General features: G+C 38.8%; 4 protein-coding genes and 1 pseudogene across 4 annotated transcripts; 2 read left to right on the top strand and 3 right to left on the bottom strand.

Annotated features, from left to right (window-relative positions):
- Positions 1-564: 564 nt before the first annotated feature.
- On the bottom strand, positions 565-113,764 carry RGS22 (regulator of G protein signaling 22). The gene is made up of 27 exons (XM_028111275.2): positions 113,495-113,764; positions 110,974-111,155; positions 109,998-110,220; positions 102,061-102,123; positions 89,754-89,975; positions 81,456-81,541; positions 80,644-80,812; positions 77,395-77,524; positions 74,753-75,374; positions 72,466-72,627; positions 67,421-67,595; positions 63,104-63,237; positions 55,663-55,777; positions 54,112-54,234; positions 52,993-53,094; positions 27,503-27,697; positions 25,520-25,612; positions 23,100-23,275; positions 21,566-21,728; positions 17,972-18,130; positions 15,406-15,474; positions 12,973-13,134; positions 9,869-10,048; positions 5,846-6,004; positions 2,402-2,500; positions 834-927; positions 565-716 (listed from the first exon to the last, which is right to left on the bottom strand). Exons 1-27 carry the CDS (start codon positions 113,762-113,764, stop codon positions 565-567), a joined length of 4,479 nt encoding a protein of 1,492 aa, XP_027967076.2.
- Positions 68,987-70,541, bottom strand: LOC114214163 (alpha-adducin pseudogene; annotated as a pseudogene).
- Positions 113,765-126,659: 12,895 nt separating the features above from the next.
- Positions 126,660-136,552, bottom strand: FBXO43 (F-box protein 43). The gene is made up of 4 exons (XM_028111259.2): positions 135,108-136,552; positions 131,536-131,638; positions 127,045-127,248; positions 126,660-126,941 (listed from the first exon to the last, which is right to left on the bottom strand). Exons 1-4 carry the CDS (start codon positions 136,547-136,549, stop codon positions 126,693-126,695), a joined length of 1,998 nt encoding a protein of 665 aa, XP_027967060.2. The 5' UTR covers positions 136,550-136,552; the 3' UTR covers positions 126,660-126,692.
- A 9,188-nt stretch (positions 136,553-145,740) lies between these two features.
- On the top strand, positions 145,741-150,460 carry POLR2K (RNA polymerase II, I and III subunit K). Its single transcript, XM_028110962.2, has 4 exons — positions 145,741-145,830; positions 146,402-146,471; positions 147,210-147,302; positions 147,983-150,460. The coding sequence occupies exons 2-4, from the start codon at positions 146,411-146,413 to the stop codon at positions 148,003-148,005; spliced, it is 177 nt and encodes a 58-aa protein (XP_027966763.1). The 5' UTR covers positions 145,741-145,830; positions 146,402-146,410; the 3' UTR covers positions 148,006-150,460.
- A 5,211-nt stretch (positions 150,461-155,671) lies between these two features.
- On the top strand, positions 155,672-221,063 carry SPAG1 (sperm associated antigen 1). Its single transcript, XM_028110327.2, has 19 exons — positions 155,672-155,759; positions 157,783-157,924; positions 160,126-160,285; positions 166,541-166,666; positions 170,093-170,157; positions 171,074-171,183; positions 171,982-172,087; positions 175,299-175,429; positions 178,444-178,550; positions 182,606-182,765; positions 195,130-195,504; positions 195,869-195,968; positions 201,060-201,212; positions 205,263-205,429; positions 207,955-208,087; positions 209,912-210,038; positions 217,892-218,056; positions 219,623-219,994; positions 220,099-221,063. Exons 1-19 carry the CDS (start codon positions 155,714-155,716, stop codon positions 220,228-220,230), a joined length of 2,877 nt encoding a protein of 958 aa, XP_027966128.1. The 5' UTR covers positions 155,672-155,713; the 3' UTR covers positions 220,231-221,063.
- Positions 221,064-226,653: the final 5,590 nt, after the last annotated feature.

Genomic DNA, 226,653 nt, shown 5'->3' with positions numbered 1-226,653 from the left:
TGGGGAGATGGAACTTGGAAAAACTCGGGAAACTGAGCTAGACCCTATTCTGTTGTTCTTTGTGGAAGAAAAGAAAAGATAAGGAGTAAATAGAAGCAATAAGTGATCATTCCCTGGAAGCATTCCTTTTCAGGGGACTGTGCCACTTAGAAGGGAGGCAAGGTGCTCACTCTTACCTATCAATTTGTTAGTGGTGTGTGTGTGTGTGTGGTGCCTGTATGTTTTGTGTGTGTGCGTGTGTGCAGCTGTGTGTGCACGAGTGTGTGTGTCAGAGGGACATGGATGGTACTGAACAACTTTCAGTCTGTGACTTACCTTGCATCTAGCAGCAGCGGGTTATATACCCACATGAGTACTATCATTCTAAAAATGGGATGGAGAGTTAGGTTCTCAGCAGAGGAGAAAAAACAGAAAGGAAAACAGAACACACAAACACACACATACATGCACACACGCACACACGCACACACACACACACACACGCACACACATGTACTGAAATTCTCCAAAGTTGTGGGTCAGAGCAGTTAGGAGGAAAGCAGTCTTCATCCCTTCTTGTTGTCTCTATGCTGATGGCCTCGTGGCAGGCTGAATTCTAACAGGGAAGAACTGCAGGTAGACTATCACTGAAAACTCACTCTGGATGCTGTGGGAAGATATGGTCTTTTTCAAAGACATGGCTGAAGCAGACTTAAAATTTGTAAAAGATGGTGTAGCTGCACAAAAATAAGAGAAAGAAGGAAAACAGCGAAGTTATCATCAGCAAAGTCCTCTACAATTAATCCATGGTAGAAGGTAACAAAGCAATCCTGTAGGCAGAAAGCAAAAATTACCTGTAAATAACTTTTTTTCCAGCTCTTCTTGAATTTTAAGAAGAACCCTTTCCTGTTCTAAGGCTTCTATGTACTTGGAGTAGCACCAGGTTGGCTAGAAAGACAATTTTCAAACTTAATTTTGGAAATGTTTGCCCCAGGAAATAAACTGAAGGTAAGATGACTTACATAAGTCTCTTCATTTAAACCTTCTATTGAAGTATAACAAACTTCAATAACAGATCATTGAATATAACTCTTCAATGATGTGCTGTAATTATATGTGTTATAACTATTTCTCAATGAATCAATGTTGCAAAGGCTTTATAGATTTCTTGACAGCTATGCAGGCACCTATATATTTAATTTGATTATGAATTTAGAGGCTTAAGAGAGATCCAAGTTTGGGGGGGTATTTTGCATTTGGATTAACTGCAATTCTTAAATGTGCAAAATCTATCTGAAACAAATGCATATACAGAGCATCCACACTTGCAAAATGTGGAGTGTATTATTATAACTCTACCAATTGCTGGAATAATTCACATGTATTCCTTCAATAGCAACAACAATAATAATTTACATTTATGGAATGCCTTTGGTTTCCAAAAGCTTTTTAGTTTCTTATAAAACTCTTGAGATATATGACAAGAGATCACCACCATCATCATCATCCTCTTTTCTCTCCCTTTCTCCTTTTAACAGGCTCAAAGCAAATTCCGTTTTTTTTTTTTTCAGGCTTCCAGGTAATACTGACTTGTAAATGACAGTGAAAATTAGAAGCCTGCTATCTCGAATTCCACATTTCCCCCTTTATTTTTACACCGTGTTTCTGAAATTTAATGCTAGTTATTTGCTAATGAATGTTCTTCCAAATGGCATTATTACATACCACACATGTTTAGCTATTACCTTTTTCAAAATATGGTGTCACAAAATTGGACATTTCCCTTCTCTCAATAACAGTTTTACAGTCTATCAGTTCTATGTTAGCTGAGTGGCTGAATTTGTTTGACATTCCTAAATGCGAAAAAGATTGTTTCTTGAGCTAGTGTTATCTTAAGACACAAACACTTTGATACAAGTCATTAAAAATGGACATAAACTTATGAAATTTCATGGGATGTACAAGTTATACATGTAAATATAAACATAAAAACTGTGAATGCATTAACATGTGTTGTTGATGGTCATGTACTGGCCAATTTTATGACCACTTCAAAGGAGTAAAAAATTGCGATGGAGAGTTGACGTTTTTCTTTCTTTTCTTAACCCAAGAATATATCAACCAAATATATTCCATCTTGTTTTCTATCTGCCTTATTCTCTTTTCCAATAAGATAGTCATTTCAACTGCTGCCTCTTAAATATTCTTCATAGGTATCAAAAAGTATTTTTGTTGATTATATTATCCAAGATCAGCTGAAATTTTGATGTTCTCTGAAGGCTCAAGGAAATTCCCTTCCAATGTCTTCCAGCATAATTTTACCTTTGTTTTCCAACAAGCACACCTCGACTATTGTAAAATAACCGAGTGACTGCGTTCTGCTGTAGAAGAAGCAGTGTCTGTGACACCGTTAACTGCTCACCTGTCGACCGTACGCTTGTATGCCTAAAACTGGGTCAGTGGCTACAGTAACTGTTCTGATAGCAGATCCTGAAGAACTTGCATATTGTTTGAGTCCATCCTGTAATTATTTTAAATTAAGTTATTCCAAAAAATGGGTAAAACTGTATTAGTATAAATTTACAGTAAAAGGGTCACAATATTAAATGAAAACATGTTTTGTGGTGAGTACCACACCTGTGGTTTCATCAAATCTATATTACTAATGTGACATAACTTATGAACTCTTTAATTTTCTTTCATAGTAATGTAAAAATATTTTATAATAAATAATAAATTATGAAGAGCATAAAAATCACTCCCAAAATTCTGGCATCTAAGAAAAACCATTGTAAACAGTTTCATAAACATCCATCCAAAATTCTCACCAGAAAAAGACATAGATATAATCTATAATTTTAATATTTATATTTTATTACATAAGTTTCACAAAATGGAATCACACTATATATGCTCTTTTGAAATATCCTTTTCATGTTAAATGTTGTGAAAACGTTTCTATGTGAATAAAAGTAGAATGGGAAAAAAAAAAGTAGAATGGAAATGTAAAGGGGAGGGTTTTTTTTATCAATCACCAGTATGACTACCATACAACATATAGTATAACACACGAGTATTTGGATGATGAAATGAATACATCATCATTTCCAATGATGAACTGTCCTATGCATGCAAATCCTCAATGATAAAAAAATAAACTATATCATCACTTCAACAGGTGAATAATAGTCTGGTAAAGGTATGTACCATAGAAAATTTAATCAATGCCTGCTATTAGAAACTTAAGTCATTAAAATTTTTTACTATCATAAATGACGCTGTGTACACAATTTAGTTGCTGACAGTAGTGTCCAAGAAATCCAGTCATGAGTCAGAGGAGAACTATAAAATAAATTAACTAAATATTCGTATACAAATATTTGCATATATTAAATAATATTCCAAATCATAAATGCAGAAACTCAGGCCAGAAATAGACCAAAAATATAAAAAGGAAATGAAAAACGATAGTTTACTGGACTTAAAATAAGACTGAAGAAAAAGACAAAAATCTCTCAAAAGTGAAGCTATAAGGTACTCAATGGAGAAGAAATTTGATTAAATAGATAGAGGATTTATACACCTGTTATTTATATATACTTTCTTTCTGATTCATATATATGTATATAAATGATACATAATATGTATACAAATCAGATATATGGATCAAAAAGTTTATATATACATACATATGCATACACATATATAATATGTATATAAATCCCCCCAAAAAACTTAGCAAAAGACATAAACCTATAGACTCAAGAACCTGAGTAATCCTCAGTCAAAAGAAATCCAAAGAAATCCACATAAGACATATCATAATCAAATCCTGAAAGACATATCATAATCAAATTCTGAAAACTAAAGACAAAGAAAAAGTCTTGAAAGCAGTAAGTGAGAAACAATACTTTACGTACAGGGAAAAGAAAGAATAAAATAATAAATCTTGGAACATCAGGAAGGAAGAAAAATTGAAAGAGCAAAAATATGGCTTAATAGAATAGATTTTTCCACTCTCCTTGAGTTTCCTAATTTATGTTTGGGGTTGAAGCAAAAATTATAAAATGTTGGAGTTTAAAATAAGTATAAACAGGTGAGGGGAAAAAGACTTTTTCCCCCTCAACTTCCCCTCACCTGTTTATACTTTTTTTAAATATATCCTCAACATATATTGAGGACCACATCCCTATAAAGGGTGAGGTGGTTGAGGAAAATATAAGACATTTCAAAATGAGCAGAAAATGGCAGATGATATCCATATAAAGCCGTCAAAAGAATAAAACAGAAAATGAAAACTCCAACATTTTATAATTTTTGCTTCAACCCTCAAACATAAATTAGGAAACTCTTTCTTTTCCCTATAGGGGAGAGCAGTTTCTAGACTACTCAAACTGGTAAAATGTCAACACTAATAGACTGGTGAAAGTCATGTATCTATAATGTAATATCTAAAGCAACCACTAAAATATCTAACAAAGACACACCCAAATAAAATTCTAAGAAATAGGCAAGTAATCCACAGGAGTGCCGACAAAGGAAACAGAATAAAATGAAAAACAGGAGGAACAATCAAAACAAGAAATAAAATGGCAGACTTAACTAACATATAAAAAACTATACTAAAGATAAAGAGACTAAATACACCAATTAAAAGACAGAGATTGGCAGAATAGATTTTTTTTAAAAAACCACCGTGACCCAATTATACGCTGTTTAATTGAAATATAATGGTATAGGTAGTAAAGGAATAGAAAAAGATACACCATACAAACATCAAAACAGAGAAAGCTGCTTCTGCAGCTTTGGAGAAGTTTGGCAGTTTTTTGAGAACCTCCATAGTCCTCTATATTATTTACAAAATTGTATACATACATGTATAAAACACTATCTTTAAAGAGATCTGGAAGAATATATCCCAAGCTTAGTGGTTGCTCTTGGGAATGGGGAGGGTAACAGAACTCAGAGCTGGGATTAAGAGAGTTTGCTCTTTCTGCAGTATTTACTCTTTATACAATATTTTAAGGAGGGGAAAAAAAAAGAGGCAAAATGTTAGCAGTGTTTATTTTGACCTGTGTATATATGAGCATTCATTATATTACTTTTGCATCTTTCAGTAACTTAAATTTCTTTTAAAAAATAGAATAAGCATAAGCCTATAAACAAATAAATTAGTTAGATGCAGTTACCCTTTTTCAATTCAAAGAAAATAGATAAATATAGGGATAGACAGATGAATGGATGAATAAATGGACAAATAGGCAAGTTGGGTAATTTATGATTCATATTTATAAATTTCACAGTCATGTATTATTCTGTAATTGTAATACTGAAAATGCTTTCCCATGAGTACATGACATCTTTTCATTCATTCATTTTTTTTATTCCTGATTTACTCAGTAAACAGTGATTAATAATTGAGCATATGCTGGACACTGGTCTATGTGCTATGATACACAGATGCACAAGACAGATACTATCCTTGGGAATCTCAGTCCAGTGAGGATGACAGATGCAAAAACTTATTTATGAGGCTATAGAAAGCATTCTCCAAGAGAGTGAGGAATGTTACTACAGTGGATGTGAGCTGCTTATGTTGCCTATTAAGGTCAAGGAAGCTTCCACAGGGAAGAGGTGACATTTGAGATGAATTTTAAGAAATTCAAAATGAAGTCTGAAACCTCTAACTAAAGGATTAAAGCCACTAAAATCTGTGTTCTATAATGTCTCTGTATTTTTTCTCTGGCCCAAATTCTTCTCTAAATTCACACACATCACATACCTTTTAAAAGTGTGATTCAAACCATAAGAAAAAAATAAATAAAAAATAAAAGTATGATTCAACTCAAAATGAGTTTTGTCTTACCTTTGCAAATTTTTCGTCTTCTATGACTGCCAATTTTTTTTTCTGCTTATTATATTCTTGTCTTCTCTCTAAAACACTCATAATTTTTTCATCAGTTAAATTCTTCCTAAACTCACAAAATTGAGGCCAAAATTTAAATAGAACCCCAAAAATTGTCATCTGTATAAAAAACAATGTCTCAGGTTACAATTTCATACAAATGTACTGATTTAAACTCTAATTCACCATAATAATGGATTAACTATTCTATCTTTAATATACAGCATGTTTCCTCCAACTTATTGTCTCCAGACATCTTGGTATAGTTTAGCTCAGCACATGCTTATGATCAGTGTATTTTACTACCAATGAGAAGTCTTTTTTTTTTTTAAAAATACACTTAAAAGTTACTTTATTCTTTATGTTTCCCTAACCAATTGATTGTATTAATAAAGAATCCATTAGGTCTTTTTAAATAAGAAATTTATGTTTTCTTTTAAAACATACACTAGTTGATCTGCCACACACTCTGCTGTTTTATACAAGTATTCCAAATATTCAGTCCATCAAGAGAAACTCCTCTCTGCCCCCCTTTTCTTTCTTTTAGAGAAAGGAAATACCTCTGGAAAAGCTTTTAAACAAAGCTGCAGATCTAAGAATAAATCTTGAGTAACTTTTAAATGATATAATCTCTTTTATGTGAGAGCAAGAAAAGTAATGTTTAAGAAGCAGGGTGGTATCCTGGACAAATGCTTTCTACGAGGACACTCTACGTTAAGTGATTAATTGTGATATTTATAGAGATAAGAATTGTTGCTCAAATTCCCATGCCAAGTATTTCCATTAGTTCCAGAGGTATACATTACTTCCAAGAAGGTAGGACTTGCCACATCAGATCAAGCCCAACATCTTGTTGCTAGGAATGACTTTTACCTAATGCCCTGGAGAAAAATGAACCATCCCATTAGGCTCCAAGCCAACTCTTCAGGGGAATAGAGGAATTTTTTAAAAAGCAAGTGCTGAAGTGATCAACAGAGTCCTCAATTGGTTGGTATACTTCACTATTCCTCTTTTCTGTATATGGATATTATTAGTAATTCTAAAGTTATTCGTTTTAAAATACAGTTTATACGCAACTAATGAATCATTGAACACTACACCAGAAACCAATGATGTACTATATGTTAGCTAATTGAATTTAAATTAAAAAAATACAGTTTTATCATTGAATTCTGTAGCTTCTTGGCATTTTGAACAAAAAGGCTAGAGATTCTTTATTTGATGAACGGCAGGCTTTTTAAAAAACTTCATTTACATTTACCTGCCATGTCTTTATTTAAGTAAGCCCTTGCTCCAATGTCAAGGGATCATGGTAGTTTTTATATGAACTTCTTAAACTTAAATACTCCCCCTTTCCTCCTCTATTTACCAACTATTGACCCTATACCTCAGTTATCTCTCCAAAACCTGAGTCATTCCTAGCTCTCAAATAGTTATTTCAATCTAGAAAGGCTTCCAGTAAAAGTCACCCAAGTAGAACACAATTTTTCAATAGGAGATATAAAACTGCTCTATTCCTACAAGTTGCAATTAAGATTTTAGGTTAATAACATATGTGCTGGTCATGAAAATTACCCCGTGCCTCCAGAACCTTAAAAGAAATCAAACTGTAGGTAAGAAAATGTTTTAATAATTATAGAGCTACTTTGCTCACTGGCAGGAGATGGGCAATGGCTTTAGTATGAGTAAAAAGGGCCAGTGAAAATTTGGCTGAGTGAAGAAAACTTTAAAGCTATTAGGGGTGCAAGTGCGGAACAGGCAGAGGCTATACTGATAACAATACTAGAACAGGCAACAGGCTTTTTTATCTACTATGCAGCCCTTTCACTCAAGTTTGCTTTCATTTCCAATTTGATCTTACTCGTTTCTGTCACAAATGATCACTTCTCGTGTCAGTCATCTATGTGTTCAAAAATGTGTTCAAAAATGCCTATTCTGTGCCAGGCATTTGGGCCACAAGGGTAAATAACAAACATTCCCTGCCCTCAAACACCTTACAGTCTAGTGGGAAAGCTAGCATGAAAATAGGCATTTTCAGTTTTGTGTGATAAACATAGACGTATACAGGATGTTACAGAAGCACAAGGGAGAGTAGATGATAACGCAAAAAACTCAGGAGGGAAGAGAGTAAGGCTTGTTTGTGGAAGTACAGATATGTCAGTAAAACTGGGGGATGGGTAGCAGGGAATGGTAAGAGATATGCCTAAGAGAGATAAATGAGTATGGTCTTCATTCTGAGGACAGTGGGGAATAACTGAAATTGAAAGCAGAGAAGCGACATGATCAGATAGACATTTTGAAAAAGATGGCTCTGTCTGCAGTGAGTTAAATGGTTTTGAGAGCTCAGAGGCACGTTTGGCAATTAATGTGAAGTATTGCAGATGTGAACTGAGGTAATGGCACAGAGTCAGAGAAAAGTAGATAGGATGACAGATAACAAGGAGACCAGTGGATAAATTTTAGGGACTGCAGACATGAGGTTAAGGGAATAAAGGAGAAGAAAGACATAAAGATAGTAACCAGATCTCTGGCTTGCACACCTGGGTAGAAGGTGATGCTATTCTCTGAACTTCCTTAGGAAACGCAGGAAGAATCATCAGTTTGGTGGGGTGAGGACTCTATATAAACATTCTCTTATTTTCTGATGCTCCGAAGTCCATATTTAAGACATGTCTAGGACTCCATTTTAGGAAATCAAGTAGAGGGCACAAACTAGAGGACTCCAATAGAGTTCACTGGCTTCAATCCCTAGATAGTATGGCGGAACCAAAAAATACAAGCAGCTCCAGACATGCACTTGCAGACTCAAGGTCTTTGATCTAGATGGGCAAGGCCTGGTCTGATTATTCAGAGACCTAGGCTAAGCTAAGTGATCTCTAAAATCTTTTCACTAACAGATACTGTTGTTTTCCCTATTTCTCTCTAGCACATCCTCAACTGTTCCTCTATATTTTCACTTCTTTTAATGCACAATTTGGATTGTGAGTCCATTTTCAGTTCCTTAGAGGACTTAGAACACAGCTGGCTCACAAATGAATGTTAAGGAATAATGGCCTTTTTTTCCATGCTCAAAGGCAATCATATCCTAAATCTCTGTTTCATATCACTTAAATCATGACATGGCCTTCCCTATTACCCTCATTATAATTTATTTTTCTTAATTATTTTTCAGGAACAACATCACTAAAAGGCTTTTAAAAATGCAAATAAATTATGTTCATCAAATCGCTGTTTTCTATTATTTATCTTAAAAAGAAGTAATTTGAGCAGGTTAACAGGCATGGTTTTCCTTTCATGAGCTTGTGTACTTAAATCTCCTCTCACTTACTTTATGAGCTATGTGAATATTCCAATCTTTAAAAATATACAAATCTTGGGACACACATATTTTACCACATATTTGCAGTAGCAGATTTTCTAAAGGAAATAGGAATGGTGGGAAAGGAAGGAGGAATTGGCTGGAGTTTTATAAGTTAGAAACAAAAATGATAATCATGGAGAGCCAAGGATAGTATTTAAGTAATTGTATTTGCTATATATTATCAACAAAATAATAAGTTACTAGTTTTTTATGATCTGTGGAATATGCAAAAAATGTAAAAGATTTATCTATCCATTTTAGAGAGAGAGAGAGTGGGGGGGCAGACAGAAAGAATGAATCTCAAGCAGACTTCCTGCTGAGCGCAGAGTCTGAAACAGAGTTAACGCAGGGCTCAATCCCAGGACCTTGAGATCATAATCTGAGCCCAAATCCAGAGCCCAACACTTAACCAACTGAGCCACCCAGGCACCCCAGAAAAATTTGTTAATAGAATAAATCTCAGTATTAGGAAGGTTGGAACCTTGTCAAATATGAATAATGCAAACACTTAAAAGAATATCTAGATTGTTCATCTATTTTAAAATATGCTTAGCTGCTAAATAAAATAAAATAAAATAAAATAAATAATAAAATACCCTTAGCTGCATGCCCTGATCTCTTACCTGTGCCTCTCTAAACACATATGGTCCCAACTCCTTCCTTTGTTCAATAATCTTCTGGGCTTGCTCTATTGGAATGTCAATTTGTAAAGCTGGTGGAATACTAGAATTAATAAAGCAGTTGATAATAGTCATGATCTTCTTGTGAATGATGGACTGATCACAATGAGAATGGCACAAGTCCTGAAAAAGGAGAAAAGATAGAACAATATATGATTAATGCATTCCTAGAATACTTTATAGAATTGTGCCAACATGTCTTTCAGTAATATATACTCTTTAACTTCAGGTCAAGAGGGCACTAGAACATGTGAAGGCTATCTTAAAAAAAATCATATCTTCTATTTCTCTTGGGTTTGAGGAACCTAACACTTTGATGCATATACCTTACATAAACACGTTTCACTTAATCTTGAGTGCTTCTACTCCTAGGCAAAGGAACAACGTCAATGTCTACTTTGACTCATTTAACAAATTTGTATTGGGTGCTTGCTATATACCAGCTGAGTCCCATGACAGTACCTGCCCTTTAAAGGCTCAATCTTCCTGGAGGAGAAGCAAGAGCACCTATCATTAAGGTCTCAGTTTAAAAAGACTTTCCTCTAGAAGGCTTTCGATGACTCTCTCAGTTCAGGAGAGATGTCCATCTTAGTAGGTAATTCCATTGTGCCCTGTGCTTCCATCACCACAGCTCTAATCACAGTCTTAATGACCGTGTCTATTGCTTGTCTGTCCCTCCCATGACACTGTAAGCTCTAGGAGGGAAGACTATTCTGATCATGATCGTATCCTCAGGATTTAGCATGGCTCTTGGTAAGTGCTCAATAAGTACTTGCTGGATGAATATATCCTTCCAGTCTTTTTTCTATGGACACATACACACACACACACACACACACACACACACACACACACACACACACACATATACATGCACACATTAGATTAAATTATACTGTTTTCTAGTAGCTAGGTTTCTAAAAAATCAATAAGATGAATATCTTTTTCTATCATTGATTATTCTCCTACAGCATGATTTCTAATGGTTGCAGAGTATTCAATTCTATAGATGTGTAATAATTAAGTAAGTAATGTCCTGTTGTTGAACATCTGGGTTCTTCCCAAATTTTCACAATTCAAGATTGTGATTGTGAAAATTTGGGAAGAACCCAGATCTCAATTTCTAAGCATATTACCACAATCACTGCTGGGGGGTGGGGGGGGGTGAACATAACTTAGTGGTTAAGGGCATGAGCTTTAGCAACAGAATGCCTTGGTTCAAATTCCAGCTCTACCACTTAATTATCTACATGATGTTAGGAGTTTAACCCTTCTGTGCCTTAGCTTCTTCATCTGTAAAATGGCAAGAATAACAGCTTTGACCCAATAGGATTCTTCTGAAGAATAAATTCACTGTTACATGAAAAGAATTAAGACAATATCTGGCAGATAGTAAACATTTAATAAGAGTAAGCCATATAAAAGTGAGCTCAGTAAGATTTCGCCATACCAGGTGGAATGCTTTCCACCTAGCAAACTCTCTCAAGACCCAGTTAAATGTTATCTCTGCTGAGATTTCCCTGACCTACAACCCTCTCTGCATCATTCCCTCCTCAGTGCCAAAATTATACCTAGTTAGAACATGGATCATAATCAATACTATGTCATGATATTTGTTTTCATGGGTGTCTCCCTCCTTGAAGGCGGGCAATGTGTTGTATTCACGTTTTTATTCCTATGATCTAGCATAATGGCTGGCACATTAGAATGAACAAATTACCTCCTATAGCATGATTTTAACTAGTTACCTAGAATTATATGTCTTCCATTCTATGCCACAGACAAGATATTTAAATGAAGACCAAGGGCAGCCTTGAAGGAGAAACAGTCACACAGCTAAGGGTTGACTTTGAAGGAGTGGGTTTTTTTTAAATGCTTTTTGTGCAAGGTTTATTGCATTACCTCCTGTCCTAGTAGGGTTGGGCTTACTCATATTCATACTAGCTTAAAAATAATTCTGCCCACTCATAATAACTGCCTATTCTGGAAAACAGACTCCACCTCCTTCCTAATTCTTAAAAAAATATTTTAATATTGCTTACCTTGTGACAGATTTTGAAAAATTTTATCTCAAAAAATTTTTTCTGAGAAAATTTCTAAGGTGAGAATAGTACAAAAATTGTTCATAACAGAAAAGGTAGAAAACAGCTTCATGGTAAGTTGGAGAGAGTTTGGAAATAGATTTTATTGAGCAATTACTAACTATATAGAATATAAATGCTGCAGAGTATTAGTATTGCATAATTCATACTTAGATTATAGGTGAATTGAAAGTATTAGCCTCTTAAATTCCAGTTTTATTCTGATTCTCTACCTTTATAATGGGATAAAATAGGCTGCTTGCCCAGAAATGAATCTGCTCCCTGTGGGAGAACTGAAGCAGAGTCTGGATGCCTACTCTTGGGTATTTCTAGACAACACTCCCATATTCAAGTCTAGATTATAATACCTAGAAAGTCCCTTCCTTTCTCCAACGCAAAGATGAAATATGGTTTCAATAAACACTTAAACCTAAAACTGCCTTTGCTCCTAACCACTTGTTCTTTCACTTATTTGTTTTGTTAAAAATTTGGCCATTCTAATAGAAAAGCTCCTCTCATCTCTCTTGGTTTATTTTCTATAATCCTCTATCTTTGATTACTATTGCTGGCAATACAGTTGGGAGGAATTCTGGTAAAGAGGTCTTGGTTAAAGTATTGAATATGGATGTCTTCAGGAAAAAATGTGTATGGTACATTTATAGAGGAGTGATATGCAAAAATGTAATTAAAACTCTTTTCAGGAAGGTTCTCATTAAATCAGAGTATATGTGAATACGTTGAAAAATCCAATTCTATCATTTCAGGGCTCACTCTTACTCTTCACTACATGAGAAATGTATCTAACTTAGAACAATGAACACCTCAATATTTACATATTGGTCTGAAGATGACAAAATTGGGATATCTTATACAAATCTTGTCTATAAAGTTACAGTTCAGAATCTGATGTGTTAATGCATTTCCTCCACAAAAAAGGGTTTTTTTTTCCAACTTCCAATATAATACCTTATATTTTTGTACTTCTTGCCAAAAGAGTACACCATTTTCCAATAAATCTCCTTTTAAAGCCACAAACCGTTGAAATTGTCTTGCAGTAATTGGATTCAATAATGTTTTACGAAATGCAATGATTTCACAAGATGAAGATATCCACTTACTCTCCACAGGCTGTCCAAAGCAGAGAATACAGAAAATTAGCTTTGTTCTAAAGTAATAATAAAGTTATTTATTAGGCTAAAAATTACCAACTTCAACCTCCTTTACTTTAGGCTGCTGAAATTTATGGCATGGACACAACAGAATTTGGCAACTTTTACCTCTCTGTTCTCTTTTGTTTCCTTTATATTTTTATGGCATCATTTTTTTTAAGAGGTAGAGAGAAAGAGAAATGATTGGATGATTCAGAACATATAACTACATTGTTTAAGAATGTTAAGAATCATTACAGTTTGGGACTATGGTGAAAAACTACATTTTAGTGCACTGCGTGAGTTCTGTACTTAAACAGAAAAATGTAACCATAATGTTATGATTATATATTGTTATATCATTATTATGTATTTTATAACTACATATATTATGTATGTATCATGTTATATATTAAATATAACTCTCCTGCCTTTTAAAAAGTAAGAACACTAGGACATTTAAGATATTTTTTCAAAATCTTAAAAAATATTACCAATTAACCCTGTTAATTTAAACAGAAAATTTGCTGTGGAGCTTCTAACTAGAAAAAATATCATGTTTTCAGGTGAGACATCTTTATATTATTTTAATAAAAATTGTTATTAATACTTCCTAACAAGAAGAAAAATCATTAATACATTATTTTTAATAATAAACTGACTGAGGATTTACTTTACATAACAAAAAAGCCAGAAGGACCCATGGTATTTTAGTAATGCTTACAGTATTACTTAGTTTGTATCTTCACAGTTTTGAAATACAAGATGTCTACTTTCTGAATTTTGACCATTTTAGATCACATATCCATCCCTCTTTAGCCTCTCAGGTTAAAAAACATAAGACCTAGATTTTACTGAATTTACTGAATAGAAAATTTTTTACTGGATAAATTTTATTGAAGTTCCCCAAATCTGAGTTTAGTCTACAATCATGCAAAGAAGCACCATTCCAAAGGCAATGTTTTAAATGAATTTGGGGATTATAGTAACAATCAGTCAAAACACGTGATAAACATCCATGACTGACAATGCATAAAATAAATTTCTTGAAACAAATCATATGCGACTATCAGCATAAGTGTTTGAGAGAGTTAGGTAAAAAGCACTATGGGAACACAAAAGGAGTAACTCATTCTGCCTGGAGGAGTAAAAGCTTTGCTGAAGGGCCTTGAGGATGACATCTGAATTGGAAACTGAAAAGGGAAGCCAACACCAGGCAGTCTAGGTGAATAGCAGTGCCTTAACCCAGATAAAGTGATTAGATGGCTAACACTGTTTTAGTGAGGCCCATGTCATGTTCTCTGGTCAAAAAGTTAAGACCCCACCATATGTTCCATATTAAAATTACAGCCCTATAAATAGGAACAATTATGTATTGGACTGGGATGTTTATTTAAAACCCACTCAGCAAATAATGTTTTAAGACCTGCTTCTTAAGATACTAAAACGTAGTAATTTAAACAGAAAATAACATAACATACAATGCACAATAATATGAAATATAAACCCATCCTCCTTAGCATTTCAACAAAAAAAATATAGCAAAAGACAAACATAGAATGGTTTATTTTCTTTCAAGAGGAAAATACAGAAAAAGAGCATCCTAACAGATACATATAATCCTCTAATAGTCAAATAAAATTTTATGTATGTAGAGGGTCACCCGGGACTAGTCTGACATTCCAGCAAGACCTGTAGAAGGATGAATACATATAAATTTGTAGGCTCCGAAAGAAGACTGTTTATCATGCTTGTTAAGAAGCAAAATAGGCATTTTCTAGTAAAGTATCCTATTATAGTGGTTTAAATAATTGCCAGAATGATAGTTTTTAATTCTCTTAAAGCCAAAATGTAATCCTCAACAGAGGATAATGCAATATCATTTAACTTGTTCATTCTGTTGCATACTTATTCTTTTTGTGCAATCCACTCTCAGTAATGAATAAATTACCATATGCTGAAATGAACAGCTTGTCTCAATAAATCCATCACAGGCAAAATAAACAAAAATGCATATTTAAAGTCTAATATTTAAAGCACACTTCTAGGGTTTAGCAGGTCGAGAGGGCTTTAAGAAGAGGGCTCTGGCAGAATCACACTCTCCCCCAGATTCCATCAGCCAATTAAACAGAGTTGGTGGTTTAGAATGCAGTGTCTACAATGAGGGTTTTTGAACAAGTAGGGGTGGAAAAAAGTAATATTTTGACAGAGTGGAAGTTGCAAGAGGAAGAATATAGCAAACACTACTTGCCTTCCAGACCCCGATTTTCCTTTCACGCTTCTGTAACAAGAGATCTTCAGCTATGTCTCTCATCTGTACCTAAAAGCAAAACCAATTATTTTATCCCAGTTATTCAGAATGTCTACATTTTTTGACATCATTTACTAATTTAATAGCTTTTATTTTATTTTTTAAAAATATTTACTTATTTTAGAGAGAGAGGGAGAGCACAAGTGCGGTAAGGGGCAGAGGGAGAGAGAGAGAGAGAGAATCCCAAGCAGACTCCGTGTTGACCACAGAGCCCGACATGGGGCTCAATCCCACCATCCTGAGACCACAACCTGAGCCAAAACCAACAGCTGGCCGCTCAACCGACTGCACCACCCAGGTGCCCCTAATTTAATAGCTTTTAAAAATGAAGTAAAGGTCAGCATGGATAAGAGATAATGCAGTTTAGGAGAAAAAGGATCAGACTTAGAAATGGAAGCCCTACCTATGTACCTGAGCAAGTCACTCAAATTCTCTGAACAGTTTCCCCATCTGCAAAATGAAGCTAATAATACCCAAGCGTGTTGCCCCAAATGTGGATAATAGTTCACTTTGGGTCCCATGGAAATTGAAGCTGGAGAGACAATTAGGAGTTCCCAGATTTTTGTGCTATTTTCTAGCCACAACTAATTTTAGAAGAGCACAGAAGTTATTCAATGCAGGGAGGAAATATAGTAGATATTTCTTGAGGTTATTGCCTATTCACAACATTTTCCCTTGGGAACCACTCCTGCCAAATCTGTGCTATATGAATCCACCTCCCTGTCCACATCAGATAGATCCAGGCATTGACCTAGAGAGACTAGTATTGGATGACAGCTGCTGCTCTTTGATAGCCACAGCTGGAGAAAAGATCCAGGAACTTCTGCTGGGTTTCCAGGGCTGTCCCAGCCCCTAGCCTTTCTAAAGCTTGGGTGTCTACTCTTCCCCTCAGTGTGTGAGATGTTCTAGCACCATTTTATAATAAATTCTCTCCTTTCTCTTTTGCCTTTGGCTTAAGGTTGCCAGAATCAGTTTATGTTATTGGCCACCCAAAGAATGCTAAGTAAGTCAGGAAATGGTTATAAGTTACAATAAAGTTATTGTGGTCAACATAGTGAGAAAACATGGTAAATAATATTAGTAAGCCAAAGCCTAAAGAAAGGACATGAGGAAATTTGAGTTGTCTCAAAGCTTATTTCCAGGACTTTTTGCCTGAAACAAGTGAGCACTTCTTCATACTATAAATTCTATTTTCCCAGCTGTATTGTGTTTTCCATAACTTAAGGTGCTTGTAAGACTATGGATATTTCCACATAAGTAAGGCTCAAAGTATTTGATAAATTCAATATAGAGGGCAGTTCTTTTAGATTTTTCCTGATGAACACTAATGGCATGTGTTTTGCATACTAAAGTCCAAAATTACACCTTCTGTCCCTTTATGCTATTTTTGTAAAGATCAGGTTTGCCTTTTTTTTGGTGTGACAATGACATTTTAAATTATCAAAGTAACACATGCTTTTTATAAAGTACAAACAAAGCAAAAAACAAACAAAAACAAAAGAACACCTCATTTCACAAAGTAAAAAGTAAAAATCCTTACTCCCCAGGAGGCAGATTCTTTTAGACTTTTTTCATAAACACAAATATAAATAGATAGATGGAAAAAGAAATACATAAATAGATATAGAGATATAAGAACATGTAATGAGATTCTCTTTTATATACTGTTCCACATCCTGCTTGTTTCACTCAAGAAATAATATCTTTTGTATCAGTACATGTGGAAATCTTATATTTTAATCTCATTTTATAACCCCATTTAATATGGATAAGAACATGTAATGAGATTCTCTTCTATATACTGTTCTGCATCCTGCTTGTTTCACTCAAGAAATAATATCTTTCATATCAGTACATGTGGAAACCTCATTTTTATATTTTAATCTCATTTTATAACCCCATTTTATATGGAAATATTCATAGTACAGAATTATCATAAAGCATTTAACTATTCCCCCTTGTACATCCTTGCCCATTTATATGAGGACTTAATAACAATATAAAAAATAACAACTAGATTAATAAGTAATATTTGAGTGTTTGCTGTGTGCCAGGTACCACGCTAAGAAACTACACATACATTCTTTCATTTCATCTTCACAAGTATCTTATGAAGCAATTACTCTTATTAACCCCAGTTATTTTTCAAATGAGGAAACAAAGGTTATAAAACTTAAAAGTTGTAGGGGCGCCTGGCTGGCTCAGTCAAGAAGAGTATGAGACTCTTGATCTTGGGGTCATGAGTTCAAGACCCATTTTGGATGTAGAGATTACTTAAAGTTAAAATAAATAAATAAATAAAAATTTACTTAAAGAAAAACAACAAAAAACCTTAAAGTTGTACAGTTAACACAGGGCAGGGTTGAGGCAAAACCTTGGGAAGGCTAACTCCATGCTCTTAACCACTGTGCCATAGAAGTACAACAGCTAGGTCAACGGGTAGACACATTTGATATTTTAAGAGGTACTGCCGATTACTATCCAAAGATTACACCAACTGATATACCTTTATCTTTTGACGTGCTGCAAACTGTTCACTTGCAAGAAACAATGGCAACCACATGTTTTCTAGCTTATTGAGGACATGCTTCTGAACTTCAAGCAGAACAGGTGCATCAAGCTGCTCATGGAGCATCTTTCCCCAGCCACCACTTAAATTCATTATCTAAGAAAATACAAAGGAAACAGAAAAACTGCAAACTTCTGTTTTAGTGAAGAAACACTAATAGTCATTAATTTATCCATTCACCCCCAAACCATTTGCCGAGCACACGCTAGGTAGCACAACTGTCATTTTCTGAAAGATATCTCCTGGCTATACCGTGGATAGTAAAGACACATAACTCCCCCAACATCAAACAGATAATTGTGGTTTATGTGATGGTTGTTCTAGATGTATGATTTTGCTCATGATATAGGTCAGAGAACACAGGAGTGGGATTTTTATCCCGTGTGACCACAAGCAATGCCATTTTTCTCTCCATGGCCTCAGCATCTTCAACTGTGAAATGGGGGTAATTATTAGTCTATGAGTTCTCTAAGTGCTCTTCCAGGTCTAATATTCTATGAATCTGTGATTCTGGTCAAATTGACTAGTTGGAGAAAGCATTTTCTTTTGTGTATGGGGAAAATGGGACATGAATTATTTAGGAGAGGGCATTGACCCAGAAATTTTAAATAGGCACAAACAAATGTTGGGTTGAACTTGGCAGGATGAGGGTGGTGCTAGCAATGCCGGGCTGCCCCAACAACTTCACAGAAGAAAACAGAAGCAGGGGCACCTGGGTGGCTCAGATGGTTAAGCATATGCCTTCAGCTTGGGTCATGATCCCAGGGTCCTGGGACCGAGCCCCATGTCCGGCTCCTGGCTCAGCAGGGAGCCTGCTCCTCCCTCTGCCTCTCCCCCTGCTCATGCTCTCTCTCTCTCTCTCTCTGTATCTCTGTGTCTCGAAGAATAAATAAAATCTTAAAAAAAAAAAAGAAAAAGAAAACAGAAGCAGCAGAAGTAGAGAGAGATCAGGTTATACAGAGAATAGTCTCTGACCTGAACAGGTGACACCTTTTACAAAACACAGTTTCTTTGTGACCCAGATCTTCCTTCTGTTTAAGTATCAGCTTCAACAAGCTATGAATGGCTATTTCCTGCTATAAATCATTCTGTTTTCTACCTGTTTCTGTGTATACACCTTTCAAAACCTCTGGACCCCTCACTGGAAAAATTAGCTTCTTCTTAGTTCCCCTTTGAATAATAAAATCAATCAAATCCTACTAATAAAATAATTGTTTTGCATAAAAACAAGAGAAACGCTCTTACCCATCCTTTAATAATACTGATATACTGATTTTTATACATAAAAGGAAGAAAGAAGAAAAAGAGAAAAGACTGTCTTGCTAATCAAACAGCAAACTTAGCCACCCAACTGAAATTAGAACTAGCAAGATCTAAATGGAACATAATGTGATGTGGATGTGCTTAAGTATAAAATAAGTAAACAAAAAATAAAAGTAAAGCCAAAGATGAGGAAGAAAGGCCATTGGGGAAACTCTTCTGGAGTAAACACAATCATTTGCTATGATAGCAATGGGTAACTTTTTCCACTGAATTTGAACTTCTCAGCATGTTCTAGTATAGAAGGCTCACACAGTAGCAGCAGATACCACGAAACCTCATATAATGTAGCACAAGCCAAAGAGAAAACAAATGCCCTCCATGTGTTTATTTCATAGTTGTGCTTATTGAGATACCCAACACTTTTGCTAATACAGCCCAGATTTGTATCCCAGGGAACTGATGTGATGGCAAGGCATTTTGTCAAGGTTGCTTAAATTCAGAATTTCTTCTCCTTCTTATTCCCAAAAACTTTTGCTTATTTTACACCCGGAAGATCTAGCTTTTTAATTTGGTGTACCCTACTTAACACTTCTGAATTTTTCTTTAATTTACTGAATTCAGCATTAATCTGAAATTTGTATTTTATAAATGTACACCATTAGGATATGCATCCTTTTAAACTACCAAAATAAAGATATCAAACACTATACATTTGATCTCCAGGTAGTAATGTGGTACTAGCAAACTTCAAATTAGTTATAACACTTAATTCTTTATATTTCAAAAGCATAAAAATTGAGCCATATTTCATGATAAAATTGTTACTTGAACACTCAGTCGCACTGCTGAATTCCAATCTGACCTTTTTGCCCTAAATAATAACACCACATAGTATAATAATGACATATAGTAATAATGACAGTAATAATATAATAAATAATGACACCATCTATCACATTCATTTGCTGAATGAATGGATGACTGGAAGAATAAAAGCTATTTTTATTCTATAAACTACTTCTAAAAATAACATAGTTTTATAGTATACCTGAGTGAATTTTAAAGGCATTTAATTTGTAGATACTTAAAAATAGCTTAAAAAGTAAGATATCCAAAATGTCTAACATATAAATCATGAAAGCAAAAGACAAAAAAGATGACTTTCAGGTTGTTGGCAAAAATAAATAAATTACTGGTTTTCAACCACAATGACCTCACACCAGTCAGAATGGCTAAAATTAACAAGTGAGGAAACAACAGATGTTGGCGAGGATGCAGAGAAAGGGGAACCCTCTTACACTGTTGGTGGGAATGCAAGCTGGTGCAGCCACTCTGGAAAACAGTATGGAGGTTCCTCAAAAAGTTGAAAATAGAGTTACCCTATGACCCAGCAATTGTACTACTGGGTATTTACCCCAAAGGTACAAATGTAGTGATCCGAAGGGGCACCTGCACCCCAATGTTTATAGCAGCAATGTCCACAATAGCTAAACTATGGAAAGAGCCCAGGTGTCCATCAACAGATGAATGGATAAAGAAGATGTGGTGTGTATATATATATATATATATATATATATATATATATATATATACACACAGTGGAATACTACTCAGCCATCAAAAAATGAAATCTTGGGGCACCTGGGTGGTTCAGTCATTAAGCGTCTGCCTTCGGCTCAGGTCATGGTCCCAGGGTCCTGGGATTGAGCTCTGTATCGGGCTCCCTACTATGCGGGAAGCCTCTTTCTCCCTCTCCCACTCCCCCTGCTTGTGTTCCCTCTCTCGCTGTGTCTCTCTGTCAAATAAATAAATAAAATATTTAAAAAAGAAATCTTGCCATTTGCAATGACATGGATGGAACTAGAGGGTATTAAGTTAAGCGAAATAACTCAATCAGAGAAAGACAAGTATCATATGATCTCAGTTATATGTGGAATTTAAGAAACAAAACAGAGGTCATAGGGAAAGGGAGGGAAAAATAAAACAAGACAAAATCAGAGAGTGAGACAAACCATAAGGGACTCTTAATCATAGGAAACAAACTAAGCGTTGCTGGAGGGGAGGGTGAGTAGGGGGATGGGGTAACTGGGTGATGGACATTAAGGACGGCATGTGATGTAATGAGCACTAGGTATCATATAAAACTGATGAATCACTGAACTCTACCTCTGAAACTAATAATATACTATATGTTAACTAATTGAATTTAAATTTAAAAAATTACTGGTTTTCATACTTCAACAAAGAAAATATGTTATATATTGATACCTGCTCCTGCTGATATAGAGAGGCTGGACTTTGGGGGCCAAAGAAATATTTTTTATTAAGGTATTTGTTTTTAATATATATAGATTTTGCTTCCCTTTGCTTTCGGTCTCCATAAACTGTTCTTCGGAACTGTTCAATGTCTGTCCAGCACATAAGGTCCATACTAAAAGGAAAACAAAAACAAAGTACAGCCCTTTTTATTTTTTTTCTCTGAATTCTACTAACCCACCAAACAAGTTGTTGTCCTGACTAGTTAGCAGAACTGATTAGATCATGAAACTAATGAGTTCAATAATATGTCTCATGCTGGCTAAATATATGAATGAACACAGAAGTACTGGGATCAGAAAAGAATCTACCACTGTTTTTGATAGGGTCTCAGAGTTCCTCCATTAACAATGGACTTGTATCATTGATGTCAAATCTGGGAAAATTTCTACCTACTGCATGTATATTTGGCAACATGCTAAATCCACAACAATTCGCATCAATTAAGAAGGGAAACTATATATGTGCAATTTGGCTCCCAGGTCTAAACCTTTTCTACTAATTTGGGAGAAAATTATTGGAAAAATATATGATCAATATTTCAGTTTATATTAGATAAATATGTCATAAGTTTCCAAGATTCTGTGCAAAACTACAATGTTCCATTTATGTATTAGCTAATAAAAATTACAACGTATTACAGTAAAATTTCAATAGCTTAGAAAAATATAAAGGAGATACTTTTCAGAAATACTAATTAAAGCACCTGTCTAGAAAAATGCGGAAGAAAGAAACAGTAGAAAAGCAAAAGAATAAACCACACTGGTGTTTTTATTTAGCCAATGCTAAAACTACTACAAATCTTGTTTGACTACTTAAAGTAACATGTGGGAGGTTACTATTATTAAAATGCACTCCCCAACAAAAAGTTACCCATACAGATTTCAGATAGGTATGCTCATTACTTTTTACTGTCATGGGTGAAATCTAGCTCCAAATCACTTTTATAATATGTTGGATCAAAGTAGCTTTAAAAAATAAGTAGCTTAGAAAAAGGATGTTTAAAGAGAGAAATACATTTTATTTATTTTTTAATAATTTTTATTGTTATGTTAATCACCATACATTACATCATTAGTTTTTGATGTAGTGTTCCATGATTCATTGTGCATAACACCCGGTGCTCCACGCAGAATGTGCCCTCTTTAATACCCATCACCAGGCTAACCCATCCCCCACCCCCCTCCCCTCTAGAACCCTCAGTTTGTCTCTCAGAGTCCATCGTCTCTCATGGTTCGTCTCCCCCTCCGACTTACTCCCCTTCATTCTTCCCCTCCTGCTATCTTCTTCTTCTTTTTTTTTCTTAACATATATTGCATTATTTGTTTCAGAAGTACAGATCTGTGATTCAACAGTCTTGCACAATTCACAGTGCTCACCATAGCACATACCCTCCCCAATGTCTATCACCCAGCCACCCCATCCCTCCCACCCCCCCACCACTCCAGCAGAGAGAAATACATTTTAAAATGGTTATGTTCTTTACCTTGAAGAATGAGCCTCAAGAAACTGACGGAAATGTTCAAACTCCAGTTTGTTGTTAAGCAGGTCATTAAAATTAAAGTGCTTATATTCTTCAGGGACATTATTCCAGTATTCTGGTTTTTTAGAGACCTCAGGAAGCCGTGAAATACCAGTTCCAATTTCACCAGTCACAGTGTCCTAGTGAAATGATACTTTTAACAAAAAATCTCTTAAATACAGCAAATTATTTTCCAAATTTAAAAAGGGAAACAAATAAAAATGAATAATTAGGTCAACACCATCTAACAATGCAATGGTAGAAGTGGGTGAAGAATCTAGAATCTAGAATCCGGCTCTAACTCCTGTCAAATTCTATTCTGTTCCTTGCTGTTCCATTCTCTTCTTTTTAGGAACATTTAGTAAACATTTACTATATATTTGCTTATAAAATATTTAATTATCTTATTTTTGTTAGTATAAGAATAATATATCTTCTGTAATAAGAAAACAAAAGGCATACATACTACTTACTACCCCATTCAGAGATAACCATAGCTAAGGTTTCCTTTCTTTCTTTTTTTTTTAAAGATTTTATTTATTTATTTGACAGAGAGAGACACAGCGAGAGAGGGAACACAAGCAGGGGGAGTGGGAGAGGGAGAAGCAGGCTTCCCGCAGAGCAGGGAGCCTGATGCAGGCTCGATCCCAGGACCCTGGGACCATGACCTGAGCCGAAGGCAGACGCTTAAGGACTGAGCCACCCAGGCGCCCCCATAGCTAACATTTCCAAATACAAATCTTCTAGTCTTTTTTGCATACACACATGTAGATTATTAAAAACCAAGATAGGACTGTACAACTATGTACGGTTTTGTAACTTAGTTCTTTTTCTTAACAATGTATTATGAACATAAAATGTTCTTTTATTTATAACAATTTTGAAAGTTATAGAGTAAAACAAAATACTTTTCTAATAGTACATCCTTTACATGTAATCTTCTTCATATAAAAGTTAATTTTTAGGCATTTTTAAGACTTGATGTTTTGCAGTTTATAAGCTCTATATAAGGGCAAAGAGCTAGAGAAGCTTATTCTTTGAAAAACCTTTCCTCTCCTTATGGAATACCTTATATAATTAATTCATCCCTCTATTTGTGTTTGAAAAGCATCAGACTATGAGAGAAACTACCAATATTTAAAAAATCAATTTCCAATGTGGAGAAGGATTATGGGTAGAATTATACCTTTTAGTTCATAAATTTTAAAACACAACTTAAAATACAACTAAAATGCTATATTTTAGTCATAAGGTTTACAACACAAACTTAAAATACAATTTTATGAACATTTTCATTATGTTTAAAATGCAATAAAATGTGTTACTTTTTTGGCTTTTTATATAGTCTTTCCAAGATACTAATTAGTAGTTTCTCAAATAAGGAATTTCTGTGTTAAAAAGGCAACTATCATGAAGATTACATTTAACTATCTGAGCCACCCAGGTGCCCCCTCGTGAAGGTTACATTTAAAAAACAATTTTACTGTTTGTGTAAAATTTTATTGTAAAAGAGTAAAAATTTGAGACAGGCACAAAGGAGAAAGTAAAACTATCACCTGAAAAAAAAAAATATATCACTTGAAACCTTACCACTCAGAGCTAAGTGTCTTCAACATTTTGGTGAACATCTAGATATCTTACATATATGAATATATGTATACATGTAGAAATACATATATAATTATACATAAATAGGATTATATGATACTAGTATTTTTTGTTTCCCACATTTTTATATAATAATATGTCCTGGGCATTTTCCATGTCAATAAATATGAATATGAACTGTCACTTGCATGTAGATATGCACATTTCATTTTATGGCTTTCAGGACCTATCATGGTTTATGTAGCTAATCCAAAAGTTGCAAATTTATAAATCAAAATAACACTTTACTATCCTAGTCAATTCTATGATCTTTTTACGGACTCCCCCAAATTCTTTCTGTATTTTTTCCTTTATTGTTTTGCCTATTGCTGTCACACGACAGTTCCTTTTCTGTTTGGAAAACTCCATGTAACTCTTTTTTGAATTGACAACGAAGAGAGCTGCTGTCATACAGAAAATAACCAGAAATGTTCCAAGGAATAATGTGGCTTGAAGGCTCTTAATTAAGGCAGACAAATGGCTTGACTCCCTATGCTACCTCATCTGCTTTGTTCTTCTGGCTTTGTTGTTAAATGTGTCAATATAAAGTGACACCTGTCAAAGGCAGCCTGCTAGGCAAAGAAGTAGCAGAAAAATGAAACTGCCTATCCCCTACTTTATCAGGACATTAGCTCCTTAAGATAGGATTTCCCCGCCTCCTGACCCCATGCCAATATATACAGTGGTAATCTCTCCAGGATAAAAAGTTGGTTTTTCTAAGTAGAGCGCTAACTTACCTCAGTTTTCTTGGAAAACGTCTCTTTATGCAAAGCCTGTAGCTTTCTGAAGTATGTGGAATCTAGCTGTCGAGTTTCTTCCATCAGCCCCACCTAATAAAACAATAATAAAGCTTGTAACATCAATAGAACGTACATTACGAAAAAGTGGGGGAAAAAACGCACAATTTGCCAATAACAGTGGGCTAAAAAAATGAATACACTTGCCAATAAAGTAAATTAGTTTGGAAGCAAAAGCAGCAAGACCAACGTAAAAATATTAACTACAGCAAATTCAGACTTCACATGCATACGATAAAATATTTCTATGTAATGATACAGTGACACCAGAGATCATTCCTCCTTTCGGGACATCCCATGTGAACTAACAAACACTGCACACATGTTGGGTCACATTGCCATTTTCTATTCATTATAACAGGATAATAGTCACAAAGGCAGGCATTGCTAGCTTTAGGGATCAAATAATCCAGAGCAGAACAAGAAATGACCACACTCCATTGTTAATAGTCTGTGAGCTAAGGTTTTGTTGCTGTAGCAAGAGAGGAGAGAGTCATTCATTAGATTAACCTCATTGTAGGCATCCCTGTTTTAGATAGGAAGAAGAACAATCTCATTCTCCATTTCTCTATTCCGGGGAAAAAATCAGTTTGGCAGACTGAGAACTTTCTACATTTAATGACTAGCTTTGATTATCCTTTTTGGGAAAGAGTCTACATAATCCAGTCAACTGGACTTTTAGAGAGATCCTCTGGGCCGAACTTAAGGAAGTTTCTACTTTATTATTAAAAAGAGTATATAATTTTCCCACACATAAGAGTCATTACCAATGCCAAAACTTTTTGATTTAGGGACATTCGTTATAATTCTAAATCTTTTTTTTTTTTTTTAACATCTCAGGACCCTATCTCAGGTCCATTTTCTTCTATGCCATACATTGTATTTAAAATAATGACTGGGGAGAATTTTTTTAAAAATTCATACAATAGCCTAATTTTTCTAGTGTGATAGATGTATTTTTGTGGTAGAAAAGATGTAATGCTAATTTTTGAGGACAAAGAGAAATCAGGAAGGAAAATTTAATTTTGATCACTGAATTTAGTAAGCCTTAAGGGTTGTTCAATCACAATCGATAAGGTAATTTTATCCAAGGTGCTTTGGTATTAATTTTATCTTAATTTACCTAACCTATTCTTTCTGTGAGAAGACATGACTAAGAGATTGTTGAGCAGATAGGAAAAAAGACTAGCAATATGAAGACAGCAGAGTTCCACCGGGAGTGACCTGATGTAGAGGGTACATGCAGTAACTTCATAGAAAAAAATGCCCATTACTTGTTTGAATCTGTAACTCAAAATAAATATTGAAAGAAATTTCCTCCACCCATCAATAAGAATAGTGAAAATATTCAAGCATTGGGACTTATTTGGAATTAAAAAAGATGTGTTGAAACTTCTATCCAATCAGTCTGACCTGATGAACATCTGGGGTGCCTTAAAATAGCAACACTGAAGTTATAGAATGCATTTTCCACAATACATACAAAACATTTCTATTTTCCATGGGTGCAATATTTACCATAACTCATCCAGTATAAAATTAAATGTGCCTTTTCCATTAATCAAAATTAAGGCCACTGCTAAGAAATGGCAAGAAGAGACAAAGCCTGTACATTATCATGGCATATATTGTTGGTTCACAGGAAACCAAAACTCAGATTTCTCTCTGCTGACATATTTGTACAGGGAACCAAAAATGACAAAGATTTTAGTCTTTTGTTAGGAGACAATAGAGAAACTGGCAAAAAATGAAGTTAATAAATACTTTCACTACTCCAATTTTGAGCCTGCCAAATCTTAACTGTGAGTGCCTGGCCCATATGAGACCTTTCTCAGTTCTTCTCTTGTGAATTAATAATGTTGCTTATCATCAGTTTTGTAGTAAACCTGAATAGTCACACATCATGTCTTAGTGCCACAATACCTTTCCAAAAGCAACTTGGTCTAATTTTACCATCTTTGTCCAGGGCTCGAGAAGGAGGAGAAGGATATATTCTTCTGCTGTGTCAAAAAGGTCTTCAAATGGTGGCTGTATTTTCATATAGATTTCTTTTTTCTTTTCCTGTTGGAGTCCAATGTCAAGAGTAGCCGAAGGAGCAATGTATGTGGCAAAAAGATACTAAAGGAGAAGGGGGAGAAAGAAAGGAGAGGATGTTGGGAGAAACCATAATGGTGAGTGGATTCCTCAGTAAAGGCATTTAAAAAAGGTAAGAGAAGGGAAACAAGCTCAAGTGATGTTTTTTTCTTGAAAAAATGCATAAAACTACTTAACGTCAAAGCAGTGTGTTTATTCAAAAGGCTTCTCTTTACTTTTCCTATTTCTTCAGCGGTAATTAGTCAATATGCCAGTGGATCTTACACAAGAGTATATCATTTGGATATTCCAATTTTTTATCAGATTACTTCCATGTATTATTATGATTTATTCCAGGTTATAGGTCTCCTTTTCCCTTTATGTTCACAATATTTCTAACACATTAGTGCTACCTCCCAAAATGGTTTGAAATGCCCATTTTAAAACAAGAGGCAAGAATACACCAGGGCTGAAAAACTGGCTATCTGTCTTCTAGTATAGAGACCCAACAGACTACCTGCCCTACCCAACGGAGCTGCAGAGTTCTTAAAACTGTTACTAATTATCTCTTTCTGTTGTAAAAATATCTCCATCTAATGTCCAATGCTGTGGATCAGAGATATGAGAAGGAAGTAGGAGTGAGTGGAAAGAAACACAGATACATATGGAATTTTTAGCTTCCTAGAAAAAGCTGCATAAATGTCTATTGCATTCTACTCATTTGTCTTTTCTCTAAATAATAGCTACTTACATCTGAGAAGTAATTTAATAACAGTTTACTTTTAAAATATTACATTTTGAATGTCATGCCCTGTGTATCAGATTTAAATGTAGTTTTATGAACAACCTCTAATTAATTGTATTCAATCTTAATTTTATTTTTTTACTTAGTTTTGGACCTGATAATGTCCAGATTCAACCCAGGCAACAGATTAGATAGATAGATAGATAGATAGATAGATAGATAGATAGATAGATAGATAGAAATAATAGTATTCTGTAAAATAATCTTTCTAAAAGTTTTAAAGGGTCCACATTAATAACATTAATAACATAAGCATTTGCTGAGTATCTCCTATGTCTTAGACACTTGGATAGTTGCTATGCATGCAAAGATTAATGATTAAGACCCAATACCTAATCTGAAGGAGCCCATTCCTGGTGACATGGAGTTGAAAATCGGTCATTGCAATACAGTATGGTAAGTACAACAAGGGAAGTATGCACTGCAAACAAGATCATGATTGCCTACCCATTCTTTTAAAACTCACATCCCATTGATCACCTTTTAAATTTTATACTCAAATACCAATTCTTCTGTTATTTTTCTAAACCTTGCTGTTTCGCCATTCCATACCATTGCCTATATTATTCCTTCAATCTTGGATATTCACCTTACCCCATGCACCTTGTCTGCTTGATAAACTCTGATTTATTCTTTAAAAACCAACATGGATTTTTCCTCCTCCAGGAAGGCTTCACTCACACCCTCCTCCCAAGATCATTTTCTACTGTTATCCCTACCACACTATAATGAAGTTATGTATTATGTATTTTCTCTTCTAGAACAAGGTCCTTGAGGGCAAATACTGCAGCTTATTCTTTTGTCATTCTTCGACTCCTAAAACTGTTCTTGGCAGAGAGAAGATGCCATAAATGTTTATTGAATTGTACTAAATCCACAGAAAAGACTCATTTATGTCTTGGAATGGGAAAGGAAAAGATTCCAAAACTTTTCCAAGAGAAGATAAGCTTCTCTTATCCTTAATCCTTTAGCTGAATCTTTAAAGATGAGTTGGGAGTCAATCAGGCAAGAAAAGGGAGTTGATGAGAAAGATGGTTTAAGAAGAAGGAAAATATGGGGCGAGGCATGAAGGCTTAGGGAAGTTTTACAACCTATGGAGAGATTCTAGGTTCCAAATAGATACCACTGGCTAAAGGAAAGAGGTAGAATAAGAGAGGATGCTATAAAGGGAGGCAGAAGCCAGAACATGCGTATGACCTTTTGTCCCTTGGTGAAGAATTTGAATTTTTACTTAAAGATAAATAATGAGGTCTCTCTGAGGAGTGACATCATTGGATATGAATCTTAGAAAGAAATCACTTTGGCATCAGGAAAGAGAAAAGGTTCAAGCAGGTCAAGATTTGAGGTAGTTTGGAAGTTATTGCAATAGCCAGATAAGAAATTATGTGCCATCTTCATCTCTCACCTGCTTTGTGCAACAGCCTCTTAACATCCTCAAGGGTTCCTCTTTGCTTTCGTACCATCTTTTCTTACTACAGCAAACAGAGAAGACCTTTTGCCTATCACTCTTCTGCTCAATTCTTCAGTGACTTCTCTCACACACAGTAATAGTCAAAGTCCTTATAATTGGGATTTTTAGAAGTTTCCCAATACTGAGAGAACAAGGATTATAGTTCAGGACCTGAAATTGGGGAAGCCCCTGTAAATACGCTAGGGTCTCATAACACCCTAACACCAGGGCTGGACCAGGTATAGACTCTAGCCTTGAATCTTTAAAGTGCCAAGAGAAAACGGCTGCTAACCTGTAATTCTGTACCTAGCAAAAATACCCTTATAAAATGAAAAGAAAACAAAGATGTCATAAATCAACAAACAGCAGCAGAGAATTCATTACCAGCAGACCTGCGCTATGTATGTAAAATAAACAAAGGTAAGAGCAGGATGGAATAGAGAACAAAAGATGCATAAATATATAGGTAAAGATGAATAAATATTCATTGTAAAGCATAATAATAATAAATGAAATCAGAGGAAATAGTAAAAGAGCCTAAGAAAAAGAAGTTGAGATTGAAGAGGCAGGTTAAGGTGCAACTGAAATGATCTAGTGTGAGCCCTACTATAGGGAGGAAAGGAAGTGAGGTTAGAATCAGGATAGTAATAACAATATGCAGAGGGGGATTTCAAAGAATGAGAGTGAATGGGGCACCTGGCTGGCTCAGTGACTCAGAGCACGTGACTCTTTTTTGTTTGTTTCAAGTTTTTATTTAAATTCTAGTTAACATACAATGTAATATTGGTTTCAGGAGTAGAATTTAGTGGTTCATCCCCTACATGTAATACCCAGTGCTCATCACAAGTGGCCTCCTTAATCCTTATCACCCATTTAACCCATCCCCCACCCAGCTCTCCAGCATCTCTTAGTTTGTTCTCTATATAGTTAATAACTCATTTGTTTTGTTTCTTAAATTCCACATATGAGTGAAATCATATGGTATTTGTCTTTCTGTGATTATTTTGCTTAGTATAATACTCTCTAGCTCCATCCATGTTTTTGCAGATGGTTAAGACTTCATTCTTTTTGACGGCTGAGTAATATTCCATCATGTATATATACCACATCTGCTTTATCCATTCATCCGTTGATTGACACTTGGGTTGTAGAAGAATGACTTGTAAATCTAACTAGTCTAACAAGTTAGGTTTGTATCAGATTCAAATCTATTCTTAAATATTTTCTAAGTTGGAGATTTTAAAAGTGCATGAATTAAAATAATGTCATACTAAGGTAAATTAAGAAACTAAAGATGAAAATGATCAAATTAAAAACAATAAAAACATCTCTAAAATTTGCTTCAGTAATTTCAAATTGACCTCAAAGGAGAGTAAATTTGACTCCCCAAATCACTTCATTTAAAAATCAGTGGTCAGGTTTTATTTGGGGTTGAATAGCTTCTAATGGAAAAATAAAGCAACTGCTTAGTCATTGGGTCAGCTACACTGCAAGTATAAATAAACACTTGACATGCCACATATCAAACTCTTTGTGTAGAAGTCAGGACAATTTCTTTGATTTTTAAAAACATAGTAACAGTGAAGAGGATAAAGTACAAAAGAAGTTGAAATGGTGACTAGAATAACAGTGATAGAAATGAGAGTCAGCTTCTTGTGGACACCCAAATCCGTTCTTTTCCCTTTCTCTCCCAGTCTTGCCTTCACTCTGCTTGTCTTTCAAGATCTGCTGCTACCCACAGTCTCATGAGAGACTCTAGATGCTATTTATATTGTCTATTATTATACCTTGGTGGACACTTTGTGATGCCACGGTAAAGCCAGGTTGCTGTATGTGACTATATCCAGTTGGCTTGGGCTTTTACCTTCTGAAATTTTGCTTTATGATTTTCTTCAGAATGAGCGTCACTTCACTTTGCCAATTACTGTATTAATAGCACAACTTCCTCTCTCTGATCATTATTCTTCATCCTTTTATACTTCTCACCAAGCTTTTCTTTACCTTCAGCACAATCTGTGGCTTCTTCCTGTCCTCCAAATAAATGGGGCACCACCTAATTTCTCTTACTTTCTTAGATGATCGGGTCTGAAGATTGCCCATCATTTCAACTACACTCTTACATCCTTAATTCCTCCCATCTTGATTTTCTGCTCAATTCTGAGGCAGCTGAATCATTCATTTTTCCAACTCTGTCCTCTAGCTCCCAATAAAAACTATCACAGCTGGCTCCATTATACATAGATTTAAAAAAAGAAGAACTTCAGCTGTGATGGCAAAGCTCAGTACGTTTGTGCATATTTCTAATCAAGTCTTATCTCTCCATTTCTAAACTTTGCCATCCTCCGTAAAGCTCCCAACTGTTCCTTATGCTTCTTCACTTTCAGAAGATTTATCTTCCACTGAACTGGGAAAAAAAACTCTGGTATGAATGCCCTCAACTTTCTCCTCAAGAGCCTTCTTCTAAATATTTTTCTTTCTCTGATGTTTCAGAGGAAGACTCCTCTCCAAGACTAAGCCGTTCATGTGTGGTCTTGACTCCATTCTCCCCAACCCCACCCCCAGAACTTTGCAACATTGATTATTTCCTTTGTGCTAATGTCCTTAATTCACTTTGCCATTGATTCCATCTTCTTCCTTATGCTACAAAGGTGTTCAGATGAGGTGTCTCTCCCATTGTAAAATAAGTTTCTTGACTGCTTTGCCAACAAACTATTGCTCTTCTCTCTTTCCCATCTCTACAGATCTTCATACTCCCTTTTCACCCACTTCTCAACCTACTGCAATCTGGTTTGCAGGCCAATGAAACTGATCTCCAAGTTCACTCACAGCCATACACACAAACACCAATTTGATAGCTTCTCTCCTTAATCTCCACCCTCTTATATTCCCTTTGAAGCTGCTACATTGTTGACTACCCTCTCCTTGACTCTCTCCTCTGCCCTCAACACTGTCTCCTGATTCTCTGCTTATTTCCACTCTCGGACTCCTTTGATGATTCCTTTTCCTCTATCTCCCCTTAAAGGAAAGCATTCATTAAAATTCTATGTTCAACTATATTTTCTTCTCAGTTCACATTCTTGCAGTTTCTCACACATGCCAGGCACCCTCTCAGGATTTTCACACGATGTCCTCTATGCCCTCTAGGCACACTCCAGCCTTATCCTCTTTCTGCCTTTTGCTCAGTGTTCCTTGACTCCTGAAGTCTGTCTTTGGTATCATCCTTACGTGCTCCTATGGGGGCCTTGTACTTGTATATTTCTCCCACTGGACCACAAGGTCTAGGAAGACAGATTTAGGTCTACTTTGTTTGCTACTATATCCTTAGCATCTAGTATAATGTTAAATTTAGGATGAACGAACAGATGAATGAAAGACTTTGTCCATTCCCAGAGACTTAACAGTTAACTATATGTAGAAGAAACCTAAATACATATAGCTTTAGACCTGATTTCTTTCCCGAACTAAAATCTCTGCTTTTAGTTGCTAACTTATTATTGCTATATGGATAGCTTACAGACCCTCAAACTCAGTGACTCAATAATATAACAAATTGTTGTTTCAGAGCCTCCAAGCCTCTCCCTTCCCTCTACATTTCCAGTTTTCATTACCATTCACAGCACAACCTTTGACATCCACTTTCCTTGCCTTCTCCCTCAAATGCAAGTCCTATGAATTTACCTTTCTACATTGAAACAAGGAGAAACTGATCAGAACAAGTATAAAAATATGAAGAGGAAATAAAAGGCAGCAGTTCCATTCCAACAAGAAACAAAATAAAAGCCAGACTTCTGGCCAAGTTCGGTGAGACTCTTTCCAGGCTACTGTCTACTACCTTCCTTCCTGACCTCGCACTTTTACTTCCTTCTATGAAGCCACAGGGGTCCATGCATATTTTTGTTGCTGTTGTTGTTAAACTATTTTTGTCCAGTCTTATTGAGAAAGAATTGGCAGACAGCACTGTACAAGTTTAAAGTATACAGTATAATATGATTTACATATATTGTGAAATAATTACCACAGTAAGTTTAACCATCCATCATCTCATTTAGATACCAAAAAAAAGAAAAAAAAATTTTCTTCTCATGAAGAGAGGAGTATCTACTCTCTTAACAACTTCTGTATGTACCATACAGCAATGTTGACTACAGTCATCATGATGTAGGTTACTTCCCCAGTACTCACTTATCTTATACCTGGAAGTTTGTACTGACCACCTTCTTTAAGTAACCCCTACACCTCTAGTCACTACAAATCTGATCTCTTTTTAATGAGTTTGGGTTTTTTCATATTATTTAACTGCCTATTCCCACAGTCTCAAGGAGCCATAATTAGGGTAGCCATATAACCCCATTCTCGCTTAAGCTTATTGTCGTGGCATAATTATTAAGAGTTTCCCTTTCACTCGGAAAAGAATCCTGGTTTAGATAATAAATTATATGTTCTCCCTATAATTAACTGACACCAGTTAGATGACACTATAAGATCTCTCTAAAACCAAGAATCCTAGAAGTGCTCAACACATATTTAGAGCTGAAAATAAAGAAAGGCGGAAAATAGTCCTTGCTGAGAAACACGTTTGTCTGATCACAATCAAATGAATTGAATACTGTTATCAAAGCCAAAATCCCAAATATTTTATTTAGAACTTGGATTGAAGCTTCACAGACTTCTCTGTTAAGACTAAATGCATTGGGGACACCTGGCTGGCTCAGTCAGAAGAGCATGTGACTCTCAATCTTGGGGTTGTGAGTTCAAGCCCCACACTGGGTGCAGAGATTACTAAGAAAAAAAAATTTTTTTAAAGAATGAATGCATTAAATGAAAATCTTAACAGAAATTTAAAAATCTTTCCCCTTTCTATTGCACCTAAATTTAGATATTTGTTTGTCTTCTCACCTTTTTCTGGTGGGGGGGGACTTCCTGTCTGTTTATTGAACATTGTTCATTATCACATAAGTAATTTCTCTTTGTTCATACAGTATCAACCCCCACTCTGATAACCAGCATAATCCTTAGGAGCATATGCTTCCCCTCACCTCCCTAATTCTTTACCACTGTTATAAAATTACAGAACTGGAAACATTAGAAAGGGACTTGAAAAATCATCCTTTCCAGAGTGTCCCAAAATCACATTTTGCACATTTATTGTCTTCTTTTGAGGCACAGTCTCTGGTCTCTCTGCTCCCAGAGTGGTAGGGACAAAAGTAGGTAAGGGGATAAGAAGGAAAAAAAATGGATTTGATTGTCAATTCTTTATTGGGCCGCTCTGTACATTTACAGTACATTCAACTGAACTATGCTGTTAAAATCTGACAATGTCTTTCTAATATGTGCTTCTAATAATCCAGGGACAATGTATAAGTGGACTGACAACCGACTACATATAACAAATACAAGGGATGGTAATCACATATTTGAAACAAAAGGCTAAAGAACAGCTTTAAAATCTGTATAAAGATGATGAAGATGATTTTTAAGTTGATGTGAACTTACTTGAAGAAGGAATATAAAGCTCATGCTACATGATAGCTAAAAAATATAGTCTAATTGGGGTTTACAAACATTGCTTAAGTGTCCTGGGTCATTTGCTTTTTTATTGGCCACCCAGTTCTTCCTTTCTAACCACTGAGGAAATAACAATGTAGCTAATGTTGGAGAAGAGAATGCTCCCTTCATACCCTAGTCAGCTACTCTGATTCACATTAAAGCAGAGATTCACTCACACACAGCTGTGGTCAACAGGATTCCAATTTAAACATGAACCTATGATGCTTTAACAACCCAACAGGAAAGTGTTTGAGAAGGGACACAAGCCCTGCCTGTCTGCGATCAGACTGCCGGGCTCTGCACACAGTACAGCTCTCAACCCCCTCTCTCCCGTAGGCGCTCAAAGGTGATGTAATCAGGAAATGCACAATGGGCGGCTTGCCCGGCCGCTTTACACCTGGGCCTGTGACTCACTTTCTTGGCCTCTGTATCAGATAGAGGGGAAAAAGCAATGCCTGCCCTTTAAAAAAATCTCTTAGGGTCTTGAAATTCTGGGAATTAACTTTCTTGTTTAACTAAACTCCGATGACCATAGGATAGCTAACAAGACCATCAAGAGGAAAAAAATATAGGATGGATACCGTTGGAAAAACGAGGAAGAACTGAATTGGATAGTGGAATGGAGAAATGAACTGAGGAAATGAAGACAAAAGAGAGAAAGAAGTGACATTTTTGACACCATTTTGCTTTGCTATCTAAAGGATGGCCAAATGATGGACGATATTTCATCAAAATTACTTATAGTACATGTTAGTTTGTTGCCATTACAAGAAAAAAACCATAAAAATGTTTCTATGCTTGCTTCTTCAAGGAAACCTCTGATGCTTCATTAATTAGAGCCAATATCCTATACATGACGAGGGTATCGCATTACACAGGAGATGGCTCAGATTAAAATATGCCATTTCCCATTGTGATTTATATTTTTTTCCCAACCTTAAGGTAATTTTGCATGTAAGATTTCAGCCTTGCCACTCTAGTACTAGTTTTCAAAATCATTCTAAAATTATTACGGTAAGTTTATATGATAAACATATTCTTGGATGGAAGTGGATCCCAATCTCCTTTCAAATATATCATAATGCATTCCAGGCTTAGTTTTCCCACTTTTGATTCATTCTCATATGAAGACCCTGGAATGGATTGATGTTTTCTTACTGCATCATAAAGCTTAGGAAAACATACCTGAGAAATGAGAACTGCGGGCTTATTGAATTTGTCCTTGTTATTTAACAATGTCAAGAGCAAAAAATAAAATAAAATAATTTCCACAACTGCCTGTGCTATTTGGCTTTCTCATTGTACCAAAGACAAAATGATGACAGCCACGGGGTTAGATTCCAATTATTATGCTGTAGAAGCACCCAGCAAAGCTGTCTTCCTGTGCCAAAGGTGAGCATAGCCTTTGGGAAAGCATCTTTTCCATAAGCAGGGGCCATTTGATGAGCTTCAGCTTGACACTCATCTGTGTTCCAATGAAAATAAGAACAATTTCTGTGTAGCCTTAAAAGGCAAAGTCAAGAATAATACTAAATGTTGTAGCACATGTGTTGATTTGTTATGTTACATTTCAGCTGTTAGTTATGCTAATGGAACAGTTTCACATACTTGGTTTTGATGTATTTATTTTAATGATCATGTGTATGTATCTTTCTGTGATTGCCTGGTAAGATTGACTGCATGATGTTCTGCTGTCACCACCAGGCCAGGACTGGAAGTAAGGGGTAAAAAAAAATGTAAAGCTTCAACTTCACAACTGTAGGACTTAAAGTAAGTCCCTCAGTACAACAGGGACAAGATGTGTCAGAACCAATAGGCTGTAAGATCTTAATACAAAATTACAGGACATCTAGCAGAGCCTATCAACAGGTGAACTAAAACTGGGGACATTTAAAAAGTGGATTTTCAATATAGCTTATTAAAGGAGGCTAGATATTAGGAGAAAACATTTATGCTTCAGCATTTTGTGTTATTCACAAGTCCATTTTTTCCTTAAGATGCCTTACCCCACTGCAGCTGCGAAAGAAGGGATTCTAATCGTGTGACTACTAAGGCTGCTGGAAGATGTGCATCTTTCACATTCTCCTGGTGAGTGTCCAAGATGCCCACCGAGAGCACAGGAAACATACAAGTGCCTGCTGCTATTGTCTTCTACTTACTGGGGGGCAGCATTAGGGTTCTGCCAGATGGACGAACAGGGTGCTATCAACAAAGACCTAGCTGGCTCCCTGGGAAGAAGCCATAGCCCATAAAACCCATGACACTATGGCAAACACCCTAAAGACAAAAGAAGAGAAGAGTTTTTGGCTACTGAAATATACAAAGGTTTTTTTTGTTTTTGTTTTTTTCCGGTAAGCTCCTTCTTTCAGTTCATAATAAACAAACTGTGCAGGACCTGGAGATTCTGGAGCAAAGGTGATGCATGCCTTCTTTGGTAGGTATAAGCAAGGGGTTCAAAAGCAGTCTCTAAAGGATGGGAGAAAAATAAAGGTGGAGGGTCAGTTGTCTGCAGCTGTAACATTAGAGAAACTTAAAAGGGGAAAGGATCAGAGTGAAAGTTCTCTTGTCATCTCTTTTCCTCTGCCTTAAGCAATGGTACACTGGAACCACCTCATACCAGCTCAACAAATTCATAGATTTTCAGGGATTATGTGAGCAGGTTTTTAAACGCGGTTATTATTAAAAACTAAATTACATCAACCTACAATGAAATTATACTGAAAACAAAAATAGTGAATACCCAAAATTCATCACTTCCTAATGATTTTACTGCTTTTACTATCATCCATGCTCTTGAGGTTATTTACCTCTAGTGTATCTGAATGGTGAACTACTACTGCACGTTCTATTACACATCCCTTCCCAACTCTGCATTCAGTGATGTCATGTTGGCAGCTTGAAATCATCCATGGGGAGAGTGCTTACACCCAGAGATATGCAAATCTACAAATCAGGGCTGCCTTTCCCCCTGGAGAGCTGGTTGTTAAATATTTATCATCATGCCACTGATTATAAGGCAAATATACTTCTCTTTTCCTATCATGATCGCTGAAGAAAGAGAAATAGGGGCACCTGGGTGGCACAGTCAGTTGAGCGTGTGACTCTTGATTTCGGCTTAGGTCGTGATTTTGTGGTGGTGGGATCAAGCCCCAAGCTGGGCATTGTGCTCAGCAGAGGAGTCTACTTGTCCTGCTCCCTCCCCCTCTGCCCCTTCCCCCCTTCTTTTTCTCTTTAAAATAAATACATTTTAAAAATCTTAAAAAAAAAAAAAAAGAGAGAGAGAGGGGCGCCTGAGTGGCTCAGTCGTTAAGCGCCTGCCTTTGGCTCAGGTCATGCTCCCAGGGTCCTGGGATCGAGCCCCGCATCGGGCTCCCTGCTCTGCGGGAAGCCTGCTTCTCCTTCTCCCACTCCCCCTGCTTGTGTTCCCTCTCTCACTATGTATCTCTCTGTCAAATAAATAAATAAAATCTTTAAAAAAGAGAGAGAGAGAAATAAAGTCAGAAAAAATGCAAATGACACCAATTAATTCAAATTTCACTGGAGGCAAAGTCATATACCTGAAAATACCAATTCATACCAGAATATGCCAATTCATAACAGTTTACTTAAATAGTGTTTAACTGACATCCAATTTTTAAAAATATGGATATGGTAAAGTTCTTTTTAATAGTTCAATTGGAGCAAGGTTGAACTACAAGAAGAGAGCAAACAAGCTCTTCTTTGAAACTTTACATTCTGAATAGTCCTTATTTAGAAAAGAGCAAAGCGAGCTTCAACGATCAATTTCCTTCAGTCTGATCAGTACATCAGAGGCGGTAAGAGTTTGGGAAAATCTTGTTAACTTGTCCTCCTGAGAGAATATAAGGAGGAGCTCTGAGGAAAAAACACAAAGCATCATGAGATATAAAATTGATACTAGTGGATCTTAATACAGTGTTTGGTCCCCAAAAGCCCCACATCACTTCCAGATAACCTCAAACACAGCAGAACAGACATCTGCTGTGCCAGATCATCAAGGACAAAACATATTGCGGCGCTTGAAGGCAAACAGCAAGCCATGTGGGACCTTCTCAACGGGGCTCAATAATTCCATCCTTGGAATTTATATGAAATAATAAGATGAAACTGTGCTCCAAAGAGCTAGAGGCAAAGGGTCCCCAGAGGGGTTTATAAAAGGAACATAAATGCCTTGATATGGGACACTTTCAGAAATCACAAAATATTTACTTCAGCAAAAAATGAGATCTGTTTTCATAACCATTTCACAGCTCTACCGGGCATAGAACATCATTATCTGAGTTCATATGAGGCAGGAAAAAAAAAATAATGAGCAAGTTCAGGCAACCCAGTGTTGTTTTTTCTGCAAAAAGAGGAAAAAATGATGATTTTTAATGACCTCTCATATCCCACTAGGAGCTCAAAAACATTACTGAGGAGCTACGCCGAGAGGGAATAAATTGCAGATGGAGCTTTCCACAAATGGGTTTTCATGTGAAGGACCTTGGGGTTTTTCAATTAGGAATCTTCAAGATTCCCAGAGATTGCAACATCCTGATACTGAGAGGCAAACTACTGCAGAGATCAACACAAAATGGAATTGCACAAAAAAAGATAATGTGATGACAATCAAACTGAGAATTTCTGGCAATCACTCCGATTCTATTAAGAAGAACTCAGTGCAAAAGAGAACCTAAAAAAAAAAAAAAGGATAAAAGAATGAAACAAACTTGAATCATTTTGGACAGAATGAAAAATCAGAAGGGAACACAGAACATGTTAAGTAAAGACAAAAGCAAACCACAAACTCAAGGGACAAAATATACTAGGCTTAAGGATAACTTGGGCCATTACTTCAGGTATTTTAAACAAAACTGATCAATATAAAATGGAAAAAATAAACAATTACGCGCAAAAAAGAGTTATGGCTACTTGGTTCAAGGAAAACTAAGCAACAAATAAGTATTTTATTTTGGTAAATTTTTGGATTCATTAAAAAAACTTCTGACAAAAGCAAAATATGTATTTAAACTAATGGAATCATTCAACCTCCAATAAAAATAATTTCTTGAAAGTCAACGAACAAAGAATAATTCAATGAGAAAAGCATGACTATATTAACATTTTTGGCTTTAAAAAAAACAAAACCAAAAACAAACAAAAACCTGTCTCACAAGGAAGTTAATCCACACTAACAAAACAAGAGAAACTGATCATGAAACCAGATCATTGAGGGATTATTTTACAATGAGAAAATCAACTGTCAAACAGGTTGGACGTTTGTTAGCCAGTCCATCACCTTAGAAAGCAACCTTAAAGGTTGCTTACAGTCAAATCAGGGAAATTAACTATGACCCCCATGAATGTTCTCTCCATGAGATCTATTAGGCTTATGAGGTGCTCACAGGAGTAGACCACTCAGCATAGTGCTTCAACTGCGAGGTCAGGGTCAGCCTCTGCAACATTCCGTTTCTGGATGCACTCCTGAATAATACTTCTCCTTGACGGGAACATACTTTCTTTAAATGTACCAGTACCTTCATTTTAAGTCTTGCTGGCCTGTGAAACCATTCCCTAGACAACTGCTCTGTTTTATTTACACATTGTTTTACACAATGATTTCACACGTTCAGTTTCAGGAAGCAACCTTATTTTTAAGTTCTTCCGGTAAAGTGGAAAGCGACAAGGAGACTTCATTGTTGCTCCAGTGAAATTTCTTAAGAGCTTTTTTTTTTTAAGATTTTATTTATTTATTTGAGAGAGTGAGAGAGACAGAGAAGAAGCAGGGGGAGGGGCAGAGGGCAATGGAAAAGCAGACTCCCCACTGAGCAGGGAGCCAGACATGGGGCTCCATCCTAGAACTCCAGGACCATGACCCGAGCCGAAGGCAGACATTTAACCTTGACTGAGCCACCTAGGCGCTCCAAAGAGCTTTTTTTTTTTTTTTAAGATTTTATTTATTTATTTGAGAGAGAGAGGGAGGAGGGATGGGGGGTGAGGGGGAGAAAGAATCTGAAGCAGACTCTGCACTGATCATGGAGCCCGAGATGGGGCTCGATCTTACCACCGCCCATGAGATCATGACCTGAGCCAAAACCAAGAGTCAGATGCCTAACTGACTGAGCCACTCAGGCACCCCAAGAGCTCTTTTTTAAAAGCAAACTTGAACTATACACACAGCATGCCTAGAAAGAAATGTTGATCACGGTTGAAGCTAGGTGATGGTATATGTAGGCTCCTTAAACTATTTTTATTTTTTTAAATGTTTTAAAATAAAAACACCTGGCTGGCAGTCATATAAAACTAATCAATGATTATCTATAATTAGGTTTATAATATGTTGCTAAGGATATAAATATGCCAGTGAGTTCATTCAGTCATTCAATAAATATTATTAGAGCATCTTTTATATGCCAGTTCCAGTTCTGAACACACAAGGTAAACAAAGCAGTCTTCTTGGAGCTTAAAGTGCAGTGGAGGAAAATGTTAAGGGTTAAACCTGGTATTTTGGTATTTGGTGTCTATAAAGATATTTGAAGATACTACAGTGAAAGATTAAACAAGGTGATAAACAGATACTCCTTTTTCTAGAGACAATAACAAAGCAATGACTTTAGAAGTTAAGTCTAATTGCTGAATGGATGGCCTTAAGAAAGTATTCAATTTCTCTAAATGTCAGTTTCCTAATCTGTAAAATGGGGATAATACCAATATCTGCCTTTTAGGATGGTGAAGAATTAAATAAAATTATCTCTTTAAAGTGATCACCACAGAACCTAACTGACAGTAAACATTAAATAAATGTCAGGTATAATGCTAATTATGGTTTAGAGAACTTCATATGCTGACTTCTCTGGAAACAAGAGGATGAAAAGAGGATCTTTGAAGATCCTTTTTTGGTTCATAATCCTATAATATTCAAAATCTGAAGACTGAATGTAGATAGCTGGTATAAACATCAGGAACAGGAGAAATGAATGAATAACTGTAAGCTAGAAAGCTGGCTTCTATACGTGTTCTTCCTGAATTCACTAGCAAGCACAATAAAATGGGATGCAAGATGGGAACCCCGCTGATGCTGTGCTCAGTGATTCATAGTGCACAGGATTCCAAGCCTGACTGCTACTTGGGACACCATCTCTCTGGTAACAAAAACAAATAATGTAATAAAGCCTGAAGAATAACTGCCCAGCACTCAAGAAGCAGCCTAATCATAAAGACACTGCAACTTACCATAAAGCTATGAAGAGGCACAGGATTTTCCACATTTAATCACCACCCCAGCCTCACCCCTCACCCATGCCCATTCATCTTTCAGGAAACACAGCTTGATTCTTAATGCTGCTGCTGTATAAAGAAATAATGAGCTCTGTTAGTGCACCTGAAAATACACCATCAGCCTAGAAAGGGAGCACTCAGCTCACAGCACTTTAATGAAAATGTCAGGACCACCCTGAAGTATTTAAGTCCTGTAAATGCCAAGGAAGGAGAAGAGCTAAACAATTAAGGTAATGGATGACAGCAAGCAAAGAAAAAAACTAAGCTGATTATCAGAAAAAATTTCAACACCGCCCCTCTTGGGCTATAAGTTTTTTCAAAGGAATTTATGGTAACACCGAAGGCCTTGGTTACCTAAAATTAGCTCAAACTACATGGAGAAACATTGTCAGGACAATGCAAATTTCATGGGGATAGGGCTAAAGGGTCTCCTCTTTCTCAATCTTCCTAGTGTTTTCTGGAAAAGTAGGCAAAAGAAGAGTACCTTCTTGAACCTTGATAGCACTTGGGTGGCAACACCTGTGTGTGCTTTGTTCCCCAAAGTGTTCCTACCATCAATCAGAGCCTTGTGTGTACCAGATGTTTGATAGCTGTTTGTGTAGATGTCAGTAAAAGTTTTTAGGCTAGGGAAAATGTGCTTGTAATTGGTGATCTAACAGCTATCTAACTTATGTTGATTTTTTGCTTCCACAGGAATAGACAGAAATAGGAGTAAAGGAGTCAAATACATGGACATACCTGTAGACCCCTCAGGTGGGATTATGCTGCCCAAGCTGGTATGAACTTCATTTGGCTCCACACTGTGTCTAAGATCACCTAATGGGAAACTAAAGTGATTTGGGCCCAGAAAGAATGAGAAGGCTAGCAATAAATAATTGCTGAATGAATATATTAATGAATTCTGCATTACTATCACATAACTTATGGCTTCCCTAAAAATACCAATGCATAATATAGGTCTGATGACATTTATTGACTCAGGTTTTGTGTTCTCTTTCTCTTGTGTGACATTTTGCAAACCCAAGAGTAAGCCAGTGACAGTACTACAGACTCTGGGTAGTTGGAAGTAGTCACTTAGACTGATCTATTTACTATGGTTTTGCATCAGGTGATTTCTTTGTAGGAAGGCACACACATAGGAGCAACAGTCACTCACTAAGGCATTAGGCCAGAATATTCCAAGCTATCAAATTATTGAGTGGAGATGTCAGGAGAGACTTCCAAATGTCAAGATTTCATCTAGTTATGGTAAAAGATACTGAAAAGATTTGAGATTTAGTCTAAAGTTGTTGACCTGAATAAAACATGACATTATAATTTTTTTGTTTGAAGTGTTGTCACCTGAAACAGATAAAGATTTATTTTGTAATTGCTTCACAGGGTCAGAATAACACCAAAGGATGAAAGGTTTTGGCTCAAAAGTGAAAAAAAAAAAAAAGAAAAGGAAACCGTTCTTTTCCTCCTACAGGTATTTTAAAAGAAGCTGATGATTATTTTTAAAAAACAATAACCAAAAACATTAATTCAAAAAGATATATGCACCCCCATGTTTATTGCAGCATTATTTACAATAGCCAAGATATGGAAGCAATCTATATGTCCATTGACATATGAATGGATAAAGAAGATGTGGTGTGTATGTGTGTGTAACGGAATATTACTCAGACACAAAAAGAATGAGAGTTTGCTCTTGCAACAACATGGATGGAGCTAAAGGGTATTATGCTAAGTAAAATAAGTCAGACAGAGAACTATATGATTTCACTCATATGTGAAATCTAAAAAACAAATGATCAAACAATAAACAAACAAAAAGACTCTTAAATACAAAAAACAAACTGGTGGTTGCCAGAGGGGAGGTGGGTGAGGGGATGGGCGAAATAGATTTAAAAAAAGGTTAGAAGCTACAAACTTCCAGTTATAAATTAAATAATTCACAGAGATGGAAAGTACAACACAGGGAATATAGTCAATAATATCATAATCACTTTATATGCTGACTATACTTATCATGGTGAGCACTGAGTAATGTATAGAGTTGTCAAATCACTATGTGGTACATCGGAAACCAATATAACACTGTATGTAAATTATACCTCAATAATTTAAAAAAAAACAGAAAAAAAAAAAAACAACCGTTAACCTGCTGGTGAAGAAAGAAGTCATTTCCAGTTAAGAACTTAATCTCCAGTTAAGATGCTATTAATTTGGTTTTATTTTAAATATAATTGAAGTACTTCAGTAATTATTTCTCTCCCCCACTAGAAAGTGAGCTCTTTAAGCAAAGAACTTTGCCCCAATCATCTCCGTATTCATAGAACCTTGCCTGGCACATAGCCGCCCTCAGTGAGTGTTAATTAGTAAGTAATAATATTGTCAAAGATATTCTTTAAAGGTTGTGATTCTATGAGGTATATCCTGAAACTCAGTAAGTTCTAGTATTGATTGAATGAATAGCTATGAATTTAGGAGTTGCTGTTCTTCCAACCTATTTGCTTGGATATCTTCAAATTCCTCTTTTCCTTCCCCATTGTCTAGGTAATTGAGAGAACCTTAAGTATTGACTCTAATAATGATAATATTTACTTATTCCATAGCGTGCTCTCCAGTATACAGGCAAAACATATCTTACTGCACTTTGCTTTGCTGTGCTTTGCAGATACTGCATTTTCTTTACAAACTGCAGGTCTGTGGCCATGCAGCATGGAGCAAGTCTACTGGCATCATTTTCCCAAAAGCATTTGCTCACTTTGTGCCTCTGTGTCATGTTTTGGTAATTCTCACAATATTCCAAACTTTTCATTATTATTATATTTGCTATGGTGATCTGTGATCAGTGACCTTTGATGTTATTGTAATTATTTTGGGGTGACACAGACTGTGCCCAAAAAAGATGACAAACGTAATCGATAAATGTTGTGTGGGTTCTGACCGCTCCACCACCCAGCCATTCCCCTGTCTCTCTCCTTGTTCTCGGGTCTCCCTATTCCCTGAGACAAAACAATTGGAATTAGGTCAATTAATAGCCCGACAATGGCCTCTAAGTGTTAAGTAAAAGGAAGAGTCAATCAATGCAGCACACTTCATTATTGTTTCAAGAAATTACCACAGCTACCTCAACCTTCAGCAACCCCGACTCTGATCAGTCAGCAGCCATCAGTGTCGAAGCAAGACCCTCCCCCAGCAAAAAGATTATGACTTCCTGAAAGCTCAAATGATGGTTAGCATTTGCTAGTAATAAAGAATTTTTCTCAGAGAGAGAGAGAGAGAGAACAAGCAGGGGGAGCGGCAGGCAGAGGGAGAGGGAGAAGCAGGCTCCCACTGAGCAAGGAGTCCGATGTGGGGCTCGATCTCAGGACCCTGGGATCATGACCTGAGCCAAAGGCAGCCACTTAACTGACTGAGTCACCCAGGCGCCCCTAGTAATAAAGTATTTTTTAATTAAGGTATATACATTGTTTTTTAGACATAAGACTATTGCACACTTAATAGACCACAGTGTAGTGTAAACATACTTGAATATGCACTGGGAAACCAAAAAAATTCATTGGACTCTTTTATTTTAATTTAATTTAATTTAATTAGAGAGAGAGAAAGAGAGCATGCAAGTGGGAGGGGAGGAACAGAGGGAGAGGGAGAGAATCTTAAGCAGGCTCCACACCTAGCACAGAGCCCCAATGCAGGACTCGATCTCACAACCCTGAGATCATGATCTGAGCTGAAATCAAGAGTCACCCGCTTAACCAACAAAGCCACCCAGGCACCCCTCGTTTGACTCACTTTATTGTGATATTTGCTTTATTGCAGTGGTATGGACCAAACCCACAATATCTCCAGGTATGTCTGTACTACAAAATATTCCCACCTACATTATCTTATGTCATCCTTACAGACGTCCTGTGAAGTAGACATGAGAACTTTTATAGGGTAAAGGAGGTGAAGTGCAGCATTGAAATCAGTTCTGCATCTCAAGTTTGAGCTTAATTTTGTTCCTAGCTATGAAACTTTGGCAAGGTTAACATTTCAGAGATGTAGTTTGTTTTTATCTATTTAAAAAATAGGATAAAAATACCTTGTATGTTTACTGTGGGTTTTAAATTAGAAAATATATGACTGCTTCCTTTTCTGGTATACTGACAGGCTAGATTAGTTGAAAATCCTTTCTCTATAAAATACCTAAAATATTGGATAAAATATAACAAATATTCTTTTAAACGTATGGCTGAGATAATAAGGAAACCCAGCAGGGGCCAAAATTAAGTAATATACTAAAAATTAGGGTGATAAGCATGAGCTGACAATGGGACTACCATGAGGCAAACCAAGAATGTGGGTTATAAGAGCCACTGGGTACAGGAGACAAGTCCTTGGACCCTCACTAGGTGGAAAAGTTATACTAAGAGCCATACATACACCAAGGTCCTTGAAGGGCCATACACAATGTGAAATGCAGAATGGGGAAAAAATATATGCATGTGTATATCTCTATCTCTGTCTCTATCTCTATCACTACCTATATCTACACTGACCAAACCTAGGAAACAAAAACAGAAGCTTGTTTGCCCTGGCCTAGACTCCATGCAAAGGAATAAAAGAATGTCTCCTCAGGATTCATTATTGTAAACTTACCATCTTGTGGGTTGGGTTTTCAAGATTACACTTGGCAAATAAGGAAACTCCGAGACGAGAAATCAGCATTAAAAATGTGCCTAGCATAAGCACCATAGGTAAAAACCTCCCTAAACAGCTCATAATTCAGACTTACATATAGGAAGGAATGCAACATGTCGGCAAAAATAATAAATAGCAAAATTAGTTCTTCCAAAAACTACAAATCATAGAATTACTGGATGCTGTAGCAGTCAGACTCTCAGTGTCTCCTAGTGTTCATGCCCTTTTGTAATTCTCTCCCCCTATGTGGGCATATAATGCATGGCTTGCTTCTGACCAACAAAATACAGTAATAGTGATGAGATATATATGATTATGTGTATGTGATTATATTACACACAATGGTAATGCCTGTCTTGCTAAGAAACTGCCTCCCTTGCTGGTTTTGGAGAAGGAAGCTGCCATGTTGTGAACTGCCACCATGGAGGGGGCCACACTACATGGCACAGAGCTGGGGTAGCGTCTAGCCAACAGCCAGTGAGAAACTGAGTTCTCTTCAGTCCAGTGGCTGCAAGGACCCTGATGCTACTGACAACCATGAAGCAGATCCTTCTGTGTGGGACTACAGATGAGAAACCAGCCCTGGCCAACATCTTGATTTACAATCTTGCAGAGGACCCAGCAAAGTTGTGCCCAGACTCCTTATCTATATAAACTGTGAGATAATAAATGTGTGTCATTTTAAGCCACAAACTTATGCTAATACTGTCATGCAGGAATAGATAACTAACATAGCTACAGACTATAATATATGTTTAAAATGTTTAAAGACAAAAGAAAAAATAAAAACAGGAAGGAAAAATGAGACAAAAACATCAGAGAGACTTGAAAAATACAAGTAGAATATCTAATAATAAAAAAATAATTCTTAAAATAACTTAACTCAATGGATGGGTTAAATAGCAGATTGAAATCTGCTGAAGAAACAACATATGAACTGGAAAACAGATGAAAGGAAATATATCTATTTCAATTTACCACATGCAACACAGATACTAAAAGACAGAAAAAGGGGCACCTGGGTGGCTCAGTCAGTTAAGCGTCTGCCTTCAGGTCAGGTCATGATCCCAGGGTCCTGGGATCAAGCCCCAAATCGGGCTCCCTGCCCAGTGGGGGAGCCTGCTTCTGCCTCTGCCCCTCACCCCACTTATAATCTCTCTCTCTCTCAAATAAATTTAAAAAAAAAGACAGAAAAACTTGAAAGATTAAGAGAGATATAGGATTGACAACATTGACCAGACAGGGAATCCTGAAGGAGAGAACACATAAAAGAGAAGTAGAAAAACTGAAGGAAATAATGGCTGAGGATTTTCCAGAATTGATGAAAGACATGATTCCTCAGATTCTAGAAGCAACTTAGACCCAAGAAAGATAATTATGGTAAACACACTGACGTGCAATATGGAACACTGAAGTTTAAGAGAAGATTAAAAATCAAACGATGAGAAAAAGCAAAGGGGGCAAACCCTAAGACAGTAGAATAATATCATCAAAGTGCTAAGAGAAAACTGTCAACCTAGAATTTTATATTTAGTCACATGACTGATGAGAGAATTTAAATAAACATTTTCAGACAAATAAAACCTGTTTTACCACTAGTAAATCCTAATGAAAAACCTACTAAAAGATATTCTTCAGAAATGAAACCCAAAGGAAGGAATATGATGCAAAAAGCAATGGTAAGCATGAAATCTGTGTGTGAATAAATCTACACAAACATCAATGGTATCAAAACAAAAATGATGATAGCTACTTGGTAGGTATATAAAAAAATTTTAAATGCCATACAAAAATGATATGTAAAATGGTCAAGGTGTGGTAGAATTAAAGTGTTCTAAGATCCTTAAATTATTTGAAAGGATTAAGATAATGATTAATTGTAGACTTTGTTAATTTTGGTATGCATGTTAAAACTGTAAGGGTGAAAACAGAAATAGAATATGTAATTTCTAAAACAGTAGAGAAAATAAAATGTAAAGCATTATTACCACCCACATTTTATAGGACATTAAACTGAGGCTTATTAAACTGACTGACTTGACTAAGTTTACCCAGCTAAGAACTAGCATAATAATAACAGCATGTGACGTAAACTCATTTCTTTCAACTCCAAGTCTGTGATTTTTTTTCCTTCTATGTCATATACCCTCTGATACATGTTCCATTGAATAAGGCAAAAAATCTCACACTGCTGCAAGAATATCTTTATGTTAAACAGCACTTTGTAGTAAAAGTAAGCAAATCCTCTTATTCTTTTCCATTTCATTCTTACCTACTCTCTCCACTCATTAATTCCTACATTCCCCAAATAATTTTTCTCCTGGGCTCTAATCTTTACTGTTTTTTTTCTCTCTTCCTCTTTCCCACTTAAATATGTATGTGATTAATAAGAATAAGTATGTGTACACGTGTGTAAACGTGCAATATTTATGATCGTACTTGTTTATTTCAAAAAAATTCTCAATGTATATGCTGTAGAGAGTGGTAAATTCTAAATGCATAGTTTTTGCTGGAATGCGCTTTGTTTGAAAGATTTCTACAAAGATGAAAGACGTCATAAAAGTCAGTGGTACCCAGATCTGCTTCATTCTATTATAGTACTCTATGACTGAAGCAAGTATGTACTATCAAAAAAGCAGTAGGACTATCTGTGGCAACAATCTAGGCTCCAAATCTTAGCAGTGGTAGATGGTCCCCTGGAAAACTGTTGCTAGAGTCAAAGACTTTACCTCTGCACTAGGGTAAGTGACTCCTTTTCTCCTTGCCAAGACCATTTCCATTGGCTTCTAACAGCACTATTCTATCTTGAAACCATGCAGTAAAATCTTCAGGATGCGCCCTAGGCTGCAGTTCAAGCTCTTGGACAATTACTCTTGCTAAGTCACTGTCACTGATTCCGCATCTAGTCTGCCTACAGAAACTTCTGCAATATTTTATGAGGCAAAACGTCAAGGTATGTAATTTGCTTACTATCATACAGAAAAGCATATAAGTCCCTTGGAACCAACTCTCAGTCTCCTACCATAGAGCATGTCAGATGTATAAAAACAATATAAAATCAAGTTCACAGTGCCTTTAACATGGTGCCAGCTGATTACATTCTACCATTGGCATTATTGATCCAAATATCTGTATTGTAAATATACTCTTGAAGAAAGCCATACAGCATTTGTATTATAAAGAAATGAATGCTATTTCATACTGTGAGACAATTCTTACATCTGGAGGCACAGAAATCTTGGATAATTAAAACCTAAACCAATCTAGACCATTGCTCCATTAACCAAAAAATAAAGTAACCATAGATGTAAAAAGCAAACAAGCCAAGAAAAAAAAAATCACATGACTTGCTCCTTCAATTTCCCTCTATTAACCTGAAGGCAACTTTCTCCACTGTTCCCCCCTCCCTCCTGCTGTGACTCCCCAAAAGATAACCTAGGGAAGAATATGTGAAGTCATATGGTATTTATCTCTCTGACTTATTTCACTTAGCATAACACCCTCTAAGTCCATCCTTATATGTGGAATCTAAAAAACAAAACAAATGAACAAATGACAAGAAAACAGATTCTTAAATACGAAAACAAATTGGTGGTTGCTAGAGGGGAGGTGAATGGGGACATGAATAAAACAGATAAAGGCAATTAAGAGATACAAACTTCCAGTTATAAAATAAGTCATGGTGATGAAAAGCACAGCATAGGGAATATAGTTATTAATGTTGTAATAATGTTGTTTGGTGACAGATGTGACTACACTTACAATGATGAGCACTGAGTAATGTACAAAATTGTTGAATCACTATGTTGTACACCTGCAATGAATCTAACGTTGTATGCTAATTATACTTCTATTTACAAAAAAAAAAATTAGAAGATAATCTAGAGGAGGATAAAAAGCTTTCAGACCTTGATGATCCCCAAACAGAATAATCCATCTCAGAATAACCAAAAGTTGGCTGTATCCTGTTTCACAATACTTCTATAGCGGGTAGAATAATTTCATTACTAAGAACTAGTAAGTCTACCAATAGACTTAAATAGAATTTCCACTTGTACAAGTGCATGGAAATATGGTGACTACAACAACAACAAAGAACCCACTTGATGGACCAGCCGAAGATGTTTGGAGGAGTGGGCTTTGCAGTAGTGAAAACATAATAAATAACAGATGGTACTTTTCCAGACAGGAGCAAGAGGCCAGGGGGAGGAGGATATGTAGAGACCCACAGGTCAAGGATGAACAAGCAAAAGAGCCCACTGTGTGGTCTCAAAAAATGGTACTGGCAAATTAGAGCTATAATTTCAAGATCACATTGAGCCAGATCTGGGCTAGGTAGCAGCTGAAGCCCTTGTTCTCATAATAAAAAGTACAAAGCTCTGTCAGCTGATTTACAAAGCATAGTTATTAACACCAGAGTCCAGACGGTGGAAGGAAAAACAAACATCCAGCAGCGGTACTCTCTGAGATCCTGAATAAGAATATAAGGTAATACACAATATGACAAAACTATCTCTGCATCATCTGGGGAGAGGTTCTCCGGAATGGGGTTATTCCAGCTTATGAGAACCACTTATGTGGTGAACAGATACAGAAGGGACTAGCAGTTTTCTAGGCTTGAAGACTTCTCTCGATAAAAGATCATAAGATCCTAGGGCTCCTGGGTGCCTCAGTCAGTTAAGTGTCTGCCTCGGGATCAGGTCATGATCTCAGGGTCCTGGTATCAAGCCCTGTGTCGGGCTCCCTGCTCAGCAGTGAGTCTGCTTCTTCTCTTTCTGCCCTCCCCCCTGCTCATGCTCTCTCTCTCTCTCTCTCTCTCTCAAATAAATAAATAAATAAATAAATAAATAAATAAATAAATAATCTTTGAAAGAAAAAAAGATCACAAGATCCTAAGAATAAAAAACTGAAAAGATTAAGTGAGCTTGAGTCATAATTCTATTCTCTTTCCTTCTTCCCCCTCAAAAGAGGCCACTCTCTTGGTTTCCCTTTGCAGAGAATCCTCTGTTCTTCCTCCTCTATTTTGCTTCAGCATGGTCTTGAGATGTTCTTTCGTCCACCTCTGTCTCTGTCTTACATGGTGTGTAGTACAGAAGCATAGGGGATGACATGGAGCCTACATCACAGAGTCAACATCATTTCCCGCCCTCTAGAAGGTCACCAGGCTGAGTATGTCCAACAGTTGATTCCTACAGTAAGCTCAGAGAATAGCTCTGGTCAATGTCTCCATTCCCCATCACTTCAATGATTCATGACAAGTCCTGTCTCAGGGTTCTCTTTTAAGTCACTCACAACCAAACCAAAAAGGCATAAATTACAAAAAATATGGGATGTCCCTTATTGGCAGAACAAGTAATTGCCAGCAAAGAGAAAATAAAGCAAACCAAATAAAATAGATAAAATGGAAACCCACAAATCAAACTATAAAACAATATTGTACTGACATTTAAATGAAGTAATCCCATGGCAACAATTTAACTGCTGCCTTTTTGCCTGTAGTCCCAGATTTCTCTTGTTTGGAGCTGGACACAACTTTTTCATTTTTTTGTGTACTTAGAGCTGCACATTGAACCAACATTATTTACTACTTACTTGGGCTTGTTTGCATACTTTAAAAGGGTGAAGTGTTTCTTGGTAGAAAAGCTGATGATAAGCCTGTAGATCAAACCAAAAGTACACACTGTTCTTCCACAACTGTAGGTGGAAAAAATACATAAATCATTACCACCCAATTATTAACGCTCTACAAAGCCCTAATTTCAAATATAAATAATTGTTCAGCTCCTTGGTGTTACCATAAATCAGGTTCAATTTAAGATGGTCTTATCTTCTATTACAAACTGGCAGCATACAAAATATTTATTGGTATTGTCACTAAAATATTATATTTTTGCATGTATGCTTCTTACATAATTGGCCATTAAAATAGGAAGCATGCTGGTTAACAAAGAATAATCACATATTTCTGGCATGAAACCAAAATCTGGAGGTATTTTGATATATATGGACAAATGTATATCATACTAAAACCAAACACTACTCTAATAATTGAGCCAGTGAAATATTTTACATTTGAGCAAAATGAAAACAAAACAAAACAAACTGGCAATGAGTTTTCCACTATCCATTGCAACTTCTAATTGTTAGTTATTAAAAATGAAAATTAAAGGGGGATTGATAGACATCAACTCTGAATTTAATATATAGTACATCAAAACAAAATTACATGAGAATAAAATATTGTTAATAATGCAAGTCAAGGGGCGCCTGGGTCGCTCAGTCAGTTAAGTGTCCGATTCAGTTTCGGCTCAGGTCATGATCTCAGGGTCCTGGGATAAAGGCCCATGTCTGGCTCCATGCTCAGTGGGGAGTCTGCATCAGGATTCTCTCTCCCTCTCCTCCCGCTGCCCCTCCCCTCTGCTGGCATGCTCTTTCTCTCACTCTCTATAAAATAAATAAATATAAAATTTTTTTTAAAATAATGCAAGTCAATCCTTTACTTTTCTTTGTAATTCTAGTAGAACAGTAAACCAAGAGAATTATAACTGAGATGTTTACATGTTTACTAAATATTTAGCACAAAATTTCTTACCAGAAGAAATGGAAATTTTAAGATCAAATAAAATTATTTGAGCATTGAATTACTTCAGCTTCTCTTAGTTTAAAATGAGGTAAAGGCATAAAATTAGATTTAAAATCATTATTTTCTACCTTGTTTCCTGAATGTTCACAGAATTTAGTAAAGAAGAATCCAGCTCTATTTTCTACATACAAAGTCTGCAACAAATTTTCCATGTCAAATCCTCCCAAGGCACCATCTGCCATGGTTTTAACCTAGATAACAAAACAGAAGTCCATGATCCACCCAAGAACGTGGTGATTTTTTATGACACTGTACAACAGGGTTTCATAAATTCTGCCAGGCTGTCATTTTCCCACTGGACTTTTTATTTTTGTACCTTATAAGTAATTAATGCAGTATGTTTGCATATAACTGTCACTTAAGAGTCATTTATGGAGGTAAATATAGCAGCAGACTTCATTCTATTATAAACCAATCTGATTTCAAACTTAATGTTAGGGTAACTTCTCAACCTCTATTATTTTCATGTTTCAGGCACAGCGATACCATTTTAGGAGTCTTCCAAAGCTCTGTTGGTGGCCTCGTTCCTACATATTTACTGTTATTTTAGCCTTGAGGTGATGCTATAATGGCTACAAGAGAGTTATAAAAAGAACCATCCTCAAGGTCTCTCAGTGCCGCTCATTAACTGTCCTCAGGGGGCCCCTCCTTGGAGAGTCTCACCCTGTGCAAGTCATGGCCTTCAGAATGTAAATGGTAATGTAAGTTCTCATAAAGCTCTGTTATTTTGGGGCCTCTCTGCCAACAAAGCTGGCAACCCTAATACCATTCTTGAAACAGAAATTTGGCTACTTCCCCAAGCATAAGAGTGACTTCAGAATATGAAAAAGCATCCACCGTTCTCAGGAACTCTGGCATTTGCTGTATGGAACTCAGACTTCTTTGTAATCTTAAGATAACTGTGGCATGAACAATTTAAGGCGTTGTTATAGTGTCTCTCTGCCTCTCTCTTTATCCCTCTTCCAAACATATTCTAAAGTGAGAATTTAATGTTTTTATGATGTTTAACTGTTGGCATACCAAAAACTAAAAAAAAAAAAATATTATTTTGGTAGGGGAAAAAAGCCCTAGTTGGAAGAAAAGGAGAACTGTTTGCTTAGAATAAAATAAAAAGTTATAAAAAATTATAGCTAAGTGTTCAGACCTTATTGGGACTACCAAAGTTTCTACCTAAAGTATAATCCTTAGGGAATATAAAATTGTCAACCACAACTGGTGAAGTAAATCCACTTTATTAAGATAGCCACACACTGGAAATACTCTGCTTTATAAAAATTGTTTCCAAAAAATGACATCAAACATTATTTTTTATCACATGTTAGCAATTTAATAAAAATAATAGATGCTCTTATTTTGTATCTAAGGTATTCTCACACCAAAACCAGAAGACAGCTATTTTTGAGAAAATAGTAATCAATGGAGTATATATAGCGACATGGTACTACAAAAGGAAACACAGATAAAATTTTTGTATAAAAATCTTTTTGGAAGGAAAAAATAAAATGTATTGTTTAGTAGAGAAAAAAAATACTATGGTAAAGCAATAAAAATTCTCTAAAATCAGGGGACATTGGTCAGTTAAATGAAGAGTCAGATAAATCAGTTCTCAAAATACTTACCAAAGGTTCTTCTGTGTAAGTGTATCTTCTATCCAGCTGGGGCTTCAGACATTCAGAAATGTCAGTAAAAGATGTTAAGCGAATAATTTTACTGCTTTCTGACCTGTGCCTCAACCTAAATTATAAGGATAAGAACGCATTGATCAATATATATTGAGCTACCTGTGGTACATGTGGCACCAAATCTTAGGAGTGCATCTGAACACTGTGAGAGAACAGGGGAAGAAAAAGTACAAGTATCAGGTCCGGCCTTTAAGAAGTGGCTGAGAGGGATGCCTGGGTGGCTTAGTCAGTTAAGCGTCTGCCTTCGGCTCAGGTCATGATCCTGGGGTCCTGGGATCGAGTCCCGCATCGGGCTCCTTGCTCAGCGGGGAGCCTGCTTCTCCCTCTCCCTGCCACTCCTGCTGTTTGTGCTTTCTCTCTCTCTCTCTCTAATAAATAAATAAGATCTTTTTAAAAAAAAAGTGGCTGAGAAAATGAAATACAGTCCTCAATAAAGACAACTCTCTATAAGATTAATTGCTAGTTGAATGAATTCAAGAATATAGATGTCTAATGACTGGAATGGATAACAATGAGAAGTCCCTTTGAGCTATATTAGTAATTAAAGAAACGAGATTTTCCCTGAAAATAGGAGATGTATTGTAAGTGTGTGTGTGTGTGTGTGTGTGTGTGTGTGTGTGTGTGTATGTGTGTTTAGAGGGGTTCTTTATTTTTTTAATTTTATTTTATTATGTTATGTTAATCACCATACATTACATCATTAGTTTTTGATGTAGTGTTCCATGATTCATTGTTTGCATATAACACCCAGTGCTCCATGCAGAATGTGCCCTCTTTAATACCCATCACCAGGCTAACCCATCCCCACACCCCCTTCCCTCTAGAACCCTCAGTTTGTTTCTTAGAGTCCACTATCTCTCATGGTTCGTCTCCCCCTGCAATTCCCCCCACTTCATTTTCCCCCTCCTACTATCTTCTTTTTTTAACATACAATGTATTATTTGTTTCAGAGGTACAGATCTGTGATTCAACAGTCTTACACAATTCACAGTGCTCACCATAGCACATACCCCCCAAGTGTCCATCACCCAGCCACCCCATCCCTCCTAACCCCACCACTCCAGCAATCCTCAGTTTGTTTCCTGAGATTAAGAATTCCTCATATCAGTGAGATCATATGACACATGTCTTTCTCTGACTGACTTATTTCGCTTAGCGTAATACCCTCTAGTTCCATCCACATCATTGCAAATGGCAAGATTTCGGGTTTTTTGATGGCTGCATAATATTCCATTGTATATATATACCACATCTTCTTTATCCATTCATCTGTTGATGGACATCTTGGCTCTTTCCATAGTTTGGCTATTGTGGACATTGCTGCTATAAACATTGGGGTGCACATACACCTTCAGATCACTACATTTGTATCTTTGTGGTAAAGACCCAGTAGTGCAATTGCTGGGTCATATGGTAGCTCTATTTTCAACTTTTTGAGGAACTGCCATACTGTTTTCCAGAGTGGCTGCACCAGCTTGCATTCCCAGGTGCCCCTTGACTTGCATTATTAACAATATTTTATTCTCATGTAATTTTGTTTTGATATAATATATATTAAAGTCAGAGCTGATTTCTATCAAACCTTTAATTTTCATTTTTAATAACCCTAACAATTAGAAGTTGCAATGGATAGTGGAAAACTTATTGCCAGTTTGCATTCCCACCAACAGTGTAGGAGGGTTCTAGAGGGGTTCGTTAGATGGGGAGAATAGTGAGCAATAGGTGAAAGTAGGTAGGGAAAGCCTTGTTTAAAAGGCTGCACGTTAACTAATTTGCTTAGAGCAAGAGGACACTAACAGTTAAGTAAACACTATATAACACATACCAAACACTGTGCTAAATAAAATTCACATTATTATATTTAATCCTCACAACAGGTGGGATTCATAAGGATTTATATGTGGTAGTGCGGGGTGAGATAATGGAAGACTATGGACTTGACTAATGGCTTTAGACATTATCTTTTTATATTTTCTTATCCATCTCCCTCTCCATACCTCACTGCAATTATTCTAAGCCTTATTTTCCAGCTCCATAAAACATGCCCATCCACCTCACCAATATATCTGCACTCCAACCCACCAGCAGATTGCTTTGCAGGTTCTTCTCAGACAAAAGGTAGGTACAACATGCTTCTGTTTCCACTCCCTGATGTAGTAGACACTGTTGACTGACTGGTTTACTCAACACTCATTCCCAGATACTGGGTGATACTGAGAAAGCTAAATATTCACTTTCTAAGACCGACTTGCGGAGACGGATCGTCATGTGACACAGTTATGACTAATGAGATACAAAACAAAGTCTGCTGGGGAGCTTCTAAGAAAGCTTGCTTTCCTGACCAAAGGGAAAGGATTAATGAAAATTGCCCTTTCTTCTTCATGATTTGAAAGCCTGATATCAGGAGCTATAACACCAATGAATATGAAAGAATGGCCAAAAACATTACAAAAATTCAGGCCCTAATATTTCCAATCCAAGGAACCAATACTGGCAGTTGCTTACCCTCAGATTTCTTGTTCTGTGAGAAAAATAAGCCCAATTTGTCTAAGCCATTGTTAGTCAAGTTTTGTTATTTGCAGCTGAAAACTCTTAAATTATCTATCAACAAATATATCCACCTATACCTATCCTTATTTCCTTCCATCCTGTCTCAGGAAAAAGTGTCCTATCTCACATCCAAGGTTAATCTCATGGCCTTTTTCTTGAATCCTTCCTTCTATTCTCCTTTGAAAATACAGAGCTTCTTTCTCATGGATCTTTAACTTTTCCCTTTCCACTAGATACTACTGTAGACATATAAACAGCCTCAGGTCTCCTCCACCTTAAAAATATTGCTTCCCACTACAGAAAATCATCAAATCACAAAGGAAGAGAGCAAGAAAAAAAAAAAAGGAACAAGGGAATTATGAAATAGCCAGAAAACAATGAATAAAATGACAATAGGTCCATACCTATCAACAATTATTTTAAATGTAAATGGACTAACCTCTCCAATTAAAAGACACAGAGTGGTTTGAATGCTCTCATATATGCTGAAAAGAGTATGTTGTTACAACTCTTATGAAATATAATTTAGTAATATCTAAAACAATTTTTAAATCATACGAACTTTGATTTAGAAATTCTACTTTGAGAAATTTATCTTGCAGACATATGCATACATGAAATACAGCAAATGTACAAGAATATCCATTGCAACACTGTTTTTACTAATGAAAAATATTGGAAATAATGTCCATGTCCCTCAAGTACAATGTTGGGCATAAAATCAAAGACAACCAGACATAAGGAGAGATAAGATTACAAGAACAAGAAACAACAGAAAAAATAGATTATAGTGTATCTGTTACTGTAATGATAGCATTTAATGCTATGAAACATCTTTTCCAATGAATTCAGTAAAAACAAAGGTATAGAAGAAGTGGATAGCATGCTACTAATTTTGAACTATGCATATATTTCCAATTTTGAAAATAAAATAATTTAATTTTAGTAAATGACACAAAAAAACTTTCTAGATGTTTTCCACTGCATAGAAAATAAACTCCAAATTCCCTAATGTGACACAAAAAAATTCACTATCTGAACCTCATTTATTGTTTTAGCTTGTATCTTGCCTTTTCACTGTAATATTCTATACCCTAGCCACAACATAAACATAAAAACAATACATAGTTCTCAAAATTCAACTTTTCTCTCAATTCATACTTATATATCTTTATCACTTGAAAAATTAAGATAATGCTTTCTTCATAGGGATGCAGTAAGAACTGATATAATGCAAGCAAAGTACACCAAAGCTCATTAACTGCTATTTTTGGAAATGGCAGAGAGGGTGATTTAGACCAACTCTCCCTTTAAAGACCAACTAGATAAACTGAAAAATACAAAAATTAATCTGCTAAAAGAAATTTGAGTGCTAACAATGTAGTTAAGAATTTTGGAGCCAACAGAAATAAACTCACAATTACATGGTCAATTAATCTTTGACAAAAAAGGCAAGAATATGCAATAGAAAAAAAAATTCTCTTCAACAAGTGGTGCTGGGAAAATTGGACAGCTACATGCAAAAGAATGAAACTGCACCACTTTCTTACACCAGAGACAAAAATAAACTAGAAATGGATTAAGGACCTAAATGTGAGACCAAACCATAAAACTCCTACAAGACAGCACAGTCAGTAACTTCTCAGACATTGGCCATAATCGTATCTTTCTGGATATGTCTCCTGAGGCAAGGGAAACAAAAGTAAAAGTAAACTCTGGGACTCTATCAAAATAAGAAGTTTCTGCACAGCAAAGAAACAAGCAACAAAACTAAAAATCTACTGAATGAAGAAGATATCGGTAAATGACATAGCTGATAAAGGGTTGGTGTCAAAAATATATAAGGAACTGATACAACTCAAAACCAAAAAACAAATAATCCAATTTAAAAATGGACAGAAGACATGAACAGATATTTTTCCAAAGAAGACATCCAGATGGTTAACAGACACATAAAAAAATGCTCAACATCACTCATCATCAGGGAAATGCAAATCAAAACTACAATGAGATATCACCTCACACCTGTCATAATGACTAAAATCAAAACCACAAGAAACAAGTGTTGGCGAGGATATGGAGAAAAAGGAATCCCTGTGCACTGTTGGTGGAAATGCAAACTGTGCAGCCACTCTAGAAAACAGTATGGAGTTTCCTCAAAAAGTTAAAAATAGGGCACCTAGGTGGCTCAGGCATTAAGCGTCTGCCTTCGGCTCAGGTCATGATCCCAGGGTACTGGGATTGAGCCCCGCACCAGGCTCCCTGCTCAGCGGGAAGCCTGCTTCTCCCTCACCCACTCCCCCTGTTTGTGTTCCCTCTCTCACGGTGTCTCTCTTTGTCAAATAAATAAATAAAATCTTTAAAAAAAAAATAGATGAATGGATAAAGAAGATGTGGTATACACACACAATGGAATATTACTCAGCCATAAAAAAATGAAATCTTACCATTTGCAATGACACGGAAGGAGCTAGAGAGTATAATGTTAAGCAAAATAAGTCAGAGAAAGACGAATACCACGATTTCCCTCATATGTGGAAGTTAAGAAACAGTACAAACATGCAAAGGAAAAAAGAGAGAGACAAACCAAGAAACACACTCCTAACTGTAGAGAACAAACTGATGGTTACCAAGGGGAGGTGGGGGGGATGGGTGAAATAGGTGTTGGGGAGTAAAAAGTACACTTATGACAATGAGCACTGAGTACTGTATAGAATCACTGAATCACTATGTTGTACACCTGAAACTAATACAACACTGTATGGTAACTATACTGGGATTACAATAAAAAACTTTTAAAAAGGTAATATAACTGACAATATAAAAAAGAGAAGTGGTTTATATTTACAATGGAATATTACTCAGCCATAGAAAAGAATGAAATCTTGCCATTTGCAACAACACAGATCTAGAGAGTGTAACGCTAAGGGAAATAAGTCAGTCAGAGAAAGACGAATACCACGATTTCACTCATATGTGGAAGTTAAGAAACAAAACAAACAAAGGAAAAAAAAGAGAGAGACAAACTAAAGAAACAGACCCTTAACTTTAGAGAATAAACTGAGGATTACAGAAGTGGGTGGGGGGATGGGTGAAAGAGGTGAAGAGTACACTTCTCTTGATGAGCAGTGAGTAATACATGGAACTATTCAATCACTATAAACCAATATAAACTGAAACTAATATAATACTGTAAGTTAACTACACTGGAGTTAAAATTAATAATAATAATAATAATAACAATAATAATAATAAATTTTTAAAAGGAATTCTGGGGCCAAAACTCATTGAGGAAAACAAAATTCCCAGAGGTGAGGATTCTGGGAAGATGTCAGAGTAGGAAGCACCAGGAACTTGCCTCCCCCCTAAACAACAATTGCACTGGCAGAATCTAATGTAACTATTTTGGAACCCTGGAGTCTTAAGGCTTTCACCTGCCAGGGGAAGGCTTGGAGAGTAAATTGGGTTCATTTTGGTCAATTAGAATTGCTAACACAATAGCGGCAGCTAACCTTCCCGACCCCCAGCCTTGTGTCAGACAGCTGGGTATGTGTTCTGGAGCATTCTGCATACAGCTGCAAGAGCCAGTGTGAGCAGAAAAGACCCTGTCTACCAAATCTCAGGGATCTGAGCTCTGATCTCTGATTGCTGCTGCAGATCACAGAGGTGCAGACAAGGCAGGTGGCCACTGTGGTTGCACCTCTTAGCCTCCCTGCGAGGTTGCAAGCCCAGTCCCCTTCAGGCCGAAGTGACTTCCAGGAATTTAAAGAGACATTGCCCTTTTTACCCCCAACCTTCATTTTTCTCTTTTGCCTCCTTTTAGAAGCCAGACATGAAAGATTAGGACATTCAAAAGCAAAATGCATTTGTAGGGAAAAATTAGAAAGTGACCACACATGCCCAGGAAAAGGACCTAAGAAGGCCCTAAGTTTTACCTCAGGCTGATCCTTGGCACAGTCTACAAGTAAAAAAAAAAAAAAAAAAAAAATTAAAGATAAGTTAAAAATGGTAAATTTCGTGTTAGTGAATTTTATCTCAAAGGAAAACAAAAGAATAAAAGTGAAGTAATAAATTAGTGGGACCAGCAGATCCAACACCAAAGTTAACACCAAAGGGTATTTTTTTAGGTGGACGGAAAATAATCCCATTTGAAATAAAGAACAGTGAAAAGAGTACATATGTGGGCAAATCTAAATGAATAAGGTAATATGCTGTTAAATAATGACAAAATTCTTGAGAATCTTATGAGTTTGCAAGTTTGAGATACTGAACAGGGCCAAGTAAGAACTGGAGGGAAATCTCAGAAGTCTTTTGACCATACAGCTCATAAGAGGGTGGAGATCAGAGGCACCATCCATTTCAAATGACTAATCTCAGGAGTTCTGTTCCTAACTCAGAGTATGCATGACTCTAACACCTATCAGTGAAATATAAAAAAATCTTATAAAAAAATTCTTATATAAAAATAAAGATTTAAGAATATCTTTATATTTATTTTTATATTTATATATTTTTTATTTTTATATTTATATTTTTTATGTTTTTATTTATATTTATTTATAATATATATATTATTATATTATTTTATTATTATATTATATATATTATATATAATATATAGTATATATAAATATATTATATATTATATATAACATATATATAATATATATAATAAATATAAATATATATTTATATTTATATTTATAAGAATAAAAAAATTCTTATAAAAAATCGATGTATTCAGTTTTCAGTTTCTATTTAATTTTTCAATTCCATAAAAATCTTACCATTGCAGATTAACACCTGGCACATAAAAAGCAGTACCTACCCTTTCTCAATCACATCATCCTTCGAAGAAATTAGATACAAAGACTTGTTCCTCCAAGGTTTTTGAACTGCTGTTTTTACTCGAGGTGGTTTCTTGGGAGATTTAGGACGTTGTAATAAATTGAATTCTTCATTCTAAAAAATGGTAAAATAATACACAAAGTGAAAAATGAGCAATATGAAGGGAAAAAAAAGGGCCAGAGAATAAAGCATAGCTCTGCCCATCACTAGAGGATTTCTTCTCTCACTCTACCACCTACCATGCTTCCCATTAGAATACAAATGTGCTGCTTCCTAAACTCCTGCTTTTATACAACCAGCAGGCTGAATCCCCTACAACTCTTTAGAATGTAAGAAGAGAAAGGCCAAAGGCTTATATGTCCTTATTCACAGCCCTGTGAAAGAAGACTCTTTCCTAGAGGGAGAACTTCACAAAAACTTTTCTTTATTCTCTAACCGCATAGGTTTTAGTACATCTGAGGGGTGGGAGTAGGGGGCTGGGGAAGGGGGGTAGCAGGACAGGGAAAGGAAGCAAGGACACAACCAGTCCATAATAAAGACCTATACCTTAACAAAACTATCTCCTTCCATTGTGGACATTTTATTTTTGTGGTTATTATTCCCATTCTTAAATGTTATTTATGATAAAGAGTTAACTATTTGGTAAAAGCCACATGGACAAATCAAAAAAAGTATAAACACTTAAAGGTCCAAATGTAGGAGAAAGAAACAATGATCTGAGTATGGGATATACATAAATGTAACATTACATAACACTTGAAAGTAAGGATTATGAAATTATGACACATGGAAAAATGTGATGAAGATGTTAAAAGAAATAATCAGAATACAAAAGTATAAGTACATTCAAATTAAAAATTCACAACAAGACCAAGAGAAAATAAGCAATAGTTGTCTACAGGTAGGTGAGATCAGAAGTGATTTGTCTAGGGAGCCCCTGGGTGGCTCAGTCAGTTAAGCATCTGCCTTAGGCTCAGGTCATAATCTCAGGGTCCTGGAATCGGTCCTGGGATCAAGCCCCAGATCAGACTCCCTGCTCAGCAGGGAGTCTGCTTCTGCCCCTTCCCCCGTTCATGCTCTCTCTCAAATAAATGAATAAAAGCCTTTAAAAAAAAAGTGATTTGTCTTCAGTTTCCGAATTTACAGTAGTTTTGTTATTTTTATAGTTTGGAAAAAAAAAGTCAAATATGTCAACTTCTATTGGAATGTAATACATGTTGCTGGAGAGCAAGGAATATATTTGTGATGTTTTATTATCCAGATCAAACAATAAAATCTTATATACATTCTAGGTGCCTAATAACTACTAATATTTTTTTAAGAATTCCATAAACAAAATTAATTACTTAAGTATGGCTTACACATAACTTCCTAGGTATCAGGGCTTACATCTGTTTAGTCATTCAGAACACAGCGTGACATTAAGCAACACTCAATAAATGAGTGGTACCACAGGGGGCTGAGCTTATTAAAAGTATCATACAAAGTGGTCAAATTCATAAAAACAGAACGTTGAATGGTGGTTACCAGGGGCTGCAGGAGGAGAAGGGGAGTGGTTTAATGGGTATGTGGTTTCAAATCCACAAGATAAACAAGTTCTGGAGATCTGTTTCACAACAATGCAAATATATTTATTACTGAAGTGTAGACTTGAAAATGGTTAAGGTGGTAAATTTTACATGTTTTTTACCACATTGAAACAAGTTTTCTTAAAATAAAATAAAAAATTAAATGTCTTATACAGAGAAAAGCCTAAGTTAGAATTTTAGGCCTTTCTGGCTTGAGTGAAAACTAGAAGAGTATCCAGAAAATCCCTGATGGAGAAGAAACTAAAAGGACCCTGTGAATTGGGGGGGAGGGGGGAGGTAAAGGCACTGTTCTATATCGTGATTGTGATGGCAGTTACATGATGAATATGTCTGTCAAAATTCACAAAACTGTACACTAAGAAGAGTAAACTTTACTGTCTATAAATTACACCTTAACACTGGTTGTGGAGCCCTACGTGGGGCTTGGACTCAGGACCCTGAGATCAAGACCTGGGCTGAGATCAATCTCTCCCCACTCCTCTGGCATTGCTCTCCTTCAAGTTCCTTTCCCTAACCACACCACTTACTCTATCTTGCCACTTACCTCCCAAATACCATACAAATGTTATTTGTACAAACATTTCCATGTTATCAGAATACGTGCTCCCAACACGACACCTCTAAGACGTATATTAACTGGTCACATGGGCAAATGGGGGAAGATTAGATTTATCAGTGAAGTGGCAGAGAAAAAAGCCACACGGTGCAAAGGAGGTCAGGAAAATATCAAAATGAATAGGAAATCATTAATGTGCTAAAGTGACACTAATTCAGAGTGTGGTCCTCAAACCCACAGTAAGAGCATCACCTGGGAGGAAGCTTGTTGAAAATGGCAAATCTGTGGGCCCCACACCAGATCTCCTGACTTTAGATATTCAGGTGAAGCCCAGGAATCTATTTTTTTTAAAGATATTATTTATTTATTTGACAGAGAGAGCAGAAGCAGAGGGAGAGGGAGAAGAAGATTCCCTGCTGAGCAGGGAGCCTGATGTGGGACTCCATCCCAGGACCCTGGAATCATGACCTGAGCTGAAGGCAGATGCTTAACCGACTGAGCTACCCAGGTGCCTGCCCAGGGATCTATTTTAACAAGCTCTTTGGATGACTCATGCATATACGCTGAAGCTTCAGAACCACCAGGTTACCGCAGTGCTTCGAATACGGATCCCCTAGCAATCCTATTAAAATGTGGGTTCCAAAATGTGACAATTATGTTCAGGCAGGTTGAAAGCCTCAGTTCTAAGCCAACCTCCTGATTTTACAGAATGATTCTGACCCATTCCAGAGCAATTAAATCAGAATCTCTGAAGGTGGGACCCAGCCATCAGTAGGTCTTAATGAAAAGCTCTCTATGTGATTCTAATGAGCACCTAGGGCTAAGAAACCACTGACCGAGAAAACATGAAAAGTCTCTTCAGCTCTCAAACACTACTTGTTGAAGTCAAACTTTAAGAACTCTCTCTACCTTTTAAAATAAGATACCCTGAACATAAAATAACCTCTTTGGAAGGGGTTGTGTGTGACTATGGCTGGTAACACTTAACATTCTGTGACACATTTAAAGGCTATTAAGAGGGGCGCCTGGGTGGCTCAGTCGGTTAATCGTCTGCCTTCGGCTTGGATCATGATCCCGGGGTCCTGGGATCCAGCCCCGTGTCAGGCTTCCTGCTCGGCAGAGAGCCTGTTTCTCCCTCTCCCTCTGCCAGCTGTTCCCCCTGCTTGTGCTCTCTCTCTCTCTCTCTGTCAAATAAATAAATAAAAATCTTTTTAAAAAATAAATAAATAAGGGCTATTAGGATTAAAGACTCTTTACTCCTGAAATGCACGTTCTGGCTAAAAGTATGTAGGGTTATTTACTTCTTCTGTATAAAGTTGAACTTCTCTTTTCTTTTTTGGCTTTTTCCTTATCTTTTTGTACTATTTTATTCTCCCCCATTACAAAAACTACTCACTACTTCTAATTCTGCTGTTGCTACTTCTCATTCATTCATTCATTTATATTTATTAAGCAACTATTATGTGCCGGGCACTTTGGATAAGCGCTGATATTCCGGTAGGAGACTATAAGAAAATAAACATTAATCATGTGGTCATGAGTACTCTCAAGCAAAATCAAGCACGGCAGAGGGCTTGCGCAATGATGGAGGGCATCTGTGCCATCCTATGCGAGTGTGCTCATATGGAAATGTCAAGGACAGCCTCTCAATACGTGACGCTGGAACACACACCTAAAGTGAGTGAGGGAACAAGCCGCATAGATATCTGGAAGAACAATGCTCCACGTGAAGGGGACAACAAATGCACCATTTCCTGATTTTTGCGTGGTGTGTTCCAAGAATAGCAGAGAGGCCAGTGTGGTTGGAGTAGACCAGGTTCGAGAAGAACGGTAGGAAATGAAGTCAGGAGGTCAGCAGGGGTGTGTATAGCCGTGTAAAGACCTGGGATTTTATTCTGAGTGAGAGAGGAGGTCCCTAGGGAATTCTGAGCAGATGAGTGACCTGATCATGTATTTTTGAAGGCTCATTCTGGTTGCTTGGAGGAGAACAGACCATGGGTTTTCTTAACTCATAACTGTTGCAGGATGCACATTAACAACAACCCCCTCAAAAAAGCTTATTATAAAACTTAAGTATTAGTGCACAAAACCTAAGCATAGATATTTTATCATAAACTTAATAAAGAAATCAAAGTATCAATGTCTACCCAACCTGCATAACAGGTATCTGTGGAATGCAAGATTTAGGTCTTAATGGCAAGAGGGTTGCCATTTGTGGAAATGGGTCAACATCCTTCCTTGGTTTCTCTTGACGGAGGTGCCAGAATTTTAGTTCAGCACTAGCATGTTTTGCTGAGGATGAATGAGTAACACAGAATCTTGGTGCCCTAATCAAAGGAAAAACAAATTTAAGATTAAGCTAGACAAGAAGCCTCAAAAATCGAAAGCCTACAAAATCTAGAATGCCAATGCTCACAATTATCAGTCTTACCAAATCCTTTTTCTAAAAATTCCCACTTTTTTCCTGCTGCCTTGCCTTAAAAAAAATGCTTTTCTACAATATATCGACTGCCTGAAATCACACTCACTCATATAAAGAGGCAATATACATTAGGAAAAAAATAATAAAATTACATTCAAATTACTATCTGTTTGATAAGAAAAAGAAATCTATATATCTATTATATTGATGAAGGAATTTTTAAAAATAACTTACAGTTTCTAGTAAAATAAACATAAAATGCATATGTGGTCATTTTAAAGCAGTAAAAAGAAGGGGCATATGCACCCCAATGTTCATAGCAGCAATGTCCACAATAGCCAAACAGTGGAAGGAACCAAGATGCCCTTCAACGATGAATGGATAAAGAAGATGTGGTGTATATATATATATATATATATATATATATATATATATATATATAATATACACAATAGAATATTATTCAGCCATCAAGGATAAATACCCACCATTTGCAATGACATGGATGGAACTGGAGGGGATTATGCTAAGTGAAACAAGTCAAGCAGAGAAAGACAATTATCATATGGTTTCACTCATATGTGGAACGTAAGGAATAGAGTGGAGGACCACAGGAGAAGAGAGGGAAAACTGAGTGGGAAGAAACCAGAGAGGGAGACAAACCATGAGAGACTCTGGACTCCGGGAAACAAACTGAGGGTTACAGAAGGGAGGGGGGTGGGGATGGGGTAAGTGCGTGATGGGCATTAAGGAGGGCATGTGTTGGGATGAGCACTGGGTGTTATATGCAACTAATGAATCACTGAACACTACAACAAAAACTTACAATGTACTATATGCTGGCTAACTGAACATAATAAAAAAACTGGTAGATGAAATTCACATTTTAAAATATAAAAACATTTTTATAATGTTTAACTATACTACTAAAGTGGGTTTTGATTCATATGCTCTATTTTCAAGCCTTACATTTAAAGATAAGAATTAGTTTTACAACAATTTATATAAATGACAGACCAACACTACTTCCAGAAACCCAGGAAAAAGAATGTTTGGCACAATGTCAAGGCCACACTTAACTGGATGGCTCTCCTGGTATTTAGTCTGTGGGCTCTTTTTTTTTTTTTTTAAGCAGTTTCAAGCAGACAGATTTACTTGAATTACAGCTGATGCATAAAGCAGATTCAGGTTCAGGCTAAAGAAGGTTAATGAGGAAGGTTTGCTTTCAATCCGGGTCAGAGGGGCTGGATTCCCAAAGCCTCCGAAGCCCCAGCTACCCAACTTGCTCTACGTCATCTAACTATGAACGGTAAGGTAGGCACAGACCAAGCAGTTGATAATACAGCTTGGCACGCAGACACCGGACGAGAGAGACTGCAGCAAGGGTTTCACGCGATCGTGTGTAACGTTCGTCCACACCTTAGTCTTCGACTTGGGGCTGCTTCCATTCTGCCCCTCCTCAAAAGCATCGTCGCCCCGGCCAGAGCTCAGCCATCTTGTCTTCTCCCGCTGCTGCTTCTGAACACTGTGTCTGAGAGGGGAACAAGTGCCCGGGTCCCCGTCACCAACGAGGGAGTAACCTGTGACATTCGCAGGAGCCTCCACGTCGCTGTGTTTTTTAGATTTCTCTCTCAGAGCAGGGTATCGGTAAGGGTAGCCAGTTCTGTAACCCAGATTATCGAGCATCGGCAGGAGGGCTTCAAACTCCTGCTCGCCAATCTGCCACTTGGGAGGTGAGCTTGTGCCCTCCCCAGCCACGGACCCCGGGGAACGGGATTTGGCTTTGTACTTGTCAGGATCCAGGAGGACCAAGTTGTCCGGCCCTCCTGCACTGGCCAGAGTTCGAACCTGGATCTCACACGCAACCACCAGGTTATGGATATAGTAGAAGGCCTCCTCAACGCTCCCTCCGACCGACACGAGCCCGTGATTCCAGAGAATAAGAACCTTGCTTTTAGGCCCCAAGTTTTTCTGAATTAATACTTTTTCCTCCTCCTCAACCAGAATCCCATGATAATCATGGTAAGCCACTTCTCCAAGGGAAAGTGCCTCCGGGGAGATTGGCAAGAGGCCACATTTCATCGCAGAGACCGCGGCCCCTGCTGGTGTGTGGATGTGCACCACACACTTCACATCCGGTCGCGCAGCATAAATGGCAGAATGTAACACAAAGCCAGCCTGACTTACGCCCAGATTAGTACTTGCACGATCTACTGCATCTCATTGTATATTGATTTTAACCAAACTGGATGCAGTCACTTCACTATGGAGAAGTCCAAAGGGAACAATGAGGAAATGTTCCTGCTCGGAGCTCACTCTGGTTGTGACATGATTGTAGATAAGCTGAGACCATCCAAAGAGATCTGCCAGCCGGTAAAATGCTGCCAACTTACACCGCAATAATTTCTCCCCTTTGTCATAGGCGATCGAATCAGATCCTCTCAGGTCATTCACAGGGGTCACCATACCAAGACTCATGTTCAAGGCCGCCATCCCCCCTTGTGGAGCTGCGGGATAGACGTTCGGTACGTTCGCGGTCATGAAATCTGCAATTTGCTGTAGCGCCAACACGCCTGTGGGGTTCTTCCCCTTCTTAAATTGTTCCTGTATCATCGATTCCAACTCTTCACAGAAAGCAGGACTCTGCAGGATCATGGACACCCTCTTCTTCTGCTCCATCATATTCGAAGTCCTGGCGAAGGTCCGGTGCCATGTTCCTCTCTCGCAAATACTCCGGATTGTTCTCATCCACCCTGTCGAAGTACCACTCCTTGTGAGGGGCTGTGGTCGGGGGTGGTGAGGTCACCACGGCGGCCCGAGTGTCACCATTCATTGCACACTCTTTCTTGGTTCCTCAAGGGGCGAATCGCGGGCCGCGCACAGGCGCTCCCAGGTCTGAGTGCGGCCGCCGCACGTCAGCTCCGGCTCGGGGCTCCGGCTCGGGCTCCGCCCCCTGTCCGCCGCGCGCTCCCCAGCCCGCAAGCCCGGGCCCGCCCGGCCTCTCCGCCCCCTCAGCCCCCAGCGCTGTCCCCGCCGCGGGTGGGCTAACTCTTTATTGGCTACAGGGCTAACGCCAGCTGTCAGGCCTGATGCTATTTGCAGCTTGGACCGGGTTTTCTCCCTGATGCCACAGCCCAAACACAAATTCTCACTCTATTATTTCAGGTTCTGGTAAAAACAACAACAACAACAACAATAAAACTGCCTCCCTTTAAAACAGGAGGAAAGCAGATATTCCCCTGATGTGAACACAGGTTGGGAGTGGAAGAAAATCCAAAGTTTATAATTAGTTTAGATTCAGAGAGAACACTGCATAGATCTAGGTGGTCATCCTAACTATATTTCAGAACCTTTACTTGCATACTTGGAAATATCCAAAATGACCTCTTATTCTCATGTCAACCAATAAGTGGGAATATCTACAAGATCCTTATCCAATAAAGCATACATGTGCTGGCCAGAAAATCTAAGTGTCTCAATGTTCTGCTTTCCATCATTATACTATACTCATATGGACCCCCATAAGTCTCTGCTTATCTAAAATGCCCCTATCAATTTAATCTTGCATTATTATTTCATTCATAGCATTAATTTTTTATTAGCCACTATGTAACTTCATCAAATATTGTGGAATAAGTTTCACAGTCAATCATAAACTGGTGTTGTACTATTTTTCATGCTTCCATCATGAGTTCTCATGTACACTGCACACAACTTAATTCTCAAGCTCTAGAGGGTGGGAGAAGGTATCTGTCACATAATACGATCAAAGAAACTGTATTCAATATGATGTGTGTGTGTGTGTGTGAGTATGTACATATGTGTGTGCATATATATCCCAATAGAAAAATGGGCAAATGAGATAAACAAGCAATTCATGAAAATTGAAATCCAAATGACCAAATGACCGATCATGGAGAAGATTATCAGCCTCACTAGTACTCAGGGAAATGCCAGTTACAACCACAGGACACCAATGACACACTAAAACACATACGCAAAATTTTAAAAGTTTGACAATATTAAATGCTACCATGGATTTACAACAATGGGCACTCTCTTATTCTGTTGATGAGAGCATAAATGGATACAACTGCTGTAGAAAAATGGATATGTGTACAAGAATATACATTACAGCACTGCTTTTAATTGTGAAAAGTAGGAAACAACCCAAATGTTTTAAAAAAAATAGCAATTATGGTATATTCATGCAGAATACCAATATACATCAATGAAAATCAATAAAACTCCTAAACACAATTACAGACAATTCTCTCATGTAATGCTGATAGAAGACACAAAAGAACGCATACAACATGATTCCATTTATATACAGTTGTAGAACAGAGAAAAGTATATGCTTAAGGATTTATTTGCATACATGGTTGGTAAAACTATAAAGAAAAGTAAGAGGATGATAATCACAAAAGTCAGGATAGTGGTTACCTCCAAGGGGGAGTGAGGATGTTGTGATCGATAAGGGAACTTCAGGGGTCTTGGCAATGTTTTATTTCCCAGCCCATGTAGTGGTTACATAAGTATTTGCTTCATGATATTCATTAAATCGTTGTTTGTTTTGTTTCTTAAATTCCACATGTGAATGAAATATATGGTATTTGTCTTTCTCTGACTGACTTTAAGGAAGGCAAAAGATTTAATAATCTTGTCATTTTAAATCTCTGTAAATTATAAATCGGTAAGACAAAAAAGTATAACTTGTAACTTGCCTAGGAAAAGTAAAAGCAAGTAAGTTTGATTCACATTATTTTTCTCACCAATATAGAAGTAAGGGTTTTACAACCTCAGCCTGAATATTTCTTAAGTGTCCTTCATTCCACTGAGATGCGTCTAGCAGTTTAAGTTTTGATAATATTTCTGCAGAAAGGTAGCAATCTCCATTGCTTACTAGATAGCATTTTTTCATCTTCTCAAGATGTCTAAAACAAAACAAATCCACACACATTGCTATGACATTCAACAAACCAAATGTTTTCACTTCTAAAATGTTTCAGACAAGTAATGAACTATTTCAAAACCAACACTGAGTTGCAGGAGTACCAATGTGGAGATAAAAATATTTCTTACAATTATGGGAATAAGAAGGGTATTTTTGGTAGTTTGAACAATGGTCTTCCAATGATGTCCATGTCCTAATTTCCAGAATCTCTGAACGTTATCTTACATGGTCAAAGGCATTCTGCAGATGTGATTAGAATTTTTTTTAAGGATTCTATTTATCCATTTGAGAGAAAGAGAGAGGGACAGAGCGAGCACGAGCAGGGGGGAGAGGCACCCAGGGAGAAGCAGACTCCCTGCTGAGCCGGGAGCCCAACATGGGGCTCGACATGGAGCTTGATCCCAGGACCTGGAGATCACGACCTAAGCCGAAGGCAGGCGCTCAAGCATCTGAGCCACCCAGGCGCCCCAATGTGATTAGGATTTTGAGAAGATTATCCTAGATTATCTAGATGGGCCTAATGTAATCACAAGGGTCCTTCTAAGAAGGAGGCAGGAGGGTGAGTCATTGAGAAAAGATGTGAAGATAGAGGCAGACATCAGAAAGAAGATGCTACATTGCTGGCTTGAAGATGGAAGAAAGGCCATGAACAAAGGAAAGTAGGTGACCTCTGGAAGATGGAAAAAGCAAGGAAACAAATTCACCCCTAGAGCCTCCAGAAAGAATGTAGCCCTACCCACCCATGTTAGACTTCCTAATTCCAAACGGTGACAGAATAAATTTATGTTGCTTTAAAAGACTAAGATACTAATATACATCTTCCATGTAATCAAAGTTACAATAAAATCACTAATATTTATACAAAGGCTTTAAGAAGATACTATGTGAGCTTTATTTAAAAGTCAGTAAAGTGGGGAGCCTGGGTGGCTCAGTCCTTAAGCGTCTGCCTTTGGCTCAGGTCATGATCCTGGGGTCCTGGGATCGAGCCCCACATTGGGCTCCCTGCTCGGTGGGAAGCCTGCTTCTCCCTCTCCCACTCCCCCTGCTTGTGTTCCTGCTCTCGCTGTCTCTCTCTGTGTAAAATAAACAAATAAAATCTTTTTTAAAAAGTCAATAAAATCCTAGAAATATAAAAAATAAATAAAAATAAAAGCCATTAAATTTGTGGCAATCTGCTACAGCAACAATAGGAACTAAGACAGGATTGATCCTGAAGAATTTATATAGGTTGCTTGCATGTAACTTCCTTAATATATCTTGAAAAGTGGTAGTGGCTTTCTACTCCATGATCCACCAAGTCATGGCTGCATAATCAACCATTTGAATACCCCTGATCCTATAAGTATGCGCAAAAATGAGCTCTATGATCTGAACGCCATTGAAATAAGTGGAATAACCCAGTTACTAGTATACACTCAGTCAAACCCTTCCTGGGAATCGCAATCTACTGTATTGATCTGCTTCAGAGCAGAAAGGAGAACACAGACAGGATAAAAACCTTCCTAAAGCAGGGTCCTCTTAAGGTTGTTAAGACTTACCGTAATCTAAAACACATGGGATAGGCAAATAAGGACCTGGACCCATCAGACAACCAGGAGGCTCTCCAGAGGATATCTGGCATATCTAGGAGATATCTTATTCAGATATGAATGTCCAAGTGGCATCCAACCAAAGATCATGGGATTTGTTAACTGAGCAGGCTGCTAGGAACAGCAGTCTCTTACCATGGCATAAGGTACATTTTATATAAGGTATCTGAAGTCAGTGTGGTTATATAATGGAAAAATTATTTTCTCTACAAAAATATATCACTACAATGTTATAAAAATAAGACAATGATTGATTTGAAAGCAGGTTTAGAATCCATGGGAAGAAACATTATGTGAACCCAAACAATTGCCACTATTTGTATCTGAAAATTATGAAATCACAGAACTAGTAAAATCACTATTATTACAATAAAATAAATGTTATTATTCATTTCTAAAAGTATAAATTACATTTTTATCTTTATTTCAGGCTTTCTGCCTGCACTTAAGGTACCCAAACTAATATTCCATAATTAAAAAAAAAAAAAAACTATTGAAAGTAAAAACTAGACATACCTTTGATGTCTTCCGGGGTCCTTAAGGACTTTCAACCTCTCGATATCCATCCATAATGACCAATATCTCTCTCCTAATGTATCTTTTATAAATTTCTTAAATCTTTCAAACTCCTTTCTATTGCCAATATCATAAGCTTCGTGAGACATACACCAATCAGCCCTGGTTTCTGGTCCAATGCTCTCACTCTTTGAACTTGCTTGTTCTAACATCTCTTCTGACTTTTCATTTGTGATTTGAAATGTTTCACTTAACAAAACATTCCTGCCAGGGATAGGCTCCAAACCCTCCTCAAGCACCACTTCTGTTACCTTGTTGAAATTTATATAATCTGGGCTTTCCATCAGTGGCTCATCAAAAATTTGATGAATTGCTACTCTCAATATAAAGGTTACATAAGATCTTAAAAATTCTTCCCATGTTGAGAAATGCAATATAAGGCTTTCATCAGTAACCCGTTCCCTCTCAAGGTATATTCTCAGAAGGGCTTGAGAAGGAGTGTCTTGTAGAGAGATGGACCCAATGTCTTCGTCTTCTTCTTCAAAATGAGAAGTTAATCTAATGGTTTCAGATGAGTCCCTTTTTATCCTCCGGTGAATTCCATCATCAAAGATAAAGCTGTCTGCATTAAATCATAAAGGGCTATTAGATCAGATATGAATACAAAGTTGTTTTTATTATTAACTAGATGTTGCAGAGCCAGCATGGTAAGTGGGTTTGGCACAGGTAGGGACTTCGTGTACATAAGGGGGAGTTCTAAAGCCACATTTGATACCACTAGAGAAAAAACTAACAGGATTGGCCATGTCTTCCTTGGACATGAAAGTGGATAACGGTGGCAGATGAACGAAATATTTGACATCCCTATTACAGAGGATCTTCAAAAAGACACTATGCACTTTTAAAATGTCATATTTGAGGCTGATATAGAATGTCAATATGTAAAGGCCAAATCTATTAAACAATTAGAATATGTACATTAAACAATTGTACGTATTCTAATATGTCATGCTATAAGATAAAATAAAATTAGACAGTCAATGAACAGATCAGAACTGGAGTCATATCAGTAATTTTTAAAAATTCACTATTTTATCCAAAGGATTCAATTACCATCATACTTAACAACCTACCATCAAAATTACAAAATGGCATACAGTACTTATGAAGGCTTACAAATACAAATGGATTGTTTCATACTTTTTCTAAAGACATATAGTCTTTAGCTCTTATTTTCTCCTTATTTAGAAATCAGTGAAATATCTGATGTCAGTGCTTTATTTCACATGGCAAATCTACCGCTTGAAATGCCATAGAGCAGGAAAACTGTTGTCATCTGTGTCCCACTTCAATGGCCATTTTCTCAGTAATAGGTTTCAAATCCCAATGAACTAGAAGTGTTTTATTACAAGTTTTATTGAAAATGAAGATACTAAGTTATTAAGAGACTTAATTTTAATTTTAATAAATTAAGAGGCTAGACTTCTGTAAACCTATGAAAAGATGCTGGGTATACACTCAATCCCACAGAAGTGGAGGGAGAGAGCAAGGACTGCATTTCTGTTCACCACCCTCCTGCTACCCTGTCTCTACCCTTTCACTATCTTTGCTCTCCAATTTTCTACTTTACTACTTGGGGGAAACAGCAAGAAACCTATAAATTCAGCTATTTGCAATTAAGGAGATTATTTTCCTTCTTTACCTAGATTTAGGTTCAATTCTAGAGAACCCAGATTTAATGTCTTCAGAGGTTGCTTACACTTTTCAAAAGAATTAGGAACTTTGTGAATTGCTAAGTTCCTCTCCTGAATCACATTGCTAGATTTTTTTCCTCTAGCAATATCATGTTAATGACACCCATTTCTGGAAGTTTCCTCCTATAGCTATGAAAAGTTGGTATCGTCCACAAAAGTTCCCCACGGTAGAAATGTATCTGTTTTTCAAGGAGAAAAACAAGTCTGAACTTAGAAGGAAAACTCAATTTGCATGAACGACTCTACACTTTCAAGAGGCGAGAAAGGTTCCACCCACCTAATTTCAAATATTTAATAATAAGAATCTGTAAACTGTCACAGGAAGTAAAGACAAGACAAACATTTACTGACTGCCTATGAGGGACCCGGCACTAGGCCAGGCCTTTTCTAGACATTTAGTATCATTATTCTCATCTTACAGATAAGAAAAGCAAGGCTCTCAAGAAGTGGAATAACTTTAAAAAGTCACACAGCTAATAAGCATTAACCCATCTAAACCCATTCTCTTTTTCCTATGCCACGTTGCTTCTCAAAAAACAGTAGAGGGGCGCCTAGATGGCTCAGTCAGTTAAGCATCTGACTCTTGATTTCGGCTCAGGTCATGATCTCAGCGTTGTGAGATGGAACTCCACAGTGGGCTCTACGCTCGACGGGGAGTCTGCTTGAGATTCTCTCTCCCTCTGCCCCTCCCCCTGCTCTATTTCTCTCTCTCTAAAATAAATAAATAAATCTTTAAAAATAAAAACAGTGGAAAGTGAAGTGGGAGGGCGGGTAGGGATGGAGATTATTTTTCTCCCCTACCACTATGTGTTGTACTGGAAGATTAGAACACCAATAACGAAGGATTTAAAGAGGAGTTTTGAAATCATTCTTGTCCTTTCTGCTTACCAGAAACAGATGAAACAACCGGTGTTTCACGTTTGCTGTGGACTACACAAGATGGCAATGAAAACGTTGATGCTGTTTGCAGACTCTGTTTGGCTAATGCAAACCAATCTTTTGTTTGAGTATAGGAGGCCTAGGAAGAAAGGTGCACCTTTGTTTAACATTAAGATCAGCAGTGTTCTCCCAATCGCAGACCTCGACACGTCATTAGAACATTAAATTTGCATAGTGCAATATGAAAGGGAAAACTATGCCATGAAAGAAACGAAAAATTCATTATTTGAGAATAATGGGAAGGAAATTTCAACTCAGATTATCTGGATATTAGATGACCAAAGGTAAAAATGAGCCCCAAATCCATCAAATCCTTCCCCACTCTTCCACCGGAGGCATGCAACCCTACTTCCCGGCTTCATTATAGATTCAGGCCACCTCACCATATCTTGGCAGTCACATGGCTCATCAGTTCTTGGCTGCATCCTTTGCCAGCTACTCCCACATTTACAACTTCCCAATTATTCCCTGCCCCTAATTCTGTGTGATCTGGCTCAGCGTTTTTTACGACGCCTCCCTAATATGACAGACTTATTCTCAGGAGCACTGAAAATCTCCCCAAGCTCAACTGCCCCTTTGCCATAGATTCAGTTTTCACAGCTTTTCTTGGATTGTACGCTCCCTGAAAATTTATTCCTGACTCCATCTGCCCCTGGATGGAGCCTTCAATTTTTCCTTTGCTTTGTGCACCCTCAAGCCAGCTGACCCAATTCCCAAGCTGACCCTCAGCTTCCAGAACCCCAGTCCTGAGAAGCCCTTTTCTCAACTTTCCTGGGAAAATTCCTCTGCCTGTCTCTCTCAGTAATATCCTCACAATCTTTCTAAAATAATCCAGATTGTTCAACAGAAGCAGAGAGGGGAGTGTCCAGCATTACTCTCCTTTCTCCTTTCTCCTGCTGAGTCAGCAGGTTGGCCCTTAGCCTCAGGAATACTCACAAAAGAGGCAGGGCTCAAATGGAATAGGTATTGTTCTCTATGATACAGAATTAGCAGGGCAAGTCGGGCCACACAATGAAACCAAAAATCAAGAGAGAGAAATGAAAAGTGCCACCTATATAGTCACTATCCCACTTAGAAGTTAGGTTTCCTGGGTGGATACAAGCTTTAAAAGATTCTAATTTCCTTTTGTTCCCTCTTTTACTTCCTTTAAAACCAAGTCATTTGGGCACCTGGGTGGCTCAGTTGATTAAGTGACTGCCTTCGGCTCAGGTCATGATCCTAGAGTCCCAGGATAGAGTCCCGCATAGAGCTCCCTGCTCAGCAAGGAGTCTGCTTCTCCCTCTGACCCTCCGCACTCTCGTGCTCTCTCTCTCTCAAACAAATAAAATCTTAAAAAAAAATAAAACCAAGTCATTTATTATTATATGTTCATTCAACATGTATTTATTGAGTGACTACTCTATTCCAAGCAGAGGAATAGAGAGAAGGCCAAAATAATGAAGAACTGTTAGGGAATTGAGAGAGGCCAATATACAAAAGCCCTTGTTATTTCAACTGTGCAAAAAGGATTGCAAAGCAAAAATTAGAGAAGTAGTAAGTAGTCAGTCAGACAAAAAAGTAGGTAACTAGTCCACTTAATATGCTTAAAAGATGAGTCAATTGTTTGTGTTTAGATGTTTAATGAAGACTCAAAGAAATATTACCAGCTATCATCATAAAGATTAATCTTTATCTACAGTCATGATTTAAATGAGTTAAGGGCTCAAAGGATTTTGAATCCTCAAAGTTCAAAAGCTATTAAGAAGATATTAGTGGGGCGATTGGGTGGCTCAGTTGGTTGAGCATCCAACTCTTGATATTGGCTCAGGTCATGATCTCAGTGTCGTGAGATCAAGCCCTGTGTCAGGCTCCAAGCTCAGCATGAAGTCTGCTTGTCTCTCTCCCTCCTCATCTGCCCCTACCCCTCACTCTCTCTGTCTCTCTTTCTAAAACAAATAAATAAAAATAAAATCTTAAAAAAAAGATATTAGATAGTTAAAGTATTAATCAAGTGGACAGAATTGAGTTTTTTCATCACAGAAAACAGCAAAAGTAAACTAGCTTAAATTTTACTCTCTTACATTCAATTTAATTTACATGTAAGGAATCAGATTTATTTCCCTAGATTGATTCTTCCTGTTGTATGTTTACTGACCTGCACTATCAGTACATTTTTTATGACATTCCTGACATTCCTATAATACATAAGAGAAAAAATAAATACTTTAAGCATAAGAGAAAAGTAGAATATGCTTTTTGTACATCCCTAGCATTAGCTCAGTGGAAATAATGCAACTGGCAAAATTTCAAACATTTTTGCCAAATATTACTGATAGAAATACCAAACTACAAAACTAAATAGGAACTACACAGGAAAATAAAAGGTCAGGTAAGACAGGTTAAGTCTATCTATTCCAACAGAGATGGCAATAGTTTTCCTTTTGTATGACATCTTTGATCAATTGGAAGTGCTTGCCTAGAGGGCTGTGTTGAAAAGAATTTGGAGCCAAGTCCTAGCTCAGCAGGAAAACTGCCATGATTGATTAGCAATGTCTGTCATGAATGGAAACTAGGAGAGCAGCAACACTTGGGCCACTTATTTGCAATTCCTGGTTTTGTACAGAGTTGTGTATAGGAAATGCGTTCCCAGAAAGAAGACCTGATAATTAGAGGCCAGAGATCAAACAATGGTTTTTACTACACCATGACTCTCCAAAAGGACATTTGATTTTAGGTTAGATCTCTTTAAATGCACTCATACAACCCAGCATTTCTTCATGGAGGACAAATTCATCTGATAACAGTTAAAGGGTCATGCATTTTACTACTGAGGAATAATCTTAACAACGGGGAGGAGAAGACCCAATTTATCATCATTTTGTACAAAAATTATAGATTCCAAACAATGAAAATTTTGGAATGAACAATGAAACCATGGATACAATTCAAGGTACCCTTGAATTCCCGGGTGACACTGAGCATGTTCTTCAATCTTGCATTTGGTTCTCTGTACACATGAGGATAATAATACCAATTACATTTCAGGTGAAAGAGTGCAGAGCAAAGGAGTCAGCATAAATCCACAAAATGTTTTGCTAAATCTGCCTTAGAAGTACTTGAAGTCATTTCCCCTGTTCAAGTGGTACAAATGAAATTCCTATCCCTAAAATGGAAGTCTCCTTGAAATGCCAAGTCATGAGGTAACACTCATACTTTTACCTCGCCAAGAGAAATGTAGAACTTTTTCATGATGATAACATTCTCTTCATCAACAACAGGTGGTGGTGGACTGGCTGGTTTTTTCAGGACCCAGGGGGAAAAATCTGCATTGAGTGTGATGTTCATGCCTGATACACTCCATCTTACTTGTGAGACCAATTTGGCTAATCTGCAGTTCAGAAAACATACAAACTTGAAATAAGTTTCAAATATGGTAGAATTCAGGGGAAAAAAAACGCTAAAATTTTATTTTATTTTCAAGTCCATCTCCTCACTCTGCACAATGATTCTCTTAGGATCTGCTAAAATTAATGGCTTATTCACAGAAATACTAATTAAAAATTACTCTGTTTTAATTTATTTTACTTTGATTTTTAATATGGTGCTTCTAAGTATAGGTCAAATTTTAGTAAAATTTCAGAATGTTTAGGTACTTACACATTAAAAGTCAGGAAACATACAAGAAAAATTTGGTCCACTATGACATTCTTTTTCATGACATACTTATATTTGTTTTTTAACAGCCTGCACATAAATACCATTATCACAAGTAGATAATTTTTAAAACAAAATGATCTAAGAAGCACAACTGAAATACATTTATTAGGCACTATTTCTTTGAGACCTCTTTGGAAAAGTTAAGTGATTTTTACAAATGCTCTATCACTCACATACTATAGCAGGTGGGATACAAACTCCAGTGGGTTTAAAAGTATGTGATTTTATCAAGAAAGTATGGAAAAATGATTTTAGATGAAAAAAAAAAAAACCCAGGCAATTAAAAAATAGGCTTGTTGATGGGACTATAATACCTGTATTCAAAGTAACAATCGCTTTCCAGAAATGCTGGAAGTCTTTCTTTTTTGATCCACTCAATACCTTCTTCACGACTGAGACACTATTAGAGGAAAAGTGAAAAAGAAAAAGAGTCAAAGAGAATCACCTTTCAGGACAATTAAGGCCTAGTCACCAGAGCAATATTACCAGGAGCCCTGCCTCTACCTTCTGTTTGCACAAGAGAGAGCAAGAACCTCGGAGTCACATATTTGAAGCCATTGCTTGCCTTCAGGTACTTCTTTAATTCTCTCAACAACCCTGCATCAACTATTAGACCCATTTTACAGATTAACAAACTGAATCCAGAGAAGTTAAGTAACTTATTGAAGGAGGAGGTATGAGAAAAAAAGTCACTCTCGGTATTTTCACAGTCACAAAATGGGTTAAAAATAATCACAAACAGAAAAAGAGCTAACCAGAACACTTGATAAGGTCACTACGGTCACGACAGGCCCCTTTGTCCTTTCAATTTTAGAAAATTTGGTTAAGTATGTAACATCCCAGGCACTATCCTGGGAATACCAAGGTTAGCAAGAAAGATAAGGCCCTGAGGCACTTGGGTGGCTCAGTGGGTTAAGCATCGGCCTTCGGCTCAGGTCATGATCCCGGGGTCCTGGGACTGAGCCCCGCATCGGGCTCCCTGCTCAGTGGGGAGTCTGCTCCTCCCTCTTCTTGTGCTCTCTCGCTCTGTCAAGTGAATAAATAAAATCTTAGGAAGGGAGGAAGGAAGGAAGGAAAAAATGAAGGAAGGAAGGAGGGAAGGAAGGAAGGAAGATAGATAAGGCCGTGCTTTTAAGGAGCTTACAGGTAATTCAATAAGCAACAGTAGTAGAGTGCGGTAAATGCCACAAGTTCAGGCTTCTGTGGGAGGACACCTAGGCACTAAAACCAGCAAAGGTTCCCCAGAGAGCATGCTACTCACTCTGTGACCTGACGCATGATTAGCTTGGTGAAGAGGAGAGCAGGAGAGGAAACGAAGGTAAGTCTAGTATGACCAGATCGCAGGGTGAGGTCTGAGGAAAGGAGGGAAGCAAGCCGGAGAAGCAGGCAGGCCTAATTAGGAATTATCTTTTAAATGACAGTAAGGAGTTTAGATTTTATTGTGAGGTTGTGAGGGCCACACAAAATCATGGAAGAGTTACTGAGTTGCTGTTCATTCTCAAACATTTACTCACTATTGATCCTCTTTTTGTCTTATGTGCACTTTTTTTCCAGAATTCTAAAGAATGTCAGTACTTTGAACACTAAACGAATGCTCCTGGATAAGTAAAATAACCAGTAAAGTACACATGTCAGTGAGGCAAGGGTATCTGCATTTATGTGACTTCATTGATTATCTGCTAAAGCAACAGTTGTGCTGTGATAGTAACATCAGTCAACACAGACCCCTGCTAACTCCAGGGAGGAAATTAAACGGCTCACAGAGTAGTACTGACAACATCTGATGGGCTGATGTTCTTGAGCATGCACCCGTGCTCAACACTGCTTGCATGTGTGGCATGAAGTCATTAGGCTCCCCAAGGCTGGAAAACTGAGAGAACAATGGTTTCCTTCTGTTCAGCCCAAAACATCCATTTGGCCCTGACCAAAGACTATCTTCCGGGTAATGAAAAAAAACAGAAGAAAGTTTGGAAGCAGCCAGCACCTGAACAGGAGCATCTTGTTGATGGTCTTATTGCCTATGAGTGAGATATGAAGGACACGTGGATCTTGTAGTCAGAAAAACTCCAAATAGGCCTCCACATATACTACACACCGACAACTATACACGACTCTTGGCTCATTAGCAATGCGTTCAATGTGTCCCGGAAAGACACGAGACCACATATTAAGATCGGTACACCCCCTTGAGGAATACTATAAGGTTGTCAAGAGTAGTCAGTCGTACAAAATTAATTTGCCTAATATTTAATGAACAGTTCACCAATAACTCATCCCCTTTTGAATGTCTTTGCATCTATCTAACCCAAAAATGAAATGGAACGAAAAGTTTAAAAGGAATAAAATCAAAACTGAAGAAAAGTCTTTAGTCAGACTGCCAAAATGTCCCTTCAAGGTATTTACAAATAACTAAAATATAAAGACCAAAAAAACACAGAACAATCTTGTCAGACATAAAATGACAACTTAATAAATACCTATGAAAAACACAGAAATAATTTACCTAAGGTAAAATTATTTAATCCTTAAAACTAAGAAACAAAAAATACATACAGTAAAAAGTCATCCTTTTTAGTAACCGGTTCTGTAAGTTTTAACAAATACTTAAGAGTTGTATAACCATGACTACAATCAAGATAGAGAATAGTTCCTACATCCGCCAAACTTCCTCATACCACTTTGCATTCAATGACTCCCTCTAACCCCAGGCCCTGGCAACCACCAATTAGTTCTCCACAGGTTTGCCTTTTCCAAAGTGTCATATAATTGGAATCAATACAGTATGTAGCTTCCTTCATTTAGCATGATGCATCTGGAGATTGACCTATGTTCTTAGATGGATCACTAGTTCATTCCTCTCCACTCCTCTTCAGCTTAGTACTCCACTGTATAGATGAACCACAATTTGTTTATTCACTCCCCATTCAAGGAAATCTGGGCTTATTATAGCTTTTGGTGATTATAAATAAAGGAACTACAGACTCTCACATATAGGTTTTTGTGTGAACAGAACTGTTCATTTCTCTTTGGTAATATGCAGTAGGATAGATGGGTAGCGTGGTGTATGCTTAACTTAGAAAGCTAACTGCCAAACTGCTTTCCAAAATGGAATTTGCATCAGCGATATAAGAGTTCCAATTGCTCTGCACCTTGACTGGCACTTGGTATTGTCAATGTGTGTTGCATAGTTAACTCATTCTAAAAGGTGATAGAAACAGTTCATTGAGATTTGTGTATGTGTGTATACATACACGCTGCTTTTTTTTATAACAACTTCAAGATATAATTCACATTCCATATAATTCACCCATTTATAATATATAATCCAATGGTTTTTAGTACATTCCCAAACCATCACCATGATAAAATTTCATCACCTTCCAGAAAACCTCATATCCACTAGCAGTCACTCTCACTTCCACATCAACTCACCCACCCCCATCTCCCAATGTTGATGACATTTCTTTTATGATAAATGTTGAGCATCTTCTCATATGCATTTTTGTCATCTGTACATCTTTATTTATTCAGATCCTATGTCCATTTTTTAAAACTGAAGTATAATGAACCTGCAGTGTTATATTAATTTCAGGTGCACAATACACTGATTCAACAATTCTATACATTATTCAGTGCTCATCAAAGTTAGCGTACTCTTAATCCTCTTTATTTCACCCCTCCCCCCCACCCCTCCCCTCTGGCAACCACCAGTTTGTTCTCTAGAGTTGAGTCTGGTTTTTTGTCTCTTTTTGTTGTCTGCTTTATTTCTTAAATTCCACATATGAGTGAGGCCATAGGATAGTTGTCTTTCTCCGACTGACTTATTTCACTTAGCATGATACACTCTAGGTCCATTCATGTTGCAAACAGCAAGATCTCAAAGATCTCATTCTTTTTTATAAGAATAATTCAGCCACATATATTACATCTTCTTTATCCCTTCATCTATCAATGGGCAGTTGGGTTGCTTCCATATCTTGGCTATTGTAAATGATGCTATTGCAATAAACATAAGGGCTCATATATCTTTTTGAATTAGTGTTTTCATTTTCTTTGGGTAAATACCCAGTATGGCATTACTGGATCATATGGTAATTCTATTTTTAATTTTTTGAGGACACTCCATAACGTTTTCCACAGTGGCTGCACCAATTTGCATTCCCACCAACAGTGCAGGAGGGTTCCATTTTCTGCACATCCTCGCCAACACTTATTATTTCCTGTCTTTTTGATTCTAGCCATTCTGACAGGTGTGAGGTGATATCTCACTGTAGTTTTGATTTGAATTTTGCTGATGATTAGTGATGTTGAGCATATTTTCACGTGTCTGTTGGCCAGCTGTCTGTCTTCTTTGGAAAAATGTATGTTCAAGTCCTCTGCCCATTTTTTTATTTTTTTCAAGTTTTTATTTAAATTCCAGTTAGTTAACATACAGTGTAATACTAGTTTCAGGTGTAGAATTTAGTGATTCAACACTTCCAGACAACACCCGGTGTTCATCACAAGTGCCCTCCTTAATCCCCATCACCTATGTCACCCATCCTCCCACCCTCTCCCCTCTGGTAACCATCAGTTTGTTCTCTATAGTTAAGGGTCTGTTTCTTGGTTTGCCTCTCTTTACCCCCTTATGTTCATTTGTTTTGTTTCTTAAACCCCACATGTGAGTGAAATCATATGGTATGTCTTTCTCTGACTTATTTTGCTTAGCATAATACTCTCTAGTTCCATCCACATTGCTGCAAATGGCAAGATTTCATTGCTTTTGATGGTTAAATAATATTCTAATATATATATGATACACACACACACACACACACACACACACACACACACACACCACGTCTTTATCCATTCATCAGTCGATGGACATTTGGGCTCTTTCCATAATTTGGCTATTGTTGATAATGCAACAATTATAATGATAATGCAACCGCAACATTGGGGTGCATGTATCCCTTCAAATTATTATTTTTGTATCCTTTGGGTAAATACTTAATAGTGCAATTGCTGGATCATAGGGTAGTTCTGTTTTCAACTATATGAGGAAACTCCATACTGTTTTCTACAGTCCTCTGCCCATTTTTTAATCGGATTGTTTATCTGGTGTTGACTTGTGTAAGTTCTTTATATATATATCCTGCATATTAATCCCTTACTGGCTATACCATTTGCAAGTATCTTCTCCCATTCAGTAGGTGTCTTTTTGTTTTAATGATGGTTTCCCTTGTTGTGCAAAAGCTTTTTATTTTGGTGTAATCCCAGTATTTTAATTTTGCTTTTGTTTCCCTTGCCTGAGGAGACAACCCTAAAAAAATGTTTCCATGGCTAATGTCAAAGAAATTACTGCCTATGGTTTCTTCTAGGAGTTTTTTGGTTTTAGGTTTCACAGGTCTTTAATCCATTTTGAGTTTATCTTTCTGTTTGGTGTAAGAAAGTGGTCCAACTTCATTGTTTTGCATGATGTCGTCCAGCTTTCCCAGCACCATTTGTCAAAGAGACTGTCATTTCTCCATTGTATATTCTCGCCTCCTTTGTCATAGATTAACTGACCATACTCTTCTAGTCCATTGATCTATTTGTCTATTTTTGTGCCACTACCATAGTGTTTTGATCACTATAGCTTTGTAGTATATCTTGAAATCTGGGGTTGTGATCCCTCCAGCTTTGTTTTCTCTTGAGATTGCTTTGCCTTTTCAGGGTCTTTGGTGGCGCCACACAAATTTTCGTATTATTTGTTCTAGTTCTATGAAGAATGTAGCTGGTATTCTGAGAGGGATGGCATTAAATCTGTAGACTGCTTTGCATAACAGACATTTTAACAAAATTGGTTCTTCCAATTTATGAGCATGAAATAGCTTCCCATTTGTATCTTCTTCAATTTCTTCCATCAATGTTTTATACCTTTCAGAGTACAGATCTTTCACCTCCTTGCTTAGGTTTATTCCTAGGTATTTTATTATTTTGTTGCAATTGTAAATGGGATTGTTTTCTTAATTTCTCTTTCTGCTACTTCATTTTTACTGTATAGAAATGCAACAGATTTTTTGGAACTCCTTTGTAGGATTTATTTTATATAAAAACTGATTCATATTATATGCTTTAATTTACAACTTGATTTTTCCATTGAACAATAAATGTGCATCTATCTCATCAGGACAACAGACATAGCTCAAACACATTCTTTCTAAATAGTCATATTTAGAAATATAACATTCCATAGTTCTTCAGTTGATAAACATATAATATGTTTATACTACTGAAGTCAATGCTGCAATCAGCTCCTATACATACACATTTATTTGTATGGGATAAAAATCCCAAAGTGGCTTTCCAGGCATAAGTCATAGTACTTTTAATTTTAATCAATTTTGCCAGAATAATTCCCAAAGATTGTAGCAATTAATATTCTACCAACACTAGATGTTATTATTTTTTTAATTGTAGGCCCATTTCATGTGATGTGATGAGGACTGGGTGTTATATGCAACCGATGAATTATCAAATTCTACTTCTGAAACTAATGCACCATTTGTTGGCTAACTGAATTTAAATAAAAAAAATTGTAGGCCCATTTAATGTCTTAAAAAATGGTATCTGGCTGTACTTATAATTTGCATATTCCTGATCATTTTTGTGATTAAACATCTTTTTATTTGCTCATTTTCCATTTTAATTCTTCTCTTGTAAATAGTTTGTTGAATTACTTCAATTATTTTACTGGACTACTTGTCTTTTTCTTGAATAAGATTGGTAAGAAATTAAGTAAAATGCATTTCCTCACACTTGCAAAATTTTTTTTCTAAATCATTGTTTTTTAACTTTATGTCATTTTCTAACATGTGAAATACTTTAATTTTGGTGTCTATGTTTTTTTTTAATTATTATTATTTTGAAGATTCTGGAGTTCTTGACTTCATGAGAGGATGGGTCACATGCTAAGTTTACATACAAATTTTCCTGGATTTTATTGTAATATTTCAGTTTAAAAAACCATTTATTTATTAATATACAAATAAAGACAGTTCAGCTTACTCTTGCAAATTGATAGTAATTATTTATATTTATTGTGTTTAAGCTTTGTCTAGGAAGTCTAAAATAATTTTGAATTAGCAATAAAGATATACTTTTTCTTTTCTTGTGATCTACTGGAAATGGTTACAGTATTTCACCATATACAGTGTGTACGATCAATTTCGGGTAGCCTTTAACATGTTTAAGCAATTTATTTTTTAATGAGTTTTTATTAGACATGAGTTTGCATGAAACGCAATAGATTTATGTATACTAATTTTGTATCCTACAACTTTACTGAATTTATTTATCAGTTCTAGTAGTTTTTTGGTGGAGTCTGTAAGGTTTTCTACATATAGTATCATGTCATCGGCAGTTAGTGAAAGTTTCACTTCTTTCTTACTAATCTGGATGCCTTTTCTTTCTTTTTCTTGTCTGATTTCTGTGGCTAGGACTTCCAGTGCTATGTTGAATAGAAGTGGTGAGAGTGGACACCCTTGTCTTATTCCTGATCTTAGAGCAAAAGCTCTCAATTTTTCCCCATTGAGCATAATGTTAGCTGTAGGTTTTTCACATATGGCTTTTACGTTGAGGTATGTCCCCTCTAAACCTACTTTGCTGAGAGTTCCTATCATGAATGAATATTGTAACAATTTATATGGTGCTTTATAGTTCAGAATATATTTCCTTGTCTAAACTTCAAAACATTGCTATAACATAGTTTTTTGTTTTAGTATTTATAAAAGTATTTTAAAGACTATTATTATTATTAATATATTTAATTTGATGAAAGTAAACAAGAAAGACAGAAATATATTGGAATTCAGTAAAAGAAACACTAAAGAACTTTCAGGCTAGAAAAGAGCTATATCATAAGTGTTGAACATATTTCAGCCTAGTTCCATCAGACACTTCAAATCATGGAAAATGTTAAACATTCATTTTATTTTCAGCTGAGCCACACAACAAACCTAAGTAGTAGGTAGCAAAGGAATCATTTGACAGGTGATGAAAATAAGGTTCATCAAAACAAAAAGAACACAGAGCTGGTAAGTTAAAGAGTCAAGGTTAGAACCCAGGGTCGCTTGTGTTTTTTGTTTGTTTGTTTGTTTGTTTTTGTTTTGTTTTGTTTTAACCTCATGCTAAGGAGACAAAATCCAGAAGCTGAGAGTGGAATTTAAGGCCAGGGAGGTCAGAGTCACATAGTGTAACTGGAGGGTCAGAATGCATAATTCCCAACTGCTTGTTAGGATAGAACCCAAATTAGATAAATTCACTGTATACCCACATTTTCTAGAATGCATCTAAACTATAAAGGATGCACATATTTCTGCTGCCCCAAATTAAACCTGATATCCTAAATGTTCAAAGGAAATTATATGAATCTTCTCATATTATAAATCTAACATCAACAATATTGCTAGATTAAATTGGCCATTTGACATGAATAAGATGATAGAGTAACAAATACTACATTCAAGTACAATAAAACTTAATAAATATAGTTACATTTCAGAAAGTTAAGCCCAAGGAACCTCATGTTAGTCTTACCTAATGCTTTATCTACCTAGCAAGATATAAATTCAAATATACCTTCTTACCATGATATTGTAGTTTATATTAATGGTTTCATCTTCATAGGGGGCATTCATCTGAACAGGTTTAACATCATTCTTTCCTTTTCTTACAACATCATAGATGGGATTTCGAGGTTGCTGGCTTTGTAGAATTTTTTTCAGTTGCTTTTCCAGAAGTTGTGGAGCATTGTTAACTATTTCAAAAACTCCAAAATCCACGTTAAATCTAATTGCCTCTGAAAAGGTCTGCAAAATAAATTTGTAGAAATATATCTTAAGTTTTTATAAACCAGAAACTCACTGTCTCCAAGAACACTTGACACTTAATAAGCATACACACACACACACACACACACACACACACACACACAGAGTTTTGTGTATTTAACCATTAGCTCCTCTCTTTAGGAGCTTGGAACTCTCTTGACTACAGATAAGGGAACCCATTGAATCCTTCCTTTCCAATGTACTTAGGCCAAGAAATAAGGATGTATTACAGCAGAAATTCCCTTTCCATAAACATCTTATCCCTGTGCTTCTTTGGAACTGGAAAGAAATACACACCTGGTCTCTATGAAGCAATGTTATTCTCTAAGGAGGGGGTGGATTACTAGGGAAGAATGAGTAAAGGAAGAAGAAATAACACTCCCGTTATCTCTTTCATCCCCAGGAGCCATGAGAGCTAAAGTCCCCCTTGCCCAAAAGGATAAAATTAAGTACAATGTGTTCTTCATTTAAGACTATTTCAACACCATTCCTCTCACTGTGAAAAAAAAAGAGAGAGAGAGAGTGAAAGACAATAACATTTCTGAGCTTTTCTCAGTAATTACTAAATGCTGCCAACTTTTATTTAAAGTCAGTCAGTTAATATACAACAGTCAGGAGTCTTGAGTTTGAATGCCAGCTTGCCAATAAGTAGCTCTGTGACTTTGAGTAAATCGTTAAACATGTGTGGGGCCTCCATCTCCTTAACAAGTAAATATTGGATTGGCTGTCTCTGTCTTTTCCCATTTTGCCCTCCAAATCTAGAATCAGGTTCCTTTTTCAGAGTATGAACTTATTTTAGAATACCTTTCATGAACTACGTACTCGTGTAGATTAATTTATGTATTTTTAGCCAGGTGGTAGAAGACATCTAGCCCTTCCCCTTGGATCAATAACTGTCCTAGGGAGAGCACCCATTCTTTCAAATTTTACTAAGAAATTGGTAGATATACTATAGTTAAAGTTTAATAAATGGCAGGATGTCATAAAATTGGCGTTAGAAATACATGCATATGTATAAATACCCATATATGTGTGTATATATACATACATATTCTTCTAATGTCAGATAACGTCACATCTCTAAAGTCTGAGTGTCTCCCCTTCTAAGGAGTTTAAAGTGCATGGACAATAGGGTTCAATATGAACAGTAGCCTACAGGCCCAAAGGCCTCAGGGCTAAGATTTCCCCCTCAAAAATGACAAGTATAGCTCAATGGACAAGTATCAACGATTACCAGTAAATTATGTACAAGTTTCTTCAATAAACATATTTAAGTGCATCTGTCTTTCAAACATGAGATTCACACAGGCATCGCTTACCTGAATGTCAAATATTATCTCTGAATTATACTATCACTAGACTAAACAGATAAATGAGTCTGTTGATATCAGAGACAAAATTCAACTGGTAGGAGAAAGGAACTGAATTAAACGTGGTAAATAATAGACATAAAATATTAACTGGGGAGAGGGAAATGGTACAGTCGATGGCAAAAGACCATCTGGAAAAGATTTCTTCTAGTTCTGAGTATCCATGGAACAAGAGGGCAGGTTTGGTCTTTATTTGTTTTCCTTTCTTTTTTCTGCCTCCTACCCTCACACCTGGTAGACACGGGAACACAAAGCTGTGATAATCCAAAGCAAAGAATGCCAATTAGTTCTACGAACAAATAAAATATTTCCTGCTACTCAAGTTTAAAAAAAAAATAATGCTCCAGTAAAAAAAAAAAAAAAAAAAAAATAGAGGGACCGTGACACTCTAAGCCCCTCAGCAGCCAATGTTACTGACTAGTAAATAGTTACCATACAGTTGGTAGAAATAATAGAAGTGACAAGAACTACTGTTTCCTGGAACATCTACGTAATGTGCCAGGCATGTGACATATACTTCAAATGCTCTATCTTGAATCCTTCCACATTCCTGAGATCAGTCTTTATAGAAAGTGGACAGCCAGGATGGTTACATGATGGGCCATGGATTCAGAGCTATAAAGTGCCAGATCAGGGCTACTGAAATAGGTCTATCTGGTCCCAAAGAGTGCATTTCCCCTTCTTTACCATCATATTGTCTTACATCTGATAAAACTAGCATGCACTCACCACCTTCTCTAGGCCAGGCACGGTGCTATGCAATAACCCTACACAGTTAGTGGAACTGGGGTTCAAATCAAGGTGTTTTATGAGTAAAGACACAGAGGCTTGAAGCAGCATGGTGTATGTGGGTCATTTTAAGCAGTTGCATGCAGTTAGAATCTCACTAGACGAGTCCACAGTTGAAACAGTTTAAGGAACAGAGGAAAGACTTGAGGTAGCTGAGGTAGATAGGACAAGATCATGGAAGGCTGTGCATGCCATTTTAAGAAGCATAGGCTTATCTTGATCCTGTGGGAAACAGTGTGGGATAGGAATATTCCAAATTGGAGAGTAAGTAACATAATCTGATTTGGGTTTTAGGAAGACTCTCCAGGTAGCAGTCTGGAGTGTTGTTTGCGGGCTCTGGAGCTGGTGAGGTACTGAGCTCCCATCCCACAAGCAGAGCCATCGCCATGCTCTGGGGAGGCTGGTTGTGACCTCACAGCTGTTGCCATCGGAGCCAGGTTCGGTGTGGTAATTATTCACTCTCCCGGATGGTTTACTGTCCCCAGCACACACAGAGGCTAGGGCAGGCTTTAAGGCAGGTGGTTAGCAAATTGCTCTCATTTTCAACTCACAAACCAAATTGCAGCTGAAAAAGGTTAAACGATCTCTTCGTGGATTTACAGCAAGTCCCCTAGTGAGCTCACTATAGAACTCTGGGCTCATGACGACCACCTGCTTTAAACCCAGGGCTGACACATAATTTCAGTAGGCATCGGTAGATGCTGTGGATTAGCTCACTCAGGATCTGTTCCAACCTCCTGAAATGCAGAATCTGGACAACTAAAAACTCTATCAGCCAGGTCCCTTGCAAGTCCAGTTTCACGTGTGATTTAGGTTCTCCTAGTCATGTGCACAAAATACTGAAATTCTGAAGCAAGTCAAGTGGGGAAAGAGGCAAGGTCTGTCCATCCTGAGGAAGGAAAGCTCAAGGACATAAACAAGTGAAAGTGAGGAGAGAAACTGGACAAAAAGAAGTACTTTATGGAAAATAAAAAAGACAACGGAAGGAAAGCTACAATTAATTGTGTTCATGATTAAATGACATGAAATGACCCCAAGTATTTTTTTTAAAAAGAAATGTAGCTATATGTAAAATATTTACAATTTTTAAACTTAAGAATTTAACTCAGTGGAATTGAAATGTGATAGGGTCTTTGCCACAGGGAAATAAGTGTTTTCCTGCTTTAAAAGCCATGATTTCCAATGGATCTCTGCAGGTCCTTAACAACGCTGTGATTCTAAATTTATAAAAGGGGCAAATAACGGATTCAAAGCTTTGCCCCGTTCACTTATTTCAGCAAAAACAAAACTTTTGAAGGCCCAAGTGTCAATTAATGTCCCAAGCAAAGAGGATACAAGCTGAACAAAACATTGTTTCTGCCCTCGCAGGAACAATACATGGTCATTCATTTTTCTCTATGATGAAGAGAGTCAACAAAATCCTGAAATAATTTGAATTAGTGTAACATGCAAGTGCTAAAGGGGAAATCTATCCACAGAGACCATGGTAGTAATACTATTTTATCTAGTTTAGTTATTGTACTTTAAAAGGGATTTGGCTAAACTAGAATCTATCCAGAAAAGGACAAACAGAATTATTAAATGGAAGCAATGTTGAGTAAAATTACTTTGCTTTTCTGGGATTTTTTTTTTTATCATAAAAGGGGTTTTAATTAAACAATCCCAAGGTGCCTTCCATGTTTGATACTCCATTGGTCCATGATTGTCTCTCAGGAAAAAAAGAGCCTATATCTTCTTTTTTCTTAAAGATTTTATTTTATTTATTTGAGAGAGAGAGAGAGAGTGAGAGAGAGCACAAGCAGAGGGAGTGGCAGACACAGGGAGAGGGAGAAGCTGGTTCCCTGCTGAGCAGGGAACCCGATGCCGGGCTAGGTCTCAGGACCCCGGGACCATGACCTGAGCCGAAGACAAACACTTAATTGGCTGAGCCACCCAGATGCCCCGAGTCTATATCTTCTGCTTTCTAATAAGATCAACCAATTCCACTGTTCCTTTGTTATTTTATTCATTCATTCAATAAGTATTTATTGAATCCTTATTAAATGAGATATCATGATAGATGATACACTGCTACATTGAGTGAGCCAATCCAGAGCATTCTCCACAAAGCCCCAAATGAAATGAATGAGACAGATCTGGGCTCAGGTTATGCTGATCCAACAACAGAAGGAAGATATGTAAGTACACAGAGACAGCAAAGACTCATCCCACAAGGCAATGAGCCCTACGGTGGGCACATAAGGTGAAATCATATTTAGTCAAAATTATCCTTTGAAATCCTTGAGAAGACCCATAAAGTACAATGTTGTCCTACCTCTCAAGAAGCTGCTCACAGTTTTTCCTCTGGTATTGAAATGGGTCATGGGTTTTTCAGTTAGGAGCCAGATGAAATGGTGGGCTTGTGTTTAAAGCTCATGTTATGTAGAGAGATGCATGTTTAACACTAGAATCCCCCTCAGCAAGATCAGTTGACTACACTAGGAGAGGCAAGCAGGAAGAGACCCCTGAGGGAACAGCAGGTTCTCATCTTCCATCTCACACCCTCATCAGGATGCTCATGGACTGCTATATGTGTGTTTATGAATTAGTACAACAGACGAAATCATCCTCACTCTTTAAATCACCCTCACTCTCTCTGCAGAGCACAAATAATTCATTTTGAGTAATAACACATGTATATTGATGAACTGCAAGCAGTTTGACATTGCTGAAGCTTACTATTCAAGTGGGGAATAACAGGAGATAATCCTAGCGAGAAAGGCAGAGGATGAGTTCATCGAGGACTTTCTATTTTTTTTTAAAGATTTTTATTTATTTATTTGACAGAGAGACACAGCGAGAGAGAGAGCACAAGCAGGGGAGTGGGAGAGGGAGAAGCAGGCTTCCCGCCGAGCAGGGAGTCCCATGTGGGGCTCGATCCCAGGACCCCGGGACCACAACCCGAGCCAAAGGCAGATGCCCAATGACTGAGCCACGCAGGCGCCCCAAGGACTTTCTATTTTATAAATAACTCTCAACTTAATTCTCTCTAATCCCCAGTTCTCAGAGCGTGGTGCCTGGACCAGCAACATCGGCATCACCGTGGACCCTGCTAGAAATGGAATTCTCAGGCCCCTCCCCATAATCCGAAACTCTGAGAGTGGGGCCTGCTTTCTGTGTTAACAAGTCCTCAGGTGACTCGGATGCATTGTTCAAGTTTGAGAATCACTGCTTTAGGATGACGGGGAGCCAGTGAAGTTTGCAGCTGGGGAGAAACAGAATTCCGGTCAAGACAAACTTCAACACCTACCTCTGTCCCCTACTTCATGTAGACTTTGCTGTGTATTCATGTAAGTGGAGGGACTGGCCATCTATGTTCTGTACACAGAAGAAAGAACCCCAGGGGCGCCTGGGTGGCTCAGTCGGTGAAGTGACTGCCTTCGGCTCAGGTCCTGATCTCAGGGTCCTGGGATCGAGCCCCGCATCAGGCTCCCGACTCGGCGGGAAGCCTGCTTCTCCCTCTCCCACTCCCCCTGCTTGTGTTCCCTCTCTCGCTGTCTCTCTCTGTCAAATAAATGAATAAAATCTTTAAAAAAATAATAATAAAAAAATAAAAAGAAGAAGAAGAACGAACCCTGGTCTTTATTATGCAAGGTCCTACTTTAAAAAAAAAAAAAATCTCTCTCACACATCAAATCCTTTGTTTCCACCGTTTCTCAGACTATCCACAAAACTCCTACAGTTGGTTTAGCATGTGACAATAAAACACATGTAAGGTGGGGGAGAGAGAAATGAACGATGTGGGAAGTCAGTCCTTCTCCCGAAAAAGCTGAATAGGCTGATTTAGAGAACACTCAGCTTTTAATCATATGACAGGAAAAATCTTCAGTTTGAGCCTCAAACCCAATCCTCCGCAAGCTGTTGCAGACTGCTCTTTCCCTTGCTTAATTTTCTTATTTCAAGGGTATCATTTTCCAAATGTTCTAAAACGAATTGACCTGAAAGTGGTGAAAGCTAACTTTGTAGTACCAGTCATCCATGTGCGAAAAATATTTTCACAGAAAAAGCAAGTGCACGAAAATATTTTTACCACAATAAATTGCTGGTTCCACATTTCTTTGAGAAGAGGAGAGAAAAAAAAAACAAAACAAAACAACAAACCTGTGAATAATTAGTGATGTTGCTTAAACTGCCAGCAGAGCACCACTGAAACTTACCGGGTGCCAAATTATTTAGCTGAACAGTATTTAAATTAAAAACTAATGACTAGGTTAATTTAATACATGTTCATCTCTGCTCCAACTCCATCTCTACTAATTGAGCTCTGAAGCTGTATTTTAAACATGCATCCATCCTAGTCAGCGAATGAAAAACATGTGACTACTTGAATATAAGAAGTCAGTTACCAATGACTTCTTTCAATCTAAGTTTTTATTGTCATTTTAGATGTTTAACCATAAGCTATTTACTGGACACATTCACCAACAGGATGGAAGGAATACTGTGCTCTATAAAATGCATAGAAAATATCCTTAGGTAATAAAAGGAGTTACGTTAGGTAATTTGAGTGCTTTATGTTTGAGCTACAAGGCTTATCAAAACACCCAGAGGTATAAACTCTGAACTAAGCAGTACCACCTAGGCTCCATCAACACCTTTAAAAATCAAACTCTGAGTATTTAAATTTTGGCAGCGGAAGACCTGAGCCCTGCATCCCCCTTCATGCCACAGATTCCCCAAATCTCTCCTCTCTTTTTTCTCTCTCCTTCTGCTTACCCAACAATCCATCCAACATATAAATCCTTCATAAAGCTGCAAGAAATTATAATAGTTTACAGATTAAAGAAAAAAAGTGTGGAGAATCAGTCCCAAAAAAAGAAGTTATGGTAAAATTCCAAAGGCACATAGCTAAGCATGGTCTGGCAAACACATGACATACCTATCCTTGCAAGGAGGGTATTGAACAGGCCACCCCTTCAGCTTCTGCAAACCATAAATGTCACAAACATTCTAAACCACCCACAGAGGACCAACCTAAATCTGTATGTGGGCTCATCTACCCAATCCCACAACAGTCACTGAGCATAAAACACACAAAACAAAACCAAAAGGAAAAAAAACATATTTTCACACTATAGCACAGAAGAAAACTTAATAAGCAAACACTTATCCATAAACAGTTGACAGAAAAAAAAAAAAAAACCTCCCAGACACCAAATGAAAACAATATCTGAATATAAACCTGGCACAAGAACAAACAGAATGAAGTTATGAAAGCTAGGATTTGGAAAGTGCCATAATCATTTATAATAGCAGCAACTGTCCTGGATTCCCCTCATCAAAATAACATGGAGGCAGGCTACCAGCCATCAATTTCTGGATCTTACAATGTGTCCCATGGGTGTAACGGGGTAATGGAAAGAAGGAGGGTGGGAGCCAGAAAGCCTGATTCCTAGGCCCTTTTGTGCCACAATCCAGTTCTGCGACCTTTGGCATGTCACTACAGATGTGGAAGAAGACTCAGAAGTCTCAGAAATCTAGATGACTGAAGGGACTTTCAGATTGAGAATATTAGAATTGATATCTATACTTTCTATCTATCTCAGGCTTAGATTGTTGGGGTTTTGGGGTGGAGATGGTAGAGGAGGGGAGGCAGAAGATTAGGTTTGTTTATTTAAAAAAAAAAAGTCTTACATGGAAGATATAGAAATAAAAAATAGAATCATCCTCAAGAAGCTTTGGGAGATACAGAAGAAAGGGACCTATCCTTGACCCCAGGAAATTTACAATGTAGCTCCTGAGATAAAAATAAACAGAGATTAATCAAATTTTCTTGAGCTAGAAAAGTCTAATCTCCCACCTGATACATATATCCCCATAAAACATTCTATCTGAACATCTCCAATCACAGGAAGTTTAGTCCTGTGAACCATGCTAGCCCCACTGTTCTGTTCTACTGTTAGAAAGTACACTTCAAACATCTTCCTTCTAGGAAAAAATCAATTTCCTCATAGATGCTGGCCCTGGTTCTGCCTTCTAGCTTCACAGAACATGTTAACCCCTCTTCCTCAATCAGTTTTGAAATATTTGGAAAAAGCTGGTCCATTCCAACCCATTTACCCATTCCCCAACCAGATTCAACACCCACACTTCTTTCAACCCTTCCTCATCTGATGTGGTTTCAAGAGTGTTCATTGGCTAAGTCTCCCCAAGTCTGGTTTGGCAGAGCAACTCTCAACCTGGGGCACCAAGAATGGAACACAATATTCCAACTGTGGTCTGACAACTCAATACGATTCAAAAAAAATATTGATTGAGTACCTTCTATGCTCCAGATTAATATTTTTCTTGATCTTAACTATACTTCTGTTAATGCACCCTAAAAACACATTAGGTTTGTTTTAGACCATTTCAGATTACCACAATAAAAACGAGACCAGATTCTGTTATTCAAACTATCAGTTTATTCCGTTGCTGTCAGTTTTATCATCATTACAGCATAGTAGGAGTTATTGAGTCTTGTGGACCTGGGTGGACCCTGTCACTTACTAGCCAGTAGGGGTAGCCAGTAGCTGAGTGACCTTAAGCTGGAAAAACACTAGTTCACTTGCAATGTTTTATCCAAGAACCTAATAAAAATAACGTGAAAAGTCAAAGCGAATGACAGATTTGTGTGGCACAGAAGAGTATTCTCTAGATTGACAATGATCCACCAGTCTAATTAAGGAGTGACTGCCCCTCATGTTTCAGGAATGGAAGATGAGATGGTCTAGTTGGTGAAGGATAAAGAGAAACGCTAATTCTGTGCCAGGCACTTAAGCATTACCTCCTTTCATTACAACTTTATAAGATAGTTACACTGTTTTCACAGAGAAAGAAACCAAGGAACTCAGTAATTAAAGAATGTGTCTAAGATCACATGGGCAGTAAGCAGAGAAGCCAGGCTCAAGCACAGTTCTGCCTCGTTCCTGTTCTAACCATTACACTGGGGAATGAGTGCAGGAAGAACAGGTGTGGTCAGGTCATGGGGGAAGAAGGAGGGGGCTTGGGTGAGGCAGGAAAGATGGTGCAGGTGACACAAGCAGTATGGAGCTAGAGGTGAAACTAGGAAGGTGAGATAAAGACCAGATTGTAAAAGATCTTGAACTCCATACTAAGGAATGTGGACTTAAATCTGTAGGCTATTAAGAGTCAACCCCTACTGGCTATAGTTAGAGAACCCGTTCAAATATTTGAAAACTAATTTCACAGATAATGATAAGGGGTTTGGAGACAAATAAAGTGGCATAAGTGGAGCATGTATAATTTTAGCCAGGGTTGGGAGGGAAGATTTCCTGAATGGAAGTGACTTAAATCAGAGAGAAGGTGATACAAGTATCTCAGGGACGAGCACCCCAGCCTGGAGGGCCCTGAGTATGCTTGGCATATTCATGGTTGAGAAACATGAAGAGGGCCAGTTAGGCTGGGAAAGAATTAACAAGGGGAAGACGCGTAGGAAATAAAGATCAGGGGATGAGGTGACAAAAGCCAGATCATACAGGAATCTGGATTTTATTCTTAATGTAAGGAGAAATCACTTTTGAGGGCTTTGAGCAGGAAGTAACATGGTTCCATTTATCGGTATTATTATTGTGGCTGTTACTGTTATTAGTATGCTTTACTGAAACCATAATACATTAAATTTATGGTTCCCTAAAGTGCCAGTCCACAACACTCCAAAAAAGAGAGGTCAGTTTGGCACACTTATTCTCAGCAAACCCATACTGGCTTCTAATTCTTAGTCAAGTGCTTATAAACCAAACATTACTAATTGTTCTAGAATCTTGCCCAGAACTTGGTTTGAGAATCCATCATTCTTTCCACCCCCCTGCCCCAGCCCCAAATTCTTTTTTGGAAACCTGTGACCATATTTCCCTTTCTTCCATCTTATGGCGTGAAGCATGGGTAGTTAATACGTAGATTGCACGGTACCATATGCAGATGCAAAGGAATGAGAGATGGTGGCGGGGCGGTGGGGGGGTGGTGGGCGGCGGTGGAGAATGAAAAGCAGAAGGATTTGGACAGACAGAAAATAGGGGAAAAGTGGTCCCGGTGGGCTGCATGGCACAGATGAAAGGGTGAAACTGCAGGGGTCTGCTGGGGTGGGATGAACCCATGATTGAAGTGACACTCTGTCATCTCATCTAAACCCTGAAAGGAATCACACAAAAATGGTAACATTGTTCCTGACTGGATGGCAGGACTGTGGCTGAATTTTTCTTACATTTAAGGTAAATCTTCTCTAGTATTTTTATATCAGTTCTGTAATTTAAAATAGATTTAAAAAAAAAGTAGGTAGGGGAATTTATGTTCTGGAGCAAGTAAAAGTCAAGGTAATCGCAAATCTTGAGACAATGAAATATAAATCTTGAGAAGCTGAAATCAGACCCAATATAGAGATTTTTCTCTTTAAAATGTCACAAAAATGGGAGGAAGAATGGAGAATGCAGAGCCTAGAGGAAAGACTACATAATCTGGAAGAGCAAAATTCTGACAGTTTTGTGATACTGCTGAGGTTTTTATATTATATAACTGGATAATGAAAGTTGGAAAATCAGACCAAATAAGAACCCATCAGGTATCCTATAATATCACTCAGTCCTGTTGCTGGAAAGGGAGAGGTGTTTGGTGTCTCAACCTAACCCCCATAATGGTTCCAGAGGCCTTGCTAGGCCAAAAGGAAGAGAGAACACAAATTCTTTTGGAAAAAGGAAAATAAGATAAAACAACAAACATGCATACATAGATACATACATACATACAAAAACTAATCTAGGCAACAAAGTGCACCTAGTACTTTCCCTTCAAAAGACATTTTCAGTGGCTAGGCTTTAAGAGGCTTAACATATTATGGCCCACTCCCTTTAAAATTACTCGTGGGGTGCCTGAGTGGCTTAGTCAGTTGAACGTCCGACTCTTGATTTCAGCTCAGGTTGTGATCTCGGGGTCCTGGAGTCCAGCCCAGTGTCTGGCTCCATGCTCAGCAGGGAGCCTGCTTCAGGATTCTCTCTCTCCCTCTCCTCCCTCTGCCCCTACCCCCACCCCCGATCTCATGCTTTTCTCTCTTAAATAAATGAATCTTTAAAAATAAATAAAACAAAATAACATAACTTGTGAATTTTTTATATCCCAAAATTTCCCTAGTAAATATGTTAATGAAAAAAGTTTTCTGCATTTTCATAACAAATAATGAAAACCTTTTCTTATCTTTCTTTTATCTGACATTCCTGATTAACTTTATTTACTAAGCAATGTTTTTTATGCACTTCCATTTCACTTTTCCCAACCCCCTTGATAACTAGTCTATCAGTCACTGCTCCCTAATACTAAAAATCTATTATTTGGCAACCACCTATGTCTTATTTACTCTTGATATAAAATTCTAGTTGACTTAAACACAAGTTCCACTTTAGTATCTGCCTAAGGCGATGCCAATAATTGCCTAGAGGCAAGAAATACAGTTTCCTAATTTTTTTGATATTTCGTCCTTATCACCTCTGTTCAAAGCCTGAAATGGTGCCAAATACAACAACATCAGATTTTATACAGAACACTTTTTTTTCTAGTTTATCCACATTTATTTTTTATTATTATTTATTTAATTTTTGTACAGAATACTTTTAATGATTACAAATATTCCACCTTTCTTATCCATCCATTCATTCATTCATTTTTATTGTGGTACAACGGACTCAGCTATCTTCAATAATTCCTAAATATGATTCAAACCCAAATGGTTAAGTCCATAAAAAGATATAAACTTTACCTAAATGCTTTAATAGTTTTAAAAAAATATTATCCCTGATAAATTTGTCTTACAAGATAATGCAGTGATTACAATATTTCGCTTTGATAATAAATTCCATAGAACATAATAATACACTCACTGGAAGGCTTAGGAATTCATTAAAGTAGTCCACAAGGAAATCATCTGTTGCCAAAGAATCTTCCTGCAAAAACATAAAACACAATATTATGTTTATACTAAAATGTTTTAAAACATGCCAATATTATTCTCTAATTTTGCTTATCAATACATTATAAGGTAGATCTTCAGATCTTTTTCAGTCTGTCAACATCGAATCCTTGCTGTAAACAGAACACAGTGCTACAATCTCTGGAAGGAGAAAATAACAAAATAGAACGGAGCATACTCTTAGAAGATTTTGCTAGTATGCCTAACTGAAAAACAGAACACATGAAAAATACAGCACCGTACTTAAACGAAATGTAGCACAAACCAACACACATGGTAAATTTCCCACAGACTTATTTTCATACATTTATGTATATATTATTTATATTCATATTATACATATTTCATAAAAATAATGGCAGAATCAATAAAGATAGAACCAGTGTTTGGAGTTAAAATGAAATTCAGAATGCATATTTTTTAAATTGCCCCATGGAAGTGATAAACTAAGGAAAGAAAATATTCTACTGCTTCCTCCTCAGAATGAGATAGCTTTAATAATTTGAGTCCTGCTTAACTTTTGCATGAAGAAACTTTGACAATGCATATGTTCTAAGCATAAAGATTGTATATATTTTTTCCATAACTATCTCACCCACCAACATAGTCGCTTTTAAAATTGGCAAAATTGGAAAACCATTGCCAAGAACAAATTCTTTCTTCCAAATAAAACACCTTATTTTATTAGCAATTGTTTCCATTGTGTCAAAAGCACATCATGGCATACTCTGTTATATATAACATGTGTTTATTTTGTTATTCATAATTATATTTCCACTTTGCAAATCTAACATGAAAGTTGACAATATGTCACAATGCTATTATTTCCATATGGCTGATTATTTTCTTCTTATATTGGTCAATTTAAAAAATTTGTTGAGTATAGTGTTGCAGTAAAAGGAAGATACTGCAGCATATTAACTTGGAAAATACATTTTTCAGGGTACTTTCTTTAAGTATCTGTAGTGCAATTGGAATAGAGTGATAAACAACCACACAGGATGTCTATCAAGGAACTTACTGAAAATCTATGAACTTTTAAAACAACAACAAACTAAGAATTTAGTTTACTAAAAATCTCAATTGATTAGAACAACAAACAACTTAGGATCTCATAAATCTTCTGCATTCATAGTACTGCCTCAGTAATACATTCTCAAAGAATATATTCTGACTCACAAAGATCTAATAAAGCAGAACAAAGCAGATAACACTTGGTGAAGGCTCTCTACAGCTAATAAGCTCTCAAATTTTACCTTTCAAAATGACTTTAATTTTCTGGACTTTATTTAGTGAACTACCTACTTTCTGCTAACTCTTAGGAGAAATCAATTGAATTTAATAAATATTTTTAGGAGCTCCCAGATGGAAGAAGGCACTGTGCTACAATAAGGGTGGCCACACTTTGCACTACTGGGCTCATGATCAAAAATCCTCAGATGGGGAGCGTGAGTATTTTTAATTAATAACAATGGTGGAGTACAGTCCCTTGTTAATTTTTCTAAGATAGCACTGTATTTTTAAATTTCACCTCTAAAACAGAATATATATTTCACAGAGTCAGATGGACCTACATATTGCCTAGAATTTGGCCAGCCACATAGCCAGAAATTTCTAGATAATCCTCAAATTCATATATTCATTTCCTGATGCCTCACCCTTCTCAGAGACTCTAACTCAGTGATTTCTAAACTCTCTGTGATGAAGTAATGTTTTGTTGTGTTTTTTTCCCTAATCCCTAAGTTTCAGACAAATAACTTGTAAAATACAGTAAGAATGAATTAACTAGAAAATGAAATAAAAGATATATGTAATACAAAAGGCCAATTGTTGGTTACTAAATTCAATAAATACAGGCATACTGTCAAACCACCATAAAGTTTCTAAGCGTTTTCTCTCGATTTCTGAACTCATCTCGGCAAGGACTAAGAGTCTCAGGCACCTCTGATCCACAAACCTTCATCAAGCAGCAGTGCCCCGACACCCTGGTGAGCAGTTTGCTTTCAGTAACCTCGGGTCCCCCTGAAACCAAGCCACCCTGTAGGGCATTTCCTTGGCATTCAGTCACACCCTCAAGTTTGCATTAACAACTACAGAAACTCAAAGTATTCAAAAACATCAAAATCTGGATTTCTCTTCTGAAGTTGTATCTTACTTTCTCCCCATCTGAAATATCAGCACTTCTGCTATTAGGAAAGTTCTACAATAGAAATAAACATGAGGGGCACCTGGGTGGCTCAGTTGGTTGAGCATCTGCCTTCAGTTCAGGTCATGATCTCAGGGTCCTGGTATCGAGACCCATGTTGGGCTCCCTGCTCAGCGGGAAGTCTGTTTCTCCCTCTGCCCCCCACCCCCTCTTGTTCTTGTTCTCTCTCTCTCTCAAATAAATAAAATCTTTAAAGAAGAAAGCATGGTCTCCAAGTGCCATTTGCTCTGTCCTCCTGTTGCACTTTAACGGGAAGGCTTGCAATTCTCTAAACAAATAAGCATTAATTACCTTCCCACTGAAGTTTCTGGTCCAATGTATTCAGAATCTTGTCATAATGAGAATCTTATTCAACCCTTGACTTGTTATTTATTTATCCTTATTTGTTAAGGATTTTAATAAAACCTTTATTCTCAAAACTCTTTATTTAAAAAAAAAAATTTAGGGCACCTGGGTGGCTCAGTTGGTTAAGCGACTGCCTTCGGCTCAGGTCATGATCCTGGAGTCCGGCGAGGGATCGAGTCCCGCATCCGGCTCCCTGCTCAGCAGGGAGCCTGCTTCTCCCTCTGACCCTCTTCCCTCTCGTGCTCTCTATCTCTCATTCTCTCTCTCTCAAATAAATAAATCAAATCTTTTAAAAAAACACAAAAGAATATTTATAAAAAAATAAAAAAATAAAAAATAAATAAAAATAAATTTTTAAGGCCTTGATCTGAAGAAGCAGCTCAGTTCCTCTAGTAAGTCTCCACAATCTAGTCACATGGCCATATTAAAATGAACTAAGTCGCCATATTTGGTATTAATATATTCCAAATAACCAATAAACTGGTGATGTTTGTACTACTGGTACAATCAAGACGAACACTGAGTTACAATCAATTCCTCCATTACATCATTTCATGGACCTGACTGCAAAATTTGCAACACAGATTCTCTGCTGAATGATGCAAGAGAAGGCAGGAACGTTTTTTTCAGAATTGAATACACACTTGAAACCTGTTTTTTCATGTGCTACAGGTGTGCCATCTGTGAAAGTGAAGTCAGCTTTTCCGATTTTAGTCCAAACTTCTCAAGTTTCTTCCTGAAAGAAGGTTAAGCAAAATAGTTCCTATGTGCTGGCTAATTATGGTGGACAAAAATTTTTTTGCTTAAAAATTTATTTTGCTGCACCCTCAAATCAGATAAACTACAATTAGTTCACCACTCTAAAAGATGCAAGATACACAGAGAAGACCTTGTAAACAAGAAGGATGAAATAAGATAAAAACAGGGGCGCCTGGGTGGCTCAGTCGGTTAAGCGTCTGCCTTTGGCTCAGGTCATGGTCCCAATGTCCTGGGATCAAGCCCCACATCGGGCTCCCTGCTCAGCGGGAAGCCTGCTTCTCCCTCTGCCTGCCACTTCCCCTGCTTGTGTTCCTGCTCTTGCTGTCTCTCTGTCAAATAAATAAATAAAATCTTTAAAAAAAAAAAGAAAGAAGATAAAGACAGACATAAACCATAGTCCAAGAAAGAATATGATACATACCAAAAGAAAATTACAATATTAAATGTTTCCTCTCAAAGGAAGGAAACATACTATCTGGTAGGAGGAATCAGAAAAGACTCAAGTAGAAAAATGGCATTTGAAATAACTTCAAATTCTCTAATTAGAAATACCTACATGAGAGGCAATAATGCAGAATGCAGAGAGAAATGCATGAGCAAAGAGAGGTGGAAAGTAAAACATAGTAAAGGGGATCACAGTTAGCTAATGGCAGAAGTAGAAAAATAATCCAAGTTTCCAACTTCCTTTCAAGCCATTCACACACAAAGCCATTTTTCCGATGCAGAATCCTGTACTGATACACTTTAGATTAAGAATGCTCTCATCAGGGGGGCGCCTGGGTGGCTCAGACATTTAAGCGTCTGCCTTCGGCTCAGGTCATGATCCCGGGGTCCTGGGATGGTGCCCCTCATGGGCTCCCTGCTCAGCGGGAAGCCTGCTTCTCCCTCTCCCTCTGCCTCTGCCTGCTGCTTTCCCTGCTTGTGCTCTCTCTCTCTCTCTCTCTGTGTCAAATAAAAAATAAATAAATAAATAAAATTTTAAAAAAAGAATGCTCTCATCAGGGATGTCTGGGTGGCTCAGTCGGTGAAGAATCTGCCTTCAGCTCAGGTCATCATCCCAGGGTCCTGGGATCGAGTCTCACATCAGGTTCCTTGCTCAGTGGGGAGCCTGCTTCTCCCTCTGCCTGCTCTGCCTGCCACTCCCCCTGCTTGTTCTCTCTCTGTCTCCTTGACAAATAAATAAATAAAATCTTAAAAAAAAAAAAAAAAGAATGCTTTCATTAATCAGTGAATAGGACAGACCATATTTCCAAAATTACACCTACCAGGATGCACCTATTTTTGCTGCTTCTTTCTTAAGTACACATGGTCTTTCTTTTCTCCTTTCTAAACAAGCCAATCACTAGACCAGAGCTTTCCACCAGGATGCAATAAAACAGTGGTGTATAGACAATTGAATTTAATGGGTCAAGTCAAAGTGGACCTCTTCAGCCTTCAAGGTAACCAGGCACAGCCAGGGATGGCTGGAGTTTCCAGGATCGTGATGTCTGGTTGTGAGCAACCTGGTTTGGGACTCCTTGTGTCCATCTCCCTCCCCTGGAGAAGGCAATTGATGAGTTACATCCCACACCCACCGCTCCTCTGTAAGACACTGAGCATAGCCAAGGAGTTGCTCAAGCCTCTGGACACAGATTTATTAGCTATCTGTAGAGCATATCACTGTCCCATGAAGCTGCCAGAAGAGATTGTTCGAGATGTCCAAGAAAACCATGCACAGCCAAAGGTGCTGACAGCTTGGAGGAAGGGGGGAAGGGAGATCCTGGAAGTCTGCAGAGGATGGCCTCAAATCTCTGCCTTCACATATATCAGATATTTCTGTCTATTGATAACTGATGTATGCCTGTAGTAGTATCCAAGCTAGATACAAGGTGATCACTCAAAAACTGTATGCATATACTGCAACATAGTTTCATCATTATTTAGAAATATTTGATATGAAACATTTTATTGATTTCTAAATCAATTTGTTTACCCTAAGAAATTTTGACATATTTGTCATGAGAAGGACTATTACATTTTAATTTCAATTCTTGCAATTTGGAATGGTTACAAAAAACAGTCTAAAAATTTTTAACTCTTATTGGGTGAACAGTTTCTTACCAATAGAGACTATTCAAGAATTTTAAGAGATCACCATTAAAAAAATCTAGATTAGTAATTGCATACAGACATTTCAACCATAAAACTTCATATTAAAACGTTACCTACATCCAAAAAAGGAAATTAAGAATTTGATTTACAAGGAAATTTGCTGCAAAGTAGTAAGAGAAGACATAAATACATGGAAAACATACCATGTTTATGAATTGGAAGACAATATTGTTAAGATGACAATACCATCCAAAGCAATCTACAGATTTAGTACCAAAATCCCCATAACATTAATTATAACAGATCTCCACGAAAATCCCAATAACGTTATTTTTTGCAGAAATAGAAAAACTCATCCTAAAACTCATATGGAATTTCAAGGGACCTCAAATAGCCAAAACCATCTTGAAAAAGAACAAATTTGAAGAACTCACATATCCTGATTTCAATACTTACTACAAAACTACAGTAATCAAAACAGTGTGGCATAAAAAAAACAGAGATAGAGACCACTGGAATAGAGTCCATAAATAAACCCTCTCATACATGGTCAAATGGTTTTCAACAAGGGTGCTAAGATCATTCAGTGAGGAAAGGACACTATTTATCAACAAATGGTGCTAGAAAACTGAATATCCACATGCAAAAGAATGAAGTTGGACCCTTACCTTATACCATACACAAAAATTAACTCAAAATGGATGAAAGACCTGGGCGCCTGGGTGGCTCAGTTGGTTAAGCGACTGCCTTCGGCTCAGGTCATGATCCCGGAGTCCCGGGATCGAGTCCCACATCGGGCTCCCTGCTCAGTAAGGGAGCCTGCTTCTCCCTCTGACCCTCCCCCCTCTCATGTATTCTCTCTCTCTCATTCTCTCTCTCTCAAATAAATAAATAAATCTTTAAAAAAAAATGGATGAAAGACCTAAACATAAGAACTAAAACTATAAAATACTTCCCAAAAAACATAAAGATAATTCTTTATGACCTTGTATTTGCCCATGGATTCTTAGACATTACACCAAAAGCATGAGCAATAAAAGAAAAATAGGACTTTATGAAAATTTTAAAATTTTGTGCATCAAAGGCATCTATTAAGAAAGTGAAAAGGCGGGGCGCCTGGGTGGCTCAGTCGTTAAGCATCTACCTTCAGCTTAGGTCATGATCCCAGGGTCCTGGGATTGAGCCCCGCGTCAGGCTCCCTGCTCAGCAGGAAGCCTGCTTCCCCCTCTCCCACTCCCCCTGCTTGTGTTCCTGCTCCCGCTATCTCTCTGTCAAATAAATAAATTTTAAAAATCTTTAAAAAAAAAAAAAGAAAGTGAAAAGGCCACCTACAGAATGTGAGAAAATATTTGCAAATCATATATCTGATAAGCAAGAAAAAGATAAACAATCCACATTTTTTAAATGGGCAAAGGTCCTGAATAGACATTTCTCCAAAGAAGATATTCAAGTAGTCAATAAGCATGTGAAAAGATGCTCAACATCACTAGCAATAAGAGAAATTAAAATCAAAACCACAATGAGATATCACTTCACATCTACTAGGTGGGCTGCAATTTAAAAAAAAAAAAGTAAAATAACAAGTATTGGTGGGGATGTGGAGAAATTGGGACCTTTGTATGCTGCTGGTGGGAATGTGAGATAGTGTAGCTACTGTGGAGCATAGTGTGGCAGTTCCTCAAAAAATTAGATATATAATTACCATATGACCCAGCAATTCCGGTTCTGGGTATATGCCCAAAAGAACTGAAAGCAGGGACACAAATAGAATTTTGTACACCCATGTTCATAGTGGCATTATTCATAATAGCCAAAAAGTGAAGCAATTCAAATGTCCATTGACATACCAAAGGATAAACGAGATATGGTATATACATACATGGAATGGTATTCAGCCTTAAAAAGGAATGAAATTCTGATTCATGCAACAACATGGATGATCCTTGAAAATGTAATGCTAAATAAAATAAGCCAGACACAAAAGGACAAATATTGTATGATTCCACTTATATGAGGTACCTAGAATAGTCAAATCTTTAAAGACAGAAAGTAGAATAATGGTAACCAGAGGCAAGTTACTGTCTAATGAATACAGAGCCACCTGGGTGGCTCAGTCATTTGAGCATCCGACTCTTGATTTTGGCTCAGGTCATGATCTCAGGGTCGTGAGATTGAGCCCTGCATCGGGCTCCGTGCGGGGCATGCAGCCTGCTTGGGAAAATGTAGTCTAATCTAGAAAGCAACGTGTCTAGCATATATTGTGGGAAAGGGTAGAATCGATCTGGGTGAGCCAGAGAGCTCTGCCGCATTATTTCTCTAAGAATATCAATGAGAAAAAAAATTATTTTGACATTTTTGAAAAACTGAGGTAAATATGTGTGCAAGGCATGAATTATTTAATCCACCAATAATCCTGGGTGAGCACATGCATTGCAGGAGCTGGTCACCAACTGGTCTCTGGGGCAAGCTGCAGAGTTCAAAGGTGGTGCGGACGACGTGAGGCTGGTCATGCTGTCATTGAGGTGAGCTGGGCCTTGAAGGGGGTGCGAGACGGGGAGGGTAACGGAGGCAAAACCGCACGGCAAAGGCGAGAAGGCTGGAGCAGAAGAAATGTGGAAGTACTTAATAATCCCCAAAACAGTACGAACATGGTCTATCACACGGGAAGTACTGGGACGTAAGGTTAAAAAAGGCTAAAAAGCCATAGAAAAGATTCTGAATTGCTGGAGGGAGGTGTTTGACTTTCCGGCTCTGCCAGCTACTAGAGGTGTGGCCTCCGGCCAAGTTGGTTAACAGTTGCGGATTTCAACTTCCTCATCTGTGAAACGTGGGTGATTAATAACAACCTAATGGAGTTGTAATGAGGTTAAATACTAGCCTGTAGTCAGCATTCAATAAATAGGAGGATTAATAAAAGAGTGGAGCAATCAAGGAACGTGGTAATTCTTTAAAGTTGTGAATAGCAATCGGACAGCCAGGGAGCCAGGGCAGGAGTGATGGGAGGGGGAGAGTCTGAAGGCAGACAGAGCAAAGCCATCATCAGCCAGCGCAGGCAATGCACACGAGTTTGCACTTTAAGCTTTAGGCCAAGAAAAATTGGAGTTGACAGAGGGAATATTGGAGGTAGTGATATCAGTTAGGACTACTGCCAGGGTCCAGGCCCGCATGAGGGCCTGAAATAAGACAGTAGCTGTGAGGCTGGAGAAAAAGACCCGGATAGGAAAGGAACTTGGTAAATGATTGCAGGTGGGAGGTGAAGAAAAGGGAAGAAAGTTCTGGCCTCTTGGACGACGGAATGGCCAGTGGCACCATGAACCAAAACAAGAAAAAGAGGAAGAAAAACAGCAGGGGGCTGCGGGGAGCAGGGAAAGGAGCTCACTTTATCACATTCCTGAGAAAGAGAGTGTGGAATAGGAATGGCACTGTGGTGGTGATGCAGGGACATCCAGCTGAGGAAGGCGCCCCATAGCCCAACGGATATAGGGTGCTGGCGTCAGAAAAGGCGTCTGGGTTGGAGACGTATAGATCTGGAAGCTCTGGGAAACAAGAGCAGCTAAAACTACAGGAGAAGAAGAGCTCCCCCAGAAGCAGTCTGTGGAACAGTCCTGAAGAGGGTCAACACTTTCACGGGCAAAAGAAAGAGAAGCCGGAAATGGGGACATGAACAAGAGAGATGGGAAACCAGGAGATGGTGGTATCAGAGACACCAAGAGAAAGAGGGGTGGCTAATAGAGTCTTGGAGCTGTTATGAGTTCACAAACAGTTACAAAGACCTGAGGGGTCAGCAGGCTACTCAAATGGTTAAATGCAAGGCTGCTGAGTCCTCCTCAGAGAATTTATGGTAGAATTGTATGGGAAAGATGGGCTCCAGAAATGCTGACCTCCTGCAGGAATGAAGAACAGTTCTGAAAGCAGTTTAAAGAAATCTGCCACTATCCAGGGTTACACCAAGGCAACAAGAAGACGGGTGGGGTTTCTGGCATGCTGTTTGTGTCTCCATCTTGATGTCTGTCTGTCTGTCACGCTCTCTCTCTCTCTCTCTCAGTAGTGGACCAAAGGTCCAGAAGGGTGAAAATGAAGGTGCTAGCAGATGCAGCCCCTCACCCTCTCCTTTCACAGCCCCTCCCTGCTAGACTGTAAACTTTTCGAGACTTATCTTCAGCATCTAGTAGTGCACTGTGAATATAGAGGCACTCATGTTTGTTGAATAAAAAGCCAAAAGCAAATAAGGTAATTGGCCAACAAGAGAAATAAGTGCTGGAAGACATAAGCCAAATAGCACAGAGAAGTGGTGAAGGGGAGGAAAAATTCTTCTCTGCCCTCAAGGCCTTCCAGCTAGACTAAGAATTGCATTTACATGAGACAGATTAACAGGAGAAGATCAGATTTAATAGTGTGCATATGGGGAATCCACAAAGGCATGGAAATTCCAAAGATAGGCAAAATGAGGACTTTGTGTCCTTCTGACTCAAGGAGAAGGGGTAGGGGTCTGGGAGTTCCAAGGGAAAGAGTGCAATTCACAGGAGGATGAAAAAGAGGAAGTGTTTGGTAAGCCAATGTGGGCTGGGCCACTGGGAGCCCATGGGACATGGGGGACTTGGATCAAACAGGCCTTGCCAGGGGCGCCTGGGTGGCTCAGTGGTTAAGTGTCTGCCTTCAGCTCAGGTCCTGCTCCCAGGGTCCTGGGATTGAGCCCCGCATCCGGCTCCCCGCTCAGTGAGGAGTCTGCTTCTCTCTTTGCCTGCCGCACCCCCTGCTTCGGCGCTCTCTCTCTCTCTCTCTCTCTTTTTCTCTGTCAAATAAATAAATAAAATCTTTATTTAAAAAAAGAAAAAACAGGCCTTGCCAGGTTCTTCCCCGTCTGCCGTACCTTGTTCATACCATAATGCCGTTCTCTGTGGTGACAGTTCTCTTCCTGGATCCTCTACCTAAATTCTTTTTAGGCGGTTGCAGGAGAGATAAAGAGCTGTTCCTCAATCTGCTGGGTTTTAACTGTTTTTAACTCAAAATAATCCTCATGCCAAAGTGGCCCATCATGGGGCAGCCTGCCCTTGGCCCCTACAGTGGTTAGGGCTCTTAGAATCAAATTCCAACCTTAGTAGGAAATAGTTTCTACTATCTCCTATCTGGTTGTTTAACTTTGAGCAAGTTCCTTAAATATCCAACAAGTTACAATAGAACCCACCCTAAATAAAGCACTCACTTAAATGATCAAGGGTATAACCTATTTGGCAAAGGACTTATTACTACTCAACTCAGCAGAAGTCTGACCTGAAACATTCAGTACATTTTTAAAGTAATTATAACTATAAATTGACCACTTGTTATCAATCAGCGCCATCTACTAATGTTTACACAACCAGGAACTGCAGCGCCACATCACAATGAAACCATGGAGATAAAACCTACCTCTCACAGAGTCATGAAAGAGTTTAGAGAAATTAAATGAGGTCATTTATGTAAAAACATCCACCATAAAAATCAACTGGCCTCTTCTTAAAAATGTACCTGTTAAAGAATGTAAAAATGCTTGTACTCAGCACCACTGTTACCGAGCCGAAGCTTCTATTATATTCATTTGGCAAAAGGAGAAAAGAAAATATACAGCTTTTTTCTACAATCTATGATTTTAAAAAGCCAAGAGGGAAAATTAGCCCTCTAAAATTGTACTTACAAATCCTTCTTCTGTAATATCTGGTGGCTCTGAAACAAGATAAAATATGACATTATCTCACTCAAATCTGATTTCCTTTTAAAGTAAATGAAATAATTTGAGACAGCACCTAGCCCTGCTTTATACATGGGCAGGCTCAGTAAAATTTTGGCCCTCCGTTCATTCTCTGCACATGGATTGAATTTTAAGTTGGAATTCAAGGTGGAAGTGGGGAGGAAAGGCCTCTGGAATCCAGCTTGGTCACTAATTCACTGTGACCCTGAAGTTAACCTTGTAGGCTTCCATTATTCCGGCTGCAAAACGGAGAATTAAGCAAGACAAAATAAGACGGTGCCAATGAGGCAATGCAAACGGGGGTCGCCGGGGGCGGAGGGGGGGTAGAGGGAGCGGGTGAAATTCGCAATAAAATGCTAAGAAAGCGCAGGGGAGCCAGAGTTTGGAAAGTGTGGAAGCGGGGCGCCCGGGCAAGAAGTCAAGTCCAGAGGCGGGTGTGTGGTCCCCGCCGCCGTACCGACCTGCGGTGAGCCGCTTCTGGGGCATGCCGCCGCCGTTGCCCGCGCCCGTCCCCCGCGCTGGGCCGTCAGGGCGCCATCGCCCGGCAGCGCCCGTCTCTCCCCGGGAGCGAGAGCCGGAGCGCACGCCGACGCCGCCGAGTTGCTATGGAGCTGAGACAATGCGGGCCAGGCGGGCGGCGGCGCGCGCCTTCCCGGGGGCCCCGGGCCGCCGCAGCCAGTCCTCCTCCTCCTCCGGGGCAGGGGCGGACGCCGCCGCCAGGAGCCGGGGCACCCGCACGGCCTCCCCGGGAGAGAGACCCGACTCGCCCGGGCCTCGTGCCTGTGGTGCCCGCGGCTCCGGCCTGTTCCCGCGCATCAAGACCGTGGCCGCACCGTCCAGGAAACTCGGTGAATACTAGCTAGAAATGACCCGCCGGCGAGCGCGTGCGGGAGACAGGGCTCGAAGGGCTGGTCCTGAGAAGAGGAGGAAGAAAGGGGAGTCGGGCCTCAGGAGTTTTCCTTGAAAAGGAAGGAAGGAGGACATAGTCACACACAGCGCCTGAGCTCATCCCCAGCTGTAGGAAATGCCTACATCAGAAGTCAAATATTCGTGTGCTTTAGGAACGAGATCTGCCCCCACGTTTTTGTTTCAATCTGTTACGGCTCCTGCCTTTTCAAGATAGCTAAGCTTTAAAAATTACCCGAGGAGGTCGTTGACAAGAACAATAAATCGACGATGTCCGTAGTGTGTGTTCCAGGAAAAGTTATGATAGAAGTAAAAAGTGAAATTCGAAAAATGAAAATCAAGAGGAGGGGGAAATTCAAAAATTCTAATCAAGAGGAGGGGGAGGGAAAGGAGGAAGGAGAAAAAGAAGATTTTTAGAAAAGTCATAGTCAAATTTCTAGTCCAGATTTCCACCTCAGGCTCTCCCTGCTCCTGGGAACCCTAAATCCAATTGCTTGCTGCACCTACACAGCGGTGGCTCCTCCTTGGATGCTTCCAAATCAAAATATCCAAAAGGAAATCTACATTTCCCCCCATTCCTTATCTTCAAATTTCATCTTTCTGCGTATATCCCGTGTTCAGTAAGTGGTACCTTCATCTACTGGGTGACTCAAGCCAGAAACCCCATATTTAGTAAGGTCCTGCCAGTTTTAGGTCCTGCCAATTCTACAGTAAAGTATTTCTGGAGTCTGGAATCTCCTCTCCACTCCCATGAACAACCATACCCTAAGCACAGGCTCCCATGTGGAGTGTCATAAAAAGTTCCTTAACTTGTCCCTCTTCCCCTGCTTGCTTCCAGTGGGGTTCCCCTTAAATCCATTTCCTGTGCTGAAAGTGAAACAATCTCTCTAAATACGAAGATGGCCTACTTAAAACCTTCAGTGGCTCCACATTTGCCTCCTACACTGCGGGGGACATCCAAGGCCTGGCAGGGTACTGCAGGTATGTGTGAATGCTTGAGCAAGCAAGGAGTCAGACAATGGGTGCTTATAGAGCAAGGAACCGGTACACCTGCCTAGTTATAGTCCCTGCCTTGTCAATAGTACATAGTCAAAGAGAAAAATAAAACTATAAACCACTACTCGGACCAAACAAAATCACAGGGCCAAATGAAATCAAGGGGGAGTAGTGGAAGCAATTAGAAAGGCAAGGGAAGGTGTGAGGCCAAAAACCATGGAAGGGTTTTGTCGGCCCTTGCAAGGATCCCAACTTTCATCCTAAGTGAAATGCAAACCATAGAAGTTTTGAGCAGAGAAGTACTATGATCGTACTTTTATTTGAAAAGGCTCACTCCGGGTGCTGTCTAGAGAATGTAGATGGGCACAAGCAGAAGTAGACAGGAATTGACAGTGGCTCAGACCAGGGTGGTAGCAGTAACAGGTTTGAGAAAACTCAGATCCTGCATACATTTTAACAGCAGAGCCAAGGGGATTCCTGACAAGTTGGTTGTGGGCATGAAACAAAAAGTAGCTGAGAATAACTCCGAGGATTCTGGCATGAGCAACCAGAAGAATGGGATTGCCATCATCCGAGATGGGAAAAGTTGTGAGTGGGCCATGTTGTGGGGGAGAGTTTAAGAAGTGTATGAGCCTTACAAGTGAAGGTTCTGAATTTGCAGTTGATATAGAAGCCAGGAAGTTAGGAGATGTAAATTTGACAGCTGACCTATAAATGGGCTTTTTTATTTGCTTGCACTGTTTCTGCTGCCAGGGAAGCCCTTCTGGCCTTTTTCAAGCAAAATTTCCTCATTCTTCAATACTCAGCTCGAGTGTCATCTTCTCTAGTGTACCTTCCTATGAATTCCTTTCATTGGCCTCTCCTATTTTTCCTGTATATTGGGTAAAAATTGCTATCTTAAAACCATAATAATATTAAAATAATTGGTACAGGGGCGCCTGGGTGGCTCAGTCGTTAGGCGTCTGCCTTTGGCTTAGCTCATGGTCCTGGGGTCCTGGGGTCGAGCCCCGCATCGGGCTCCTTGCTCGGCCGGGAGCCTGCTTCTCCCTCTCCTGCTCCCCCTGCTTGTGTTCCCTCTCTGGCTGTCTCTCTGTGCCAAATAAATAAAATATTTAAAAATAAAATAAAATAAAATAATCGGTACAGAGAGGTGTGCCCACTACCTTCAGTGACACCTAGCAGACAGTAAATTCCTGGGGATTGAAAGAGATCCATCTTGGGGTGCCTGGGTGGCTCAGTCAGTAAAGTCGCTGCCTTCCACACGGGTCGATCCCAGGGTCCTGGGATCGAGTCCCACATTGGGCTCCTTGCTCAGCAGGGAGCCTGCTTCTCCCTCTCTCCCTCTCTGCTTGTGCTCTCTTTGTCAAATTAATAAAATCTTTAAAAAAAAAAAAAAGAGATCCATCTCATTTTGCCCCCAACCCCCACACCCCTCTACTGAGTGCCTGCCACTCAGTACATATTTGTTGAAATATCTTCTCTGCATGCAATCATTCCGCACTGTGCCCTGTTCACAGAAGACTTGTTTATCCCTGTTTCAGATAACCACACCAATAATAAGTCAATTGTTTTTTCATCAAGTGTGGCTAACACTTATTGCACACTTAACTATGGGCCTCTAACAATACCCCCAAGAGATTGGTATTATTTCCAACAGTCTAGGAAACAGACTTCCAGAGGTGAGATAATTTGTTCAAAGACAAACAGCTTTAAAGTGTTGAAGCCACAAGTTGATCCAGGTCTGATTCCAAAGCCTTTGCTCTTTAACAACAATGCTATGCAGCCTTTCCCTCTAAAAATAATCTCATGAGGTTTCAAAAAACAACCTAAGAATCACAAAGACCGTAACTTGAACCCAAATGTGTAGGTTTTAAATTATTCTAATGTTTTGGTGATTTTATTTTTTTGTAATAGCTTCATTAAAATATAATTCATATATCATACAATTCATCTATCTGAAGTATATACTTCAGTGATTTTTAATATATTCAAAGTTGTGCAACTATCACCAAAATCAATTTTAGAACATTATTACCTCAAAAAAGCAATCACTAACCTACCCTCTGTCTCTGTGTATTTTCCTATTCTGGACATTTCATATAAATGGAATCATACCATATGTTGGGCTTTCATGCCTGGTTCCTTTCACTTAGCATGTTTCTAATTTTCATCCACATTGTGGCATGAATCAGTACTTCATTCCTTATTGCTGAATAATATTTCATTGTGTGGATATATCACAGTTTGTCCATTCATCAGTTGGTAGACATTGGGTTGTTTCTACTTTTTGGCTATTATGAATAATGCTTCTATGAACATCCATGTACAAGTTTTTGTGTGGACATATGTTTTCATTTCTCTTGAATATATACCTAGGAGTGGAATTGCTGGGTCAGAGGGTAATCCTATGTTTGTTTGACAACTCTTTGTAGCCTTTTGAGGAACTGCTACCCTGCTGTTCCATATTGGCTGAGCCATTTTATATTATCACCACCAGTGGGTTAAGGATTCTGGTTTCACCACATCCTCACTAACATTTGTTATCATCTAACTTTTTTATTATAGCCATCCCACTGGGTGTGAAGTGGTTATCTCTTGGTGCAATTGATTCACATTTCCCTGAAGACTAGATTTAATTTACTTTTAAAATATTTTATTCTGTCTCTGCCCCCCAACTAGCTAGTTTTTCCAGAAATGCCTTTTTCTACCTTTGGTCTGTATCATTGTTGAAAACTGATGCTGTCCAAAACCAAAAGTTTATAATGGGAATTATATCTACATAAGTGGAATTAAGTTTCTGTTTACTCTGATTCTGGACATATTGGTAGCAAATTTGAAGGATGTGCTTGAGATGGCCTTACTTAGAAACAGACTTTGTAGTACACCTGTAGTTCAATTTGGGGAACTCTGGAGAGCATCTCAATCTCCCTGCAAAATATCTAAAACTGTTGACAAGAAGCCAACATAACCATGGGACAGAAGTGATATCATGTTAAGCTGCTGTGGACAAAAAAAAAAAAAATTGATTAGGTTTCAGATATGAGCCCTAAACCAAATGTTTCGAGGGCTGACCTAAATTGCAAAGATTTATTTGCACTAGGGCTACTCGATAGCCTGCTCAGGAGGCAAAGCTGCAAGGATTTATTCAATGATTCTCCCAAGTACTGCTGGAGAGATGTGCTAGTGCGTGTGTGTGTGTGTGTATGTGTGTGTGTGTGTGTATCTCGACAATCACAAGCAAAATTTCAGGCATCCTACGTGTTTAATGATTTAGAAGTACTAGTCCTTTCTTGAGTTTAATGTGGTAGGGTCCCACTTAAGCCTAGTTCTAAACTTTTCTGAATGTGAACAGGAATAGCACCAAAGGCTGAAATTTATATCATTGTGATTTTAATTTTTAGCGGTAATGAGATTTTTTTATACGGCTGAGAGTCTGAATATACAAATGGACAATGGCCAGACCCTATATGCCAATAGAACTCTGACTCAAATCTCTGCAGCAACCAGTCTTGGAAACCAAACCAAAACCTCTATGGCAATAGACCCAGAATAGTCAAATTTAAATGTTGGGGCAGTCGTTAAGTGTCTGCCTTCGGCTCAGGTCAGTAACTGCCAGTTTCCCTAATTTTTGTCCCTATTTCCAATTAAGGACCAACCAGAGAAAGCCAAATAAGCTTCCCAAACCAATCACATAGGATGCCCTGTAGATTATAGTTAGCCCGCTTCCTGCTCCCCCATGCCAACAACCTCCAATCAGAGCACACCTGAAGTCTTCCCCTTTTTGCACTATACAGCTTTCCCCCTCTCTTGCCTGCCTTGAGTCTCTACCAAATGCATATGATGGTGTCTGACTCCCTTGCTATTGCAAGCTCTGAATAAATACCCTTTGCTTGTTCTTCTCTGGGTTGTTTTCATTTATTTCCATATAATTAAACCATTTTTTAAAAATTTTTACACACAAATGAACCAGACTGACAGAAGAGTGCAGTATAATGTTTTTCCTAGGAGCTGGATGGCAACTCAACATCTAATAACGTATTATACCAACCCCCACTGCAGTCCCGAAAGTAACTGCCGTTGTGGCAAGATCAGAAACACAAATCACAAAATTTATATGTTGTTTATTTCCATTCTCTTTTTGATAATCATTATCTTTCCTTTTTATGAAATTACATATCTATATTAGATAACTACACACATTCCTATCACATTTAACTAGAAAACAGCATTTTTTTCTGTTTCTTAACAGTTCATGATTTTTTGAAGAAGGAATATAATTAGTTTAATACATTCATTAGGCAATTTCTTAACTTATCCAAGATAACTACCATCTGGACCTGCTGGTTTAGATTTATTATAATTGTCAATATATTCCATTACATTACTTTGCTTCTTGCACAAACTGATGAGATAATTCCATTTTTAACCCTTCCCTAGTTAAAGTTTTAAAACCCTAATATTGCTCTAGGATGTTGTAGTTTTTACAAATAGAGAATATAGTTGAACCTTAATGTGGGGGTTCGGGGCACCAACGCCCTCTGCACAATTGAAAATCCACGCATATCTTTTGACTTCCCCAAAACGGAACTACTAATAGCCTACTGTTGACCAGAAGCCCTACCGATAATATCAACAGTCAAATGACACATATTTTGTATGTTATATGTATTACATACTGCATTCTTACAATAAAGCAAGCTAGGGAAAAGAAAATATTAAGAAAATCATAAGAAATAAATATATTGACAATAGTCTACTGTATCAAAAAAAAAAAAAATCTACGCATAAGTGGACCCACCCAGTTTAAGCCCATATTGTTAAAGGGTCAACTGTACTCGAACGTTGCTAAGAGAGTGGATCTTAAATGTTCTCATCACAGGAAAAAATGGTAATTATGTGATGGGATGGAGGTGTTAGATAATACTATGGTGGTGATCACTGTGCAATAAAGGAAGTGTATCAAATTAACGTTGTACACCTTAAACATCCACAATGCTCTATTGTCAATTATATCTCAAGCTGGAAAAAAAAGGAAAATTATTTTTCTTCCTTTATTTAATATAAGGGCAATGTCTTGAATATATATTTCCTTCTTTTGAATACCAACCCAAAAATATCTTTGCTGCCCTAGCACATAAAAATTTAAATGTTGGGGCAGTTGTTAAGTGTCTGCCTTCGGCTCAGGTCATGATCCCAGGGTCCTGGGATCAAGCCCCACATCAGGCTCCCTGCTCTGCAGGAAGCCTGCTTCTCCCTCTCCCTCTGTTTGTGCTCTCTTTCCCTCCCTCTCAAATAAATAAATAAAATCTTTAAAAAAAATTTTTTTAATGTTATGTTCTTAACTTTCTGCATGTGTATTTTTTTACCACTTAATTCTAAAGTGATGCATATTTCAGCTCTAAAGGCAATATCGTCTGCCCCTAAACAACTAACGTGTATATACACTTATACATACATACATATTTTAATTCTCATTCAGCATATCATTATCACATGGTTCCTTATCATATCATGTGACAATCATTAATTCAACAATTCAGTTAATATTTGCTCTATCATCTATCATGTATAAAACATTCTGCTAAAGGAGGTAGAGAGGTGAATAAAACAGTTCTGCTCTTAAGGAACTTGCTAATGGTGGAAGACTACAAAAATTTATTTTTATTTGTATTTTTTTTAAGATTACAAGAATTTAATACAAATAAGACAGGCCAGAGACAGCACAAGAAAGGTATAAATAAACACTAGATTCAAAGAAGGTAAAAATTTCATCTTGTTGGAGAGATCGTCAAAGATGATTCATGGAAAGAAACTAAGGATTAGCTGGGTTTGATGGGATTTAGTATGGCAAGAGAGAGGGGAAGAGGGAAAAAGCAGAGGGGAAATTTAGGGAGTAGTAAGTTTGGCTGAAACAAGTGTACAGAGTGGAATGCTGAGAGAGATTGCTAGAAAGTTAGGACCATTAGGAGATACTAAATTCAGCTACATTTTTAATAGGAAGCAATATAATTGGAGCCACATTTTAGTACAAATAACCTGGCAATGGCTATTTAGGACAGATTTAGATGGGGAGAAAGTAAAAGGAAAGAGACCTGTTACGAAGCATTTACAGAATCTAGGCAGGCTGTGATTAGGATCTGAACCAAGCAAGCACCACCCTTCTGCAGAAATGAGAATGCCAGAAGGAAATGATGGTAGCACGCTACCACCGTTCAAAACCAGAACTCACCTCCATGATTCTATGCTCCTCCCACTCCTCTGGCTCCACTGTCCATGATGAGGGAGCCAGGAGGGCAGAGCTGCTGGGCAAGTAAATACAGATGGCCAAGGCACAGACCCAGCCGCCAACAAGGTGTTCTGTTAAAAGTCATCCCAGAAACGGAGCAATCTTGCAAGCCAGCTAAAATATTTAATTAGCAACTCTGAGCAATAACTATTACCTAAATTTATTCTGTATGCATTTTTAAAATTAAGCCAAGGAACATTTCCCCTACTTGGCAATGTCACAGTACATCAGCGTCAAATATATAAAAGTTAAATTAGCTTTTTTTGAAGGAGGGCCAAAATCCCCATAAATGAGTCTTTGGTGCCCCCTTGTGGAATATTTAGTGTGAGCTTTGAAATATTTACCTTTTGCACAGAAACAGTAATGGGTTACTGCCATCCTTTAAGACATTTTAAGTACTTTCTGTACATGTTACATTATTCCTAAGGCACATAACTTAAAATAAGGCCATATGAATAATTTAATTCAAACTAGAAACATAAGAGACCAAATGTTGAAAATGTTCAGTAAATTTTTGTCATAAATTTATGACAATTTTGCTCTGTGAATCATAAATTAAGCAAAGGTAATGGAAAAACTTAGCTTTACACTGTGCTAGGTAAGTATCAAAACTGTTTTCTCAATAGCACTTCTACCCTTAAATTATTGCTAACAAATCCTTAAGACATTATTAAGTATTTAAATAACTGGAATAATTGTAAACGTCCATATTTGTGCCCATAGAAATGCTAGTATAAAATAATCAGGTAACTTTTAAAGTGTTGTTTCTCTTTATATCACTTATCACAAGTTTCTGACCATTTATTTTCCAAACTAGGGAATGAAAAATAGGAAATTCCTGTCTTTCCTGGAGACAAGTGGAAGTCAAAAAGAAAAAAATATTCCTGCCCATTAGCTAACAAGGCTGTCAAGGGGGCAGACCACAGTGGGGAAAGGTAGATTCTTATCCTAAATCAGTAGAAGGTAAAGTGTTGATTTTCCCCAGATTTAACACTCCTTCTTTCCCTTATGTCCTTATTAAGAAGTGGGAAAAAATACAAAAAGAAAGTGCCAAATTTAATCATCCCTCTTGCATTGGAATCTTCTTGGAAATGCAGAGTAGACCTATCAATAACTGCTAAATTTGTTCTTATTACTTTCACTCAATAATCAAAATCTGTAAGAAGGCAGTAATGACTGGAATGTGTTAATACTTATTTTCATGACTTGTGTCTTTAGATTACAAAGACCTTGGGACTGGAGCTAAGTCTTTTTCTGGAACTGAGCTCTCAGATAATAGTATATTCATGCAATTCATTTAGTTTTTCAAATTATAAAGTTGTGAGGAACTACGGAGCTAAGGAACTACTTTACGGCAGAACTGTTTTAAGTTAGAATTTTTTTTCCTGACATACCAATAGATTTTCCTTTAATGGCAAAACAATCTTCCATTTAAGACATGGTAATTATATGCATATTGAATTTATCAACAGGGATTCTGCAGAGTTTTGTCATGGACAAGTGGCAGGCTACCTCTGGTAGAATCTTGGCTCCCGCACTTGTTGGCTAAGTGATCTTAGATGATTTAACCCAATTCTTGGCTTCCTGATATGTAAAAGGAATAAGATAACAATTGCCTTATAGAGTCAATGTGAGGAATAAATGAGTTTAACACACGTAAGGGACTTAGGACACTGTCTATCCATAGTAAACACTCAATTTATGATTAGATGAATTTTTTTTCAAGCAGACATTTTTTACAAGCAAGTTAGAGGCTGGTTTTATAGTTTCATTGAGCATAATGCTAATGATATCAAGATCATATATTCTCTCCCCACAAATGGTATTTTGTTTTATTCTATTCATATTTAGCCAAACACATAGCCATACAGATTAGTGTAACACTTAGAGTTTCAACAGGGATCAACTCTCTTAATTTCTCTCATTTATAGACAGAAGAAATAGGCTCAGAATCAATAAGCTACCTGCATAAGGGCATAGCTGGCAAGTAGTTTAGAATACCCACTCCGGGTTTTTGACTCCTAGTCTAGAGCTCTTTCCATTACACTTTCACAAACTGTAAGAACAGTAGCTAAAAGAAGGAGTAAGCCAAACAAATCCACTGATTACATGTGTGAAGCAATTTAAGAAATCATTTAGATCTCACATTTTTCTGTCATGAAGCATTAATCACTAAGATCAAATATTATGAAATTAACATCACAGGATAGAGTTGTAAGCGTTTACTTGATAAAAATACTAGCAGTACTTAAAAATCGACTCATTCAATAAATACTTATTGAGCACCTTCTAGTTGCCTGGCACTGGGCAAGGTGCTAGGGATGCAACAGCATTTAAATCAAACATGATATGGTCCAGGTCTTCACAGAGCTGATAGGCTCATGGGGAAAGAAAATTAACAAACAATTTGAATAAAGTAAACTAAGTGCTGTGACAGGGGAAGCACAGGACGCTACCGGAGCATACAGCTGCTACTACAATACGTAGTCATTTACAATAATTTGGAGAATGCTGATTATTTTCTGGATAGCTAAAGCCTTTGTTTAATAAAGTTATTCTGGAAACTGTATGATTTTCTTCTAGTTAACCTACCTCTTAACCCCATCACAAATATAAAGCTTACCAGTAAAAAGCTTATCTTTCAAATTCCTACTCTGATCTTTCTTCAGAATTTTTATTATGAAATCATTAAAATATGTGGTACTGAGTCCTTATACTATTTTACTCATAACTACTTGATCATGGTACTCAAATCCCAATCAAAACCAGAAATATAAAAAATTTGAAACTCCATTGTTAACAGTACCTGCGGTAGACAAGAATACATGGAGATTATTGATTTCTAAAACAAAACGTGGTAAAATCTACATTTTCAACAGTAGAGTAAGATAAAATATTACATTCGAATGGACTGAGTTGCTACAAGACCACAAAGGTGATCACACGGAGAAGGCAGTGTGACTGTACCACATAAGACAGATGCAAAGTGCTTCCTAATGGACAGGAGATAGGATTCCAGATTCTCACATTGTAATACTGACAATTTCAAGTATAAGGAGGCAAAAGAAATGCTTATCCTTCCTTTTTCATTTTCTGTAATAGAATAATAAAAATCCATAGGATATTGGGAAATAAACATTTTAAATTATATAAAATAAAAAATCTTGCATTTCATTTTTAAAAAACATACCATGAAACTGGATCTGTGATTTTTACAACTTAAGAAGTCACTTCTAGAACGGCATTTAGGCCAGGCAGAAGTCAAGAGCATAAAATAGCAAAAATATTCATATGACAGAAGAGGATATGATTTGATCTAAGCTCCAGAAAGAGAGGTCAAGACAGGTAGTCAAACTATATCAAAGACTTGTCTTCATAAATTAAAAGAATCAAGACTGGGAATAAGTTTTCTAAATGCAAAGAAACTTCAATTAACAATGTTTATTAAAAATATTAATAAGTATATTGACCCTGATGTGGAAGATACCTCAGGAAATTAAGTAGACACTGAGAATTAAACTTGATTAGAATCAACTGAATCAGAAAATTTGATATAAAATGTATAGACTGGGTAAATTATTAAAGACAACTGACAATTTACTTATATTTATATTTAGCCTCCAAAAATTCTTTGTGGAATTAGAAAAGATATAGATAAAATGTAATATTTAGCAGCTAAAATTTTTAGTGAGTTAAACAACAAATTAAAATTTAGGGCAGATTTTTCCAAATATATTTATATCTAGGGGCGCCTGGCTGGCTCAGTTGGTTGAGTGTCCGACCCTTGATTTCAGTTCAGGTCATGATCTCAGGGTGGTAGGATGGAGCCCCATATCGAGCTCCACACAGAGTCTGCTTATCCCTCTCCCTCTGCGCCTAGCCCCACTCACCTGTCCCTGACTCTCTAAAATAAATAATCTTTAAAAAAAAAAAGATTGTATTTACTTGACAGAGAGAGAGACAGCAAGAGCAGGAACACAAGCAGGGGGAGTGGGAGAGGGAGAAGCAGGCTTCCCGCAGAGCAGGGAGCCCGATGTGGGACTTAATCCCAGGACCCTGGGACTATGACCTGAGATGAAGGCAGACACTTAACGACTGAGCCACCCAGGCACCCCAATAAAATCTTTTTAATAATTAAAAAAACCAGATATATCTATACGTAATTCACACTTTAAGACTGTCTTATTAAAATACTGTGTAAGAACTACATTTTAAAAATCTGTGTGTATAGTGTGTACACAGACATATACCCACAACAGTTACCTAAAGACAAACAAATAAAATATGAAACCATCTTCAAATTTTCCCCTGGTCTTAGTAATTTGTTCAACAATAGAACTTACCTCTTTCTTGCTGCTGTTCTATAAATGGAACATGCTACCTCCAACCATTTTTGGAAAGAGGTACATTATAAACAATTCAGTAAATTTTCTTATTTAAGAAACCCAATGTAAAACTAACTGTTGAGAAAAGAAAAACCAACAACAATCTTTTCTAACTCGTGCAAATTTATCACAATAGTGATACCCAAGCTAGATTAAACAAATGGAATCTGCGATTATAGTTCTGGAATTTTAAAAAACGCTTAAATGAAATGCAGGACTTACAAGGGTTTATTAACTGACTGAGACTCTCATTGTGAATTAACAACATATGTCTAACAACTTAGTTTTTATGTCTTCTTAGTAATCAATATTAAGTAAATTTTATTTAACCAGAAGTGTGCTCACATATGACACTCACTAAATTACAAGATTGAAATTATAGAGTAAATTCAATAGAACTTCTGAAAACATTTTATTTATATTTCATTTCAGTCAAATACTCATTTTCCAAATCTATAACGCCATCTGTCTCAAGTTCAAAATTTGTAATATTACTTGGAAAACTATTTTTAAAAAGTGATCGAAGAACATTTCAACACAAAGTGATGAAATGCACAATTTTCAAAGGTTACATGAAACAGTTAAATACATATATATGACAACATTAAAAACTCTTTATTTAAAAACACTTATTAAAATGGGAAAATGTGACACAGTAAAATAAAATTTTTTCAAACTCATCACTTTAAAGAATACAGACATAGATTATGATATATACAAAATAGGAAATAAATCACCATCTGTCATTAATGGGAAATGTTGCATGCTTTCAAAATATTCATAATTTTAAGTCAGACAAAACGCTGTTTAGGGGGAATGCTTCTTTTATTTGAGAGTCTCCTCAAAGGCGTTTTAAATTCCGCTTACTCTGGGCACTTCCTGGAAGAGCATCTTTCCTATTTCTCGGCTTTGCTGCTCCTCTACTACATTCTTCAGACCCATGATAAGCACACAAACATAACACACAAAAGTCAAAACCACAGGCTGTACTGCTGCACAGTCCCCTTTTCTTATACGGCTGGTACTTAGCAGGGGATTGGCACCTGGGGCAAGGTTTTAATGCTTCATCAATAAATAGTGTTTTGGCAACCTGCAGTGAAAGCATATACACTGAATCTTCCAGTTTCACACAAAGAATCACTTTATTTCAAACTCTAAATATTTATTTCTAATAACTTATGAGAAATACTCACCTTAACATATTCATCTTGTTTACTACTTAAGGGAGTAACAGAAGAGCTTGCTGTAGGTGTCAAAACTTCTCCCCAAGGAGAAAATGTTGAAACTTCTCCTTTCTGAAAACCTGGTATCCTAGCCTGAGCTTGTACAGATCTTAAAGCTGATCGATTTAAAAGATGGAGCCGAGTGGCAGCATCCTCAACATTTAATATAGCCCCCTGCCGTAAAAGATAAGAGGGGTCAGTACTGTAATGTCAAAAGTTCCGGAACAGTTTTCTGATGCACATGTATTTAAATATTGAAAGTGATTTCACACTAAATTCCATTAGAATTTTCCCCCTAAACTTTCCCTTCTAGACAAAAAATTTTCTCTCAGCTAACACTTAAATGTCAAAGAAATATAAATGAACGAAATTAAAACAAGAAGTGTTAGCTTTAAGCTTACACGATGGGTTCTTTTTCTGCTTAAGGTATGGGTTGGAAAACTCTTCCTGAAAAGGGCCAGACGGTATATATTTAACGTTTTGCAGGCCAGATAGTCACAGCTACTCAACTGCCATTTTACCAAAAGCAGCTGTAGAGATACGTAAATGAAACAGCAAGGCTGTGTTCCAATGCAACTTACTTTAAAAACAGAAGTGATGGACAGGATTTGGCCCACAGACTGGAGTTTGCCAACCCCTCTTTTAAGTCAAGGTTTAAGAAGAGGTGAATCTTTGTAAAGTTTGCTATGGGATATCATGGAATTCTTTGAAGATTTCTTACCTTAGCCACATGTCAGAAGAATAATGGTACTGGTTAGACCATGAAATCCAATTGGTTTGGCTAGTTTTTACAATACATGTAAATACTGGAGTCATTTTTATACTTACATTGTAATAAACATGCTTAGGTATTTTAAAAGGAGAAAAAAAGGTATCTCTTCTCTGAACTGGATTTCCACATTACTTAAATATTCAGCCAAGAAATATTTTCAATAAGCTCTCTATTTTGCTGAGGTTGATAACGGGAAAAAATTGGGTTTTTGTTTTTGTTTTTTAACAAATTGGCCTTCTTAACCAATTATCAAAATAAAATGTACTGAGAGTGAATTTCCTCATGTGTCTAACTAAAACTGTGCTTCCTCTCCCTTGAGAGTTTCCCTTTGCCACAATTGGCTCCTAAAAGTGAGGAGAGAGAAAATAAGAGAAATTATAGTAGGGTAAGTATAGGAAATAAGATTAGCTGGTCATGGAAAATTCCATGATTAACAGTTTAACAACATATGCATAAATGTAATGGATGAACATTGGTTTGCCAAAATTAGAATGAATACAACTGAACTTTTTCAAGGACTCAGTACATTTCTTTATAGTACATTTGTATAAATAATTTGCAGCCTAGGACACACGCACACGATAAAAGAGCACACCAAAATTTTGATGGATTCGATGCAATTGGTAAACACGGTGATTGTGTATGAACAAACAAAATGAATAGAGATACACTGTTGAAACACATTTCAGCCACAGAATAAACCTTCATTTATTTAACAAATATTTATAGAACTCCTAAAGGTGTCAAGTGAATAAAACAGTCTAATCCCAGGCCTTGTAGAGTTTAAAATGTGTGCTTCCATCTCTGAGCAATAGGAGGCAAAGAAGTCAACCAAGGCACATGTTCACGAAGGCCAAAATTTTTCAAACACAGTCACATCATGTTACCAGAAAATACTTAAATGTGAGAGTGGAGTCACCATGTGGTTGTTCATTTCCATAATTATAAAAAACAGTGAGGAATACAGTAAATTAAGAAATTCGATGGAAAAGCCGTATCCCGATTCTAACATTCATTCTCATGGTTGCAAAGCAAATAGATGAAATTGAGATCCTATTACACGTAGCTGCTGTTTGCCTTCTAACTTCTATACATAAGGAGCTTTCAGAGACATTACACAAGTATGAGGAAAACTATCAAACAACTCTGTCTTACAATGTTTCTGTTTGGGTTAATGATATACATTAGGAGAGTTCATGTGGAAAGTAACCAGTCCATATCAGAATAGGAGGGCAAAGTGCACCAGGAAGGATGTCTCTAGGGAAAAGAAGGAACAGGAAGAATACCTGATTTGTCTGGACTTACACAGAGGAGATTTCCAGTTCTGGTGGATAATAGGAGATGAATCGGGGATCTGTACAGAGAAACACTAAGCAAAACAAAAGAAAGAAACTGGGCAATTATTAACTCTGGAAAAAAAAGTTATATAGGAAAAAAGGTGTAATCATAGTGTACTGCATGTTTCAGCAGTCAACAAACTCATAATCTCAATACAGTCTTAATAATGTCAGCACTTGTTTCTGATTCACTCCCAAATGGTGGTGTGGTTACATTAGTGAGGAGAAAAGGAGAAAGGAGTTCAGAGACGGGCGGGCGGGGAGGTAGTGGTAGTTCAGAGAGAGGGGCGAGGGGCGGGTGGGGAGGTAGTGGTAGTTCAGAGAGAGGGGCGGGCGGGCAGGTAGTGGTAGGAATGGTGAGAAGTTAGAGAACAAACTCTTCAAAGATAAAAGCCAAGAAATAGGAGGAAAGCCATGCTATTTAGAAACATGGAGGTAAATCTCAAAAGGAACAACTGAAGAGTTGAAAGTGATTAACTTGGGACAAGAATCAAGAGTAGGAAGAGACAGGTAAGAGAATGTGTTTTGTTATAAGCCTCATAGTCCAGTTTGACTTTTTAAACCATGTACTTGTTTTACTATGAAAAAAAAATTTAAAAAGCAAACCAAAATAAGAAAAAAGTTAAAGTAAGGAAAAACGTATAGTCCTTTAAGAAATAAAGTTGGAAAAAAAAAGTGGTGGCCCGGATATGAATATTTTATCTGGAATTACCTGAAGTGTTGCCAAACACAACCATGTTTCTTTCTTTGTACATGTACCTGGAGGTGATAGTTTAATATTAATAGATGCTTGCTTAAAAATTGTTTTTTTGGGGGGCACCTGGGCGGCTCAGTCAGTTAAGCATCTGCCTTCCGCTCGGGTCATGATCTCAGGGTCCTGGGATCCAGTCCTGAGTCTGGCTCCCTGCTCAGTGGGGAGTCTGCTTCAGCCTCCCTCTCTGCTGTTTTATTTATTTGTTTGTCAGAGAGAGAGAGAGAGAGAGAGCACAGGCAGGGGGAGCGGCAGGCAGAGGGAAAGGGGCAAGCAGGCTCCCCAACGAGCAGGGAGCCCCATGCAGGACTCGATCCCAGGACCCTGGAACCATGACCTGAGCCGAAGGCAGACACTTAACCGACTGAGCCACCCAGGCGCCCTAAAAAAATTTAGTCCTTAGCACATAGAGCAGCACTCTAAAAAATACGAAGTTAAGAAGGCAAATATTTTCTCTAGTATAAGCTCCCAGGCCCAGAAGCTGCAGCAGTAAGTAGCCAGGAGCTGTGAGCAAGTTGTAAGGCAATATCGTAGGCGAGAAGGTAACACTGTTCTTCAAAGTAAAATAGAAAGTCAACATTTTAGTTAAGTGCAGTCCCTAATATTTCATTGTAATGAGAAACCCACCAATCTGTATCTACGTATTTATATTTGTTTACACCATGTATCACCTCAATTATTATATTTTGTCAAATTAGAAATTTACTTATGTTATTAAAGACTTTTTACTAGAACAAGGATAAGAGAGTGAACTCTCGTGGTTTCTTTTGGTATTTAATGGCTAAGAAAGGTCTAAAAGCTGCATATACAATACAGGGCCAGAGTCATCAGATGCCTAGTACACAAAGTAGTGTCACTAGGAAGAATAAATCAGCTTCTGCAGGACTTTTCCTGTCAATTCAAAGCTGGTTCCCAAATCTTCAAGAAAATACAAGCTCATGATGCTTCCCCAGTACTACTCTGCCACACTCACTCATTTGCAGGCCTCCCTCTATGCTATCCTCTCTGTTGAAACACTCCTCCCTGTCTTCACCTGGCTAGCCACTCACTCCTCATCCATCGGGTCTCAGCGGAGTTGCACTGTTTCTGAAAAGCCTTCTCTTGATTCTCCAGTGTCAAATACTCCTTTTAAATGATCTAATAGAACAAACTCTGGGCTTCCTCTAACACACCTGTATTATAATCCCCTGTTGACTAATATCTCAAGTCATGGGGCATGAGTTCCAAGAGAGCAGGGACCATTTCAGAAAGGTTCACCATTGTAATCTGAGCAATTGGCACATAATATCCACTCAAAAGACAAGATAGAAAATGCTTTAAGGATATCTAATTATGAATAGGATCCAGCATAGCACTGGTATTCAAACCCTGCTAACAGCACACACACCTAAACAACAAAACCCTACAAGACGCTCCTGATGCTAGGTAGTCTACTCCACTTATGGACTGGAAGGAAATGGAGTTTGAGAGAAGTAAAACATTCATGTGTGAATGTTTGCTAAATGAAAAGGGTTAAAAGATAGCAGGAAAACCAAATTGGGTTGTCCAGCAATATGAGATTATTTTACAAATCCATTTGAGAAAAGTATTATATACATTACCTCAGAATCTGCTTTCAGTTGTGAGATATAACATTTCCTCCTCCGATTTGCTTTTTTATCTTGAACAATAATTTCTCGCCAATTTCTGCTCACTTTCCAAACACTGCAACAAAATGATTGGTCTTTATATTGTATATGTTCCACAAAATTATTCCATTTTTGCATACAACAATTAATAAGAAAAACTTGTTTTAAAGATTTGGACAGTAAATTTAAACCTAAAAATTTACATTAAAAATATGACTTGATCTACATTGTTGTTCCATACTGTTTCACCATATGAGAGAATTGTCATTAAAATATTAAGTATATGCCAGCATTATATTGACAGGTTATTATCTTAAAAATAGTTAAGGGAAAAACATAGTTTCATATAAAGCCAATATGAGTCCACTGGGAGACTGATTAAGAGGATTTAACTTCAAATGTGAGACAAAAATTTGGAACACAACATGTAGAAAATGATTATCATCCATACAGCACAAGAGGTGTTTATCTATTCCTCCTATGAAAGTACTTAACAAAGCTATCATTTTTATTAGACATTTTTTATTATGTTATGTTAACCACCATACATTACATCATTAGTTTTTGATGTAGTGTTCCATGATTCATTGTTTGCGTATAACACCCAGTGCTCCATTCAATATGTGCCCTCTTTTTTTTCTTAAGATTTTATTTATTTATTTGACAGAGAGAGAGAGAGAGAGCACAAGTAGGCAGAGTGGCAGGCAGAGGGAGAGGGAGAAGCAGGTTCTCTGCCGAGCAGGGAGCCCAATGCGGGGCTCGATCCGAGGAGCCCAATGCGGGGCTCGATCCGAGGACCCCAGGATCATGACCTGAGCCGAAGGCAGCCGCTTAACCAACTGAGCCACCCAGGCGCCCCAATATGTGCCCTCTTTTATACCCATCACCAGGCTAACCCATCCCCCCCCCAAACAGAAGAACTATCAATAATTCATTGGATGTACTAAGTGCCAAATAACAATCATTATGATGGGTAGCACTAGAAAGTTCCTATTTTAGAAACCAAAGTTGATGAGAATGAAGTAACCAAAAAAAAAAAAAAAACCCTCAATTTATATCCAGTGGCTGCCTATTTATCAATAACCTTGGCTATACTAATTATGAAAGAAAAGATAATCTCTCAGCTGTTATTCTGGTCTTTTTTATTACTCTAACTCAAATCACTCAAAGGGAATAAGATCAGACAATTCAAAAAAGTTCGCTTGCTGTTATGGGGGTAACACTGTCCTTCAGTTACCATGGCCACTTCAATTGTCTTGCCTCTCCCTAAGCCAATAAATGTGTCTTATATCAGATTGATGGAGAGGAAAAGGCAGAAAGTCACCTCTAAATGGGGAAGAAATGAACTATGCAATTGGTTATTTGCCACAGTTATTTCAACTGACCGTAATCTCTCACATTACCAATAAACACTGCTAACATTATACATGCATTCTGCAGTACAAATACTATACATTTGGAGGGGTGCGGAAAAGTGGTAACTACAAAAATATGACCGAATATCAACTGCTCCCACAAGTGAGCAACCAAAAATATCACCCAAGTTTTTAATTGGTCTCTATCCAAATACTACAGCATATAAAAATAAACTTCCTATATTTCAGCCATCTCCTTGATTTTTTAAACAAATAATTTATCTCATTCAAACTTTTTTTAAAGGCACATACATACAGGTACACTGATCTGTTTATTATCCTACTTGTGTTACACCACGTACATTCCCAGTCAAGTTTATTTAGAAAGGCCTTAAATCTTAATATGAGTTTGTGAGGCAGTATTGGATTGGAAATCAGAGGGCTCAGGGCACCTGGGTGGCTCAGTTAGTTAAGCGTCTGACTCTTGATTTCAGCTCAGGTCATGATCTCAGGGTCATGGGATCAAGCCTGGCACTGGGCTCCACGCCCAGTGTGGAGTCGGCTGAAGATTCTCTCTCTGCTTCTGCCCCTGCCTCCCCCTCTCCCTTTCTTAAAAAAAAAAAAGAAAAAAAAATCAGAGGGCTCAGTTAAAGACCTAGATACATTCCTATCTCCTTGAATGACTGTTGGCAGGTACTTAACTTCTTTGGAACACAGTTTCCTCATCTGCAAAATATGTGATTAAACTAGATGTCTCAGAAGACTTCCAGCTATGAAATTCTACAATTCTCTACAGTAGCCTACAATTAATTTGTGGAGGAAAGGTGAAGAAGGGCTTTGATAGAAGCAGTGGCCATAAAAACAGCAAGGATTCTATGAACCAAACTCTTGACATATCTCTATCAAAAAACAAATTCACAAACTCTCCTGCATGTCCTCCGTCAACCGTCACCTTGCAGAAGTCTTGTTCTACAGGCTTCCCTCCTTCCTGGTCATGGCATTCCCAAAGATCTTGTCTTCTGATAGTCCTGCAACTCCCCAAAATTGCCAGTATGAACACAGTCTCACGTTAGTCTTTATAACCCTCATTCCTTCCTTCAGTACTCCTAAATGTCTGTTTCTCTTTAATTATGTAGCAGCATCCAATATACTGAAATCTCTGTTAACACAAATACTTCAGTTTCTAATTCCTTGAAATTCCCAAAAGTAGGGCGCCTGGGTGGCTCAGATGGTTAAGCATCTGCCTTCGGCTCAGGTCATGATCCCGGGGTCCTGGGATCGAGTCCTGCATCGGGCTCCCTGCTCCTTGGGAGCCTGCTTCTCCCTCTGCTTCTCTCTCTCTCTCTCCCTCTGTCTCTCATGAATAAATAAAGAAAATCCTTAAAAAAAAAAAAAAGAAATTCCCAAAAGTAATTACCTTCCACTGCCCTGTTAGCAATGAAAATGAACTAATCCCTATTCCCTTGGTTTCTAGAGAAACTAAGCCCTAAAATGAAAGCTAACCATTATTTTGGATTCTAGAATTTAGATTAAATAACTAAATGGTATCCTTTGTATGCTGTCATTTCTTAGTCACCATAATACTTTACATTGTTTCTGACCAAGTGTCATAACTTTAATACAATTTGCAATCTGACAATAGGATGTGAACTATTAAATCAGTAAATAACTTTTGCAGAAGATAGTTTGCCATCTTGAAAATTTAAAGTTCAACGTTTAGAAACTCTCTTCCCAAATGACAGTGACATGAACTTTATCCAGAAGACTATACTGATACTTCCAAAACAGGATTTTATTTTTTTTAAGATTTATTTATTTATTTTAAAGAGAGGGAGAGAGAGAGAGAGGTTGGGGGGAGGGGCAGAGGGAGATAACCCCCAAGCAGACGCCCCACCAAGAGCCAAGCGCAAGGCAGGGCTCCACCCCACAACCTGACTCCAGCCAAAACCAAGAGTGGGACCCCCAACTGACTGAGCCACCCAGGCACCCCTAAAACAGGATTTTAAACAGAAGGAACTCTATTAGGAAGCTCACTAAACCACCTTTGATAAAGTGTAAGACAACTAAAGATAGAGATAATAAAACAAAATGAATAAAAAACAGGACAACTACTCAACTCACAGAAAAGCTTTCCAACTTAAAAAAAAAAAGTGGTAAGAAGGAAGTTTTACTTCAGAAAAAAATTCTTACCTGCATAGGCTTTCTGCAGTCAAGGAATCGAAAACCATAGCAAGAATATGTTTTAAATTTCTATATTTTAATTCCGTTAAGATGTCCAGTTTTTCTATACCCATTTTCTTGCCAATCAGTCCTGCAAGTACACACTGTAGTACAGCTATTTGCCCCCCATCCTTCTCTTCTAAGAATTCATGTGCACCATTTTGCTGGAATCTTTTTCTTTTGTTTCTCATAAAGAGCTCATGCACTAACTGCAAGGCTGGGGTCTTTGATAAATTCTTAAAGCTTAAAATCTCATTGTCACTGCTCAGCTGATTCTCCGACGTGTCTGAAGCAGTTGCTGGTGTTGCTTCCAAGTCAGAGTCCCTTTCTGTCTCAGACTGTGAGCTTTGTTCCTGAAGGGTGGACAATCTTCTCAGCCTCCGAAGATGCCCTGACTTTTTAATGGTGTCCCCCACTTTGACAGTTCCCTTATGTTTCCAAAGTTCTCGAAAAGAACCCTCCTGGTCAGAGAGGGAATCTTCTGATTTATCCAAACAAAGTGAGTTAAAACCACTGTCTTCAGGTGTTGAAATATTGCCCCTCACTTCAGCTGAAGGAGAGAGCCTTTGACTTGCATTAAATTTAATGTTTGCTACAAGATTACTTATTGGAGTCACACATAAATTCTCATTTGTTCCACAAGATGTTTGACTAGCAGAAGAGCCCAGAAGTTTGGGATATGTATTCTCATCATTAACAAACAGACTGCTATCACTAAGGTCATATGTGATAGAGTCTTTAAAACTATTGCCCTGAATCGGAGATATACATTCAACTTCAAATAGGCTACAGTCATCTTTGGAATCATCAACTGTGGAAGTCTTCTGTTGAGAAAAATTAAGTCTCAATTTTTGACTGCTGGAAGTTGTTTCTTCTGTTTTCAAAGTACTAGTAACTAAAGGACTAAAATTGGTTTGCCTTGGAAAACTTGCAGCACAGCTTGGATTATTTTTTTCTAAGTTGAGGACTTGGTTTATACTACTTTCTAGAGAACTGTTTTGTGATTCACAGTACCCCTTTAGGAGAGAGAAAGATATGTCCAACCTTCTACGCAGTAAAAATTTTTTTCCACTGACTTTAGGGGTTTCACAAAGTTCTGGAGTTTTATCATTTTCCTTCCTAGAAAAGACAAATCTCTTTTTTTGAGTTGGAGATTCTAAAGGATGAGTTAAGCCCAGATTTGAAGTTTCAGGATGTTCATGGATTAATGTTGGGCCTTTTTCTTTCTTTCCAAAAAATTCTTTATCTGCACTACCAAAGTTGCAAGGTTGTAACAACTCATTGTAGCCACTATCTTGAAATGAAGATGTGGAACAGAAATCTCTGAATCTGGAGGATTTGAAGTTGACAGTAGGAGAGTCCACCTCATTTTCTGCTCCACTGCAAGCTTGGCTTGAACGTCTCTCTGACATCTTCACAATGTTTCTACAGAGTGAAAACAGATTTTATTCTTCCTTTGAAATGAGTAGCCTAGCAGCTTATCCAAAAATATGTGAATAGGGAAAATAGAAAATGTTATGGCAATAAGAAAAGTTACCTTAAAAAAACAAATCTACTCTAATATATACTCATGTGTACATTACTTAACCCAACTTTTAACATCATAAAAACCAAAACAAAACAACCAATACATATTCACAGACTACTTGGTTAAGCATAGTCCTAAGCACCATGCATAAATATTTTCTTGAACTACACTTGAGGAAAAAATCTGGCAGCATCATTTTTAGATTTTATTACCTTACGATTTTAACAGCACTGAAGTACAGAGTTATAGTTTTAATATTCTAGCTTATTCGTACTGGCCTATATCTAGTCAGTTGGATATTTCCCTTCAAAGTTCTGGTATATAAGTAAAGCTGCTTAAAAAACTATATGCCAATTTTTAAACATGTTTTTGGAAATGTGTCACATGGGTGCTACCACTAGATTTAACAGCAACTTGGCTAAGCAATGCCAGGATAATGTTATTCATCTTTGTGACATAGGCCTGCCACAGAAATCCAGTCCCCATGACCATTTTCAAGGTCTGAGTTCTCAGACTCATGACTTTGCAAAGACTCCTTGGCTGATTGTTAATTACTAATACATTCTTCTTGAGCTAACCCAAATGAACCAGCACCCCACAGATAGAGGCCCATTACAAACCCGGCATGTCATTCTTGTCTCATTTTCTAAATATTTTGAGATATCAGGTCCAGTTGCAGGCTTGAATTCACAGATAACAGACAACTATTTGTGGGAAACTCACCCTTTATAATATTCTTGAAATTACAAGAACAGAAGTCAAGTAAATTACTTGTAATTACTTATTGAGTTACTCAGTAATTATATTTGTAAGGAATAACACTAGGAAATACTTTACCCCTTAACATTTTCTTAACAGTATTATCACATTCCTTCTTTTTAGAAACTCAAATCTTAACTCAAAGAGTGTGAAGGGGAGAAAACTACCATAGTTTCTGATATTTCTCCAGAATATTCAAAGAACACTAAGAAAACTGTCATTTTTCAAAGTTTTCTCCAGACCAAATACATGATTTTTCTCTATTAAAAGATCCTGGGGAAATATATTTTAGTTGACTATAATGGTAAAGTAATATATTTATGCCTAGGTTATACTAGTTAAGTACCTAAGTGAATGAGTTTTTAAAAACAACAACAACAACAAATTGCTACTCCAACCACAAAACAAAAGTTTCTTTATGCTAAAATGATCATGGGAAGATTACCACTGGGCAAAATATCTAAGTGTTTTTCAACCTTTTAAACCTATATTCAATTCTGGTAAATCTCATACATGTTCTCTTCTGATCTAGATCCCCACAGATCATAAGAATGACTGCTATCTTCTGTACATGCTTACCAGCCAAGATAATCAAACTTTGCTTTCTATAACTTGTATTATACTTTAAAACAATTTTGTTTTCAAAATATTAAGTTAATGACATATAATGAGCTTCCAAATTATACCTGCACCCATGAATATTTTCCCCTCTCTGAGAATCATTCTATAAATATAAGTTAAAATTAGGTCAACAAATCCTTCTAAAATTTTAGAGCAAATGTAACTATTCTACCTTACCACTAGGTGTCTCACCATGCTAGAATTTGGGAAACCGGCAAATTGTTAGAAACAAAACCCAGGATGCAGATATCCTCTACCCCTATCACCCATAGGCCACTTGATATAAACATAAACATATAAACAAAACACTAATTTTTTTTCTGTTCATCTACCGATCTGAAGTTGCCTCCACTGTGCTTTCTCTGCTGTCATCATGTCCATCTTTCTACTATCCCAAGGCGTTGGTCTCAAACAAAATTTGGTTCTTCAAAACTTAATTTTTAAATCATTTAAAAAGACTAATGCAAAATTTTGAAATGTCCATTGACTTACTTAATTTTACTGATTCAACAGTTCACTAATTAATCAAACGAGCCTCCTTGATACTCATTTTTTAAAACGAGGCTCCTGAGTGTTGAGAACACATCTCTATGTGCTCTCAAAAAAGAAAAAAATTGGCAAGGGTGTGGAGAAAAGGGAACCTTCACACACTGCTGATGGGAATGCAAATTGGTGTAGCCGCTGTGGAAACGGTATGGAGGTTCCTCAAAAAATCAAAAATAGAACCATCATATGATCCAGCAATTCCACTTCTGGGTATTTACCCAAAGAAAATGAAAACACTAATTTGAAAAGATACATGTACACCTCTGTGTTCATTGCAGTATTATTTACAATAGCCAAGATATGGAAGCAACCTAAGTGTCCATTGATAGATGAACTGATAAAATGAGGTACATATATACAATGAAATATTACTCTGCCATAAAAAAGAATGAAATCTTGTCATTTGTGACAACATGGATGGACTCATAGGGTATTATGCTAAGTGAAATAAGCCAGACAAAAACAAATACCATATGATTTCACTTATTGTGGAATCTAAGAAACAAAACAAATGAACAAACAAAACAGGAACAGACTCATAGATACAGAGAACAAATCTGAAGTTGCCAGAGGGGATGGGGGTAAAGCGTAGTCAAAGTAAATGAAAAGAATTAGAGGTACAAACTTCCAGTTATAAAATAAATAAGCCATGGGAAGGTAATATATACCATAGGGAATGCAATGAATAATATTGTAGTAAATTTTTATAGTGACAGATAACTAGACCTATCAATGTGATCATTTCATAATGTATAAAAATGTAGAATCACTAATGTTGTACACCTGAAACTAATATAATATTGTATGTCAACCATAATTCAGTTTAAAAACACTTGTTAAGTTAGAGAATGAAATACTACTTAACTATATTAAAACCAAACTTTCATTTGTTAAAGTGGAAAATCTTACCATCAGTAAATCTTGAGATCTTAGATGTCAGTTATGTGAGCTTCCAAACAAGAAAATCTTTCTTTGCCTTCAAAACTCATGCCAAAGTATTACCGATTAAAAACTCTAGTTTGGACAATTGAAACCTGCAGCAGCATGATGACTGCTAAGATTGGCAAGGTACATAAAGTACACGCTTCAGGGATTATTCCTAACATATGAAAAGGCCTAAACCATTTTGAATTTCTTTCAGCTCTCCAGATAATGGTAATTTCAATATCCTTGTTCTCTCCAGCGAGTCTGGGAACTGAGGAACCTTCCCAAATTCGGGTTTTTCTGAAAATGCAGTGTAACAAGCCACAGCGCGGTCATTTAATCCCCCAAGGTGCTGTCAGCGGGTGGCTGGTTAACGGTCTCACCAGGGCGTCTTTTGGCCCCGTTCGTCCCTCCTGGACCTTCCCAAGGCCAAGCTGGCGGGGGGACGGGGGTCGCCTCGGCTCCGCCGCCAGGGCCCAGGGCCCAGAACGCCACCGAAAGGCGGAGGGTGGGTGGGCGTCACCTGGAGCGGAGCGAGGGGGCAAGAGATCGGCTTCGGGGCGCCTCTCTAGTCCCAGCACCTGGAAAGCAAAGTGGGCGCCGGGCCCGGGGACGCCGGGAGGCCCGCTAGCCGGCACACACTTGGGCCCCCCACTCCCGCCCACCTGGAGAGCGAGGCGCGCCCGCAACGACCGGGCCGCGGGGCCAGGCGGGAAGGGAGTCAGGCAGCCGCCGCTGGGAGCGCCGGGCAGGAGCCACCGCCTCGCCCCCAGGGATGCCGGGCTATGGCAACACCCACGCCAGGTTCGCGTGGGACCGCCGCGTTTCCCTCCTTCGGTTTGAACTGCCCGCCTTGAGTAACCGCTACGCGCTCGCCCCGCCCCGCGCCGCCCCGCCCCGCCCCGCGCCGCCCCTTCCTCCGCCTCCGTGGCGCCCCCGCCGGCCGCCCGGCGACCCGCAGGCCGGGGTCCCGGCTTCCCCCGGAGGCGGTCTCGTCCTCCCTTTCCCACTCTTCCACCCCGACCCAAAGCTCAGCCGGGCTTCCTAACTTCATGGGCTCTGCCTCTCCCCATTCTCACCTTGGGGAGCATTATGTAGAAAGGCCACTAGGTCCTACTGTGGGATGCCATTAAAAATAATGCAGGTGAGTTGTCACTTGAGAATGTTTCCTGAGATAGGTATAGAAAGTGGGTTACAAACTGAATGACGCCTTTTGGTAGTATAGTTATACACAGGATGAGGTCTGAAAGGTATGACTAACTTGGTTACAGTGTCTCTACACGGGATTATGCTTGATTCTGCTAGACAGGATGTTTTATATTATTCACCGGACACCTATTCTATGCCAGGCTCCACCCTTCTGCTCTGGGCGGCTTCCTCCTAGTCTCCTTTTTCTGGCTTCTTTTTCTCTGCCTTTTCCCTAAATGAGACGTCCTACCTCAGCACTTTTTTTTTTAAACTTTGCCATTATGTTCTTACATAATTCTTGGGCAGAACCTCACCCATTACTTTTAAGCCAATAATAGCAGCTACTACCACTCTCCTCCAACTGGACATTTATTTCTCCGTCTGGATGCCCTTTAGTCATCCAAAATGAAATATATCCAAAATAAAACTCACTAACAATTAAGTTCTGCCAATCACTAGGCTAGCTACTGGGAATACAAAGATGAGTACAGCACAGTTATGGCCTTAAGGGGCTCACAATCACTCTAAGAGGGGGGCAGTAGTAGTAGTACAAAGGAAAGAGGATCAACTAACCCTAAGGAATTCAAAGAAGGGGTAGAATTAACTTTATAAAGATCATGACTTAATCAGAGAAAGACATGTATCATATGACCTCACTGATATGAGGAATTCTTAATCTCAGGAAACAAACTGAGGGTTGCTGGAGTGGTGGGGGGTGGGAGGGATGGGGTGGCTGGGTGATAGACATTGGGGAGGGTATGTGCTATGGTGAGCGTTGTGAATTGTGTAAGACTGATGAATCACAGACCTGTACCTCTGAAACAAATAATACATTATATGTTAAAAAAAGAAAAAGAAGAAGAAGATAGCAGGAGGGGAAGAATGAAGGGGGGAATCGGAGAGGGAGACGAACCATGAGAGACTATGGACTCTGAGAAACAAACTGAGGGTTCTAGAGGGGAGGGGGTGGGGGAATGGGTTAGCCTGGTGATGGGTATTAAAGAGGGCACGTTCTGCATGGAGCACTGGGTGTTATACTCAAACAAGAAATCATGGAACCCTACATCAGAAACTAATGATGTAATGTATGGTGATTAACATAATAAAAAAAACAAAGACCATGACTCGAGGTGGATTTTGAGGGACAAATGGCAACTTAAAAGTCAGACAACAGGTGATTTCAATCTCAAAATGTGCAAAAGCAGGAAAGTTGGGACAGTTGGGGAAACTGTAAATAGTTTGTTATACTTAGAAACTCAGGTTTATTTGAGGAAAGGGCAAAGAAAATTCTTGAGAAGGGGAAGAAGCCAAGTCATGGAGAATTTTGGTTGCATTTAAGAGTCTGAAGTTGATCCTCTAGGCATTGCAGAGCGTTTTAATTTTAGAAAGATCACTCTGGTGGCAGAATGGAGAACAGAAGGAAAAGAGGTGAGGGTGGTTGCAAGACCACTTAGGAAGCTACTGCATGACTCTGGAAGCCAGTGGGGCTGGAGAAGAACCTGGACTCAACATGTTCAGTTAGAAGAATCAAGTGCATGGGGCAGGGGTTGAGGAAGCACAGAGGACAGGTTTGGAACAAAATAAGATGAATTTAGTATGAGGTTGTTAAGTTTCAGGTACCTGTAGGACTTAAGGAATTGGTGAATTACACATAGCACCTCTCTGAAGACACCCACACGTACCCAGATAGAGTGAGTAGTGCCCTCTCTAGCTCTTCAAAGAAATCTCTGTTACAGCCATTTTGCCCTTCCCCCCACCATAGCATTTGCAATCCTCCTTCTTTGCTGAATTTTCTCCATGTAGTTTATCACCTTCTAAAAATGTCATTTTACTGGGATGCCTGGGTGGCTCAGTCGGTTAAGCATCTGTCTTCAGCTCAGGTCATGATCCCAGGGTCCTAGGATCGAGTACTCGGGTTCCTTGCTCAGCGGGAAGCCTCTTCTCCCTCTGCCTGCCGCTCACCCTGCTTGTGCACTCTCTGACAAATAAATAAAATCCTTAGAAAAAGTAAATAAAAATTAAAATGTCATATTACTTATCTAGTTTAATGTCTGATCCTCACTCCCACTATAACATAAACAGGGCAGGGGATTTTGCCTATGGTTTAAAAAATCCACAAAATCCCAAACATAATTTAAACATTGCTCTTTTCTCTTTATCTAGTTAATTTATTTTTCTTTATTTTATTATGACTGAAGACCGCAAAAGTATAACATAACTCCCTTCTATCATAAGAATAATTTTTACTCCCCCCCCCCACTGAAAAGGCAAAAAGGAACCTAGTTATATGTAGCTTGTCCTGGCTTTACTCATATACCCCAAATACAAACCACTGAGCTATATTCTCCTATTCTTTTTTTTTTCTATTTACCCACCATGGTCTTTGGCCTTTTTGCTTCCTTTTCTGGATTGGATGTCATCCCATTACTGACCTCAGAATTCTAAAACCCATCTGTTTTCCACAAGATCTAATTCTTTTGGGGACCATCCAGCAAAACATAATGAAAGACTTTTCCAATCACGATGACTAAAGCTATGCAGATATACTTAAAAGAATAAGATCAAGGAATATGAAAAACAGAGATTCAGGGAGGAAAAAAGCAACTTGCATCTCCATAACCATATTTTAAGGAATTAAAAGCACTAGTATCCAAGATAACAAGACATCTGCCCTCATTAGGAGAGGGCAATGGAGTGATATCTGCACATGGTAAGTGCTCAAGAAAAGTTAGCTGTTACCAATGATAATAGTTTACATTGACCATGCTCCATACTGATTCTAAAACTATTGGTTCCTGCTGATAGGAAAGAGGGTGTTGGATTGAGAACTAGCATCAACATGGACTTTTGCTGAAATTCTGGATCTCCTTGATATCACTTGCAATTACTCTACCCTTCCACAGGGTCCTAGGACTCATTTCTATCCTGCTTTTGCGATCCATTCTGATCTCCATAGACTATTATGTGCCAGAATCCTTTTGATACATCAACTGGAGAGTCAGAATCCAGTAAAGTGTGCAATGATTAAAGTTATACTTTATACCACTCCATCATCTTTCTCTTTTTTAAAAAGATTTTATTTATTTATTTGACAGAGAGACCACAAGAGAGGGAACACAAGCAGGGGGAGTGGGAGAGGGAGAAGCAGGCTTCCTGCTGAGCAAGGAGCCCGATGTGGGGCTCAGTCCCAGGACCCTGGGATCATGACCTGAGCCGAAGGCAAGATGCTTACCGACTAAGCCACCAAGGCGCCCCTCCATCATCTTTCTCTTATAACAACAGTTTTATCTAGTAATTGTTGTAGGAAAGCTTATTTTGACTATTCTGTTGCATTACTCTCTTCTCTTTGGCTGAGAGGGGAGGTAGTTTGTAAGCTAATGGTCAAAATATTTATGCTGTATGTTGGCCTGTCTGTGAAAGAAGAAGCAAGAAAATCCATTATGTTTCCCTGGAAATTAAAAAATTGGCAGCCAGGAAGACCAGGAAGATCAAGTTAAATCTCCCAACCTGGTCTGTAAAGGTACGATCAGTTTGAACTTCTGGAAGTGAAAGGTGAAGCCTGGCCCAACCCGACCCCGCTGTGGCTGTTGGGGGGGGGGTGGTCCTGGGGAGTCTTGGGGAAAAGGTTTTAGCCTTCGGGTGGGGCTTACCCTCATATTTATGATCTTAATTTATACAGTGCCCGCCATGGAAGCAAATGTCTCCTGTATCGCTGTGTACATACCCGATCTGGGGGTGTAAATAGGCTGTTCTGTGTATAAATAAAATCTTCCATTGTCAAACTGCTGGATGGAAGACAGGAAAGCAGAATATTCTGCTTAATAAGAAATCAAAGACATGTTGGGGTGAAAGAAACCTGTTTCTCTGCTTAAGTATAATCATTATTAACAACTATTTTCTAAATTTTAATTCATTTTCTTCTTCCTTCTGATGTAAGTGAAAACCTGCTGTGAAAGAAGCAAACGAATGTCAATGCTGTGAACCCAATTGCTATTAATCTCACTGATTTTGATCTTTCAAAAAACACACCTCCACTGCGCAGATCCTTTTGTTTCATCTAGGGAGGAATACATGAGATGGAAGGAAGGTCAATCAATGGGTAGTGACTGCTACCAATATCCTTTAGTTTTAAGTGGAATTAATTTATGTAGCTGCCTTTATACCGCCTTTGCTTTTTTAAAAAATGTATTTTAGAGAGAGAGAGACAGCACGAGTGAGAGGGACAGAGGGAAAGGGAGAGAGAGAATCTCAGACTCCACGCTTGAGTGCAGAGCCTGATGCGGGGCTCCATCCCAGGACCCGGAGATCACGACCTGAGCAGAAACCAAGAGTTGGGGGCGCCTGGGTGGCTCGGGTCATGATCCCAGGGTTCTGGGATCTAGTTCCGAATCGGGCTCCCTGCTCCTTGGGGAGCCTGCTTCTCCCTCCGCCTCTCTCTCTCTCTCTCGAATAAATAAAATCTTAAAAAAATAAACAAACCCCAAACCAAGAGTTGGCGCCCCCAGCCTTTGCTTTAAAACAAGTAAAAGGAGTGGGTCAGAGGGAAAACAGGAGCCTACGAAAGTTTCAAAAAGCAAAAATGAAATTATGTGAAGGATAGGGGATGGATGCTCCACTGGCCCAGCACAGGTATCAAACAATAGGAAAAACATAATCTGAAAAGTGCTTTTTAAAGTGAAAATCAGTGATGCAGTCGCTGCTTCTGTGTTCCTCCGAGTAACGGTTAGCCTAGGATTCCGGGGGCACTTGTCATTTCGCTCTCTCCTAACCCTCAGCCCTCCTGGAAAAGTGTACTTTCCACTAACTTCATTAGTCAGAAAAGCAGACTCTCTTCGATTTGAGGAACTATTGAAATGCTTTGCTATCCTGAAAAATGAGATAAGCTGGGGCGAAACACGAATTCTTCTCCACAGAGCCTAACATAACAAAATTCCCGGCTTTACCGCTTGTGTACAATCCGGGTTCCTCGGCCACGCCCGGGGGCGGAAGAGGCGGGGACTACAGGCGTCATATGCCAGCGCCGGAAGTTGGTTGAGACACAACGAGGAGCCATAATCCGCCGCGAACTTCAGAGTACGGAGTGTCTGGGGGCTACGTGGGTAGGGAATTGGCTGGCTGTATTTACAGGTGGGTGTTTGGACCCAAACTGGTAAAACCCTGGGGTTAGAATTGGGAGAAGCTGCGGATTGAGTGGATGGTGTTAATCCTTTGCCCGGTTTCGTTCAGTTTAGCTGTTTGGCTTTGGGGAGTTATTCTCCCCTTATTTTCGGTTCGCATGTTCGCTTGTTGAGGGATATAATTTACTGCCTTCTGCTGAATTTTGGAAGAGTAGGACTTCTGTTAAATGGGAACGCGAGCTTTGCAGTCAGATCCCAGTGCCCCTACCTCTTAGTAGCTGAATAACCCTACGCAAATTGACTTCTACAGGGCTGGGTTTCTTCATCTGTAAAGTAAGGGTAATAACTCCTACGATTGTTGTAAAGATTAAAATGACATGTGTAAAATGTTACTGTGTCTAGTTTGGGGGTAAGTGCGCAATACGTTGTGTTTTTGTTCCGTCCTTTAGCTCTACCCATAGGGTTTGGAAAAAATACACGTTAGGAATTGGGACTCTTAGGTTTTCCTGAGAAAAATGAGGCCTGGTTGGATTTGTGAGGAGCCCTTTTGAGATATTCAAGATTTAAGTCTGTGATTGCAGGGACTATCAATGGACACCCAAAAGGACGTTCAGCCCCCGAAGCAGCAGCCGATGATATATATCTGCGGAGGTAAGGATAGAACTTACATAAAGTAGGAGTGTTTTACTTCAGAGTTTTGAAATAATTACATTTAACTTTGTCTTGAATGAGTCATCTTTTAAAGTTATAAAGCAGAATACTAGCAACTGTAAAAAAAAAAAAACAGCTCATTAAGAATTCGTTTTCTCTCCAAGAAAAAGTGCACTGCCCATAACTTTTTTCTTTCCTCCTTAGTATATTGTTGTTAAATAATAAAAGTTCAACTGAGTACATTTTAAAGGTGTAATAGGCTTTATTAATGGATTCATGAATCAGGCAGCATCCTGTCTAGCAAGTAGATGGGAGCTCCAAAAGGCTACAGAAAAGGAAAGGTTTTTAAAGGTAGAGAGGAGTGGAAAAAAGGAAATGATTAGCAAAGACTCCATTGTTATAGGTAAGGTCGCCTTTCTAAGAGGAACCAAAAAACAGTAAATTTCCTAATGCTGACAAGGAAATTCCCATATTGACTGGTCAGGGGTTATATTTCTGCATGGTTGAAACTGCAGTTAGGTTAAGTGTTAAGTCTTGGTTTACTAGGTTTACGGACTTGGCATCTTAACCTAAGTGAGGCCATTTGGGGCCTGTGGTTTTCTTTTCAACGTGGTTATAGCACCATACTCTTGAGATTGAGTACATTTTAATGCTTTGGGTGAAAAATACAGTTAAGATAATTTGCTTGTCTGTCCTGTTTGCCCTTTAGGCATTGAATGACCATGCTTTCTTTTTTAGAATGTCACACAGAAAATGAAATAAAATCCAGGGATCCAATCAGATGCAGAGAATGTGGATACAGAATAATGTACAAGAAAAGGACTAAAAGATGTATCCTTGTAACTTGCTAAATATGAAGTAGGTGGAAGTGAAGAATAATGCTTGGGTTATTAGTCAAAGACTAATTTCTGATAAAAAAAAGGTAATAACTTTTAGACTACTTACCAAAAAGGCATGATTAGGATTTTCATAATCATTTTATTTTTATTTTCATAATAAAAATCCAGTGAAGAGGCATATACTAAATATTTAAGTACTAGTTGATTTTAGTTCTCATAAGTCTGTTTTTCAGGATTGGTATTTAACTTATTTTACTTATAGTCCTTGAGTTTTGAGTTTATGGACAAACTAAATTATACAAGGAGAAATACAAATACTGTGTATGAATGCTACTTACTGGATAAAGTGAGGCTTACAAATTAGCCAAAAGACTGAAAGTACATTGTTACATGGTAACTAATAATACAATTACAGTATTTTTTAAACCAGTAAGTTACCTTGCTAGCATGGTTTCAGTGTTTTTTGGTGCATTGGTCTTTTGTGTCATGGAAAGGGGACTAATAAAAACTGAAACTTTTTTATTTCCAATTGTCATAGTAAATGCTGAGTTCCATTCTTTTGTGCATTGTAGCTAAATAACTAGCTTATTGCAAAGAGAAAGTGACTTGGAAGTGTTAAATCTTTCATGTAATTTTTAAATATGTTTTTCTCCTTAACTCATTTTAATACAGTGGTGGTTTTTGATGCTCGATGAAACATGGAATTCAGAGGATTATCTTCAGTTGGATTTGGATTTGGTGTTAATGTTGTATAGCTTTTGATTAGTGTACATATCTTTACAAATACAAATAACATTTCATTTTAAAATCCATCTTGTATTTAGATATCTATTTAATAGTTCCTATAAAGAAAAATTTTTTGTTCAATTACATGATTTATAATTTACTTTTATTGTATATGTAATCTGACACAGAGTGAAAGTTTAAAGTGCTTCCCTAAACCACACTTTTAATTAAGGCCTAGAATCTTTTGGGATTCTTGTTAAAAATGAAGTTTTCTAGGGCCTTGTGAAGGTCTGATTTAGTAAGTTCCTTGGAAACTACTGTTTTACATCACCAACTTTGTAAACTCTCCAGCATTATTTTGTATTGAGTATACCAATGTACTTAGCTTGCATGCATTATTTTGAGTTAAATTTTTCATTTTTACTTGATGTTAGGCCTTCTGTATATATATATAAGGCTTGACTATATATATATATTTTTTAAAGATTTTATTTATTTAATTGACAGAGAAAGAGAGACAGCGAGAGAGGGAACACAAGCAAGGGGAGTGGGAGAGGGAGAAGCAGGCTTCCCGCTGAGCAGAGAGCCCGATGCAGGGCTCGATCCCAGGACCCTGGGATCATGACTGAGCGGAAGGCAGATGCTTAATGACTGAGCCACCCACGCGCCCCAAAGGCTTGACTATATTTTAAATCTTGGGTGAGAAAAAGAAACTTTAATGGTTGCATCTGTAAGGCAAAATCAACCCTAAGTAAAGTGGATGAAGCAGATTATTAAGGCAGGTGTAGTTTCTGAGGTATAATCATTAAGGTAAAAAATTCTGCTTTCAGGATATATAAATATATATATGTGTATATATGTGTGTATATATATATATGTATATGTATATAGGGACTTGTTCACACTGACCTATGGATAAATGTTTAAAACTTTTGCCTTGATCTTAGGGATATGGATACTCGGATACTCCCATTTGTTCCAGGATTCCATCATTATGGGATGTCATCTGACATTCACTTTGAAGAGTAGATATATTCCATCTTCACTAATAGCTATGTGTGTCTCTGACATTCAAAAAATTAACTGTGCCATTTTAAAAAAGCACCTATATTTCTTTTTTTTTTTTAAGTTTTTTTATTTATTTATTTGAGAGAGAGAATGAGAGAGAGAGAGCGCACATGAGAGGAGAGAGGGTTAGAGGGAGAAGCAGACTCCCTGCTGAGCAGGGAGCCCGATGCGGGACTCGATCCTGGAACTCCAGGATCATGACCTGAGCCGAAGGCAGTCGCTTAACCAACTGAGCCACCCACGCACCCAAAGCACCTATATTTCTATTACCATGCTTGAATACTTAGTGCTATAAGTTTTTTAAGTGCTATACAAAGTACTACCATGCTCAAATTTTTATTTATTTTTTAAAGATTTTATTTATTGGTCAGAGAGAGGGAACACAAGCAGGGGGAGTGGGAGAGGGAGAAGCAGGCTTCCCGTTGAGCAGGGAGCCCGATGTAGGGCTCGATCCCAGCACCCTGAGATCATGACTTGAGCTGAAGGCAGACGCTTAACAACTGAGCCACCCAGGCGCCCCCCATGCTCAAATTTTTATTTTATTTTTTTTATTTTTATTTTTATTTTTAAAGATTTTATTTATTTATTCATGAGAGACAGAGAGAGAGAGAGAAGCAGAGGGAGAAGCAGGCTCCCAAGGAGCAGGGAGCCTGATGTGGGACTCGATCCCAGGACCCTGGGATCATGACCTGAGCTGAAGGCAGACGCTTAACCATCTGAGCCACCCAGGCGCCCCATGCTCAAGTTTTTAAAGAGTGCTTCCTAGGTCCAGGTTTTCCTTTAGCCATACCTTTCATAATTTTGTAATTCTGCTCTGTTCCTTCTTGACCTTGTCTTTTCCAGACAAAGAGTCCCAATAAATATGATAGGACAGTTCCCTAAAATCCTAACACTTCGGATAATGTTGCTCTTAGCTGTTTTGATTTTATCATAGTTCTTTTATGTATCATTAATTTAATTGAAATATTATTTGGTTAACTAGACAGTGGTTTAATGGAAAAAGCAATACCACTGGAACTTAAGACCAGCATTTCAACCAGTCACCTCTTTGTGTCCCTTACATCTATAAAAATGGAAGCCATTTTACCTCTTGCCTCCCTGGACAGTTTTAAGAAAAAAAGGTAAAATGGATATAAAATTGCTTTAAAAGATGGTTTTGGGGGTGCCTGGGTGGCATAGTCGGTTAAGTGTTCGAGTCTTAGTTTCAGCTCAGGTCATGATCTCAGTGTTGTGGGCTCGAGCCCGGTGTCAGGCTTTGCACTGAAAGCAGAGACTCTGTCCCTCTCCCTCTACCCCTCCCCTCTGCACACACAGTCTCTCTCAGTAATAAAAACAAATCTTAAAAAAAAAAAAGACTTTCAAGAAGTGTTCTGTAAGTATAAATACCAGTAAATCTGAACTTAGAGTTACCACCTAACTTGTCCCGTACTTAAACTATTTACCAATGACTATGGACATGCGTGTCCATGAGAAAAGCATGGAAATTGATTCAAATCCAGCCCTGCTACTCAGTGACTAGCCAGTTCATTTCTTTTAACTGTAGCTTCATTGTCAAAGTGGAGGAATTTATGATGGTCAGTATGGTGCTTTGAGGCTCTGAAGTTATCTTCAGAGATTAAAGTTGTGAAAAATGTAAAAATAGTAGATGAAATCAGAAATGGCCAATCTTGGGCCTCCTTGGTGGCTCAGTCATTTAAGCGTTGGACTCTTGATTTTGGCTCAGGTCATGAACCCAGGGTTGTGAGATGAAGATTCTCTCTCCCTCTGCACACCTCAGTGCCTGGGTGGCTCAGAGGGTTAAGTGTCTGCCTTTGGCTCAGGTCATGATCTCCAGATCCTCTGCACACCTCACCCTCCGCTGTGTTTGTCTCTGTGTGTGTGTGTGTGTCTGCCAAAAAAAAAAAAAAAAAAAGCCAGTCTTAGGAGTGTCTGGCTGGCTTAGTCAGTAGAGCAAGCAACTCTTGATCCTCGGGATTGTGAGTTTGAGCCCCATGTTGGGTGTAGAGATTACTTAAAAATTAAAAAAAAAAAAAAAGGCCAGTCTTAAGACTAAATTATATAAGTTGAGAAGATGTAAAAACAAGTTGCCTCCTCACATATACAAATACATTGATATTCCCACCCTTCCTAGAATAAGTTCTGTGTAGAAAATTAGTCAAGAGGGAGTGGTTATTTGAACAGAGGGCTGAAGGATGAGATAGTAAGACAAGGGGAAGGAGCATTCCTGAAATTGAGGAAATAGCCATTGTAATGTCTCAGGGGTGGATGTTCCCACTTTAGAATGAAGCCCATGTGGCTCAAACTTTTGAGGTAGGCAGAGGCCTGCTTATTTATGGTCTCGTGATGGGAGTAAACAGGACAGTAACATGATTTAAGACTAGATTACTTGAGCTGTGGGCGCCTGGGTGGCTCAATTGTTAAGCGTCTGTTTTCGGCTCAGGTCATGATCCCAGGGTCCCGGGATCAAGCCCTGCGTCGGGCTCCCTGTTCCGTGGGAAGCCTGCTTTTCCTTCTCCCACTCCCCCTGCTTGTGTTCCCTCTCTTGCTGTGTCTCTCTCTGTCAAATAAATAAAATCTTTAAAAAAAAAAAAATTACTTGAGCTGTTCTGTGAGAATGGATAATGTAGGGATGGGTGATGGATGGGGAACCCAGTTAAGGACCACCTGTAATAGTTCAGGATAACGATGATGATGGCAGGCCAGAGTGGTAGCAGTGGAGGGACTAAGAAGTGGCTGGTTGTAAGATAACATTTTGAAGTTGAGCTAACTGGACTTATTGATGGATTGGCTATCATTTTAAGAGCTCAGTAAACAATACGGACTTAAGTGAAAGGCTTGGGGTTCAAATAGCCACAGTGTCTTTTGTTAACAGTCCGTGTGACTTCACCAGGGTTCACTTTCCTCATTTGTAAGGTAGGCATGAAATAATAGCACCCACCTCATAGGTTAGTTGCAAAATAAAATGAATCCATAAAAACTCTTAGCCTAATCAGTGTTTATTATTCTCACCATTGCTGGATTATTTTCCACACATGATTAGTTTCAAGATCAGTCTCCCAGCTTCCAGCCTTGCTGTCTCCATCCTTTTCAGATTGCTGTTTCAGGAATACAGATTTCATGGCACTGCCCTGCTGAAAATCCTCAGTGGCTCTCCATTTTGATAAAGCCAAAAGTATTGGAAGAGTATATTTGACTCCTTTTCTTTCTCTGTCACCACTTCAACCCACCTCTCACTTAATCTTTTGGTTCTAAGGAGATGTTTGCAGTTCTTTAAGCAGGTAACTCCTTTCTTTCTTACCTGTGCCTTTCTCATGCTTTTCTCTCTGCCTGAAATGACCTTTTGTGTTGTTCTTAACCAGCATCAGAATTCTGAAGGATTGTTTCATAGTCTCCTGGCTTCCAGTATTTTTTTTTAAAGATTTTACTTCTTTGAAAGAGCATGCTCGAATGCACGGGAGGTGTGTGGGGGGGGGGGGGGTGCACTGAAGTGGGAGGGGCAGAGGGAGAGGGAGAAGCCGACTCCCCGCTGAGCAGGGAGGCCAATGTGGGGCTTGATCCCAGAACCCTGGGATCATGACCTGAGCCAAAGGCAGATTCTTAACTGACTGAGCCACCCAGGTGCCCCCATCCATCTCCCCAGTATTATTGTTGAGATTCTTATTCCTAATTCTTTTTCATTTTTTCTCTGGAAATGTAGGATTCTCTTTGCCAGTGTACTGAAATTTTACAGTATGTGCCTTAGCATGGGGCTGTTTTCCACTGTTCTGGGCACTTGGTGGGTCCTTTTAATCTGGAAAGTCAAGCTCTTCAATTCTGGGAAATTTTCTTGAATTATTTTTTATTTAAAAGAGCGAGTGCATGAGTGTGCAGAAAGAAAATCTTAAGACTGACTCCTGGCTGAGCACAAAGCTCTATGCTGGGCAGGATCTCAGGGCCCATGAGATCACCACCTGCCCTGAAACCAAGAGTAGGATGTCAACCAATTGAGCCATCCAGGCGGCCCTTCTTGAATTGTTTAATAACTTCCTACCTTCAATATTCTCTTTTTTCCAGATCTTTTTTAAACAAATGTTAGACTTCATTGACCTTTCTCATCTTTCCTTTTCCTTTTTTTTTTTTTCCTTTGCTCTTTGGAAGATTTCTTTAATTTTACTTTCTAATCCATATATTGGGATTTTCATTTCTGGTGTAATTTTAATTTCTATAAGCTTATTTTTTCTTTGTATATTTGAATGTGTATTGGAATGTATACATTCGAAGAAAAACTAACACACACCTATCCTTGTTTCTTGGATGCAGTGTCTTACCTCTATGAAGATGATAGTGATAATTTTCATTTGCCTGCATAGTCCATCCCCTTCAAGTTGCTTTTTACCCTACTTTTTAATTAAGCATAAATGTATATATACATAATTATAACCAGAACAAAATATTGAGTATGAATGAAAAGAAAATTACAGAGTATGTGGAATTACAACTATTTCCCCAAATATTTAAAGGATTTCCTCCTGTGCTGGAAGTAAAACGATGTCAAGTTACAGTAGTCAGTGTTTTAAACCTAGGACATAGTTTTGAGTGAAGTTTGCTGGCTGGAATGAGGTGTGACGTGACTTTACATGGACTGGGGCATGTGATGCTGACAAAGCAAACTAAGGATTACTCTAAAATTCAAATCTGTGCCTATAAAGGTGCAAATTTAGCATTCTCTGGCATTGGCAATGGAAATAATAAAAATATAGTCAAATTTTCAGAAGTTTTACCGCTATCAGTGTTTTTACCACTACCAGTGACTGCTTAAAGGACTAGATCTAATTTAAGTGCAAAGGGAAGGAAAATACATTATTGAGTTCCTATTATGTACCAGACATTAATCTGAAATTGTAAAATACATTCCCCCAGCAATCTCTACTGTTTTATTCATATGAACTGTATTACGTCTTATTTGCCTTTGTATCCCAGTGCCCAGTACGGTGTCTCATAACCAGCACTCCGAAGATGTTGAATGCATACAAAGGAAGAGGGAATCTTGTCTTTCATTTACTTTTCTATGTAAAGGGAAGGAGCTAAGTCTGGGTTGCATTGTAGATATTCTGAACGTTTAATTATATTTCTATAATTAAGTTGGAGTAGTTATCAATTTATCTTGCGGGTAGTATAACAATCCAGAACAGTAACGGCGTTTTAACTCGATGGAAAACGGGTCCTCTGTGCGGGTGAGGCTGGGCTGTGAGGCCTATCAGCGAGGTAGCATGTCGAGGGCCCTCCAATCATCCACAGAGGCTGTGGTCCCGCCCCCGGCGGTCAGCCTCTCACCGGTGGGGGCTGAGGCGTCGGTGGTAAAGTGTGCCTTGGTCACGTCCGCGGCGCGGAGTGGCGTCTGGGAACCAGGTGAGTACCTGCCGGCCAGGAGTAAATTACATCTCCCATCGCAGTTCCCTTCGGGAGCTGGGGTGAAAAGCGGGCCCCGAGAAGCAAATACACGGTCGGACTCGACTGAGGGAGCCGGTTATGGGATGAAGAAACTGGGGGCTTTAGTTTACTGTGGTGGAGGGTGGCGGATGTTGGGACAGGGTCCCAACACGGGGGTTGCCGGGGTCGGCCGGCGGCGACTAGTCCTGGAGACCAAAGCCGGGGAGTGGGGAGCAATTTCAGAGGGTCCTAAAGTGCCCCCTGACCGTTGGGTTGACTGTAGAGCTCTGGGTTCCCGGCCGGCCCCTGACCCCTGCCGCTTTCGGCGGCGCTGTACACAGAAACCGTTGCTACGGCTAAGGGAGCCATTTCCTTTCGACCTCCGCCTGCAGGGGGCGCTCGACCCTGTGGTTGTGGAGAGAATGTGCCTGGGGGAGGAAAACAGGTTTTCGTGTTACTTAACCATCTCAGTTTCCGCTGGAGGTATTCCTATCAGCTGATTAGGATATGGGAAATGGATGTGGATCAGGATGACGAAGAGATTAAATCCAACTAGAATCAAGGATTTTCCTAATCAAAGAAATTCCAACCGGATGTGGGAGGGTTAATGAGAGCAAATAAACTGTTGTATGATATTTTTGGAACTTGAGAGTTAACATTTAGGAGTCTTGAAATGTGCCTCCCACTGGGGGGGAAAAAAACCCCAAACAAAGTTTTCAAAAAGGATTTTCAGAGAAATGTTAAACCAGTGTGCAGAATGAAATTCATTTGATTAGATGAGATGGCTCTGTCATTTAAAATGTTTTTCACTGTATTTTATTCAAATCGTGAAATCTCAGGGGTTGCAAGACAAATCCGAGATCATCCATTTTAATCCTGTTGGATGCTTAAGTTTCTCCCATCAAAGATCTGCCAACTCTTTAGAAAAATTCTCCTAATGCAACCCATTCTCTTCTGGGCAGCGTCAATAATTTAAAAGTCCTTCAGGTTGCTTTCCAGTAACTTCTACTCTTAAGGCTATCCTTGTGATGAATGTATCATCATCCTGGGCCCTGCCAGTATAGGGCGAAAACCATCTCATTTTTCAGCTGGATCTCATCGGAAAGCCGCTGACCTGTCTTCTGTGTTCCATGCCCCAGTCAAAGCTAGCAGGAATATGGAGAAGTTGACAGAGCCTTCTCTTTTGCAGAGGTCTGATGTATGACCAGACTCCCAGAGGGCAGGCATGCTGAAGGAGATACTTTTGGTCAGTTAGACCCATTGCTACTTCTTGTTTTAAAATTTATAACCCAATGTGTTTTACTGTAGTCGTCTTTAAAACACTTTGACAGTGACTCACGATGAGAAATATATTTTGCAACATGTGCATTTATGTTCACACTTGTCATTTGTTTGTATAGACATGAAATAAAAGTTTTTACAAAGCAGTATTCACTGTAATGGCATGTGAAGTAGTCAGATTTTTTTGTTGTTGTTCCTGTTCTAGTGTGTCTCATTATAAAACAATGCTAATTGCAGCTCACTAAATTGATTTCAGGGGTTGCCACCCACAATTTGAAAAGTCTGGGTATGATGGCTAAGTGTGTGGGCTCTGCAGTTGCCTACTGAGATTCAAATCCTCAGTCACTAAATAATTATATGACCTTGAGCAGGTTACTTAAAACACAAACACTTCCTTTTCTGTAAAATGGGAGTAATTATTAATACCCTTCATGAGAGTGGTTTTGAAGATTATGTGAGATAATAATCCATGGCACACAGTAATTTAGCTGCATAACTGTTAACTGTTATTACTGCTCTCTACTTAAAATAAGACCTACCTGATACAGTAGTTGAAAGATTAAATGAGGTAATATATGTAAAATTCTTAGGATGGTACCCAGCACACATTAAGAGCTGTGTAGTATTTGTTGGTGTTATTATCATCAGCATTAGCAACAGCATCATTAAAGTGAAACAGTCCAAGGCCCCCTTTTTCCCAATTCAGCAAGTGTTTCTTAAGGGTATAAGGCACTACTTATGTTGGTCCTGAATATATGACGATGAATAAAGTAAGATCTCACAATCTAGAAGGGAAGACAAAAATACATAATTAGAATATGTGCTATGAGAAAGGTATGGGCCCAGTGTCATTAGAACAGAGCCGGGAGTGGGCAGCAGGGAATGGTGGAGAGGGTGATGTAAAGAACAGTTAGGATGTTATTTATATTTGTGCTGAATCACAAAGCATGGTTGGGGTGTGAACAAACAGCTGAAGTAGAAGTCATTGAAATCAACATTAAAAGCTATCTTAAAAAGCAGTTTGAGGGCGCTTGGGTGGCTCAGATCATGATCCCAGGGTCCTGGGATCGAGTCCCCTGTCGGGCTCCCTGCTCAGTGGGGAGCCTGCTTCTGCCTCTGCCTCTCTCTCTCTGTCTCTCATGAATAAATAAAATCTTAAAAAAAAAAAAAGGAAGTTTAAGCACCTAAGGGGACCAGAATATGCCATCCCCAAATAAGCCATTTAAGCATAAGGATTATTTTAAACTGAAAACAACAGGAAGAATTCTCACCCTCCCCCTTTCTGCCTAATAGCAGGGCACAAATTTCCCTTTGTAAAGGTGTCCCCTCCTCCCCGCCTCCACACCAGGAGGAGAACAATCCTCATCATAGTAGATAGCACCAGGAGAAAGCTGCATAAACAGATCTTAATAAGGAAACCATTATCTTTCATTGGTTTCTCCCATATATTTACCTTCTCCTAAAAGCCAAACCCCCTTTTCCTTTGTCTAATCACTTATCCACAACTTATCACCCTTTGTTAAAATGGTATATAGGCTCCCAGGCCTAACAGTTTCTTTGGGTTTTCACTTTTCTATGAAGCCCCGCCCCCCAATGCATTAAGTGTATAAAATAAACCTTTTCTCCTGTTAATGTGTATTTTATCAGTTTAATATGGGAGTCTCAGGCACTGAACCTACATGAGTAGAGGAAAACTCTTTTCCTATTCTATAGCACCACAACATGCTTTGTGTTCAACTTTGCTTAAGTGGAGATTGAGGTAATCTATGTATGGTACTTAGTAATTTAGTTCCATGACTGTTAACTGTTGTTATCAAGGAGAGAGAGTTTAAAATGGGTAGCCTTCCTCCTTAGAGAAAACACACCTCCTTTTTCCATGGAAAGGAAAAGTCAATGTTATAGAAATACTTAGATGGGTACTACTATCTAAATTCAGTATTACTATATATATTTGCTTCATAACTATATTTTCCTATGCTACATTTCAGCCATGACTGCCAAAGATTATCCCTCATTATGGGGCTTTGGAACAACAAAAACGTTTAAAATTCCTGTGGAACATTTGGATTTCAAGTATATTGAAAAATGTTCAGATGTTAAACACTTGGAAAAAATTTTTTGTGTGCTCAGGTAAGCATTCAAAAATCATTTTATGTTTCAGTATACCAATTATATTGTTGCCTTCTGAAAATTGAAACTCTTAGAAATATTGCAGAACAGTTTCACATATTGAGATTGTTATGTTGTTTTGTTTATTCCCATGTAAGGTTCCAAAATTGTTTTGATCCTGTGGTTAGTTTAGAGGGTTCTGCTAGATCTACTTCCAGCATGCAACGTAAGGCTCATCAGTATTCAAGAGGACATTTTTCTCGCTTCCTCCACATTTTCTAGGAAAAGGTAGCCATGACAGTAGCCATTAGAAAATAAGGTTAGCTCACCAGCCTACCAGTTGATAAAGTTCTTTGGTACTCCCCGCGCTCCATACCATCTGCCGACGTGAGTGGTGACTTACTGTGAGCTGGTCACAAGGAGCGGGTAGTGGGGAGGTCATGAGGTGGGACCAGAAAGCAGGGAATCCAGACCTCTGGGTAAGGGCTCCACAGTGGTGACTGTCAAACTTTAATATAGGTCAAATGTGGTTGTTAAAAATGCAGATTTGAGGGACGCCTGGGTGGCTCAGTCGGTTAAGCGTCTGCCTTCGGCTCAGGTCATGATCCCAGGGCCCTGGGATCCAGTCCTGCATCGGGCTCCCTGCTCGGCGGGAAGCCTTCTTCTCCCTCTGCCTGCAGCTCCCCCTGCTTGTACCCTTGCTCACTCTCTCTTGCTCACTCTCCCCCACCTTCTCTCTCTCTCTAACAAATAAATAAATAAAATCTTTAAAAAAATGCAGATTTGAGGGTCCCATTCCCAGGGACCCTGCTTCAGGAACCCTGGGGTGGGGCCCAGGAACATGTGTTTTTAATGAGTGCCTGGCTGACTGACATGCAGGTGGTCAAGGGAGCCCACTTCAAGCAGCACTGCTCTGGGGCATCCCAATGGGTGCCACCTATTTGGGATGTACTGAGGGGTTTTCATTTGGAGAGTAGCCTGATATTGTGGAAGTATTTGTGGAGCGTGAATTACTCCTCCCTGGACATCAGTAGCGTTCCTTTTGTTAGGTGGTAGTCCTGTTTTCTGTCTTCTGGCCCCCGTCCCCATCACTGTGTCCTTTCCTTTTTCTGTCTCATCACCTTCAGCCTCCGGTCCTCCCTAAGCATCCCTGCTTGTGCCTGGACACAGTCAATGTCAACCTCACCATTTCTGAAATGGAAAGTGAAACATGTATTTTTTCCTTTTTCTCAGCAGTAGAAAAACATTTTCATTTACATGTGGTCAGGACTGATAAAGAAAATGTGACATTTATGTGATGGAAGAGTTTGAAAGCCACACGCTGTTGGTTCTAAGAAATTCTATGAATAGCCTAATTCAATTATATTGCATTGATTCAGAATTTATTTATTTATTTTTAAAGATTTTATTTGTTTATTTGAGATAGAGAGTGAGAGAGAGATCATGAATGGAGGGCAGAGGGAGAGGGAGAAGCAGGCTCCCGGCTGAGCAGGGAGCCTACCCCGGGGCTCCATCCCAGGACTGTGGGACCATGACCTGAGTTGAAGGCAGACGTTTAACCAACTGAGCCACCCAAGCACCCCCAGAATTTATTTTCAAGAAAATTTTATTTGAAAATGGGAATTTTTTTCTATTTTTCTAAAAATTTAAAGGTAAACAGACTTATAAGGGGAAAAGGTTGATTTTCCTTCAAAAACAACAGAGTTCTCCATACAACTCTCTAGGAATGAATTCTGTTCCTTGAGTGGTTGAATTTAGAGGTGTGTTGTTCTGAACCACTCCTCTGCCATTTTCTTCCTATACCTTTGTGGGAAAAAAAGCTACAAACTCCTCCTTGGGAAGGAAATCCAGTCTGTTTCCGCCTGTCTCTCATATTGAATTTTCATTTATAAGTTAAAATTACCTTATGTAACAAAATGAACACATGTTAAAGAGGGGAGAAAATGTTGTTTATTCAACTTTCAAAGTGTGTGATGGAAACTGGTATCTTTGGAGCTGCATTTTTTCCTTCATTGCATCACTCCATAGATTAACATAGAGATGAAGGTTGTGCCGGTTGAGGAAGGTGAGTGGGAAGCCCACGCACAGCCCAGCCTTCATCCCTGTGCAGGGGCAGCCCTGGAGAGCTCTGCAGAACCCCTCTGCTCCATGGAGCCCAGCCTGCAAATCTACATTGATCTCTAAATAAAGTGGTGACTCCAAAGTTCTGAATTTTTTTGAAGGTCTGGTGAGGAAGGATATTATCCTGAACTTACGGAATTTTGTGAAAAGCGCCTTAAAGGCTTGGCTCCTGAAAGTAGAGCTTTGAGGAAAGATAAACCTGCAGCAACAGCATCCAGTTTTACAGCAGAAGAATGGGAAAAAATTGACGGTGACATAAAGGTATAGGTTGACGCTGGTTTTTGTGACATTCTCATATTGCATATATGTCTCCTTCCCTTTTCTAAAATCCTAGGCTTCTTTCTTTTTTGTCAGTGAAGGGCTTTTAGTGGTATTCACTCAGGTAGTATTGGTTGCTTCTCAAACCCAGGAGAATATTGTGAATGTGTATGTTTGTGTCTGTACGCCCACATGTGTATTTTAAGTGACTGTCCTATCAAAGAAACATAATTCACTCACTCAGCTTCTATAAATAGTGCTACACAAACATGCTGGTTTGTAATTTCTTTTCTACGATCCTGGTTATTTCCTCGGCATAAATTACTGGAAACCCAGTTGCTTGATCAAAGGATGTGAATAATTCGAAGGCTGTTGAAACACATTTCCATGTTCTCAGAGAAGTTGTGCTTTTGTTCTCTTTTCAGCAGCAGTATATTCGAATGCCCATTTAAGGTATTCTTCACTGGATACTATAATAATTTTTTTTAAGATTTTATTTATTTATTTATTTATTTGAGAGAGAGTGTGAGCAAGCATGAGTAGGGCGGGGGTTGGGGGTGTGGTGAGGGGCAGAGGGAGAGGGAGAAGCAGACTCCCAGCTGAGCAGGGAGCCCAACGCGGGGCTCAATCTCAGGACTCCAGGATTATGACCTGAGCTGCAGGCAGACACTTAACTGACTAAGCCAACCTATAATCATTTTTTAATCAACTAAATAACTGAAAAATTCGTGTATTTGTTTGATTACTAGCAACATTCAATTTTTTTGTCCATCAGTTGAATTTCTTCTTTTGTTAATGGGCTGTATCTTTAGTGATTTCTTTTTTCTTTTTTTTTTTTAATTTTATTTATTTATTTCAGAGAGAGAGAGAATGAGAGATAGAGAGCAGGAGAGGGAAGAGGGTCAGAGGGAGAAGCAGACTCCCCGCCGAGCAGGGAGCCCGATGCGGGACTTGATCCCGGGACTCCAGGATCATGACCTGAGCCGAAGGCAGTCGCTTAACCAACTGAGCCACCCAGGCGCCCTTTAGTGATTTCTTTTAATCAGCTTTATTGAGGTGTAATTTACAGTCAAACAAAAATTTAATGGTCTACGTTTCACCGAGTTTTGACACCTGTCTATGCTCTAAAACATTTCTATTACCCCGAAAAGTTTCCTTGTGTCCCTGTGGCAGTCAGTGCTGACCCCACATCCTGGTCCCTCGTAACCCCTGAACTGTTTTCTATCATTATGGATTTGTCTTTTTTAGACTTTCCTATAAAGATAGTCATACAGTATGTGGTCTTTTGTGTCTTCTTTCACTTAGCATCATGCTTTTGAGATGCATCTATGTTGTTGCATGTCCATAGTTTGTTTCTTTTAATTGCTGAGTAGTACTGAATTGTATGGATATGTCACAGTTTATCCACTTTATCAGTTGATGAACAAAATGTTTTCCAAAGTGGCATTCCTGCCAGTAATGGATAAAAATTCCTGTTGCTCTGCATCTTGGTTCACACTTAGTATTGCCAGTTTTGTTAATTTCAGCTTTTAGGTATGCAGTGGTATCTCATTGTGGTTTTAATTTCCATTTCTCTAATGACTTTGTTGAGTGTCTTTTCATGTGCTTATTTGCCATCCATATATCTTCTTTTGTGAAAAGTCTTTAAATACTTTGCCCATTAAAAAAAAATTTGGATTATTTGTGTTCTTATTGAGTTGTAAAATACATGTCTTTCATACATGTGTTTCATTAGACACATCTTTTGCAAATAGTTTTGCAAAAAAATATTTTGCGGATTACCTTTTCATTTTTGTATGGTGACTTTGGAAGAGCAAAGGTGTTTAATTTTGATGAAATCAATATTTCTTTTACAGTCTGTGCTTTGTGTCCTATTTAGGAAATCTTTGTCTAGTCCCAGATCCCCAAGGTTCTTCATATGATTCTTTTAGAAAGTTTCTAGTTTTAACTCTTAAATTTAGGTCTAGGACTGTTTTAATTTTGGGGTACACACACACACACATATATATAATATAGATATCCAAGTTTTCAAGCACCACTTAATGAAAGATTATCCTTTCCCCATTGAACTTCTTGACATCATCATCCAAAATCAACTGACCATGTATGTGTGGGTCTATTTCTGGACTCTCTCTATTCTCTTTCATTAATCTAAATGTCTCTCTTTACTCTAAAACCTCATTCTCTTGATTTTGGTTAAGTCTTAAAATCAGATAGTACAAGTCCTCCAACTTTGTTCTCCTTTTTCATAGTTATTTTGGCTATTCCTAAGTCCTTTGCTTGCCAGTTACTACAAAATAACTTGGTCGTCTTTGGGTTGGGATTGTGTTGAACTTATGGATCAATTTCAAAATAACTGACATCTTAATAGTGAAATTTCTGATCCATGAACATGATATGTTTTCTGTTCAGTTAAGTCTTCTTTAATTTTTTGTGCCAGTGTCTTGTAATTTTCAGTGTGTAGTTCTTGCATATTTTTTGTTAAATTTATTCCTAAGTATTTAATATATTTTATGCTATATTAAAAGTTAATGTTTTTTAATTTCAATTTTTTCTTCATTCTAAGTCACCCTAGCTATGAAATTTTATATACGTATGTATGTATGTATGTATGTATGTATTTTTGGTGTGGTAAAATACATATCACATAAAACTTACCATCTTAACCATTTTTAAGGGGACAATTCATTAGTGTTATATTGACATTATTATATTCAGAGATTTTTAGGTGTGCAGTTCATTAGTGTTATATTCATATTGTTGTGCAGCCAATCTTCAGAACTTTTTTTTATTGTACAGAACTGAAACTCTATACCCATTAAACAATAGTTCTCCATCTCTCCCTCCCCTCAGCTCCTAGCAACCACCATTCCACTTTCTGTTTCGTAAGTTTGACTAATCTAGAGACCTCATATCAGTGGAATTTTAATTTCCAGTTTTATTTGTACATTGCAAGTTTATAGTTACCTGACTGATCTTTTTATATTGACTTTGTATCCTGCAATCTTCTTAAATTTACAAATTAGTTCTAGTAGCTTTTTTGTAGATTCATTTTCTTCCATGCAGGATCATGTCATCCGCAAATAATGAAAGATTTACTTCCTCTTTTCCAGGATGGCTGCCTTTTATTTCTTTTACTTGCCTTATTGCACAGGCTTGGACCTCTAGTACAATGTTGAATAGAAGTATAAGAACAGATATTCTTGCCTTGTTCATAATATTAGGGGGACATCATTCACCATTCACCATTAAGTATAATGTTGGCTTTAGATTTTATGATGTGACCCTTTATAAGGTTGAGGAGGGTCCCTTCTATTCCTTGTTTGATGAGAATTTTTTTTTTTAAGACTTTATTTATTTTTTTGACAGAGACACAGTGAGAGAGGGAACACAAGCAGGGGGGTAGGAGAGGGAGAGAGAGAGAAGCAGGCTTCCCGCTGAGGTGGGAGCCCAATGCCGGGCTCAATCCCAGGACACTGGGATCATAACCTGAGCCAAAGGCAGACGCTTAACGACTGAGCCACCCAGGCGCCCCTTGATGAGAATTTTTATCATGAATGGATATAGAATTTTATGAAATGCTTTTCCTGCATTTATTGAGAGGAATGTAAGATTTTCTTTATAGTCTATTAATAAGGTAAATTATGTACTCTGTTTTCAAACATTATACCAGTCTTGCATTCGAGGATAAACACTATTTAGTCATGTTGTGTCTTTTTTATATATTGCTGGAATTTTATGAAGGATTTTTGTGTCTACAATCATGAGAGATATTAGCCTGTAGTTTTCTTGTAATGTCTGGTTTGGGTAATAGGGTAATGCTGGCCTCATAGAATATGAGTTGGGAAGTGCTCTCTCTTCTTGAATTTTCCAGGAAAGTTTGTGTGTAATTGGTATTATTTCTTCCTTAAATATTTTCCAGAATTCACCACTGATGCCATCTGGGCCTCAAGTTTTCATTATAAGAAAGGATTTGACTATGAATTACATTTCCTTAACAGATACAGTGCTATTCAGGTGATCCTTAGAGTTCTCTCCGTCTGGCTCCCTCTTCTTGGATATACTGCACCCTGGATCTTTGTAATCTTTGCCTCCCTGAAGCCTGAACTGTGTTTTTTTGAATTCAGTGAGACCACAGGGCTGTTTGGGTTTCCTTTCCCTATGCTATAGCCTGGAAATTACGGGCAGTAAATTGGGGCCAATGCAAAGCTTCCCTCATTTGTTTCCTTTCTTTCAAGAATCATTGCCCTGTGCTACCTATTGTCCAATGTCTGAAAACCACTGTTTCATATATTTTATCCAGTTTTCTAGAGTGTAAGCAGGAGGGCAGATCCAGTCCTGTTACTCCATCAGGTCCAGGAGGAGATATCCCTTTATTGATGTTTCTATTCATGTGTTCCTTATTTATTTGTAATAGGTCTGTTGCATATATTCTAAATTTTCCTTCAATTTGTCATTAGTCTTTTAAATCTGTGTATAGTGTTTTTCATGTTTATTCATTAAAAAAATTTTATCCCTTGGTTTTATCCCTTCTGTTTTCTTGCTTTTATACTTGAGAAAGCTTCCTCTCCACCAGATGCATATTTACCTGTATTTTCTGAGTCCTTTTGTGGTTTCATTTTGCTTAAGAAATAACTTCTTAAAACAGATTCTGGAGAAACAGTTTTTTGTTTTACTTTATTTTATTCAGCGTATTTTACTGGATTGAATAATACATTCGAAGACAATTTTGAGGAATATGTATTCTCTAACTCAGAATGCTATGTTTTTTAAACTTTCAGTTTTCTCGGGGTGCCTGGGTGGCTCAGTTAGTTAAGCATCTGCCTTGGGCTCAGGTCATGATCCCCGGGTCCTGGGATTGAGCCCCTGCATCGGGCTCCCTGCTCAGCGGGCAGCGTGCTCCTCCCTCTCCCTTTACTGCTCCCTTGCTTGTGCTTTCTCTCTCTCTCTCTCTCTCTCTCTGTCTATTTCTTTCTGTCAAATATATAAATAAATAAAATCGTTAAAAAAATAAACTTTCAGCTTTCTCATTTTGCCATTTTATTGACTTGAAATTGAAAATCTGATAATTAATCTACAAGTTAAAATAGCAGTTTATGTCCAGAGTTCTTTGGCTTTATTGTCCGGGGAATAACAGCGTAGTTTTAGTTGCAGAACCTGCTTTTTTTTTCCAGTTGCGTGTTCTTTCTCAGTCACCTCTCGACTTTGCTTCCTCTCCCTTTCTTTCATGCTTTTCCCTGCCACTTCTTCGCCCGCCCCCCATGCCCTCTTATTCTTCGTCCTCCTCTGTAGTGCTTCCTTTTCCGTTTTACCTTTCTCCCCTTACTGTTTTTCTGTTTCTTCTCCCTTTTTCACCTCTCTGCTCCCATTTTGTTCCCCTGCCTCCTGCATGTTTAGGACAGATAATATAGTTAATCGCTGTATCACGGTGCCTAATTTAATATAGTGTCTGACAGATATTAGACCCTCACTGTATAGCTGCTGAATAATAATAATAGAATTTCTCAGATAACAAATCTCTCACTCAATTTCTTCCTAGAACCTGTGACAATTCAGTTTAATAAACATGATTATGAACCTATTATGTGCCAGACATTGTGCTAGGTTCCTGAACCACAAAAATGAGACTATGACATAAGGTCTGCCCTCAGGGAACTTACAGAATGTGAGAGAGATGAACAATAAATGGCTTATTTTAAATCTCTGTGTTAGGGCGCCTGGGTGGCTCAGGTGGTTAAGCGTCTGCCTTCGGCTCAGGTCATGATTCCAGAGTCCTGGAATCGAGTCCCGCATTGGGCTCCCTGCTCCTTGGGAGCCTGCTTCTCCCTCTGCCTCTCTCTCTCTTTCTCTGTCTCTCATGAATAAATAAATAAAATCTTAAAAAAAATACAATAAAAAATAAATAAATCTCTGTGTTAAAACATGGAGGAGGAGCATTTGTAGCCCAACCCGGTAGTTCAGGGAAAGCTTGTTGGAAGGGATGAGAGTGAGCTTGCAGAATAATAGAAGTAGGAAGGGTAACACAAATATGCATAATAATACCGAACTGTACGGTCAAAAGTGGTTAACATGATAAATTTTGTTTTGTGTATTTCACCACAGTTTAAAATAATAGTAGAAGGGCATTACAGATAGAATGCTTGACCAAATTGTCACCCAAAAAATGAACCCATAGGAAACTATGATAATGTGTAATCCTAACACCTGACTAATTACTTCAAACTGTACATTTATCTTCTTTTTTCTCCTGCTTCTCAGAGTTGGATATCGGAAATTAAAAAAGAAGAAAATAAAATGCACTTTCATGAAACTGAAACACTTCCAGCAAAGGAAGATAATTTGCCTCCAGTTCGTGGTTCACGTAGCCATCTTCACGTTAGTAAGGTAGGCCGTTTTGGCGTGAAGTGTGGGTGGCGGGGGACAGGATTGTTGTTGCTAAGAGAGCTAGCATTTAATGAGCGTAACCACAGTGTGATGGCCTCTGAGAGTCGGGGATTATCTTTCAGTGGCCATGTGCTGCCGCCTTCTTGAGGAGGCTTTGTTTCATCACTTGGACATCCAGATGAAACAACATTTCCCTTTGAAGCCTTGCTTCTCCAGCTCACTGCCTTTTTTCATTTTTTCTTTCATTGCGACGTCTGCTCTACTCTGACCAGTTTTGATGAACACATAAGATCCAATTCAGTGGGTGAGAATTTCAGGGAATAATTTTGTCTGTCCAATGGAGGCATAGAGGAAATCGTTTATTACATGATTAACTCTGGATTTAAAGTATTAAATAGATAACTTTCAAGCAGTTATAGATGTCATTCCTCTGTTTACTGCATGTTATTACCCCAGCCCCTTATGAGATTTCTCTGTGGTCCATCCCTATTTTGTCATGTAGACCTTTCCTTTTTCACCCATGGGTTCCATAGAGAAGGGGCCTGCTGGAATTTCAGGTCCATTTATACTTAACTTCAACTTAAAACTGAGCTTCTGGGCATCCACCTGACCCTGATATTACAGAATCTAGCCATTGTGTCCTGGGCATTGGGAGTCTCTGGGCTTTCACATGGATCCTGCATTCTGTTCCCTCTGCCCTACTTTTTTCTTTTATTCCTATCATTTCTGAAAGTTTGCCTGCTCAAGTCTCTTCATTCTGGGTTCATTCTTATTATTCTCATTTCTTCTTTGAATTCTCAATTTTATTTAAAAAACATCCATAGCCCTTCATTACAGTGCTCTCTAATAATTTACCTTCCTGCATCTTTTTCCTCCCCATTAAGAATTGCTCATGTGGGGCGCCTGGGTGGCTCAGTCGTTAAGCGTCTGCCTTCGGCTCAGGTCATGATCCCAGGGTCCTGGGATCGAGCCCTGCTTCGGGCTCCCTGTTCGGCGGGAAGCCTGCTTCTCCCTCTCCCACTCCCCCTGCTTGTGTTCCCTCTCTTGCTGTGTCTCTCTCTGTCAAATAAATAAAATCTTAAAAAAAAAAGAATTGCTTATGTAAATGAGATACAGCATAATCTGGTAAGAATGCCATCCTCTGTAATTAATATATTTGTATTTATTGAACACCCATTTTTTGCTAGTTCTGTACCCTGAAAATATAACAGGAGGTTATGGTTCCGTGGGGTAGATAGACTAGTGGTACAGTGATTCTCAAAGTATAATCCATGGGCCTTGGTTCTCCCAGAGATTCTTCCAGAGGGTCCAGAAAGTCAATGCTATTTTTAGAAAATAATGTTACTGCTTTGCCTTTTTCACTGTGTTGACATTTGTATTGAGGGTGAAGCTGCCCGGCCTTAGCATGAAGCAAGGCACTGAGTGGCACCAAACTGTGCTAGTAGTCGCTGTTTTCTCCACAGCTCCCCATTTACAGTAAACAATTCCAGTTTGACTTAAAAATGTCTTTGATGAAACAAAAAAGCTTATTTTGTTAAGTCTTGAATCTGGAGGACACATCTTTTTGATATTCTGTGTGACAAAAGAAGTGTTCAAAAAGCACTTGACTGTGAGGTGAAATCCGGTGGTTATTTCGAGATTCGAGACTTGTATGAATGAGTTGCCATCTTAAGTCACCACTGTTTCCCAGAACAGGTTTTACTGGAAAGCGATTGACAGACAAATTATGGTTATTCAGGCTTGGGTTTTTGACAAACACTGTATTGAAAATGAATGAAGTGGGCCTGTCACTTTAAGGAAAACAACTGACGGTGTTTTTTGCTAGTGATAAAATCTGAGCTCTCAATTGCAATTTAAGAGAGTATTTCACATCCTTATGCGGCTCTTAAATACCTGCTTGTGACAAAAAATTTCCCCTTAAGGGGATACCTAAAGACTTTTCTGATGAGCTCGATGAAGATATTAACAGATAAGATTTTTAAATTGTATAATGAAATGTAGGGATATTTGGAAGATCTCCATAACTCAAATGACCGCACCCAGTGTTACAAAATTGTGCATGGGTAAACAACCCGTTCAAACTGGTTTTGGATTGTGACTTTTTTTTTAAGATTTTATTTATTTATTTGACAGAGAGATATTGCGAGAGAGGGAACACAAGCAGGGGGAGTGGGAGAGGGAGAAGCAGGCTTCCCACCGAGCAGGGAGCCCAATGCAGGGCTCCATCCCAGGACCCTGGGATCATGACATGAGCCGAAGGCAGACGCTTAACGACTGAGCCACCCAGGCATCCTGGATTGTGACTAACTTTTAAGAAACCACTTAAGAAACTGTTGATGAGCATAATGGGCATTGTTTGCTTTCCTCCCATTCCCTTCTAGTTCCCGTAGTGGGCATGCGACCTAGGTTGGGCCACTGAATAGCATCAAGCTAGTGCTTGGTCAGGGATGGGCGCATGACCCAAGCTAGGGAATGCTGAATCCTTCCCTGGGATTTCTCTAACTAAAGGTGAAAAGAAGAGTCACTCTCCTTCTTTCTGATTGGGAGGCCTGTGAGGTTATAATCCCATACTGCTTGTGGCCACTGTGCGTACTATATGGAAAAAGCAAGTAGCCAGCGGGGGGGAAATGAAATCTGTGGGCAGAAAGAAGCAGAGACTAGGAACAGGGGGAGAGTGGGAGAGCTGGAGAGAGAGAGAATATACTAGCCTTTATCTAGTAATACCCCTGCCCTTTCATCAATTTGGTTATGTAAGCCATAAAAGAAAGCCAAAAAATAATAGTTTATTCTTTTTTTAATAGAATTAGTCCAAGTTGGGTGTCTGTTGTTGCAAACAAAACATCTCTAATGCACCAAAGTAATTATTCTTATTTCTCCAATGCCTAGGTTTTTTTGTGTGTTTTTATTTTAAGATTTTATTTATTTATTTGTCGGAGATGAGAGAGAGCGCACAAGCAGCGGGAGCAGCAGGGAGAGGGAGAAGCAGGCTTCCTGCTGAGCAGGGAGCCAGATGCCGGGCTCATTCCCAGCACCCTGGGATCATGACCTGAGCCAAAAGCAGACCTTAACCAACTGAGCCACCCAGTTATCCCTCCAATGCCTAGGTTTTAAAAGAATGAATGATCGTTGATTACTTTTTTATTATAAGAAAATCACTAAAAATCACATTTCATACATGTGAGTTTTTAAATCTTATATACATACTTAAAGTCCTATAGATTGCTCCCAGAATTAACTACCAATTTAAAATCCTTTTTAACATGCTGTATGTTAATAGTTACAATACTTGAGTTGTTACAACTTCAAGAGTACCTATTTTTCTTATCCATTCAATTAGTATATCTTAATTCAGTACTTCACATTGCATTTATCATTAAACCTGCTAATCTTAAATATGTCTCATAAAATGTGATTTTATTCTTTCAGGAAAAATATTCTAATAGCAGACGACCTAAAAAGAAAATTCCGAGGGATTATGCAGAATGGGATAAGTATGTTTTATATTTTGTAATACAAAATTTGTCACTGGAAAATTCTCTACCATAAAATATTGTAGTAACTTCTTATAATAAATCTCAACATATCAAGACTATGAAGTTACTTTGGTAGACTACTAAGAGTATATGGTCTAAGTAATGAAGGATAGTTGGAAGAAAGGCAGGCAGGCAGGGATAAGCCCTCCACTCCCCCTAAGTGGAAACCACCCTTAAAAGGGTTTTATACCACCCTGGAAGGAGCCCTCCACCCTTTCCCACGTGATAGATAGATGACAAAAGCCTGATTAGATGACAGGTGTGTGGAGGGTTAATCAGATTTAAACAGCCCACCAGCCAGGCCATAAAAACCCCTAGACTTAGACACTCCAAGTTACTCCAGGTTGCAACCCTCTCGGGTCCCCTCCCTTTTCAGGAGCTTTGTACTATCGCTCAATAAACTTTGCTTTGCTGCCCACCACTCTTCTTCTGGTCTACCCCTTCATTCTTCAGAGTGGTGTGACCAAGAACTATGGGCATTGTGGGAAAAGAAATCCTGTAACATAAGCACTTTTGATCATATTTTTTCATTAAATAAATATCTACAGCATCCTTTTGTTTATAAAAGCAACCAGAAATAATTCAGGTAATCCTATGCCCATCAAAAATAAAAAAGAACAAAAACTTTAAATCGAGATAAATTAGTTACAATTTTAATGACAAAGTTCTGAACAGTTTAGGTCTGATAAATATGTTAAGTCCTCACTTGAATTGCATGGTTTCCAAGAGCGAATACAGATGACTTGTAATATGAACCTGTTATGCATTTTTGGAACATGTCTCTAAAGGCACAGTGGTACAAATATAAGAATATCACTAATAAATGTAATTTTCTTGTATTGTACATTTTTTCAGTTTTTTTCTTTCATTTAAGATTTGACGTGGAAAAGGAATGTTCAAAAATTGATGAAGATTACAAAGAAAAAGCTGTAGTAAACAACAAGTCACATTTGTCTAAAATTGAGACAAGAATAGACACAGCAGGTAATTGGAAAAAAATAATTTCGTAGTTTTTTCATTTTCAAAAATTGTAATAAAAGTTATCAAACTAGATGACCTTCTCTTTATTTTTTTTTAAACAATTTTTTTTAAGATTTTATTTATTTTAACAGAGAGAGACACAGTGAGAGAGGGAACACAAGCAGGGGGAATGGGAGAGGGAGAAGCAGACTTCCTGCCGAGCAGGGAGCCCGATGCAGGGCTCGATCCCAGGAACCTGGGATCATGACCTGAGCCGAAGGCAGACGCTTAACGACTGAGCCACCCAGGCGCCCCTGACCTTCTCTTTAAGCACTACAGATTTCCATTATAAGTTTATGGATTTTCTCCTAGAGTTGACCACTTCTAACAAATTCAGTTGCATCCTTTAACTACTTAATTTTATATGAGTAATAGTTACACTACTTAAATTTAGTAAGACTCAAAAATATAAACCTAGTGTTTTACTATAATTTGTTTTTCATTTTATTTTTCAAATCTTTTTTCTCCAAATCCCTCAATTTTTTTTTGCCTCAAAACAAAAAGATACAGCAGTTTATTTGTTTTCACTGGAAGTCTGTAGGTGTATAGCACCTTTAAAGTGAAATAAAACCAATAATAAAAAAATCTAAACCCCCCAAAATTGTGATTGATTTAAAGAAACATTTCCTAAACTTAGGAAACCTTTATTTTATTTACTTCACAATTTACTGCTGTTCTTAAAATAAGCATTCTTGGATTTAAACTTTTAAAAAATTCTCTTCAATTATATTTTTACTTATAGCAGATAACATTTACTTCTAGGTCTAACTGAGAAGGAAAAGACTTTTCTTGCTACTCATGAAAAGGAAAAAGGAAATGAAGCTTTCCATTCAGGAGACTATGAAGAGGCTGTGATGTATTATACTAGGTGAGCAGATTTTTGTTGTGGCTTATGTTGCCTTTTTTTTTTTTTTTTTTTTTTTTAAGTAGAATCCACACCTAAATATGGGGCTTGAACTCAGGACCCTGAGATCAAGAGTTGCGTGCTCTCCCAACTGTGCGAACCAGGAACCCCTTGTTGAGGTTTAAACTTGCCATTTAGGGGTGCCTGGGTGGCTCAGTCGTTAAGCGTCTGCCTTTGGCTCAGGTCATGATCCCAGGGTCCTGGGATCGAGCCCCACATTGGGCTCCCTACTCCGCGGGAAGCCTGCTTCTCCCTCTCCCACTCCCCCTGCTTGTGTTCCCTCTCTCACTCTCTCTCTCTCTGTCAAATAAATAAAATCTTAAAAATAAATAAACTTGCCATTTAAAAAACATGATAATGTTTATATTTAATTGTTGAAGTGACATAAATAAGCTAAAAAATCTGTCAGAATCACTGAAGATATTATACTTATGATTTATCATAAATTCACTTGTGTTTGCCTTGTTTTTCAGTACTTTTCTCAACCCCTTAAGCTCCCTGACCCCCAGTTTGACAGAGGTCCTTTCCTATTTTCCAGAGAAAATAGAAGCCATCTGAATGGAACTCAACAGAAACTCCATATAGCATAGAGGTTAAGAATTCAGGTTCTGCAGTCAGAGTGCCTGGATCTAATCCTATTACTATGATGCTACCTCCCACCACAGGGCCTTTGCATATGCTGGGTCCTCTGTGTAGAAATCCTTTCTTCTTATTATTATCTAGTTAATTCAAACTTGCCTTCAGATCTCATCCCATGCTTCACTTCTTTGGGGAAGTCTTCCTTTGCGCCTCCCAGACAAGGTTAAATTTCCACCCTACTCCACTCCTCCCCACCCCTGACTCCCAAGGCAATCTTGCCTCTCCTTTGTGGTACTTGTTGGAGATACAATTTAAGTTTGTGTGTTTTGATAGTAACTGGACTGTAAACTCTATCAGAGCAGAGCACCCTTGTCAGTTTTCTTATAACTTTGTATCCCCAGTGTCCAACAAAGTACCTGGTTCATAGTAGATATTCAATAAATACTTATATGCACTTTTTTAAAATAAAGATTTTATTTATTTGAGAGAGAGAGAGAGCGCATGAGTGGATAGAGTGGCAGAGGGAGAGGGAGACTCAGACTTTTGACTCAGACTCTCCTTACCTTTGACCCTGAGATCATGACCTGAGCCGCAGGCAGATGCTTAACTGACTGAGCCACACAGGCATCCACTTACATGAACTTTTGAAGCTCTTAACAGTCAATGAAAAGTAGACTAATTTCCTAAAATATTGTTACAAACTAATTGTGCTTATAGAATCCCTTATGCTATCTTACAAATAAACTCTCTATGATCTTTTTTTCATCTTTGGAAGGAAGGTTTTTTTTTCAATGTTGCTTCTCTAAAGAAGTTTGTCTCCATGTTTAAGTGAACATACAAGGTAAAGAGGCTGTTAATCTATTTCTCTTTCAGTATTGTCTTCCCTTTTTAGGCAGGTGGATGTCAGTGCTGATGTTGTTCTCTCTCGTAGATTTCCACCAGTAGAGAATCTCTTAGTCTATTGCAGGGAACACAATTTTTCCTCTTTTAAGAAATCAGAGTGGTGAAAAATTAAAGCAGCATAGCATTAAGGGAACTCAGACTGCCACTTTCTGACATTGGGCAGATTCTTCACCTCTCTTGCCTCAGTTTCCTCAGTGTGATGAGGTTGTTACAGTGAAGTAGTTCAGAGCCGCTGTGAGAATTCAATAAAACAACACACTGAAAGGCAGGTTAACACGGTGGTAGTGACAGCAGGTGCTGGAGTACACTGAGTTTGAGTCCTGCCTCTCATTTACTAGCTTGTGACCTCGGGCATGTTACTTGGCTTTTCTGTCACATCTGTTTTTTTCATCTGTAAGATAGGAAGAGCAGTAATACCTCCTTCATGGATTATAGTGAGGATTCAATGAGTGTGGTGTTTGTGCTTGGCAGGTGGGAGGTACTCAGTGTCAGGTACTTGTATTAGTCATTCTTACTTGTATTGTCTGTCTTTGGTCTCTACCCAACCATGTGATTTCTTTATATTCATCTTTAATGATCTTAGTAAATTGCTACTTTTTGTGGCTTTTCCCTTTTCATTTTCTATTCTTCTTCTGGCTTTAGAAAATTCAGTGCACTGATACCCTTATCTTTCCTAAACCTAGGAATACATTATTTCACTCCAAATCAACTTATTAAGCAACAACTGGGGAGGTTTTAAGTCCCTCTTTTCATCAGTTATTTTTGCTTTCATACCCTTAATGTAACAAAATTTCCTCTCTTAAAGTCTGTATTCCTCAGTTACTACTACTCTCCTTTGTTTCTTTCAGTTAACTTTTTCTGATTAAATTATGATCATTTCCTCCCAGTTAAATCCACTTTTAGATTACAAACTAAACTCTTGTGTTTAGATTACAAAGTAAACTCACCATAGCAACTTAATAAAGGATATTAGTTGTGGTTGATTGCTCCATTTTTTTTGTACTAGGAAATTGTCCCCAAGGAGTCAAAATAATGTATTTGATGTTAACTAAACTGGTTTTTTAGGAGATCTGTGGGTATGTAGGTTACCAGGTCACTTCTAAAGCCAGGGTCAACCTTAAACTGCTTACCTGGATATTCAGCATCTGTCTAAATATTGATTCAGTATGTCTATAGAACTATATTTTATTGCTCTTGATGATTCAGGCTGTACCAGTTTGCTAGGGCTGCCATAACAAAGTGCCACAGGCTGAGGGGCTCAAACAACAGAAATTTATTTTCTCACCGTGTGGAGGCTGCAAATCTGAGATCAAGGCTGTCGGCAGGGCTGGTGTCTTCCGAGGCCCCTCTCCTTGGCTTGTAGGTGGCTGTCTTCTCTCTATGTCTTCAAGTGGTCTTTCCTCGGCATGTGTCTATGTCCTAAACTCCTCTTCCTATAAGGACACCAGTCATAATGGATGAAGGTATACCCTCATGACCTCATTTTAACTTAATCATGTCTTTAAAGACCATCTCCAAATACAGTTATATTCTGAGCTGCTGGGGGTAAGGACTTCAGCATATGAGTTTGGGGGACACAATTCCACCTATAACACAGGCTATAATTGTTTTGTTTGAAACTTTAGCTGAGTTTTTCCTATCTTCTTATGTTTTCCTCTGGTCTACTTGTTGCCAATAAGTGTCTCTTTTGTAGGAGTATATCAGTGCTCCCCACAGTGGCGGCCTATAACAATCGTGCTCAAGCAGAACTCAAACTACAGAACTGGAACAGTGCTTTTCAGGATTGTGAAAAGGTCTTGGAGTTAGAACCTGGAAACTTAAAGGGTAAAAAATATTCACAGAATGCTTTAAATTTATACCAGGATTTGTTCGACAATTTGTAGACACTCAACTATGATTATACTAAGACTATTTCAGATACACTCTAATTTCTGTGAATCATCACTTTCATAAAGTTACTTTTAACTTCAAGTTTAACTTGGAATTTAAATTCCTGGTTATTTGCACTGAAGTGGTTAATAATCCCAGGAGATGAAGTAAAATATGTTTTTAAAGAAATATCTCAGGCTTACATTTGAGCCATGGTGGTTTTCTATTTATCTTTTAATTTTTTTACTCTGGTAAAATACACATAACATAAAACTTACCATCTTCATCATTTTTCAATGTACAATTCAGTGGTATGAAATACATTCATATTGTTGTGCAGTCATCATTATCCTCCATTTTCCAGAACTTTTTTTATCCTGCATAAGTGAAACTCTATGCCCATTAAACAATAATTCTCTACCTTTCCCTCCTGCCAGCTTCTGGCAACCACCATTCTCCTTTCTGTCTCTATGATTTTGCTATTGTAGGTATCTCATCTAAGTGGAATCATACAATATTTATCTTTTTGTTACAGGCTTATTGAACTATCCTTTTATCCAAAAAATATCTAAGTATAATTTAATATAAAATTTCTGACATTAATATAATAAGCCCATGCCAGAGCTCTAGAACCTTCTGCCAGTGGCTTTGTGGGCATTTCCACCTACATGTCCATAGACATTTTCTTTCTTTCTTTTTATTTATTTATTTATTTGAGAGAGAGAGCAAGAGAGATTGAGCACAAGCAGGGTGAGGGGCAGAGGGAAAGGCAGACTCCCTGCTGAGCAAGTGGCCCAATGCGGGACTCAATCCCAGGACCCTGAGATCATGACCTGAGCTGAAGGCAGACGCTTAACCGAAGGAGCCACCCAGGCGCCCCTCCATAGACATTTTAAATTAGATGTGCCCAAAGCTAACTATATCTTTTTACCAAAACCTGCACTGTGTTCGGATTTCCTGTCTCAGTGGCTGCACAGCCTTGCTGTGGTCTAAGCCCGACTACACAAGTTAGACTCCACTCCTTTTCTGTTATCCAGAAGGAATCACTCCACAAGGGAGCGGCATAATTTATAATAGACCCTATTTCTTTAAATGTTATGGATTTGAGTAAATATAAACATTTAATTTTTTTCACATGGAATGTACCCTTGTGTACCCTCCTGTGCAAGCTGTGGGTGTGCTAAGGGGAGATCCTGGAGCATCAGCCCTGACTGTCATTGCCATGGATTGCCCTCCTTTTACCAGCAAAATCCTCTTTGTCTGTAGTTTGTCTCTGTCACGGAGCATGGGTGGGCTCCCAGTTTTAGGATGTGGCAAAAAAGTTTTGCGATCTTCTGATGGGCCCACACCAACACTGTGCCAGGTCCTTGACACATATTAACTCCACTAATTTCACAATAGGTGAGTAGAGGTGCAGATACTATTGTTAGGACACTCAGTTTACAAAAGTGGAAACTGAGGCATAAAAGGATTAAGCAGTTCATCCACAGTCACACAGCTAGCAAATGGCAGAGACAGGAATCTGCACTGGGCAGCAGACTCCAGAGCCCACATTCCACCACAGTGCTCATCTTCTGCCACCAGAATGACTTTATGTTTCCATTTTTCCTTGTTTGAGTAATTTCAAAAGCACCAGAATCTTCACTATTTAAAAAACAAACTGGATAGAGCCAAATCTAGTAATGAGGAGGGCTATAAAACATTAAGAAGTCTTATGTTTGCTTAAATGAAAACTTCATTTTCAAAACTTTGTTTTACTCAAAATACAATTGTTCTAAATGCAGTGTGGCATTTCAATTCATCCTGCAACAGAAAAAGGCATTAGTGGAAAAACTGGTGAAATGCAAGTAAAGCCTGTAGTTCAGTTAATAGTAGTATACCAATGTTAATTTCTTAGTTTTGGCAAATATTCCACAGTTACGTAAGATGTTAGCATGAGGGAAAGCTGGAAGAAGGTATATGAAAACTCTCTGTATTATCTTTGCAGCTTTGCCATACGCCTAAAATTAGTTCAAAAATAAAAAGTTTAAAAAATGGTAACTATTATATCATGCCTACTTCTTATGGTTGTTCCCTTCTGAGTAGTAATAGTAATAGCTAAACTTGCTTAAAGTATAGTGTAACAGTTTTGATTAAATTTATGACAAAATGATTTATCCTGTAGGTTTCCATGGCTCATTCTAAGACTGAAATCAAGTTGGTCAAATGTATGTTTTAAAATAGCATATTAAAATATGTTGGATATAAATTTCTCACTTTTCAAAATTTCCAAGACTCATTCTTTTCAAAATAATGATTTACTATACAAAGTTCTCTGATTATACATGGATAATGATGGGATTATAAAGGCATTCCTTATCAGTATTAAATAATTGTCGAATTATTTGAAATATACAGAAAATCTGATGCAAATTATCAAAGTGCTCAATTTCTGAACTGAGCCAACTTAATCAGGATTCTGTCGGTTCCCTGTGTGAAATACCGTCTAATCATTTTAGAGATTGCTATAGAGGCTTCCTTTGCTAATGGCTCATATTCTGAGCCATCTGCTGGTCAGCAATATACTAAATTTGAATAAAGGATTTTCTCAGTTTTCATAAAGGGGCAAAATAATACTGATGATGATTATTAAGATGTAAGTGTTAATGCTCTATGACCAGCTTCCCAATAGAGCTCTATAGTGTGGCGCCTCTGAGGGTATGGCCTCTCAGTGCTGGCAGGAGCCGGCAGAGTCTGGGGCTGCTCAAGGACCAGGGTTGCTGGAAGGGACTGGTGCCTGAGGCAGCCTCTTTGTTTACCCCAGTATCATTTTCTACATGTGCAACAATATGAAAATGGGTGTAATTAAGCTTTGCCCACTTGCACACTAAACTGTTCTGTGGTATTTGCATTCTTCCACTTGAAAAATAGGTTCTAACCATGATACCACACATTAAAAAATACAACTTTTTTTTCCTGTAAATTTTCAGCTCTTCTGCGCCGTGCCACTACATATAAACATCAAAACAAGCTCCAGGAAGCCCTAGAAGATTTGAATAAAGTACTGAATGTTGAACCTGATAATGAGTTGGCCAAGGTAAGTACAGAAAGTGATACCTCACTTATTTCTATAGTTTGTGTTTTTTTTAATTTTTAAAAAGATTTTATTTATTTGAGAGAGTGAGCGAGTGAGAGAGACAGCACAGGGGCAGGGGCAGAAGGAGAGGGAAAAGCAGGCTCCCTACCGAGCAGAGAGCCCGATGAGGGCTCAATCCCAGGACCCTGGGACCATGACCTGAGCCGAAGGCAGATGCTTAACGGACTGAGCCACCCAGTTGCCCAGTTAGTATTTCTGTATTTATGTTAAAATGACATCAATCTTGTTGGATGAATGATGTTGAGAATTAGCTCACAGCTTTAAAAACTAGGTATATCCCAAAAGAAAAAAAACCAAAACAAAAAACACCTAGGTATATCCCAGATGCTCCAAAGTGTTAATATCTATTTGAAGTGGAAGAAAACAGGCTCTGAAAATGTCCAAAACTATAAACCTACTTTTGAAGGACAAATATTTATTTAGATAGGTAACATTGTTTATAAGGTGTACTTATGTTGATTCAATACATTTATATATTGTAATAGGATCACCACCTTGGCTTTAGCTAACACCTCTGTCACATCACATAATTATTTCTTTTTTGTGGTAAGAACAATTAAGATCTTGTCTCAGCAACTTCTAAGTTTAGAATATGGTATTGCTGACTCCAATCTCTATGCTGTGCCTTAGCTCTCCAGGACTTACTTATCTACTAATTGCATGTTTGTGCCCCTAAGCAACATCTCCCAGTGCCGTACCTCCCCAGTTCCTGGTAATAATCATTCCACTTTCTGTTTTTTGTTGTTGTTGTTGTTGTTTTTTAAAGATTTTATTTATTTATTTGACAGAGAGAGACACAAGGAGAGAGGGAACACAAGCAGGGGGAGTGGGAGAGGGAGAAGCAGGCTTCCCGCGGAGCAGGGAGCCCGATGCGGGGCTCGATCCCAGGACCCTGGGATCATGACCTGAGCCGAAGGCAGACGCTTAACGACTGAGCCACCCAGGCGCCCCTCCACTTTCTGTTTTTATGAGTTTGGCTTTTTTAGATTTCACATATAAGTGATATCATACAATAAGAATATTTGATTTTTCTCTTTCCTGCAGTGTTGTAGGCAATGCTTTTCTCTGAGCCAATCTCAGTTTATTATGCAGAGTGGTATAGAAGTTTCCTAGGGCTCCATGGCCATAGAAGAGTGCATGGTAAGCATGGCACCACTGACAGCATTCGCTGCCTGACTGAGCAGACTGACTGAGGTATGCACCCCGGGGGCTGTTTTGAGGCTTAATGAGTGAGGTAAGTGTAGAGAACTGTGAGATTTTACCCAACTTGCAAATTAACAAGGTGGCCTAGCAGAAGACACAAAGGACTCTGTTATTCACACTACAGCAAACTGATGAGCTTCAAGTTCATGTCAGCTCCCCTGGCCCCAAATCCCATGGGGGTGGTGCAGGGCGGCCCAGATAGAGCTGCACACTCACTGGGTTTGTATCATAGCTGAGGAATCCCAAACTTGGGAAAACCCTTGTCTTTTATCGTGGGATACAAGCAAACCTGCCCAAAATTCTGTTATGGAGGGAAACATCTTTATTTTACTGGAGAGCAAACATACCTGCTCTCTTCTCTGAAGAGAAATACTCTCTCTGTTTTCCAAGGCTGTTCTCAGTAACAGACATCCTGGAAAAGATAATCCAGAACAACTGTTATTTATGCCACTACTCACAACATATTTAGAAATGTGAGAAGTCCATGGAGAACTATCTTCCAGCAGTAAGTTGTCACTGTTTCTACACACACCTGTCGGGTTATCTGTCTCACTTTCAGTGGCAGCTGATGTCCCTAGTGTATTTGTCAAGTTAGCATTTCAGTGGATTAGGTTTAGGGCCCGGCTGAAGAACACATCTTTTACCCATAGTACTTTCATTTTGTAGTGGTGTATTTATTGAAAAGTTATCATGACAATATTCTAAAAAAAATTTGAAACAAGGAAAACCACCTTTAATGTCACTACCCAATACAATTTCATGTTTACATATTAACTTTCAGGCCTTAACCATTTATATCTTAACCATATGCAAAGATTAACTCAAAATGGATCATATACCTCAGTGTAAAACCTAGAATGTGAGAGTTCTAGAAGGACACATAGGGTAGAATCTTTATGACCTTGGATTAAACAAATCTTCCTTAGATATGACATAATGGCACAATCCATAAAAGGCAAAGTTGGTAAATTGGACTTCATCAAAATTTAAAAGTTTTGCTCTTTGAAAGACACTGTCAGAAATAAAAAAAAGACAAGGCACAGACTGGGAAAAATATTTGCAAATTATGTATCCAACAAAGGACTTGTATCACGAATGTACACATGGTCCCCAACTTACAATGGCTTGACTTAACAATTTTTTGACTTTATGATGGTGCAAAAGTGATAGGTATTCAGTAGAAACTGTGCTTTGAATTTTCATTTTTTTCTGGACTAGCAATATGCTGGGAAGGGGCAGTGGGCCACGGATCCCAGTCAGCCATGTGCTCACAGGGGTTAACCGATACAGTCATAACCATTCTGTGCCCATGCAACCATTGTGTTGTTCACTTTCAGTACAATATTCAATAAATTACATGAGATATTCATCACTTTATTATAGAAGAGGCTTTGTGTTAGAGGACTTTGCCTCTGAGCACGATTAAGGGAGGCTAGGCTAAGTAAGTTATGATGTTTGGTAGGGTAGGTGTTGTAAATGCATTTTCAACTTAAAATGGGGTTATTAGGACATAACCCCATTGTAAGTTGATGAAGATCTGTAAGAACTGCAAAGAACTCTTAAAACCCAATAATAAGAAAACAAACAGGCAAATAAAAAATAAGCAAAATGTTTGACTGTCAGACTCCACCAAAAGAGATCTGTGAATGGAAAATAAGCATATGGAGGGCGCCTGGGTGGCTCAGTTGGTTAAGCGGCTGCCTTCGGCTCAGGTCATGATACTGGAGTCCCGGGATCGAGTCCCGCGTCGGGCTCCCTGCTCGGTGGGGAGTCTGCTTCTCCCTCTGACCCTCTTCCCTCTCGTGTTCTCTCTCATTCTCTCTCTCTCTCAAATAAATAAATAAAATCTTAAAAAAAAATAAGCATATGGAAAGATGCTTAAGATCATTAGTTACTAGGGAAATTTAAATTAAAATCACAATACTGGGCGCCTGAGTGTCTCAGTTAGTTAAGCCTCCACCTTTGGCTTAGGTCTTGATCCAGCCCCTGGTCAGGCTCCCTGCTCAGCGGGGAGGCTGCTTCTCCCTCTCCCGCCTTGTGCTCTCTCACGTGCTTTCTCTCAAATAAATAAATAAAATCTTTTAAAAAAAAATGGGAAGAAACTTTTGGGAATGATGGATATGTTTATTATGTCAAAACCTATCAACATGCATTTTAAGCATGTGACTTTGTCAACTATACCTCCATAAACTGTTAAAAATGGGCAATGGGGGGGGAAGGAAAATGTTTTGATATGAACTTTCCACATTAAAAAAAGCATGTGTCGTATGATTTTATTTGTATAAAACTGTGTCTGTGTGTACATATGTGTAGAAACATATCTAGGAATGTCAGAATGTCATTGTTACAGAGTGGCAGGATTTCAGATGATTTCTTTCTTTCTTTTCATGCTCATTATGCTTTAACGGACATGTATGATTATAATCAGACAAATGAAGTTGTTTGAAAAAGAAAAACAAGATCGCCATAAAAAGTGTTGTCCTATGTACCTTTATCCACTTTTTTTTTAAAGATTTTATTTATTTGACAGAGTGAGACACAGCGAGAGAGGAAACACAAGCAGGGGGAATGGGAGAGGGAGAAGCAGGCTTCCCGCCGAACAGGGAGCATGATGCGGGGCTCAATCCCAGGACCCTGGGATCATGACCCGAGCCCAAGGCAGACGCTGAACGACTGAGCCACCCAGGCGCCCCTCTTTATCCACTTTTTAATATCTTCATATTCCTACCTGACAGAATTTACATTTTTAATTAAAGGAAAACATTTTCTTTAACATGCTGATTATGTTGCAGAAGACCTTGTCAGAGGTTGAGAGAGATCTGAAAAATTCTGAACCTGCATCTAAGACTCAAACCAAAGGAAAGAGGCTGGTTATCCAGGAAGTAGAAAACTCAGAGGATGAAGGCGGAAAGGACAGCAGAAGAGCACAGGAGGATGGCCGTGGAGATAAGCGTGAGACATCTTTCCTCTTTGGGTTATGCAAAAACCTCCCTTTTTATACGATGAGCTGGCTCAAATTTTCTATTTCTACCAAAATTCTTAGTCCACCAAACTTTTTCTAGCTCTACCATGTAAATCCATAAACAAGTTTTTTCTTTTTTCTTTTTTTTTAGAGAAGGAGAGGGACGGGGGGAGGGGCAGAGGGAGACAGGGAGAGAGAATCAAGACCAGCAGGTGAGCCCAACGTTGGGCTCCATCTCATGACCCTGAGCTGGAATCAAGAGTCAAACACTTAACTGACTGAGCCACCCAGGCGCCCCAAGTTTTTTCTTAATGTTTTTCTTACTACAATCTCCTAAACCCATTTTTCTTCTTAACCTGGCACCTTTCTCTAGTGTTCAACTCAATTCCTGATTATCATGGTATATTGACATTATTGATAATTTGCAGGTTAACCTTAAATCCCTCTCCAAGATGATTGTTTTGTATATAGCTACTTGGTTTTAAACCAAATGTATTGACTTCACAGGGATGAATGCATTGTTGGGAAATTGCTATATATGTCTCTCAAAAATTTTTTTAAATATGCAAAAGAAATAGGTATAATTTCACTTCTGGTATAATTTTTTTAACAGAATCTAGACTAGATAAAGCTTCATCTTCATAATATATAACAATGACAGTTACATCAGCTTTAAGGGGGAGGATGCGCCTACTCCCTTAACAAGGGTGGGGAGTGTGTTTTTACCCCTTTTCTGAGAGCCCCTGAACGACCAAAGGGAAAGTAACAGTTCTGAAAATTATTCACAGGCAAAAATTAACTTGTAAGCAATCTGACAGAATATTTTAATTTTGAGAGAGAAATATAAAATATTCAGTGCATTCAACTTAAAAAGTAAAGAAGTAAAAGTTTTAATTTTTTTAGTGAGAGAACTATAACGGAAAATATACAGCTCAAGACAAAACATCAATGAAATTAGGGTAAAGACAAAGGGGCAGAAAAGAAGGGAAGAGGAGAGAAAAGTAAACGCTAGGAGCACCAGGGAGATGGGAAAGGAAGAGAGGGCATTAAAAGGATGAAAAAGGGAGAAGTTAAAGTAAATAGTTTTTCAAGGATTGAGACTTACCTTTCAGACAGATTTTTAAATAAATTCTGGCAGCAAATATTGTTCTAAGGGTTTATATTTATCTTAAGATATCAAGCCAAGTATCTTAAAATTAAAGGAAATCATTTAATATCTTACTGGAACAAGATACAGTATAAACTAGATCAGTTGATCCTATTTGTAAATTATTATTTAAATATTTACGTATAGTAAAAGTGGACTCTCTTGGTATGCAGTTCTATCTAACAGGTGTATAAAATCACGTGACAGGGCGCCTGGGTGGCTCAGTTGGTTAAGCGACCGCCTTCGGCTCAGGTCATGATCCTGGAGTCCCAGGATCGAGTCCCGCATCGGGCTCCCTGCTCAGCAGGGAGTCTGCTTCTCCCTCTGACCCTCCCCCCTTCATGTGTTCTCTCTTTCTCATTCTCTCTCTTTCAAGTAAATAAATAAATAAATCTTTTTTTAAAAAAAATCACGTGACAGGACATAGAACGATTCCATGACGTCAAAGACTCTTTCTTGCTGTCCTTTTGGCCAATTTCTTCCCTCACCTCAAACCTTGGTAACCATTGGTCGGCCATAAATTCTTCAAATTTTGGCGGTGGGGGGAGAACAGTTTCTCCTCTTCCACAGGGACTGTTACAATTGTTAGATCACCTAGTGTTGTCCCACAAGTCCTTGAGGCTTTCTTCTCTTTTTCTCACTCTCTCTGTTATTAAGATTGAAAAGTTTCTATTGATCTATATTCAAGTTCACTGATTTTTTAATTCCTGATCCCAAATGTACTGTTGCCCCCATTCGGTGAATTTTAAATTTTGGTTATTGTGTTTTTCCATTCTAAAATTTCATCTTAGTTCTGGTTGTTTTTTGTTTTGTTTTGTTTGTTTGTTTGATCTTCCACTTCTCTGCAAACTTTTTAAATCTTTCTATCCATTTCCGGAGTGTTTGCCTTTATTTCTTGGAGCATGGTTATAATAGTCACTTAAAGTCTTTGAGAATTCACATCTATGTTATTTGGGGTTTGGTATTACTTAATCATCTTTTCCCTTGCCAAATATGGAGATTTTCTTTCTTCCTCATTTGTTAAGTAGTTTTGTACTGTATACTAGCAACTTCATTATGATATGCGATTTTCAGTCTTATTTAAATCTTACAGAGAATTTTTTTTTAGCAGTTAATCAATCTGGTTAGGTTTGGGTAACAGTTTTCCTGCCTGATTTCTGTGGACTATGGTTCTAATGTCAGTTTAGTTTCAGAACCTTTGCAATGCTATTTGGATCTGTCCCACCTGTGCACCACTCAGTGACCAGCCGTTGCCTGGGCAGTGGTCTTCCCCCATAATTCATTTCTCAAAACTTTTAGTATGCTGTTTAGGATCACATAATGCACGATGTGAGCCCAGGTCATATGCAATTGTTTTCTTGAGCTTCCCCCTTCTCTGTGATTCTTTCCTACTCTTTCTGGCACCCATAGGTTTTCCTTCCTACTCCTCTAGTTAGAAAGGCAGACTTTTAACTACCCCTTTCTACCGCACACTTCCCATGACCCTGTACCTCCAGGACCGAGCAGCAAGAGGACAGAGAAGAACAGCAATGGGAACATTCTTGGGACCACAGTTTCTCTGACCAGAGAGAAGAGTTCCTCTCCCTCAAAATTTTACGTAGCTGTTGGCTGTTCCTACCACTGCGGCTGATATAGGATTGCCTGGGGGTTGGGATTGGACAGAAAGGAAAAACAAAACAAATAAAAGAAACCAAGATTTTGGCACCAGCTCCAGATTTTGGACAGCCTTTGAACCAGGTTAGGAGATGACAGAGGAAAGAAAAATGAGAAGCTCACTGCTGGTCTGGTGGCTTTTCAGGTTCTAGGCCCTTTTCCCGGCTGGCCTGCTACCATTTACTTTTCAGTGTCCTCATTTGGCTACTCCATCCATTCTGTCTCAGGTTTTTAGTTATATTTAGGGGGAGAGATGGGGAGAGTGTGTTTATTCCATCTTGACAGAACTGCCTTTCTCATTACTATTTTTTGAAGGATTAGCACATTTGAAGAACTATAAAAGTTGCTTATTTAGGTTATTTTATTTAATCCTCAAGGAAGCTATAACCCACACTTTTATAGATTAGGCAACAGAAGCCGAGAAAGGTTTAGTTATTTGCCACATTTGCACGGGCTATAAATCACATGGCTAGGACATGGCCCTAAACCTGTGTGACTCCAATGTCTATCTCATAAAAGTGGTTAGTAGATGCCAACTAAGGAAGTACAGGTTCTATAAAATCCAGACTGAACATCACCAGGCTACCTTGTCAAAGAAACAGATGTAATTTGGTGTTTATCTCCCTCGTGCTTACTGATGTTGTACCAAAACTCTTATCAGAAGCTGAACCTATGTTGAAGAGCAAGTGAGTTAAAGACTAATGTGATCATTTTTTATTAAAAAAAAAAAAAAGCATTGGAACTGAATAGACATTTTTCCAAAGAAGACATTCACATGGTCCATGGGTATAGGAAAAAGATGCTCACATCACTAATCATCAGGAAAATGCAAACCAAAACCACAATGAATCACAGACCTGTACCTCTGAAACAAATAATACATTACATGTTAAAAAAAAAAAATGAAGGGGGGGAATCGGAGGAGGAGACGAACCATGAGAGACTATGGACTCTGAGAAACTGAGGGTAATCGAGGGGAGGGCGGTGGGGGGATGGGTTAGCCTGGTGACAGGTATTAAAGAGGGCACGTTCTGCATGGAGCACTGGGTGTTATACGCAAACAATGAATCATGGAACACTACATCAAAAAAAAAAAATAAATGGGAAAAAAATATAAAACATAAACAGAAAAGTATACATAGAAGAGCATGGATGTGGAAAGGGGGTTGAAGAAAATGTGGAAATTAAAGAATGTTAGTTAAGTCTTAAAAAAAAAAAAACAAACCACAATGAGATATCACCTCAAATGTGTTTGAATGGCTGTCATCAAAGAGACGAGAGATAACAAGTGTTGGTGAGGATGTGGAGGAAAGGGGACCCCGTGCACTACTGATGGGAATGTGGACTAATGCAGCCACTATGAACAACACTCTAGAGCTTCCTCAAAAGACTCAAAATAGAGCTACAGTCTGGTCCAGCCATCCCATTTCTGGTTGTATGTCCAAAAGAAATGAAACCACTATCTTGAAGAGATATCTGCACCCCTGTGTTCATGTCAGCATTCTCAATAGCCAAGACATGGTAACGTTGCAGGATTTCTTTTCCCTCAGTGCCCGCGGGTCTTGGTCACGCCACTTTGACATCTGAAGAGGTAGACCAGACAGAGTGGTGGGCAGCAAAGCAAGGTTTACTGAGCGATAGTACAAAGCTCCTGAAGAAGGAGGGGATCTGAGAGGGTGGCCACCAGAGTTTCTATGTCTAGGGGGTTTTATGGGCTTGCTGGTGGACTGTATTAATCTGATTAACCCTCCACACACCTGTCATCCAATCAGGCTTTTGTCATCTATCTGTCACGTGGGAGAGGGTTCCTTCCAGGGTGGTGTAAATTCCTTTCAAGGGTGGTTTCCTCTTGGGGGGTGGGGAGGGCCCTCGTCCCTGCCTTCCTTTCTTCCAACTATCCTTCATCAATAACAACCTGAAGTGTCCTTCAGCAGATAAACGGATAAAGAAAATGTGAGACACTCACTCATTTAAACACTAGAATATTATTAGGCCACAAAAAAGAAGGAAATCTGCCATTAGCAAAAGCACAAGTGGACCTTTAAGACATTATGCTAAGTGAAATAAGTCAGACAGAGGAAGATGAATACTGTGTGAACTCACTTATGTGCAGATTCTAAAAAAAAGCCAAACCTGTAGAAATAGAGAGTGGAACAGTGGTTGCCAGAGGTGGAGGTTTTGGGGATAAGTTGGTCCAAGAGTAGAAACTTCCACCTGTAAGTCTGGGGGACGTAGTGTACAGCATGGTGACTACGGTTAACAATATGATGTTATATCCTTGAAAGTTGCTAAGAAAGTAGATCTTAAATGTTCTCACTATTTAAAAAAAGGTTACATGAGGTGATGGATGTGTTAAGTAACCTTACTGTGCTAATAATTTTGCAATATATATCCATATCAAATCATCACGTACACTTTAAACGTATACAATGTTATATGTCAATTATATCTCAATAAAGCTGGGGGGGGACTGGAGATACTAAAAGGCCCTCCTCCCACAGAGAGATAAACAGGAAAGGGCTAATCATTAAACAATGAGTAATTACTATTCTGTGATTAGAAAAGTGAGTCAGGATTGTTGTGTAATATTTTTTTTTTAAAGATTTTATTTATTTATTTGACAGAGACACAGCGAGAAAGGGAACACAAGCAGGGGGAGTGGGAGAGGGAGAAGCAGGCTTCCCACCGAGCAGGGAGCTCAATGTGGGGCTCCATCCCCTGGGATCATGACCTGAGCCGAGGGCAGGGCAGGGTGGAACTTAACTGGGATCATGACCTGAGCCGAGGGCAGACGCTTAACGACTGAGCCACCCAGGCACCCCAGACTGTTGTGTAATATTAATCATTTAATAGATTGATGTTTCTGAGTTAGGTGGTTATCCATAACATCAGAACCACAGAGAAACAGTGTTCCCATTCAGATCTCCAAGCAGCCAGAGCTTTAAGAGAACCATTTCTTTTTTTCTTTTTTTTTGAGAGAGAGCGAGCATGGGGGCGGGGGGGGGGGTGGCGCATAGGAAGGGTTGGGGTAGGGGCAGTGGGGGAGAGAGAGAATCTTAAGCAGGCTCCATCCCCAGCGCAGAGCCCAACACAGGGCTCCATCCCCCAACCCTGAGATCATGACCTGAGCGAAATCAAGAGTCGGAGGCTTTACCGACTGAACCGCCCAGGTACCCCTGAGAGAACCATTTCTGATCTCGTCATTTATGCCCCTCAATAATTATTTTGTAGATTAGGGAATACATAAAGATATGTGAAATTCCAAAAATAAAAATGTCTTGATAGGAATATAAATTTTAAGACTAGTTAGTTCCCTTTTTTCAGGAAAGCAAATCAAGATTAGGTGGGATAAATAGCTGGAAGCTCAGAAGTAGTCCTTTTAAGATAAAGTCAATAGGACTGTAGTCCTTTTAAGATGAAATAAAGTCAATAGGACTGTGTTATGCTCACCTCTACCAAGTTCCATTGTTAGAGGACATGTAAAAAGAGGTCCTGGAGCCTTGGACAAGACAGGAGAAATCCAAGTCACTTTTAGGAAATCCTGTTAAAGCCCAGAGGGGAGGTCATCAGGATGGAATCCTTGCATATGTTTCCCCATCCCACCACATTCCAAGAAAGAATTCTTAGTCATTATGGGCTATGATGCAGGGAGCCCTAAAGCCCCTGGGAAAATGCAGCTTTGAGTGTTGTGTAACCTCAGCTGATAATGCTGCTCACCTGTAAGCACCATTTGGATTGGCCAGGCCCAGTTCATCCCGACTGAGGTATAACGTAGCCAGTGGATTTGATTTAATAGCTGACAGTTATTGATCACCTGCTCTGTATCAGGTACTAAGACAAGACCATTGACAATTGTCCTTATAGGGACTAGTTTGAAGAAACACCTATTTGCCAGGCTGATCAGACCCAAGGATTTGAGCTCCTGGGCTTTCTTGGGAACTCCCCATCTATTTGTGTTTTTCTTCCCTAGTGGAGAGCATTTAGACGTGACCATCACCATATGACTAGCTGTCAGAGACTTTGGTATTTATTGTCTTCTTACAGAGTGTGAGAAGTAATCAGAGGAAAGTAAGCAGCTAGCCTCCTTTGTCGTGCTGTTGCTTATTCCCTACTTAAAAATGAAATATAAGAAAATTAAATAGGGGTGCCTGGGTGGCTCAGTTGGTTGAGCGACTGCCTTCAGCTCAGGTCATGATCCTGGAGTCCCGGGATCGAGTCCCGCGTCGGGCTCCCTGCTCAGCGGGGAGTCTGCTTCTCCCTCTGATCCTCCCCCTTCTCATGTGCTCTCTCTCTCTCTCTCCCAAATAAAATAAAAAAAAATTAAATAGTAACTTGCAAACAGAAGAATAAAATACAGTTATTTCTCTTGTCCTAGAATTGGTGGGATCAGGAAGGTGGTAGGGATTTCAAGGAGTTAAAACAATAGATAAAATCATGAAAAGAAAGGTGAATGATGTTGACTGTGTATAAGTGAAAAACCAGTATCAGTCAGATGCTATAAAAAAATGAAAAGGTAAATGACAAACTAGGAAAAATGGCAAGGGGTTGGTAACCTTATGATATGAAGAGCTTTTCCAGAACAGTAAGAAAATATTAAAAGAGCCTAGTACCAAAATGAACAAAGCATATGAACAATTAATCACTAATGGAGAAATTAAATGATCAACATATTTTGTACTGCTAACAAAAAAAGAAAATTAAAAGTAGATTCTTTTTCTCTCCCAACAAATTGGCCAAGATGGGGGATAAAAAAAAAAAGAAAGAAAAAGTATCCTTTGTTGTCAAGGGTAAAGTGAAATAAGCATTTTTTTTTTAATTGAGATAGGATCCATATACCATAAAATTCATCCTTTTCAAATTCAGTGGATTTTAATATATTCACAAGGTTGTACAACCATCACCACTGTCTAATCCTGGCACATTTTTATCATCACAGAAGAAACCTCATACTCATTAACAGTCACTTCCATCTCCCCCCCTCCCCAACCCCGGGCAACCATTAATTCTTTCTATCTCTGTGGCTTTGCCCATGCTGAATATCTCATATAAATGGAATCATACAACATGTGGCCTTTGTGTCTGGCTCCTTTCACTTAGCATAACATTCTCAAGGTTCATCCATGTTGTAGCATGTATCAGTACTTTATTCCTTTTTATGGACAAATAAACTCCATTGCATGGATAATACCACATTTTCTCTATCCATCTGTTGATGGACATTTGGATTATTGCCACTTTTTTGGCTCTTCTGAAAAATGTGGCTATGAAATTCGTGTATAAGTTCTGTGTGTGGGCGTTATGTTTTTAATTTTCTTGGGTATATAACTAGGAGTAGAATGCTGGATTATATGGTAACTCTTGTTTAACTTCTTGAGGAACTGCCAGACTGTTTTCCAAAGTGGCTACACCATTTTATAGTCCCACCAACAATATATGAGGATTTTAATTCCTCCACATTTTTGCAAACACTTGTTATGGTTTGCCATTTTGATTATAGCCATTATAATGGGTGTGTGAAGTGGCACCTCCTTATGGTTTTGATTTGCATTCTTGTAATGACATTATGGTAACCATTTTTCTGTGTATATTATTTGTGTATCTTCTTTGGAGGAATGCTTATTCAAGTCCTTTGCAGCCTAATTTAAGAATTAGGTTGTCTTTTTATAGTTGCATTATAAGTGTACTTTATGTAGTCTGGGTACTAGACCCTTGCAGGTAAGATATATGGCTTGCACATAATTTCTCCCATTCTGTGGGTTGTGTTTTTACTTTCTTGATAATATCCTTTTTTAAAAATTTTTTTATTTTTTAAAGATTTTATTTATTTGAGAGAGAGAGAATGAGAGAGAGCACATGAAAGGGGTTAGGGTCAGAGGGAGAAGCAGACTCCTTGCCGAGCAGGGAGCCCGATGTGGGACTTGATCCAGGGACTCCAGGATCATGACCTGAGCCGAAGGCAGTCGCCCAACCAACTGAGCCACCCAGGCGCCCTTGATAATATCCTTTTATGCAAAGTTTTTAATTTTGATGAAGTTAAGTTTATTTTTTCTTTTGTTGCCTGTGCCTTCAGTGTCCTATATAAAAATCCATCACCAAATCCAAGGGCATGTAGATTTACCCCTATGTTCTCTTCTAAGAATTTTATGGTTTTAGTTCTTATATTTAGGTCACTGACTTATTTTGATTAATTGAGGTAGGAAGGAGTCCAGCTTAGCTTTTTTTTCAGCATGTAAAAATCCAATTGTCCCAACACCATTTGTGAGACTATGGTTTCCTCATTGAATGGACTTGACACCCTTGTCAAGAATTAACTGTCCATAGATGTATGGGTTTATAGAATCTCAGTTCTATTCTGTTCACCTAGATGTCTATTCTTATGTCAGTGCCACACGGTTTTGATTACTGAAGCTTTTAGTTTTTAGAAATCAGAAGTATAAGTCCTTTGATTTGTTCTTCTTTCTCAAGATCGTTTTGACTACCCTGAACCCCTTGAAATTCCATATGAATTTCAGGATCAACTTTTCCATTTCTGCAGAAAAGGCTGTAGAATTCTGGTAGGGGATTATGTCAGATCTGTAGATCACTTTGGATATCTTAACATTAAGTTTTCCTATCTATGATCAAGAGATATCTTTCCATTTGTTGGTTTTCTTCCAGTAATTTGTATTTTTTGGTATACAAGTCTTTCACCTTCTTGGTTAAATATATTCCTAAATATTTTATTCATCTGGATGCTACTGTATATGGAATTGTTTTTGTAATTTTCAGATTGTTCATTGCTAGTGTATCTTGTACCCTGAAACTGCTGAATTTGCTTTTTAGCCTTAGTAGTAGTAATGTGTGTGTGTGTGTATTCTTTAGGATTACATATACCCTCCAAATATAAACACACACACACACACATATATAATATAAAATATAATAATCACATCATCTGTTAATAGTTTTACTTTTTCCTTTCCAATATGGATGGTTTTTATTCTATTTTTTTCTTGCCTAATGATGAGGCTGCAACTTCCAGTATAATGTTGAGTAGCTGTGGTGAAGACAGCATCCTTGTCTTGTTCCTGAACTTCAGGGGAAAACTTTGAGGATTTTACCACTGATATGATGTTGACTGAGTTTTTCATAAATGTACTTTATCATTTTGAGAAATTTCACTTCTGGTCATAGTTTTCTGTTTTTTATCATGAAAGGGTGTTGGCTTTTGTCAAATGCCCATTCAAAGTCAGTAATGATCATGTGGTTTTTTTCCCCTTATTCGATTAATGTGGTATGTTGTATATTGATTTTGTACGTTGAACTACTTCCTGAGATAAATCCCACTTGGTCATGGTGTATAATCCTTGTACTCTGCTGTTGGATTTGGTTTGCTAGTGTTTTGTTGAGGATTTCTGCATCTACCAACTACCCAAACTACTGAAGGCTACTGAAGGGAGTCCTCATGGCTTTAGATCTAATGGCTGTCGGTAGGCTTTAGGCAGCTGATACTGCCAGCCATCCCTTCCTTTGATTATTTGTTATTCTTGACTCCTTCCTCCCTGAAATACTCTTTCTTCTTGGTTTCTGAGGCAGTACTCCCTCCTGGGCTTTCTCTCATTTCTAGATACTCTTCCATCTCCACTGAAGATTTTTCTTATTATCATCCTTTACATGTTAGTATTTCTTAGGGATCCTCTGGAAGATCGGAGTGACCTCATCCACACCCAAACTCCAATGATCCTATTTATATCAGCAACTCCCAAGTCCACTGGGACTTACTGAAGACTTTAGATAAGGCCACTCCTCTGAGCTACATTTGGAGCCACCTCCTGAACAACTCCGCTGGAATGTCCCACAGGTAGTACAGTACACACCAGGACGCACAGGTCTTTCAGGATCAGGCCTCGGCTTACCTCTAGAGACTATCAAAGTTGTTCAAGGACCTTTCAGTCTTAAGGAGAGAGGTATGGCTTTCAGGTCATTTCATTTGAATCCCATAAACCAGTTATGCTGATTTCTAGCTCTCTTTGCTCTCGGACAATCTTTAGCTTTTTCCTTGTGTCTTTGTTGCCTTATTTATAAAGTGGGGATGATAATACTAGGTATGAGGATTAATGATAATGGAAAGTGGTGTATGCAAAAATCTTGACCCATATTAAGTTCTAAATAAACTGCAGCTATTTAGTAATAGTACTGGTCAGACGTGAGGGCGTAATATACAAGGGAACGGAGAATAATACTGAAGTGTCTATGGTTTCTGTTGACACTGATCTCTGCTTTCATCAGTTTTGATGCTGGGTGGGGACTTGAGCAGCAGATACCAGACAAAGAAGACTGGAGTCTTGCTGTAATAATCCTCCTGGGTCCAATTTGGGGATTTATTGCTATAACAAGATCTTTTTATTCTTTTCATAATGAAGCCTCTTTTGGTTATTACACTATAGAAACCCATACTTACTAATTAGTGTGTTTTTACACTCAGTGCTTGCCTTAAGGTGACCATCCACTGATTTTCACTTAAATACTCCTGCTTTTCTATTCCCCTGTCCTTGTGGTTCAAATACTAGCTTTACCATTCATGAAACAGTGGAAAATATATCCATTAAAAATCAGGTTAGAGGAGCACCTGGCTGACTCAGTCCCACTCAGTGGTGCAGTATGCCACACTTGATCTCCGGGTCTTGAATTCAAGTCCTACGTTGGGCATGGAGCCTGCTTAAAAAAAGTCAGATTAGAATTTGTTAAAACAGAAAGCTCGGAAGTCTCTGTACTTAAGTGTTTTTTCTAACAGTGCTGTGAAATAATTAATTGCTTTGTTTTAAATATTTTTTGCTTTGTTTTAAATAGTGATAAGACACCCACCAATGAAATATTTATACATCATTTTCATATTTAAAAATAATAGATTCAAAAATCAATTATTAAAGCTATGATTAATGCCTGAAGTCTTTCCATCAAGATAAAGGAATTTAGCTTGAATAAGACACTGTTATGGAAAATTTACTGTTTTTTAAGGATCACTTTAAAAACTTGGTGCCTATTTTATGTAACTTCTTTGCTAAATTCATTTTAAAATGGTCACTTGGATTTTATTTCACTTTCAAATTATCTTTCTCTCCCAGTTCTTTAACATAAAAGGGTACCCTGATCTTGGGTGCAATTATCGTATTCAAGGTTTGGTAACTTCATGCTTTCGTAAATCGTAAATGGGAGAAAGGTACGTTTTTTTTGTAAGCTGTACCTCGCCACGGATGCTTTGACTCAGGGAATGATTTTGCGGAGCCGTGTTCGCGTCCTAAGCTCGTCGGCGTTCAAGGAGTTAACTACGGGTGCCTCCAGTGCGTGGCCCGAGCAGCGCGCGGCCCGGCGGTCAGCCCCCCGGCAGACGCGCGCCTGGAGGTGCCGGGAACCGCGCTGCCCCGCCCGCGGGGGCGGTGTCCGCCTGGCCTCCGCCGCGACCCGCCCCCGCGCGCGCTGCGCCGCGCGTCTGCGCGGGGCACCCCCGCGGCCGCCGCGGTAGGTCGTTTCTCCTGATGATGCAAACACTCGCTTCCCGCATCCACTTCCCACAGAGGCCGCGGAGCCGGCGGGAGCCGGGAGCGCCGCGGAGCCGCGCGCCATGGGCAACATCCAGAAGAAGCTGACCGGCAAAAGCGAGGGCGGCAAGCGGCCGGAGAGGGGCGCGCTGCGGCGGGGTCGTGCGCCCGGAGCCGGCGCGGACAAGCGGGGCCGACCGCGGGCCCCCGAGGCGGCAGGCAGCGCCAGCCGGCACCCGGGCAGCGGGCGGGGCGCCGGGGACCCTGCCGCCGTCGCCGCGGCCCCCGTCCCTGCCGCCACGCTCGGCCCCGCGGACTTGAAGAGCCAGGGCAACGAGCTGTTCAAAAGCGGCCAGTTCGCCGAGGCTGCCCTCAAGTACTCGGCGGCGATCGCGCAGCTGGAACCTGCAGGTAGGCGAGAGCTGAGCCCGCGCCTCCCCGGACCCTCGGGCTGCGGCTCTCGGGACGTGTAGGGCCGCCGCCCGGATGACAGGCGCTCGCGTCCGTGCGGGCCGGACGGAGGGCGGGGTGGGACCGACTTGGGCGAGCTGCACCTCGGAATGCGTAGCATGTGCCCGGGCGGGGCGCGTCTGCGTGCGTCCCTCACGGCCTCGCCCTCTGAGGCCCCTGCGGGCACCGGGCGCTCCCCGGGCTCCGCGTGAGGGGCGGGCTGTAGGACTGCAGTGCCCCCCGGAGACCTCAGTCGTCTCGTCTTGCTGGGGAACTGTGATTGCGCTCCTGGAGTTTAACCGTATTTAATTAAATGTGATTTTAGGAAGTGGAAGTGCAGATGATCTAAGTGTCTTATATTCAAATAGAGCAGCGTGCTACCTAAAAGAAGGAAACTGCAGCGGCTGCATTCAAGATTGTAACAGGTAAACTGCGCGTTTTCAGGTTTGTCAAGAGATTACCATTTCAGTGTGATGAATGAATGCGGTATTTAATTTCTTACTGAATTTTCTGCATGAATCTAATTTCTTAGACACTTTAAAGACATGTTAATTGAATTATACCTAAAAATGATACATTTTTCTCCTCCATATATACAAAGACAGTTAATAGAAGGCTGCAAACTTTTTTCATTTACACAGCCATCACCTTAATCCGTGCTCTTTTCATGTCAATTTCAGACTTTCGGAGAAGCCTTTCATCTAGTCTCTTTGGCTCCTCCACTGTAGCATCAGAACAACTTTTCCTGAAGCATTATTTTGTTTCAAACAGGTATTCAGTGGCTCAGTGTGGTGTTGCAGATAATTACAAGCTCCTCTTACCTCCTTGCCCTCCAAACAAGCTTTCTGCTCTCATTTGGGCCACTGTGATGCCCTCTGCACATCTTTACTTCCGAAATCCCTGCTCAGCTACCCCCTCTTCTTTGCCTTCCTGGTCACCTCAGGCTTCCTGGTCACCTGCATGGCTATACCCTTTGCACGGTCATTCTCACACCTGTGGGTACTTGTGTTATCCACTACAATGGATTTTCAGCTCCGTGAAGTCAGGAACCATGTTGTAGACCACTTTGCAAGCACTATAGTCACCCGTGGTACTCAACAAGTTACATACTGAGGTTGGTGACTGTATTTACATGAATAAAAAGTACTGTTTTTTCCCACCATTATGTAATAAGCCTGCTTCAGGAGCCCTTTGGAAAGAAGCTACTATTAGTGCATCGAAAAAATAAGTTGTGTGTCCTGGCTTGACCCTCACAGTCCTGGTTTACTCCTCTTCTCTGGTAAAATTACTAATATTACCCGTTTTCACTCTCAGAAGTCCTAGGTTGAACAATAACTTGTGGACAATCTCATTATAAGAAGAACAATTTATTATTTTTTTCTGTGTTAGTATCAGTATATTGATATGGGTAAAAACTTGCCAATTTCTGTGTCTACAGTTTAAAAAGAAGGTGTTGAGGGGCTTGGATTTTTTTTTTGCCAATTTTACATGCTCAAATGTAAAATAAATACTACTTATATTCACTTGGCCCTGACTGTAGACCCCATCCACTGTTGTGCTGGCTCACACTACTTGTTACATTTTTAGGAGCTGGTCGAAGTCAAATTGGTAGCTTGAAACCTGCCATGGTTGGAGTACTAACACCATGAAAATTGGCAGGCACCTCAAATCTGGGTTTTTCTCCTCAGGAGAGCCAGTTGTTAAACATTTACTACTGCACTTAACTAGTAAGACCATATGAATTTGTGGAATATCAAGTACATTGTGATTTGCAGCCAAGAACCTTTACAGCACAAGTGTCTGTGGCTAACACGTTAACCTTCAGATTTATCTTAGGTCTTGCTACAGTGAGTGAGTTCAGGACTACAGTTCAAACTTGGGAACCCTACAGTTAGGGCTGCTGCAAAACAGTGGAGTCACTTTATCCTTAAGTGAGATAGTTGAGGGTAGCAGACATTTTCTTGCTAAAATTTGTTCTGTGTCAGTGTAGATCTGGGAGGAAGTCAAAGATGGGATTCCAGGCGCGGTGTCTGAGGGGCTAGAATGGAGGTCTGTCTGGAAGGAGAGCAGGAGACGGCCTGGGGAGGGGGCGGGGGTGGAGGGAGACGGGCGGTGGTTTGGTTCAGATGTCCTTAGATAAGAGCTGTGTTCTAGGCCAAAGAATCCTGCTTTGCTGGTCAGTACTGACCTCTGTGGAGCCCGACCTACTTAGATGTTTTCCTGATACCTGGCATATGAGTCCCAACATAAGGAGCATGAGGTGATTTTACTCCAAAGCAGTGAACCTCAAACTGCTTTTTTTTTTTTTTTTTAACTGTTTTAATTTATTTGACAGAGACACAGCGAGAGAGGGAACACAAGCAGGGGGAGTGGGAGAGGGAGAAGCAGGCTTCCCGCTGAGCAGGGAGCCTGCTGTAGGACTCGATCCCAGGACCCTGGGATCATGACCTGAGCCGAAGGCAGACGCTTAACAACTAAGCCGCCGAGGTGCCCCTCAAACTGCTTTTAATGCCAGAAAACTTGATATGCTTTTGTAAACATGTTGAAATAAATGTATTTAAATCTGTATGAACTAGGAATCATTTAGTAGCAGAAATAGGACTATTGTCACCTCAAGAAGATTACATACATTTTAATGGAAGCCTATGTTTTAGTTTTTCACTTGCTTGTCTCTGCTCTTTGCAGAGTTGTTTTAGTGTGCCCATGAGCCCTTACTCTGAGGCAAGTGGTAGCAGGAGTCAAACTGAAAAAAAACTCAATCGGGGCAAACTTTAAGGGAGAGGGGAACCCATGAATTAGCTTTCGTAGATTGACCTATGAGAATAACTTAATGCAGTTTGGGGGAAAAGTGTTTAATTTTACACATCTGAACTCCTGGGGCCTCCTCTGAAACACCTCCTCTGAGGTGTGTCCCAGGGGTGTGCTGAGAGGATCACGGTTGGGAGTATAAGGGGAATTTGAGGAGCTCAGGGGGCTCTGGGCCTTGTCCCTCTCTGGACCACAGCATCTCCATGTTTCTATTTTAGGCTTCGAGATGAACCATGAAACAGGGCAGAAGTTTAAAACCATTATCCTAGAAATTGCTTTATGTTCTCAGAATTGTTTACCAGCTTAAAAAAAAAATCCTCTTCCTAGCTGCCAGAGAACCTTTTTGGGTTATCTAAACTACCCCAAAAGAATCTTTCGGTGACTTTCCATTGAGGATATTTTGACAGACTCACTAAAAATGAACACTGCCTGGTAATTTTCTGCTTTTGCTCCTCTTTGCTTCCCTCTGACAGGCTTCGAATTATAAGACTGTAGGGTCTTAACTGTATTAACTTGAATGGTTAAACCTTTGTGAGCTCTGGCTTAAAAAGTTCTCTCTGTTTTTATGAATGAATGCCCCTTTTTTTTTCTTAGTGGAATTTCCTTTATAAGCTCATATTCACTTTCAGGATTGTGGTTAAAGAGAAAAAACCTTGCATTTACTGGGCTGGGAGGGCTAAAAATTAAATGCATCATCTTGCTCAGTGTTATATTCCACGCCTACCTGGGCTCTGTCTTGAGTGGCTGAAAAGCACCTTGGGCATTGGAAGTCTGTGGTGACCTGGGGTAGTTGTGTGAGTATCGTACATGTTTGTCTTCTGGGTTCATGTTGTTAAATCCCCTAAGCATGAAACTAAGCTAGATTTAAGGCAGTGGTAATGATGCTCAGAGATCTGTTTTCTAGTGTTTAAGTAGGAGTTTTTACTTGATCTTAGTTTTATTTTTAAAGTAACTTTTATTGGTTATAAAAATAATACATGTGTGTTAGAGAAAAAAACGTAAAGCCCAGTACAGTACAGTGGAGATCATTAAAATAACCCCCACTGATAACACCTGTGCAGAATGAACTTGGTTAGATTATAGAGCACTGAAGCTCGTTCGTGACAGCCTGTATGGTGCAGAGCCCGGGAGCACACCCCCCTTTGCGGTGGAGTGTCTGTACAGTGTGGAGAATTGTGAATGACTCCAACGAAGTTCCCTTATTGATAGTGCTTTTGGATGTGTGAGGGAGGCAGAGCGTAGGTTCGCTTGTGGGGGCTGGGGTGTTTGCTGAGTGCCTCCTGCGGGCCAGGCGCTGATCTCAGCCGTGGGGACAGTCACTGCCCTGGCTTTCCTGAAGCTGAAATTCAGAACTGCCCTATGGGCAGATCAGGCTCAGTTCCCCTCCGCCTCCTCACCTGCAGCATGAACGGACGACTGTTGACCTTGCCGGCTTGGGCAGTGCGAGGAGGGAGTCTGCAGTGGCTCGCACTTGGCAGGTGCTCTGTCAGCATCCCCTTGCCAGATCACTGTAGACGGGGATAGACAGCAGATCCCCAAGACTGTTGGAGAACAAGTAAAGCAGCCCTCACTCGTGCTTTCCCTGAAGGAAGTTAAACATGTGCTTTGAATACCGCGTGTAGCAGAAGAGTGAACCCGAGGAGCAGACCTGCCATCCCTGGTGTGGACAGCCCAGGGCAGCAGACACTCCCTGGTGGGGTGTGTAGAAGGTAGGCTCTTGCTAGGATTTCTGCTCGCCGTGCTTTACAGTTTCAGTTAAGTTCGTTAAAACGAAGAGTGTGATAATTTTCGTTCATAATTACAATCTCTGGATTGTGTGCTTTATTTCAGAATGTCATGAAGTCCGTTGTGTAGCGAAGTAGCCTTAAACAGTTACTTAAAACAAAACCAAGGAACATAACCTTGAAATACATCTCTAGTGATGTTGGAAATACTTCGTAGCCTTAACAAATGCAAGATGAAAATTCATGACTTAACAAGAAATCATCATACACTTACTTCCTTGATTTCCCCCTGGTCTATTTTTGAAGCCCTTTGCCAGCAAGTAAATCATAATAAACTGACCTTTAGGGAGCTGATTTTCAAAATGTAATGCAAATTTTTGTGGTTCTGTTGCTGAGGTGCCTTATTAAACACAAGTGCGAATGAAAATTTTCCTCTTAATCCATTAGTAGATAACAAGAATCTGTTGAAAGCCTACCTTGTATTTGGTGCCATGGTGGGCTCTGTCGGGGCAGAGGTGGGGAGGGTTTGGGGTATTGGAGAGGGTGGGGCACACTGCCCACTGCCAGGGAGCTCAGTCTCAGCGGGGGAAAGTAAATGCTAACGTGCTTTGCTACTGGTTTAAAATAAAGGAAGTAGGGGCACGTGGGTGGCTCAGTTGGTGCATCCGACTCTTGATTTCAGCTCAGGGCATGATCTCAGGGTTATGAGACGGAGCCCCTATGGCGGGCTCCACACTGGGAGTGGAGCCTGCTTAGGATTTTCTCTCTCCCTCCCCCGCCACCCAAAGTATATAAAATAAAGGAAGTAACCGCAAGTTTGATTGTTCTTCTACTCTGAGTTTGCCTTTCCTAGTATATTCCTAGGTCCTTCGTATGAAATACTAGATATGTTTGTGTTTGAAAGTCCAGTACTACAGTGTATATTCAGTTAGTATTAAGTTAAAACTTTTCAAAACAAATGACATGTAATATTTTTGTCTTCAGGGCTCTGGAACTTCATCCATTCTCAGTCAAACCTCTTCTTCGTCGAGCAATGGCCTATGAAACTTTAGAGCAGTATCAGAAAGCTTATGTGGATTATAAAATAGTGTTGCAAATAGACTGCAGAATCCAGCTAGCAAATGACAGCATTAACAGGTAAGCCAGCCTGAGGCGGTGCCTGAGGTCTAGTTATTTTCTACTGGAATTACGTGTTTTTCTTCCTGTTCTCCAAGAATGGTGTCAGAGTGTAGACATGTCCTTGGTTACTTACTTTGCATGCATGATTTTCACTCCCATCAAAACCAAAGTGTTCTCTCTCTCTCTCTAACTTAATTTCTAACTGTCCTATAATCCATTTTGAGTTGTCCTCTAACACCTTTATATTTGTTTCCTGGTCCATTAATTACTGTTCAGTAAATTTTTTTTTCTTAAGCTCAGTGTATAGATCTTCTTTGCTGTTCTGAACGCACAGAACTTAATTTTAGTATTTGTAAATATCTGTGGCGTTAGGAAGGTGTTTCCAGTGATGTTGTAAATCACTAGTAATTCTAGCACAAGATCCAAAAATGTAGTGAAAACTGCCATATCGAATCTTCTTCTCCTACAGGGTTTGCACATGTTCAATGCACCACATCTGTCAGTGGAAGCATAACTGTTGTTTCTCAGGAAAGTAGATGTCTTCATGAGCCTCCTAGATTTTGTGTTATATGCCCTTTAAATAGACAACTCATCTAGGATGAGTATTAATTTATCATGGTGAAATAGCAAAGAATTTGGATCTAATTTATATTATGACCTATTTAGCCCCTGAGTGAGCATGGGAAGGTAAGAATTTCCAGACTTCATAAATTGCTTTCAGGTGAAATTAAAAAATTGCAAGTTGGATAATATTTCTAGTTATGTATACTATTTTCTGATCCCATTTGTCCAGAGTATACCTTCTTATGTGCGTTACACTGTTCCCTGTGTTGGTCTGGCGTACCCTGCCCTGCTCCCCCCACAAAAAGACAAAAAGCAGAAAAATAACATAATCTCTGTATTTAAGCAAACCAGAATATAGCCAGGGGGAAAAACATAAGACAGATTATCCCCAACGGTGAAAATATGTTAGTAAGGTGGGGAAATCACAGAGAGGCCAGGCCCCCTTCGTCTGTGCAGGCTGCAGTTGTTGGAGAGCAAGCGCCTGACGTGGTCTTTGAAGAGCACTGATAGGAGGCGACCTTGAGCAAAATTGTGCAAGATGAGAATGGCATGTTTTAGATTAATTCATTTTATAAAATCATGCCTTACCTCCACACATGGTCCCACCGCACTTTGGAGAAGACCGTTGGAAAGATCTGTGTGTAGAGCCACCAGTCATTTCCTGGAGTGTCCCCTCTGGTCATGTGGAACTTGTCTGATCCTGGCCTAACTGGAAGAAAGGGATATGCATTGGTAATTGGACCTGGGGCCAGATCAAGCCTTGGGCATTCACAGCCTCCTTGATCTTGAGCTTGATCTTGAGCTTGGGCAGCATCACCTGGGAGGTCTCAACCATTTGCCCTGTGGCACAGCTGCCTTGCTGAAATGTCATCTGCTGCCTCCTCATATGTGCCTGGAGGCTCTTTTCCCATTTTTTCCCGGTTAATTCCTTGCTGTCCTTTAGGAGAGGACCTCCTTCCTCTAGGAAATGACTTTCCCTGATAGACCCACCTCCATCCCACCATACATGTACTTTAGGTGCCCTTCCCAGTTCCCCCAGAACACCGTGCCCTCTATTATTACCCAGCTTCCATATCGTTTGTAAATTCTCTGTCCCTTTTTGTAAAATTATTTTTCTCTCATTCTACTGAAAGTTCCTTGAGGTCAGGAATTGGGTTTTATCCGTCTGTGTAGTTGAAGTACCTCTTACAGCAGATACACTCAGTAAGATGTGTTGAATGAATTCATTCTCCAACAGAGAGAGCACAGTTCACTCCTGTGGTCGGCTTTTAGTTTGCCCATCCTCTGTCCCCAGTCATCTCCAACGTAGTTGGGCAAGTAGGATCTTCTCCCAGAGCTCGGCTTCCTGTGAGACAAAGCAGGAAGACAGCCGAATTAGCCGACAGAGAGGAAGGGCCTGTTGGAAGGTGTTGGAGGAAAGCGGGTTCATAGTGATGGGCCCGGAAGGTCTGACAGGAAAAATAGTTACCTGAGAGGCTGTGATTACTCCTCTTTCTGAACCTTGTGCACTATATATATATATTTTGAAAAAATTGAAGTAAAATTCATGGAACATAAGATTGTGTTTTAGAGTATGCAATTGAGTGGCCTTTAGTACATGCACACTTGTACAACCCACCACCTCTCTCTAGTTCCAGAACACTCATCATCCCCAAAGGAAACCCTGTCCCTATTAAGCAGCCACGCATTCTCCCTTCTCTCAGCCCCTGGCAACCACTCATTCGCTTTCTGTCTTGTTGGTTTATCTGGATGGTCCCTGTAAATGGAATCCTAGAGTATGTGCCTTTTGTGTTTGGCTTCTTTCACCTAGTGTGATGTTTTTAAGGTTCATGTTGTAGAATATGTGAGTGCTTCCTTTCTTTTTATAGCTGAATAACATTCCATTGTATGGGCATAGTACGTCTTGTTTATCCATTCATCAGGTGATGGACACTGGGGTTGTCTCCATCTTTGGGCTATTGGGAATAGTCTGCTGTGGGCATTCGTGTGCAAGTGTTTGCACACCTGTTTTCACTTTCTCTTGGAGTATACCTAGGAGTGGAATCGCTGGGTCATGGGGGAATTCTATGTTTAGCTTTTTGAGGATTGTGTTATCCATTTTATATGTATTCATGAAGGTTCGTTTATACAGATTGACTTTTAAGATTCATTCACTTTTTAATCGAACATTTCTTAGTGATACTTTATAAGAAGATGAGGAGGCTTTGTCTGGGTGGCCATATATATTTTTCTGTGAAATATCCATTTTTTAAATTTCACTGTTCCTTTTCACGAATCCCATATTTATGTTTGCTTTTCCATGTGAACAACAGCAGCTTTTTTTTTCATTTATTTAAACCTCTGTGCTTATATTTTGTTTCTGTCTTCCATTAACCATGTTCCTCTTTTCCTCTCCAGGAATCTTATATGTTAAATTTCCCTGCATTTACTTATTTACTCCCTGGCAACACATCATCTCTTTTCAGCTGCTGCTTCCTTCCTCTCTGCTGGTAATACAAGTTTTGCTTGAAAATTCTCTTTTCTAAAGCTTTTTTTTCCTTCTGTAGTTGTGGGTGGCCTTACATTATTTTTTAAAGTTATTTTCTTTACACTAAGATGTCTGATACTTGGTTTGCATAACCAAAGATCACTATTGAAATTTCGGTTTCAGAAACTGTAAGAAAAAGTATGTGGATTGTGTTTGTCTCTGCATAAATAGAAAATTATTCACACAAAAAGTACTGTTGAGTTAGCTAACTTGAATGCATTCTACTACTTACCTGTAAATCTTCTCATCTTGGGACACACCTTTTTAAAACCAGTTTCATTTCAAAGACATAGTTCAGTTTTGTTTTTAAACGTAAATATATTTTGTATGTTTAAAATGATGACAGATGTGATAAGTGATAATGGGGATGTTAATCTGAACTTTGTGATGGCCATTAGTAAACATCAATAGTATAAGGGCCCGCCTCTTAGACTCCGGTACCCTGTCCTTTCATCTTTATGCATATGAAAATACAGTAAGTGAGTAACTTTAAAGACAAAAAAAAAAGGCAAGGTAAGAGTATCTTAGCCATATGTAAATGCTTTAAGGAAAAACAATATTACACATGATAGCTTGCCCTCATCAGTTTTAGTAGCTTGTCTTGTACACCTCTTTTTGGTGTACAGTTTGGGCATAGAAATTCTAAGGTGTTTTTGATTATTCTCAAGAGTAACGCGTTATCAATTTAGTAATTATATTAAATGTTATGTGGGACATTTCTTCTAGGCCTCCTAAATTTTACCTTTATATTTCGCTTTTTATTGCATATACATTGAAAAAATTTTTAGACCTTCATTTTTTCTTTTGATACAGAAAGGATCTAAAGTTAACATAGTTTTGGGCAACTTTTAAAAGTCCTTTTAAAAACCGTTTATGGGGACAGCAGATAGCTCAAGACTGTGTTTTCTATAGAGAAGTGTTGTAATCTTACTGTTGATTTGGGCTTCAGTGATATAAAAAACTCATTTTCTTTTTAGAATAACAAGAATTTTAATGAATCTGGATGGACCAAGCTGGAGGGAGAAGTTGTCACCCATTCCTGCTGTGCCCACTTCTGCGCATTTGCGAGCTTGGCAGCCTGTGGCGGAGACGCCCCCCAACCAAGGGGGAGGTTCCTGCAGCCGGCCCCTGCCCGGCATCACAGGTGGGAGAAGCCTACACGCCCTTCTTTTCAAGGGTACCTTGAGCTGCGTGTCTGTTTTCACAGGGAAGCAGAAGGTCAAGGGCATGAACTCAGGCATCAGACCCAGGTTTAAGACCCTGTTCGCCCTCTTTCTAACTAGAGTCTTAAGAAGTTGCTTCCCACATCCAGTGTCCTAGTGTGTATGAAAGGGGGGAATATGAATAACTGTCTTGTGGCGTTGTTCCCAGGAATAAATGGAGATAGGCGTACAAAATACTTAATAAAGGTTTAGCTAGCATTATTATTCATAAGAAAAAGAAGTATAGCATGTAGTTCTCTCTTAACACCTGCACGTTGCAGGGCTTAAAGTAATAAGATCAGTGTGTTTGAAATAATAGAACAAAGTAAAACGCTACAACGTAAATATCTAGCAGGTATTTCTTTCTGCCTTATATCATAGTTATTAACATATCTGCATTCCCATAGTACCGACCTCATTACTTTGTGCAGAGTGTTTAATAAATGGGACTTCACTCTTGCTTTTTGACAAAAGCAACTTGAGGCCCCATTTCTCCTGCCTGCTTAGGACCTCCATGTGTGTCCCTGGTGGTTGAGCCTCATCCTGTAGACACCCTGAGATTCCTGAGTTGTGATGTGGCTTCTGTTAGACCCTCATCCTCTTCATTGACTAGAAGGGAGATGCAGGGAACATCTACTAAGACTTGGAAAATCTTGGAGATCTCTGGTTTCTAGAGTTGGCTGTCATCGGAGTCTCGCACATAGCATTTGCTCAGTGAAGGGTGGTGGTTTATTAACAAAGGGCATGTACTAACTGTACTGTGGATCTGTGTCAGCTCATGAGGAGCATAAGGATAATCAGCTCTACATATCTATGTGATTATTAGAGTAGATACCAAAGGTTTAAAAACAATGGGGGAAGAAAAGCTTAAGGAAAGTTTTTCAGCAAATTGGGCAGGGAGGAATCCCTGTAATATTCTGTTTTAGGTCTTACATATAGCAGGATGTATGGGGAGTGTCATTTGGCCCCATTGTGTGGTCTTTTGAAACATGAAACATTAGAAATAAATTTTAATTTCAGGATTTTTATTTTATATCAAGTTACTCCATTAGGTAGACTTATTACATAGATTCAAAACTTCAGGTTTTCATACTTATGTGTGATAGAAAACTTTGGTTGCAAGTACAGAAAATCTACTAACTTAAACCGTAAGGAATATTTTGGTTCATGTAACTGAAAGCTCATCAGGGCTCAGATGCTGACTGAAAATAATAGAACTGTAGTGGTTTTAGGCTTCCTGGGTGCAGGTATCAATGTCCAAAGAGAGAGAGACACCATTGCTTTGGGTAGCATTAATTTAAAAATGAGAAAATATGTTACCCTGAAAGCCCTAGCTTTTTTATCCCGTTACTTTCTTGACTCACATTTTATTGGTACTTATTCTAGTGGGTCATGTGCCCATTCCTGAGCCAGTCCCTATGATGAGGACATGCCATGCCCCGATTGGCTTAGCTAAGCCTGTGTTCCTGATCAGTGGGGTCAGCTTCCTCTGAACGCCCGGGTTGAGTAGGAGAGGAGCGATAGCTGAGTGGACATCAGGGCACCCTGAGGAAGGGGAAATGGATCCTAAGCAGAGTTGGCCATGATCACTGCACAGGTAATGGTAATAGTTGGGACTCTCTCACTGCAGATAACAGAAAATCCAGCCTTTTATGGCTTAAGTGAAAAAGGTTGTTTATTGGCTCCTATCATGGAAACGTCCACAGGTAGAGTAGCTGCAGGGATGGCTAGATTCAGGACTCATAGATTTCTTCTTCAGCTGTCTATCTTGGCCTCTTTCTTGCTCTTTTCACCCCATCTAGAGAAATACAGACTCTCCCCTTGTATCACCAGATGGCTGAATAGCTCCTCTCTTCCTCCTCATATTCCACGAGAAAGAGCAAGCATTACCAGAAGCTGCCATAAAAAATCTTGTTGTAGCTTATTGGCTCTCATAGGCCTATCCCTGATGAGTTAGATTATTGTCGCCAAGGAAGTATGGTGTGCTGATAGTAACACAAAAATTACTCCAAAAGGTTGGGCTAGGGTAGGGCTTGCTTTACCTAAACCGCAGGACAGAGAGCGGGGGGGGGGGTGGGTTTTCCAAGGAAATGGGGTACTGGACAAATGTCCACCTCAGGCTTGAACAGGTTTGTGCATTTTTCTTGAAATAGTTACTAAACCAAACACTGTAGATGTTCGTATCTCCAGTAGAGAAGACATACCAGTGTGGATAAAATGATGTCATTATTTATGTTTTATTTTCTAATTTGAAAAAAATGTCATAATTGTGTAATTTTTACTTACAGCCAATTTGTCTTTTTAATTTGTATACAAAGTTTTGTTCCACTTTGACTTTAGCTCTGCATGGTGTGTGGTCAGGTTAATTTGCAATAGAATATCTGCTTACAGATGTACTGAAGATTTTGTAGAGGTGCTTATATGAATCCTTCCTTTTTTTTTCCCCCCCTTGGGGGGTGTCCCATAGATGAAAAAATGTTTAAAACCCTTAAAGAAGAAGGAAATCAATGTGTAAAGGACAAAAACTATAAAGATGCCCTTAGTAAATACAGTGAATGCTTAAAGATTAACAACAAGGAATGTGCCATTTATACAAACAGGCAAGTTCTTTGTAACTTTACGTATTTCTTATGTTAATTTTTTTTTTTTTTGGATTAAAAAGTATAGGCAGATTAATTGCCAAAGTTTTTTCTCCAGCATATTGTCCTAAGTGTTTTTCAAAGAGGCGGGGGCCATAGGCGTTCCAGAGAGACTGACAGCATGCGGTGCGGCGGGCTGGGGGTCCCCGCGGGCTGCCCTTGCCCCCCGTTCCTGCCGCCCAGCTCCCTGTGCCCAACTAGGCCCGCGCGTGGTTGGCCCTATAGGAGCAAGACTCACCTGTCTTTCCGACGCGTTTCCTAAGTGTCCTTTCTCTCTTGAAGTCCTGAGGGAGGGTACCAGCATCCTTCAGTGTGTAGCAGGAATGGGCAGGTTGTTCTGGAAAGCTGCTGAGAGGCAGTCTTTACCACAATGATGGTAAAAGATCGCTATCTAGACTCCAGTGATGTGGGGATTTTCAGGACTAGGTAGAGTCTGGGGTGACAAAGAAGAGTGAGGATAGTTCCTAAAGAGCAGGGACTCCCAGCACACGTTTTCTTAGCTATTTCAGATGAGTTCTTTTTACTCGGACCTCTCACTGCTTTGTTTTTGTGCATGTTTTCCTCTGTTGGCAACCATTTTGTCAAAAACGTTGTCACTAACTCCACCAGCTAGTGTTCTCCCCTTCTGCTCAGCCTCTGCAGTCTGGGGTATGGGCGGCCGCTCATTTGGGCCTGAAACCGCCTCGCCCTTTGCTGTCAGTACCGGCGGCTCACCCGGCACATCTCTTCTCCTCCCTCCACAGGCCTTCCTTCCCCTGACCTTCTCGGGGTTCTGAAGGCGCAGATCCCTTTTTCACCCTGCATGCTCTCTGGGCCAGTCCATCTTCTCCCCAGTCCCCCTACCACCTTTCCGGTGTGCCCACTGCCTGCTGCCCTGTCCATCTCCCTCTGGGCTCCAGACCCGAGCACTCCACTCCTGTCTGCACTCCTGACTGACGCCTCCCTCTCCCGGGCTGTCTGCAAACTGGGATGTCCTCCTTCCAAATTCCTCTTTGGCGGGAGTCTTTCTCTCCGACCTCACTGTCACCCCTGTCCTGGGCCACCACCGGCTCCTCCTAGATGTTTGCAGCACCCTCCATACTACCTTGCAAGTCTTGTTCCCTCTTGTCTCCTTCTCCAAGGTTATAGCTCGAACCATCTTTCTAAAACCTGGTAAACATGTTAGCCCTATTTGAGAACGCATTGGTGGACCTCCACAAAGCTCAGGAGAAAGCTCAGCCTCCTTGCCATGATTTACGGGACCCTTCACCATCTGGCCTGTCCTCCCTTTTAGCTCATCCCTGTACCCAGCCATATGACGCTTTTCTTAGCCCATCAAGAGCACTGTGCACTCGCTCGCTCTCTGTCTCTCTCTCTCACTGTGAGACTCTGCTCTTGCTGGGCCCCTGGCCACCACTCCCCTCCTACATCTTAACTCTCGGCCCAGTGCCTTTGCACTGGATAATTCCCACCTCATGGTCTGGGCTTCAACTTAAATGTAACTTCTTCCGGGAAGTCTTCCCTGACTACTCCTGCCCTTGCCTCAGCCCCACCAGATTCCGTGATATTCTCAGCTGTGTGCTCCCAGAGAAAGCATCCTGTTTAGATTTTACTGTGTTTGCTTGTTTTAATTGTCTTTCTCTTCCACTAGACTGTAGCCTCCTTGAGGGTCCCAGACTGTATTTTGTTTGCAGTTGTATCCCCAATGCCATGATTACATGCATTGCAAGAAAAAGCTGTGATTGGAGATACGTTGTCTTCGCTGTTGATAATACATCGTTACTTTCATACTTAACGTTACACCAGAGCTCTCTGTTACTTGAAGCTGTGCCAGTTTGAAGAGGCAAAGCAGGACTGTGATCGTGCACTTCAGATCGATAACGGGAATGTGAAAGCGTGCTATAGACGAGCTCTGGCTCATAAGGGACTCAAGGTGAGGAAATCTTCATTTTTTTTTAATAGAATTGTTTTATTCATTTGAGACAGAGAGAGCAGGAGCAGTGGGGAGAGGCAGAGGAAGAGGGAGAAGCAGACTCCCCGCTGAGCAGGGAGTCTGATGCGGGGCTCGATCCCAGGACCTGGAGATCATGACCCGAGCTGAAGGCAGACACTCAACCATCTGAGCCACCCAGGTGCCCTGGAAATCTTCATTTTAATATGTAAATTGCAGCTCTGAAAACAGCATGTGGTTTTTATGAACATAAATCCTGGGATCATGGAAAGGGAGTGAGATTATCCTGGGATTTAATCCTGCTTCTGTGCCAACCAGTCCTGACACCTGGGAATGGGCCTCAGATTTCCCCTACCTTTTATGTGGAGCTAGATAATTTCTAAGATTCCTTCCAGCTCAAAGATTAGGATTTATTTCCTGATTTTCTAGGAATTTTATTAGTTAATCATAGGTCCACTTTAAGGGACAGGAAGGTTTGCTACTGAATCACTGAAGGCAACCAGTGGTGCCACTGGATTCCTCCACCAAACGATTGGGGTTGTCTGGGGGGTGGGAGGAAGGCCTCGGAACGGAAGATTGACTCACCCAGGGGAAGTTGGTAGAGACACATCAGAGATTGGGAAGCGGATGGTGATTTGGGCTTTAAACTGGCTGGTTGGTTATCAGCGTGAGACTGCGGAGTGATGTTCTTCTCTAAGAAAATCACACCGTTATTTTCAAAGTATAATTTACACTTTTCTTTAGGCTGAGTCTTCTGCGTGGAAATACTTTAATGTTCATTTTTGTAGAAAGTAACATCACAAGGACAAATTAGAACATACTGGGCTGTGGCATTTCTTGAAATTGTATTTCTTAAAAACCAATTTGTTTTAGGGCCTAATACAATGAAATTCACACATTGTAAGCCTACAGGTCATTGACTTTCTTTAAGTTGAGATATAATTGACATATAACATTATATTAGTTCCGGGTGTATGGCATAATGATTCGATTTGCAAAATGATCACCACAATAAGTCTAGTTAGCAGCCCATCAGCACAGATCATTACCATTTTTTTTTCCTGTAATGGGAACTTTTAAAGATCTACTCTTGTAGCAACTTTCAAATACACGGTACAGTGTTAAGGCGGTCCATTATATGTATGCCCATGACTTACTTTTAACTGGAGGTTTGTACCTTTTGACCCATGTCACCCACTCCCCACTCCCCACCTTGCCTCTGACAACCACCAATTAGTTTTTATATCTGTGAATTCAGTTTTTTGTTTGTTTTTTTCTAGATTTCACGTACAAGTGAAGTCGTATGGTAATTGCCTTTCTCTATTTGCCTTATTTCACTTAGCATATGTCCTTGGGATCCATCCATGTTGTTGGCAGATGGCAGGGATTTCCTTTTGTTTGACTGAATAGTACTCCCATTGTGTAGCTATATCACCTTTTCTCTATCCGTTCATTCAGTGGTGGACACTTAGGTTGTTTCCACGTCTTGGCTGTTGTAAATATTACTGCAGTAAACATGGGGGTGCAGGTATCTTTTAGATTTAGTGTTCTCATTTCCTTCAGATAAATACCCAGAGGTGGGATTGCTGGATCACCTGGTAGTTCTAGTTTTAGTTTTTTTAAGGAGCCTCCGTGCTGCTTTCTGTAATAACTGCACCAGTGTCCATTCCCACCGCCGGCACATAAGGGGTCCCCTGTCTCCACATCCTCGCCAACACCTGTTGTTTCCTGTGGTGTTGATTCTAGCCATTCTGACAGGTGTGCGATGATACCTCATTGTGGCTTTGATTTGCATTTCCCCGATGATGAGTGACGTTGAGCATCTTTTCATGTGTCTGTTGCCCATCTGTAGGTCTTCTCTGGAGAACTGTCTGTTCCGTTCCTCTGCTCTTTTATTAACCGGATTCTTTTTTTGATACTGAGTTGTAGGAGTTGCTTATGTATTTTGGATATTAACCACTTCTTAGATACGTGATTTGCAAATATTTTCTCCTACTTGGTAGTTTTTCATTTTGTTTCCTTCACTGTGCAGAAGCTTTTTAGTTTGGTGTAGTCCCAGTTGTTTATTGTTGATTTTGTTACCTTTGCTTTTCGTGTCAAATCCAAAACCCAAGACCAGTGTCAAGGAGCTTTACTGGCTATGTTTTCTTCTAGGAGTTTTATGGTTTCAAGTCTTATGTTCAAATTTAATCCATTTTGTGTTGATATTTGTGTATAGTGTAAGATAGTGGTCCAGTTTTCCCAGCACCGTTTATTGAAGACTGTCCTTTCCCCAGTGAGAATTCTTGGCTCCTTTGTCGTAAATTAGTTGGCCATATATGCATGGGCTTATTTCTGGGCTCTCCATTCTGATTTATTGATCTCTGTGTCTGTTCTTATGCCAGTACTGTACTGTTTTGATTACTGGAGTTTTGTAATATAGTTTAAAATCAGGAATTGTGATGCCCCCAGCTTTGTTCCTTTTCAAGATTGCTTTGGCTATTTGGGGTGTTACCAGGTCCATATAAGTTTTAGGATTGCTTGTTTTATTTCTGTGAAAAATGCCATTGGAATTTTAAATAGGTATTGCATTGAATCTGTAGATTGCTTCGAGTAGTGTAAACATTTTAACAATATTAATTTTTTCCACCCATGAGCACAAACTGTCTTCCCATTTATTTCTGTCTTCAGTTTCTTTCATCAGTGTCTTATACTTTTCACTATACTATGTACAAATCTTTCACCTTCTTGGTTAAGTTTATTCCTAGATATTTTATTCCTTTTGATGCAATTGTAAGTAGAATTGTTTTCTTATTTTAGTTGTTGATTTTTGAATAATGTATATCCCCATGTAGCCACCACTCCAATCAAGGTAAATAACATTCCCATCTCTCCAGAAAGTTCCCTATACCCATTCCCCTCCTTCCACACCCACCCCCAGGCAGCCATTCATCTCGTTTCTATCATTAGAATTAGATTAGTTTTGCTTCTTTTCGGCAGTAACATAAGTATAATCATATAGAATGTACTGTATTCTTTGGCTTTTTTTTTTTTTTTTTTTGCTCAGCAGAGCATCTGAGAGTCATCCATATTGTGTGAATATCAGGAATTGTTTCTTTTTATTACTGAGTTTTATTACTGAATATACTACAACTTTTTTTTTTTTTTTAACATATTCACCAGTTAATTACATTTAGATGTTTCCCTTCTGGGGTTGTTAAGAATAAAACTGTTACGATTATTCCTTGCCACATTTTTTATGAACTTGTACATGAACTGGTACAGCGAGAGACCAGGTGCAGATGGGAATGGGGATGGAGAGAGATGGTCAGATTATGAAGGGCCTGGGAGGCCTTGCTCTGGTGGATAGGCTTGATCCTGAAGGTGGTGGGATTCCCCTAAGGGTCAGGGGGGGCATGATGGATCAGATTTGGCAGCAGCGTCAAAGCTGGATCACCGGGGGCCCAGCGTGGAGTAGGGAGATTGGTTAGAAGCTGCCAAAGTAAGAAGCAGTTGCCTGAAGGAAGGTAACGAATAGCAGAGGGAAGAGAGAAGGTCTCTTAGTTTGCCGGGACTTCCATAACAAAGTACCACACGTTGTGGCTTAAAGAGAAATGTATTTTCTTAACGGTTCTTAGAGTTCTTAATCTTGAGATTAAGCTGGCAGCCGGGATGGCTCGCTCTGAGGGCTGTGAGGGAAGGATGTGCTCTAGGCCCCTCTCCTTGGCTTGTGGATAGCTGTGTTCTCTCTGTACACGTCTGTCTGCCAGTTCCCTCTTTTTATAAGGACACCAGTCCCACTGGATTGGGGCCCAACCTAATGACCTGATGTTAACTTGGTTACCTTTTTAGAGAACCTATCTCCAAATACGGTCACATTCTGAAGTGCTGTGGTTAAAATTCCTCCCAACAGAGGAATTTTCAGGGGGACACAGTTTAGCCCATAGCAGAAAGTGAGAGGTTAATTCCAGGGCGTTTGAAGGTAAACATCCTGAGCAGTAACGTGTAGGGGGGAAGGAGCAGGGGGGGTACCTCCCAGCTTCCTGGCTTGGGGATTGAGTGGTGCAGTATGATGATGGAGGGTATTCGGGAGGAGGGAGAGTTTTGATTGGGGAGAGGGATAGTTCAGTTTGACCTTATTGAGTTTGAGATAATTCTTTAGGTTCCATGCCCATCACTGACAGGGCAATATCTAAAAATATATTCTATAAAACCTGGGTTTTTTGGGAGAGGGCAGTTACGTTTCTGCCTAGTGTAGCAAATGAGTCCAAGCTGTGTGCATTGAGGGCTCAGGCTTTTGTGTTTCTAGATCCTGGATCCACAGAGGTTGTGGTTGAGCTGCACGCATGCAGCTGCTGTGGCAGGATCCCGAGGCCAGTGGGGCCGTGCCGTGCCTGCCCCCCATCTCCCGCCCAGTGTGTTATCAAGGATATTGTGAAGGACGCAGATCGAGAGCCAGGCGAAGAGGTACATCGGGCCACGGCCACAAGGGTCCTGAGCACAGCAGCTTCTGTCGACACGGTGCTGGCGTGCACCACCTCCCTGCATGTGGGTGCATCTGCCGCCGACCCGGAAGCCCCCCATGTGACCTGGCCCGCTCCCCCCCCCCCCCCCCCCGCTCCTTCTGTTAGTGACACACCCATCCATAAACCTCACGTAAAGATTTCTTAGCTGGTGTGTAGCACCATGAGGTAAGAGAGGCTTCTTCAAAATTTACTCGGCTTTTTCTGAGTTTAATGGATTCGGGCACATGAGGGTAGGTGTGCCTGACAACTCATGAGTTTACGTATGTCCAGACTCTAAAAGCACGTTTACCTCATACTGGCTGCCTCATACTTTGAACCTGTTTTCCTCACATAAAGGCAGAAGGTGTACCTAATGAAAGACTTTTTATACTTCTTTGGAATGAATTCTAGAAATTGTATTACGCAGAAAGAGAATCCCAAATTTGAGTAATCCTATCCCACTAGGTTATGAGGCTGGCAGTTTGTGTTTCTGGTTTGAGTTCTTGTAGCTTCCATTTATATATCCTATAATTTTGAGTTATGTGCCAAGCAAATTTAATTTCACGATCTTCAAAGGCGACAGCTGCTTTTATCAAATGCATCAGAACTCACGCCCGGATCCACTTCCTTAGTGTGTCTGTAACGAGAATTAGCACAGAGGCTTGCAGTGAGCAGGTGCCCTACCTGTAGTTAGCAGCTGAGTACTCTGCTTTCTTAGATCTTTTGTTTTCTAGATGCCTTTTAACTTTGTGTGTGCGCGCGCGCGCCAGTTTTGAAAATTAAAAGCTTTCACTCAGAATTTATCTTTTCTTGCAAGTTTTTATTTAAATTCCGGTTAACCTACAGCGCAGTACTAGTTTTGGGTATAGAATTCAGTGATTCAGCACTTCCATGCAACCCCCGGTGCTCATCTCAAGTGTCTTCCTCAGTCCCCATCACCTCCTTAACCCCCCCCACCTCCCCTCTGGTAACCAGTTCTCTATAGTTAAGAGCCTGTTTCTTGGTCCGCCTCTCCTTCCCCCCGCCCCCCCGTGTTCAATTGTTTTGTTAAGTTTCACATGTGAGTTAAATCCTGTGGTATTTTGTTTTAGAACTTCTCTTATTGAGTGCCATGTATGCGCTAGACTGTGGATCATAGTGGTGACGAGCCCATGGTGTTGCTTTAGGGAATGTGCAGCCCATTAATTGGGGATGCTGTAAGGCCAAAAATATCAAACAGTCATATAATTGTTACCACATTTTAAGTACATCTATTAATACTGTGATTATACTTTTTTAAGGCCCTAATGCAGTAATTAGCAACTTTTAATGTCCTCCTTTTTGCCGGAGCCACACTTTTCTCTGTGTAGGCCCTGCTCTTCCCTCCACTGCATGCCTGTTTCCCTTCAGGGCTTGTGTTCCCTGACAAGGGTATCAAAAGGAGACTCATTCCCCCTCGTTAGTATCCAGAGAAAACCTTGGCTTTCTTAATTGCATTAGTGATAGTCCGTACTTTATTCATTCGTTTACTTTTTAAAGATTGTTTCCCTTCCTAAGACAGAAGCTTCCATAGGGGCCAGGGCTACCTGACCATTCTTGGGATCTGGCAGACGGGCTCCTCCCTCTTCCTGTGCTCTTGTTCTCTCTCTACATTTGCTTGCCCCTGTTGTAACTCTTTATCAAAGTATTATTTCATGTTTTCTTAGGTCTCCTCCAACCAGACAGATCGCTCTTTAGCCACAGATTCTATTTTTTTTAAGATTTTATTTATTTGACACAGAGAGAGACAGCGAGAGAGGGAACACAAGCAGGGGGAGTGGGAGAGGGAGGAGCAGGCTTCCCGCTGAGCAGGGAGCCCGATGCGGGGCTCCATCCCAGGACCCTGGGACCATGACCTGAGCTGAAGGCAGACGCTTAACGACTGAGCCACCCAGGCGCCCCTAGGCACAGATTTTTCTTAAATACAATACAAAACAAAAAACATATTGTTTCCAGTGGTGTGGGACTTCTTCCATTTCCAAGGCCATAGCTCACAATCTGTTTTCAGGCTTCTCACTGGGATTCCGCAACTGTGTTCTCATTTGCTTGGTGGGCATTGCTGCCTTGATCGTCCCAAGGATTCTCTCGATGCCTCAGTTTCCTTATCTTTAAAATGCGGACAGCAGTTAGTATGTATAGGGCTATTGGGAGTAAACTAATACTTTGAAAATGCAGAGAGAATGGTTAAGAGTTAGCAGTTAATTACTACCTCAACTTGTTCTGCTGCCCCATTCCTTGCCTCTCAGTATGGTTCCCAGCAGGAACACTTCGGATGGAAATACAGTGTCACTTGTTTTTCTGTAGCAGGTTTCTACTATGGTTTGTAAATAATTTACCTTTTTTACTGAATGAGAGCAGATTTACGTTAATCTCTTTAAACAGGTCACTTTTGCTCTAGTGTCCTGCTGGGTGGAGGGGGAGGGCTGTGGCCCCCCAGCGAGCCCCCCAGGAACGTCCCATAACCACGAGCCTGTCTAACCCGGGCCTCAGCCTCCAGCGCATGAGCTTATTGGCAGGTCATGAATACTTGGGGAGGTTACACATCATTGGAATTCTTTGCCTCCTTACAGAATTAATTTTGGTTTAATGAAAACATTGGTCTAGTCTGTAGTTCTAGAATGGCCTGTCACATCAGACTGTGATTTTGTGGTATCTTGTCTCTACCACCAGATTCTTTGCTGTGTTTTGTTAAGCTTAGATTCCTTTTCTTTTCCCTCACCCCCCCCCCCATGTATTGTTTGACTCTATGGAAGAATAAATGTTGCTGCCAGCCTGTTTGAACAGCGTACCACTTTGAAGGGTTTTATGGTGCAAGATATTATCTGACAAGTGACATTGGATAGCCCTTTACATAGGTTTAAAGTATTCCTTATTAATTCATTTATACTTGATACAGCCTTGGTGAAAACCAGAGTAGAGAAGCTTTTGTTATCCTTAAAGATGAGAAAACTGAAATTCAAAGATTAAGTAGGATTTTGTTCCAGTTTCATAATTAGTAGGTGCTAACATGAGGATGGTGGTTCTTCCATTCACTCACTCAGCAGACAACAAATGCCTGCTGTATACCAGGGACTGTGAAGGTTGTGGTGACCCCGAATTGAACTTGAGTCTTCCAACTCCAGATTCCATGCCTTTTCTTCTCTGGTGGGTGTTCTGTGTTATGGGTGTTAATATTTTAGTTCAAGACTACTGTATGGGCCTGACGTTATCATCAAGGTACTAAAGGGAGCCCCTGTACACGTTCTGTGCTACTCAAGCTTATTCTCACTCCCACTTGAGCTAATCTGTGCCCTTTTATTTATGAAAATTATTTTCTCTGCTTTCTACTTTCAGGATTATCAGAAAAGTTTGAACGATCTCAATAAAGTTCTCCTACTAGATTCAAGTATTGTTGAGGCAAAGATGGAACTGGAAGAGGTAACCAGATTCCTTAACATTAAGGACAACACAACATTATTCAACAAGGAAAAGGAGAGAAGGAAAATTGAGATTCAAGAGGTATTTCATTATCTTTGAAGGTACTCTTTGGGGGATTTTATATTGGATTCTAAAGTCAGATTCAGGGGCGCCTGGGTGGCTCAGTCGTTCAACGTCTGCCTTCGGCTCAGGTCATGGTCCCAGGGTCCTGGAATGGAGCCCCGCATCTGGCTCCCTCCTTGGCAGGAGGCCTGCTTCTCCCTCTCCCACTCCCCCTGCTTGTGTTCCCTCTCTGTCTTTCTCTGTCAGATAAATAAAATCTTTATTTAATGTTTTTAAGTCAGATTCTTATGAGTTCTACAAAAATGTTTTAAATTTTTTATTTTAATCTCCAGTGAAGAAATTTTAACCAGTTACAGAGACAAAACTTTTCCTTTGCCATAATTAGCCATTGTATTTCCCAGCTTGGGGTCCATGGAGGGTATTGGGATTCTGCATTACTGCAATTCCTCCTTTCTCTGCATTCCACCCCTCCCCCCTCCCCACCTGCCTACAGTTTGCATTGTTTCCACCCCAGATTGCTCTGGGGGCCTGTGGTCATTGAACTTTGCTTCAGGGTAGACCTGGAGAATCCTGATAGGACTGATTCAAATTTCAGTGGCCTTGCCATACCCCATAGAGATTTTTTAGATCGATTTAGGCCTTTTTAGCACTCTGAAACAAGACTGGCCTCATCAGAGATCTTGGACTAGTCCTGAATCAAACTCAGTGTCTTGTGCTCCAGCTTTTTGCTTTGCCTTCGGTGAAGAATGTCAGCTCATGGGGCACCTGGGTTACTTAGTGAGTTGAGTCTTGACTCTTGATTTCAGCTCAGGTCATGATCTCATGGTTGTGAGATTAAGCCCTGCTTTGGGCTTCTGAGCTGATGTGGAGTCCTGGAGCCTGCTTAGGATTCTCTCCCTCCCGCTGCTTCTCACGCATCCCCCCCCCCAATGTGTGCGCGCACCCATACAAGCTCTCGTAAAAAAAAAAAGTTGGCTCCTGAATTCTTGTGTATTCATAAATGGTGATATTTATCACCTTATATTTCCATTATAGAGTAAAAGCCAAAAAGTGAGAAAACCAGAAGTATTTTTCCTCTAAGGAGGGAAGAAAAAAATGTTCATGTCTCTGTTAAATGTAAGAGAAAGTTTTTTCTTTTTCTTTCTAAAGATTTTATTTATTTGATGACAGAGACACACAGCGAGAGAGGGAACACAAGCAGGGGGAGTGGGAGAGGGAGAAGCAGGCTTCCCGCGGAGCAGGGAGCCAGCCCAGTGCAGTGTGGGGCTTGATCCCAGGACTCTGGGATCATGACCTGAGCCGAAGGCAGACGCTTAACCGACTGAGCCACCCAGGTGCCCTGAGATAAAGTTGTTATATAGGTCATCTTTCATGGAAAACTATAAAAAATTTTAATACTTTCATGAATGGATATTTAAAACTTCTTCCTAAAAAGAATAGATTTTACTATTATAAATTACACACTTAGAATTTGACTAAAATATAGCCGCCTAGTGTTTTCCAGTTCCTTCCCATTTTAATAAATGTAGCTTGGGATGTGTGCAGTGGCTGTTACGTCACAGTATCATTTTTTCCCTCATGAAGGTGAGCGAAGGCCAGGAAGAAGAGCCTGGAAGGACCTCGGAGGAGCTCTCCACTGACTGCCGTGCCTCCGAGAACGGAGACACAACCAGTAGTGGGCCACCAGAATACTCTGAAAAACTACCCATCACCAAGCCTAACAATGCCTATGAGTTTGGTCAGGTTATAAATGCTTTCAGTATGCGGAACGATAAACAAGCCTGTGCACACCTTTTAACCATCACAGAACCGAAAGATTTGCCAATGTTGTTGAGTAACAAACTTGAAGGGGATACATTCCTCCTCCTCATTCAGTCTCTGAAAAATAATCTTGGTAAAGATCCCTCATTGGTGTATCAGCATCTTTTATATCTGAGTAAAGTAGAAAGGTTCATGGTAAGTGGAAAAATAAGAGATTGATTTTCTTCCAGGGTTTCTGTAACTTTAAAATGTTCATGTTTTTCTTAATTAAGCTAATACAGTTTTTCTCTTTATTCCAGATGATGTTGACACTAATTAGCAAGGGCCAGAAGAAGCAAATTGAACAGCTCTTTGATGACCTCTCAGACACACCAAACAAACATTTTACTTTAGAAGATGTACAGGCCCTAAAAAGGAAGTATGAGCTTTAAGGCAAGACTATGGTTAGATTTCTTCCATGCATGTATGAGTTCCAGTAATGCTAGTGGGATGGTATTGTAAGAGAGTTGCACAGATAAAACCTGGTTTAGAAAAGATCCTTTGGTCTGTACTATATTTTACTTATTTTTATACATAGAACATGTATATTCTACAATATTCTTATTAGTTGTAAATATTTTCTTACGTACCAAGAGCTAACATCTTTATATTTAATAAGTATATTTGGAACTTGTTTAAAGTACATTTTAATTTATGTTCTACATCTTTTTTTAATTACTCGTTAAAAATTTGAGTTAAATTACATTTCTTTGGGCTATGAAGGATTCCTCTAAAGTTTGATAGAAATGTATTTCTTTAAAAATCATTAACAATGATTATCACCTTTATTTCCTGCTATGATATAAATCAATCCCCTTTTATTACTACTTGTGGATTACAGTCTGCTTGGGTGAAATGCAACACTTAAGTCTTCTAATATGAAATGATTATTAAATTGTGATTAATTCAAGAGCTATAAGAGGAACTTATTTTTTCTTACATGGAAACATTAAAAAAAGGGCAAAAATTTTTACTTTTTACTAGATTTTAAAAAGCTCCTGTCCCGTATATATTGCTTATGTAAATAACAAAACCACCACTGTATAAAAGCAAACTAAGCCTGTGTTTTGTCACCTCCACATTTTCCCCAATGTTTCTTTAAATGTCCCTTTTCCTCCTTTAAGCATAACCATATTTATTCCCTTAATGGAAAGTGAAGAAATCTTATCATATTGAAAGCTCCTTTGTTAATTGGGTCAAAGTAAAAGTATTTCTTACAATAAAACATTCAGGTCTGTATCAGTGTACTGTCATTTATTCCTGTAGTTGTTAGAGTCCATTCTCTTTTTCTGGAGCATTCTTTAGGTATCACTTTTATTATTTCCATATTCATTAATCTTTTAGAATTACAGAATTTTAAAAATCATTGTGGGTAAATGATACCTTTCAAACTCTGACATTTTTAAACTGTTCTTTGTTCATTAATGAAAATCTGACTCGAGTCTTCAAGCAAACAAAAGTTTTCTCCTTTTGAATGTTAGTGAACTTCAGAGACATTACAAGGAAACCTCTTTTGTTGACAGTTACATACCCAGCACCTGGCTGCCTGGGGCTAAGCCGTCTGGCAGTGGCGGGCCTCTCCAGAGAAGGTGGAAAGCAGTGAGTGCCCAGCTATGCCAGTTATGTGGGTCATGGCTGGAGAAATCCATTTGTCTCCAGCAGCAGCCTGGGTACTGAAGTGGGACCTGCATGACTGTGAGGGCGAGGGAAGAGAGGTGAAGGAAGCAGTTAAGAATATCAAAGAGCAGGGCGCCTGGGTGGCTCAGTCGGTTAGGCGACTGCCTTCGGCTCAGGTCATGATCCTGGAGTCCCCGGGATCGAGTCCCGCATCGGGCTCCCTGCTCAGCGGGGAGTCTGCTGCTCCCTCTGACCTTCCTTCTCATGCTCGCTCTACCATTCTCACTCTCTCAATACATAAAAATCTTTCTTTAAAAAGGGCATTAAAAGAATGCAGTTCCTGCTGACTGCTTCAAGCGGTCTGCCCATATACCTCGAGAGTATCCCACTCAAGATTGTTCCACTGGGTCCACAGCATCCCCAAACCCCAAGTGCTAAACGCACACCAGCTCCCACTATGTGGCTGGATCCCTGTGCGTGCTCGTGTTGGGGCAGTGAGAACAGGTCCGGTGATCAGAGTGTTCTCAGAAAAATGGACCAGGGTCCCTGGGCAAGGGAGAAATCACCAACTGGAGCTGTGGAGCTATAGCACCACCTTCTGGAAAACAGGTTTCCAGCAGGCAGCCTGGTGAGTTACAAGACAAGACGTAGAGGTTTAAGAATTCTGCCACTAGAGGGAGCAGGAAGAGGAGCAGCTTTGCCCATTCAAAAGTCGAGGAAACCTGATGTAGCAACACCGGTGAGCAGCACTCCATCGAAGGCCAACCAGTAAAGGCTCAGGACGTGTCTGCTACTTGAAATGTGAAAACAGCAATGGAAAAACACAAATGTGAAAATCAACTATTTCACTGCCAAAAGATCTCAATAATTCAACAATTGAGCTCAAAGACACAGAATATTGCAATCTAGCTGATAAAAGAATTCAGAATAACTGTTTTGAAGAACACAACTAGCTACAAGAAAACTCAATACAATGGTATTAGGAAGGAAAATACATAACTTTTTTTTTTTCTTAAGATTTTAGCGTGCATGAGCAGGGTTCGGGGAGCAGAGGGCAAAGGGAAGCAGACTCCTCACTGATGGTGGAGCCCGAGGCAGGGCTTGATCCCAGGACCCTGAGATCATGACCTGAGTTGAAACCAAGAGATGCTCAACCAACTAAGCCACTCAGGTGTCCCGAACAAAAGAAAAATTTATCAGATGAAAAACATAACCAAATTCTGGAGTTGAATTCAGTGAACAAGACTACAATAGCCTTTGTAGTAGAATAGGGCAGATGAAAGAATAAATGACTTAGAGGATAGGACTTTTGAAATAATCCACAATCCAGAAGACAAGAGGGAGAAGGGGGCAGAAAGTTTATTTTAAAAATAATTGAAAGCTCCCCTAAATCTGGGGAAAGACTTGGACATCCAAATTCACAAAGTTCATAGATCACCCTGACATGTTACAAGGAAACTACCAAAAATCAGAGAATCCTAAAGGCAGCCAGGGGTAAAAAGAGTGTAACTTACAAAGGAACGCCCATTAGGCTATCAGATTTCTCAGCAAAAAAAGGCCCCATAGGCCAGGAGAGACTGTGGAATGACATATTCAAAGTGTCAAAAAATAAAAACTGCCAACCAGAGTTATAAAGACTTGCCCAACAGACAAAAGCTGTGGGAATTTATCACCACTAGGTCTGCCTTGCAAGAAATGCTGAAAGTTCTTCAAGCTGAATTAAAAGATGCTAATCAGTGACATGAAAACATCTTTACACTGGTAAGGGTGAAAAATACTCAAATTTAGAAAACTCTAATTCTATAATAGGATAGTATATTAGCCACTTAACTATACAGTATAAAGATTAAAGAGTATTAAAAATAACTTGCTACTGTAATTTGCTAGCTACACAATATAAAAAGATGAATTGTGATAAAAAATATAGGAGTAAAAGTGTAGAGCCTTTAATAGGCAAGTGAAGATCAGTTGCTATCAGCATAAAATGGACTGTTCCATGTATGAAATGTTTTAGGTAAGCCTCATGTTAATCACAAAGCAAAAATCTAGATTGACAAAAGATTAAAAAAAGGAAACATATACATGGGGTATACCCACCATGGAAAATCACAGAGGTGAAACAGAAACAAGAAGGAAAGAAGAATCAGTAAGATGGCAGTTGTAAATCCCTACATATCAATAATTACTCTAAATGTAAATTGAATTCACCAATCAAAAGGCACAAAGTGGCTGGATAAAAAAAAAAAGTAAGACCCAACTATATGCTTCACACAAGAGACTCACTTCAGCTTTAAGAACACACACAGGCTCAAAGTAAAAGGATGGAAGAAGAAATGACATGCAAATGAAAACCAGAAGAGCAGGGATAGCCATACTGAACATTAGACAAAACAAACTTTAAGCCAAAAATGGTAACAAGAGACAAAGAAGATTATATAATGATAAAAGTCATTATATCTGAACTGACCTTCAGATATAATGAAGATCAGTAAGTACAGCAAGAGGATAGAACAATCATAAATATGTATGCATTCAACACTGGAGCACTAAGGAAGCAAATGCTAACAAACCTGGAGAAATAAGACCATAGAATAATAGCAGAGGACTTTAATACTTACAGCAGTGGGTAAGTCATCCAGACAGAAAATCAATAAGGAAATGTTGGAATTGAACCATACTTTGAACCAAATGGACCTAACTGACATATAGAACATTCCATCCAATACCAACAATATATTATTCCCAAGTACACAAGGAACATTCTGCAGGATAGATTATATGAAAGGACACAAAACAAGTCTTAGCAAATTTAGAAGACTGAAATCATACCAACCATCTTTTCTGACCACAATGGTATGAAACTACAAATCAACAAAAGGAAAGCTGGAAAATCCGTATGTGGAAATTCAACAACACTTGTGAACCAATGGGTCAAAGAAGAAATTACAAGGGAAATAAAATTTATCAAATGAAAATGGAAACATACCAAACCTATGCAAAAGCAGTTCTGAGGGCGCCTGGGTGGCTCAGATGGTTAAGCGTCTGCCTTCGGCTCAGGTCGTGATCCCAGCGTCCTGGGATCGAGTCCCGCATCGGGCTCCCTGCTTCTTGGGAGCCTGCTTCTCCCTCTGCCTCTCTCTCTCTGTCTCTCATGAATAAATAAAGTTTAAAAAAAAAAAGTTCTGAGAGGGAAGTTTATAGTGATAAATGCATATATTAAGTCAGATCTCAAACAGTCTGACTTTATACCTAAAGAACTATAAAAAGAACAAACTAAGCTCAAAGTTAGCAGAAGGAAATAAAGATCAGAGCAGAAATAAATGAAATAGAGACCAGAAAAAAAAATAGAAAAGATCAACAAAGCAACTTTTTTCAAAAAGATAAATGAAATTAACAAGACTGTTCACTAGACTAAGAGAAGATTCAAAATCAGAAGTGCTTAAAGAGGAGACATTACAGAAATAAGGATCATAAGAGCCTACCATGAATAGTTATATTCTAACAAATTAGATACCTTCGAAGAAATCTATGAATTCCTAGAAAAAGAACTCACCAAGACTGAATCAGGAAGAAATAGAAAATCTGAACAGACCAATAAAAGACTGAATCAGTAATCAAAAACCTCCTAAAACAGAAAAGTGCAGGACCAGATGGCTTCACTGGCAGATTCTACCAAACATTTGAAGAAGAGTTAGCAATCCTGAAACTCTTCCAAAAAAGAGAGAAGGGAACACTTCCAGGCTGTTTCTATGAAACCAGCATTACCTTGCTATCAAAGCCAGATAAGGACCTACATATAAAGCTAAAGACTCATAACTGATGAATATAGATATACTCAACAGTGAAAAATCAAAAGCTTTTCCTCTAAGATTAGGAACAAGACAAGGATGCCCACTCTCATCACTCTTAATACAAATGTTAGCTAGGACAATTGGGCAAGATAAATAAAAGGAATCTAAATTGAATAGGAAGAAGTAAAAATTTTTTTAAAAATACTTTATTTATTTGAGAGAGAGTGTGTGAGCACGAGCAGGGTGAGAGGCAAAGGGACAAGCAGACTCCCCGCTGAGCAGGGAGCCTAATGTGGGGCTTGATCCCGGGACTTTGGGATCATGACCTGAGCTGAAGGCAGATACTTAATCAACTGAGCCACTTAAGTGCCCTGGAAGAAGTAAAATTCTTGTTGCAGATGATATTTTATATAGAGAAAATCCCAAAGATTCAATTAAAAAATTGTTGGAACTAATCAAATCCAATGAAGTTGCAGGATATAAAACTGACATAGAGAAATCAGTTGCATTTCTAGAACAGTGAAACATCTGAAAAACTATCCCATTCAAAGTAGCATCAAAAACAAAATAAACTGAATTTACCAAGGAAGTGAAAGATCTGTATAGCCAAAACTACAAGACTTCATTGAAAGAAATCAAAGATGACACAAGCAAATGGAAAAGGGATTCCATGCTTATGGATTGGAAGAATATTGTTAAAATGTCCCTATTACCCTAAGCCATCTTTAGATTAATTACAATCCCTATCAAATTCCCAATGGCATTTTTCACATAGAAAAAAAAATCCTAAAACTTTAATGGAACCGGAAAAGACCCCAAATAGCCAAAGCAATCATAAGAACAAAGCTGAGGCATCACACTTCTTGATTTCAAACTAAACCACAAAGCTTTAGTAATTAAAACCACATGGTACTGGCATAAAAACAATGCACACACACTAGTGGAATAGAATAGAGAGCCCCAAATTAAACCACTACATATAGGGTCAATTAATATTCAACAAGGCAGCCAAGAACACCCAGTAGGGAAAGGAAAGTATTTCAACAAATTGTGTTGGGAAAACTGGGTAAACACAGAAAAGTGAAACTGGGCCCCTGATTTTTTTCTTTTTAAGATTTTACTTATTTGACTGAGAGAGAACATGAGCTGGGGTAGGGGCAGAGGGAGACTGAGAAGCAGACTCCCCATTGAGCAGGGAGCCTGACATGGGACTTGATCCCAGGACCCCGGGATCATGACCTGAGTGGAAGGCAGATGCCTAACCGACTGAGCCACCAGGCGCCTTGGGCCCCTAATCTTATACCACCCACAAAAATTAACTTGAAAATGATCAAAGACTAAGACTTGACACCATAAAACTCCTAGAAAAAAACAGGAAAGAAGTTCCTTGATACTGGTCTGGGCGAT

Source organism: Eumetopias jubatus, unplaced genomic scaffold, assembly GCF_037043125.1.
Source record: "Eumetopias jubatus isolate StellerSeaLion01/CBP00866 unplaced genomic scaffold, mEumJub1_p1.0 scaffold_4, whole genome shotgun sequence".
Lineage (NCBI taxonomy): Eukaryota > Metazoa > Chordata > Mammalia > Carnivora > Otariidae > Eumetopias > Eumetopias jubatus.
The sequence above is the reverse complement of the archived record's forward strand: the minus strand, read 5'-3'. Positions and strand labels throughout refer to the sequence as shown.

Coding starts and splice junctions, on each gene's coding strand:
- RGS22 (XM_028111275.2), bottom strand. CDS start 113,764: ATGCCCCAGAAGCGGCTCACCGCAGGTCGGTACGGCGGCGGGGACCAC. Junction 18,131..21,565: donor CTCTATATCAGCAGGAGCAG/GTATCAATATAT, acceptor GTATTTTCTTAG/ATAATGAATTTAAGTGGTGG. Junction 717..833: donor GGAAAAAAAGTTATTTACAG/GTAATTTTTGCT, acceptor ATTTTTGTGCAG/CTACACCATCTTTTACAAAT.
- FBXO43 (XM_028111259.2), bottom strand. CDS start 136,549: ATGTCAGAGAGACGTTCAAGCCAAGCTTGCAGTGGAGCAGAAAATGAG. Junction 131,639..135,107: donor ACTGCAGAAAGCCTATGCAG/GTAAGAATTTTT, acceptor ATTTTGTTGCAG/TGTTTGGAAAGTGAGCAGAA. Junction 126,942..127,044: donor AACAAGATGAATATGTTAAG/GTGAGTATTTCT, acceptor CTTTCACTGCAG/GTTGCCAAAACACTATTTAT.
- POLR2K (XM_028110962.2), top strand. CDS start 146,411: ATGGACACCCAAAAGGACGTTCAGCCCCCGAAGCAGCAGCCGATGATA. Junction 146,472..147,209: donor GATGATATATATCTGCGGAG/GTAAGGATAGAA, acceptor TTTCTTTTTTAG/AATGTCACACAGAAAATGAA. Junction 147,303..147,982: donor CAAGAAAAGGACTAAAAGAT/GTATCCTTGTAA, acceptor ATTTTAATACAG/TGGTGGTTTTTGATGCTCGA.
- SPAG1 (XM_028110327.2), top strand. CDS start 155,714: ATGACCAGACTCCCAGAGGGCAGGCATGCTGAAGGAGATACTTTTG. Junction 170,158..171,073: donor GATTATGCAGAATGGGATAA/GTATGTTTTATA, acceptor CTTTCATTTAAG/ATTTGACGTGGAAAAGGAAT. Junction 210,039..217,891: donor TGGCTCATAAGGGACTCAAG/GTGAGGAAATCT, acceptor TTCTACTTTCAG/GATTATCAGAAAAGTTTGAA.